General features: G+C 39.2%; 2 protein-coding genes and 1 pseudogene across 3 annotated transcripts; 2 read left to right on the forward strand and 1 right to left on the reverse strand.

The window, feature by feature from the left end:
- The first annotated feature begins 18519 nt into the window (after positions 1 to 18519).
- On the forward strand, positions 18520 to 19809 carry LOC132225068 (activated RNA polymerase II transcriptional coactivator p15). Its single transcript, XM_059680283.1, has one exon. The coding sequence runs from the start codon at positions 18541 to 18543 to the stop codon at positions 18922 to 18924; it is 384 nt and encodes a 127-aa protein (XP_059536266.1). The 5' UTR covers positions 18520 to 18540; the 3' UTR covers positions 18925 to 19809.
- A 20017-nt stretch (positions 19810 to 39826) lies between these two features.
- BRWD3 (bromodomain and WD repeat domain containing 3) lies at positions 39827 to 192981 on the reverse strand. Of its 2 annotated transcripts, none has more exons than XM_059679709.1 (41): positions 192734 to 192981; positions 192549 to 192607; positions 192332 to 192361; positions 191858 to 191917; positions 166811 to 166961; positions 163290 to 163388; positions 135034 to 135194; positions 132706 to 132927; positions 124340 to 124440; positions 123700 to 123770; positions 122242 to 122342; positions 120635 to 120675; positions 117551 to 117655; positions 116382 to 116535; positions 111075 to 111209; positions 109912 to 110040; positions 100838 to 101063; positions 98212 to 98379; positions 96301 to 96481; positions 93276 to 93369; positions 90664 to 90813; positions 89335 to 89411; positions 88565 to 88733; positions 86960 to 87073; positions 84911 to 85018; positions 81978 to 82102; positions 80934 to 81016; positions 79337 to 79448; positions 78320 to 78381; positions 78062 to 78217; positions 77301 to 77421; positions 76019 to 76144; positions 75854 to 75932; positions 61895 to 61951; positions 60070 to 60210; positions 55462 to 55536; positions 53971 to 54123; positions 52512 to 52675; positions 52051 to 52148; positions 51278 to 51430; positions 39827 to 45878 (listed from the first exon to the last, which is right to left on the reverse strand). In XM_059679709.1, exons 1-41 carry the CDS (start codon positions 192762 to 192764, stop codon positions 45124 to 45126), a joined length of 5397 nt encoding a protein of 1798 aa, XP_059535692.1. In that variant the 5' UTR covers positions 192765 to 192981; the 3' UTR covers positions 39827 to 45123. The 2 variants fall into 2 exon arrangements, with proteins under 2 accessions (XP_059535692.1, XP_059535691.1); XM_059679708.1 differs by having other exon boundaries at positions 51278 to 51436; positions 192734 to 192980.
- On the forward strand, positions 174614 to 175348 carry LOC132224137 (large ribosomal subunit protein uL30-like; annotated as a pseudogene).
- Positions 192982 to 288358: the final 95377 nt, after the last annotated feature.

Below are 288358 nucleotides of genomic sequence, written 5' to 3' on the forward strand. Positions count from 1 at the left end.
CACCCTGATGAACCCTTACCAGGCATAGATAAATTTCTGTATCTATAGATTTTCTAATTCTGGACATCTTACATAAATGCAATAATATAAAATGTCAAATTTTGTTTCTGGCTTCTTTCACTAACATAATGTTTTCAAGATGCTTTCATGCTGTAGGCAAGCAGCAGTACTTTATCTCTTTTTATTGTCTATTTATATCCCATTTTATATACATGGCCACATTTTATTTATCCATTCATAAGTTGATAGACATTTGTGTTGTTTCCAATTTTGGACTAAAATGAATAATGCTGTTTTGAACATTCATGTACAAGTTTTGTTAAAACACCTGTTCTTAATATTCTTAACTATGTTCCTAGAGGTAGAATTGCTGGATCTTATGGCAACTCTGTTTAACCTTTTGAAGAACTGCTAGACTTTCAAACAGCAGTTGCAGTATTACACATTTCCACCAGTGATGTGTACGGGTTCCAGTTTATTAATATCCTCACCAACACGCTATTACCTGTTTTTTTTTAAATTATATCCATGCTAGTGTGTGAAGTAGTATCTTTAGATATAATAATGTTCAAGTATAACAATAATCCTGAGACAAATATACCATGTATATATCAACAATACAGTTAGATTATATTAAGAAAATATTGAGAATACCAATATATTATTATCACTTTAATTGGCATTTCCCTGATGGATAAGGTTAAAAATTTTATCGTTATTGGATATATATATATATATATATATATATATATATATATATATATATATATATCTTTTTTGAATAAATGCCTATTAAGATTTTCTGTCCAGTTTTTAATTGAGTATTTGTATTGTTATGCTTGACATTAAGAATTCTTTCTATATTCCAGACATGTCTTTTTTCATATATATGATTTGCCAAAACTATTCCCCAGTGTGCAAGTTGTTTTGTGAGTGTGTGTGTTTTATTTATTTATTTTTATTATTTAAAGTATTATATGTCGCCCTAACCAGTTTGGCTCAGTGGATAGAGCATTGGCCTGCAGACTGAAAGGTCCCAGGTTCCACTCTGGTCAAGGGCATGTACCTGAGTTGTGGCCACATCCCCAGTAAGAGGTGTGCAGGAGGCAGCTAATCGATGTTTCTCTCTCATTGATGTTTCTAACACTTGATCCCTCTCCCTTCCTCTCTGTAAAAAATCAATAAAATATATTTTAAAAAATAAAGTATTACATGTCTCTGTTTTTCCTGATTGACCCCCCGCCAGCCACTCCGACCGCCAAGGGCAAGCCCCACCATCCCAGTGTCTGTGTCCATTGATTATGCTAATATGCATGCGTACAAGTCCTTTGGTTGATCTCTAACCCACCACCTCCCCTGCCTTCTCTCTGAGGTTGGATGGTCTGTTCAGTGCTAACTTGTCTCTGGACCTATTTTTGTTTATCAGTTTATATTGTTCATTATATGCCACAAATGAGTGAGATCATGTGATATTTATCTTTCACTGACTGGCTTATTTCACTTAGTATAATGTTCTCCAGTTCCATCCATGCTGTTGCAAATGGTAAGAGTTCCTTCTTTTCTGTAGCTGCATAGTATTCCATTGTATAGATGTACCACAGTTTTTTAATCCACTCATCTGCTGATGGGCATTTAGGCTATTTCCAAATCTTAGCTATTATAAATTGTGCTGCTATGAACATAGGGGTGCATATAATATTTCTGATTGGTGTTTCTGGTTTCTTGGGATATAGTCCTAGAAGTGGGATTACTGGGTCAAATGGGATTTCCATTTTTAACTTTTTGAGGAAACTCCATACTGTCTTCCACAGTGGCTGCACCAGTCTGCATCCCCACCAGCAGTGCAGGAGGGTCCTTTTTCTCCATATCCTCACCAACACTTGTCATTTGTTGATTTGTTGATGATAGCCATTTTGACAAGTGTGAGATGGTATCTCATTATTGTTTTGCTTTGCATCTCTCAGATGAGTAGTGAATTTGAGCATATTTTCATATGTCTCTGGGTCTTCTGTATGTCTTCTTTCAAAAAGTATCTATTTTGATCGTTTGCCCATTTTTGATTGGATCATTTATCTTCCTTTTGTTAAGTTGTATGAGTTCTCTATAAATTTTGCAGATTAAACCCTTAACTGAACTATCGTTGGCAAATATGTTCTCCCATGCAGTGGGAATTCTTGTTGTTTTGTTGCTGGTTTCTTTTGCTTTGCAGAAGTGTTTTATTTTTATGTAGTCCCATTTATTTATTTTCTCCTTAGTCTCCATTGCCCTAGGAGCTGTATCAGTAAAGATATTGCTACGACATATGTCTGATATTTTGCTGCCTATAGAGTCCTGTAGGATTTTTATGGTTTCTGTTTTACATTTAAGTTCTTTAGCCATTTTGAGTTTGTTTTTGTGTATGGTGTAAGTTGGTGATCTAGTTTAATTTTTTTGCAGGTATCTGACCAAATGTCCTAGCACCATTTATTGAAGACACTGTCTTGACTCCATTGTATGCTCTTGTCTCCATCAAATATTAATTGAGCATAATGGCTTGGGTCTATTTCTGGGTTCTCTGTTCTGTTCCATTGGTCTATAAGTCTGTTCTTGTATCAGTACCAGGCAGTTTTGAGAACCGTGGCTTGGTAATATAGCTTAATATCTGGTATTGTGATCCCTCCAACTTTGGTCTTCTTTATCAGGATTGCTGTGGCTATTCAGGGTCTTTTTTTTATTACAGATCACTTTTTGAGAGTTTGTTCTAGATCTTTGAAATATGCCATTGGTATTTTAATGGAGATTGCATTGAATCTGTAGATTGCTTTGGGTAGTATGGATATTTTCATGATGTTGATTCTACCAATCCATGAACATGGTATCTAATTTAATTTGTTTATGTCTTCCTCTATCTCTTTTTTCAGTGTCCTGCAACTTTCCAAGTATGGGTCTTTTACCTCCTTAGTTAAGTTTTATTCCTAGGTATCTTAATTTTTTTTTTTTTTTTTGGTGCAATGATAAATGGAATTTTTTTTTTTCATTTCTCTTTCTGTGAGTTCATTATTGGTGTCTAAAAAGGCCATAGATTTCTGGGTGTTAATTTTGTATCCTGCTACAGTTCTGAATTCATTTATTAGGCCTACTAGTTTTTTATGGAGACTTTGGGGTTCTCTATGTATAGTATCAGATCATCTGTGAATAAGGACAGTTTTACTTCTTCTTTTCCAATTTGAATGCCTTTTATTTCCTTTTCTTGTCTGATCACTAAAGACTCCATCAAAAGTTTTTTAGACTTAATAAATGAATTCGGCAATGTAGCAGGATACAAAATTAACGCCAAGAAATCTATGGCATTTCTATACACCAATAATGAACTTACAGAAAGAGAAACCAAAAAGCAATTCCATTTTCCATTACACCAAAAACATTAAGATACCTAGCAATAAACTTGACTAAAGAGGTAAAAGACCTATACGTGGAAAAATACAGGGCACTGAAATAGGAGATAGAGGAAGACATAAACAGATGGAAGAACATACCGTGTTCATGGATTGATAGAATCAACATCATCAAGATATCCATACTCCCCAAAGCAATCTATAGATTCAATGCCCTGCCCACTAAAATACCAATAGCATATTTCACAGACCTAGAAAGAACTTTCCAAAAATTCTTCTGGAATGAAAAAAAGACCCCAAATAGCTGCAACAATCCTGGGAAAGGAGAACAAAGTAGGTGGAGTCTCAATACCAGATATCAAGCTGTATTACAAAGCCACTGTTATCAAAACAGTCTGGTACTGGCACAAGAACAGACATATAGATCAATGGAATAGAATAGAGAACCCAGAATACTACCCAAACCACTACGCTCAATTAATATTTGACAAAGGAGGCAAGAACATACAATGGAGTCAAGACAGTCTCTTCAATAAACTGGGAAAACTGGACAGATACATGCAAAAAAATGAAACTAGACCACCAACTAACACCATTCACAAAAATAAACTCAAAATGGATAAAGGACTTAAATGTGATGGGAAACCATAAAAATACTAAAAGAATCCAAAGGCAACAAAATCTCAGACATATGCTGAAGCAATTTCTTCACCAATACAGCTCCTAGGGCATTGGAAACTAAAGAGAAAATAAACAAATGGGACTACATCAAAATAAAAAGCTTCTGCACAGCAAAAGAAACCATCAACAAAACAACAAGAAGCCCAGTGCATGGGAGAACACATTTGCCATTGGTATCACCGATAAGGGTTTAATCTCCAACATTTATAGGGAACTCATACAACTTAACAAAAGGAAGATAAACAATCCAATTAAAAAATGGAAAAGGACCTAAATAGACACTTTTCAAAAGAGGACATTCAGAAAGCCAAGAGACATATGAAAACATGCTCAAAGGCACTAACCATCTGAGAGATGCAAATCAAAACAACAATGAGGTACCATCTCACACCTGTCAGAATGGCTATCATCAACAAATCAACAAACGACAAATGCTGGAGAGGATGTGGAGAAAAAGGAACACTCGTGCACTGCTGGTGGGAATGCAGACTGTGGAGAACAGTATGAAGTTTCCTCAATATACTAAAAATGGAACTCCCATTTGACCCAGAGATCCCACTTCTAGGAATATATCCCAAGAAACCAGAAACACCAGTCAGAAAAGATATATACATCCCTATGTTCATAGCAGCACAATTTACCATAGCTAAGATTTGGAAACATCCTAAGTGCCCATCAGCAGATGAGTGGATTAGAAAACTGTGGTACATCTACACAATGGAATACTATGCTGCTGTAAAAAAAAAAAAAAAAAGGAATTCCTACCATTTGTAACAGCATGGATGGCACTGGAGAGCATTATGCTAAGTGAAGTAAGCCAGTCAATGAAAGAAAAATACCACATGATCTCACTCATTTATGGATAATAAAGACCATTATAAAATGATGAACAACAATAGATACAGAGGCAGAGCAGCATCGAATAGACTGTTAAACTACAGCGGGAAGGCTGGGGTGGGTGGGGGGGGGGGGTAAGAGATCAACTGAAGGACTTGTCTGCATGCATATAAACATAACCAATGGACTCAAGACACTGGGGGGTAGGGGAGGCCGGGGGAAGGTCAAGGGGGAAAAAAGGAGATATATGTAATACTCTTTGTAATACTTTAAGCAACAAAACAAAGTTAAAAAAACAAACAAACAAGAAAGCCCACTGCATGGGAGAACATATTTGCAAATGTTATCACCAATAAGGGTTTAATCTCCAACATTTAAAGGGAACTCATACAACTTAACAAAAGGAAGATAAACAATCCAATCAAAAAATGGGCAATGGACCTAAATAGATACTTTTTGAAAGAAGATGGAAGAAAGGCCAAAAGACATATGAAAACATGCTCAAAGTCACTAATCATCCAAGAGATGCAAATCAAAACAACAATGCAGTACCATCTCACACTGTCAGAATGGCTATCATCAACACATCAACAACCAACAAGTGCTGGAGGGGATGCAGAAAAAAAGGAACCCTTGTGCATTGCTAGTGGGAATGCAGACTGGTGCAGCCACTGTGGAGAACAGTATGGAGTTTCCTCAAAAAACTAAAAATGGAACTCCCATTTGACCCAGTGATCCCACTTCTGGAAATATATCCCAAGAAACTAGAAACACCATTTAGAAACGATAAATGCACCCTGATGTTCATAGCAGCACAATTCACCATAGCTAAGTTTTGGGAACAGCCTAAGTGCCCATCAGTAGATGAGTGGATTAAAAAACTGTGGTACATCTACACGATGGAATACTACGCTGTGGTAAAAAAGAAGGAGTTCTTACCATTTGCAACAGCATGGATGGAACTGGAGATAATTATACTGAGTGCAATAGGCCAGTCTGAGAAAGATAAATATCACATGATCTCACTGGAATATAAAGAACAACATAAACTGATGAACAAAAACAGATTCAGAGACAGAGAAGCAATGATCAGACTGTTAAACCTCAGAGGGAAGGTAGGGGAGAGTGGGGGTAAAGGGGAGAGATCAACCAAAGGACCTGTATGCATGCATATAAGCCTAACCAATTGACACAGGCACCGGAGATGTGAGGGCATGAGTGGAGATTTGGGGGGGTGGGCAATGAATCGATAAGGACATGTATGTAATACCTTAATCAATAAAGAAAAAGAAAAAAAACAATATGAAAGATCAATGGAAGCAAGAGTTGGTTCTTTAAAAAGGTAAACAATATTAATGAACCATTATCCATACTCATCAAGAAACAGACCCAAATAAACAAAATCAGAAATAAAAAAGGTGAAGTAACAACTGACTTCACAGAAATACAAGGGACTGCAATAAAAAAATACTATGAAAAACTATATTCCAACCAGCTGGACAACCTGAATGAAATTGATAGACTCCTAGAAAAATACAAACTTTCAAAATTCAATCAGGAACAATCAGAACACTTAAGTAGGGTGAAAATTACTGATGAAATTGAAGCAGTAATAATAATAAAAAAAGATTCCCAGATAAATGAAGAGAACCCTGATAACCAAGGACCGAAAGTGGATACCATATAGAGACTAGTAGGAGGGACAGAAGTGTAAAAGGGCTGTCAGCCCCGACAGACAGCAACTGAAGTTCCAGGGAGATATCTCAGCTGTCGGGGGGTTGCCACTGAGAACTCTATTATCAAATCCCCAAGCTAGACCCACCAGAAGAGAGCACCAGAACTGAAAAGGGTACCCACATAACATCTGGCTGTGAAAAGCAGTGGGATTGTTGTCTCCCAGGGAGAAATGGCTGGAAAATTCAGGCACCCTCTTAAAGGGCCAATGCACAAAATTCCTTTCAAGCCTCCACCTTGTGCTCCTGAAGAGGGAGGGCAGAGTGGACTGAAGCTGCGTGAGAAGCTAGGATGGAGGCTCAGGAATTTGAGTTCAAATGGCAGACACCCCCAGTTTTCTGAGCTGAGTAATTCCCTCACAAGCAGAGAACATATTTCCCACGCAGATGTTTGCTATAGAGGTGTCCTTGCCTAGGGATCAGACAACTGACACACCCTATTGGAAAACAGATTGCCCCATGGTGTGGAGTTCCTGAGGCCACTTAAGAGACTAAAAATAACAATTAGCCTCCAGGCAGAAGCAAATGCCCCACCCTGTTAAAAAAAAAAAAAAACTTGCCACACCTGAGGATGATTGCCTCAGGGCAATTTAAGTCAGAATCCTATCAGTCTGTAGGCAGAGGTGATCTCTGGAGGATAAGAGTCTTTTCCTGATCTAATTAGTAAGAAACAGTGTTTGACACTGTCTTGCACTAGAAATTGAGAGGCGTAGAGGATCTACCTAATATATAGTCATAAACCCAAACAGGCAGCCAAAATGAGGAGACAAAGAAACAACCCCCAAATGAAAGAACCAGAGAATTCTCCAGAAGAGATAAATGAAATCGAGATAAGAAATGTATCTGAAACAGAGTTCAGAGTAATGATGGTAGAGATGCTCAACAGCATGAAAAAATATATAGTAACTATGAAAACAGAAATGAATAATGACATGTCACAAACAAAGAATACATTGGAAGGAATACACAGCATATTAGGGGAAGCTGAGGATTGAATCAGTGAATTAGATGGCAGAGTTAAAAAAATCATTCAATCAAAGAACAAAAAAAAGACAATTAAAAAAACAGTAGGACAGCTTAAGGAAGTTGTGGGGCAACGTTAAACATAACAATATTAGAATATCGGATATGCCAGAAGAGGAAGAAAGGGAGAAAAAGATGGAGAACATGTTTGAAGAAATAATGGCAGAAAACTTCCATAACCTTGTATGAAAAAAGTCACACAAGTTCAGGAGACACAGAGAACTCCAATCAAGAAGAACCCAAATAGGCCCATGTCCAGACACTTCATAATTAAAACACCAAAAATTAATAAATAAATAAATAAAATATTGAAAATTAAAGACAAAGAGGGAGTCTTAAAGGCAGCAAGAGAGAGCAAACTCTTACCTACAAAGGAGCTCCCATAAGGCTGACACCTGTTTTCTCATCAGAAACTCTACAGGCCAGAAGGGAATGGCATGAAGTACTCAAGATAATGGAAAGCAAGGATCTGAGAAGATTACTATATCCAGCAAGGCTATCACTCAAAATAGACAGTCAAATAAAGAGCTTCCAGTCAAAAAAAAAAAAAAAAAGGCTAAAGGAGTACATCACTGCCAAGCCACCATTACAAGAAATGCTAAAGGGACTGCTGTAATGAGAAGACGAAACAGAGAGCAACCTAGTCATTGAGAATTAAAATGGAAATAAATAAGTACCTCTTAATAATAACCCTAAATGTAAGCAGATTAAATGCTCAAATCAAAAGGCAGAGGATAGCTGAATGGATATGAAAACATGACCCAACTATATGTTGTCTACAAGAGACCCACCTCAGAACAAAAGACACACACAGGATGAAAGTGAAGGCATAGAAAAAAAAAATTTCTATGAAAATGGAAAAGAAAAAAAGCTGGAGTAGCAATACTCATAGCCAACAAAATAGACTTCAAAATGAAGGCCATCACAAGAGAAAACAAAGGTCACTACATGATACTAAAGGGATCAATTCAATAAGAGGGTATAACGCTGGTAAACATGTATGCATCTATTATAGGAGCAACTAAATATATAAAAACACTTCTAGAGGACATTAACAGAGAGATCGACAACAATACAGTCACAGTACGGGACTTTACCACTCCTCTGACTTCACTGGGCAGATATTCCTGACAAAAACTTAACAATGAAACAGTGACTCTAAAGGACACACTGGATCAGTTGGATTTAATTGACATTTATAGAACATTTCACCCCTAAGCAACAGAATATACATTTTTCTCAATGGATAATCCAAAAAGATAGACCACATGCTCGGACACAGAACAAGTCTCTACAAGTTCAAGAAGATTGAAATCATATCAAGCATCTTCTCAGATCACAGTGGAATGAAATTAGAAATCAACTGCAGAAAAAACACCCCAAAACGTTCAAATATATGGAGGATAAATTGGCACAACCTTTTATGACTAGGGTTCAGGATCTGAAGAAGGGTCCGCAAACAAATGAAAATGCTATACAAGAAATATGAATTTAGAAGGCATGAGAAGCCAGGTGGAAACCTATCTCTTGGAGAGGCACACCGACTTCTGGCTGGTCTTCTTTTTATTCATTTTTAGATACACATCTTGCCCTCAGCAAAGCACAGCAAACAGGTAGCAGACAGACAGTCTCAAAGGTCAGTAAAGATTCAGTAAAGTCCAGTAAACATTTACTTGAGGCTATCAAGTCAGGAAATTGCTTTGAGCCACCACTATCTCAACACAGTCCTGCAAAGTCCAAGGTCCATTGGCGTTCCGTATTCCTTGGAGCATTCTTATGACAGTATTGGGAAAGAGGTGGCTTCCAGTAATAAATAGCATGTTATTAACAATGAATGGGTTACCAATATGCTCAAGAAGAAATTAAAAAACTTCCTGGAAACAAATAGAAATGAACACACAACTACCCAGCATCTCTGGACACAGCAAAAGCAGTCCTGAGAGGGGAGTTCATACCACTACAGGCATACCTCAAAAAAATAAAATAAAATAAAAAAGAAAAATCAACAATAAACTATTTAACCCTACAATTTAAAGAACCAGAAAGAGAACAACAGTAGAAGCCCAGAATAAGTAGAAGGAAGGAAACAATAAAGATTAGAGTGGAAATAAATAACACAGACACTAAAAAAACTATACAAAAATCAATGAAACCAAGATCTGGCTCTTTGAAAGGATAAAAACAAAATTGATGAACTGTTAGCCAGAATCATCAAGAAACAAAGAAAGAGAACCCAAATAAATAAAATCAGAAACAAAATTGGAGAAGTAACCATTGACACCACAGAAATACAAAGGATTGTATGAAAATACTATGAACAACTATATGCAAAAAATCTGGACAATGTGAATGAAATAGACAAATTCCTAGAAAAATAAAATCTCCCAAAACTGAATCAGGACGAATCAGAAAACCTGAATAGGCCAATAACAATTGATGAAATAGAAGCAGTAATAAAAGAAAAAATCTCCCTGCAAACAAAAGCCCAGGTCCGGACTCCTTCCTTCACAAGGTAGTTTTATCACCATTCAAAGAAGAACTAACACCGATTCTCCTCAGACTATTCCAAAAAAAAATCCCAGAGAAAGGAATGCTTCCAAACTATTTTTGATGAGGACAGCATTATCCTAATTCAAAAACCAGATAAAAACACTGCAAAGAAAGAGCCTTACAGACCAATATCCCTAATGAACATAGATGCTAATATCCTCAACAAAATATTAGCAAATCAGATTCAGCAATATATTGAAAAGATCATACACCATGACCAAGTGGGATTTATTACAGGGATGCAAAGCTGATACAATATTCATAAATCAATAAATGTGATACCTTGTATAAGCAAATTGAAAGACAAAAATCTCATGACTTACAAATCAATAAACATGATACATCACACAAATTGAAAGACAAAAATCACATGATCACTTTAATTGATGCAGAAAAAGCATTTGACAAAATTCAACACACATTTTTGATAAAAACTCTCAGCAAAGTGAGAATAGAGGGATGTTAACACAACATAATAAAAGCCTTATATGACAAACCTACAGCCAACATCGTACTCAATGGGCAAAACCTAAAACCATTTCTCCAAAGAACAGGAGCAAGACAGGGATGCCAACTCTCACCACTCCTGTTCGACATAGTACTGGAGGTCACGGTCACAGTGATCAGACAAGAAGAAGAAATAAAAAGCATCCAAATTGGAAAAGAGGAAGTAAAACTCTCATTATTCACAGATGAAATGATATTATACATAGAAAACCCAAAACTATCAAAAAAACCTACTAGATTTAATAAATGCATTCATCGATGTAGCAGGATACAAAATTAATACACAGAAATCAATGGCATTTTTATACACCAATAATGAACTCTCAGAAAGATAAACTTAAAAAAAGACACTATCCCATTTACCTTTGCAACAAAAAATTAAGATGTTGAAGAATAAACTTAACCAAGGAAATAAAGGCCTGTATTCAGAAACTTACAGGACATTGAAATAGGGGAGGCTAGGGGACTGTCTAGGGCGGGGGGATAAAATGGATACATATGTAATACCCTTTGTAATACTTTAAGCAATAAAAAAAAATGGGAAAAAAAAAGAAAAAAAAAGAAAAAAGAGATAGAGGAAGATATAAACAACTGGCAGAATATACTTTGTTCATGGATTGGTAGAATCAACATCATTAAATGTCCATATTACCCAAAGCAATCTATAAATTCAATGCATTCCCTATTAAAATATCAATGGTATATTTCAAAGTTTTAGTAATAACACTCCAAAAATTATATGGAACCAAAATAGAACCTTAATAGCCACATTAATCTTGAGAAAGAACAAATTTGGAGGGATCACAATACCAGATATCAAGTTATACTACAAAGCCATTATAATCAAAAACAGAATAGGCATATAGATCAATGGGCCAGAATAGAGAGCCCAACAAATTATGCTCAATTAATATTTAACAAAGAAGCCAAGATAGTAAAGACAGTCTCTTCAATAAATGATGTTGGGAAAACTGGACAGGTACATGCAAAAATATGAAACTAGACCACCAACTTACACCATACACAAGAATAAACTCAAAATGGATAAAAGACCTAAATGTAAGTTGTGAAATCATCTTAGAAGAAACCATAGGCAGCAAAATCTCAGGCATTTCTCATAGTAATGTGTTTGTGCATACATCTCCTAGGGCAAAGGAAACTAAAGAGAAAAGAAACAAATGAGACTACATCAAAATAAAGTTTCTGTATAGAAAAAAAAATCATCAACAAAGTGAAAAGAGAGCCCACAGCTTAGGAGAACTTGTTTGCCAATGATATATTAGATAAGGGGTTAATTTCCAAAATATATAAGGAGCTCATACAACTTAACAAAAGAACACAAACAACCCAATTAAAAAATGGGCAAAGGACCTAAATATACACTTCTCCAAAGTGGACATACAGAAGGATAAGAGGCATATGAAAAAAAATGCTCAAAGTCAGTAATCATCTGAGAGATGCAAATTAAAACAACAATGAAGTATCACCTCACACCTGCCAGAATGGCTATCATCAACAAATCAACAAACGACCAGTGTTGGTAAGGATGTTGGGGAAAAGGAACCCTAGTACACTATTGGTGGGAATGCAAACTGGTGTAACCACTGTGGAAAATAGTATGGAGTTCCCTCAAAAATTAAAAATAGAACTTCCATTTGATCTAGTGACCTCACTTCTAGGAATATATACTAAGAAACCCAAAGCCCCAGTCAGAAAGAATATATGTACCCCTATGTTCATAGGAGCACAATTTATAATAGCTAAGATTTGGAAACAGCACAAGTGTCCATCACCAGATGAGTGAATTAGAAAACTGTGGTACATCTACACAATGAAATACTACACAATGTTAAAAAAGAATGAATTCTTACCATTTGCAACGGCATGGATGGTCCTAGAGAGTATTATGCTAAGTGAAATAAGCCAGTCAGAGAAAGATAAGTATCACATGATCTCACTTATATGTGGAATCTAATGAACAAAATAAACTGTTGAACAAAATAAATTGAGACATAGGACTGTGGAACATACTGACGAATTTCATCGGGAAGGTGAGGTGGGGGATGATATTAACCATGTGACATATGCATATATGCATAACCTATGGATACAGATAATAGTGTGATGAATGCTTAGGTGGGGTAGTATGGTTCAATTGGGGAACAAACAAAGGGTACATCTGTAATACTTTAAACAATAAAGATAAATTAGAAAAGATAAAATATTGTCATTTGCAACAACATGGATGGATCTTGAGAATGTCATGCTTAGTGAAATAAGTCAGACAGGAAAAGTAAAGAACTATATGATTTCACTCATATGTGAGATATAAAACTGAAAGCAACAGATGAACAAACAAACTAACAAACAAAAACTCAGACACAAACAACAGTAAGATGGATACCAGAGTGAAGGTGGTGGGGTAGAAACTGTAAAAGGGGTCAAATACATGGTGATGGAAGATTTCACTTTGGGGTGTTGGGCACACAATGCAATATACAGATGATGTGTCATTGAACCGTATACTTGAAACCTATGCAATCTTATTAACCAACTAGAGGTCCAGTGCACAAATTCGTGAATGGGTGGGGTCTGGCCAGCGATCAGGGGTGGGGCCAGCTGGGGGGAGGAGCCACGGGTATTTGGTGGGCAGGCCCCACCCCCTGGTTAAACTCCCAGTTGAAGGGACAATTTGCGTATTAGCCCATGTCACCCCAATTAATTTAATAAAATAAGACTTTCCTTCAGATTTGATTTTTTCTCTGTGTTCCAGAGTACTTCACTGACCTGGGACCACTTTAGCTCCTTTTTGAGTAGGAGTCCACCACCTCACATTTAGCTCCCATGTTTGATGCTAATCCAGAGATAGTCTCCTGATCCAATTCAGTGTTGATAATGACATTTGCCCTCAGATTTAAGCCATCTTTGTGCTTGCTTGTTGCTATCTGCTCTGGTTTCAGCTTACCCTCATTTTAGGTAGCAGGAGGTGCCTTGAAATTTTCTCTTATTTTTATAAATCCAACAAGACATTAAATATCTGTTTTATTAAGGATCTAATTGATTTATTGTGAGAAAGCCTCTCAATAGATCTAGTCCACTATACTATTCTTTTCCCATTTTTTCTTCAATTCACTGAAATATGGCTTTCTGCTCTAAACTTCTATCTGAAATTGCCATCACCAAGATCAGGTAAGAGATTCATAAAGCCAAATATAACATATTTTTGTTCTTATTAGCACTTTATATCTTACTAGTGGCCTGGTGCACAAAATTTGTGCATGGGGGGGTGTCCCTCAGCCCAGCCTGCACCCTCTCCAATCTGGGACCCCTTGGGGGATGTCTGACTGCCGTTTTAGGCCCACAGGGATTGGGCCTAAACCGGCAGTCAGACATCCCTCTCGTAATCCGGGACTGCTGGCTCTTAACCACTCATCTGCCTGCCCGCCTGATTGCCCCCAACTGACCCCCCTGCCAGCCTGCTCACCCCCAACTGCCCCCCCTGCTGGCCTGATCACCCACAACTGCCATCCCATCCTGGCCTAATCACCCACAACTTCCCTCCCCTCTTGGCCCCTAACCACCTCTACCTCAGCCCCGCCACCATGGCCTTGTCCAGAAGAATGTCTGGAAAGTCTCCTGGAAGGTCTCCCAGTCTAATTAGCATACTACCCTTTTATTAGTACAGAATAGAGGCCTGGTGCATGGGTGGGGGCCGGCTGGTTTGCCCTGAAGGGTGTCCCAGATCAGGATGGGGGTTCCCTTGGGGGGTGGGGCAGCCTGGGCGAGGGGCCTATGGTGGTTTGCAGGCTGGCCATGTCCCCATTGGGGTGGGGGTCCCCATTGGGGACAGTGCCAGCCTGGGCAAGGGGCTGGGGCAGTTTGCAGGTCAGCCACGCCCCCATGGGGTGAGGGTCCCCCCTGGGGGCATGTGGCCAGCCTGGGTGAGGGTCTGATGGTTGTTTGCCGACTGGCCATACCCCCCAGTGGGGACCCTCACCCCAATGGTGATGTGGTCAGCCTGGGTGAGGAGCTGAGGGCCATTTGCAGGACCCTCCCTCGGCAGCTGGCCTGGGTGACCCAAACTTCCCACGCACTCAGGCCAGATCCGTGGCCACCACCCACAGGCCCCTCCTTCAGTGGCCAGCCCAGATGGGTGGGAAACTTGGCTTCCTCCATTGCCAGGGGTGACCCAAGCCCCCGCCCGCCCAGCTGACTCCTTGACTGCTGCAATCTTTTCCCCACTAATTTGCATATTCCCTTCTGATTGACTGTGGGATGTCATGGAGGTATGGTAAATTTACATATTTATCTATTATTAGTGTAGATATCTTAGTTTCCTTTGTAAGTTCTTATATCACCCATCCCTTAACTGTTTATGTTCCTTTGGGGTATTTATATCAATCCTTTCCTTTTAAAGCCACCAGCTGTCTATGCTCAATCTGATACATTATTGTGATTTCAGCTGCTACTTATATGTTCATGACCTCCAACACTGTCTCTATCCCAGACAAAACCAAAGTATCCAAGTACCTGCTGTACTGACATGTTTCATAGTTACCTTATATTCAACATGTTAAAAACTAAATTTATCATCTTGCTTTTATACTCTGAACTACATCTTTGTTCTGAATTCTCTATCCAAACTGCACAAGTCAGAAACTAGGCCATCATTCATAGTGACTCCCTAATCACCAACCCTGACTGTTTCTACATCTCTGGATCCATTTACTTTTTTTCTAGCTTCAATGACACTGTTCTAGCACAGACAAATAACTCATCTCTTGCTTGGAATATGAAGACAGTCTCTTAAATGGTTACTCTGCCTATCCTCTTGAATCCTCTTCTCCCCACCACCCAATGCAGCCTCCATACTATAGTGAGTAATCTCTCTAAAATCTTATCATACCATTATTTTGATTAAGCAATTATCTACTACAGGATATAGTTCAAAATTTTTCAAGGTCTTTACACATCGGTCTTTGCCTATTGTCCAGGCTAATCTCTCTATCACACTACATTCCTCTTCCATGGATGTCACAATATTTGAGGAATATTTAATCACTTGCATTTCCTTAAACATTATCTCTTAACAGAAGTGTCTTTGTACTCTTCCTCTCTCTCTACAATCCCTTTACTTGCTTTCTCTCATTGCTTGGATAAGGTGCTCCCAAAGCACCAAGCATTTATCTTTAGTAGTTTATATCTTATTGCACTGTACTTATCTTCTGTCTTTATTAGTGTAAGCTCCTTGAGGATGGCCTATTTATTATTTATCATAATACCTAAACATAAAGGGCATTTAACAATGTTTACAGGAAGAAAACAGAACAAATTTAACCTGCAGCCTTAGCTTTATTTGTAACACACTTTTATAAACTGTATTGAGAAAGGGGAAAAAATAAAAGAATGCTCAAGCAGTTCAAAGCCTTCTTGCTAACTGTTAACTATACTTCCAATCTAAATGCATGAATTTGTTGGTATATATTAATCTTAGCCCATTTCTCCTCTCCAATTAGTACAGAGAGTTCAATTAACATCCTGGTATACCAAGAATACTAAAAATATGTAGCTATAGACCTTATCCAGCTTTTATTAGTATTAGAAAGGAACAGAGTCTTGGCAACTGCTTACTTAAGGGGTTCTGGTTCTGGTTCTATCTTTTAGGTTCTACTTTGTTGTTCTGATTATAGAATGGAGAGGGGATATTAGAATAAAGTTGCTTAAATATGAATTTTTAAACCTAAAATTTAACCTAATGAATTTTTTAATAATGAACATTGTTTTGTTATAAAAGCAAAGTGATAATTTATACCATGAGGGAGGGAAAGGTTGTCCAGCCCCCCTCCCCTTTTCTGCTTTTTAATCTTTCTGCTGCTGCCATCTTGTGTTCTATCTGTATTGCTTGCATTTGCTTTTAGAATTAATTGATATCCCTCTGTACCTCTAAATACCACTGAAGGAAACAATGGGGATATTCTAATACTTCCCTGTCCAATGTTCTTTCCACTTCACCACATTTGTGACCGAATAGGATATAATCATCACAACTGTAGCTCCTATTTGTGATCATCTTTGTAGTTTACAGAGTTTTTTCACATGCATGTCATCATAGGTTGCTCCTAATAGCAACATTTCAATGATTCAGAGATTAAAAATTCTTTAGGCAAATAATCATAGAATTTCACAGCTGAAAAGGCTATGAGGGCACAGCTAGTCCAGTGGTTTTCAAACCATATTATTCTATGTCCTAGGATTCCTGGGAATTGATTTGTAGGTTGGGGTAGGGGTAATGGAACTTCCTTCCCCAACCCTATACCCACAAAATGCAATTGCCTGTTTTATATATAGCCTGTTCAATTGCTTTTATATGTTTTATCCTATTTGGGTTATATATAAGATTTTTTTCTGTATGATATTTGTTCCACAGCAAGGATTCTACTCCTTAAAAGTTAAAAATTCACATTACAGATTAGAAAATTGAAATTCAGAAAGGTTCAGTCATGAATCAAAGATTGCACAGTTGTAGTTAACTGTGGGAGCAGGGTCTTCCTGATTCCAAGGCCCAACCTGGCTTCTCAGACTATGAAGTTGTTTATAATAAAAGATTAAATCCAGGTAGCTTAAAAAATAAAAGATCTGACAAGAAAACAGAGGACTTTAAAAAAAATTGTAAAAGTGCATAACACAAAATTTACCATTTTAATCACTGAAGTGTACATTTTAGTGTCATTAAGATAGAGTCAAAAAAGATGAGAACAAGGACAGTGCTCTGAGGAAGACTGAAAAATATTGTTCAAGGGGATTAAAAATGGCAGCAGAATAAGTGGATGCTGCACAGACATGCTCCCTGAAACAAACTAAAATTACAACTAAAATACAGAAAAACTTCCTGAATAATCAACAGAAGACTCACAGGAGAGAATCCTGATACCCAGGACCAAAAGGGGAGACCACATAGAGACTGATATTTGCCTTCTCTGGGGGGAAGACTATTGGAAAACACCTTGCTCTGAGGCCACTTAAGAGACTAAAAATAACAATTAGCCTCCAGGCAGAAGCAACTGCCCCAACCTGTTGAAAAAAACTCTTGCCACACTTGAAGATGATTGCCTGGGGACAATTCAAGTCGGAATCCTATCAGTCTGTAGGCCAGTGGTTCTCAACCTTGGCTGCACATTAGAATCACCTGGGAATCTCTTTGAAATCCTGATTTCTGGGCCTCATCCTCCGCAAATTCTGTTTCTTTGTTATGGGGTGGGGCCACAACATTAGTAACAAAGAAACAGAATTTACGGAGGATGAGGCCCAGAAATCAGGATTTTTAAAAGATTTTCAGGTGACTCTAATGTGCAGTCAAGGTTGAGAACCACTGCTCTGGAGACTTTGAGTCTTTTCCTGATCTACTTAGTCAGAAATAGTATTTGACACTGTCCTGAACTAGAGATTGAGAGGCATAGAGGATCTACCTAATACATAGTCACAAACCCAAACAGACAGCCAAAATGAGGAGGCAAAGAAATAACCCCCAAGTGAAAGAACAAGAGAATTCTCCAGAAGAGATAAATGAAGCAGAGATAAGAAATTTATCTGAAATAGTGTTCAGAGTAATGATGGTAAAGATGCTCAACAGCATGAGAAAAGATACAGTAACTATGAAAAAAGAGCAGTCGGAAATAATGACATAACAAAAATAAAGAACACATTGGAAGGAATACACAGCAGATTAGGGGAAGCTGAGGATTGAATCAGTGAATTAGAAGACAAGATTGAAAAAAATCACTCAACCAGGGGCGAGGAGCAAGCGAGCAGGGCAGGTCGGCGGCAGCAGCGCAGCAATGCCTAAATCAAAGGAACTTGTTTCTTCAAGCTCTTCTGGCAGCGATTCTGACAGTGAAGTTGACAAAAAGTTAAAAAGGAAAAAGCAAGTTGCTTCAGAAAAGCCTGTAAAGAAGCAAAAGACTGGTGAGACTTCAAGAGCCCTGTCGTCTTCTAAACAGAGCAGCAGCAGCAGGGATGACAACATGTTCCAGATTGGGAAAATGAGGTACGTCAGCGTACGGGACTTTAAAGGAAAAGTCCTAATTGATATTAGAGAATATTGGATGGATCAAGAAGGTGAAATGAAACCAGGAAGAAAAGGTATTTCCTTAAACCCTGAGCAATGGAGCCAGCTGAAGGAACAGATTTCTGACATTGACGATGCAGTGAGAAAACTGTAAAATCTGAGCCATATAAACCTGTACTGTCCTAGTTGTTTTAACCTGTCTTTTTACATTGGCTTTGTTTTTTAAATGTTGTTTTCCAGGCTATTGTATATTTGGATTGCAGAACAATTTGTAAGAATACTTTTCTTTTTTTAATGTGCATTTTTAAAAATGTTCTGAGTGAAGCTAATTGTCAACTTTATTAAGGGGGTTGCTTTGTGCCCACCACCTAGTGTAAAATAAAATCAAGTAATACAATCTTAACTGTTGTGGCCTTCTTTGATCAGAAGAATTGGTACTATTTAAGGCCAAAAGTTAACAGTTTATAGACCTTTTAATTTCAATGCGGCTTTTACATTCAAAAGGATTTATATTGTATTGAATTTATAAACTTGATTTGTGAAATCCATAGTTGATTCTTCTAAACAAATGTCTAGACTGATTTTCAACCTCACTGATACTTCACTTCCCTTTTTATCTTTACTTCATTTTCCTTCTATAATTTGTCATGTTCCGTGTTCATTTCACTTTTTGCTTTTTCTTGAATATATTCTGCTAATCTGGAAAGTCAGTGAAACTGTCTAAATGTTAGTTATCTCAATAAGGTATTTGTAACTAAAATATTATATGAGAACTACAATCACTAATTCTACTGTATTAAATATTAGGAGACATAGTTTGATAAACAATATGGCTTGTGTGAAAACTCTGAGCAAGTAAGTGTATGTCATGACCTGTAGTGTTCTGTGTAGTAGTTATCTTATTGCTTAGTCTGCAGAAAATAATGACTTAGATGTCTGATTTGCTTTCTCTTATTAAACATGTTCACCGTAGGATGATGTCTATAGAATCAGATATTGTTAAATTAGACTAGGATTTAATAAAAGTTGTGAAAGTTTACTGGCCTAACATTTTATTTTGAAACATTGAATATGGAGTATATGCAGCCAGGGATATCGTGAGCTTTATTGTTAGGGTAGGCAGTGTGGTTGGTTTTTAGAGAAAGAGCATAGACTCGTGGTTGTTGGCCTTTGCTTCAGAAATAGGCTTTGTTCTTTCAGTTAACCTAGCAGGTGCTCTGTAGGATTTCACTGAACCGATGACAGAGACATAGATTGAGATACAGGTTTCAGGGCCGTGGCAGCAATAAGCAGGGCCTGGTGTGCCTTAGGAAAAAGAGGTAAGGGAGCTGTAACCGAAGTTAAAGAAGGCCGTGACGGCGGGAGAATTCTCTACAAACTAATGATATTTTGATCATGTAGATAGGACACGATTCTAGATAGAATACTCAAAAGAAAGGTTTAAAGATGTAAAAAATGCTTGTTGACAAATTATTTTTGATAGCTAAAGTAAAATAGTAATTGGTTATTGCCATATCAGAGTTGCACTGTCATACCAAGTTCGATTGCTGTGTCTAGAACATTTTATAGAATTGTCAAGGACTTGATTTCAAAACCATCTTCCAAACCACATACAGTTATCAATTTATCTGGCAGCTATTCTAAGTATTTTTTTACATTTTTAGATTTTTTTTTAGCAGTAACCCTAATCAGTATGTAATTGGGGAAATAAAGAAACTCTCTGGTATTTTAGCCTTCATCAAATAATAGGCACCAAAGTGTTCAAATAATGTCTTTTAGACAATGCATACTTGATTGATAATTTTCCCCTGTTTTGGAAACATGTCCTGTTAACTTGATTGGGTAGATTTGAAAAATATTCCTTATATATACAGAAAGGGTAGTTAGAACACAGAACTTTGATTTTGGTGTAGATGGAGAGGGGATAACTGTTGACTTTCCTAGGTTTACAGGAATTTAAGGAGTGTGTGCATTTTGAAACAACCTGCTAATAGAGAGATGGTGCTGAAATCTGTTATTACCCAGGCATTTTCCAGCTGTTTAGTGTACGATGTTAAACCTTCATATAAGGAGTGCTTTTCTGGCAGAATTTGGTAAGTCGACTGCTAAATTCATTTAAATAATGCTACTGGATATGCACTATATAGAAATTATTAATCTTTTTTGGGGGTGTGTGTGTAGGGAAGGATGAGAGCTGGGTTAAAATAAGAGCCAAATTAACTCCTACTGAAAGAAAGGGTACTTTTGTTTCTGTTTAAACTTTATCTTTTTGGTAAGATCACTCAGAAGGAAAGCGTGGCATTTGGGGCAGCCGTTTCTTGCCTTGTGATGCCAACATGGACTTAACCACCACCGGCCTGGCATGTGCTCAGCAGAGGGCTTTCTCATGGGGTTTTACTCTCTGTCTTTTACATACAAGTAGCATGTGACCAGTTTCCAATGCTCTTGGCATTTTATGAAAAGAACTACCACTAAAAAAGAAAAACTGCATATAATTTGATTATTCTCTTTTGTTTTGCTTCATAAATGCTTAAGAACTTCTTTTGAAGACTGTTCCTACCTCATTAGCTAGTCAAGATCCAGTGATGATCAACCTATTCTGCGTAATATTTTTGGAGAAAAGATTATGAAAATAAATATATACATCTTGGCCTTGGCTATTGAGGGGAAAAGAAAGATAATTGAGAATTAAGTGTTCTTGATGACATGGGTATGGTGAAAGAGTATATGAAAGTCTGAAATAGTACAAAAGTGCTGGCTAATATTTAGGTATTTCTCTTGATAGTCTTTCACTTTTTATGGAAATCCAGTGAAACACTCAAAAGTTTTTTTGTGTGTGTTTTTTTCTTTGTTTTTTAGTGGTGGTTTTCCAGATAAATTCTAGGAGTAAAATCTTTACATAGTCACACACATGTACTTCTGTAACTGTGGAATACCTGTATGCTTTGTTTGGTGCATCTTCCATGGAGATGCCAATGAATATACTACATCTGTGAATATTTTAAGTGTTGAAATAAAAAAATAAGAAACGTGAAAAAAAAATCACTCAATCAGAGCACCAAAAAGAAAAAAAAAACAATAAAAAAACAGGAGGACAGCTTAAAGGAGCTGTGGGACAATGTGAAATGTAACAATGTTAGAATAGCAGGTGTGCCAGAGGAGTCAGAAAGGGAGAAAGGGAAAGGAAAAAGTCACATGAGTTCAGGAGGCACAGAGAAGCCTTTTCAACAAATGGTGCTGGGAAAACTGGACAAACACATGCAAAAAGATGAAACTAAGTCACCAACTTGTACCATACCCAAAATAAACTCAAGAATAAACTCAAAATCAATAAAAGACTTAAATGTAAGGCATGAAACAATAAAAATATTAGAAAAAACATAGGCAGTAAAATCTCAGACATCTCATGTAGTAGGCATAGTCATCATCTACAAACAACACCAAGGCCTTCTTAGATGGGTAGCTCCTGTACCCCTCCTTTTGGAAATATTGCGGGGGGGGGGGCTCCTTAATTATGTAATATGGCAATGTGAGATTGCTAATGTGCCTATGAGAAGGCCTTTGTGTTATTTATACGTGATGACGTTGTTGTATTCACCAAGAAGGTAGAGATGGAAAGGGCTCCACTCACGAGACTAGGCCTGCATCAAACAATTAAATGACAATATCCTTGGGCTAATATCCTATTCCTCAAGTCATTTTCGCCTGAATTTCAACATGCATGGATAAGTATCCTTCAGCAAAATATTTGCAATATCCAAGGGGTCATTACTATTTTCCACATACCTATCTCTGGATACCACTCATATTTATTTCATATTATTACTGGTGGTTGATTCAGACCTGGTAGAAGATGTGTGATTAGGGTATTAATGGTAAATTATAAGCAGGAAAGGAGATTTTTCCAAGTTGTCACATTCATTTTATTTTGTTTTGAATTTTTCAACTGTGAGTGGGAGGCAAAAATATTAAAAAGATGCTAGAAATGTTATTTAAACCTATTAAATTAAATAATTTTTTTAAAAAAATCTGATTTTAGTAGTTTGCTCTTATTCAAGGCACTATAAATTTCTTAAGACATTTTTTTCAGATATACTTTACATACCATAATGTTCACTGTTTTAATTGTACAATTCAATGAGTTTTAGTATACTAGTATGTACAGTTGTGCAGCAATTACCATAATCTAATTATAGAACATTTTCATGACTTCCGACAAAAGCACCATTAGCACTCCCCCACCCTTTCCACCCAAACCCTAAGTAATCACTAATCTACTTTCTGTCTCTGTAGATTTGCCTATTCTGGACATTTTATATAAATTAAATCATACAATATGTGGCCTTTTTTGACTGGCTTTTTCCATTTGCCATAATATTTTTCAGTTCATTCATGCTGTAGTTATGTATTAGTACTTCATCCCCTTTAATGATTCAATAATATTCCATTGTATGAGTATATAACATTTTCTTTCTTTATTAACCAGTTGATAGGCATTTGGGTCATTTTTACTTTTTGCTTATTATGAATGATTACTGCTGTAAACTTTTGTGTAAAACTTTTTGGGTAGACATACGTTTTCCATTCTCGTGGGTATATACCTTGGAGTTTAATTGGCAGAATATGATAACTCTCTAACTTTTTGAGGAAATGTCAAACTATTGTTTCAAAGCAGCTGCACAATTTTACATTCTGATCAGCAATGTATGAGGGTTCTAATTACTCCACCTCCTCACAAATAACATATCAATATTTATTATGTTTTTTATTATAGTTATCGTAGTGGATGGAAAGTATCCCATTGTGGTTTTGATATGCAGTTTCCTAGTGACTAATGATGTTGATCAACTTTTCATTGCTTATTAGCCATTTGCTTATATTCTTTGGAGGAATATTTCTTCACATCCCTTGTCCATTTTTTAAATTGGGTTGTTCATCTTTTATTGCTGAGATGTAAAAGTTCTCTCTATATATATTCTGGATGTTAGGTCCTTACCAGATATATGATTTGTAACTATTTTCTCCCATTCTGTGAGCTATCTTTTCACTTTCCTGATAATGTCCTTTGAAGCACCAAAGTGGTTAATTTTGATAAAGTCCAATTTTTCTATTTTTTGGGGTTGCTTGCTGTTTAGGTGTCTTATCTAAGAAATTATTGCCTAATCTAATGTGATAAATATTTGTACTTACATTGTCATCAGCGTTTTATAGTTTTACCTTTTAGCTTTAAGTCTTTGATCCATTTTGAGTTAATTTTTGTATGTGGTTTGATATAGTGGTTTAAGTTCATTCTTTTACATGTGGATATCCAGTTGTCACACCACGATTTATTGTAAGAACTATTTTTTCCCCATTGTTGTTTTGGCATCATTGTCAAAAATTAATTGATCATAGATGTATGTCTGATTTCTGAACTTTAAATTATATTCCACTGTTTTATGTCTATCTTTGTCAGTATCAAATCTTATAGTAGTTTTTAGTAAGCCTTGAAATTGGGGCGTGTGAGTTTTCCAATTTTATTTTTTTCAGAATTGTTTTGGCTAGTCTGAGTCCCTTGTATTCTCATGTAAGTTTATGATGTTTCTGGGGGGAAAAAAGCCAGTTGGGATTTTGCTAGACAAATCTGTATATCAATTAGGCCATATTGCCATTTTAATATTATGTCTTCCAAACCATGAACATGGGATTTATTTCCATTTATTTAGATTATCTTTAATTTCATTCAATTTTTTTGTGATTTCCAGTGTACAAGCCCTTTATGTCTGTTATTAAACATATTCCTAAACATTTTATTCTTTTTAATGTTATTGTAAATGGAAATACTTTCTTGATTGTGTTTTTATATTTGTCACCGATAGTGTGTAAGAATATAACTAATGTTTGCATGTTGGATCATGTGTCATGCAAACTTGTTGCACTTATTCATTTGTTTTAATAGCTTTTACATGTATTATTTTAAGATTTTTAATATGGAAAATAATGTAATGTGCAAATAGAGATAATTTTACTTCTTCATTTCCACTCTGGATGCCTTTTATTTATTTACTAGAGGCCATTGCAGGAAGATTCCTGCAAGAATAGGGCTTCCTCGGGCCAATTCCTGCAAGAATAGGGCTTCCTGAGACAGGAGCAAAGCAGGGAAGGGAGCAAAGCCCACCGAAGCGGGCTTCGTTCCCTTCTCCACTGCCTCGCTCCCTCCCTTTGCCGCTTCGCCTTCGGCTTTCTCCCTTATCTGCCGCTTTGCTCCCACGCCAGGTCACGGATCCCAGGCCTGGATCCTGCAGGCAGCATCAGGCGCTGCCGGCCCCGCCTGCAGTATGCAAATTTAACGGCCATCTTTGTTGGCTTAATTTGCATACTCTTCTGATTGGCTGATGGGCGTAGCAAAGGTATGGTCAATTAGCATCTTTGCCTTTTATTATTGTAGATTTCTCTTAACTACCCATGTTAGGATCTCCAGGACAATGTTCAATAGAAGTAGAGAGAGCAGAAATCCTATCTTGTTCTTGAACATAAAGAACAAGTATTAAGTATTTCTCTATTGAGTATGATAACTGTTTTTTATAGATGCCCTTTATCAGGTTGAGTAAGTTCCCTTCTTTTCCTTGTTTGCAACATGTTTTTATCAAGATTAGTTGAATTTTGATAGACTATTTTTCTAATTGTAGTAACAAGATCATGTAGTTTTTTCCAATTTAAATTTTTTATTGTTGAAAGTTACATATGGGTAGGGGAGGCTGGGGGAAGGCCAATGGAGAAAAAAGGAAACATATGTACTACTATTTGTAATACTTGAAATAATAAAATAAAATTTTAAAAAGGAAAGTTACATATATCTCCTTTTCCCCCATTGACCTCTCCCTGGGTGCTCCCGTCCACCAGCACATGCCCTCATCCCCCTACTGTCTGTGTTCATTGGTTATACTTATATGCATGCATACAAGTCCTTTGGCTGATCTCTTACCCTCTATGTAGTTTTGTTTTATTCTATTAACTAGAGGCCTGGTGCACAAAAACTTGTGCACTTGGGGGGGTCCCTCAGCCCAGCCTGTGCCCTCTCGCAGTCTGGGACCCCTCGGGGGATGACCACTTGCTGGCTTAGGCCTGCTCCCCAGGGGATGGGGCCTAAGCTGGCAGTCAGACATCCCTCTGGCAGCCCGGGAGCCCTTGGGGGATGTCCACTTGCCAGCGAGGAGCAGGCCTAAGCTGCAGTTGGACATCCTTAGTGCTGCTGAGGAGGCAGGAGAGGCTCCCACCACCACTGCTGTACTGGCAGCCATGAGCCTGGCTTGTGGCTGAGCAGAGCTCCCCCTGTGGGAGCGCACTGACCACCAGGGGGCAGCTCCTGCATTGAGCATCTGCCCCCTGGTGGTCAATGTGTGTCATAGTAGCCAGTCATTCCCAGTCTTTCTGCTGTTAGGCTCAATTTGCATATTACCCTTTTATTATATAGGAGTGCCTGGCCAGCCTGGGTGAGGGGCTGATGGCTGTTTGTAGGGTGGCCACAGCCTCCAGCCACCCAAGCTCCCAGTGGAGGCTGGCTGGAAGAAGGTATCTGGGATTTATTTGTCTTCTATAATTGAAACTTTGTTGGCATGAGCAGAGGCCACAGCCAGCTGAGTGCAGGTGGGAAGCTTGGCTTCCTCCATCGCCTGGGCAACCAAGCCTCCTTCTTGCTCTAGTTCCGTGGCTGCCAGCTGCTATCTTGGTTAGGTTGGTTGCTCTGATTGGCTGGTGGGTGTGGCTTGGGGCATAGCGAAGGTACAGTCAATTAGCATCTTTATTTTTTATTAGTGTGGATATGGTGCATTACACCAATTGATTTTAGATTTTAAACCAAACAGCTTTCCTGGGATAAATCTCACTTGATCATGGTGTATTGCCTGTATGTTTTTATATGTTACTGGATTTGGTTTGGTAGTATTATTTTTCTTTATTGATTAAGGTATTACATATGTGTCCTTATAACCCCATTGTCTCCCCCCTAATCCCCACTCATGCCCTCAGGTTTACTAGTATTTTTGATATCTTTATCTGTACTCAAAGAACGTTGGTCTGTACTTTTCTTGATATCTTTGCCACATTTTGGAATCCATGTAATACTGGCCTCATAGGATGAGTTGGAAAGTATTCACTTTTCTTTTATTTTCTGCAATGGTTTTTGAAGGGTTAGTATTAATTTTTCTTTAAATATTTCGTAGAATTCACCAGTGAAACTAGGACTGGGGTTTATTTTGTGGAATGTTTTAAAATTATGAATTCAATTTATTTATTTGTTGTCAGTGCAGGCTGCTATAACACAAATACCATAGACTGGATGGTTTAAAAAAGTAAACAATTCTGGGAGCTGAAAAGTCCAAGATCAATGTGCTGGCAGATTCAGTATCTGGTGAGGGCCATCTTCCTAGCTTGCAGATGGCCATCTTCTTATTGTTATCCTCACATGGCAATAGAGAGCAAGCTTTAGTCTCTTTGCCTTCTTTTAAGGACACTAATCCCATAATGGGGCTATATTCTTATGACCTCATCTAAATGTAATTACCTTCCAAAACTCCGATCTTTTAATATCATCCCATTTGGGGTTATAGCTTCAACATATGAATTTCCAGGTGGGGGAGGGTGGAGACACAGCCATGCAGTTCATAACATTTGTTATAGGTCTATCCAGATTTTCTATTTATTCTTAGTTTTACAAGTTTGAGTTTTCCAGAAATTTGTCCACTTTTTCATGTGTGTCATCTAATTTGTTTGCATGCAGTTTGTTGTGGACTGAATTTTGTCCCTCATATGCTGAAGTTCTAATCCTAAATATGAATGTCTTAGGAGACAGGGTCTTTAAAGAGGCAACTAAGGTTAAATTAGGTAATAAGGGTGTGGCCCTCACTCAATATGATTGATGTCCTCATAAGAAAACAGATCAAGCAAGTACACTCACAGAGAAGAGGCCAGGTGAGGAAATGGCAAGAATGCTGCTGCCTGCAACCAAGGAGAGACCCTCAGAAGACTCCAACTCTGCCATCTTAGATCCCTTTGATTTTAGTAATTGGAATCTAGCTTTATTTTCTTCTTAGTGAGGTTAAAGGTTTGTCAATTTTGTTGATCTTTCTATAGAGCCAATTTTTTGTTTCATTAATATACTGTTACTTTTCTAGTCTATTTATTTCCACTCTATTTTTTATTATTTTCTTTCTTCTGCTTGCTTTGGGTTTAGTTTGCTCTTTTTCTAATTTCCTAAGATGGAAGGTTAGGTTATTGATTTGAAAGCTTTCTTCCTTTTTTTATATAGCTGTTTACATCTATAAATTTGCCTTTGAGCACTGCCTTTACTCATCTCACAACTTTTGGTGTATTGGTTCATCTTTATTCAAACAATGTATTTTCTGATTTCCTGTGGAGAGCGGCTACAGTGTTTGGACAGGTTCAAGACTTAGACTAATGAAAAGGCACAGTCCTGTCATGGCCATGTGCAAGTCCCAGCTTGGAGGGCAGGGCCCTCCCAGCACAATTATAGCCAACAGCTATAGTTGTGAGCTTGAACCTATGGTCCCAATATGTGGCCCCACGTGCCTGAGTGATGTGGGCTTGATAAAGTTCAGGTGCATGCAGTTGAGTAGATCGAAACCCATGAGAATGTTGTAAACATCTTGACCATGCCCTTACTTTGCCTCATGGAATCTGGCTATAAAATAAAGACACGATTTGTAGTCCGTGGCACTGTCTCTCTCCATCAGAGAGGGCAGCGTTCCACTGAGACCCAGCTTTCTTCTCTTGTCTGTCTTTTCTCAATCCTTCACCACCCCCACTCAGGTTCACCGAACCTGGCAATGCTGGCATGGCACAATTTCCTTTTTTTTTTTGGTTATTGGTATTTAAGAGAGCATTGTTTAGCATTCCCATAATTGTAAATTTTCCAATTTCCCCATTGGTGGTTCCCAATTTCATTCCACTATAGTGGGAGAATATTCTCTGCATAATCTCAATCCTTTTAAATCTAACAAAACTTGTTTTATGGCATTGCATAGAGTGTATTCTGGAGAATATCCCATATGCACTTCAGAATGTGTATTCTTGTTATTGGATAGTGTTCCGTAGATGTTAGGTCTTGTTGGATTATAGTATTCAAGCTTTTTATATCTTTGTTTTTCTTCCTAGTTATTCTACCCATTATTGAAAGTGGGGTATTGAGTCCCCATACATTATTTGTCTATTTATCCCTTCAATTATGTCACTTTTTGCTGCATGTATTCAGAGCTGTTTATGTTTATAATTGTCTTTCTGAAAGATTGACCCTTTTCTTATCAAATAAACTTTGTCTCTAGTTTTTTCCTTGAAGTCTACTTTTACTTATATTTACTATACCTTCTCCACCTTTAGCCATCTGTATAGTTTGTTTTTGTCCAGTATATCTACCCTTTAACTGTATTGTTTAATACATTCACATTTAGTTATTTATATGGTTGTTTACTTCTGCCATTTTGCTTTTTGTTTTCTATGTCTCATTAATGTTTTGTTGGAAACTTATACATTTTAAATAATATATTGCAACAACTCTGTGTGACCTCCCCCACCCAGGGCTTGTTATTGCTATTTGCTTATTTGTTTAGTTAATGGCTGGATTATTTTAGTGAGGTCTTTCTCCTCCCACAGTGCCAAGAGTCTAATGTTGCTCCTCAGGATGTTTCAGCTTCTGGTATGCCCACAATTATCCTGGGATGACAGAGGTTTGGGAAGGGCTTTCTTGCTCTTTTCTTGACTGCACCCAGCTGTTAAACTCACTAATTACAGTCTTATTACTCAACTGTTTTCAATAGTGCCCTGTGCCATACATTGCTCTACAAACTAAGGTTTTTAAGGTCAGTGTTTGATATTTGTTCTGACCTTAGGAGGGCTCTTCCCAAATGTCTTATTCACTGGTTCTCTCCTGCAAATGAGTCTGCCTACAGTTTAGCTTGTTTCTTGTAGCTCCACTCACTTGCCCTGACCAGAGATCAAACCTACAACCCTGATGTATTGGGACAATGCTCTAACCAACAGAGCTACCTCGCAGGGGCTAATTGTCTTTTAAAAAAATAGTTTTCACAAGTTCCACTGAGAAATGAGCTAGTGGAGATCTTCACATTTTCATGATAGAAATCTTTCTAATTATTTTTTTACACTTCCTAAACTGCATTTTATAAGCCTTCCTTTAGGAAAAAATGGCATATTTGTCTCCAAATGAGTAACTTTAATCAGTAGAATATAGGGCTTATCAAGATTCTAAGAAAATTAAGCCTCCAATGGAAGTATGTTTTAGAGATTAGGAAGATGCATCAACAAATAAGAAATTTAAAATAATAGAATCACAAGTACCACAGAAATAATTTAGCGATCAAATTCAGCTTTATTCAGCTAAACATAATTGGCACCAAAGCCACTTCAGCAAGTCTCTGACAAAGCTAGTGCTAAAACTAACCCAATTGGGGAGTGACATGTGTAATAAGCAAGGCTTTGGAAAGAGATGAGTGTAAAACCTACCATTTATTAGCAGTGTGATATTGAGCAAGTTTGTTTTCCATACCTCAGCTACCTCATTTGCAAAATGGGGCTAACAATATCTTCCTAATAAGATTGATCTCGCAAGAAAAATAACCCCTATTACTACTACAGCAAATTTGACATTTAAATTTCACCAACAATCCCTTGTGATCCCCCTACTCCTAAAAAACAAAACTTATGTGGGGCTTTCCCTAACCTGTTTCTGAGGCTGTTGTGCTTGAAAAGTATGACACCCAAACCCTGGAAACTAGGGGATTTCATTCCTCATTAACTCTCCAAACCCCATTCCTCTCTGTCCTCTAGTTAAGATGTATTTTAGGAAAAGCTTTTAGTTCCCCTTTAGCTATCCTTTCTTCCCTTACCCTCTACTATCACCACAATACCTTACCCCAGTCTAGGCTACTTCCATCTAAATGCAGATGGTCAAGCATACTGACCAAAAAAAGAATGGTGTCCAACCACAGCAAAAACTCCAATCTATATTTCTAAGTTATAGTCTCCAAATACAAAGATTTGTGTAGGTATAATCAGTTAGCCAAACCCGACTTGCTTTATCTACCTTTGAAAAATAAACTCTCTTAATTTAAAGGCTGAAATAAAGCAGAACTGGTTTATTAGAAATAAGGTGGCAAGACCAGAGAAAATTAAGATAATCCATTTCTGTCTGATTTTTACATCAATCTTTGTTGACAGAACACCTGGAGCCTTATCTGTTAGAAACTAACATTTCTGATCCTTGGATGATGATCAGAATGAGTGGAAGGTGCACAGCTGGTGTGGCACGGTGGCTGAGCATCGACCTATGAACCAGTAGGTCATGGTTCAATCCCCGGTCAGGGCACACGCCCAGGTTTCAGGCTTGATCCCCAGTAGGGGGCATGCAGGAGGCAGCCGATCAATGTTTCGCTCTCATTGAAATTTCTCTCTCTTTCTGAAATCAATACAAAAATATTTTTTTAAAAAAGGATGAGTGGAAGGTGATTAGAAAAGATGGCATTGTGAAATATGAATAAAATCAATGTATATGCCATGAACCAAATTCAACTTGGTCAGTCTTAATGGCTTTTCAAAGCCCATTGAAAAACCCCATTCCTTAAAAGTAGAGAGGAGAAATCCACCATGTAACAACACATGAGTCCTTAGTTAAATTACTTGAATATTTTCCCACTAATAATCATATATACTATAACAGACTTGTTATAAAATTCAAATTACCAGAGTTTCAAATTCAGTTTTACTGTATTTATGGAGTTACTCAAACCCCACTATCACACTGCTCTGAAGTCTTAATTAGGAAAAGAAGTCCAAATCATTAAAATGATACCAAAGAATAACTGGCATAAGAAAGTCGAAACACTAAATGTTTTATTTGTGAAATGGTCTTATTTTCCCTGGATATTTCTGATTCGGGGCAATTTTTAAAAATGAGGGTGCAAAGGAAGAATGACAAATTAAACAAGTAAAACTAAGAGGTAGTGTTAGAGGCACCGCTCAATACCAGAGAGGTGTTACTGGACAGCCCCCTGAGTTAGAGGGGGTTGTCCCCAACCTCGATTCTTCTCTTTGTGTTGTGATGAAGTCAATTTTATAAACACAAGCATGCACCTTTATTAAACAAGCAAGGAAATCTATACATCTGGTAATCCAAGAGTTGAGTGGGGGTCTGTCTATAGGTCTCAAAATTGCTCTGCTGAATATTTTTCTATAGATTCTCAAGGTCCCATTTCACTTTGCTGTGGCCTTCCTAGAATTCACAGGAAGTACCTTGTAATTTTATCTTGCCAAGTCTTGAGACTGCTGGCTTCTCTACTTAAGGAGTAAAACTGCCCTTTCCACCCCCTCTCCCCCTCCCTTTCTGCAGTCTCTCCTTAGGGAGGCTTTTAATCATTTGCTTTCAAGTGTCCTTGGCTGGGGAAGATAATGGCTTGTTATTTACAAACTAGATGCTAATTGCCCACACTGTTTGGCCTTGTTTAAACTTTTTATCGCAGTTTCCCTACTCCACTTGCCCTGGAATTTTCCTAGCTTTTCACTGCCCTGTAAGAGTACTTCAAAGAATGTTTTAAAACTCTCCCCCGACCCCAACTAAGAAAAAAAGAAACAAAAACAAAAACTTTCCAAAACAAGAACCCTGAACTAAGTTAAACTCATGGGTTAAGCCAGGAACCCTGAAGCACTCTCTGAGAACTGTACCTGAAACCCATTAAACTAAGAAAGGGAAAAAGTTCTAGATTTTGCAACTGGCAAGAGAACATACATAGCATGTAGAAAATAGCAATAACTGATAAGTTTTGTATCATGCACTGTAAAGCACACCTGTGTACATTATTAGCAGAACTAATCTAGAAAGATAGGAGTAAATTTTCTACATTTTTCTTGGGCATTTACCCTTGTGTCAGTTTGCATAAGAAATTAACTTTAAGAGCTCCATTCATTTTTCTACTTCCAAACCCCATACCTTTAAAAATTTCAGCTCCTAACTAACATCTCCCTAAAGTACTGTGAGGTATGAAGATCCACACCTCAATGTCCTCTTTTTAAATGATCTTAGCCAGAATCAAAAGGAAATGTGATCTTCAAGATACACATGCCTGATTTTGGAGTCCATTTCATAGAGAATGGAAGGAGGAAAATGGAACCAAAATCATCCCACTAATCCTATCTAATAAAAGAGAAACATGGTAATTGGCATACAACCGCTACCCTTCCCATTGGCTAATCAGCGAGATATGCAAATTAACTGCCAGCCAAGATGGCGGCCGGCAGCCAGGCAGCTTGAAACTAACATGAGGCTTGCTTGCTTCAGTGATGGAGGAAACCAAAGTTCCCTGCCTGCCTTGCCGGCCTCTGAACCTGCAGTTTGAACATTGTAACAAATATAGAAGCTAAAAAAACCCTCAGAAACCTGATTTCAGTGAGCCGGGATCTCAGAGCTGGAGTTGATACAGAGTTTCGATTATAGAACCTAAACAAACCAGATACCTACTTTCAGCAGCTGAGGCCTCAGAGCTGGAGCCAAGCCTCAGAGCTAAAGCTGGCCCAGAATAAAAAAAAAAGAAAAAAGGAGCAGTTGGGAGCTTCAGTCCCAGCCTGAAAACAGCCCTCAACCCCTCACCCAGACTGGCAGGCACCCCAGTGGGGACCCCCACCCTGAAGGGTGTGTGACCAGCTGCACACAGCCATTATCCCCTCAACCAGGCTGGCCAGGCACCCCAGTGGGGACCCCCACCCTGATCCAGGACACCCTTCAGGGCAAACCAGCCAGCACCCACCCATGCACCAGGCCTCTATCCTATATAGTAAAAGGGTAATATGCCTCCCAGCACCGGGATCAGCGAAGCCCCGAGGCCTCCTGGCACCAGGATCAGCATGACGGGGGCAGTGCCCAAACCCCCTGATCGCCCTGCGGCTCTGTGTGTGACAGGGGGCGGGGCCACAACTTCCCTATCCGCCCTGCTCTGTTCCTGACAGGGGAAGGCGCCCCAACCCCCTGATGGGCCCTGCTCTGTGCGTGACAGGGGGGAGCTCCCCAACCCCCTGATGGGCCCTGCTCTGTGCGTGACCAAGGGTGGCGCCGCAACCTCCCCATCGACCCTGCCTTGAGTGTGACAGGGGGCGGTGCCCCAATCCCCCAATCGGCCCTACCCTGATCGTGACTGAGGGTGGCATCACAACCTCCCAATCCGCCCTGCTCTGTGCATGACAGGGGGCAGCGCCCCAACTCCCCAATCGGCCCTGCTCTGAGCCCGACCAGGGGCTGCACCTAGGGATTGGGCCTGCCCTCTGCCACCCGGGAGAAGGCCTAAGGCAGCAGGTCGTTATCTCCCGAGGTGTCCCAGACTGCGAGAGGGCACAGGCCGGGCTGAGAGACCCTCACCCCCGCCCCCGAGTGCACAAATTTTTGTGCACGGGGCCTCTAGTCCTATATAATAAAAGAGAAACATGTAAATTGACCATACCTCCACTACACTCACCAGCCAATCAGGAGTGAGTATGCAAATTAACCCAACAAAATGGACATCCTCGGGACCCAGGCTGCTCCTAGCCTGTAGGCCTGCACATAGGTCCTGAATGGCCAGGGTCCCAGAACACCCCTGGCCACTCCGGGCCTCCGGGCGCAGGCGCCAAGCAGATGTTCCCACCCCATGGCCGCTTGCACATGTGCTGGCGCCAAATGGTGGCCCGAGTCCACGCCTCCCAGCCTGGCGTCCACAATGCGGGGCTGCCAGTCTGGAAGGTGTGCCCCCAACAGCAGCCACCATGCACGCGGCCCGGGGTCTCTGCGTGCCCCCCAGCCCAGCACCCACAATGTGCGGGGCTGGCTGCTGGACTCAGGAGCGTGTGGGGACCCAGTGGCCACCCTGCATGTAGCCCAGAGTCTCCACACGCTCCCCAGCCCTGGTGTCCACAACGCGGAGGGCTGGCTGCTGGCCTCAGGGGCGTATCCCCCCCCCCCAGTGAGGGGGACACGCCCCTAGCCCAGTGGACACAAAACAGGGGTCCTCTGTGCATGAGCTGTAGAGGAAACACCTTTTACTTTCTTTACAATATATTTTATTGATTTTTTTTACAGAGAAGAGGGGAGAGGGATAGACAATTAGAAACACTGATGAGAGAGAAACATCAGCTGCCTCCTGCACACTCCCCACTGGGGATGTGCCCTCAACCAAGGTACATGCCTTTAACAGGAATCAAACCTGGGACCCTTCAGTCTGCAGGCCAATGGTCTATCCACTGAGCCAAACCAGTTTGAGTGTAAACACCTTTTCTGACCACTCATTGGCTAAGCTCCCTGTACGCTGCCACTTGCAGTGTTCTTGGTAACTTGGGTTATAAGAATCCAAGAAGGTGATCTAGGGTTTTCCACCACACTCCTGGAGGAAAAAACAAAGGTCTCCTGCTGGAGGGCTAAGAAATGTCATATCCTGCCCTACCTGGTTTGGCTCAGTGGATAGAGCCTCGTCCTGCCGATTGCAGGGTCTGGGTTTGATTATGATCAAGGGCATGTACCAGGGCCCAGGTCAGGGCTCATGCAGGAGGCAACCAATCAAAGTGTCCCTCTCACACTGATGTTTCTCTCTGTCTCTCCCTCTCTCTTCCACACTCTCTAAAAATCAATGGATACATATCCTCAGGTGAGGATTAAAAAAAAAAAAAAGAAAGAAAGAAATGTCATATCCTATGAAAGACACATCTTGAAAATGCCTAAAGAAAGTGGTCATTTTTTCGTGATGAAGGGACTGGAGTCCATGTTGATGAAAACACCTTGGCGGCTGCAGTGGCTGGCAGTGGCTGCAGCAACAGGGTGATGGGGCTGGCGCCTTCCCCTAATCAGCCCAGTCGCCTCCTGCAGAGGGAGGCCAGACAAGCCGTCAGTAGGATACCCCCTAAGGGCTCCCAGTCTGTGAGAGGGGGCAGGCTGGGCTGAGGGACTCCCCCCCTGCCCCAATTTCATGCACCGGGGCACTAGTAAGATATAAAAGCAAAGATGAGAAACCTAGAAGCAGCTATTTTGGATGAATCAAGGCATTTCTCTTTACTAGCTGTGCGACCTGTGGCAAATAACTTGATTTCATTGAAACTCATTTTTCTGAAATGAAAATTAAACTTACTGATAGTATCATTCTGGTGATTGCAAGTATGTGGGGTTTGAGTAAGCCTATAAACTGTAAAGCTCTTCTTTAAAATTACAGTGCATGTCATATAGAAGAAACTTATAAATGGCGAACCTTTTGAGCTCAGCGTGTCAGCATTTTGAAAAACCCTAACTTAACTCTGGTGCTGTGTCACATATAAAAATTTTTTGATATTTGCAACCATAGTAAAACAAAGATTTATATTTTTGATATTTATTTTATATATTTAAATGCCATTTAACAAAGAAAAACCAACCAAAAAAATGAGTTCGTGTGTCACCTCTGACATGCGTGTCATAGGTTCGCCATCACTGGACTAGAGAAAATGAACATTTTTTAAATATAAAAGGCTTGCTCTAATTTATAAATTAAAATTTAACAAATGGGAACAATTCAGAACCACCAGCAATTCATTATTAACATTTTAGATGAACACTATCCAAACATAACAAAATATCCCCCTAAAAATGACCTACTTTCCAATTTGGGCTTCAATTTCATTTTAACATGATATCCTAAATTAAAAAAAAAATAAAACAAATACCTTAAGAGAGTTTTACTGGTGATGGAAGAAGACTTGACTTGGGGTAATAAACACACAGTACAATATACAGATGATGTATTTTAGTTAACCAATGTCATCCCAATACATTAGATTTAAAAAGATAGTTTTAGTGCCTTAAATTACTTGATTACACAATATTCCTAATATAAATTCACATACTGCTATCCAAACTCTATTTAGAATTGTAACATGACAACAATTAGGTTTTGCTTAATTCTTTCACCTTTATCACCCCAATAAATTCAATAAAATTTTTTTTAAAAGTAACCCTGGCTGATGTGGCTCTGTTGGTTGGGTATCATCCTGGGCACTGAGTGGTTGCTGGTTTTAATTACCAGTAGGGTGTATGCAGGAGGCAAACTGTTTCTCTCCTTTTTGCTCTCTAAAAAAAAAAATCAGTAAAAATATTTTTTAAAATATTAAACATAGAAACATCCCTAAAATTAATAAATTCCACATAATATTAGTAACCTAAATAAAAGAATTTCAATTGTTTTGATTTCTTAAAATATTACTATAAAACATTCTCTGAAGAGAATCATAAAGATGATGAGCAGGCAAGCTGACAATTAAAAATTTATAAATTAGCCCAACCAGTGTGGTCGGCAGTTGAGCATAGACTCATGCACCAAGAGGTTGCTGGTTCGATTCCTGGTCAGGGCACATGCCTGGTTTGCAGGATCCATCCCCAGTAGGGGCTGTGCAGGAGGCAGCCAATCGGTGTTTCTCTCTCATCCATGCTTTTCTCTCCCTCTCCCTTCCTCTTTCTAAAATCAATTTTTAAAAAATTTACAAAATAAGGAAAGGGTATGAGCTTCAAAAAGCTGCTTTTAAAAAATCTCCAATATCAAATTTAGCTGTTAATAATTAATAACAGTTAAAATTATCTATTAAATATTTGTAATCTGCTGTCTAGAGGTAACTTTACTAAGGCAATTGCCACAGCTGGCAAAGGAAAACATACTAAAGTTACAAAGAAAGAAAAGAAAAAACAAGTTTCCTTAAAATTTTGGGAAAACATTAACATCATAAAAAGTTCATTTTATTTAATATTATATTTGGTTTGCCAGTAACATGTAACATAAAAAATCCTTTAAGTATTTATATAAAGGACCTAAGATAGCAATTGTAAGTTTAAGGTATTAAATATCCCAAGAAAACCAACTCAAAGGCTCAATATACTGGTTTCAATTTATTTTGTGCATGTTTTGAAAGTAGCTGTAAATTGTCAGGGATGTGTAATTGACAGAGTATTTGTTCTTGCCTTTCTCAGCTAGGAAAAAAAAAAAACTCTTCTGAACACTGCTTTAATATCTGTTACAAAATTTATTTACTTATTCTATTCAAAAATCTTAGCAAATAAAGTCAGAAAACATCAAAGCCTGCCAAGAAAGAATTTTTTTTAATATATTTTATTGATTTTTTTACAGAGAGGAAGGGAGAGAGATAGAGAATTAGAAACATCAATGAGAGAGAAACATTGATCAGCTGCCTCCTGCACATCTCCTACTGGGGATGTGCCTGCAACCCAGGTACATACCCTCGACCGGAATCGAACCTGGGACCTTTCAGTCCGCAGGCCGATGCTCTAACCACTGAGCAAAACCGGTTTCGGCGAAGAAAGAATTTTAATGTACATTTTTATATCTTTAAAGAGGGCTATGTTTAATCAATCATACAACTAAATGCACATACCAAACAACAGATCCCCACTTCAACTTCCAAATATTGTGAAAATTTGGGCTACTTTCACTGCCAGAGGATACATCAGAAAACAAAGGTAATATTTTTTTTCTAAATGCCTCATTTTTTTGGTCCTAAATATACAAAACAGACAATGTATATATAAAACATGCAGTCCAATCTTTGGCCAACTTACTTACCTTCAACTGAGTGAAGTTCTTGCCATTGGGAAGAAAATTCTGGGTAATTTACAGGTGCATAAAATAGGATGAATGTTCCTATTAGGGCTTTCAGTTACCTCCCATCTTACTTCTTCCCCTCCTCACTTACATTGACTTAAAGGAACATTTGTAATATAGCTAAGCCTCTGTGGGCAATCTATATATATAAAAGAGCCTAAGTGACTGTCCGACTGGTAGCTATGATGCGCACTGACCACCAGGGGGCAGATGCTCAACACAGGAGCTGCTGAGCTGCGACGACTTGGCAGCTGCGTTTCTTGGGTGAAGCACTTGGACCCAGAGAGGAGGGAGCCAGATTCTGGGGGGCGCCACCTGAGAACTGCCCTCTCACAATCTGGGACCCCTCAGGGGATGTCAGAGATTCCTGCAGGCCAGGCCAAGGGACCAGACCAGCGCACAAATCCGTGCACCGGGCCTCTAACCCCGTGGTCAGCAAACTGCAGCTTGCAAGCCGCATGCAGCTCTTTGGCCCCTTGAGTGTGGCTCTTCCTAAGCCTTAGGAGTACCCTAATTAAGTTAATAACAATGTACCTACCTATATAGTTTAAGTTTAAAAAATTTGGCTCTCAAAAGAAATTTCAATCGTTGTACTGTTGATATTTGGCTCTGTTGACTAATGAGTTTGCTGACCACTGTTCTAACCCATTGGCTCCCCACCCGGCCTCTAAGCCCATTGCAGAGGTCATGGGTCTGGCCTTTACAGAAACTTTTTAACTCAATTAGCTAAATGATGAGACGTGCAGGACCTACTGGCTGCGGCCAGACATCTAGCACCTGCACCATCCACTTAATATCAATTTCCAGTGGAGACAGTGAATTTTCCCACTACCACTCTTAGTGCAGCTTCCCTCCTTCTGGGTGGGACAGTAGCACCAGCAGGCAACCTCCGGTTAGGGAAGGAGGCGAAGGAGGAGGTTCCCACCACCACAGGACTCCACCTGGACAGAAGGGCCTGGGCCAGAGCCTGACATTAAGCAGGGTCCTGCCCTAGGCCGACTAGATTCCAGGCTAAGTAAATCCTGTTTGCTAAATAATTGCATTTTGCAGCTAAATTCCCACAAGTCATCAGTTACCGCCAAACTTCGGGTAAAGTGAGATGAAAGAAGCAAGACGGATACAGAGAGAAAGTGACATAATATTGGGAGAAGAGAGGAGGGAGCCCGATTCTGGAGTGCATCACCCAAGAACCACCCTCTCACAATCCGGGACCCCTCGGGGGATGTCGGAGAGCTGGTTTTGGCCTGATCCCCACAGGCCAGGCCAAGGGACCTGTGCACCGGTCCTCTAGTTATACTATAATTAAAAATGTGAGGGTTACATAGATCAGTTGTTAAAACTTATAAGCTATAAAGACATTATAAATCTATTCATTTCAAAAAGCTCTACAAATCAAAATGTTGATTCAAGCTTTAATGCAGCAAGCAACCTACATTTAAAAAATGTTAATATATTTATTACCTAAAAGTGATCCAGAATATCTGTAATGACAAAAGCAAAAAAAGACTAATTTTTCTTTGATAGTAGAAAGTACCTAGGTCCTCAGATTAGAAACAATAAAATACTAAATGACAAAGAAACAAGAATGGACCCAAGAGCTACAAGTTATAAACTCTGAAGCTGGATAATGAAAAGGTAACTCCATATTTCTTTCTTCTTGTTAATTTATATCTAGTACCTAAGGCACAAAGCAGCAAGACTGCAACTGATTCCAAACAACTTGGAATTTTATTGTAAACATCCCATAAAGAATGGCAACAAATTAGTTCAGTATTTTTTGTCTTTGAAGATAATTGCTTATAATGACTTACAACTGCCAAACAAAACATCTCTTATAAACCAAGCCAGGCTAGTTTACCTTTCTTTACTGAATTTCAGTTTAATGGACATTTTGCCCACATACAACATCACAGCAACTATTAACTGAATGATTTTCCATCTTAAAACTTATGTATACTAAGAACAAACATAAGGTACAGCTTTGTTAATACTTTGTAAAGGATTACAAAAGACAAGGATGATAAGTTACAGGACAAAGAAATAAATTACTGATTGCCATCACCACAGTATTGTTTAAAGAACTAACATTTATAGTACTGCCTAATGTGTATCTGGTGACATATGTAAAAAACACATTTCCCAACTGGGTTTCTAAATATTTTTTGTATGTGAACTTAAAAGTCAATTACCAATGGCGACTTTAATATGTATCAATAGTTTTATTTTTTTAGAAAATACTTGTCATGCTTTTATATGTCAAAGTCTGATATTCTAGACTTAATTAAGATAGGAATAATAAATGGGTATACATATAAATAAACAAACACACTTTAAGTCTAAACTGCAGGGCCTTTCTACTGTACTTCTCCCACCATGAATCATAAATTACCAGTCTTTTTGAAGTGTGCTAAATTAGGTAAAATCATTGCAGAAAGAGAAATGAGGATAAAAGTAGCAAGAGAGGAATGGTGAAAAAGGAAATAATCACGGATAAGGCTACAAGAAATTGAGGGCAATCCGCATTCCACAAAATATAGCACATTGAAAAAAATTAAAATTTGTATTAGAATTTAATCAGAACTTGGTAAACTTGGTAATTAAAATTTGGTTAAAGAAACTTCACTAAGAGGTGAAAAGCAAAGAAGCATGAAAATATTTTCATACTAATTTTTAAAATAAGCCTTAAAAGTGATCTTAGAATATTCTATTTTCAACAGAACATTCACATAGCCTCATGTACCACAAAAATGTTGGGGATGGGGATAACATTTAAAACAATGAACTTTAAAATGTCAAAAGTTTCATTTCTTTCCCCAGAACTAAAAGTCTGGACATCAAAATATACTAAAAATTACACAGGATTTAAGTCTCCTTTTGGTGAATGTGAAAATTCGAACTTTAAAGATAAGTACCAGTTGGTAAATGTGCATAAAATAATTTCCAAGATATATGTGTTTTATATAAGATGTTTAATTTATCACTACCATAAACATACAAATTTTGAAAAATGCTCAAAAAAGTTTTTATCAGAAAGTGAGAAGTGGCATTCACATCTTTCTCTTTAAATCACTGTTATTGTCTGATGACAACCTATAGGATTACAAAAAAAAATACAGCAAAAAAGATTAATCACTCAAATTTATTTCAAATTATTGGGAAGCTGAGTTAACTATCTGAGCACACAGTTGTACGAATGAGATTTCTGAATTTTACTATGGGAGAAACAATGTGCTATATGGAATAATTCTAGTACAAGCCTGATCTCTGGTAAGGGAAACCAACAAACAAGAAACAAATGAAAGAAGGGAAAATTAAAAGAAAATATAGGACAGGTGTATAGAACAAAACCTAGATTGTTTATCTAGAAGGTATAACAAAATGAATGATCAAGTAGTACACACACACATTCACACACACACACACACACACACACACACATGCTAAGCGCTTTACAACAGGCAAAGAATTGGTAGACAGTGATATTATTTTTTATGTCTGAGATAAAGTGTGCCAAGTTGGACACAATCTACATACATACATGGGTGTATGCACACGCACGCGCGCGCGCGCACACACACGGACAAATTTAGTCACTAGGCTAACAGGCTAGTGAATGTTTTAGAGAGCATCCGAATCTGGAAGAGATACACACAGCAAGTCATAGAAAACACACACAATTCTGTTTTCATAAACATATACCATGCTAAGATCTTAAAGCTGGGAATTAATGTTATTAGCATTCATGAGAAATATTACAGGTCGCTGACTACTAATACCTAGCATAAGATTAGGCTTATACATCTGTATGCTCTCATGAACCTAAATATAACAGTGGTTTTTTTTCTTAGCAATGCATTTAAGATTTAGACTTTTCTTCAACCTTCTTAGCTCATTTCCTACTTGCTTTGCTATGACTGAACCCAGATCTTATTTAGGTTAAAGGGCCTCTAAAAAATTAAAGCGATAATATAGTCAATGTGATATAAATTACATCACATTCACAGGAGGCAGTGCTACAAAATAAGCGAAGTATAAATTGGGGGGAAGTCCAGGTATAAAAGTAAAAATACATTTTCCAAACTTTTATTTTCACAATTATTAAAATAATTTGCATGCAAACAGAAATGATCTGTTTGTTTTATAATAAATGATAACTATGCTCATCTAAAACACCCTGGTGACTAACTCTTTAAATCTTAATAACTGAAACCAACATTACAGCAAAATGCTGTCACTAGTATTTTCACAGTATTTCACTACATATAAAATATGCTTAAAATGTCTTTAGCCTTGTTATTCTAAGTATCTAAACCTAGAAAATCTTGACATTTGGGGGATTAATGTGGCATTTTTATTTTTCAAAATAAATTATAAATAAAGCTTCAGACAGCTAAAATCACATAGATGGCATTCTTCTACATTTCAAGAGGTCAGGTCTTCATAGAAGAATGTCAACAAAGGGTTTCACACTAAAACGATACACATGATACTCATTTGGGTATATCCATGAATTTAAGTAACTGTTACTTTGATTAGGGTAGGCCAAAGTATTATTGATTCCAGGAAAACACAGGCACAAATTTAGCCTAAATGCCCAAGAGATGAAAAACTAAAAAAAACAAAACAAAAAAACATATCTTAGCAAAAATCAAATGTAGAGTTTCAAATATGAATATTTTTTAATCTATACTATGGTTAAAAGTGGCAGTTGATTTACAACCAGAAGTAGTTTTGGTTTAGTGAAAAAATGACTAAAAAAAAAAAAAAAAAAAAAAAAAAAAGCTTGATCTACTCTCCAGTAACAGAATTTAGTGCCATTAACAATTCACAAGAATACTTTCTTAAAGCCTGAACAATTCTACTGCAAGTGAAAATTGCTTAAAGATGTTAGTCCAAGAATAACCCCCACCTGACCCAACCAAAAAAGCAAAGTTATGTGTGTACTCCTTCCTCTGCACTTAAGGATTTTTCAGATGCATGAAATGATTGAAAGCATGAAACAAACACATTAGCTTAAATATCCTGGGATTACTAGGCGTACATTAAAAAGTTTCTTTTATCCCACAAATCTGTTCTAAGTGCAATAAATCTGCTGTTACAAAAAAAAAAAAAAAGATCAATATATTCTCTTCCACCTCAAAAATCTAAGTATCTAACAAATTTGCAAACTCTCGAATTTACGGAATAAAAATGACCTTGGAACTCAAGCTCACTTATGGAACTATGTGCACTCTACTGCTGTAAACAAGACCATAAGGGTTGAAAATTTTTTTTCACCTCTAAAATAATAACTCAGAATATCAGTATGCAGTGCAATGAGGTTCTTTTCTGAAAGATTATAACAAAAGAACCTTTTGGAATGGTATGAGCAGAACCTATGTATATTGATTCAAAATATTAGTTAGCCGAAACATTCCAACTCAAACTAGGTGTTTTGTTATATTTTGAAATTCAAATGAAAACCATTGTCTCACAGCTGTTAACTAGTAAGTGGCAGCAGGTGTGTATATATATATATATATATATATATATATATATATATATATGCAGTCACCCAAGTCTACTTACATAAATACGTTCTAAGAAAAGTCTAATATAGAGTATACTATACTTATACAAGTTTGTTAATTACAACCATTAATTTGAGAGCTAATATGATTAACAACCTCTCAGCTTATAACTTATGAATATTTATTTTCACCAAGCTTGTTCTATTTCTCCTTAGTCAATGAATAACTGTATCTATTTTCCTTAATGCTTCCAGTAGTTGTAGTTAATAGAGGTAGCTGAGCTACTATTCAAAGAAGTTATTTTTTTGTGGATGAGGATTGTTCAAATGTTTAAGGTATCCTTGAAGCTACACAAGTTCTATTAATGCAACAAAATATAATAGGAAAAAGAAAATGGATGCAAGAAACTTTTGCATTTGGCACCTTGTCTAGATTGATACCTCAAGTATTCTTTTTTAATAAAGTTAATGCACACATCAGAACACACCACAAAGATTTGCTACGTATTTACAAGGCACCAACCCTTTCTCACCTTTAACATGAATTAAGCAAATCAATGAAAAGCATATCAAGATCCCCCCACCCCCCCCAAAAAAAAACTGTAGTATAAATATATACTTCAGTTCAGTACAATTATTGAAAGTTTGGCCTGGGAAGAGTAAAATAATCCAGATCGTTCTTACAATATAGAAACTGTAAACATTTAATAGCTGCCTTTAGGATTGGTGTATTGTGCAAAAGTTATTATTACTGGGTACAGGAATCAAAATGGCAAAAACAAACTATATAAAACTCTGTAAGAAGCTGCTATACTTCTGTGATACAAAAGCAAAAGAGGGATAGTCTACTGAGATAAAAATGTCATGCTACTCTTAAGAAGCTGAATGCTCCTTTAATGTAGTAAATCTGTAGTGTGTCTGTGGTGTGTGTGTGTGTGTGTGTGTGTGTGTATGTGTGTGTGTGCACAGAATTTTTTAAAATTTAAGGCCTAATGAATAAGGCTTGTTTGAACAAATGAAGTGTGGAGATCAAAAGTCTTGAAACAAATGTGTACTGGCATAATGGAAAAGCACCAATGTGAAAGGAAGCGTAAGTCCCCACACAACTTGCTTTGTAGATATCCTGGTAAATTCCCTGCAGTAGAAGGCCATTGAATTTTTTAAATTATTCTAAATTTCTTAACTGTTAATAATTCCATCCCATGAGATGGCTAACCCTGGCTTTTTCTGTCATTTTACGCACTCTGCCTGATCTGGATGTACCAAGATTCAGAGGATCTTCAGTGGACACAAAATTGTCATTATCAGAATCATCATTATATAAAACAGTCCTCCTGCCTTGGTTTCTTGTTTTAATTCGTGGCAGTCTACTGAAACGTCCTGAAAACATGGTATCAAATTCATCATCAGCAATACGTGCACGTTTGGCTCTGGTGGCTCCTCTAGAAGCACCTCTTCCTCCTCTCCCTCTCCCTCTCCCTCTGGTACTACCTCCACCTCTACCTCGACCCCCTCGTCCCCTGCCTCCTCTTCCTCTGCCTCCTCTACTCCATCTCCCCCATCTCCCCCATCTGCCCCTTCCTCCTGTGCCTCTTGTTTTCCAGTTTCTTTTTCCATTGGCATATTGCTTTCTGAGTTTTCTTTTAGGCCTGGTTTGTACAAACTTGCTATAGTCATGGTCTCCATCTACATAATCTTGATCTGTTCTGGAAGTTGATTCAGAATCAGAATCAGAACCGCAGGTACTTTCAGAACTTAAACTGGATCCTAACTCTCCACTCTCTGAGGAGGATAAATGTGATTTCTCTTTTGATTCTTTCTTCTCTTTGTCTTCTCTTCCCATGCTTTCATCTTCTTCCGATGCACTAAGCAGTTTTCTCTTGATTCCTGTCCGGGGCTCTCTGCCATCACCATTTGTAACGGGTCCATCAAGGGAGTGATCTAAATCAAGATGAATGATTATTTAAAGTTAAGCTTTGACATTGGTAAGATGGTTATTTAGGTTCAAAAGTAAAATAAGCAATCTATAAAAAATATTTATACCAAAAGATAGATGAGGTAAAAGCATAGAGAGTGTTGCAGTATGAATTTAAATCTGTTAGAAATGAAGAAGATAATAAAGTTCTGATTTTGTCTGATTGCTTTTTTGAAGGGGGAATGTGGAAGGATGATGGCTGGTGAGGTAGCTAGGCAGAAATTTTAAGGGCTTGAACTCTAAAAAGAATTTTCTGGAAACATGTATCAGAATAATTTCATTCATTCAGTGAATAAATATTTACTGATTATCTACTATGGCCCAGGCATTGCTTGGAGCTTGAAATGTGTCAATTATGAGACAAAGTCCTCGCTCTTTTAATTTATATTTTAGTAGGTCAAACTTGCTAGACAATGAAATGAACAATTAAAAAACAAAATTTTAATAATACGTTATAAATAAAAGAAGATAAAAATAGACTGTGAATGTGATGTTTGAGGGATATTTTATACAGAAAAGACTTTTCTGCAGAGGTAGTATCTAAGAAAAGAACTGAGTGAAGTTAGATCTGGGGAAAGAACATTCCATCAGAGGATATAGAAACTCAGTGGGTTCGTTCCCCGGTCAGGGTGCGTGCAGGAGGCAACCAATATCTCTCTCTCCTCTCTCTCTTTCACTCTCTCTAAAATCAATAAAAAGATATCCTCAGATGAGGATTAAAAAAATACATAAATAAAAGAGTGCTATGGTTGCTGTATAGAGAATGGATTATAGAAGGGGATGATTGGAAGCAGAAATCAGCTGGGAGTCCATTTCAATAGTGAAGGTAACACATGATGAGGGATGTAAAAATAGAGGTGTTGAAAAATGACTGGATTTGGAATATTTCCTTCCAAACAAACCTTTATTTTTAAATTTCCAACTGAGGACAATAGCTGATGGGTTGGATGTCAGGTGTTAAGCAAAGAATGAAGGTCAACTACTAGGTTTTATAGCCTGCAACTGGGTGAATGTTAGAGATGTTTTGCTAAGTTAGGGAACACTAAAGGAGGAATAGGTTTAGGCAAACTAGTGAAGAAATAAAGATTCCAGATTTAAATACTACCAGAGGCACAAGTAAATAAATTTTTTTTAAAAAGAAAAAAGCAGGTGGATATACCAGTCTAGAGGCTCAGGGGAGGCTCAGAGCAAGAAATATAATTTTGGAAATTTTCAGTAACGATGACATTTACTGTCAAGAGAACTGAGAGCTCATTAAGAAAGCAAGTAAAGCAAGATGGTGGAAGATTAAGACTTGGGATATTTCAACATTTAAAGAATAGGCAAAGATAACTGGGAAGAATAACCAGTAAAGTAGGAAGAAAACAGAAGAGTATACTGGAAACAGTGGAAAAAAGAAAAGCCTAGAGTTGAATGGCAACCAAAGATACAAGATTAATCTAATAGTCTCGGGGTTATAGACTAAATTACATTACCCTCCAAATTACATATATTGAAGCCCTAACCCCCAATGTGACTTTATTTGGAGATAGGGCCTTTAAGGAAGTTTTAATTAAAGTGAAATCACAAAAGTGGAACCCTAATGAATTACGACTAGTGTCCTTATAAAAAGAACAGACACGAATGTTCCTTCTTTCTCCCCCTGTCTGTGGATGCACAGAGAAAAAGCCACATAAGGACACAGCAAGAAGGTGGCCATCAGCAAGCCAGGAAGAGACCCCATACCAGACACCAACTCTGCTGGCATCTTGACCTTGAACTATGAGGCCTCAGAACTGTGAGAAAATAAATGTCTCTTTTAAGTATTTGAAAAGGTACTTAACATCACTAATTGTCAGGAAAATGCAAATTAAAACCATTAATGAGATATCACCTCACATCTGTTACTGTGGCTAGTGTCAAAAAAATGAAAGATAACAAGTGTTGGCAAGGATGTGGCAACAAGAGAACCCTTGCACATATTTGATGAGAATGTAAATTAGTATAGCCATTATGAAAATCAGTATGGAGGTCCCTCAAAAAATTAAGAGCACTACCATATAACCCAGCAATTCCACTTCTGTTTATGTATCAAAAGGAATTTAAATCAGGATCTTGAAGGAATCTGTACCCCCTTATTCATTGCAGCATTATTCATAATAGCCAAGCTATGGAAATTATATATATAATGAGTTATTCAGCCTTAAAAAAAGAAAATCTTGGCATTTGTGACAAGGATGAAGTTGGAAGACATTATGTTAACTAAGCAAAATAAGCAAGACACAGAGAAAGAACTATTGTATGATGTCATATGGTAATCTAAAATACAGTCATGCAGTGTATAAAAATGTTTTGATCAATGACAGACAGCATATATGATGGTGGTGTTCCCATAAGATTGTAATGGAGCTGAAAAATTGTTATCTATTGCTTACTGATGCCATAGCCATGGTAATGACATCATGCAACACGTTTGTGGTTATGCTGGTGCAAAAAAACCTACTGCACTGCCAGTCATAGCAAAGTATATAATTATGTACAGTACATAATACTTGATAATGATAATAAATGACTATGTTACTGGTTTATGTATTTACTATACTATGCTTTTTAATTGTTATTTTATAGTGTACTCTTTTTACTTATAAAGTTTGCTGTAAAGCATGTCATATTAACCCAGCAATAAGCAGCCTCATGTTCACTGTGTCTCTAGATTGCATCATTATCTTGTGTTTGATTTAATCTTGTGTTGTTTTATACAGTAGCATGCTGTACAGGCTTGTAGCCTATGCCATATAGCCTAGATGTGTAGTAGGCTATACTATCTAGGTTTGTAAACTTTATGAGGTCCACATGACAAGATCAGCTAAAGATGTGTTCTCATAACGTATAGCTGCAGTTAAGTTCATAGAATCTGAAAGCAAGATGGTAGTTGCCACGGGCTGGGAGAGGGGAAATGGGGAGGTGTTGGTCAAAGGGAACTAACATTCAGTTACTGAGGATGAATAAGTTCTAGATATCTAATGTACAGTATTGTGACAATAATGAACAATACTGTACTGCATATTTGAAATCATATAGGAGGTTAGATCTTAAATTTTCTCAACAAACAGACACAATAATCATGTAGAGGTGAGATGTTAATTAGTTTGATTGTGCTGTCCATTTCACAGTGTATGTGGATACTGAAACATCAAGTTGTACACTTTAAATATGTGCATTTATTATGTCAATGATATCTCAATGAAGCAGCTAAAAATAACTGTTGTTTAAGCCATCTAGTCTGCGGTGTCTTGTGTGACAACCCAAGCTGACTAAAATACTAGCTGATAGCAATAGAAACTGTAGATAAGAGATTTAAGTGGTATTAAAGAGTTGTAGAATTCACAAAACTTAGCAACTAACTGGATATGAGGAGTAAAAGGAGAGTCAAAGTAAACTGTAAAATTTTAAACTGGATGACTAGGAAGATGGTGGTACCATCAACTAAAATAGTGAGTATAGAAATACAAGCAAGCTTGAGAATGATGAATGATAAGCACCCAATGGAAATTTTTTAGGATGCACTTGGAAACAAGACTGGTAGAATAGAGATGTTAGGGTTAGATATGAATTTGAAGAGTCATCAGCATAAAGATAATTGATGTGGCAATTAGATTCCTTTATTTGTAGAAGACAAAAAAAGAAAAACAAACAAACAAAAAGAAACAGAGACTATATCAGTGATGGCGAACCTATGACATGTGTGTCAGAGGTGACATGCAAACTCATTTTTTTGGTTTATTTTTCTTTATTAAATGGCATTTAAATATATAAAATAAATATAAAAAATGTAAGTCTTTGTTTTACTATGGTTGCAAATATCAAAAAATTTCTATATGTGACACGGCACCAGAGTTAAGTTAGGGTTTTTCAAAATGCTGACATGCCGAGCTCAAAAGGTTTGCCATCACTGGACTATATTAATACAGGAGAAACAGGGATATAAGAGAAGCAGTACTATAGAAGCCAGGCAGTAGAGTTCCTAGAGGGTATTCAACAGCATGCAATGATATAGATAGATCAAGGATATAGGACTATGAAAAGGATACTGGTCAGTGAAGACAACTTTTATAGAGTGGTGGGGGCAGAAGCCAGACTATAAAGGGTAAATGAATGTTTAGATGGAAAGAAAACAGAGGCAGGAAGTATAAGCTACACTTTCTAAAAGCCTGATAATGAAGGAAAGGGCACAATGAGAGGTGGCATAAGTATGTAACATGCAGCTGGAAAAAAAGAGAGAGTAAAGATAAAAACTGGGGAAAATAAATGCAATAACTATCTTCAAATAATCAGATATGTAATATTTCTCATGCAACTAATATAAAATATATCTTTAGAAAGTATTTTTGAGTCATTTGATAATTCAATAACAATGGATAAGCTACTTGATTTTTCAATAAAATGTATATAAAATAAAAATATAGACTACTATAAAGGTATTTCTAAAAACATAGCAAATATTCCTCACAAACTTCAAATAGATGAACACATTAGAAGTTTCGTTGAACATGTTCAAGATCCATAACATAGGGCTAAGTATAAGAAGAAAGTCTACATAACAATAACCTTCAGCTATTTATAAATGATGTCCCCTGACATGGTGGGGAAAAAAATGCACGTGATAATGAATTATTGGGTCAGTGATCTCTTTTTAATCAGTGAAAATTTTTCTACAAATAAAAGTTATATGGAAGTTCATTACATGAATAATAAGTTGCCCTGGTTGAATGGAGAAGGCTGTTCTGAAAATTCCTGAAGTAGCTCTGTGGATTACTGAAAAAGTAGGCAGTACAGAGCCTGAAAACCACTGAATTATTGAGATAACAGGTTCTTAGGGAAGAGAATATCTTAGTTACATGTAACTAGAAAACCAGAATAAGGTGGTAGATGTAGATGTTGATTAAAAGAAGGCTCATTGGTCATCAAAACCTTTTTTTTAAAATTGGGGTAGGCTTTTAAACAATAAGCCTTATTTAAAGGTGATTTTGGACTTTTTAGGCCATTTTTATTAATATGGTTTAATATACAAAGAATCCTAAATGTGTCTAACATTCTGGTTTTTATGTGCTTGGGGAAGGAGCTTTCATTCAGTTGTTCCTCCCTATTCATTTTATATTTTATTTTAAAAGACTAAAATATGTTTGGAAGTTTTGGAAATCTGCTAAGCGGCTTTTCCTAGTTGTGGATATGAAACCCTGTCTGAGTCAAATTCGACAATATTAAAATACTCATTAACTATAAGGACATGATAATTTTTACAACCTAAATACACCAGCTTTTAAACAATTAATCTGTCATTATAAAGGAACAAAGAATAAATACCATGTCCATATTTATTTCCTACCTTGTTTAATTGGCAAAACTCGATTCCGAAATGATTTGGCTTTCCCTGGGTCATGGCTATTTCCACTTCGGCTATATCCACTGAAGCTTGATGAAGAAAATGGTCCATCCACCTCATCATCAAGTAAATATAGTGAAAGCCCTTCAGCAGCATCTGAAACTTACATTTAAAAAGACTGTAATGTTAACATAATCACCATGTTTTCAATAAAGTTATAAAAAGGCTGTTTTTAAAACTATATCTCACTCAGTTACTTTAACAACTTGTGCATTGTTTGGAGAAAATATGACTATTCTGAGAACAAATGTTTTATCACATCATTAAGCTTTCAAGGACGGAATAACAGAAAAACTTGTCCAAGGAAAAAATATCAGAGAATTGCACACACAAAATTTTATGTTCAAGCTATTAAAGATGTTGTCTAACGAAAACACTTCCTCAGATAATAAATCCTTAATTCTTACATTGGCAAATATAGACACTACTCTGAGATATAATAGATGTTAAAAATCATAAAATTACAGACTTTTAAAGCTAAGAAACTTAAAAATGGATCTAGTTTTAACACCTTCATTTAAAATATGAAGATACTTAATCTTATGGCCTAAAGTCTAACCTAGGACTACACAGCTAGAGAAAAGAATTGGAAATAAAACACAACTTTTCCATATAGAAATTCACTGCTCTTTGTACTATAAATCATGCTGCCTTTTCTATATCATTAATATCAGTATTAAACTGAAATATATAACACCAACACTAAAGACATTTACCAGGAGACGAGAAGGGAGAGCTGGTCCTTGCATAAGACACTGAGGTATTCTGGTCATTTTTAGGCTGCAACTTCATTTGTTTCTGTTTCCCTTTTGGACTACAAGTAAAAATATATAACAGTGAAAAAATTTTCTATTAGCATCATATTACAATAAGACAGTATAATACAAAATGCTTAGGTGTCCAGAAAAGAAATGACCAATAATTTAAGTTAAATGCTTCAAACTGGTAATATAACAAAGTTAAATTTAAAGCATTAAAATAAAAAGGTTTTGGTATAACAAAATCCACATGAACAAAGCTTTGGGTTACCACCTCCATGTTTACACAGGTACAAGATTTCTTTAAAAAAATCTCTTGGGTGTTGGGATCCCCTCAAACTATTCAATAAACTTTAAGAAATGAGGTAATATGCACAAAATGCTTTGAAAACATAAAATACTAAATCACTGCAATATACCTAGGAGCTCTGCTACTTGATAATGAACTGCTGCTGCTTCTCAGACGTTTTCTGTACCGTGGCCTTCTCCTCTTCTGACTCTGGATTGCTGACTTATATTCAGAGATGATATTTTTAATATGACTTTCAAATAAGGCAGATAACCTCAGTGTCATGCTATAGATCTGAAAAAGTAGAAATTAGTCTTGTTTTAGCAAGTACTTCAATTATATAAAAAATAAAGGGTATAAACATGCCTGGGCCATTATCAGCATCATCCTTTCATACAAAATATATGTGTTATTCCATATAATCGAAAAATTCTTCCGGAAGAATTAAAACAAGATACCATTTTTAACCAAAAATTAATAAAGGTTTTTAAAAGATAACATCCAATGTTGGGAAGGGTAGAATAAAAAGATTCCTATACATTGCCAGTGGGTTTTTATTAACAGGAACAATTCTAAAGGACAATTTGTAATAGGTATCAAAAATCTTAAAAATATACACACTCTTTGGCTAATAACTCCACTTCTGGGAATTTATTCTAACAAAATATCAGAGAATTATACACACAAAATAATTATGTTCAAGCATGTTAAAGATGTTAGCCACAACCTTATTCATGTAAAGTGAAAAACAACCTAAATCTCTAGCACTAGGATGCTTGTGAAATAACATAAAAACATCATATAATAAAATACCATGGAGACATTAAAACTTCTGTTTTCAAAGAGTAATAATGACATGGGAAAAGGTTCAAAAAGTTTCTAAGTATAAAATCTGTTTTAAAGAATATATAAGCATATGCAAGTATAATAAGTGTAGGAAATAAAATCAAATGTGAAAAATTTATGCCTGCAGAAATTGGTGAAAATTCATTTTATATGAGTTGAAAGTGGGCAAGTTATATACCTATTGTACAACTTATTTAAAAGTTAATAATATGCAGTGATTATAAAACACAAAAATTATTAGTAGTACTTTTTTGTTCTCAAGATATTTAAGTTCTGACAAAATATAGAAATACTAAATGTGAGTATGAATACACAGTTATAACTTCCCAATATGGTTCACAATTTATTATAATAAATATAAATATTCAGAGCTAATCCAAATATATAAATTAATACTGTTACGCCCTTTTATTCATAAAGTTATTTATTGGACATATTAAAGGTACTTAATTACTAGCTCTCCATCCCTTGACCTCTCTCTGGCAGATATAAAATATTAATAAAGAACAAAGATGAGGCAGGTAGGAGAAAGAAAGAGATGCTTAATTCCAGAATGACTGCTAAATGTGTCTTTATGCATGCCTAATAAACTGTCAGAGAAATACTGAGAATCAAACTTTAGTAGCGATGTCAGAATTGTAGTATATATTGTTTTAGCAATTTTAAAACTGGTGAAAGAAAATGCGTGCTATATATAACTAGATGCTTAGAGGATCAATCCACCTAATATAGGTTTTACATACCCTTGATTTTTTATTGGAGGTATAAGTTTTGGAGTTGCTGAATATTTGGCGAACATCTTTATAAAATTCCAGAGGACTACCATAGTTTCCTGCTTCCAGAGTTTCTTTCACAGTGCTGAAGTCCATAGGAGTGTCTATAACACCTTGATAATCCTACAAAGAATGTGTTATGAAATACATAGGCTGAGTAACACTATGTAATACAATGGGACTGAGATTTGCATCACCAAGTCACTATGAAATAAACAGACTGTTTTTCAACCTGCTGCCACCCCTCAACCAGGATACATTTAAATGAACTCTTTTGTTGGCTCACAAAAACAGCAGGGCGGTATGGGAGGGTCTTAGCACTGACTGCAATCCATAACCATATGACTCTCTCTAGAACCAGAAAAGAAAATCCATAGCCACTGGCTTCATCCCTACAGAGTCCACAATATAAAATTTTATTTCTTCCTTAAAGGCTGAAGTAACCTCAATTCCCTGGCAAACTGCTCATTGAAAGTAGAAGATGGGATAATTCTCATATAATTTAACAGTTCCATGTCACCAATTAGCTACATATTTCCAAGACATTTCCAGCTATGAGGGCATTCTAAGATGTCATTAGTTAAAAGTCAAAGTCAAATTGGCTATGCCTGTGCCTCTCTCCTATCATTCTGATTTCAATAAATGTGATAATTTGCTTCATCAAAGTCTTCATTTTCATATCTTCAAAATTAGTTTGATTTTTATTTAGACGAGGGAGAAGATTTTATTTTAACCTAAATCTCGCAAATCCAGTAAAGATATTTCTAGAGTTATCTTATGGAAGTGCACTGAAATGTATATACCTATACATATCACAACCATTAATAAATGAATATATTTTGGAGTAAAAGCTATTGTTGGTATTAGATCTCTCATCCTACTTAGAAACATTAAGAATTAAATCACCACATTTCACTTGAAGAAATAACCAAGGAACCAGAAGAAGGGATAGAGGAAGGATATAAAAAGCAAAAAATATTTTTCAAAGTATGAGAAACCACAATTGCTCTTAATATGTCTTTCTAAAAATATTTGCTTAAATCATAAAAATCAAAAGTACTACAACACAACATGGCTTATGGATATAAAGATTTTAATAGAATAAAAACGTTGGAACTTTGTGTAGTATGATAAATTCCAGCGGGAATAATCAGCTGTAATACAGACATAATTATATTGTGCAATTGATGATTTCTACTATGCTACAGTCTATAGAAACAAGTAAAAGTAAACATCTACCACCTATACAGATGGTATACAAAGATTCCTCCTGAGAACATGTGCTGATTTAAAAGAAAAATAAACTACTAAAAAAAAAAAATCCAAGATAAAAAGGGAGTGAGCAGAGTTGGAAAACAACTTTGCAAATTATAAAAGTTTTATTTACAATATGGAGATTTTAAAAAATAAAACTACATAATATTAACCAGTATGTGTCTTTTAAGAGATTACTAGGCCTACCTCCGAAAGAGATGGATCTTGTTGTCTTTCCAAAACAATTGACCCCGAGGGTTCTCCCTCTTGCTCTTGATGGCCCTATTAGGGTAAAGAACATATATTGTGTTTCTACACCACGACAACAAAATATCAAGAATTGGAATACAATTATTATTTAAGGTTCAAAGATCCATAAATAGGAAGAATTTTTTTACTGATTGTACTTTAAGATGAAGGAAGTTTACATTCATCACTCTCCTCTACTACGAAAACACAAGACTAATTTATTCTACCCAAACTCACTATAAACAAACAATCAAGCATTATGAAACATAATCTTGTTTATTATTGGAATGATTTTTCTCGATTTAAACCTGTATAAGTAGAGAATACAGATGTCTAGTAATTTTAGAGGATGGTGTGATGTGTTTCTGAAATACTGCTATACCTTTTCTCTGAATATGTTAAAATAACATTTACTATTAATACTAAAAGGTTATTCAATATATAAATAGATAACACTATTAGAAAAGAATCATATAATGGAAGTTCTCATGCTTATATCTCTGATGAAAAGTAATACGGTATGTTGGTTACCTAAGTGAAATATTGGATAACATATTTAAATTATTAACGTAAATTAAGCATAAATTTACATACATTTTTAATATTTAAGGCTAACACATGTAACCAAGGATCTGCAGTGTGTAAAAGTGTATTAGAAGTTAGTAAAACATATTAAACAAATATCCAAAATAAAAGCAGGATATTGCAAAGATATTTTTTACTTTTTAAATAAATTTTTTAAATAAATTTAAATTATTTATCTTCTTATTATTGAAGTGGCATTGGTTAATTATATGTGTCAAGTGTAAAATTCTATAATACATCACTGGCAAAGATATTTAGAATAAAATTGGGTTTACAAATGTATAATCTATATATATAAAACCCTAATATGCAAATAGACCTAATGGCAGAACAACTGAACAACAGAACAACTGGTCACTATGATGTGTGGTGACCACCACGGGGTGCACGGAACATGGCAGGCATTGGCAGCAGGCGGCAGAGCATGGAACATGGCGGGCGTCGGCCACGGCAGGATGGTAGAGCAGGTGAGCGGGGACACCAGACTAAGGTTGGGCACTGGTTGCTGTCATTGGGGCGAGCCCCTGCTGGTTACTAAAAATTCTTTGCTCCCATGCACTAGGGTCCTGCCCACGCTTGCACCTGCTGCTGGCGCCGGCCCCGACTGCTCAGTGCTGTAAGTGGGTTTGAGCAGTGGCTGTGGGTGCCTATCGCCCCTCAGGGCTTCTCCACATTCCCCTGCTCCTGAGGGGTGATTGGAGCCGGCAGCTGCCTCTCACACCTGTTGCCAGTGACGGCCCCACTCGGACCCACTGCCAAAGTCAGCCCTACTCTCACTGGCCGCTGGCGCCAGCCCCACTAGCACCCGCAGACAGCGCTGAAGCCACCACTTACAACCATGGTTGGTGCCTGACACCAGTCCCAATTGTTCCTGTGAGCTTCTCCACCTCCCCCTGCTCCTGAGGGGCAATTGGGGCATTAGCTGCCACTCTTACCCACTGAGAGCAACAGCCCTGCTTGCACCCACTGCTGGTGCCGGCCCCAATTACTCCGTGCCATCAGTGGGTGCAAGCGGGGCTGGAGGCATCAGTGCGTGGGAGCAGTGGCGGCAGGAGCTGGGCTGCAGGTAGATAGGGAACTGGGGGCTGTGGTGGGAGGGGCCGGGCGGGGTGCGGACGATGCGCCAAGACCCGCCCCTGTGCACGGCAGCCTCACAGCCCACAGTTCCTTTCAAGGTGCATGAATTCGTGCACTGGGACCCTAGTTTACATGTAAAGTATACAACAGGGAGAGAAAACCAAGATGGCGGCATAGGTAAACACCGGAAATTGCTGCCTCGCACAACCACTTCAAAAATACAACTAAAAGACAAAATGGACATCATCCAGAACCACAGGAAGGCTGGCTGAGTGGAAATTCTACAACTAGAAGGAAAGAGAAAAGCACACTAAGACTCAGAGGAGATGCTGTGTGGAAGTAAAGTGCAGAGGTACGGAGGCGCACGCGGAAAGGGCTGACAACTGAGGATGCAGCGCACGTGGAAAGGGCTGGAAGCTGAGGATGTGGCACACATGGAAAGGGCTGGCAGCTGAGGACATGGCGAACATGGAAAGGGCTGGAAACTAAGGACACGGTTGGCTTTTTCAATTGGGAGGGAGTCTCAAGCTCCTGACTGCTTTGAACTCCAGTTCCGGGCGAGTCTCTGGGGACCCAGGCTCATACAGGAGAAACTGGACTGTCTGGCATCGGTCGGAACTCAAGGGTGACATTCTCTCAGAGGTGCTTGCAGCGATTACCAGGACACTGAGAAGCGGGGCCTCTTAGGGTAGGACTGAGGAGCAACCATAGATGCTTGTTCCGAACTGTTGATCCCCTGAGACCCCACCCCACCCAAGTTGTGTGCAGAGGCTTTTGCATATGAAAGGCCTGGCACTTTGCAATCTGAAAATTACCTAACAAACTGCAGCTGGGTCAGAGAAACCCAGAACTCCCAAAAGAAGGCCCAAGGCCCCACAGCAGCTTGCATTGCTTCACAGCTGGCCTCCTGCTGGGTAGCCTCAGGCAGAGGCTAAATTAGCACCTCCTTAGAGTTCCAAGAGCCAGTGTACCCAGTGGTCAGAGTGGGACCATCCAGATTACAACTCCTCAGATCCATAAGGGACACACTCAGGGGGCAGACTCAGTGAGCACCAAAGCCCCACTGAAGCAAGTCTTTCCCCAGAAGGGTGTCTCCAGCACAGAAGTTCTCCCACTACAGACACAACTAATTCTCACAGCCAATTGGCCTGGAGGTCAATTCCTCCCAGTGATACCTACAACAATCAAGGCTTAACTACAACAAGACTGTGCACAAAGCCCACAAAGGGGTGCACCAAGAGTGTCCACCTCCGGTAATTGGGGAGGCTGAGCCACTGGGCCCTATAGGACACCTAGCACACAAAGCCACTCTATCAACACAGGGACGCATAAAAAATGCGTAGACAAAGAAACAGGTCACAAATGACAGAAATGGAGGAAAGCAAACTACTGGATATAGAGTTCAAAACCACACTTTTAAGGTTTTTAAAGAATTCTCTAGAAACTGCCGATAAACTTACTGAGACCCTCGAGGTTATGAAAAAGGACCAACTAGAAATTAAGCATACACTGACTGAAATAAAGAATATTATACAGAGTTCCAACAGCAGACTAGAAGATCGCAAGAATCAAGTCAAAGATTTGAAATGCGAAGAAGCAAAAAAACACCCAACTGGAAAAACAAAAAGAAAAAAGAATCCAAAAATATGAAGATAGTGTAAGGAGCCTCTGGGACAACTTCAAGCATACCAACATCCGAATTATGGGGGTGCCAGAAGAAGAGAGAGAGCAAGATATTGAAAACCTATTTGAAGAAATAATGACAGAAAACTTCCTCTACCTGGTGAAAGAAATAGACTTACAAGTCCAGGAAGCGCAGAGAACCCCAAACAAAAGGAATCCAAAGAGGACCACACCAAGACACATCATAATTAAAATGCCAAGAGCAAAAGACAAAGAGAGAATCTTAAAAGCAGCAAGAGAAAGAAACTCAGTTACCTACAAGGGAGTACCCTTACGACTGTCAGCTGATTTCTCAACAGAAACTATGCAGGCCAGAAGGGAGTGGCAAGAAATATTCAAAGTGATGAATACCAAGAACCTACAACCAAGATTACTTTATCCAGCAAAGCTATCATTCAGAATTGAAGGTCAGATAAAGAGCTTCACAGATAAGAAAAGCTAAAGGAGTTCATCACCACCAAACCAGCATTATATGAAATGCTGAAAGGGATCCTTTAAGAAGAGGAAGAAGAAGAAAAAGGTAAAGATACAAATTATGAACAACAAATACATATCTATCAACAAGTGAATCTAAAAATCAAGTGAATAAATAATCTGATGAACAGAATAAACTGGTGCATATAATAGAATCAGGGGTATAGGAAGGGAGTGGACTGACTATTTTTGGGGGGGAAAGGAGTGTGGGTGAAGGAGGAAGAGACTGGACAAAAATCGTACACCTATGGATGAGGACAGTGGGGGTGGGGGTAAGGGCAGAGGGTGAGGTGGGAACTGTGTGGAGGGGAGCCATGGGGGGGAAAAAGAGGAACAACTGTAATAATCTGAACAATAAAGATTTAATTAAAAAAAATAAAAGCCTAATATGCTAAGTGAAAAAAAAAGTATATGACAAGTATTTTAACAAGTCATGACTAATCACACCACTCACATTCACAATTCAAAGATACACATAGAATGAAGTTGAAGGAAGGAAGTTGAAGGAAGGAAGGAAGGAAGGAAGGAAGGGAGGGAGGGAGGGAGGAAGGAAGGAAGGAAGGAAGGAAGGAAGGAAGGAAGGAAGGAAGGAAGGGAGTGAGGGAGGAAGGAAGGCAGGAAGGGAGGGAGAGAGGGAGGGAGGGAGGAAAGAAGGAAGGGAGGGAGGTGGAATGTGGCTCTTAACTAGATCTTAGCAGACATTTATGGAAAATTACATACTGGCAACTATTTAAACTGCACACTTACTGCGTAAGAAAGATGATCAGCTGGCTGTCGAAATGGCTCTGAGTCTTCACGTTCATAAATGAGACTCAACAGTTCTTTGCACTGTTTTCTCCAAGCATCAGGATTACACTTTAAGGACTGTTTTCTGCCTCGACATTTGACCTGTAGATTTTAATAGAATTGTATTTAAAAGCTCATTCCTTCACTCTTCATTGATTTTCTCCTGTTTTTCTAATGTTAATATGTCAATGTAAGATAGAACAGCTAGCCGAAACCGGTTTGGCTCAGTGGATAGAGCGTCGGCCTGCGGACTGAAGGGTCCTGGGTTCGATTCCGGTCAAGGGCATGTACCTGGGTTGCGGGCACATCCCCTGTAGGAGATGTGCAGGAGGCAGCTGATCGATGTTTCTCTCTCATCGATGTTTCTAACTCTCTATCTCTCTCCCTTCCTCTCTCTGTAAGAAATCAATAAAATACATTTAAAAAAAAAAAAAAAGATAGAACAGCTAAACTACTTAAAAGTTTCTTAATTGAAGTTCTCATGCTTACATCTTTGATAAAAAGTAAGTCTAAGTTTAGATTAGACATCATTTTCCCTGGAAAAATATAAACAAATAAAAACTAGATATTATATTTGTGAAAACAGACAGAATTCTATTATTGTGAATTTTCATTTTAAGAAAATCTGTACCTCAAATAAACACAGGGGAACAAATTATTTTTCTTCCACAAAGCCAAAAACAATATTTGCTATTATTTAATTAGTTAAGTGTACTTGACTATAGCATCATAATCCCATAATTTTCTCAAAATAACACTTCTCAATATATATATATATAGATAGATATTGATATATATATATATATAGATAGATATATAGATATAGATATTTTATATCATATGTATCATCAATGCTGGCTTTTACCACTTCATGCCTTCTTTATATGATCTTTTTCAGTATTTCAAAGAAAATTTCCCCCTCATGTAGAACAAATATTTAATTATTATATAGGAAAAGTATGCAGTACAGAGTTAACATCACAGACCTGAACCTGCTTTCATTAGTATGGCTTGCTTACAAGTTTGGCCCATGACTGGCATCTAGGAACTTGATATTTGAACTGTTTTTAAAATAATAAATGTGGTCTGCTCTATCTACATTATACAAACAATGTGATCTGTGTTGAACTCCAGGTTTCTGAGACTTTTCCTGGTTTCTGGGATTCTGGAATCTTGGCATGTACTAGTCAGATGGTGCCTATACAACCAGCTCTCAATAAATTCTTCAGGGACTGATTCTCTAATCAGACACACGCTGCTACATTTTCATTGCTGGGGAAAGAGTATGCTCTGTGTGACCCCTTAAATAAGGGAGAGAGCACAAAAAACTTTGCACATGGGTTTTTCTAGACCAGTGATGGCGAACCTTTTGAGCTCGGCGTGTCAGCATTTTGAAAAACCCTAACTTAACTCTGGTGCCGTGTCACATATAGAAACTTTTTAATATTTGCAATCACAGTAAAACAAAGATTTATATTTTTTATATTTATTTTATATATTTAAATGCCATTTAACAAAGAAAAATCAACCAAAAAAATGAGTTCGCGTGTCATCTCTGACACGTGTGTCATCGGTTCGCCATTACTGTTCTAGACTTTGCCTATGTCTTTTCCCACATGATCCAGCTATCTACCCTTAATGAGTCACTGCAATAAAACTCAGCAATGAGTAACAACTATTTATACTGAGTACTTTGAGCGTTTCTAAAAAGTTTTCAAACATATGGAGTTGCCTTAGGGTTTCCTCACACTAGAAACCTGAAAATTTCTATCATTTATTCACTCACCCTTCTGCCAGATGAAGTACCAGGGCCATCTGAATCTAAATCAACCATTTCTGTATCCTAAAATTAAAACGGGAAGAGAGAGACATGTTAAGTTACATTCAAAGTCTTATAAATTAGATGAACACTTACAAAGAAATAAATACAATCACAATTAACTCCCTCATTGAAGGAGGCAGCAGAACAAAGGTTGGAGGAACACTGACTCCAAATACTGACTACGTGCTGTATATAAGCTGAAAAATACACTAGAAGAGTAAGTAGGGTTTTTCTTTAAATCAGAATATGAAATAAGGGAAAAAATGTAGTGATTGATATCTGACCTTGTACCTAAATGTTAATATCTAAACAAAACTTACTCTATATGATATGCTAAATTAATATACTATAACCATGAATTACTCGTGATTAGTCTTTTGGTATTTCAAGAAATATATTTGTTCCCTACAGGGAAAATATAAATGTGCATTAAAACCTAAGATCCAGTTAAGTATCCTTCTGAGGGGTAATTTTTTAGTACACAGAGGCAAGGCCCACACACCACCTGGTGATGTTAAAACACATAGGTAATGCCTAGGAGGAAAAAAAAAATAGCTAAGCCGAACCGGTTTGGCTCAGTGGATAGAGCGTCGGCCTGCGGACTGAGGGGTCCTGGGTTCGATTCCGGACAAGGGCATGTACCTTGGTTGCAGGCACATCCCCAGTAGGGAGTATGCAGGAGGCAGCTGATCGATCTCATCGATGTTTCTAACTCTCTATCCCTCTCCCTTCTTCTCTGTAAAAAATCAGTAAAATATATTTTAAAAACATAGCTAATGAGCTATTGGTACACTCATCTAATAAATAAAGTTGCTGAATTACATGTTACCTTTAGTTTTCTATTATAACCCAAAGAGTGTCATTCTGAGGAGAGCAATATTCATTCATGAAAAAAAACAAAACACTTGTCAACAAACTAGGTATAGAGGAGGAAATGAGCCTCAATATAATAAAGGCCATATATGACAAGCCCTCAGCTAACATCATGGTCAACAGTGAAAAGCTAAAAGCTTTTCCTCTAAGATCAGAAACATGGTAAGGATGCCCACTCTAGCCACTTTTATTTAACAGTAGAGGCCCAGTGCATGAATTCGTGCATGATCGGGGCTGGCCGGCAGTGGGAGGTTGGCTGTGGGAGTGCACTGACCACCAGGGGGCAGCTCCTGCATTGAGTGTCTGCCTCCTGGTGGTCAGTGTGTGTCATAGTGACCGGTCATTCTGTCACTTAGGCTTTTATATATATATAGATAGTACTGGAAGTCCTAGCTAGAGCGAGTAGGCCAAAAAAGCAAAAGGCATCCAAATCAGAAAGGAAAAAGTAAAACTGTCTCTATTAGCAGATGACATATCCTATTCAACAAAGAGCTAATATGCTAATTAGACTGAACAGCAGAACAGCCTTTCAGACGACCATCCGGACAACCTTCCAGATGAAGCGGGGCTGTGAGGGCCAAGGCAGCTGGGGCTGCAAGGGCCGAGCCCCTTGCATGAATTTCATGCATTGGGCCCCTAGTTACATTTATAAGCCCTAAAAACTATACCAAGAAATTATTAGAATTAATAAACAAAATCAGTTAAGTTGCAGGATACAAAATAATAGAAAGTTGTGTTTCTAGACCAGGGGTGGGCAAACTTTTTGACTCGAGGGCCACAATGGGTTCTTAAACTGGACCGGAGGGCCGGAACAAAAGCATGGATGGAGTGTTTGTGTGAACTAATATAAATTCAAAGTAAACATCATTACATAAAAGGGTACGGTCTTTTTTTTTTTTTTTTACTTTTATTCATTTCAAACAGGCCGGATCCAGCCCGCAGGCCGTAGTTTGCCCACAGCTGTTCTAGACAATAACAGTGAAATTAAGAAAAAAATCTCATCTAAAATTTCATGAAAAAGAATAAGATACCTAAAAAAAGTTGAAACAAAGATTGTATACTGAAACTGAAACATATAAAATACTGATATAAGAAATTGAAGAAGATGCAAGTAAATGGAAAAATACTTTGCTCATGGATTATATGAAATAATATTGTTAAAATGTCCATACTACCCAAAGCAATCTACAGATTCAATGCAACCCCTATCAAATTACAATGGCATTTTTCACAGAAATAGGAAAAAAAAAAAACTTCTAAAATTTGTATGGAACCACCATAAAAGACTCCTAATACCTAAAGAGGTCTTGAGACAAAAAAACAAAGGTGCAGGCATCATACTTCCTGATTTCAAAGTATATTGCGAAGATATAGTAGTCAAAACATTATGGTACTGGCAAAAGAGAAATAGATACATAGAAGAGAAAGCAGAGAAATAAGCCCATGCATATATAGTGAATTAACTTACAACAAAGGGAGAAAGAATATACAATGGGGAAAGAACAGTTTTTTTTTTCAATAAAAGATGCTGAGAAAATGAGATATCCATATGCAAAAAAAAGAAACTAGACCCCTATCTTACACCATACATAAAACTTAGCTCAAAATAAAATAAAAACTTTAAAGACATAAAACCATAAAACTCCCGAAAGCACAGGTGGTAAGCTCCTTGACAAAAGTCTTGGAAATGATTTTTAGTATTTAACAAAAATCAAAAGGCAACCATGGCAAAGTAAGAAAAAGGAAACCAAAGCAAAAATAAACAAGTGGGGCAACATCAAACTAAAAAGCTTTTCTACACAGCAAAGGAAACCATCAACAAAATAAATAGATTCTAACATGGCTGCAGAGTAGGTGGAAGATACACTCACCTGCTCCTGGTGTCAAACTGGATTTAGAGCTGAATAGAGCCATCAACCTGAATGACCCAACCTCAATGACTAACTAAAGACTAGTTTAACTGAAATATAATAACCAAGGATTTGCAAAAGAAGCCACATAGAGACGGGTAAGGGTGGAGATGCTGAACTGGCTGGCCCCTGTACCAAGGTGCGGTGTCTAAGAAGCTGGAGGGATATCTCAGCTGCAAAACTCTCTCTGTCAGGAGCATGGGGTCTCAACCCCCTGTAGGGATCCCCAAACCAGAGCAACAGAGAAGGGAAGAGGAGCCCAAACAGCATCTCGTGTTGAAAATCACGGTAGATTCAGACTATCTGGGAGAGAAGGGAGTCTGCTAGAGACCCAGGAGCTGTCTTCCCAGGGTGGAACACTCCTATTGTTCCAGCACCAGCCTGGGGAGTGCACTGCCTGGTCCTCCAACTGCTGGTGATGCCACTCGGGTCCTGCAGAGAGGTCTATTGGTAGCACTCAGCAAGGACCCATGGGTGCTCTTTTTTCTAGGGAAACTCTTGGCAGAGACTCAGTGATTAAAATGTGTAGCTTTGTAAAGGGGACCATTCTTTTCCACCTCAAGGACATAGCCAGCCACCCCTCACCCGCTGAATCACTTGGCCTGCCCTGCCCTGTTGATTTCAATCGCATAGGGGGATAAGCGTGCCACACAGAGTTGGGATGTTCAAGCACATCTCCCAGGGAAGCTTTTGTCCAGGAATCAGATGGGTGGGTGCTGGGTTGTGTGGCTACATCATAAAGGGGCCACTCATAAACCCTACAAGCTTAGCCTGAGCTACCCTAGGAAGAGGAAGAAGTGCCAGTACCCCTCCTAAAGACTATTTGGATCTGATCTTCCAAGTATTGCTGGCACACCCCTGATGAGTTCCCATGGAGGTGGTGGGGGGGAAGGGAGGGCTACTTGCACCTGGGACATTTGAAGTATGGTCTCCTTCAGAGGCTATTGCCTGGGACCAGGACGGATTGCTTGGCCACATCCTGCAGGTTCAGTGAGCACCAGCCTCAAAGGGAAACACTTTTGATCGTCCCCACAGCACCAGTGGCTCTGACTGACTGAACTTGCTCCTCGAGGGAGGATGGCTGGATGCACCAAACCTGAACCTGCAATGTGCTCCTCCTGCAGGAGCTAGAGTTGGAGACGCTGGCAGAGACTCGGTGGTATGGCCCCGGAGTAGGTGCCACTTTCCCCTCAATGAGTGCCTAACTGCACAGCCCCAAGTAGGACCCACTAGCTCCATCTTCTGGACCCAGGGAGCCTGGCCTTACTGAACTCATGAGCTGTGACAGTATATGTGGGTTGTGGCCAGCCTTGTTCTAGTCTACAGTCTTTCTTTGGAAGGCTCTGGAGAAATACCAGGCAACCTCAGGGGGAGGCAGAGGAGCTGACAGGTGAAGGCTGACATCAGGGGAGTCATGTGCATGTTATAGATCTGCCCCCAGTTTTAAACTGGAGGAATCAGACCCTTTTACACAGATTGCCCCCTCCTAGGCACACTCGGTCTCAGCAGATGCAATCACAAACAGTGAATGCTTTAGTAGCTCCAGATAGGTAGGATAAACCAGTTACACACATGACTGACAGTGACCTGTACCTGAACCCTGCCCAAAGGGACCCAGAATCAATAAGTAGTGGGCTTTAGACCACACTTGAGTTTGATCCAACTAGCAAAACAAGCAATACACCCAAAGGGGGATTCCAACAGACACCAGATGATGCTGAGAACAACTCTGCCATAAGGAATAGCCCTTGCACAGTGCATCATACACAGTTAGCGAGCTTTATCCTTAAAGTCAGCCAGCCTAAAGGGTTAACTCCACCCACAAAAGGGCCAAAAGAATTGAAAAGTCAACTAGAACAGGAGGGTGCACATAGCCCCCCCAAAATATTCCTGGAGCAAAGAGAAAAAAATGTTATAAAAGATTGTGCAATTCAGTTCAAGTCAACTATATCCTAAAGTCATCATAAGTTTGGGAGTCATAGCAGATCTACCTAATACACAGAGACAAAATGGAAAAAACAAAGAAAAATCTCCCAAATGAAAGAACAAAAGAAATCTCCAGAAAAATAATTAAGTGAAATGGAAGCAACCAAGATACCAGATGCAGAGATTAAACCAATGATTATAAAGATGTTCAAGGACCTTAGGAGAAGAATGGATGATGATCTAAGTGAGAACTTGAACAAGGAAATAGTAAGCATGCCCTAAACGGTTTGGCTCAGTGGACAGAGCGTTGGCCTGCGGACTCAAGGGTCCCAGGTTCGATTCCAGTCAAGGGCATATACCTTGGTTGCGGTCACATCCCCAGTGGGGAGTGTGCAGGAGGCAGCTGATCAGTGTTTCTCTCTCATTGATGTTTCTGACTCTCTATCCCACTCCCTTCCTCTCCGTAAAAAAATCAATAAAATATATTTTTTTAAAAAAATAGTAAGCATTAAAAAAGGACATAGAAGCCATAAAAAAGTCAGAAAAAAAGGAATAAAGTATCTGAAATAAAGAATAAACATACACACACACACAAAAGAATAAACAAAACGGAGTCAACAGCAGGTTTAGATGAAGCAAAGAATTAAATCAGCAGTTTGAAAGTCAAGGGAGCAGAAAACACACTAGCAGACCAAAAAAAAAAAAAAAGAATAAATGATTTTAAAAATGCAAAAAGCCTAAGAGACCCATCAAGCATCTCTGGGACATCAAGCATAACAACTCTTGCATGATAGGAGTACCAGGAGGAGAAAGAGAACAAGAAATTGAGAAGTTGTTTGAGGAAATAAAAATGGAAAACTTTCCTACGCTGGTGAAGGAAAAAGACACACAAGCCCAGAAAACACACAGAGTCACAAAAAGATGAACAAAAAGAGGTCTACATGAACACATCATAATTAAAATAGCAAAAGTTAAAGACAAAGCAAGAGCATTTTAAAAGCAGCAAGAGAAAGACATTTACCCACAAGGGAAATCCCATAATACTGCCAGTTGATTTTTCAACAAAAACATTTCAGGCAAGAAGATATTGGCATGATACATCCAAAGCGATGAAAAGCAAGGGCTTACAACCAAGATTACTTTATTCAGCAAGGGTGCCATTTAAAATTGAAGAAGAAATAAAGAGCTTCCCAGATAAGAAAAAGCTAAAGGAGTTCATTACTACCAAACCAGCTCTACAACAATTAAAGGTGTGTCTTTATAAAGAAAGTAAAAAAAGAAAGAGAGGAACATGTATAAAGAATAAAATGGCAATAAATAAGTATCTAACAATATAATTTTAAATGTAAATGGATTAAATGCTCCAATCAAAAGACATAGTGTAGCTGAATGAATAAGAAAATATTACCCATACATATGCTTTCAATAAGAGACTCACCTCCGAACAAAAGATATACACAGACTGAAAGTGAAGGGATGGAGAAAAATATTCCATGTAAATGAAAAGGAAAAAAGGCTAGGGTAGCAGTACTTATATAAGTCAAAATACACTTAAAAACAAAGGCCATAACAAGAAACAAAGAAAGACACTACTAAACACTATTAGGATTGATCAAACAAGAGGATATAACCCTTGTAAACATATAAGCACCCCAAATAGGAGCACCTAAATATATAAAGAAAATCTTGGTAAACTGTAAAGGAGAGATTCACAGCAATATAGTCACAATAGGGAATTTTAACACCCCACTGACATCAGTGGATAGATCTTCCAGACAAAAATCAACAAGGCTACAGTGACATTAAATGACATACAAGAAAAAATGGATATAACTGATATTTATAGCACATTTCATCCTAAAGCAGCAGAATATACATTCTTCTCAAATGCATATGGAACATTCTTAAAGATAGACTACATGTTAGGACACAAAAAGAGTTTTAATAAATTCAAGATGACTGAAATCATATCAAGATCTTCTCTGGTCACAATGGTTTGAAAAGAAAAATCCTATCTAATAATAGACAAAGATGCAAATTGACCATACCTTCGCCACACCACTATGGGCTAATCAGAGCGATATGCAAATTAACCACCAACAACGATGATGGTTAATTTGCATACATAGGTGCGAAGCGACAGAGCGAAGACTGAAGGCAGCTCCGGCCGGAGCGAAGGCCTGGGTCCCGGGTGCTGGAGAAAAACCGGTGCTGGCAGCCAGGTGAAGGGAAGGCCTATTGCACGAATCTTTTATAAAAGCCTAATTGACTGGTTGCTATGATGCACACTGCCCACCAGGGGACAGACGCTGAATGCAGGAGCTGCCCCCTGGTGGTCAGTGTGCTCCCACAGCCAATCTCCCTTGGCAGGCCAACCTCCTGTGGTCCTTCACCTGGGATGGCCGGTCCCAACTGCCCCAATGGGGACTTGGCGAGACAGCCCTGATTGGCCCCAATTTTGCTGGCCAGGTCAAGGGACCCCACCCGTGCATGAATTCATACACTGGGCTTCTAGTCAATTATATAAATACTGAAGTACATTCAAATATAAGAAGGCTGAATAGCCGAGACCGGTTTGGCTCAGTGGATAGAGCGTCGGCCTGAGGACTGAAAGGTCCCAGGTTCGATTCCGGTCAAGGGCATGTACCTGGGTTGCGGGCACATCCCCAGTGGGATATGTGCAGGAGGCAGCTGATCGATGTTTCTCTCTCATCGATGTTTCTAGCTCTCTAGCTCTCTCCCTTCCTCTCTGTAAAAAATCAATAAAATATATATAAAAAAAGAAGGCTGAATAACATGATATTAAACAATGAATGAATTAACAATGAGATCAAGGAAGACATCAAAAGTTAGTGGAAACAAGTAGTGATAAACACACAGCAATCCAAAATCTATGAAGCACAGCAAAAGCAGAACTGAGAGGAAACTCTGTGGCATTACAGGCCTTCCTCAGAAGCAAAAAAAAAAGTCTCAAATAATCTATCTAACTTTTACCTAAACAAACTAGGAAAAAACAACAAAAAAAGCACAAAGTAGAAGGAAATAATAAAGATTATAGAGTGGAAATAAATAACAGAGACTAAAAGAAATAACAATATAAAAAATAAATAAAACCAGGAGGTGTTTGTTTAAAAATATAAACAAGATTGACAAACCTTTAATAAAACTTATCAAGAAGAAAAGAGAAGGATTAAAAATGGTGGCAGACATTAATAATAAAGGAAAAGAGATTAAAACTGGCAGCAGAGTAAGTGGATGCTGCATGTACAGACTCCCTGGAACAAACTGGAATTACAACTAAAATACAGAAAAACTTCCTGAATAATAAATGGAAAACTTGAAGGAAAGAACCCTGACACCTGAAGACGGAAAGTGGAGACCGCATGAAGACTAGTAGGAGAGGCGGAGGCATGAAAGGGCTGGCCCAGCATCCACAGACAGCAACTGAACTCCCAGAGAGATATCTCAGGTGTGGGGGGTTGCCAATAAGAAATCTGGTACCTAATCTCCAAGTTGGGTCCCCAAGCGGAGAGCACCAGAACTGAAGAGGGTACCCACATAACATCGGGCTGGGGTGCTGTCAGCCACCCTCTTAAAGGGGAGTTTTATCAAATCTTCAAAGTATTAACACCTATCCTCCTTGCATTATTCCAAAAAATTCAAGAGGACAGAATACTACCAAGTTCTTTCCACAAGGCCAGCATTATCCTAATTCCCAAACCACTTAAAGACACCACAGAGAAAGAGAATTACAGGCCAATATTCCTGATGAACATAGATGTCAAAATTGTAAACAAAATATTAGCAAATCAGATCCAGAAATATATTAAAAAGATCATACACCATGACCAAGTGGGATCTATTTCGGGGATACAAGGCTGGTACAATATTCACAAATCAATAAATATGATACATCATATAAACAAATTAAAAGGTAAAAATCACATCATCATATCAATAGATGCAGAAGAAGCATTGACAAAATCCAACACGCATTTTGATGAAAACTCTCAGCAAGTAGGAATAGAAGAGTCTTACCTCAACATAATAAAGGCCATATATGACAAACTTATGGCCAATACCATTTCCCCTAAGAACAGAAGCAAGACAAGGATGCTCACTTTCACCACTCTTATTCAACATGATGCTGAAAGTGCTAGCCACAATAATCAGAGGAGAAGAAAAAGTAAAATGCATCCAAATTGGAAAGGAGGATGTAAAATAGTCATTATTTGCAGATGACATGATATAGAACATAGAAAACTCTAATGACTCCACCAAAAAACTACTAGTGTTAATAAATGAATTTGGCAATGTAGCAGGATACAAAATTAACACAGAGAAATTGATGGCAATTTTATACACCAATAATGAACTCTCAGAAAGAGAAACTAAAAAAAAAAAATCCCATTTACCATTGCACCAAAAATAAATTAAGATACTTAGGAATAAACTTAACTAAGGAGGTAAAAGACCTGTACTAAGAAATCTATAGGATGTTGAAAAAAGAAATAGATAAAGATATAAACAAATGGAAGAATATACTGTGTTCATGGATTGGTAGAATTAATATCATTAAAATGTCCATACTACCCAAAGCCATATATAGATTCAATGCAATTTCTATCAAGATCCCAAGAGCATATTTCACATCCTATATGATAAAGACGTAATATGTAAATTGACCATCACTCCAACACACAAGATGGCCACCCCCATGTGGTCAAAGATGGCCGGCAGGGGAGGGAAGTTGTGGGCAATCAGGCCTGCAGGGGAGGGCAGTTGAGAGGGACCAAGCCTGCAGGGGAGGGGGCAGTTGGGGGGGGGACCAGGCCTGCAGGGGAGGGCATTTGGGGGTGACTGGGCCTACAGGGGAGGGCAGTAGGGGCAACCAGGATGGCAGGGGAGGACAGTTATGGGCAACCAGGCTGGCAGGGGAGGGCAGTTAGGGGCAATTGGGCTGACAGGGGAGCACTTAGGTATCGATCAGGCTGGCAGGGGAGTGGTTAGGGGGTGATCAGGCTGGCAGGCAGAAGCAGTTAGGGGCAATCAGACAGGCAGGCAGGCGAGCAGTTGGGAGCCAGCAGTCCTGGATTGTGAGAGGGCAGTCAGACATCCCTCACGGGGTCCCAGATTGGAGAGGGTGCAGGCTGGGCTGAGGTACACAAACGTACACACACACACACACACACACACACACACACACACACACACACCGTGCATGAATTTTGTGCACCAGGCCTCTAGTATCTAGAAGAAACACTCCAAAAAGTTATATGGAAACAAAAAAGCCCCAAATAGCTGCAGCAATCTTGAGAAAGAACAAAGTTGGAGGGATCATAATACTGGATATCAAGCTATACTACAAAGCCACTGTAATAAAAACAGCCTGGTACTGGAACAAGAACAGGCATATAGATCATTGGAACAGAACAGATAACCCAGAAATTGACTCAAGACATTAACCTCAAATAATATTTGACATAGGAGGCAAGAGCATACAATGGAGTAAAGGCAGTCTCTTCAATAAATGGTATTGGGGTAATAGGACAGGATATGCAAACAAACAAACAAAACAAAATAAATACAAAAAAAACTGGACCACCAACTTACACCATATACAAGAATAAACTCAAAATGGATAAAAGACAAATGTAAGTTGTGGAACCATAACAACCTAGAAGAAAACATAAGAAGCAAAAAACCAGACATCTCAGGGAGAATTTTTAGGCACTTTGCCTAGGGTAAGAGAAACAAACAAAAAAATAAGCAAATGGGACTACATCAAAATAAAAAGCTTCTGCCCAGCAAAAGAAATCAGAATCAAAATGAAAAGGGAACCAACTGTAGAGGAGAACATATTTGCCAATGATACATTTGATAAGGGGCTAATTTCCAAAATACCTAAGAACTCATACTACTTAACAAAAGGAAGACAAACAATCCAATTAAAAAATGGGCAAAGGACCTAAGTAGACACTTTCCAGAGGGGACACACAGATGGCCAAGAGACATATGAAAAAATGCTCAAAATCACTAATCATCAGAGAGATGCAAATTAAAACTACAATGAGTTATCACCTCACACATGTCAGAATGGCTACCATCAATGAATCAACAAGCAACAAGAACTGTTGAGGATGTGGAGAAAATTGAACCCTAGTGCATTGCTAGTGGGAATGCAGATTGGTGCAGTCACTGTGGAAAAGATTATGGAGTTTCCTCAAACACTTAAAAGTGGAACTACCATATGACCCAGTGATCCCACTTCTAGGAATATATCCTAAGAAATCCAAAACACCAATCAGAAAGATTATATGTACCCCTATGTTCATAGCAGCACAATTTGCAATAGCTAAGATTTGGAAACAGTCCAAGTGCCTATCACTAGATGAATAGATAAAAAAGAAGTGGTACATTTATACCATGGAATACTATGCAGCGATAAAAAGAAAGGATCTCTTACTCTTTGTGACAGCATTGAAGGACCTTGAGAGTATTATGCTAGGTGTAATAAGCCAGTCAGAGAAAGACAAGTATCATATGATATCACTTATATATGGAATCTAATGAATGAAATAAATTGATGAACAAAAGAGATCCAGAGACATTGAAGTATGCAACAAACTGTTGCATTTCAGAGGGAAGGGGAGGGTTTGGGAAGAGATTAACCAATGAACTTATATGCATATCCCATGGACAGATAATAGTGTGGGGAATGCCTGGAGAGGGGACAGGAGCAGGGTGGAGGGGGGTCAATGTGGGGGAAACAGAGGGACAGCCACAATACTTTCACAATGAAGATAAATTAAAAATAAAGATAAAACAATAATAAAAGCAGCACTGTGGTCTGTGTGCTATTGAATATGACAGAAAAATAAAAAAATGCAAACTTAAAAAAAGAAAGTGTGATTGATATGTGTTATGCACACACACCAAATGGAATAGAATTCAGCTTTGAGAGAAAAAAGGTAATCTTGCCATTTGTGACAATATGAATGGACCTCGAGGGCATTATGCTAAGTAACATAAGCATGACAGAGAAAGACAAATAGTGCCAAGGGTTGGATAGGGGAAACAGGGAGAGGTTGGTAAAAGGGATCAAACTTACAGCTATAAGATGAATAAGGTCTAAGGATTTAAAAAGAAAAACCATGGTGACTATATTAATAACACTGCATTGTATAATTTAAATTTGCTAAGAAAGTAGAACTTAAATGTTCTCATCAAAAAAGATAAAGTTGCCCTGACCGGTTTGGCTCAGTGGATAGAGTGTCGGCCTGTGGACTGAAGGGTCCCAGGTTTGATTCCGGTCAAGGGCATGTACCTTGGTTGCGGGCACATCCCCAGTGGGAGGTGTGTAGGAGGCAGCTAATCGATGTTTCTCTCTCATCGATGTTTCTGACTCTCTACCCCTCTCCCTTCCTCTCTGTAAAAAATCAATAAAATATATTTTAAAAAAAATAGATAAAGTTGTTGAATTACATTTTATTTTCTATTTTAACCAAGTAGTGCTTATTCTATGGAGAGATTCTTGCTACATGAAACCCTGAGTCAAATGCACTTATTTATGTATAATGTGAAATCAGGTAGCATGCTACCTCCACCTTTATTCTTTTTCTCAGGATTGCTTTGATTATTCAAGGTCTTTTATGGTTCTATACAAATTTGATGATTTCTCGCTCTATTTCTTTAAAAATGACATTGGGATTTTGATGGGGATTGTATTAAATCTGTATATTGCTTTGGATAATATGGCCATTTTAATTATGTTAATTCTTCTAATCCATGAACACGGGATATTTTTCCTATCTTTTTCAATCTCTTTTAATAATGCTTTGTAATTTCCAGTTTGCAGGTCTTTCACATTCTTCGTTAAAAGTTTATTCCTAGGTATTTTATTCTTTTGGTTGCAATTGCAAAGAATTTTTTCATTTCCCTTCCTGAGGTTTTGTTATTAATATACAGAAAGGCAATGGATTTTTGTACATCAATTTTGTATGCTGCAACTTTACGGTATTTGTATACTGTTTCTAATAGCTTTTTGGTGGAGTCTTTAGGGTTTACATATTTAGATTCATGTTTCCTGCAAAATGGGGGTCTTAATATATGGTGACAGAAGATTGGACTTTGGGTGAAGGGCACACGGTACAATATACAGATCTTATAACATAGAAACCCACACCTGAAACCTATTTGTCCATGTTGACCTATGTCACCCCAATATATTTAATAAAAAATAATAATAGTAATAAAAATGCACTTATGTGAAAAGCCAGAGAAAATATCAGGAATCAGAATGATAAATTTTTTAGTAGTTTTAGGAGGATAACACCTAATTCGCATATTTAAGCTTTTATTCTGTAAATAACATTTAACTCTAATAATACAATATTTTATAGTCAGACACACTTTCATTAAATAGTAAAAAACAATGACAATTTACCATTGTGAAGATTAAGAGTAGAGACAATATAAACAGGTGATATATCTCTGTACAATAGCCACTACAACAGAATTTAGAATATTTGAGTCACTCATCCATGGGATGAATTGTCTTCCACTGAAGATTTTTGAATTATCACTCTCTATTATTGTTTCAGCCTCTTATCTTAGTTTTTGTTTCTCTCTATCATAGTCTCCAGTCACAAATGTCTTTTATGTACATTAGGGATATGGCTGGCTGGGGAAATCAGAAGTGAGGGTGTGATGGTAATACTAATTTCATTTCATTAAGAAAAACTGGTTAGCAAATTTCCATAAAAGAAATCAACTAGCAATCTCATGAAACTACTAAAAATGTAGATTTTGACAACTAAAATTTTAAAATATATTAATATTTTACATATCTGTGTAGAAAATGAATCCCTATTAAAATTTTCCTCAACTAACCATTCAGTTAAAATATTTAGTGCTTTGTCCTGTTTTTCCTGTTTTAAAGGGCTCTAATATGAAGTCTTGATAGCTCATACTGAAACCCACTGAGTCAATAGGATGACTGCACACCTATTTGTCTCTGGCTGAATACTGTAATAGTACTACAATTTTGGTATATGCCATCTAAGTACAGGTTAAATGGTTTAATATAAAAAGATATAAGTGTTTAGCCAACTTGTAGAAATTAGCCTCATTGCTTATAATACTTACATGTAATACTTACTGTACTTCAAATAACAGAAAAGGAATACATGCCCACTAATACTGAAATTCTTACCTCCTCTGCATCAGTACTGTTTAGTTCTTCTGCTTTAATTTTGTTATAAGTATCCAGTATATCAGTACAGCTCTGGTCCCTAAGAAATATGATAAGTCAAAATATATTTCAATAAATTTTACAAAATCAGAAGTCAGTTCCTATGGAAATAAAGCTAATTCTTACCCAATAAATCGAAGTAAGACATCAGTTACAATTTTGGCTGCTTTTACTATAGGACTGTCTGGCTCATTGAAAGTCCTGGCATTATGTTCAATGTAGCGAACCTCCCACATTAATGCTGATATTCTCCTATGAAATAAAAAATACCTTCTGTGACACCTGAAACTAATATAAAATAATACTGAATGAAACTGTAATTGAAAATTTTTTTTTAATTTAAAAAACACCTTCAGTTATTCTAGGAATATAAAGCATAGAACAACTAGGTAACTAATCATTATATGTCAAAAATGTTACAATATATAGGGTGTTCCAAAAAAATGTATACACACACTTTGAAGAGTTATAAAGGCAGTGTTTATTAAAAAACATTTCATTTCCAAAAGTGAGCTATTAGCTGTTAAAGTATGTATACATTTTTTGGGGATACCCTATATGTATGTAACTCATATGTGTGATAGATGTGCACTAGTAAATGTATATAGTTACAGTATTTGAAGCACAAGCAATAATTTAGAAATACTGGACTGAATATTAAAACTTGGAAAAGAACTGACCCAAGGCATAATTGATAAATAGTGATTTGACCAAATACAAACAAACAAAAACAAACTGTTGAGATAAAGTTAAAAGGATGTTTAGTTTTCAGGGGAAGAGAAGAGAAAGGAAAAAGCATATTATAGAAAAGAATAGATTTTTATCTATACGTAATGCTATAAAATACACCCAACTGGTTATAACCAGTTCATGGAATAATGGTGGTTAAGACACAGTGGAGTCTCAGGTGAGAGCAGTACCAAAAGTGGCCCTGACCTGCTTTCCCATAATCACTCCACTCCGAACTAAAACCAAAGGAGGAAAAAAACCTGGCTCTTTTTCTGCACACATTTCAGGGCTAACATAACTAACTGCTGTTTAATTCCTCAACAGGGGATTTACACACATGCTCAAAGTCTCTGTAGCATCTTAATCATGATGAATCCACAAACCACTTAATCTGCCTTAAATAAACTAAAGTTAACTACTTTTTATTTCACACGTGATTTGTATTACTCATAATTTTCTCCCTGCACTTATTCCCTTCAAACCCCTTTTTACACTGGAAGACTGAGAATCTACCGAATAAAGAAAAATTAGTGCTCTAAATTTTTAGAAGAAATTTTGCAGTGGCTCTTTTGAATGATTATACAACGAAAACACAGATCTTGGTGCATCATTACACATACAAAAAAAGCAAAAGACATAAAGCTATGAAATTTACAGTAAATGATAAAACTAAACAGACCTGTAAAAGCGATTTTCAAGTCTCCGCCTGATGGTATTGAGGTCAGTTGGATATGCAACTACAGTACAATACAAGGGATAGGCACTGAGATCCACTGGAACAGCAAAAGGGCTGGCAAAATCTACAATATTATCCAAATCAAGAAAGGTAGTTATAAAGAACATTAACATTTCATGTTAACAAACAAAACTCATATAAATAAGAAGGGGGGCAATACACCACATAATAAAATGTTGATGGTTCAATTATGCAAATATTAAACAAATACTGTTATGTTATTATTTTTATTTGGGCATAGTATCTAAGACTCATGCATAATAGAGCAGTTCAAATCAGTTGAAATGAGACAATATTAAAGGAGGACTGTATTTAATTTCACATTTTTCTGGAAAAATGCCAAATGTCTCAAGTGATAAGTGTTAGAAAATATAACTAGTTATGCCAGTAAAATATATTACTCACACACTGTCTTTATCAAAGAACCCAAAGTCAGGCTCATGAAACAGCTAGAGAGCCAAAATGACTCTTGAAAATAAAAGACACCTTCTACCCGCCTTCACTATTATAAGACACCAGAGGACTGAAAAAGTTTGTCATTACTTGGGTCAAACATATAAAAATGTTAATAAAACTAGAATCACTGTGCCTCTTAAGTTAAAAGTGTCTAGTGAAAAAATGCATGTCCTTTAACAAAAATTGAAATTCTGTTGGTTTTCCTCATTCCTTCTGATCCTCCTAATATTCTTTCACATTCACCATACCGAGGGAAAGAAGGTGGTTGATGCCTTGAATAACCCGTTCACATTCCTCATCTCTGGAATGAGCTCCCCACTCTCCTTCCTGGGGTTTGTATAGCAAAGCAGTCAGTTCCTCCTGGGACACAGGAACACCAGCACCAACTTCATCTGGAAAGGCAGCTATGTATAAAAGGAAAAACCAGAAATGATTAGTTTCCAATATCATGATATTGTCATTTTTCTTTTAGAAGAATTATAATTCATTTTTAAAAGCATATTTACTTCCTTCTGGAATTGGCTCCATATCCCAGGGGCTCATCTTTTCTCTTTCATTATTGTCCCAGCTATTAAAAAATAACAAGACACAATTAAATTTTACATGATTCTTTTATATAGTAGCATAATTTATATGACTTATTGGGGATGAAATTTGGAAAAGGGTAATACAATTTTCCTTAAAGTACAACTTTGCTTACCTATAGATAATAATAAACCTCTAATAGAGAAAACATGATCTACCAATATGAAACTTAGAAAGCAGTAAGCTTATTCTTAGTTTAACTTGGCTTCCTTATTATTCCAATCAAGGACATATTCAATGTTAAGCCAGCATATAGAATAAAAAGATATCTTTGGAAAATCCCTTTCAGGTTAAAAAAGTGATTCAATAACCACTTATTTCTGTGAGATAATCTACATTATCCTAACAGCTTAAGTATTATAACATCTCCAAAATTTTATTATTCCCTTTTGATATGCAATATGGAGACAAAGGTTAATATTCACAGAATAAACATGTTCTATCATACTTGACAAAAAACTTTATTAGGAATATTATAATTAGGAATAGATCATGAAGAACTAAAGTAAGTGTTATAGACAAAAACCGCATCCAAACATAATACAGTCATTTCTACCTAGAATTAACACCATCAAATAAAAGCCTAGGTACTAATATTCATTGCTATAGTCCAGCTGTACCAATTATTTTAAACACTGAATTAATTTCAGTATTCTTCATGAAATAATAGTAAATCTTGTCTAAAATACAATTACAAGAAAATAGGGACATAAGGGAGGTAGCAGTAAGCCTTCAGTTTCTGCTTTGTTTTAGCAGTAACACTTACCTGTTTTATCATCAAATTCTATAGGTATTATGATTACTTTCTTACAGTTACTAGTATAGGTCTTGTAATATTAGTTGTCAGATAAAATGACATTATTCCTGGTAAGGTTTACAGAAAGTCCATATAGCACTTCAGTATTATATCGGGCATAAAAGACCATAACTGTACTTACTGAACACTGTAACACTGGAAAGAACTATCAGGATACTCTGGTTGAAAAGGCTGCTGACTCTCCACAGTCCCAAACCACCAGGCATCATCTATTATACTGCGGAATCTATCACCTGTAATGTTTTTAGAAATTCTTACAATGGTGCTCTTGAGAATAAAGCCCTGTTCCCACTCTAAATTTATATTTTTGAAGGGTTTTTCATTAAAACCCTCACCCAAAGATCGTTTAAATTTAGAAGTTGGAGGAAAGAGAGAGAGAGAGAGAGAGAGAGAGAGAGAGAGAGATGAAAGAGAAACATCAATAGGCTGCCTCCCGTAATTGCCCTGACCAGGGATCGAACCCACAACCTGGGTATGTACCCTAACCTGGAATCGAACCTGCCACCTTTCGGTGCACAGGATGACACTCCAACCAACTGAGCCACACTAGCTAAATTGCAATATTTTGTTGAATCCAGAAATGGCATTGTAACTAGCGTTGTTAAAGGTTTCAATCTGAGTTTTGCAGATGAGTGAATTTTACATTTTACCTTCTCCAAGGATTTTGATTTCCAGGTACTAGCTATCTTTTTGAAATAAGTCATATATTTCCATGTTTTCTCAAATAAATGTCACCACATACAATTTAACTTTTATCAATTATCTGAAGGCATCATTAGGCACTCTACTTCTTGCATTGTACCTATGTTACACCATTTGTTTTTTCCCTTTTTTGCTTTTTGCCTTTAAAATCACTTCATACTAGTCTTCTGTTCTAAATGGCTAAGGATTACAAAACCAAATCATTGTAGAAAAAAAAGTTCCTTCCATATAAAAGATAACTTAAACATACTAACAGCAAATATTCACATAGTGTTCACTCTGTGTCTGGTACCATTTTAAGTGCTTTCTATGTATTAACTAATTTATTGCTCACATCAACCTTATAGGTGTGGTGTCATGAGATTCCCATTTTAAATAGAAGTGAGGCACAGAGAGGTTAAAAACTTGCCCAAGATCAAAAGCTAATGAGGGGGAGGTAAGGAAGTAGGAGAAGGCAAGCGAGAGAGAAAAGAAGGGAGGGGATGAAAAAAAGTGGGGGGGAGGGGGGAGCAAGCTGTGGTGGGAGGAAGAAAGAAAGAAAGAAAACCACAATCAGTAATGTTCTGTTTAAGATCCCAAATATTAAGTATTCTATTTTAGGACAACTGACATTTGATAATTTTCTTTTTAATTCAGATTTGTATTCTAACAGATTAGAAAACTGCAGAAGGTTTAGAGGTTATATGATATTAGAGGCACGATGCACGAAATTCGTCCAAGAGTAGGCCTTCCATTCCCCTGGCTGCCGGCACCAGCTTCCCTCTGGCACCTGGGACCCGGGCTTCCCTCAAAGCCCTGGCTTTGTCTGGAAGGTCGTCCAGCCTAATTAGCATATAATCTTTTATTATTATAGATATGCAATGTGCATAAAACCACCAAACATAATTGAGAAAATATTTTTAATTTAATTTTTCTAATTTGGCTAACAGGTTTTTCCAGCTTACATTAGGTTAAATCGGAATTAAAGTTACTTTACATCAAACTTAATAGTCATTAAGTGAGAATTCTATACTCACCGATCTGCCAGTTCCTTTCTTTGGCTTCATTATAAAACTGATGTAGCACAAGGAAGTCAATGACATCTGGCATATCATGATACCTGTACAAAAATTAAAGCACCTATGAATAATATACAGATATAATAGTATATGTTACTTATTAACTATCCAGGGATATATTTAAAGTGAGCCATTAAGCAAAATGTTTTAAACCTCAAGGTCCCAACAAAAGTCTTTACTTAAACTCCACCTGCTTTGTTTTGTTTGTGAGCACCCTGCCTATTGCTGTATCACTTCAATGATATAAAGATATCAAAGAAGGTTATTAAAGTTTCATTTAAGTTATTTTTACTAAGGACTTTTTAAGAAGAGTATGGCCATGGCTGGGGTGGCTCTGTGGTAAGAACATCAGCCTGCACACTAAATGGTCTCGGGTTTGGTGGGAGGCAACCAATCAATGTGTCTCTCTCATATTGATGTTTCTCTCTCTCTCCCCCTCCCTCCCTTCCTCTCTTTCTAAAAATCAATGGAAAAAATTTCCTCGAGTGAGGATTAACACACACAAAAATATGAATTGATGTTATTTTGTCTCCTTAGATTTCAAAATTAACTTTAAGAAATGTGACATTTACTATTCCTATTTTTAACAGAAATAAAAGCAACTAGGGTGTTTCAAGCATATTGCTAGGTACTTATAAAAGGCTTTTTATTTATTCCTAACAAATATCCTGAGAAAGATATTAATATTTCCATTTTATAAATCAAGGCAGGAATTCAGAGAAGTAACTTACTCATGAACATATATACATTATGTTAAAATATACATTTGCTATATACATACTAATTAATAGCTATATATATATATATATATATATATATATATATATATAGCTGTTAAATAAAAACATAAACTAAGAGTTCCACATTAAACCTTGTTCTTTAAAACTCTAAGCCTATAGTTCTGTAGTGTTTTCTCTCATATCAAGTCTTGTACTCTGCAGAATACAAAATAGGGATCAACAAACACACAGCACACACATACAAATACACAGAGCTACTCACTTAATGGAAAAAGATTCTCCAGTCATTTTGCCTGAAATGGGGTCCAGAAATGCAAGCTTCAAGCAGCATAGTGTAGGTGGTCCAACCTCATATTTGATTCCTACAATCTTAACAAACTCTTGTTCCTATTTATGAGAATATCAATAAACTATTACTTTACATATAAATGCCTTTCTAACGTTTACATATTATTTAATTATTATTGGAACAGTTTAAAAATTATCTGAATAACCAACAAATACTCTTGACCCTTATTAGCAAGTTGTAGTTTAGTGCAGGGCTCTAAACCAAGGATAAGCAGCAGAATTCCCTTGGGAAACTTTAAAATTCATGTTTCTAAATCCTAGCCCTATAGAATAGAATTCAGTAGGTCTACGGTACAACTCAGTCATATATATTTAAAGAAAAGAACTTCTCAGGGAACTATGATCCTCTGCCTAGTTAAGAATCACTCATCTGGCAGAAATACAGTATGTAAATAATGCAGGTAGACATGTCTGGGGAAATGAGATACATTTTTTAACACCTACAATATTATTTTATAACTATAGGCCTGGTGCACAGAATTCGTGCACGGGAGGGGGTGTGCCTCAGCCTGGCCTACACCCTCTCCAACCTGAGATCCCTTGGGGGATGTCCGACTGCTGGTTTAGGCCTGATCCCTAACGGCTGGCCTAAACTGGCAGTGGGACATCCCTCTCACAATCCGGGACTGCTGGCTCCTAACCGCTCGCCTGCCTGCCTGGCCTGATCACCCCTAACCACCTCTGCCTGCTGGCTTGATCACCCCCCGTAACCACTCCCCTGCTGGCCTGATCACTACCTAACTACTCCCCTGCCAGCCTGATTGCCCCCAACGGCCCTCCCCTGCCAGCCTATCACCCCCTAACTGTCCTCCCCTGCCGGCCTGATCCCCCTAACTGCTCTGCCCTGCCAGCTTGATCACCCCCAACTACTCTCCCCTGCTGGCCTGATCCCCCTAACTGCTCTTCCCTGCTGACCTGATCCCCCTAACTGCTCTCCTGTGCCAGCCTGATCACCTCTAACTGCCTCTGCCTCAGCCCTGCCACCATGGCTTTGTCCAGAAGGACATCCAGACAGTCGTCTGGTCTAATTAGCATATTACCCTTTTATTAGTATAGATACCACCCTCATAGATTTGTTATCAGTCACTCTTAAAAGATGACAAAACTGAGCCTCATGGCTACAGTGATTTGCTTCCCAGTAAAACAGCAGAGCTTAGATTGAAATTCAGGTCTTATTCCAAAGCATAGGCTTTTGCACCACACATATGCTAACTCCTATAATTTCCTAGAACCATAGGGTTAGAATCTAAAATAAGAAATCGGTTTTATTCATTCCTCTGATTCTAAAACAACCAACCAAACAAAAACTCAATTTTCATCTGATTCAGAATAGATGGTAGCATCCCTATCTCTCAGGAGATGATTATGTAAAGCTTACTTGATAAGATACTTTAGCATCTCACAACCTTAATACAATTTTTATAGTTATTTAAATCTTTATTTCAGTAAATGTACACATTTGTATCCTTCCTGCTAAGCATCCTCACACATCCTTCACTTACCTGGAAAAACATCGTAAAATTGCTCTTTTAACACTTGTTTTTCAAGTAAAAAAAAAACAAAACCCAAAATAACAAAACACATGTATGTAAACCTATGCAGAAATGATGGTGTATATATCCCTATGCCTGTTTGTCTGTGTATATATATATGTATAAATAAATGAACATGTACTTATAGGTAGAAAACCCTTCTCTAAAAAGATACATACCTATTTTACTCAATACAATGAAGCTACATAGGTAATATATGAAGATAAATAATCCATAAAGCACCACAAAGTTTTGAGCTTCTTGGGATTTGTGATATATACTATATCTTAAAGCCACCAGAACCTCCAGGGTGTTTGTAGTCCACACACGTAGTCAGTTTATAAAGCCTCCAGAATGTATAAAATTTTGAGGAAAATATCCACACCAGGGAACTACTGCTTTGCTCCTATTATAGAATAGTATACACTGGAGGACCTAAAGCTTAAAGGAAATTAGGTCAAATAATCAAGATAATAGGTGGCATATAAATTCTGGGAAACAAAATCTAAACCATAACACTCAGCTTTATAAGAGTACTAGAGGCTCGGTGCATAAAATCCACGCACTCATGGAGGGGAGCGGGGTTCCTCAGCCCGGTCTGTGCCCTCTTGCAGTCTGCGAGCCCTTGGGGGATGTCCAATGGGGAGCAGAACTAAGCCGGCAGTCAGACATCCTTGGCAGTAAGACATCCTTAGCGCTACCACCACCGCCACTGCACTCGCCAGCTGTGAGCCTGGCTTCTGGCTGAGCGGCGCTCCCCCTGTAGGAGCACTGACCAACGGGGGCAGCAGCTACATTGAGCATCTGTCCCCTGGTGGTCAGTGTGCGTTATAGCGATCGGTCGTTCTGCTGTCAGGCAGAAACCGGCTCTCCGACATCCCCCAAGGGGGTCCTGGATTGTGAGAGAGTGTAGACCAGGCCGAGGGACTCCACTGGGGCCGAGGAGGTTGGCCAGCCAGGGAGGGACCATGGGAGGGTTCCAGGGCATGTCTAGCTGTCTCGCTCAGTCCCAATGGGCCGGATCCAAGCAGCAAACTAACCTACCAGTCAAAGTGTCTGCCCCGCGGTGGTCAGTGCATGTCATAGTGAGCGGTTGAGCAGTCTTAGCATATCATCAGCATATTACGCTTTGATTTATTGAACGAATGACCAGACACTTAGCATATTAGGCTTTTATTATATAGGATGGTAATCATCTTATCTTGGACACACAATCAACAGTGAGATACTCATGAAATTGAGAAAAAGCCTACAGGCAAGTACTTTAATTCCAAAGCTAATTCAATTTCATAGCTAATGAATTTGGCAAACTTACCCTGAGATCCATTTTATTCCATGGTTGTTTTTGTAAATTAACGCTGTATATTTTTGATTTCCTTACAGCTCGCACATAAGCTTCATGGCCTTGCCTAAAATAGATAAGCTAAAACAAAGAACATGACATATTAAACAGCAGTGTCCTATTTAACAACTCTATACGTTACAATATATATTCCTACAAATGTCCTCTTCTGTTTACACAAACATAATTATAATTTTGAAAAATATGTACAATAAATGTACCTGTCACCATCAAATAGAGTTCATTGAGTACTCATGCCCATGTAGCCCAAGTACTGCAGAATAAAAACTGCACACACAGTCCCTTTCCCCCAGCAGCTTCATAAATTTCTGAAGAAACAGACTATGACAAATGTACATAAAAGCCTTATCTTATTTTAAAATATTTAATATTTATTCATGTCTTAATACTTTAATGTATTATACTGTACTTCGAATTGTGACAGTCTAAGTTTCAACATTTTAATAGTCAGCCTATGTTTGAGAGAAAGAGAAAGAGAGAGAGAGAGAGATGTGCTACTAAATAGCAATTTCCAGAAATTTTTTCATTTTTCTTTTACAAGAATTAACATCAGAACTGGCATTTTATGGAAGGAAAATGAATCCAAGTGCTTGGTAAGACCCTTCACATCCTAAGACAGCATTCACTATGATATTCTGACTCATTAAGTAAGTTTCTTTCCCATAATAATTTTAAGGAGGTGGTAAAATAGAACATAAAAAAATCATACTATGATTTTTCTAAACTACACTGACACACTCTACCAATCAACAATGTTTAAGTCAGAATTTGTAACAGCTAAAAATATGAGTAGAAAACTAAAAAAGATTTAAATATTACTATATAAAGATAACTATAGGGGTTAAAAAGTCAATAGTAAGTACGTTGTCCAGATATCCTCTATTATGTATTTATTCCTATACTCAACAAATAGCAGCACTCTCATAAGATTATAATGTGTACAGATCCTTATCTTATTCTATAAAGTCATCTAAATTATCCCTCTTAAGCCTCCATAAAGCAGGCAATAAATAAAAGAAATCATGACTTTGAAAATGTCCCCCAAAAAGTTCTTTAAGTTTTCTTTTGTTTTTTTTTAATGCAGCATTCAACAAAGTACTCTACTAAAATAACCACACAAACAAGCATTGCTCAAAAATCTAAGTTACACTTATGAAAAATATATTTTAATAATATCAAAGGATATTCAGTAAGCAATTGCTTATTCATAAAACTATTTGATAGCTATCTCTGGTACAAGATATCAATAATAGGCAATCATAGGAAGATCTAGTGAAATTTTTATTGGTCCCAAGACTTTTAGAAACATATGTAAGGTTTTGTTCCTTCTTTTATTACAATGAAAACATTACATTCCTACTATTAGTTTTAAATTGAAAACTGTGTGTGTGTAAGCATTTAATCACTCAAAAATGATTAGTCAAAATCAGCCTATACAAATCAACTGGAGTTCATATATTACAATGTTACCATAATTTTCATAAAATGAAAAAAAAACACATTTTCATCATATAGAATTTAATTCAATTTTTGATGACCAAACCATAACTATGGCTATATTATTCAATCATAGGCTTGGCAAGAAGGCCTTGTTTATGAAGTGACATCCCCCTAATCATCAAAATGGAGTTATTCTCTAGTATAATTTCTATCAGGTAGAAGAGCATGGGCTTCTTTAAAACAAAACAAAACAATATTAGAACTTGAATTAGGACTAAAAATTCCATTATAATTATGCTAAGTGGCAATTAAGATAAAAATAAAGACAATTATTTTCATGACATCAGAAGCCAATCAATTTATCTTAATGTTCACAGGTCGTACAAAGGACACAAAGATTAAGATTCAGTCACTGTCCACAAGAAATGTATAATTAAACAGAGCAGCTAAGACAGTGTACATATAACTATAATAGAATTGAAAATATAAATACCCTAAGACTGATTAAAGTGAGTGTTCTTGAGGTTCTAACAGAAAAGAGTTATAACAAGTAACAATTACCTCATCTCCCATTTGTGGGACAAATGGAGATCTTCGTGGAATAGTATCCAAGATCCACTGAGGGGCAAACCATTCTTCATTGGGTTCCCCTGCCATAGAAACCAGCCCTCCTTTCTAAAATATAGGTCACAAATATGTAAATAATAAATGTAGGAACAGCAGTATTAAAAATTACAAGTAGAGAATGTTAAAAATATTAGATGATAACAAAAACTAAAATATACAAATTTTAAAAATTTTCCTTTATTAATCATGTACAACTTGTATGCCAATAAAATAATTGAGTTCTTAATATGTTGTTAAATTTTGTCTGAAAAAAAAATGAGACACTATATAGTATCTAAAAACCAAATTTTACATGTCTCTAGAATACCACATAAATTCAAATATACTAGTAAGTCACAATAACTTTTTACCAATAAAATGGTTATAATCAAAAAGCTAATTCTGTCTACTAAAGGAACAGGCTAAAAATGTGTACATTTTAAATTAATGTTAAATATAAATCTATATATTATCCAAATGAAATTATAAAAGGAAAGAGAAACCATCATTGAGGTAAAATCATATATAATAAAAGGCTAACATGCAAATTGACCGAACATCGAACAACCGGTCACTATGACACACACTGACCACCAGGGGGCAGAAGCTCAATGCAGGAACTGCCCCCTGGTGGTTAGTGCTCCCACAGAGGGAGCGCCGCTCAGCTCAGCCAGAGACCGGGCTCAAGTCTGGCCAGCGCAGCGGCAGTGGTGGGAGCCTCTCCCGCCTAAACGGCAGTTGGACATACCCCGAGGGCTCTCAGACTGCGAGAGGGCACAGGCTGAGCTGAAGGACGCCCCTGCTGAGTGCACAAATTTTGTGCACTGGGCCTCTAGTAAAACTATATAAAAAAATTGAAAAGCCCTGGCTAGTGTGGCTCAGTTGGTTGGGTGTCATCCTGTGCCAATTTGATTCCTGGTCAGGGCACATATCTGGGTTGCAGCTTTCAAACCCTTGTAGAGAATATAGGAGGCAGCCGATGGATGTTTCTCTCTCTCCCTCTCCCTCTCCTTTCCTCTCTCTCTAAGAATCTATTAAACGTCTTTAAAAAATTATCATACCTTTTCATTTCACAAGTCAAAAATGTATAGGAAAAAAAAATGACTGGTGCCATGACAAGAATAACATCTTTAGCCTGGCCAGTGGAGTGTCAACCTGTGAGCCAGGAAGTCATGGTTTGATTCTCTCTCATCATGATGTTTCTGCCTTTCTTTCCCTCTCCATTTCTCTCTGAAATCAATAAAAATATATTTAAAAAAAGAATAACACCTTTAAACTATAGTGGCTTATTATTTCAGACTTTATTACATTTTAACAAATAATTGTGAATGTTTTAATTTAATAACAATTAAATAATAATGAGGATATTTTAGGCCTCTACTATTGATAACAGAAAATTTTCAAAAATTCTTTCTATTTTAAACTCATTTAAAATCATTTTCCTTACTTAGTTTCTCAGATGGAATGTTCTCTTTAGAGAAAAGTCAAGTGTTAATGTTAAATAGTCCAATACCAAAGGTAAAAAAAAACCCCACAATAAAACCCTGTAAACTTACAAACCTTCTTTCTAGTCTGTTTAGGTTTCTTTTGCCTCTCTTCTAGTGACTTCAAATTCTCCTCTTCAGAGCTGCTGCATATTTTCCGTGTTGCCTGTCTAGTTTGTCTTTTTGGAGGTTGCAAATTTATTCCAGCATCTGCTATCCAGTCAGAATATTCACTTGATGAATCACTGTAAGTAAATCAAAATTATGAATAAGCCTAGGAAAAAAACAGGTTTGCCTTAGAATTGAAAGATAATCATTTTATAATCAAACAGCATTATAAATGACATAATTTGACTCTATTCTAACCAAAGAGAAAAAAAAGTTTATCAATATAGAATTTTGATCGTAGTACCCAAGTGATTTTAGTGAAATGCTTCTTATATAAAGTATAATGCTTATTTTCCCATAACAGAATTTAAAATTGAAAATTAAAGTCCAAATCACAAAAACTTCTTCAAATAAAGATGCTTCTTTTTGCTAGAAATAGTTAAAAAATAGTTGTTTTAAAACTGAAATAAATACATAGAGCCTTCCAAGATGTAGAATCTTGGATTTACAAAGGACCTTATTTTACAGATGAGGGAACCAAAGCTCCTAGTGACATGCCCAAAAAGATATTGGCAGAGCCAGAATAAAACAGCAGGTCTCTGGGCTTCCAGGCCAATACAGTACTCTTTCTACTATAAAGTCATATTTTAACTCTAGTCTTACCAAATTCCTATAAGAACATAATTACACGTTAAAACCATCAAATAATTTTTACCAAATCAAAACCATTAAAACTACCTGGAAGAACTTTCACTTTGCCATTCAATGACAGGATCCTCTACAGAAGCATCACTTGTGCCAACTGTTTCATCCTCCTGAAACAAAGAGCCAGCAATTGAGATATATGGTTTTTACATAGCATATTGTTAATTAGCACACACAATTTTGTATACCCCAAAAATGTTCTAGTTAAAATGTACATAACCAAAGTAGAGGGAATAGCTAACCCTTGTGTATACAATCTCCAGTTTAGATTCTTATCTTGTTTTATCTATATCCTCAACAACTGCCTCATATCCCAGAAATTATTTTGAAGTGAATCTGGACCAAAAAGGGATTTTAACTATAAATATTTATTAAGATAGGGATTCTTTTTATTTTTTAAAAAAATATATTTTATTGGTTTTTTCCAGAGAGGAAGGGAGAGAGATAGTTAGAGTTAGAAACATTGATGAGAGAGAAAGATCCATCAGCTGCCTCCTGCACGCCCCCCACTGGGGGTGCTCCTGCAACCAAGGTACATACCCTTGACCGGAATCGAACCTGGGACCCTTGAGTCCGCAGGCCGACGCTCTATTCACTGAGCCAAACCGGTTTGGCAGGGATTCTTTTTAAAAACACAATCACAATACTATTATAACATTAAAAGGTAACATCAATTACTTTATACATAGTCATCTTTTCAGATCAAGATTTTCATGGGTGGGAAAGAGAGGGACATCATTGATAAGAGTGAAAAAGTTATAAGTAGTGAGAGAAGAATGAGGTACCATACATTGCCAATGCATAATTAAACCTTCATTGTTTCCTTAATAACTACAGTTAAGAGCATAAAAAGGAAACAACTGAAGAAGAGAATAGTATGAAGACAAGAATTACTATACTCTTTATTCCATGAATAAGGTAGGTCTGAGAAAAATCATCACTCACTAATGTCCATAATCAGTGAAGTCAACAATAAGAGAAAATGTGTACATTCAGCTGATTATAGAGTCAACCAGTTCTGGGACTGTATAACTAGTATTCACCGTTTATATTCCACTTCTTTCAATTTCTACGAAGATTTCGTGTCACCTTTTTCTCATTTTCCCAAAGCCAAACTTTTGTTTGCATGTTTGATACCCTCAACCAAGAGAGTATCTTAGGTACAAGTCAGAAAAGAGAGCTAAAAAAATTTAATATAATCTTCAAAATTGCTATTAAATGCCTTATTAATAATCCTCTTATAAGAAAATCATTAAAATAATTCTGTGTTAAAGAAGCGACCCTTCAAAGTAAATCCAAAGTGATGGTACTAACTAGAAAACAAAAAAAATTATATTGAGTAAGTAATATCAGATATCTAACCTCTGAGGAGCTGTCTGAATCTTCCTGTACACCTGAACTTTGACACAGCGCTTGCGAATTATGCTCAATGTTGGACCGTGTTTGGTAAGTATGCTGACGCTTACGTTGTGTTCTTCGTAGAGACCTTCCACAGCTAGGCTGATAGTCATTCTGTAAAACAAAAGTACAACAGACTTTTTAAAAATGAAAGTCTCAGTGAACATATATAAACAGACATATAAAACAAAAATAAATTGGGTGGGGGTGGTGTGGGAATAAAGGTAAGGGATAGAAATAAACCCCCTAAAAGAAAACCTAAGACGTAACTATATATATAATCCATCTTTCATTAATATTAATAATAAGCAGTATTAATGGCTTTCCTATTTTGAAAACTTTGTGAACAAATTAAAAACAGTGCTTAAAGTCTGGGATGTAAAAATTTATCCAATCAGAATTTAAATAGACTATATTATTCACAATTACAGAATGACACAAGGTATCTATGTCATAGCTATAGCTATCTTTCTATATAAAAGAGAAACATGCAAATTAACTGCCCCTCCGTGATGCCCACAAGCCATGCCCACCAGCCAATGAGGAGTGGCTATGCAAATTAACCCAACAAAGATGGTGGGCTAATTTGCATACACAGGCACCGGGCAGCCAGGGGTGGGGCAGGTACTTCCCCTGCGTCTCCGTCTCCAGTTCTGGCCCCGCAGCTGCTTGTGTACACACAGGCGCCAGGGAGCTGGGGGTGGGGCAGGAGCTTCCCATGTGTCACCATGGCGAGCACGCGGACGCCAGAGAGCCGAGGGCAGGGCAGCGCATGTGGACACTGGGGAAGCTACTGCCCAGGTGGTGTGCGCGCACAGGCGCCAGGGAGCTGGGGTCGGGGCAGCGCGCATGGAAGCAGGGGGCGGGATCTGGAGCTTCTCCTGCATTGCCATGCGGGGGAAGCTTCCACCCCGCTTTCGCCCGCGCTGGCACAAAAAGGCCTGTGTCCCCGGGACAGGCATCCTCGGGAGTCAGGTCACCCCGAGCCTGTAGGCCTGGAGCGGCCGGGGTCCCGGAACATGACAGAGGGTGCACATAGGGCTGAGGGGACTCCCCTCCCTCCCCCTCTATGCACAAATTTTGTGCACCGGGCCCCTAGTGTATATATAAGTTTTAATATAATATGTACTTCTTTAGTTCTATATAAACTACATTTAGCAAACAGTTCAAAATAAAGAATTAATTTTTAACAGACAAAATGTAAAGTGAAAACTATTTTATTCTAACCTTTAAAAATATAAAATATTACTGATATAACATGTCAAAGCTACAATCCTACTATGTCTTCAGGAGTAAATAATTTTAAAAGTCTTATCAGTATAAAAGGGCTAGTTTCTTACATTTAAGTATTTCTCATTTTCTATAAATAAAAATGTTTTAGTCCCAACTGCACTATCTATTAGTATCAGACAAGTCTGATGTTTTACAAATCAGCTTAGTAAGAAAAAACAATATAAATCATAGATATGAGTCCTTCCAAATCTCTAAGAAAATAATCTTATCAGAGAACATCAAATAAGCTAACAAAATCTCAACAGAAATTAAGAAATTGTGCAGCAAAATAATCTAAGACTATTTAGAGATATTCTTTTAAAAAATGATTTTATGATTTTAGATTGAGAGAGGAAGGGAGAGAGAGAGAGAAACATCAATTGGCCTGCCTCCTGCAGGCCCCCTATTGGAGATGGAGCCCCAACCAGGAATCAAACCGATGACCTCCAGATGCATGGGATGATGCTCAACCAACTAGCCAGGGCTAGAGATAACCTTATAATAGTTAACTAAAACCGTGTTTATCAATACGGAAAAAAAATAACACATTTAAAATTCACTGTCCATTGATTAGATTTCTTTAATAAAATTAGAATCATCCTAGACTTCCAAAGCTACAATACTCTTTAGGAGTTATGGTTACACCCAGGAAGAAAACTGTACTTCCTTATGTCACTAGTTCATTCACCTCAGACTTCTAGTAAGGGGCTTACCATATACCTAATAGAGTACAGGAATCCTACTCCCTGTTTTGCAGTTTTTACTGAGAATATGAATTTTCCCAATGTATAGATCATATTTTACTACTGTGTGAATAGGTAGCCCAAGAGTATGCATAGGGCAGGAGTCAGCAAACTTTTCTGTAAAGACCCAGAGTGTAAATATTTTGGCTTTGCAGGTCACATGATTTTTGTTGCAACTACTCAAATTTGTATACTGTGAAAACAGCTATAGACAATATATAAAAGAATAAGTGTGGCTGGGTTCCAATAAAACTTTAACAAGAATAGGCAGTAGAGCAGATTTAGCCCATGGACTAAATATCATACAAAAATGGTATTTTAATAGAAATAGCCTTACCCACAATGATTATATGTCCTAGATTCTGGGGCATAGTCCTGACTTTGTGTAACTTTATCCTTATTAATAACCATGTATCTCAATTTTGGGTTCAAAGAATAGGTTCCCTATATTCAGACACCTATCAAAACAGTGCCTTAATACATAACTGCATCTTTCAAAAACCTGGTATCTGCAAATGTTTGCAAATAGTGTGTCCCAAAGTACTGTCTAACTAAACTCACCCTTTGGGTAGCATAAGATGGTTTTTTCTTCTTTTCAACTGTATAGAGACTGATTTCTATGTCACCTTTCGCAGTTCTACATTCTTCCTGAACCCTAATAAAAAAAAAAAATCAAAGGTCAAAGTAACAGAAACTTATCAAAAAGCAAACCAACGGTTTAAAAGTCAGATAAAAATACTTCTACTAGATGTAAATTTTGCCATTTTAACCATTTTTACATGTACAATTCAGTGGTATTAACAAAATTTACAATGTTCTGTAATCATCACCACTATTTCCAAACCTTTTTCTTCACTCAAAATCTAAACTTTGTAACCATTAAGCAATAACTCTCTATTTCTCCTTTTGAATGCCTGTTAAACTCTAAAGTACTTTATGTATATATGAATTTGCCTATTCTAGGTATTTCATACAAGTTGAATAATATGATATTTGTCCTGTTATGTCTGGCTTATTTCACTTAGCTTAATGTCTTCAATGTTCTAGCAGGATTCCAGAACTCCACTCATGGCTGAATAATATTCCACTGTGTGTATGTATTATATTTTGCTTATCCATTCATCTGTTAATAGACACTTGAGTTATTTCTCCTGTTCAGTTATTGTTAATAAATGCTGCTTAGAACACTGGCATATGGTAGCTATTTCAGGCCCTGCTTTCAATTCATGTTTTAACGTTTTGAGCAAAGAATTATTTCAAACTGCTCTATTGCCAGTTCATAAGTTAGCTATATCTCCTTTTTTTCTTATTACTACTGAAGAAAGCAAAGTTGTAATTTAATTTTTACACTTGTTGGCTGAGCTGCTGAAAGGCTTGGTTAGGGAGCTAACATGATTAAATTTTATATGTTCTCTATCACTGTCCTTTCTCTGTTATAAATCTACTAGAGGCCCATTGCATGAAAATTCGTGCAATAGGTCTTCCCTTCCCCTGGCTGCCAGCACCGGTTTTCCTCCGGCACCTGGGACCCAGGCCGGAGCCTTCAGTGTTCGCTCTGCTGCTTCACGCCTATGTATGCAAATTAACCGCCATCTTTGTTGGGTTAATTTGCATACTCTCCTGATTGGCTGGTGAGCATAGCAGAAGGATGGCCAATTTACATGTTTGTCTATAATTAGGTAAGACTTGAGGCCTGTTGCATGATTCGTGCAATAGGCCTTCCCTTCCCTTGGCTGCCGGCACCGGTTTTCCTCTGGCACCGGGTGCAGCAGAGAAGCCAATCCTCTTCAGCCTTCAGCCTTCGCTCCACGCCTGCATATGCAAATTAACAGCCATCTTTGTTGGGTTAATTTGCATACTCATCCGATTGGCTGGTGGGCGTAGCAGAATGACACCAATTTGCATGTTTCTCTTTTATTAGTGTAGATTTCCACTTACTGTGGATTTTTTGGAGTTGATATTATAGCACAGTGATGGCGAACCTATGACACGCGTGTCAGAGGTGACATGCGAACTCATTTTTTTGATTGATTTTTCTTTGTTAAATGGCATTTAAATATATAAAATAAATATCAAAAATATAAGTCTTTGTTTTACTATGGTTGCAAATATCAAAAAATTTCTATATGTGACACGGCACCAGAGTTAAGTTAGGGTTTTTCAAAATGCTGACACGCCGAGCTCAAAAGGTTCGCCATCACTGTTATAGCACATGTGAGGGTTCACATAAAGCAGGGGTGGGGAATGTTTGGCCCCTGAAATCATTTGGTCTGGCCCTGCCAAGGCATTTGGGGTGAGTTAACTAAATGTTCGACCAAATATAATAGACTAATTTTTAAGTGGATAATTTTGTATGGCCCTTGAATGATGTTATAAATATCCAAATGGCTGTTGGCAGAAAAATGGTTCCCCACCCCTGACATAAAGGATAGAGATTCTTTTTTGAAAAATTTTTATGCAGCCCGGTGTGGCTCAGAGGTTTGGTTTGATTCCCAGTCAGGGCACATGCCCTTGTTGCAGGCTCGATCCCCAGCAGGGGGCATGCAGGAGGCAGCCAATCCATGATTCTCATCATTGATGTTTCTCTCTTCCTCACCCTTCCTCTCTGAAATCAATAAAAATACATTTTAAAAAATTTTTTATTCAACTCGGTGAAGCCACTGCAGAAAATAGTTTGAAGTTTCCTCAAAAAAAAAAAAATTAAAAAATTATAAATAAATAAATAAATAAATAAATAAATAAATAAATAAATAAATAAATGGAACTGCCTTTGACTCAGGGTTCCTACTTCTAGGAATATATTCTAAGCCTGAAACACTAATCAGAAAGAATACATGCACCCCTATGTTCATAGCAGCCTTATTTACAATAGCTAAGATTTGGAAACAGCTCAAGTGCCCATCAGTAGATGAGTGGATAAAAAAGCTGTGGTACACTTACACAATGGAATGCTGCTCAGCTGTAAAAAAAGAACACAACTTACGTTTGGTGACAACATGGATGGACTTGAAAAGTATTATGCTAAGTGAAATAAGCCAGTCAGAAAAAGACAAGTACGATAGGATTTCACTTGTATGTGGAATTCTAATGAATATAAAGGATAGGGATTCTAAGTTTAAAATTTATCCTAACAAAATCCTTTCATACGCCAAGTTCACTTAAATAACACTTAAATACACCTTAACCACTAGAATCTACTATATATCTATATTGCAAACTACTCCAGTTGATAGCCTTCTAAGAAACACTGTTGAAGTTTAGATTCATATATCACTGACATATTTATCCACATAGCCTCATGTTTTTACTTAACATTATCTATATTCTTATCTTCTAATCTACACTATCAACATGGAAGACAAAGATCTTAATTTTCATTTTTCAATATTTAACACAAAGCTAAGAAAATTGAAGACAATCATTAAATTGTCATGGAATGGACTAACTGAAATAAAGTGAAAAAACTAATGCACAACTTAGTGGATTTAAAAAATATTTTAGTTATTAGAATAACAGAGAACATTTTGATTTACTTACAAAAAACAAAGCTCTCAATTTTCTTATGAATGTTACCTTATTAACTCACCTACTAACCCCATGATTTAGTTCATTTACCACCACTCTTCTGCTCCATGCCATGAGATCTCGTTCAGTGGCCATCTGGCTACGAAGAGCATTGTTATGCATTTGTCGGACACCTTCAATTTGACCATTACGTCGGAGCCCAATATTTGGAGAAGATATGTCCATATTTGGACTTCTCAGAGCTAAAACAAAAACAAAGAAAGATACCCTTTCTGAGCAAAGGCACCAAATTTTTTCAGATCAGAGTTCTAAATAAAATAGGAGATTCCAAGTAATAGTACTGGACAACATTAATAACCCTTGGTTCTACATTTACTATACATCCCCTTGATGGCTTTTATTAGTATCATGAACGAAGCTGGCACTAAATAAATGTTTAAAGTTTCCATAGCCCTTTCAATATTTTTCAAAACACTTTTACATCTCTCATCTACTAACTGCTCAGGAAATGCCCCCCAAGAAGTATATTTAACATGACAGTAGAATCACAAATGTCTATTAGTACTAGCTCAGAAAGCTGCTTTTTAAATTTAAATTCTATCTTTATTTAGACCATTAAGAGGACTCTGAATAAAGCTTCAACAAGGCTTTCAAAATTAGTAAGAGAAAAAATATAAATTGGAAAAGAATTTAATATTCAAAATTTCATTTTCAAAATTGATAAGCAATAAAAAAGGAAATAGTAATAAAAATTATATTTTTCCTTTTAATCCCCTAGAAAGGTCCCTATTAATTTATTTATGTTGTATTTTCAAATAAACCAAAAAATGGAAACTGAAAGTCAACTTAAAATAAGCACCAGAGAACACTCAAAGGAACATTGCAAATAGAATTAGACGGGATCCCTTTGACTAATGGCATTTTAAATCTGTTCAAAGAAACCTAATACACTTTCCATCTTATTAGCAGTTTCAGTTACCCATGATTAACTGAGGCCTGAAAATATGAAATAGAAAATTCCAGAAATAAATAACTCATAAGTTTTGAATTGCACTCCATTCTGCATAGTGTGGTGAAATATTGGGACAGGAATCATCACTTTGTCCAAAGTATCCATGCTGTATATGCTCCCTACCAGTCACTTAGTTTTCAGTTATCAGAGGGAGCTTAGTTATCAGAGAGAGATCAGTATCAGAGAGAGAGAGAGAGAGAGAGAGAGAGAGAGAGAGATCATAATCATGTTACTTTTATTATGCTATAATGTTATAATCCTATTTTATTATTAGTTACTGTTATTAATCTCTTAATGTGCCTAATTTATAAATTAAAATTTATCATAGGTATATATACAGAATAAGATAGTACATATAGGGTTTGGTACTATGTGCAGTTTCAGGCATCCACTGGGGATCTTGCAACCTATCCTATGCAGATAAGGGGGGAGGGAAATGACTACTGTATATTAAAATAAACTACCTATATTTCCTAAAGTCATTTGAGCCACAAAGATAATGAGATTATAGTACTGTTGGTATATCTATTATCACAATTGTAAATTAATAAAAATGTTATTTTTCCGTAACTGAAAAATAAATTAAAAAAGAAAAGCCCTAGCTGGTGTGGCTCAGTTGGTAAGGGCACATATCCAGGTAGCAGGTTTGATACCTGGTTGGAGTGTATACAGGAGGCAACCGATGAATATCACTCACATTGATGTCTCTCTCGTCTCTCTCTCTCTTTCTTTCTCTCTCTCATTCCTCTCCCTCCCTCTCTCTCTAAAAAAATCAATAATAAAAGCACATTTTAAAAAATTAAAAATAAATATCTAGTACAAAAAAATAAAAAAAACACCCCTCCAAATGTTTTTATTTATAAACCTAAAATGTTTCTCACATGCAATTACTTTGTATAAGTAAAATAATTAAAACACATTTATCATACCTTTTACATACACACACACACACACACTTACCACCATTAGCAGGATATGATCTATTAACTGGAAAATGTGGAACATCTCCTTCGTTAATTAGTCTCAGATCTTGTTCTCTCTGTAGCTCCCTGATTATTCCATCAAGAATGCTCTCATCTTGGTCATTGGTTTGTTGCCCAATTACCTGTTCTACCACCTCACCATCACCTTAATGAGACCAAAAATACAAGACCACTAAGTTACTTATGTTTTAGTATACCCTAAACAGAATAAAAAACAAGCTTAATATGTAAATTTATAGATTAAAAAAAACACACAACAGGATAAAAATGAAAACAAAGCATATATCAAATTAAATACTTTTAAAAGAACTTAAAAAAAAATTTGGCATGTCAGCTTGACTTACCCAATATCTTAAAATTAGACATTATGAGGGCTTTCTTATCTTAAAAAATAATTATTAAATTTATTAATTTAAAGATGAATTTTCTCCATGGAATATTCTAAACTAAAAGATGGAAGTAGAGGTTTGAGTAAGGTTTTAACAAGTTCAAACACAGATAACTAAAATATTTTGCATCTTACTTTCATGAGAATTTCCTTTCTGAAAGAAACCAAATGATGTTCGCCACTTTCAAATGTTCTCTTTTGATAACATCTCAATATATTGATGAATAGAAAATTATTCTTATGATACACTGAAATTCAATTACTTCCGAATAAATACTTTATTTCTATGATCTTTTTCTTTCTAAGCTACATCTTAAACCAGTTTTTCATCTTATTCTCTAGTCAGATTAAATGGTATCTAGTAGAATAGCCAAATGAACGGGTCTTACAGGAAATCAAGTGGATGAATTACAAATGTTTTTATTCAAATATTTTAATTTTATCTCCTATTTAATATTCATGCTTCCCCCTTGTTTAAAAATTGCATATAATCAAAGTAATCATCAACACATGGTAACACCTTTTCATTGCTTTATAAATTTTTACAAGAAAGATCATAAAAAATGTGCAACATTTCACTCTATAAAGGTAAAGTCTAAATTCCCTAGTAAAAAGTCATTTGCAAGTCAATAACTCAATAAGTCATACCTACATATAACAAAGATATGAAAGCATTCAAGTGTGAGGATCGTGTGGAAGAGGCAGTATACACAAGGGAAATATGCTAACCAGAAGAGCTGCTCTGATAGAGAAAAGTTTATTTCAATGTCTTATTCTACTACTAGGGGCCCAGTGCACGAATTCGTGCACCTTGAAAGGAACTGTGGGCCAAGGCTGTGGTGGGCACCGGGGCGGGTCTCAGCGCATCCTCTGCTCCCCCGCTCGGCCCCTCCTGCTATGGACCCCAGTCCCCTGGCTGCCAGCAGCCCCACTCCCGCCGCCACTGCTCCCACACTCTGACGGTGCTGGCCCCGCTTGCACCAGCTGATGATGTGGGGTGATTGGGGCCAGCGCCGACAGTGGGTGCAAGCGGGGCTGCCGCTGCCGGCAGCAGGTGTGAGAGGCGGATGCTGTCCTGATCACCCCTCAGGAGAAGGGGAGGTGGAGAAGCTCTCAGGGGTGATCGGGACCCGCGCTGGGTGCCAGCAGTGGATGTGAGCAGGGCTGTTGCCGGCAGTGGGTGCGAGCGCCAGGTGGGACTGTAGCATGCGGGAGCAAAGAATTTTCATTAACCTCCAGAGACTCGCCCCATTGGCAGCAACTGGTGCCCTGCCTTGGTCTGGCACCCCAACTCACCTGTTTCACAATCCCACCACGGCCGACGCCTGTCACGTTCTGCGTGTGCCCCCTGGTGGTCCACACACATCATAGCCACCGGTTGTTCTGTTCGGTTGTTCCACTGTTCAGTCTTTTTGCATATATATATCCTCCCATTATGCATCACCACTGTTTCAATATCCTCCAAGATTGTGTATTTAAGCACTTACAATCCCCTCTTCCCAACACAATAGTTTTTTGCTTTTCAAACATGAGGATAGGTAAATAGCCACTTCCAAGCTTTTGGTTTTGAAATTTACTCTTCTTAGGTCCATTAACTATGGACTCTCAAATTAAAATACCAATACTATGAGCAGTGGAATTTCACCTATTATAAAAGCTTGACACATTAAAGTTAGCACAGGCAATCATTACTAGAAGTTAATGCTATATCTCCCTGACTGGGTTTTGCTCAGTGGATAGAGCGTCGGCCTGTGGACTGAAAGGTCCCAGGTTTGATTCCAGTCAAGGGCATGTACCTTGGTTGCGGGCACATCCCCAGTGTGGGGTGTGCAGGAGGCAGCTGATTGATGTTTCTCTCTCATCGATGTTTCTAACTCTCTATCCTTCTCCCTTCCTCTCTGTAAAAATCAATAAAATATATTTTTAAAAAAAGTTAATGCTATAAACAACATGATCATACGTATGTTCAGGACATTAAGAAAGCAGGTCATTCTCTTCTTGAGCATATTCTTGTTTGCCCTAATCCATTTATCTGTGTCCAGGTGAAATAAGCAATGTAAAAATACTCTGGAGCAAGGTAAAAAGTACTATGCAACTGAAACTTAATAAAGCTAAAATATAATCTGCCACAGAGTTTCACAGGAGGCATAGAGAGAACAGCAGCAAGTATAACATTTTGCAAAATGTTTTGAATTTAATTTTAGAGATAACATACCATTAGCCACATATCCCAGCTGTGGTATAAGTTGTTCATCTTTACAATTTTCCCGTCCTGGTACCAGCCTTTGGAATTTTGTAGGATGAGGATTTCCATCAACATCCACCAAGAATGGGGGAGGCATGAGGTGAGGAGCTTGCTGGGTTTGTTCATCTAATACATAGTTGTTGGCATCACGGATAAGAGGTCGATAATCCGTGTGGAAGAACATCTGATCTGGAATCTTTATGACAGATGCTTAGTATTTATGTGCACAGGGGATTTACAGATATAAGCACTTATTTTCACTCCTAGAGCACATGCATTTTTCAAATCAGACAATTTTTGCATTCTCTTCTATTCCTTTATTGCCACATGTTTTCTATAGGTAGAAGTGATTCACCTAGATTGTAATCCCATATTTTCTCCACAAAATCCCTGCAATCTGTACTACTTTCTGGGCCTATATCATATTTCTCTTATTTTTATTTAAGTTTCAAAAAACATATAAACCTTTATGACTATTTTTCTTGCTTATTTTTATTCAAATAAGAATGGAATGCAATACAAACAGTGATGCATGTAGATTGCCGGAAGCCGGTCCATCCTTGCTGCTTGACACAGTCGCTGCAGGAAAGAAACATCTGCACAGCATATGTTTCAAGGGACCTGGCGTATATAGCATACTGTTCTTAATATGTTTGCTCCCCTTAGCGCTGTGTGTTTTAACCAAGGTCACCTCTCTGAGAAAGGTTGTTTCCCCAGGTAGGGATTTTTCCCTGAAGTCAGGGAGGGGATAAAATTCCTTAACTAAGTGCCAGGCGGGTAGTTAATCACTTTAACTACAAACAATCACGCTTAAGCTACAAAATCTTTACTCCCTGGAATGGAGATAAGAAACGCCCTAACCTTTGCAATAGAAATTGACAGGATTAAAATCAACTGGTATAAATACGGATGTAACAAGACAATAAACAGCAGAACCTCTCTGGAGATCCAGACCAGAACTTGGCTGGAGATCCTGGCTAGGCTGCTGATCAACTGAACGCTGTCTCCGTGTCATTCCTTCTTCGCCGACTCCATCTACACCTTTGGGAACCCCTGGACCTGCTGGGGTTGGACCCCGGCATCTGGCGCCCGAACAGGGTTCCCTTAGGTAAGTCCCCCCGTACTTGGGACGGATAGGACTGCACCGTAGGGTGCTGCAGACCCCCCCCTATAGAGGATAAGTAGGGTAAGCGGGTAGTTAGTACAGAACTTAGATTGACAGGATGGGTCATACTGAGTCTAAAGAAAAAAGACTCTGTATTAATCTCTTAACGCATATGCTTGCTAGCAGAGGAGTTAAGGTTACTCCCAGTCAGACAGAAAGTTTTATAGAAGATGTATGTCAATGGCTTCCTGAGGATGGAACTGTTAATTTAGAAACTTGGACTAAAGTAGGAAAGCAATTAAAGAACTATTACAGCTACCATGGATCTGAGAAGGTCCTGCCAAATATCTTTTCCCTCTGGAATTCAATCTGTGACACCTTGGCACCAGAGGCAAAAACGGTTGAACTTTCTCAAAATTTAAATAGTCCCTCGGCTCCACCCAGAGAGGATACATCATTATTGTCTTCAGCTCAATCTAAAAGCAATTTAGCTATGCCTACTGATCGGGAGGAGAATAAATATCATAAACATGACCATTGGTCCTTTCCAGTCAGTAGAGAGGAGAGAGGCCCTCCCATTCAAAACAGGCTCCCCAAATTAGAAAGGAAGCCTAAACCAGGTCCTGTGGCTCCTATGAGCTCCATGTCTAAATTTCAAAGGGCGATAAGAGAAGCTGAAGCTAATGGAGATCTTGAATTCTCACTCTGCTTCCCAGTTGCATATGAGAATGAGTTTGGTGAGAACGAAAACCCCACCTGGGAGCCTATACCTTACAAAGTACTTAAAGAATTAAAATTGGCCTGCTCTGAATATGGACCTCTAGCTCCTTACACACAAACCTTGGTAGAAACCCTAGCCAATAAATGGATGACTCCTTATGATTGGTCACAGGTTTGTAAAGCCTGTCTCTCAGGAGGCAATTACTTACTATGGAAAACTGAATATGATGATCTTGCTAAGAGAGCAGTAGCCACTAGCAAAAATTCCAGAAAAGGAATAACCCTAGACATGATATTAGGAGAAGGTGATTTTAACACGGCTCAGGAGCAAATGTATATGCCCACAGAGGCACTTACCAAAGTAACCAGTTGTGCAGTAAATGCCTGGAAATCCCTACCTTATACAGCAGGAAAAACAACCACCCTTACAGAGGTTAAACAGAAGGTCGAGGAACCATATCAGGATTTTCCTTTCTCGCCTCATACAGGCAGTCAAGAGAGTAATCAATAACAAAGAGGCAGCCGATATCCTAATCAAACAACTGGCTTTTGATAATGCTAATAATACCTGTCAGGCTTTATTAAGGCCGATTCACAGAACAGGAACTATAAATGATTTTATAAAACAGTGTGCTGATGTAAGTCCAGCATTTATACAGGGTGTAGCTATAGCTGCAGCTCTCAAAGGGGAGACATACCCTCAATATGTACAGGCTATAGGACAAGCCAGCAATAATACAGGTAATAAAAGAAATATGAACTGCTACTCTTGTGGCTTATCTGGGCACTTTAGCAGAGAATGCCCAAATAAAAATAGTAATACTCAGGCCAGATGGCAAGCTCCTCAACAGCCTGGAAATACATTAGGGAATAATATTAATCCTCCAAAAACCGTTTGTCCCCAATGTCAGAAAGGATTCCATTGGGCAAAGGAATGTAGATCAAAATACCATAAAAATGGTCGGCCTTTAAACTCTACAAATAGCTCCCAAGGAGGTTATATCCCATCACCTCAATTGGGAAACTTGAGAAGGGGCCAGCCCCAGGCCCCTGCAATAATAGGGGCATCAACCTTCAACCCCTCTGCAAATTTCGATCAGTCAGTGACCTCTTCAGGGCAACCCCAGGCAGTGCAGGATTGGACCTCCACTCAACCACCCACGCAATACTAACCCCAGACTCGCCAGTAGCAGCCATTCCTACAGGAGTGTCTGGGCCGCTGCCTGAGGGAACCGTAGGTTTAATATTAGGGCGGAGCTCCACCTCCTTACAGGGGATCTTAGTCATCCCAGGAGTTGTTGATGCAGACTACACAGGAGAAATACAGATTTTACTTTCCCCACCCACCACAACTATACAGATTCAGCCCAACAAGAGAATTGCCCAATTACTCCTGCTACCAATACATAAAATAGGGACAGTTGTTACCCAGAAAGCTAGAGGGGCCGGAGGCTTTGGATCTAGCGATGCAGCATTTTGGATACAAGAAATCCATGCTACTAGACCTACAAAAATTTTACAAATTCAGGGAAAACCAATTGAAGGTCTATTGGATACAGGAGCAGATGTTTCCTGCATAGCAGGGAAGGATTGGCCCTCTTCATGGCCCACGCACACCACCTCCACTTCCCTAGTAGGACTAGGCAAGGCATCTAATGTAAAAAAGAGTTCTCAGATTTTAACTTGGGCTGATGAAGATCAACATTCAGGGACATTCTGTCCCTATGTAATTACGACTATCCCCTTTACATTATGGGGAAGAGATATCTTGTCTCAAATGGGAGTTCTATTATATAGCCCCAGTGATAGAGTAACATCACAGATGCTAGACACGAGATTTAATCCAGGAAAGGGATTAGGAAAAGAAAGTAATACCTCACACTCCTCGACAGGATTTATAATTGGGGCCATTGCCCTTAGACTGCTGATCCCATAGTCTGGAAATCGTCACAACCAGTATGGGTCGAGCAATGGCCCTTAACATCTGAGAAAATATGAGCAGCCCGACAATTAATTGATCAGCAATTAGCAGAGGGAAATATAGAGCCATCAAATAGTCCCTGGAACACACCCATATTTGTAATAAGAAAGAAATCAGGCAAGTGGAGACTTTTGCAAGATCTAAGAGCCATAAATGCCACCATGGAAGATATGGGCTCCTTACAACCTGGATTGCCCTCCCCTGTGGCAATTCCACAGGAGTATTGTGTTGTTGTTATTGACTTACAGGATTGTTTTTTCACTATACCTCTTCACCCGGCTGATTGTCAAAGATTTGCATTCAGCATACCATCAGAAAACTTTAAACAGCCTTATCAGAGATATCAATGGAAGGTTCTCCCACAAGGTATGAAAAATAGTCCTACATTATGTCAAAAGTTTGTAGATCAGGCATTGCAAGTTATTAGAAAGAAATTTTCAGATCTATATCTTATTCATTACATGGATGATATTTTACTAGCTCATAAAGATCGGGCTACTTTACAGGAAATTCGTACTCAGACCATCCTTGCTGTAGAAGAACATGGTCTAAAAATAGCCCCAGAAAAGATTCAGACTGAACCTTCTTTTTCCTACTTAGGCAGAATATTACATACCTCTACTATCACCCATCAGCCTTTACAATTAAGATCATTTAAACACATTGAATGATTATCAGAAACTATTGTGATATCAACTGGGTCAGGTCATATCTAAAAATAACCACTCTTGACTTAAAACCTCTATTTGACATTTTAAAGGGAGATTCTAACCCTAAGTCTCCCCGACAATTAACTGTAGAAGGAGAAAAGGCTATAGCAAAAATAGAACAGGCCATCAATAAACAGCAACTACAGTATCTAGATTATTCCAAATCTTGGGCCTTAATTATTCTAGCCACTAAATATACTCCTACAGGATGCTTGTGGCAGGAAGGACCATTAGAATGGATACATTTACCTGTCACTCCTAGGAAGATTGTACCACCCTATCCCTCCCTAGTGGCCACTCTCATTATCAAAGGTAGCCGACGCAGTATCGAACTCTTTGGAAGAGAAGTTACTGAGATAATAATACCTTATAAAAGAGAACAATTAGACACACTATTACAATTTGAAGAAGAGTGGCAAATAGCTATAGGTAACTTCCCAGGACAAATTTTACATCATTTGCCAAGATCACCTATATTGCAATTTCTCTCCCTACATCCGTTTATATTTCCTATTAAATGTTCAAAAGAGCCATTATCACCTCCTGCCTCCTTAGTATTCACAGATGGCTCCTCTAATGGTAGGGCAGTAACAATCAATAACCCATGTTCAACAAACTCTAGAGACGTCAGCTCAGAGAACAGAGCTTTTGGCAGTCATTTATGCTTTTGAACAATTGCAACAGGTTCCCTTTAACTTGTACACTGACTCTCAATATATAGTTAAATTATTTCCTCATATTGAGACCGCCTCTATCCCACAAGGAAGAACAGCCATTTTCTCTTTGTTAACTCAGCTACAAACTTACATTCATAAACGAGAAAAGGCTTTCTATATTGGACATATTAGAGCTACCAGGACCCTTAAGCGAAGGAAATTATCAGGCTGATTTACTAACTCGCCCAGTAGTTTGTACAGCTCTAGAAGAAGCCCGGCGGTCTTATGCCATTCACCATCAAAATGCTTCTGCTCTCCGTCTATATTATCGCATATCTAGAGAAGCTGCTCGAAGTATTGTGCGTGACGGCGGCCATTGTCCTACTCATTTTCCTAGCCCTGTTACAGGAGTTAATCCAAGAGGACTTAGACCCTGTGACTTATGGCAGATGGATATTACTCATGTCCCATCTTTTGGCAAACTTTGCTATGTGCATGTTTGTATTGATACCTTTTCTCATGTTATCCTTGCTTCTGCACGTACAGGAGAAGCCTTTAAAGATGTAAGTCAACATCTATTCCAATGCTTTTCCTACCTAGGAATACCAAGGGCACTTAAAACAGACAATGGGCCTGCCTATACCTCTAGAGCTTTTAAAAACTTATGCTCTACATTCGGCATCGCACATACTACAGGAATACCCTACAATCCTCAAGGCCAAGCAATAGTAGAAAGCGCTCACCAAACTTTAAAAACACAAATTAAAAAATTACAAGAAAATGAGTTTAAATATTCCTCTCCTCATCATGTTCTACAACATACTCTATTTGTAATTAATATACTAAATGTAGATTCTGAGGGAAATTCCCCAATGTACAGGCATTGGAACCCTGATTTAACTAAACCTAAAGCCCTCATCAAATGGAGAGACTTGCTTACAGGAGCCTGGAAGGGACCTGATGTACTTTTAACCTGGGGGAGAGGATATGCTTGTATATTTCCACAGGACGCAGACTCACCTGTGTGGATTCCAGACCATCTAGTCCGACCTTATGTCTCACCGCCCGCCATCTCTGCCTCACCATAGCACACCTGACCAGTGCCCGTCTGCAGCAGATGTGCAGCCCTGAGCTAGAACAATCTGTCCATTGGGAGGATCATATGTGTCTCCTTTTTGTCTTTCCACATGTCCCAGCCTTGCCCCACATCTCCTTTCCTTTTTCTTTTTTTTTTAAATCTAAATACTTGTTTGCTGGTTCTTTGGCCTTTCTCCTTCTTTCCTGAACACAGCCTTTTCTAGAATCTCCCTACCTTACTGTTCCCAGAAGGGCACCTCCCTTTTCTGCCATGACTAGGGGGTGTCTGGTATATGTCCCATACATGGAGTTGTCTTGTGCCAAGAGCCTGACATCCTGGGCTGAGAAAGCCCTGTTCCGGGACTCTCCTTTGTCCTGTATTGGCCCCTCTTACCCTTGTGTCAAGAGGGACCCTCTTCTTACAATCCAATTGCCCATAGCTGTTGCCTGAGCTCTCTGTTCATGCTGAGGTTGAAGCCTCATGGTGGCTGGTACCATGGATCTGTCTCTCACCCAATAGCGTGAGCTGGGCCCTCCCTGGAGAAGAAACCTGGGTTCCCCAAGATATGTGATCAATACCGGGGCCCCGCCAGCAGGCAAGGGGATCCCAAGGCAGTTGCTGGGCATGGAGGCCAGAGGAACATAGGCTACCAAGGAGACAGAACTGAACCTCACATCATCCTACTTGGCCCAGAGATGGCTGGTAGTCAAAGACGGGTAAGACCCCACAGGGTGGGGCAACCTAAGACTGGCACAGTCGGGGGGCCAGTAGGAGAGAACTTGGGGTTCAAAAGAGGTGGGGCACAGATCCTCACCCCCCCAATGGTTCAGGGGCTTGAACACTCGCCCCTTCTGAGGAAGGTCTCCTGTCCCCATGGCTACTTCCCGCTTCCCACGCCCAGCTCAGATCGGGACCCAGGTAAAGACAGAGACTGGCTGACAGCAGCTGCCCTCTCACTGCAACAGGACTTGTTTTCCATTTCTACCTTGGACCACAGGGAAAGGGGAAGCTGAAGGAAAAGGCTGTGTCAGGATGCTGCCTTCTCCCCTTTCTTCTCCCCCTTTTTTCTAAACACTTCCATGCCTTGTAGTTCTTTTGCTTTCTCTTCTTTTTCTCTCTACTACCCTCCATCTTCCATATCAGCTGACCCAGAGGGCACAGCTTACTCCTCCTCAGACATCGACACCACCATCAACCACTACCCTGATGGACCCTTTGATGCAGCCCTTCAACTTGTTGACGCTTCGGGAAGCCCGTCGCCAGTGATGCTGCCCGCTAGCCAGACCAACAAAGACAATCAAACCAACAACTTGAGGACAGCTGAAATCCCTTGACTGAAGAGGCCGGCAACCTTCTACAGGAATGGGGCTCCTTGTGCGCTCCATCCACTATGGTTATAGTTATGCTCACTGTCATTGCTTGCCAGTCTTCTACCGAGTCTTAAACGGCCCAATCTGAGAGGTGGCCACTGATTTGAATGCGCTATCATTTAAAAAATAAAAAAGGGGGAATTTGCCGGAAGCCGGTCCATCCTTGCTGCTTGACACAGTCGCTGCAGGAAAGAAACATCTGCACAGCATATGTTTCAAGGGACCTGGCGTATATAGCATACTGTTCTTAATATGTTTGCTCCCCTTAGCGCTGTGTGTTTTAACCAAGGTCACCTCTCTGAGAAAGGTTGTTTCCCCAGGTAGGGATTTTTCCCTGAAGTTAGGGAGGGGATGAAACTCCTTAACTAAGTGCCAGGCGGGTAGTTAATCACTTTAACTACAAACAATCATGCTTAAGCTACATAACCTTTACTCCCTGGAATGGAGATAAGAAAAGCCCTAACCTTTGTAATAGAAATTGACAGGATTAAAATCAACTGGTATAAATACGGATGTAACAAGACAATAAACAGCAGAACCTCTCTGGAGATCCAGACCAGAACTTGGCTGGAGATCCTGGCTAGGCTGCTGATCAACTGAACACTGTCTCCGCGTCCTTCCTTCTTTGCCGACTCCGTCTACGCCTTTGGGAATCCCTGGACCTGCTGGGGTTGGACCCCAGCAGTAGATATCAATTGCCTAGACCAGTGATGGCGAACCTATGACACATGTGTCAGAGGTGACACGCGAACTCATTTTTTTGGTTGATTTTTCTTTTTTAAATGGCATTTAAATATATAAAATAAATATCAAAAATATAAGTCTTTGTTTTACTATGGTTGCAAATATCAAAAAATTTCTATATGTGACACGGCACCAGAGTTAAGTTAGGGTTTTTCAAAATGCTGATACGCCGAGCTCAAAAGGTTTGCCATCACTGGCCTAGACACTAAAATGTGATAGAAGTATTGAGCTGAACTCAGTGATTCTGAATTATCTTCCAACTCTAAGATTCTAAAATCTATTTCAAATTCACAGCTAATAAAATATAAGGAACTGGTGAAGTCAGTTTCCAAAGTATTTTAATAAGATCAATAGGTAAAGTAGCCAAGCAAGAAAATAAATGTTCGATCACCAGCTGTTTATTCCCAATTTATGATAAGTACAGGATGCAATTTTACTGTTGTCCTCACCTATTATACCTGAAAGGTAGTACAGAGAATATGTTCTAGTGAATTTTTATATCTATATCACCCTGTATATATCTTAATCACTATTAAGTCTTATGTTTTACCAAGAAAGGTAACTTAGTTGTTTTATATCTATTAACACACAATGACACTTATTAACTGAAGACTTCAAAGAAAATTTATAAATGATACAATCCAAAGGTAAAGTCTTCAACAAAAATCAAATATACTAACCTTTTCATAGTATTTACTGCATCCAAAACCAAAAAGCAGCAAATGCCCATGAGAATCTGTGCAGGCAAAATGGTTTCCATCTGGTGAAAATTTACAATCAAACACTGCACCATGGCCTTGGCCTTCAATCTGAAATTTAGAGGAGTAATTTTAAATCATCGTTAAGAGGTAATTTTCAAATAATAAATAAGCAATAGTGTCTGCTTGCTCATATCAACATTCCAATGTACTCTCTGGCTTCTGTAGCCAGGATCCTAATGGAAACAGTAAGCTCTAAAAGAAATTAGGGAGAATAAAAATTCAGTGCATGGTATCAAATATTATTAACAATGCCATATTTCAAACAGTACTAAATGAGTGACTGAGGGGACTAAAAACATCTAAACACAACCAAATTGACAAAGGTGATATCTCAGCAAAGTTAAAATATTACCTTTACATCTTAAATTGTAATGCAAGTAAGTCTTAAAATAACAATCCTAAAATTAAAGCACACAAATCAATTTTATCAATAAAAGACAGATGTTATTATTAATGCCCTGGATCTGCTTAAAACCTATAAAAGGGACCTCAAAGGATAACAATTCAGAAATGTTTAGGAACAATGCTTCTTCAGAGAAGGAAACTGAATATGTAGGATAGGATTAGTCCCATAACCACAGGAAGGTGTTCATTCTACTGGGAGAAGAGACAGCTCACCAGATTTTTACATGATTTGTGCAAAATATATATATCAAGAGTATTCATATCTCCAATGCTACATTTGCCAAACAACTCCCTGATTACTAATTAAGCCATATGGGGTTCACCAGAAGCAGATAAAATATAGTGAACTGTTGTGATTAATAAATTAGGATTATAATTTAAGCATTAACCTTTTTGTGAGTTTGGTTAGTGTTAGCTCCAAAAGTTCATTATATCTGAGTTTTGAGAGTTCAGGGCTGGGGACCAGAATTTGGTAAATGCTAACACCATGAAAACAGAGTCACCCTGAAAGATATAATACTCTACTGGCCTTACACTTAGGTCTTCAATGATTCGGTTACTCTGTGGATTTAAACATAGGTCACATGAGGTTCTTTGGCACTAAATATACTTTAATTACCAAGTTGTCATAAAAGAGAAATCTGTTGTAATATGAACTAAGCACATTTTTTTCTTACCATGTTAAAATAATTCCGAATTTTGGTCCCCCGGTCAAGGTCCCAAATGAAAATGTTCCCATCATGGCCCGCTGAAAGTATGATCCTTTGATCAAATGGATGTGCTTCCAAAACAAATACTTCATCATCATGTCCCTGTGATAAAATCAATTAAACACGAAAAGCAACCTTAAGCATCTGGTTTATTTGGTCAAAAGATCTCCAGAGTACACTATCAATCCAATTCAGATTAATTCATGCCCATCAAGTTAGCAGCATTTAATACATGGACACTACAGTGAATACTTAGGTAAGATTTCCTTGAATGTTTTAGTGCTGATTTCATAAAGTATTCAATAGACAGAAGAACTGAAAAAGTATTTAATACATAGTTCAAAACAGTTACAGCTCATTAACCAGGGTCCTAAAGTGGAATTGGTATTTCTAGGACTCTACTATTTAAAAGGCCACAGAAAATGTAACAAACAGAATCATTCATTAATACTCAGTTATGCCACAGTGATAACAGACAAACCTTCATTGTTCTTCAGCCAGCAGTCTCTATCACTGGTATTCAAATTGTATTTTATGAGGCCTCATGATACATTCAAACAACAAAGTATACTGAACTGACGCTGTCCTTTATCTACTTTATAATTGAGAATTTCATTTAATATGCTGAGAAATGGATTTGCTTATTAAAAAGTTTGAAAACCAATGTTGTACATATATGTTTGCCTTCTAATAAATAAATGATTTATCAGTATATAGAGAGATCTTACTTCAGGGATCTGCAAACTTGAACCTACAGGCCAAATCCAGCTCCCAGATGTTTTTGTATACACAGTCTGTGAGCTTAGAATGGTTTTACATTGTTTAAAGGTTGTAAAAAAAAAAAAAAGAATATGCAACAGTGATCCTACGTGGCCTATAAAGCCTAAAATATTTATTATGTGGCCTCTTAAAGAAAAAGTTTGCCAACATCTGATTTAGATCATTGTTGATTTTACTTAATTCCTGGTTAGAGAGTACATGATTAAGAACAGGCTATAAGTCTTAGAAAAAGATACAAGACATCCTGAAGCTGAACTTCACTTAATAAAACATCATATTACACATCAAGAGCCTCTAGAAATGATCATATATTTTGAATCTACAAAGTGCACCTTATCCCAAATCACTGTATAAGAAATACAATAGAGTATCCTGCCACATTACCATCATGGACAAAAATAAAGCTTATTAAAAAATAATTGCAGACAGGCTGAAAATGTGAAGTGTTAAGATTAGAAGGTAAAATCCCAATACAATAAATATTATCACAATTAAAATTTATCAAAACTGCTTTCCCAGTGACTACTACAAAATCTTTTGTTATAACAAAAATCTCTTCCTGAATAATCAATTTGATACAGTAAATATTTTTGCAGGATCCTAACAAGTAAACAATAAAATTACTTTGTTAAATTTTAATGATACAATTACTTCAGTGTATAATAGGAAAAAAAGGCTCTTAAATAGGAGAATTAATATTTTGGTCATATGCCTTGGGATACTGCATAGACACTGGATCTAGGGAACAAAACCTAGTCAAATCCAGTAATGTCTTAAGACTCATCATCTGTCCTATTTTTATTTATTAAGTACACTTCTATTTCTACCACCACCACACAAATCCAAATTATCATAATGGTCCATCCTACTCTTGACTCCGACAATATACCCAATGTCATTCTTATCTCTAATCTAATTATTCTGTTGCCAGACTTGTATGGTATTTTTCAAAAGCAATAATTCACAGGTAATACCTTTGCTTTTAAACTCTTTAATGATTCCCAAATAGTCTTTGGGGAGATCTCACAAGACCTTGAATGGTCTGGCCCCTGTCCATTTCTTCAATTCTATCTAGTGACACTCTATTTCTGCTTTCTGTGCTTCAGTCAAAAATTGGCTTTCTTTCAATTCCCTTCTACCCCAGGACCTTTGTAGATGCTTTTCCCTACTGCTGTAAGGACTTTCGAACCTCTTCACATATGTAATTTATCAAATATTTATTGATCTCCTACCATGTTGAGAAAGAAAGTAAACAAGAAAAATATCAGGAAATGATAAACACTATGATTAAAATAAAGCAAGAGGAGGCCAATCCAGATTGTTTGATCAGCAAAGGCCTTGTCAAGGATGTGACATTTAGGCTAAGACCTGGGTAATTTCTACCTTTCAAATCTTAACTCAAACTTCACTTCCTCAGGAAACTTGCTCTGACTCTCCCAGATCAGGGTTTGTCAACTTGTTAGAAACTTGCATTTTATTTTGCACTTCTCTTTCTTAGCATTTATTTGATTAATTTTTTCTCCTAATAGGCTATAAAATCATTTATTACTAATACCCAACTCAGTGGCTGGCACATAGGAGATGCTCAGTAAGTATTTGCTGAATGGAAAAACATTATACCTCACTAAGACCCTGATATACAAATTGTTAACACAGAAAATATAAGCTCTTTACAAAAACTAAGTAAATTTGACTGTTATAAGGACTAAAAGTAATCTGTTCTAAAATTTCTTCAGTAAAATTCACAGAAAACAGATAGTCAGCCCATGGTAATAGTACAACTAAACAAAACTCTAAATTAAGGTACTTATCAAGAAAGAATTTTACATGGATTTATAAAATCAATGGCTATAACATGGCCTTCGAAATTGTGATTTTTAGACATATAGACTTGTGCTGTCTAATAATGTAGTTTTAACCACATACGGGTATTAAGCATTTGCAATGTGGCTAGTCTGAATTGAGATATTCTCTAAGTATAAAACACACAGTTGATTTCAAAGATTTAGTGTGAAAAAAAGAAAGCAAAATATTTCATTAAGTCCAGCCAGCATGGCTCAATGGTTGAGTCTTGACCTATGAACCAGGAGGTCACAGTTTGATTTCTGGTTTGGGGCACATGCCCGGGTTACGGACTTGATCCCCAATGTGGAGTGTGCAGGAGGCAGCTGATCAATAATTCTCTCTCATCATTGATGTTTCTATCTCTTTCTCCCTCTCCCTTCCTCTCTGAAACCAATAAAAATATTTTTAAAAAATATATTTCATTAATAATTTTATATTAATTATATGTTGAAATGCTACCAGTTTGGATATACTAGGTTAAATAAAATCCTATATAATAAAAGGCTAATATGAAAATTGACCGAATGGAAGAACGACCAGTTGCTATGATGTGCACTGACCACCAGAGGGCAGATGCTCAACACAGGAGCTGCCCCCTGGTGGTCAGTGCGCTCCCACAGGGGGAGTGCTGCTCAGCCAGAAGCCCTAAGCCAGGCTCACTGCAAGTGAGTGCAGCAGCGGTGGTGGGAACCTCTCCTGCCTCCATGGCAGTGCTAAGGCATCAGTTGGACATCCCCTGAGGCTCCTGGACTATGAGAGGGCGCAGACTGGGCTGAGGGACCCCCGCCCACCCCGAGTGCACAAATTTCCTGCACTGGGCCTCTAGTATAGTATTAAAATTAATTTCACCTGCTGGACTTTACCTTTTTATTGTGGGCTGCTAGAAAAATTAATATTACATATGTGGCTCATTACATTTCTATTAGAGTGTGCCAACATTGACAAACATTTCCTAACAATGAATCAAGCAAGCGGCCTGGCTGATGTGGCTCAGTAGTTGAGCATCAACCCATGAACCAGGAGGTCACAGTTTGATTCCTGGTCAGGACACGTGCCTGGGTTATGGGCTCAATCCCTGGCATGCAGGAGGCAGCTGATCAATGGTTCTCTCTTATCACTGATTTTTCTATCCCTTTCTCCCTCTCCCTTCCTCTCTCTGAAATCAATTAAAAAATATTAAAAAATAATCAAGCAAATAGTAAAGGATTTTCCACACATATTAACAGAAACTTATACTAGGGAACAGAGAAAGCCAGAACGAGATAAGTGCTGGCTTATATATATAAGGAAGAACCTAATATTCCACTAAACAGTGTTAAAGTTTTATTTAGGAAAGAGAACTTAGGAGGTATATGAAAGATAAACTGGAAATACATCCAAAATTAAAGAAACCTTTAGAAAGCTAATATGCATTAGATAAGATTATCTCAGAAAGGAGTCAATAAGGATTGAACCATGGTATGCTGCAAATTCAAGTTATGAGAATTGGTTTCTAGTCCCTATCACTACTTTATTTACCAGCGATTTTAAACCTTTTTCATCTCAAGAAAAAGTAATTACTAAAATTTTGTGGCACACCAAAAGAGACATTATATTTTTGCTAATCTGACAAAAAAATAGATTAATTTTGATTTATTCACACTGTATGGCTATTGTTGTTGTCATTTTTTCATTTGACAATCTAAGGGAAAAGAGGTCAGTGACCCTGACTAAATAATCATATTTTGAAAATTCTTGTGGCACACCAGCGTGCTGCAGCACATGGGTTGAAATTTGGTGGTATAAACCATAGGGCAAACACTTGGCCCTTCCCCTAAAAATATCTATGAATCAGTAATTTAATTTAACTTGAAGTCAACTTGAACTATCTTAAACTGCCAAGCATCAAACACACCCATGTAATTTCAGTTATTAATCCTATCAACTTTCACAACACAAGTATAGCAGCCTTTTACTATGACAAATACATTTTTTTTAAAAAAAGAAAGAGGAGCCCTAGCTGAATTGGCTCAGTCGGCCTGTGGGTTCGATTCCAGTCAAGGGTGCATACCTTGGTTTCAGGTTCAATCCCAGCCCAGGTCAGGGCCCCATGAAGGAGGCAACCAATTGAAGTGTCTCTCTCAAATCGATGTTTCTCTCTCTGTATGTGTCTCCCTCTCCCTTCCAATCTCTCTAAAATTCAATCGAAAAAAATATCTTTGGGTGAAGATTAACAAAGATAGAAGAAAGAGGAAAAGACACCTTTTTCTCCAACTTCCTCTCACCTCCATTTCTTACATAAACTAATCTATGAAGGTAGAATATATAAAATATCCTTGTCAAAACAAAGTTAGTTCTATCCCTAAAATAGTAACAACAAAAAGACCCAGTGCATGCCAGAAACAAAATAACATATATTCTTGGCTGCATACAATAACATAACAGATAAATAAATACCAGAACTGGAAAGGATCTTGAAAATTTTCATAACTGCTTTTAGCAGCTATACCATGTGTCATCACTATTTTGCAGATATGTAAATAGAGGTACCTCACATAATTACTTCTCTAAGGGATAGTAAGTCATAGAAAGTAAACTGGAACATAAATTTCCTGTCTTCTAGAATGCCCTTTTTGACCATTTTAATTATTCTAAAAATAGAATACTTACGGATAATGTATGAAGAAGTTGCCCAGTGACTGAATTCCATACTTTCAAAAGGAAATTGTTCACTGCAGTAATAATTGTGGTGTCATAGCGATCCCAGGCTACCATAGTCACCTTAAGTTTAGTGACCTTGTCTTCCCCAGAAGGCAAGTTATTCCTAAACAAAATAATTTGCAGTATTCATACACTGTAAATTCTTAACAAAAGTGTAACTAACATAGTAAATTATGTCAAAAAATTTCCGCAGGAGTATGCAAATTTTTGGATATAAATTATAAAACATAAATTTAAGTACTGATGAAGTAAAATAAAAAATACCTGCATAGGCCAATATCAATAGCTTATTTTAGGGAAGAAAAAAAGGACACAAGTGGCAAAAATTTTGCATGTAGTTACACAAGAATAACAGAAAAGCGAAATTAAAAAGAAACCTACGAACACCTTAAAATACTAGATACTAGAAAATATAAAGAAAACATATATGGACACTTTATTCCCTTAAATATTAAATTTTGTGAAACTAATAGATCATATGCAAGTGCAGTAAGAGATTTGGTAACTTTTGGTTTAATTGAATATAACATCATCAGTAGCTGGCTATGACTACAAAGTCAGTTCTATATTGTTATAAATGGAAATATAATTAATTTCAGTCATAAACTATTGATCTTTCAATCAATAGTGAAGATAAGGAAAAAGATGCGGATTAAGTGTAAATTAGGAAAATAAATATATAATGACATCCAATAGGGATAACCTCAAACTGTATACATACTTTAACAGCTGATAGCTGTAGATTCGCTTACATTTTGAAAATGAAATGTATTTTTATAAACACTGCCTTCAACACACATTTTTTGGGGGCTCCCTGTATATGACCTGTAGAAAACTAAGGCAGAGAATGACTCCATGGGCATTAGTAGAGCACAGTGATCATAAGAGTCCAGAATTTTAAATGAGTCAGCAATATTTCTATCATCCAGTATGTCAATCAAAAGCAAAAGGCAATTTATTTGGAAACAAAGTACAGATGCAAATTTCACACCTACCAAATAACTCTAAACTATTTACTAATCTAAAAAGATATTTTACTTTCATTATTAAATATAATTCAATAATGTAAGATACTATGCCTTCTGAAAACTAATGAAATACCTAACATCCAAACTTACCCAGTCATTTTAGTAGCCATATCTAGCACTATACTCTTCCATTCTTGTTGCTGATATTGCCAAATTCTTGCTGTTCCATCTCTGCTTCCACTAACAAATCTTAAACTGCAAAGAAAAAGTAAAAATACTCTTATTACTTTCCTCCAAAAAGGAAATCACTTTTTTGCTAATCATAAAAGTAATACTTTCATCCACATATTACTACTGGGGAGAACAAAAATGGTGTACTTTAGAAAACAGTTGGCAGTTCCTCAAAAGGATAAACAAGTTACTGTATGACCTAGCAATTCTACCCCCAGGTTTTTATCCAAAGGAAATGAAAACATTAGTCCACACAAAAACTTGTATACAAATATTTATGGCATTATTCATAACAGGCCAGGAAGTGGCACCAACCCAAATGTCCATCAACTGATAAATGGATAAACTGTGGTATATTCCATACATTCAAATAATATTCATCAATAAAAAGGAAAGAAATAATGATATATGCTGCAACATGGATGAATATTGAAAACATTATGCTAAGTGAAAGAAATCAGTCACAAAAGATTTCACTTATGAAATGTCCAGAATGGGCAAATCTAGAGACAAAAAGTAAATAATGGTTGACCAGAGCTGAGAGTGGGAGTGTAAAAAGATTGTAGATTGAGAGCTACAAGGTATGAGATTTCTTTTTAAGGTGATTAAAATGTTCTAAAATTGATTGTGTTGAATGTTGCAGAATTCTATGAATATACTAAAAACCATTGAATTTTATGTTATGAGGATTATATTTCAATAGAACATAAAAATACACTCATTCAGCAATAATTCCATCACTGTTCATACGTTTCTATACTTTGAGTACTTTATAAAAGACATAAATATATACTTATATATTTCATCCAAAGAAAATAGAATTACACAATATATGATGTTTTATAATGCTTTTCCCTAACTTCAGTATATTTTATAGAAATATTTCTGTGTACAAATACAAAACTAACACATTTTTTAAAATATATATTTTTTATTGATTTCAGAGAGGAAGGGAGAGGGAGAGAGATAAAAACATCAATAATGAGAATCATTGATCCTCTGCCTTCTCAACATCCCTCACTAGGGATCAAGCCCACAACCCAGGCATGCCCCAATCAGGAATAGAACCATGACCTCCTGGTTCACAGGTTGACACTCAATCACTGACATCATTTTTAATGTGCTCAACTATATGGCTGTATCAAAATGTATTTAATCAACCCCCCAATGATGAATATTTATACTATTTCCAGCCTTCACGATCATAGATAATGTGATAAATCTCAATATACATCTTTGCAGAGTCAAAGGATAGACACATTTTTTAAGCTTTTGAAACATACTGCCAAATTACTTCCAAAGTTTTTAATAAATTATAATCTCATAAAAAATTATGGGAGAGTAGCCATTTTCTCTAAACTCTTGGCTATATTGGGTGTTATCATTCTTCATTATCTTGTCATTCTTAAAGAAAAATATTGTTAATATGATTCTAAATTGCATTTCTTTGATCATTAGTAAAATTGTACATCTTGAAAATTTTGATGTATTTATTGACCACATAACTAATTAAGAGAGTTTCTACTTTAAGAAAAAAGACAAGAAGCCCTGGCTGGTTGGCTCAGTGGATAGAGCGTTGGCCTGAAGACCAAAAGGTCCCAGGTTCAATTCCGGTCAAGGGCACATGCCCAGGGTTGTGGGCTCGATCCCTGGTGGGGGGCATGCAGGAGGCAGCCAATCAATGATTCTCTCTCATCACTGATGTTTCTATCATCTCTCTCTCCCTCTCCTTTCTTCTCTGAAATCAATTAAAATGTATTTAAAAAGAAAAAAGGCAAGGAATTTATTCAGATTCTTTTAGCATGAAAAAGTCATAATAAAACAAATCTTCAGGTGTATAACTAAATATTGTGCAATAAACCAACCTTAAAAATCATTTGAATGTTTTTTTCATTGCTAAAACTGTATAGGTGTCATTCTTTGTAGACCGTCATTATTTACTCTTGCATTTAACAAAGATCAAGATAATAGTAATCACCTACTGTCTGAAAATAGTTAAAAATAAAACATGGTAATCTACAGAAAGTCCTTAGAGAAATATAGGGATACAAGTTATGTTAAGTGGTTACATTTTTTAATCTATTGTCAGTCAATTTTAGTCAAGGGAAGATTATCACCTTTTCAGGATCAGACATTTGAGAGGGTACACGAATACCTGCATATAATTTCTGAGTTTTACAGACATAGAAAATATGTATCATATGAATACTAGATAGAATTAGTGATACAGCTGTTCAGCAGGACACTAGGGAGTTAAAATCTGGAGAAGTCAGGAAAGGTTTCACATAGGGCATGAACCTTAAAAGGAAGACAAAACTTAAAGAAGAAACAGGAGAGGGAAAAAAGAGGTAAGGAGAGTGGAAGGGAGATGATGGATGTAGGAGGGAAAGAGAAGTGAAGTGTAGGTAAATGCTATTTCTGGGTAAGAATGGTGTGAGGTACAGTATAAAGAAATGATGGATGTTAAAATATATGTGGGATATAATAAGAACAATGATTAAATCAACTAGGTGGATTTAAGAATTTATATAGGAATAGAAGATGAATTAAGAATGTAGGTCTAAAATCCAGTTGTAGAGAGTTCTGAATGCCAGGCTAAGACACTGAAGTCTATTTTATAGACCAAGAAGTAACACTAAAATTTTCTGAGAAGAGCAATGCTGATCTGGCAGAAATGGACAGGATGTATTCAGAAGGGAGAAGAAAACTGATGGTAAAGGGTCAAATAATGGAATCCTGACGAAGGTGGGGGAAAACAGAAATGGAAAAAGAGAAAAAAAAATAATTCAGAAAGAAAGCACTGATAGCCTATGATGACTACTTGAATAGAAGTTTAGAAGAGATGGGGGTAAGGATGTCATCAGAGATAGACAAAGGGTTTCAGCCTAAGTGACTGGACAGAAATAAAGTATAGAAATAAGGAGTCGAGGTAGCTAATTCTGAGTGAATGGAGACAAAATATATCAAATATCTGTTTACAAAGGTAAGTACTACAGTAGTTACCTGTCTCCATTGTTACAGAATTGAACAGCAACAACTTTGTCCTATGACATAAAAAGACAAATTTCTATTAGAGTTAATTAATTTTTAAAATGAATAAAATACTCTTCCCCTCAAATTGACATGCAAAAGTATCATGGAGTAGATTTTTTAATACTACAATTTTCTTAAAAAACTCAAATTTTGTTTAAAAGGCTGAAACAATGCATTAACGATGGAGTTGTAATTTGAGACAATCCAAACACATGCAAACCTGTTTCTAAACAATAATCTCTAGTTTATTATGCCCCCCATAATAAAACAGCACACTAATGAAAATACCACCTTAAAATAACTAATATAATAGTAGTTGAATGAAATTTCCCACTTAACTCTTTCTTAAATTTCAGAAAACAAATCAGTCATTTCCTATTTCTCACACAGTTTATTTAATTATTTTACAATGGAGTCGCCTGACAGTCTTTAGGTAATATAGTTTAGATCAGTGATGGTGAACCTATGACACGCGTGTCAGAGGTGACACGTGAACTCATTTTTTTGGTTGATTTTTCTTTGTTAAATGGCATTTAAATATATAAAATAAATATCAAAATTATAAGTCTTTATTTTACTATGGTTGCAAATATCAAAAAATTTCTATGTGACACGGCACCAGAGTTAAGTTAGGGTTTTTCAAAATGCTGACACGCCAAGCTCAAAAGGTTCGTCATCACTGTTTTAGATACTGCTATTTGAATCTTCTTTTAATATAATGTATATTGAGATGAGAAGAATAAAGTATAAACCAAACAATTTGTTTTCCGTCTCTTTATTCCTTAATAATAAACTAAAATGTACCCTCAAATATTGTACACATTTTCAAAAACCATTCATTCGAACTTAATTGTTAAAAAGTTCAGATAGTAAATACCTTTGCATTTCATTATTTTTCATTTTTAAAAATTATTAAATTGTCTTTCTATGTTCAGAGGTATCTGTGATTCACACTGTTCCATGACTTCACTGCAGTATTTATCTGACAGATTCTGGATTATCACTACCATAATTAAACTTAGATGTTTTGAAAAGACATCTTATTTCCAATGACTAAGCCACCACTAATTTCAACAGGCAATGTTTTATGTTTTCTAACTTTTTTTCTGAGCTGGGCCTCTGAAAAAATAATTTTTCTTCTTTTCCCCCCGTCCCCTTGATTCTTTCCATTTATTTACTACCTCCTTCTAGCATTTGGAAAACAATCAAGAAGCTAAAATCACTAAACAGTGTTTTTTTCCTAAGTAATATTTAATGTCTTTTAGTAATTATGTAGACATTAAAGTAACAACCAGCTTATAATTAATAAAATACAGAAGTTGAAATGAGGGTTTTCATAAATTATCACTGCAATATATATATATTTTTCTTTTTTCATATAGTAAAATAGAAATTATATTAAATATTATAACCATACTAAATCCAAATTTTCACACTGATCTTCATTACTAAAGGGATATCTTATCATATAGATTTAAGCACCAATCTATATTAGAGTACAGACCAGAAAAGAAATAAAACCAATTTTTTAGGGTTGCTAAAAAAGAAAGCAACATAGTTTTTCATTGTTTTCTTACCGTATGTGACTCTAACTCAGCAATTTTCTCAGGAATCTCAGAACCCAAATAATATATTCTGATCACATGGTCAGTACTGCCTGTTGTAATGAACATACCACCTGGAGGATTAAAAAACAAACATTGTAGCAAAGAACTTAAAAACCCCTCTGATTGCTTTCTTAGTTATATGCTAAATTACATTAATGAAATGGCTTTAAAAAACATAAGGTTATCTTCTAATGGTTAAAGATATAGTAACATTTCAGAGAAATATAACTAAAATTCAAAAAATAGAGAAATATTTAAAATACAACTATACCATTAACCCAATAAAAATCTACCAACTTGCCCAGCCAGTGTGGCTCAGCAGTTGAGCGTCAACCTATACAGTATGATTCCTGCTCATGGCACATGCATGGGTTGCAAGTTCGAACCCCACAACGCGGTGTGCAGGAGGCAGCCTATCAATTATTCTGATCATTGATGTTTCTATCTCTCTCTCCCTCTCCCTCCCTCTCTCTGAAATCAATAAGAACATATATTTTTTTAAGTATATTTTTATTAATTTCAGAGAGGAAGCGGGAGAGAGGGAGATAGAAATATCAATGATGAGGGAGAATCATTGATCGGCTGCCCCCTACTGGGGATAGAGCCCGAAACCCGGGAATGTGCACTTCGACCGGAATCGAACTAAGAACCCTTCAGTCCATAGGCCAACGATCTATCTACTGAGCAACCAGCTAGGGCAGAAGATATTTTTTAAAAATCCACCAACTTTACACTAAATAAAGGACTTTGGATCATAAACATAAAAGGTCACAGCCTCAAGGAATTCTTTGTATTTAGCGTAAACATAAAATTATTCATTAAATAAACTGTATCTACAATTCTCTTTATAGTATAGTGGCCACAGTGGTGTCGAGTGCAAAAACTCAAAAACCATTTTCAGATGATGAAAAATTCTGGAGATAGATGATGGTGGTCATGTATACAATATAATGTGAGTATACTTAATGCCATGGAACTGTACACTGGTTATTAAATTGGTAAATTTTAATTTATATTTTTTCACAATGAGAAAAAGGTTAATTAGCTTGCAATTCATAGCAGTAGATAAGCACTGTCTATAGACTGTAAAAGTGTCTTATATATGGAGCCATAGTATATGTTTTCTGAAAAGTCTGGGCAGGATTTTAGTGTGGAATTGGGGGTGGAAAGGGTTTGTTTTTACCAACTAAGTTCTGCATTATATAAAAACATATCACTTACAAATAAGAAAAAAAACTCCAAAGGTATCACAAGTTAAGAGTCCATAAAGGTCCACCTATTAAAAAATATGGCTCACATTTTTGGCGTGATTATATTAACACTCAAACATATGCATTTTTTTTCCTGAATAAAATTGAAAAATATATCTTTCGTAACTGAATCACTTAATATTTTAGGTACTCAAATACATTCAATTTTTATGCATACCAGAACTAAAAGATGAACAAGATATCTGAACTCCAGGTCTGGATCTCTCAGTAAATTTAACTGGGCGATCTCTAAGAGAAAAGAAAGAAGTTTTTTTTTAATTTTTAATATGTTCATTTAATGTGCAAGAATCTTAGCACTGGATACTGACAGATTTAGCATTAGTAGATAGGCATTAATATTATTGCCTATCTATATTAACAGATAGCATTAATATTATTGAAACCACAAAATAGAAGCAGTCGATAAGTACTAGTCTTCTCATTCAGGTTAAAAATGCATTTAACCTTATAAATACACTTTATGGTATCAGTATTATTATTATTATTATAGCTTTACAAATATATTACCGTACTACTTACTATTACCATTACAATTTCAAAATCTTCTTACCAGAATAAGAAATGAAATAGTCATTACCAAAATTTTATGTATAAATTAGTCTCAACATTGAATTCATAAAAATTTTATTCTGAAATCTCTAACATCCACCTGAAGTAAGTATGAATGTATATACACACACATGCACATATATATTTATATACTTAAATACATGGACTACTAAGAATCTTTCAAGGTAATAAAGAAAAATGAAAGCACTTGACTTTTCACCAAATTTGTAACCCAAATGCAAACTTACCTAAATTTCATTGTTTTTACATGCCATTGCCAGAAACAGATTGTTCCATCAGCACCGGTAGAAGTGAGGTATCTGGTTGTGCCTTTAGTTGATGGACAAAACTAAACAAACAAGTTCTAATTCAATTAAAAAGCTTTCATGTTCAAACTTTTTTTAAACACAGTATGTTCTAAAATTATAACCACTTTAACAAATTACTTTAAATAAATTCACAAGAATTTCAGTTTGAATAAATTATTTAAATATCTTACATGAATGAATATCTTACAAAATGTCAAAAAAAGTGAAGAAAAAAATCAGTCATTGAATGTAGGATAAATAATTATTTTAGTCCTAAAAATAATTATTTTCAAATTATTCAACATCACTCTTTAAGTTTATTCAATGCTTTTTAAAAATTCTCACCCGAAGATATATTTTTTTGTTAAACTGATTTTAGAGAGGAAGGGAGAGAGGGAGAGAGGGGGCGGGAGAGAGAGAGACAAGGTTGGGGGAGACAGAGAGAGAGAGAAAGAGAGAGAAACATCGATTGGTTGCCTCCCACCTGTTCCTCAACCTGGAATCGAAACTGTAACCTTTGTATGTGCCCTGACAAGGAATTGAAACAGCAACCTTTTGGTGTGGGATGATGCTCCAACAAACTGAGCCACCCAGTCAGGGCTACTTCAATACTTTTATTGGAGAAAAAAACTCAAAGTCATTACTAGTTAAACCATTACAAATCTGCTAAATATATGCTTATAGAGCAATAATTATGAAACTTTTAGTTCCATATGAATAGGGTATCACAAGTAAATCTATAATCAATGATTAGGTAGCTAACATCTAAGTATTTGAGTTTTAATAGTTTGTTTAAACAGTTACTTCAATGAAGTACAATGTCAATTTAGTGCTTTTTAAATTTAAATCATTTTTATTTGTTTTTATGGATAATGTAAACTAGATGAAATTTTTGTTCATATCACTGTGGGAAAAATAGATTAAACAACAGATTAAGTTGCCTATTTAAAGTATGACTTCTACCCTAGGTAGACCATTTATCATGTAGGATTCTCAAGCTCTAATTTTCAGTATTTTACAAGTCCTCAAAAAAAAAATCACAAAGAGAAAAGCCACTGGTTTCTTGATGCCTGGGACAAGGAAAAAGTTGAAAATCAAACCACAGTCTCCAGAATGCCTGGGAGATTTAAAATCCCAAACAGAAATAAATATACACCTTTCACTGAAATGACAACTAAGGATCAAGATGCTTAAAGTTTAAATAAATCCTGAACTTAAATAAAAAGGAAATGATCATTATAAATATTAGAAATCATTTCTTTAGTTTTTTTTTTTTTGGAAGCATAGAACTTCAAATGACTAGAGTTAAAACCAAATAAAAATTATCAATTAATATTATCCATTAACAGTTGATGCACAGTAAAATAAACCAATACTGAAGTAGCATGTTTATATCTTCACTTCTGAGATAGAGGAGCTTCCATTAGAAAGTTTAATCCACAGTGTTTAACAGGAGTCTACAAATTACAGCTAACATACCAAATCAAAATTGGTGCCTGTTTATCTAAATAAAGTTTTATTGGAATACATCAACTTACAGTGTCTATGGCTGCTTTTGCACCCACTAACAGTTTAGTTGCAACAGAGATAATATGCCCTGCAAGGCTTAAAATATTTACTAACTGGCCAATAGATTTGCTGATCTCTGATATATAGGAAAGAGACAATTAAGTATGAAATAGTATAATTTTATTAAGTTTCAAGAAAAATTTTTTTATTCCCATTATATTTAAACTGCTTCATCAAACACAAAGGATGATATAGCCCATCAATGTACCTTAACTGGATTGTTTTTAAATGAGAAATCATGTTAGAGATTATACAAAGAAAACATATGTGTGTTTCCAAATACAAATACGTAGTTATTGACGAAAATATAGGAAATATAGAAAAACAGAATAAAAGCTAATTATAATCCCATCACCCAGAAGCAGCCACTACTAACATCATACCATTTTATCTAAACTTTTCAGAAAAAGAAACGGGAAGGATAATATAGCATAATGTTAATAGAGACAATTAGCAAAGAATAAATAAAGCATATAGAATGCATGCTAAACGTTGATCATTAGTATGGACAAAAATGAAACTATGGGGAGATAGGAAATGTTGGTGGGGGGATGACAATTTACAATTTCAAAGTAGTAAGGTGGTCAGAGATCATCTCCCTGACAAAGTGACATTTGCACAAAGAGCTTAGATATTGAAGGAACAAGCCATGTGAATATTCATTGAAAGAGTAAAAGCAAAGGCAGGAGTGTAGCTAGAGAGGTCTATAAAGCAGAGAGGAGCCCTAGCCAGTTTGGCTCAGTGGATAAAGCATCGGCCTATGGATGAAGGGTCCCAAGTTCGATTCTGGTCAAGGGTGCATACCTCGGGTACAGTCTCCTCTCCAGCCCAGGCCCTGGTCGGGGCACGTACAGGAGGCAGCCAAATTGATGTAAACACATCGATATTTCTCTGTCTTTCCCTCCCTCTTCTACTCTCTCTAAAAATCAATGGAAAAATATCCTCAGGTGAGGAAAAAAAAAAAGCAGAGAATGTAGTTGATAAGCGGAATAAGAGGAAACAAGCAGAAAGAGGTGAGGTAGGTCAAACAGCAAGGGGCTGAGAAGGTCGTCTGGATGGTCATTCTGCTGTTTGGTCTAATTAGCATATTAGCTCTTTTATTATATAGGATAACAACCCAATAAATTCAATAAAAATAAAAAATAACGCAAACAATAAAACCACAAGGATTGTGGCTAAGTGCAATGGAAGGCTGCTGGGGCCACAAACAGTAGCTTGAAAGGCACCAGGGACATACAAGGAGGAACTAAAATGTCTGGCATCAGGACCAGAGCTACGGAACGGGGACAGCTTTCTCCCAGGTATCTTTCTCCCAGACAGAAGTGCTGGCAGAGGCTGTTGTTCCTTTTCTGACCCCCCCACACAGTTTGTAGGTGGGCACCATTCCTAAGTCTCCATCAACCTGGCTATCACTATTTGCCCCACCCTGGTGGTTCCCTGATATCCCACCCCATCCAACTTGTGGGCCCACCCAAGATGTTTCTAGTTTTTCATAAGAATGGCCTATCTTGCCGAAACCGGTTTGGCTCAGTGGATAGAGCGTCGGCCTACGGACTAAAAGGTCCCAGGTTCGATTCCGGTCAAGGGCATGTAACTTGGTTGTGGGCACATCCCCAGTGGGGAGTGTGCAGGAGGCAGCTGATCGATATTTCTCTCTCATTGATGTTTCTAACTCTCTATCTCTCTCCTTTCCTCTCTGTAAAAACTCAATAAAATATATTAAAAAAAAAAAAAAAAGAATGGCCTATCTTGGCTCAAGATTCAGACTTCCCAAAAGTCTCTCAAACGAGTAGCATTTGGCCTTGGCATGCCCTATACTTCTCCCTACATGACCCCAGACGTCCACAAGCAATAGCCAGCCTTAGTTTGCAGCTTGGCACACATGGGCACCACCAAACCCAACACAGTAGCAGCCATCTATAGCTCATGTTGAGAAGCCCTGAACAGAGCACAGTTGGCAGCTGACCTCGGCCTGTACCTGCCAGGATCCCAAGAGCCAGTGTACAAAGTAGAGAGTTTTAGAGCACATCGAAGCACCACTCAACCTCGTCCATAAGAGATAACCTCAAGAAGCAGACTTAATGGGCACGAGAACACTGTTGATGTAAGTCCTACTCCATGGGGTGGGGCCCTGGACAATTAATCCTCCAAGTTCGTTGTAGCCAGTCCTTGTAGCCAATCGCCTTCATGATAGATCCCTTCCACTGATGTGCCAACAGCAATCAAGGCTCAACTACAACAGGAGGGTGTACAACTACAACAGGAGGGTGTACACAGCACACACAGTGGGGGGGGGGAGGGTCGTACCTGGAGTGCCCAGCTTGGGTGAATGGGGAGGCTGTGCCACTATACCCTATAAGACCTACTATATAAAGCCACTCTACCAAGCTGGGGAGACATAGCAGCTCTACCTAATACATGGAAAGAATCACAGGGAGGCTACCAAAATGAGGAGGTAAAGAAACACGTCCCAAATGAAAGAATAGAACAAAACTCTGGAAAAAGAATAAGACAAGTAATCTACTAGATGCAGAGTTCAAAACACTGCTTTAAGGATGCTCAATGAACTTAGTAGAAGAGTAGATGAACTTAATGAGAATTTCAACAGCATAAAAATAGGACATGGAAACCATAAAAAGAACCAGCCAGCCATTTGCAACAGCATGGATGGAACTGGAGAGCATTATGCTAAGTGAAATAAGCCAGTCAGAGAAAGATAAATACCACATGATCTCACTTATTTGTGGAATATAGAGAACAACATAGACTGATGAACAGGGACAGATCCAAAGACAGAGAAACAACGATCAGACTATCAATCCCCAGAAGGAAAGTAGGGGAGGGTGGGGGTAAGGGGAAAAGATCAACGGACTTGTATGCATGCATATAAGCCAAACCAATGGACATGGACAACAGGGGGATGAGAGCATGAGTGGGGGGGGGAGGTTGGGGGCTAATGGAGGGGATGAGGACACATTTGTAATACCTTAACCAATAAAGAAATTAAAAAAAAAGAACCAGCCAGAAATAAAGGATAAACTAATTGTAATGAAGAAAAATTTACAGGGAATCAATAGTAGAGAAGATGAAGCTGAGGGTCAAATCAGCACTTTGGAATGTAAGAAAGCAAAAAACAATCAGAACAGAAAAAAAAAAAGAAAGAAATTAGCCCACCTGGCGTGGCTCAGTAGTTGAGCATCAACCTATGAACCAGGTCACACACAGTTTGATTCCCCGTCAGAGCACATGTCCAGGTTGCAGGCTCGATCCCCAATAAGGGGCGTGCAGGAGGCAGCTGATCAATGATTCTCTCGCATCACTGATGTTTCCATCTCTCTCTCTCCTTCTCCCTTCCTCTCTAAAATCAACAAAAATAAATTTAAAATAAGAAAAATGAATTTTAAAAAATGATAGTGTAAGGAGCCTCTGGTACAACTTCAGGTGTACCAACATTCACATCATGGGGCTGCCTGAAGAAGAGAGAAAGCAATACAATGAAAACCTATTTGAAAGACTAATGACAGAAAACTTCCCTAACCTGTTGAAGCAAATAGACATACAGGTCCAGGAAGCTCAGAGAGTCCCAAATAAGATAAACCCTAAAAGGCCCACACCAGGACACATCATAATTAAAATGCAAAAGTTTAAAGACAGGGAGAGAATCTTAGACACAGCACAAGAAAAGATTGGCAAGAGATATTCAAAGCAGTGAAAAGAAAGGACCTACAACCAAATTATTCTACCCAACAAAGCTATCATTTTAGAATTGAAGGACATATCAAGAGCTCCCCAGATAAGAAATAGCTAAAGAAGCTCATCACCACCAAACAAGTATTACATGAAATGTTAAAGGGTCTTTGTTTAAGAGGAAAATAAAAAGATCAAAAATATGAACAATAGCGCTAGCCAATAATAGCCTAGCCAGTTTGGCTCGGTGGATAAGAGCATTGGCCCTCAGACTGAAGGGTCCCAGGTTCGATTCCAGTCAAGGGCATGTACCTCGGTTACAGGCTTAATCCCTGGCCCCAGATGGGGTGTGGACAGGAGGCAGCCAATTGATGTGTCGCTCTCACATCGATGTTTCTCTTTCTCTGTCTCCCCCACACCTCTAAAAAGCAATGGAATAAATATCCTTGGGTGAGGATTTTTTAAAAAAGCATTTAAAAAATAAGAATAAAATGGCAGTAAATGCATATCTATCTACCAGAGGCATGGTGCATGAAACTCAGCCTGCATCCTCTTGTGATCTGGGACCCACTGGGGGATGTCAGGCCTAAACCAGCAGTCAGACCTCCCTCTCACAATCTGGGATGCTGCATGCACCAGTGACCATACTTTTCATACAGGTGAAAGGCATCTTGCTGTTGTATGGGAAGCTACATTTTTTTGCCCTGATTATAAAAAGTAGTACATAACATGATCCTTCTGAGTAGTACCATTTTCCCCATCGTGTGGGTGGAAAAACTGAAGCAGAGAAAAGTTAAGTAATTGCTTTGTCACACAGTTATAAGTGTCAGAATCAGGGCTGACCACAAAATATGCAAGCCAGAGTCCACGCAAGTCATCACTGCATCATCCTGTTTTTTCAGTGTTAGAGTAGCCTTGCCAGGTTTTAATTTTTAAATCTAAAGGAATATTCCCAATATATGAGGGTCCCTAGGCCTGGCCGGTGATCAGGGCCAATCTGTGGGGGCGACCAGCAGGCGGAGCAATAACGGGGCCCCTGTTGGCACCCGCCTTGCATCTAAAAAACAAAATAATGAAGTAGAACAGAAAGAGACTCGTTCATACAGAAAACATTTTGACAGTTGCCAGATGGGAGGGGGTTAAAGGGATGAGTGAAAAAAGTGAAGGGATTAAGCAGTATAAGTTGGTATTACAGAATAGTCAGGGGGATGTAAAGTACAGCATAAGGAATATAGTCAATGATACTTTAATAACTATGTATGGTGTCAGATGAGTATGACATATATCAGGATGATCACTTGGTAAGTTATATAATGTCTAATCACTGGAGGGTACACCTAAAACTAATATAATATTGTATGTCAACTATAATTGAAAAATGATTTTAAAAATAGACTTTCTTTGGCTTTAACTCTGAGTCTGGAAACTATTGAAGGTTCTGAGCAGCAGTTACATGATTTAATTTCCATTTTAAAATCACTTAGTCTGTTATGCAGAAGCTAGACTGGGGTAAGAGAGAGGGAAGAGAAGAAATAAGATGATCAGTTAGAAGTCTATTTCAATCTCATCAGAGATAATTAAAATAGGGTAGTAAGATGGAGGTCATGAGAATTTGTCAGATTCTAGACACATTCTGAGGGTAGAGCCATCATAATTTGCTAACAACTTAGATATGGGATATAAGATAAAGAAAAGGTCTGGGATAACTACTCTGAGCAATTAGAAGGATTAAACTGTCATTTGTTTAGATGTGGAAAGCTTTGGGAGGATCAGATCTGAGGAAGGAAGACAGGAATTCAATTTTAAATATGGTGTCTTTGAGATGTGTAGTAGACATTCATAAGTGAGTAGTTGAATATACAAGTATGGAGCAAAATGACAGGTCCCAAGACACAAAGATAAATTTGAGAGTCATCAGCCTAAAGATGAAATTCAAAGCCATGAGATTTGATGCAATCAATAAGGAAAAAAATGTGATAGAGAAGAGGTCCCATGGATCTCTAGGGAATTCCCACAAGTAAACAAAATGAGATAGAAACTAGCAAATGAAATTATGAAGGAATCAAGCAGTATCATAAACATTTTTTCAGTATAAAGTCATTTTTTGTTATATAAGAGTACCTCCAAATTCCAGAAATAATACTGTAAGATAGAATTGTGGGAACAAAAGTACCTGGAAATCTCTCAAAACAAAATCCATGAAATAATTCCAACTGATCAAAAATTCGACATGAAAGTTTTTCAAATTCAATATGTTATATTGAACCCAATCCTTGCTAGCTCCTCATAAACAGATAATACATTATTTAAATAACATACACACAAAATGACCGGCATACTTATTAGCAACTAAAGAATAAGTAAATTGGAGTAATTATATCATCCATAAAAGTGATCTCCTTGACCAAAGAATAAAAGCCCTTTTCAGAAGGAGTCCTCTATTTTGCTCTCAACACAAAGAGGACAAAAGTTCAGCTTAGTTTGATTAAATAAAAGTTCTTTAGGGGGTATCCAGAACTTCCACTACTAACACCTGGTAAAAACATTATATGATAAAGTATTTAAAAGAAGCCAATATACTGTATGTGAAATATCAAGCTGAAATTAAGAATAAAATTTTTTCTAACATGAAACTTCTCTCTCTTTCTAAATCTGACTGAAAAGCATCTTGGATTAAATGTTAACACAAAATGTGCCAATATTCAAGTTAGAACCTGTTTATATCCTGACTAACAGGTATTATTAGTATTACTCCCAAAAGTATTTATAAGCTTCTCCCTTCTTCATAAATATGAACGAGGCAAATAAGATGCCTCACACTATATTTAAAAAACCTATTTAGTTCCCTTTTTATTTATTTCTAAAGGGAATGGATTTATATAAAACAAGAACTTTAAAAAATACATGTCTGTAGGGTAGGAACAAAGCCCTTAAGAGGTCAACATTTTTCTGTCAGCCATTCTTTATAATATTTTCAACACAATATAACAAAAACAAGAGAATTCTCATCCTTATTACATATGTTAGAGGTCATCTTTTCATTTTCTCACCTGAATGGAAGTAATAGAAGCTGAATGTCCCTGAAGGACTGCTACTGGTGCACAAGTTCGAAGACACCACACTCTTACAACCTTATCACAGCTGCCTGCAGCAATAAGAGTGTTTTCATAGTTTACAGCCATGTCAGATATTTCAGCAGAGTGCCCTCGAAGTGTAGCAAGGAGGCGTCCGTCATCCGTTGCCCAAATTTTCACCAAACAGTCATCTGAACCCTATGGCAACATGAAAGGACAGAAGATTTACAATGAAGCAGATATTTCCTCTTCCCCCAAAAGCCGGAGAAACAAAGGGAAGATTTTATTAAGTCACTCCTAAGCCTTTACTTTTTAGTCTCTCCTCTCCAGATAATATGGATCCAGTAGCAAATATAAATGATGTTCAAATGATAGTAGTGACAAAGCATTGTCCAAACTGGCAATGGTATTTGTGAGAGCTCCTCAAACTACTATCAATCCCTGACAACTAAAAAAATTTTAGGATTACGTATCTCTGCCATTCTTTCTTTCCTTAGGCCTGACAGCTTCTTTTTTTTTTCTTAATTGCTTGAATATTTATTCTACAAATACTTAAAAATGTAACCCAAAGTCCACATGCATTTCTCAGTAAACATGAGGCTTTTTCTTGATAATCTCTGGTGAAAATATTTTTAACTTCCTATTAATAATTTCTAAAGAGCTTTAAAAATAGTACAAAGCAGCATGGATGGAGCTGGAGAGCATTATGCTAAGTGAAATAAGTCAGAGAAAGATAAATATCACATGATTTCACTCATTTGTAGATTAAAATGAACAACATAAACCAATGAACAAAAACAGATCTACAGACAGAGAAACATCGATCAGATGCTCAAACCTCAGAGGGAAGGTAGGGGAGGTGGAGGTAAGGGGGAGAGATCAACCAAAGGACTTGTATGCATGCATATAAGCATAACCAATGGACACAGACACCAGGGGGGTGAGGGTGAGGGCAGAACTGGGGGGATGGGGGGACAATGCGGGGATAAGGACACATTTGTAATACCTTAATTAATAAAAAAGTTAAAAAAATAGTAAAAAGCAATTCTACCCCATTATGGAAAATAGAGGCCCAATGCATGAAATCCATGCAAGAGTAGGCCGTCCTTCCCCCAGCTGCCGGCACCAGCTTCCCTCTAGCACCTGGGACCTGGGCTTCCCTTGCAGCCCCGGCTTCATCTGGAAGGTCGTTCGGAAGGATGTCCAGTCTAATTAGCATAGTATGTTTTTATTATTATAGATAAGAAGTTATTTAATAATTATCTATTTATAGCAAGATGGCAATCATCATCTTCACTGTGATCATTAATAAACAAATACTTATGTGATGCATTTGGAGTCTTGCAAATATCCATGAAAGACTTTGTAATGAACTCCAAGGAATTACACTTTCTCAAAATACAAACCACTTCCTTAGTTATAGCATAGAAATTTAAAAAAAAATTAGGCCAGCCCTCACTGGTCTTGCTCAGTGATTAGACCATCACCTGCATACCAAATGGTGATGGTTTCAATTCCCGGTCAAGGGTGCATACCTGGGTTAGAGGTTGGATCCCCGGCCCCTTTTGGGGTGAGTGCGGGAGGCAACCAATTGCTCTCTCTCTTCCTCCTCCCTCCCTTCCACTCTCTCTAAAAATCAATAAGCGTGGGGGGATATCCTCAGATGAAAATTAACAAAACAAAAAAATAAATAAAATTAGGCCATTACCTACAGTTTTGTATTAACTTAGTACTAAAGTAATGAGGCTAATAAGCCTTTTCTTGGAAATATTAGTGTGCTACAATTTTGTGCTCAAAATCACACAGTATACTCTTCTTAATGAAAACCCAACTTTAAATATAACCAATACTAAAATCAAAGAAAGATATACACAATAACTGTAATCTTCATTACTGTGTAGTATAGTTCAACTATTTGACCATAAGGATGATGTTATCATTAATTAAGCAGAACTGGCAACAGTTACACTGAGTGACAAATGGAAAATGCATATTAATAAATATTTGCTAAAATGTAAATGAAATTGAGTAGATAAACTTGTTTCATATAAATTAACCACCTCTAAACTATAAGGCCTTCTGAAAATTTATTAAAATTTCTCTAAAGATAGGGGACATTATAGTTCACATTCATTTACTTATATAGAATGAGAAAAAGATTTTCAATTTCCATTCATCTTTCCTTACATTCATGTATCTAAAAAGGATAAACTGAAAAAAAACCCCATAATTCAATGCCATGAAGCCTAGCTTCAATTGTTGTTAATCTCTAATATGGTACAGTATTACAAATTTTACACTCACTGTAAAAATTCTTCTCCCACTTCGGTCAAATGCTACACAGTAGACAGATGACAAGTGCCCCAGAATTCTCTTATGCATCTTAATGTGCTGGTAAGCAGATGAAGGGAAAATATGGCTGAAGCGACTGCATCCTGTTAATTGCCTGGCAGAGGTGATATTCACTGGAAAACATAAAATAAGAGATTCACTTCTTAAAACCTAAAAGTGAAACCTACTTCAGGAAGTTAAATCATTAATATTAAGATGAGATAAAACAGGGTACACATACCACAGCAATTCTATCATGTGAGAAGTCTAAATTTCATTATACATTTCATGATTTTATGAACTCAAGTTCACTACTGCAAAGCATTAAGAACACTCAATCTTTTAAATCCCAGAAGTCTGACTTTTTGTTTGCTTTACTATGGTTTCTCAGGTACATTCCCATTTTGCCTTTCCTGGTACACAGTAGTCAAGGAGACTGTTACTTTAAATATATAGGTAAATCTTACTATAAAATGAAGGAATTTTAGAATAAAACTATTTTTTGTTAAATATACATCTTAAACATTATATAATTTTCCTGTCCTCACACACATCCACCCAATCTATAGCTGTCCCTAAAAATTCAACAGTAATATAAGAGGATTTATATAGTGAAAAGATAAAGGAAGCCATGACACCACATAGGTTCTCAGTAACAATTCTTTCTAGGCTTGTTTATAGGTTCTTGTCTTTTTGGCTTCTGAAACTGTAGGGTCTCTATCTAGTTACACCAATGAACTTTAAGGCTTCCTTCCTCTCCTATGAGGTCATCTTAGATCCTGTCTCCATTTTGTTTATTTGTTTTTTGCCTTGTAGTTAATTTTATTAAAAATGAGCCAGAATGAAACACATGTCTGCACAATTCTCTTTCAAATACTGCCTGTATTCTTTTCACTTCCCTTAAATGTCTTGATCCCCATATAAAGATTTACAAGCACTCACTTGCTCTGATTCATCCAGCCTTCCAGAACAGACTAAAAATATTCAACATCCCACACATTATATTTTAATCAAAATATAAGATCCCTATAAGCTCAAAGTCACCTTGAAGCAAGGTGACATTTTGCCATAGTGTATAAATAGTCCTATCTAATAAGAGACAAACAGGGTAATTGACCATACCTTCGCTACGCCTCCCATTGGCTAATCAGTATGACATGCAAATTAACCGCCAACAAAGATGGTGGTTAATTTGCATACGTAGGCTCCAAGCGAAGGCGAGCTGGAGCAGCAAAAATGGAGGACGGAAGGTGGCTCTGGCCAGAGCGAAGGCCTGGGTCCCGGGTGCCGGGGGGAAACCGGTGCCCACAGCCAGGAGAAGGGAAGGCCTATTGCACGAATCTCTTCATGCAACAGGCCTCTAGTATACGATAAATGATAATAGCTTTATGTTAAAGCAAGACAAAAGGCAAGAATTGAGTTGCAGGTGGATTAGTATAATCAGAAACATGCCACAATAAAAAACATGAAACCTGCTCTGACCAGTTTGGCTCAGTGGATAGAGTGTCGGCCTGCGGACTCAAGGGTCCCAGGTTTGATTCCAGTCAAGGGCATGTACCTTGGTTGTGGGTATGTCCCCTGTGGGGGGTGTGCAGGAGGCAGCTGATCAATGTTTCTCTCTCATCGATGTTTCTAACTATCCCTCTCCTTTCCTCTCTGTAAAAAATCAATAAAATATATATTTTTTTAAAAAACATGAAACCTTTCAATGAATCAATTTTAAGAGCAATGAAGTCTTTTTTCAGGCAAAGGTAGATCCATTGGCCATTTTAAACTGACAAAATGACAAAAAATGAATGATGAATAGCAAAATAAACAAAACTTTGCATGTATATCATAAGAAATAGAGAACTGGGTATTTATGTAACACTAAGAGATACTGAATAAATAATGGTAGAAAATCCATAAGCATTAGTAACAGGTAAGAGAATTTCTTTTTGACAGCTCTAAAGAATTGCTCTTTGACATCTCCCAAGCTCTAGAAATGTCCACAATTCTACATTGGGAAGAGCAATAACATACTGCACCATAACTTTGGGACTCCAGTAAACTTCCCTCTTTAATCAAACATTCCTTACTGCTTGGAGTTCCTTGAAACAATCAAGCATTAATTACTTCTGCTTTGCTTTTTTCTATACATATTTTGCAAGTAGATAGAGGAAAAGACGTGTTACTTTAAAGCAGGGTTTCTCAACCTCAGAACTACTGACACCCTGGCATATGATTCTTCATGATCGAAGACTATCTCTATATTTTAGAGTGTTCAGCAGCATCCCTGGCCTCTACCCACTAGTTGCTAGTAACGCCCCACCACCACCAAGTTGTGATAAAGCAAATATATCTCCAGACATCGCCAAATGACTCCTAGGAAGGAGAGAGAACTGTCTCTGGTTGAAAACCACTGCTTGAAGCATAAAAATAAAAACAACTTTGAGAAGAGGAGCAGAGATAGAAAGAGAATCAGTGAAAGAGAGGAGAGGTAAATACCTATCAGAAATGCAGTCATTCATCCAGCAAATACTGAGTTTCTAAATAGCCAAAGGAACACAATCATATGAACAAAATATACAGCACCCCATAAGAGTTAATACCTTGGGCCCAAACTGTTAATTCAGAAAGTTACTAAAATTTTTATGTATCTTTAGAAAATATATTTTATTGATTTTTTACAGAGAGGAAGGGAGAGGGATAAAGGGTTAGAAACATCGATCAGCTGCCTCCTGCACACCCCCTACTGGGGGTGTGCCCGCAACCAAGGTACATGCCCTTGACCAGAATCGAACCTGGGACCCTTCAGTCCCAGGTCGACACTCTATCCACTGAGCAGAACCGGTTAGGGCTATGTATCTTTATAGTATACAAAAATTAGATTTTAGTTTATTAATAAAATTCCACATATGTGTGAAATCATATTAGTTGTCTTTCTCTAACTAGCTTATTTCACTTAGCATAAGCTATAGGGGATAAATGATAATGGAAAAAATAAAGAAAAAAAATTCACCGTTTACGACTCCTTTACAGAGAAAACCAGTAATTACTTTAAAAGAAAAAAAAATTGAAAACATTTATAACAAATATGACAAAGTCTTAATATTTTAAAACACATAAAACTAACCATCCATAAGAACACCATCAAGCTCTAATAGATTAGTGGGTTAAGGAAATTAACAAATAAATCACAATATAGAAAATACAAATAATAATCTGAGTCACTGAAATAAAATAAGACCTAAAGTATGAAGGCATGGAACAGACTGATATATCTCTATATGGGGTTGAGTGGACGAGAAGAGATAAGCCAAATAAATTATATAAAATGTAAATGAGACTATGATTTATATAAATACATACATGCATTCACCAAAAAAAGAGAAAGTGTTGAAAGATTTAAAAAAAACTGCCAACTAGGAATACTTTATTCACCAAATACAAAGGAAAAATAAGGCTTTCCCAGACAAACAAAAGCTGCCTTGTAAGAAATACTGTGAGTTCTTGAAGCTGAATACAAAAGACACCAATAAGCTACAGGAAAACATAAGAAAGCACACAAGTGTGGCAAAGGTGAAAATAGACAAAATTAGAAAATTATAATTCAATATTAGAATGGTATTTTTACTTATAGTCTATACATTTAACACAATCCTTATTAAAATTCCAATGGCATAATTCACAGAAATAGAAAAAACAATCCTAAATTTGTATGGAACCAGAAAAGACACTAAATAAGCAAAACAATCCTGAGAAAGAACAAAACCAGAAGTTATCACACTTCCTGATTTTAAACTATAAAGCTATAATAATAAAAACAGTATGGTACTGTATAGAAAGAGACACATAGACCAAATAAAAGATATTGATGGGTCTAAAGCTGTGAACTTTCCCCCTTGTTTTTGTGGGTACCAGGTTGTCATTCGATACAGAAGGGTAAATCATGGGGACATGTGTTTTGGTGGGGGGAGTGGGGACAAAAGACATAATACATAGTAATCCTGTGGGAAAATCAAAGAGCCAGGCAAAAAGCTCAACAGGTACTAGAAGAGTTGGCTCAGGCTTTACCAAGCTACCCTAGTTTGACAAAATGACAGTAAAAAGGCAATATAGCATTGAGGAAAAAATGGCCTACCTTCTTCTCCATCCATAAAATCTATAAAATAGGCATAATACCACATACTTGACAATTAAGTGAGGTGAATTTTGTAAAACATATAGCACAGTAGGCTTTAGTTCCTGTGAAATTTAGTCCTATTCCTCTTCCCTTTCCTCTCCTCTCTGGGATCTCACATTCAAAAATGGGGTGGGAGAAAAAGGGGGAAAGTTTCATATTAAATTGGACCCTGAGGGATAGTGATCTCTATATTAAAGAAAATGATTAAACATAAATGAATAGTACATACTTTGCTGACTAAAGTTGACAAAAAATCTGTTATATAATAAAGCAACATTTATTTAACACTTTTTTTGTGCCAGCCACTGTGCTAATCACTTCATGTTTAACTTATTTAACCCTATGAAGTTAATACTATTAATACCCTCCTTTAAGAGACATGGGAACTGAGGCATAGAAGGGTTAAACGATTTATACAAGACCCCAAGCTACTAAATGGCAGAGCCAATATTCAAGCCAAGCAATCTGGCTTCAGAAACTGATCTCTTAACCAATATTCCATAATAGCATTTCTCAAAATGAGAGAAAAATAAAAACAATAGAGCACTGGCCCAATACGCCAAGTCTGTGGGTTCGATCAAGGATCAGGGCACATATAAGAAGCAATCAATGAATACATAAATAAGTGGAACAACAAATCAATGTTTCTTTCTCTCTCTCCTTCTTCCTCCCCATCTCTCTATAAAATCAATAAGTAAAAAAATAAAATTATAATTTGTCTCAATATGTAAATTATGCTCTAGTCACTACAACAGGTTTCACCCCAATCCTTAAATCTAGCCCAAACCAAACCAGAACATAATTAAAGCTGCCAAATCATCCAATTCCAAAACTAAAATATAAAGAAAAACAGGATGGGATTTAAAAACTCCTAGAAATTATGGGTGAGCTCAGCAAGGTCAGAGGGAATAACATCAACACACATAAATTAATTGCATCTATATACACTAACAATGAACATGAGAGACCAATACTAAAAACACAATATTTAAAAAAAACAGTATCATTTACAATCATTCAAAAAAAACTGGCCCTAGCCGGTTTGGCTCAGTGGATAGAGCATTGGCCTCCAGACTGAAGGGTCCCTGGTTTGATTCCGATCAAGGGCACATGCCCGGGTTGCGGGCTCGATCCCCAGTAGGGGGCGTGCAGGAGGCACCCAATCAATGATTCTCTCTCATCATTGATGTTTCTATCTCTCTCTCCATCTCCCTTCCTCTCTGAAGTAAATAAAAATATATTTTTTAAAAAAACGGAATTCTTAGATATACACTTAACACATACAATATTAATCACAAAATGCTGATGAAAGAAATCAAATACCTCAATAAATGTTGATATACCATGTTCATGGATTAGAAGGCTTGACACAGTAAACGTGTCAATTCTCCCAAACTGATTTATAGGCTCAATGAAATTCCTTTCAAAAAGCTTTTGCAAACACTGACAAGCTTATTCTAAAACTAGTGGCCCAGTGCATGGATTTGTACACATTGAAAGGACATTAATTAGAAGAAATATTTTAATATCACTATTCACCCTTTTTCTGTAATAGAAGTGCCAACCAAATACACGATCAACAATGACAGATCAAAACACATGTGTGAGAGGAAACCAAGATGGCGGCATAGGTAAACACCAGAAATTGCTGCCTCCCCCAACAAATTCAAAAATACAACTAAAAGACAAAACGGACATCATCCAGAACCACAGGAAGGTTGGCTGAGTGGAAATTCTACAACTAGAAGGAAAGAGAAAAGCACACTGAGACTCAGAGGAGGTGCAGAAGTGCAGAGGTATGGAGGCACATGCAGGAAGGTCTGGCACCTGAGGACGCGGCTGTCTTTCTGAATCGGGAGGGAGTCACAAGCCCCCGACTGCTCTGAATTCCATTTCCAGGTGAGTCTCTGGGGACCCAGACTCATACAGGGAGAAACTGGACCATCTGGCAGAGGGCAGAACTCGGAACTTGAGGGCGGCTTTCTCTCAAAGGTGCTTGCAGCCATTACCAGGACACTGAGATGCAGGGCCCCTTAGGGCAGGGCTGAGGATCAGCCATAGCTGCTTGCTCCGCCCTGTTGATTCCCTGAGACCCTGCCCAACCCAAGCTGTGGCAGCAGCTTTTGCACATGAATGCCCTGGCCCTTTGCAATCTGAAAATTACCTAACAAACTGCAGCTGGGCCAGACAGACCCAGAACTTCCAAGAGAAGGCCCAAGGCCCCACAACAGCTTGCATTGCTTCACAGCTGGGCCTCATTTGGGCACCTCCAAACCCCAACAAGGAAGGGGAATCTGCAGATCTCTTCATAGCTCCTGCTGGGTAGCCTCAGGCAGAGGCTAAATTAGCACCTCCTTAGATCCAAGAGCCAGTGTACCCATTGGTCAGAGTGGTACCATCCAATTAAAACTCCTCAGATCCATAGGGGACACACTCAGGGAGCAGACTCAGTGAGCAATAAAGCCCCACTGAAGTAAGTCTTGCCCCAGAAGGGTGTCTTCAGCACAGAAGTTCTTCCACCATAGACACAGCTGATCCTCACAGCCAATTGGCCTGGAGGTCAATTCCTCCTAGTGATACCTACAACAATCAAGGCTTAACTACAACAAGACTGTGCACAAAGCCCACAAAGGGGTGCACCAAGAGTGTCCACCTCAGGTAATTGGGGAGGCTGAGCCACTGGGCCCTATAGGACACCTAGCACACAAAGCCACTCTACCAACACAGGGAAGCATAAAAAATGTGGAGACAAAGAAACAGAATACAAATGACAGAAATGGAGGAAAGCAAATGACTGGATATAGAGTTCAAAACCACACTTTTAAGGTGTTTCGAGAACTTTCTAGAAACTGCTGATAAATTTAGTAAGACCCACAAAAAGTCTGGTGAGACCACCGATAAATGTAGTGAGATCCTCAAGAAATCTAGTGAGACCCTCGAGGTTATGAAAAAGGACCAACTAGAAATTAAGCATACACTGACTGAAATAAAGGATATTATGCAGAGTTCCAACAGCAGACTAGACGATAGCAAGAATCAAGTCAAAGATTTGAAATATGAAGAAGCAAAAAACACCCAACGGGAAGAGCAAAATGAAAAAAGAATCCAAAAGTATGAAGATAGTGTAAGGAGCCTCTGGGACAACTTCCAGCGTACCAACATCTGAATTATAGGGGTGCCAGAAGAAGAGAGAGAGCAAGATATTGAAAACGTATCTGAAGAAATAATGACAGAGAACTTCCCCTACCTGGTGAAAGAAATAGACTTACAAGTCTAGGAAGCGCAGAAAACCCCAAACAAAAGGAATCCAAAGAGGACCACACCAAGACACATCATAATTAAAATGCCAAGAGGAAAAGACAAAGAGAGAATCCTAAAAGCAGGAAGAGAAATAAACTCAGTTACCTACAGGGGAGTACCCATACAACTGTCAGCTGATTTCTCAACAGAAACTTTGCAGGCCAGAAGGGAGTGTCAAGAAATAGTCAAAGTGATGAATGCCAAGAACCTACAACCAAGATTACTTTATCCAGCAAAGCTATCATTCAGAATTGAAGGTCAGATAAAGAGCTTCACTGATAAGGAAAAGCTAAAGGAGCTCATCACCACCAAACCAGTATTATATGAAATGCTGAAAGGTATCCTTTAAGAAAAGGAAGAAGAAGAAAAAGGTAAAGATACAAATTATGAACAACAAATGCACATCTATCAACAAGTGAATCTAAAAATCAAGTGAATAAATAATCTGATGAACAGGATAAACTGGTGATTATAATAGAATCAGGGGCATAGAAAGGGAGTGGACTGACTATTCTTCGGGGGGGGGGGGAAGGGGTATGGGGGATGTGGGAAGAGACCTGACAAAAATCGTGCACCTATGGATGAGGACAGTGGGCGGGGGGGGGGGGAGTGAAGGCGGAGGGTGGGGTGAGAACCGGATGGAGGGGAGCTATGGGGGGGAAAAAGCGGAACAACTGTAATAATCTGAACAATAAAGATTTAATTAAAAAAAAAAAACATGTGTGAGATTGGCACCAGCAAGAGCTTTATATTTATCGTGCATGTGTGAGTTAACGTTTACTTTTAAATTGCCTAGAATATTGAAAAAATCTTGACAAAGAATAGAGTGGGAGGGATTGCTCTTTCCAATGTTAAAGCTTACTATGTAGCTACAGTAATCAAAAAAATTTGCTACTGGTAAGGAGATAAACACATAGATCAATTGAACAGAAGAGAGGACCAAGAAACAGATCCACATAAATATTTCAAAATATGTTTTTATTGAATTCAGAGGGGAAGGGAGAGGGAGAGAGATAGAAACATCAATGATGAGAGAGATTCACTGATTGGCCACTTCCTGCACTGGGGACTGAGCCCAAAATTCAGGTATGTGTCCTGACCGGGAATCGAACCATGACTTCCTGGTTCATAGATCAATGCTCAACCATCGAGCCACACCAGGCAGACTATCCACATAAATATTTTAAACTAATGTTTGAAAAAACTACAAATCAAATTCTATAGAGGAAGAATAGTCATTTCAACAAATGTTGCTGAAGCAATGAGACATCCATAGGTAAACAATGAACCTCAAAAAAATAATAATGAACCTCTGTCTAAACTTTATATACTATACAATTTAACTCAATATAGGTCATAGAATTAAATATAAACACAAAACTAATAAGCTTTCAGAGAAAAGACAGAAGGAAATCTCCAGGATCTGGGGCTAGGCAAAAAATTCTTAGACATATGAAAAAAGGATGATCCATATGAAAGGGGAAACTGATATATTGGATGCTATCAAAATAAAAACTTTTGGTCTATGAAAACCTCTGTAAAGAGTATGAAAAGTTAAGTCTCAAATAGGGAGAAAATATTTGCAAATGATATACCTGACAAAGGACTGTTATCTAAAATATAAAAAGAACTCTCTTTTTTTTTCTTCGACTACTCACCATTTTAATGGTACTTATCTCTACAGAGTAAAATTAAGAATTTTAATTATTAATACCTTTTTATATATCTCAAATTGAATATAGTACTCTTATAAAGTCATTTCTAAATCAGTAAAACGAAGATAAACACAAAAGACAAAATAGAAGGAGAAATAGAAGACCAATCAATATGACATCTCTAATCAAAAATACAAACTAAAATGGGATGCTATTTTTGCTTTTTAAATTGTCAAAATTAAAAAAAAAATTAATGCTACTTTCCAATGTTGGCAAGAATGAAATGAAACAGATACTCTCATATACGCTTGGTATCTATTATAATAAAAGTGTAATATGCTAATTACACCACACGTCCTTCTGGACAAAGCCAGGGCTGCGAGGGAAGCCCAGGTCCCGGTTGCCAGAGAGAAGCCGATGCCAGCAGCCAGGGGCTAGGAAGGCCTACTCTTACACGAATTTCGTGCATTGGGCCTCTAGTAGGAACATAAATCTGTATAATCTTCCTGAAGAAAGTGGCAATATGTGCCATAAATATTAAAAATACACAGACTTATAATTTACAGAAAGCTCAACAATAAAATAATTTAATTAGAAATGGGTCGCCGAAACCGGTTTGGCTCAGTGGATAGAGCGTCGGCCTGCGGACTGAAGGGTCCCAGGTTCGATTCCGGTCAAGGGCATGTGCCTGGGTTGCGGGCACATCCCCAGTGGGAGATGTGCAGGAGGCAGCTGGTCGATGTTTCTCTCTCATCGATGTTTCTGGCTCTCTATCTCTCTCCCTTCCTCTCTGTAAAAAAATCAATAAAATATATTAAAAAAAAAAAGAAATGGGTCAAAGATGTGAACAGATATTTCATCAAAAAGGATACACATATAGTAAATAAGCACACAGAAAGATGATCAACTTAAGTAGCCATCAGGGAAATGCAAATTAAAACCATAATGATATATCACTACACACATGTAAACAGCTTAAATAAAACACCATGACACTATCAAATGCTGGTGAATATGTGGAAAAAATGGGTCACTTATGTATGTTCCTGCTGGGAATGTAAAATGCTACAGCCATTCTAGAAAATAGTTTGGCAGTCTCTTAAAAAAAAAACAAAAGACTAAACATACAATTACCATACAATCTACCATTGTACTCTTGAGCTTTTATTCCCAAGAAATGAAACACACTAAAAAAAAAAAAAAAGAGAGAGAGAGAGAACAGAGAAGAAAAATAAAAAAAATCCACAAACCTATCCACAAATGTTCATAGCAGCTTTATTCATAATTGTCAAAATCTATAATCAACACATGTCCTCCAACTAGTGAAAGGTCAAACAAACGGTTGTATAATCCATACTATGGAATACCACTCAACAATAAAAGGGAATGAACATTGATATATGCAACAATTTAGATGAATGTCCAGTGAATTATGCTAAGTGAAATAAAGTTATATACTGTATGATTACATTTATATAACATTCTTGACTACAGATTTGTGGCTGACAAGACTGTGTGGGTAGGTCAGGCAGGAGATGGGTGGTTGTGGTTATAAAAGGGCAACATGAAGGATCCTCACCTTTATCTTAACTGTGGAGGTGGATACACAAATGATAAAATTGTATAGAACCCCATAACCACATATTCACACTCAAGTGAATATAAGTAAAACTGAGAACATCTGATAAAACTATAGGCAATCCCTTGAGTCTTACACTTAAACCAAACTTCTCTCAGTTTACCACAGTGGAACCTTTGCTTACTGTATTCTTTTGGCTTTATGCTTACCTCTGCCATTTCAGCCTGTCAATATTCTTCTTATCTTTGAACTCATAGCCTAAAACCACCTCCTTTTCCATGAAATATTTCTCAATCATTTCAGACAAAAATTAACTCTCCTACTTGTCAAGGTCCTTTTATTAGTTCTACACATCTCTGATCTAGGATTATAAGCATTTTAAGGATAGAGATTAATGTCATGCATTGACCTAGCTTAGTCCCTTGAAAGCAAAAAATATTCAAGTATTTGTTTAATTAATCTGGCCACACCATTCCCAAAATATCCAACCATAATTCTTACTCCTCCAGGGCATCAATTTTCCACTTGAAATCCAGACAAGCCTTCTTTTCTGTCCTATGTAGATATCCTCTCATCTGGAATGTTCTAACCTTCAACTTATAATCAATCCTTAAAAGTTCACCTCAAAGGTTATTTATTCCTTAAAATCTTCCCTTGTTTCTTTTAATCAGTTTCCTCTCTCCTTTCTGAATGTTCATTAAACTTTGTATTTCACTTAAATAACAATTTATATCTGCCATAGATTAAGTGTTTGTGCCTACCCCTAATTCATATGTTGAAAACTTAATGCCCAATGCAATGATATTGAAGATGGGGCTTTTAGGAAGTTATTCGATTATGAGGGCAGAGCCCTCATGAATGGAATTAGGACCCTTATAAAAGAGGCCTGAGAGAACTCCCTTGCCCCTTCCTTCATGTGAGGTTACAGAGAGAAGACACTATAAACTAGAAAGCAGGCCCACATCAACACCAAATCTGCCAGGGCCTTGGACTTCTCAAGAACCCAGAACTGTGAGAAATAAATGTTTGTTGTTTATAATCTGCCTAGTCTATGATATTTTTTTATAGTTCAAAATGACTGAGAAAATTCACTATCCTATATAATAAAAGCCTGATATGCAAATTGTCCCCTCAACCGGGAGTTCGACTGCTCGCTTTGATGTGCACTGACCACCAGGGGGCAGCGAGGAACATGGCGGGCATTGGAGACACAGCGCTGGCAGTGGGCAGCAGTGGAGGCTTTGCCGGCCCCAATCACCCCTCAGGGCTTCTCCACCTCCCCCTGCTCCTGAGGGGCCATCGGCCGGAGCAGCTGCCGCTTGCACCCACTGACAGTGGCAGCTCCGCTTGCACCCACTGCAGGCATCAGCCCCAATTGCTCCACGCAGTCAGTGGGTGCGAGCGGGGCAGGTGCTGCCAGCACATGGGAGGGATGGGAGCGGAGCTGCCAGCAGACAGGGGACTAGGGGCTGCAGCAGGAGGGGCCGGGCAGGGGCACAGAGGATGGGTCAGGAACCACCCCTTTGCCCACTGCAGCCTCGCGGCCCACAGTTCCTTTCAAGGTGCATGAATTCGTGCCCTGGGCCCCTAGTAATTCTATAAAAACCAGTAGGTTTTATTGTGAATATTGATCAAATCTGAAAAACTGATAAAATTTTCTTATGATTTACAAGGTATTATTTCTGATTCGTCCCCTGAAATTTTTTTCAATTATTTAATAAACTTTATTTTTTGGAACAGTTTTAGGTTCACAGCAAAATCTGGCAGAAAGTAGAGTTCCTGTATGTCCTCTGCTCCCCATAAACAGAGCCCCCCCCCCCACTATCAGCATCCATAGTTCATTTGTTATAGTCGATGACCTAAAATGACATGTCATCATCATCTAAACGCTACTCGTGTTGTTGTACATTCTATGGGTTTCCATAATAGTATCATATAGTGTAGTTTCAACCCCCTAAAAATCCTCTGTGCTCCTCCCTGCCTTTCTAAACCTTGCTTTCTTGGTTTTTTATATTGTTTTTTCTACTCTGATTTACCCTTGATGAAATGCTGATAATTCATTCAAATTCTATCTAGGGCTCTCTTGTCCCTATCGCTGCAATCTTACCTACCCACATATGAAATATTGCCAGTCTTTATCTCTAATCTTTTACCTTTCACTGATACTCTTCATTTCCTCTCTACATCTATAGTAACAGTTTTCCCTCTGATTTCTCTGTATCTCTTCCAGTCTTTCAACTCTCCAATTTATTTATCCTACACTTTGCAACTTGAGTTATCTTTTCAAAATAAAAATCTGATTATATAATTTTTCTATTCAAAAGTATACAACAGCCCTGACTGGCATGCTCAGTGGTTAGAGCACCGGCCAATGAACTGGAGGGTCCCAAGTTTGATTCTGGTCAAGGACATGTACCTGGGTTGCAGGTTCCCTGCTCCAGTTGGGGTGCGTGTGGGAGGCAACTGATTGATGTGGCTCTATCATATCAACGTTTCTTTCTCTCTCTCCTCTCTCCCTCCCCCTCTCCCCTTCCTTCTACCCTCTCTAAAACATCCTCCAGTGAGGATTAACAAAACAAAAAGAGTATCCATTGGTTCATACTACACTCATTAGTATGGTATAGAGCAGGGATTGGCAAAATGAAGTCCGTGGGCCAAATTCAGCCCATCACATATTTTTATAAATACATTTTCACTGGAAAACAGCATGCTCATTCATATACTTACTAGAGGCCTGGTACATAACATTCGTGCACTCGGCAGGGAGCCTCTTGCAGTCCCGGAGATACAGAGGGGGATGTCCAACTGATGGCTTGCAGGCCTAAGCCATCAGTAGGACATCCTTAGCGCTGCCAGAGTTGGGAGAGGCTCCCACCACCACCGCTGTGCTTGCCAGCCATGAGCCCTGGCTCAGGACTTCTGGCTGAGCAGCGCTCCCCCTGTGAGAGTGCACTGACCACCAGGGGGCAGACACTCAACACAGGAGCTGCCCCCCTGGTGGTGAGTGCGCGTCATAGCAACCCATCAATTTGCATATTAGCCTTTTATTATATAGGATTACCTGTGGCTGTTTTTTTAAAAATTGAGTTTATTGGGGTAACATTGGTTCATAAAAAAATACATTTTTCAAGTGTACAATTTAACAAAATATCATCTGCACACTGCATCATGCACCCATCACTGGCTGCTTTCACACTACCACAGAGATGAGTAGTTGCAACAGAGACCAAATGACACAGAAAGCCAAAAACTTTCACTATCTAACCCTTTATCAAAAAAATCCATACTTTTAGCATGGAGGGTTCAGAATAATTGGTCCGTATCTTTTTTTTCCAATCTCATCTCCCACCACAAACTCTAGACTTTTATTATATAGCAAACAGGCAATTATCTTCTGAATAAAGCCACTACTCATTTTTCAAGAGGCTGTACTTGATACAATTGGACCTCAAAGTATATTGAATAAAATTACAGTATTTACCAATTCCCACCTTATTATCCCATGTCTTATTTAAAACACACACAATAAATGTGAAAACTATGCTTCTGAAAATAAACCAGAGCTGGAAACTATTTTGGAAAGTAATAGCAAATGAGCCTTATAAATATCTCAGAGCACCTACAATGGTCAAGACGTTCTATTATGGCAAGTAGGAAATACATATTACTTAGTTTGCTAGGAATTTTGTGGGAGAAGCACTGGATTTGAAGCCAAACAACAGGTCTGAGACTTAAGTTCAGATATGCAACTACAAGGGTTGCATGTGAGTTATATGATCTTTTCATAAAGATAACTCAAATACTAGATCTTTAATCTATGAGTCATTATTATCAGTATCAGTGACCCAATATCATAATTATAAATTACATTTGTGTAACATTTTAAAGCTTATAAGGTAATCTGCAGACTTCTCATTTGAGTTCACAGAAATCCTGTGAGATCTGAAGGCAAGTATTTACTTCAACTTGTAAATGAGGAAATTAAGGTCCAAAGAAACTACATGTCTTGCCTAACATTACAGAGCCAATAAATGGCAGAGCATAGATTGAATCCAGGTCTCCTGATTATAGTTCAAGTAGGGGCCCGGTGCACGACATCTGTGCACTGGAGGTTGTGGGGGTCCCTCAGCCCGACCTACACCTCTCCAATCTGGGATCCCTCAGGGGAGCCCTCTCCTATCCGGGAGCTTCTGTCTGTATTTGCAATCATATGAGCAAATTGAGATGCCAACTCAGTTTGGTTTGTTGCTCACAGAATAATAGAGGCTTTTTTTTCTTTGCTTCATTGGTGGAGATTTCCTGGAAGTTTTAGGATATCTTCCCTTTAATTTTTCCTAGACACTCTGATTTTACTTATGTCTCTCACCTTTGCTTTCCCTCCATCCCCCACCGCAACAGTAACTTGCTCCAGGCTCACTTTGCTCTAGTGCAATGGTTCTAAACCTTCCTAATGCTGCGACCCTTTAATACAGTTCCTCATGTTGTGATGACCCCCAATTTCATTGTTACAAATTGAACATAATTAAAGCATAGTGATTAATCACAAAAACAATATGTAATTATATATGTGCTTTCCGATGGTCTTAGGCGACCACTGTGAAAGGGTCATTCAGCCCCCAAAGGGGTCACGACCCACAGGTTGAGAACTGCTGCTCTAGTGTCTAGGAGATCCGTCTGCCACCAGAACTATGATTCCCAGCATTCCTGGTGCTCCCCGTGCTCTGGGCTTCCTCTTCTGATCCTGGGGCTGCCACCAAAACTACTATTCCCAGAATTCCTGGTGCTCCCCACGATCTTGGTTTTCCCTTCCTGCTGTCTCAGTCCCATAGCCTCCCACTCTGCCAAGTCCTCCAAGCCACCAGCTCTCCCTCTCTGCTCTCCGTCTGGTGGCTTGGGGAGCCAATTTCCCCAAGCCGCTCCACTCTCCACTGGCTCTCCCGCTCTGCTTTCCACCCGGCACCTGTGTATGCAAATTAACCCACCACCTTTGTCAGGTTAATTTGCATACTCACCCCTGATTGGCTGGTGAGTGTAGCAGAGGGATGGTCAATTTTACATGTTTCTCTTTTATTATATAGGATAGTCTTCCCACCTTTCAATGCTATTTAATGACATTACAGAAAATCTGCTATAAGTCTGAAATAGTAAATAATTTTAAAAACTAAAAGCAACATATAGCCCTCAATCTTTGCTCTACCTACAAGACACTGAACAAAGTCAGTTAGCGACTCTGGGTTTTACAAAATTGGATTTTACTGCAAAGTTCACAAAGATTTAAAGAGTATTCTAAAACGGCCACATCGGAATTGTTAGACAACTAGTCTACTCCATTCATTCTCTATTTACAGTGGAAAAAAATCTGTTTGTATTAAAAGTATTTTACTCTGTATGGAACTTTGAACTGGTGTCAGAAAATGTTTCTAAGCTAAAACAAAACAGACTAAGAACATCCAGAAAAGCCCTTAAATACAATTAATAACAAATTGCTGTATGTTAACCATGTGCTTTTAAAAAAATTTATAAGACCACATGTTGAAAGAATCAAAATCTCTCCGGGATTGAAATAGTGAATACCAGCCAGGAATGAAAAAGAAAAAAATCAGCCCAGCAATTAATCAGGCTGGGAGGACAGACAAGATAAAGCTGGCTCTAAAGTTAACAGAAATATTGTTTTTCCCAAGGTCATGGAGTAGTTGTAAAACATCATAACTATACTGTCTTTGAGTGACTATTGCTTTGTTACCAGTAATATCCCCCAGCTTGCTTTACTATTTTCATTTATTACTGGAGAAAGATACCCAATTCCTAAACCTCCTTACTTAATGCTAGCACCCAACCCCTAGTTAATCCCCAATTCTCTCAATCTGCTTCAGAAGCAACCAATTCAGAACTAATCCAGGCTTCCTTCAAATCCTCCTCAGAATTCTTCACTGGGGATCCAAATTTACATTGCTTTATCAAGAGGATGAGCAGTAAAAAACTTTTCTACCACTGCTGCATGAATATAATGCTCTAGAATTAGCAGAAAGTATAATTCAGAAATGTGAATTAGTGAAACTTAATCATAATCATTTGTCATAAATGCTAACAATTATTTCTCTATCTCTCAACTGGATGTCTTTCAATAAATAAGAAGTTATCATTTAAAAAAGAAGATACTTCCCTCCTTCCTCTATCCATAGGCCTTCCAAGTTTCCTCAGGAGTATACTCCCTCACTATGAATCAATAAATCTGATTTTGTCAGACTACAGGCTTATTCCTGGTGGTCTCTGGTTGATGAGGCTTTAACAAGGAAACTAAATTACCCTACCGACCCAGAAGTTTAAGACTGACAAATGCCCCTCTTGCCGCCCAAAAAGAAACAACTTAGCCTAAACCATAAAATCACTAAATACAAGAGACTTTCACTGCTAGATGAATAACTCACAGAATTCTACTGAATATATCACAGGAAACATCTGATCAATGATACTAAAAGATATAGTATTTAACCAAAGCCAGATAACTACCATATTTGCTGGGAGGAAGAGCATATCATCAACTTGGCATCAAGCTACAGATAAAACCAGAAGTGTACAAATTGATGATATCTGATTTTTAATAAAAATGAGTCACATAACTTGAGCAATTTTATCTATTGCCTATCCTATGTAATAAAAGGCTAATATGCAAATTGTCCCCTCGACTGGGAGTTCAACCAGGGGGCAGGGCCGGCCGGCCAACCACCCTCGGCCCCTCCCCAGCGCTGGCCCGGCCCCAATTGGGGCAGGCCAGCTGGACCCCACCCGTGTGCAAATTCGTGCACCGGGCCTCTAGTATTTTAATAATATGCTGTACATAGTATTCACAAATCCTTGTGTGATTTAATAACTTTTAATTTTTAAACTTTAATATAGATTATATAAAAGTAGAATAGCTCCAATTCTTCTGTAAATGGCACTGAAAGATAAAATGAATTGTGTTAACCATAGCTCAAACTAACTTCATATTCATAGAGGCCATTAAGCAACCCAGAGAATTTAAAGGTGCCTCATTACCAATAAGCTTTGGAAAATAGCAGGTCTAGCTATTTTAAAGAATAACTCAACACAACTTTGCTAGACCTGCCAAACAAAGGTAATGAAAGGCAAAAGACATTATTACTAAAATCATGTTCCAATATGATGCCTATAGGGCCAATATGAAATGTTTTTAAATCCACTAAACAACTTCAAAACAATAAAGCAAAGTTTTCAACTTCTAAGAACCAGTAGCTAAACCCCTACCTCAAAGATAAACTTCGGAATGTGAGAGTAGGATGAAGAAGGAAGCAGAAAGAGCAGTGCTTTCAGCAGAAGCTTAAGACTGAATCAGAAACGTACCAGGCTGAGCCAATAACTTCTAACAAAATAACAGTCTTAAGGCTTTATACACATAAGGCAGAAAAGACTATTGTTCACAGATCAGGTTTCTTACACCACACCTATAATCATCAATATCATCTTCAAATACAAAGTTTTTCAGAAAAAAAAAAGCTGTATTTAAAGAGGCTAAATAATGTTGGATTAGTCTTTTTTTATATAAAAAAAAGTCACTTTGTCAACATTTACAATTGTATTTTATTTTAATCAGAAAATAGAATTGTAGCATACATGCAAACTTCTGATTGGTTAAAATACAGTTGTCCTATAAGTAAAGGATAATAATAGACTAAGAAAATACTATGTCAACAATGGAATACTAAGCTGCTGTAAAAAAGAACTCTTACCACTTGCAACAGCATGGATGGACCTGGAGAGCATTATGCTAAATAAAATAAGCCAGTCGGAGAAAGATAAATATCACATGATCTCACTCATTTGTGGAATTTAATGAACAACATAAACTAATGACCAAAAATAGAGCCAGAGACAAGAAGCATCTAACAGACAGTCAAACTTCAGAGGGAAAGCAGGGGAAGGTAGGATGGGGGATAAAAGATCAACCAAAGGCTTTGTATACATGCACATAAGTATAACCAATGGACACAGACACTAGGGGGGTGAGGGCATGTGCAGGGAGTGGAGGTGGCTGGGGAGAAGTCAATGGGGAAAAAAGGAGACATATGTAATATTATATGCAATACTTTAAACAATAAAGAATTTTTAAAAAATGAATAATGAGGAAAGGGAAAATAATGTTCGTAACAGGACTAAACAGAAATTCTTCATTATATTTCACAGTTCACGGGTGGGGAACATCTGGCCCATAGGCTGTATACAGCCCACGAAATCAATTGGTCTGGCCCTGCCAAGGCATTAGGGGTGAGTTAATTGTTTGACCAAATATAGCAGGCTAATTTTTAAGTTAATAATTTTGAATGGCCCGTGAATGATGTTATAAATATCCAATGGCCCTTGCCAGAAAAATAGTCCCCCAATGATACTACGATTCATCATAAAATCTGTTTTCTTTCAAATTGATAAACTAAAATTATTAATCCTAACTACAGGCCCAGTGCACGAAATTCGTGCACGGGTGCAGTCCCTGTGCCTGGCCAGCGATCGAAACTTGAGTGTCTGGCATGGAAGGGCAGGTCCCAGCTAGACTCTGGGCTCTGGGCAGCACCTGGGCCGCTGGGCCCCCACGCACCCCCCTCCACCTGTGCCCAGCACCTGAGTGTGGGTGGGGGCTTCCCCTGTGTGTGAGTCCTGGTATCCTGGAGGAAGGTAGCAGGGGGAATGAGAGCGAGCTCAGCGGACACCCCGCATTCTCACTGCACCTCTGTCCCTGTCACCCCCGTCCCCAGGTAGCTGGCAAGAGGTCGCAGCACGTCGCTGACACCCGCCATGTTCCACGCCACCCCCTGGTGGTCAGCGTATGTCATAGCAAGCGATCGAACTCCTGGTCTCCCAGTCGAACTCGTGTCAAACAACCGCCTAAGGGGACAACTTGCATATTAGGCTATTAATACAATATTGATTCCAGAAATGGATACAAGGGGCTAGAAATTCATGAGCTGTATAAAACCATATAAATGCCTTTAAAAGGAATGTGACAGTAATTATAGCACTTCCATTCATTTAATATTTAGTGAGCTCTCACAATGTAGCACAGACAAAAGATTCAGTTTATATTCCAGTTTTAATTACTTGCAGGTTTGACAAGAATCCCTTGTTCCTCTACAAATACATAAAAGTAATGATTTTAGATGCAGCTTGTTTCATGAACAATTATGTGAATACAAAAAGGAGGAAGGTGGTAAGTAAAGGGAAGCAGGCAATATAAAGCAAACCCTGGAAAATATGTAATCCCTGGGTGAAAGATAAGAAATACATAAAATAAGAGAGGGAGGATGACAAATATTCCTGGCAAAAACCCAGTCACCTCAACCAAATAAAAAGTTTAAAATACATTACTTTATTTCAATTTATATTTGCATACTATCAAGAGGCAAGTTTCCTACCTCCAAGTGAATTCTGGATTTAAGTGTGACATGTAACCATACAATGGACAATAAATCAAGAGCCAATCAATGCTAAATGGAAGTTTATGGCAACATAAAAATATTAATTTGGCTGTAAAGGTAATGCAAGCCTCCTGAGCTGTATACAGTGTCAATTATAGACCTAAAATGTAAACAACAGGATGTTGCTATATGTCAAATATCCTAAAGATAAAGGGAAAAAAGCTTTAAAAACAGTCTTATTACATTAGGCCCTTGACTCAGCTTAGAAAAATAAGAATGGATATATTTTTTTTTTGGTATAATGTCAGTCCTAAACTAAAATGAATAAGCCATCGTGCTGCCATTCCTTTGAATAATTTCATGAAAAGTATTTAGAATTAGAATACTTCTATCATCATGGATAACTATTATACTAGTTCTTGCAAATATTCATTTCAAACAAATATGAAAATGTTTTAAAATGACTTCTGTACTAACAAACTAGCTCAGGAGAAGAGTTGTGTCTGTGAAATTTTAATAACTACTACAAAGTTTCCAAAACAAATACTAATATTTAAAGGGATTAACAAAATAACAATAGTTAGTGATTATAGTACAAGATCTCAAACAATACTACAAATATTAATTACGTATGCTCCAGGATTTCTTTTGAGTGGCATTACATATTAATATTGTTTTGAATGTAGTTCATTTTCTTCCTGATTTAATATTGGCACAATGCAAAATGAATTTGATTAGTCAAGCAAACATCTAATGAAATGGCATGACTGGAGCTTAGACCTGTAATAATGTTAATAGGCATCTTTGCTATTACCCTATAGGAACTTGGAAATTCAACCTGGGAAAACTTAAGTACACATATATTTAAAGTATTACGGTAGTTACTCTAGAGAATGGAATTTAGGAATTAACTCCCAAATTCCATCCCCATGCTCCCTTCACCTCTATTTCATTTAATTACTAAAAAGCATTTCTGATTAACTGCATAAAGGATGGGAACATTTGAATAAATAGTCTAATATAGTGGAGAGTCCAGACAAGTTCCGAATTATATTGTTTTTGACCGAAGACAATTGTAAAACTTTCATTGAAAGGAAGTGGCACAATGCGATCTTTAAAGTGAGTTACAAAATCAAAATAGAAAAATCTAAATGTAGTGTCTAAGTACAAAAATTGGAAACAGTCTAAGTTAAATTTGTAAAATGAATCATTAGTCAATAGATTATTACCAAATTATACTCCTATCCAGAGAGCTGCTTACTGGTTCCTGTATTGTTCTGGATCCACACTGTCCAATACAGTAACCATTTAGCCATATGTGGTTATTGCATACTAAATTACTCAAACTTCTAAAAATTAAAAATTTTGTTCCTCAGATACAATAGCCACATGTGGCTTGAGGCTACTGTTTTGGATATCATGTCATAGGATAGAACATCTCCATTATCAAAGTTCTAGTGAGTAGCACTATTCTACATAAAATACAGTTAAAATGAGCCCCAAGAAATAGCTGGTATAATTCTAAATATACTGGATAAAATAAATGAGACATATCTATTTATATTTTAAAATATTGATGCTAAGTAGGAAGAAAAGGACACATCCTCAAACTGATAAAGGACATCTACAATCATAATGAATGGTGAAAGAATGTCTGCTTTACCCCTAAGATCAAGAACAAGGCAAGGATGTCCGGTCTCACCACTTCAAATCACCATTGTACTTGAGGCACTAGCACTTCCATAGTATAACCATATTAACCAATGTCATTCCAATATATTTAATAAAAAGAAAAAAAAATTAGGTCCCAGTCACTGGTCTGCCACTGAGGATCAGCAACCTCCCATAAGCGCCCCCTAGCTTGACATTCTGAGCTGCAGCCTTCTTTCTGCAGGCTGCTTCTACCCAGGAAAAGGACTCCCGTGTATGTCCACTATCCAAAACCTCCGCTCTTTCAACCCCTTTGCTGATGACAGTAAGGGTGATGATCTACTTCCAGCTGGCACTGAGTATTACATCCTATCTAATAAAAGAGAAACATGGTAATTGGCATACGACCGATACCCTTTTCATTGGCTAATCAGCGAGATATGCAAATTAACTGTCAGCCAAGATGGCAGCCGGCAGCCAGGCAGCTTGAAACTAACATGAGGCTTGGTTGCCTCAGTGACGGAGGAAACCAACGTTCCCCGCCTGCAGCTGCCTCTGAGCCTGCAGTTTAAGAAACATTGTAACAAATACGCCCAACTTCAGCCAGCAGATTCGCAACATTGTAAGCAAAGGCCAGAAACCTACTTTCAGCCGGAGGCCTAAGGGCTGGAGCCAAGCCTCAAGCTAAAGCTGGCCCAGAATAAAAAAAAAAAAAGGAAAAAAGGAGCGGTTGGGAGCTTCAGTCACCCCCAGCCTGAAAACAGTCCTCAGCCCCTCACCCAGACTGGCCAGGCACCCCAGTGGGGACCCCCACCCTGATCCAGGACACCCTTCAGGGCAAACCAGCCGGCCCCACCCGTGCACCAGGCCTCTACCCTATATAGTAAAAGGGTAATATGCCTCCCAGCACCGGGATCAGCGTGACAGGGGGCAGTGCCCCAACCCCCTGATTGCCCTGCGGCTCTGTGACAGGGGGCGGGGCCACAACCTCCCTATCCACCCTGCTCTGTGCCTGATAGGGGGGAGCTCCCCCCCCCACGGGCCCTGCTCTGTGTGTGACAGGGTGCGGCGCCCCAACCCCCCCGCCCCCGGCCCTGCTCTGTGTGTGACGGGGTAGAGCCATAACCTCCCCATCAGCCCTGCCCTGAGTGTGAGAGTGGCGGCGCCCCAACCCCCTGATCCGCCCTGCTCTGTGGGTGATAGAGGGCAGCACCCCAACTCCCGGATTGGCCCTGCTCTGTGCGTGACAGGGGGTTGCTCCACAACCTCCCCATCGACCCTGCCTTGAGTGTGACAGGGGACGGCGCCCCAACTCCCCGATCGGCCCTGCTCTGAGCCCGACCAGGGGCTGCACCTAGGGATTGGGCCTGCCCTCTGCCACCTGGGAGCAGGCCTAAGCCAGCAGGTCATTATCTCCCGAGGGGTCCCAGACTGCTAGAGGGCACAGGCCGGGCTGAGGGAGCCCCCCTCCCCCCGAGTGCACAAATTTTTGTGCACCGGGCCTCTAGTATATCCATATAAGAATTCAACAGGAAAACAGCAGGAAGACCCTAACTACTGTAAGACTGTGTGTAAGACAAGTTTATGCCAGTCACATAGTAATTTCCTGAGCTTTGGGTTTTACTGCTGTAAATAAGGGTTTACAACCCAGCTTCCCAAATTTGTGCCCCAAAAATTTTCAGAATGTTACACATCAGGTTTGGAAATGTTCCCCATAAGGTGATTCACAATGCCATATTAGCATATGAAAGGCTCTGAATAGACCTACACACATTTTTTAAACTCAGTGTCTCCCACATTTACTTGACCAAGGAACTCTTTTATCAAGTAGTGTTGTTGCCAGGCCAGTGTGGATCAGCAGTTGAGCATGGACCCATGAACCAGGAGGCCACAGCTCAAATTATGGTCAGGGCACGAGTTAGGGTTGCAGGCTCGATCTCCAATAGGGGACATGCAGGAGGCAGCCGATCAATGATTCTCTCTTGTAATTAATGTTTCTATCTATCATTCTCCCTTCCTCTCTGGAATCAATACAAATATTTTTTAAAATTACTTCAAGATTGATTGATTTTAAAGTAACTGTGGAGAACTGTACCCCACAATGAGAAAATGGTCTCAAAAATGTGAAATGCTGCATATTTATCTTGCTTATTTTCTCAGTCAACTCCACTGAGTTTTCATCAAGGCCTGCTCTCTAAATATCCTAAACTTAAGAATCTTGGCTAATATACAGTAGTCCCCCCTTATCTGCAGTTTTGCTTTCTGTAGTTTTAGTTACCTGCAGTAACCCAGCGTCTGAAAATATTGAATGGAAAATCCCAGAAATAAACATTTCAGAAGATTAAAACACAGTGTGTGTGTGTGTGTGTGTGTGTGTGTGTGTGTGTGTGTGTGTTGTAATACTACCTGCAGTTTCAGGTATTTACTGAAGTCATGGAACATATCCCCCATGGCTGGGGCGGGGGAGGAGGGAGGGAGCATGGGGAACTACTGTTCTACATGACAATACATCTTGACTGACTTATATCTATTGTAATAGTTCCTCCCCAAATAACATGGTAGATTTAAGATTGTGAAAACATCAATGCCAGGGACACTAAAATTCCTTAGCAATTACTATAAAAGTAACAAAGTGATCTAAGTCAGAATGTAAAATGCTTACTCTACAAAACCAGCAAAAGTTTGAATGTATATAAATAGTTACAAGAATTCTTAAAAAGGGAAGGAAAGAAAGAAGGCTACTCTTCAGTGCTTCCCATGTGACGACTGAAGGAAGTATAAAGCATCACAAAAAATGTTGATATTGTGGCAAAAAATGTAACTCTTAAACAAAAAAAAATGAATAATAAAATCTATTCCAATTAAATTTAATAACTTAATTATGAGTAAAGGGAATACTGGAAAACACTGAAAGGTAAAAAACTGCCCCAGAAAAATTTTAAAAAAATGTTTAATACACTAGGTCCAATTAGACCCAACCCAGTTTTCTATTTTTCCCAGTAATATCCAGGCTATGAAAATTTGTTAGCAATATACATCAAAGTATCTAATTTACTTTAACAAACCTTATGAATCTTTATCAATGACTTGTCTAAATATATTTTAAAATTATCTCTAGCCTAAATTTATTTAATCTCTTAGGGTAAGTAAGTTCTAAAAGCTAGTATACCTTTTAAAAAGTATTCTTATTTTTCAACTTGAATTTAAGGACTATTCTCTAGGCACTTTTTTTAAAAGAGAGAAAATAAGGAAGAAGAGTAACAGTTACTTACCCAGCTGCTTTGTTTTGTACATTCTTTAAAAGTTAACTTAATGATGAATAGCAAGAACCTACAACCAAGATTACTCTACCCAGCAAAGCTATCATTTAGAATTGAAGGTCAGATAAAGAGCTTCACAGATAAGAACAGGCTAAAGGAGTTCATCACTACCAAACCAGTTATTATATGAAATGCTGAAAGATATTCTTTAAGAGGAGGAAGAAGAAAAAGGTAAAGATAAAAATTATGAACTACAAAGTAACAACAAATACATATCGATCAACAAGTGAATCTAAAAATCAAGTGAATAAAAAATCTGATGACCAGAATAAACTGGTGAATATAATAGAATCAGGGGCATAGAAAGGGAGTGGACTGACAATTCTCGGGGTGTAGGGGGTGTGGGGGGTGCAGGAAGAGACTGGACAAAAATCAAACACCTATGGACGAGGACAATGGGGGTGGTAAGGAGATGGGGTGGGGTGGGAACCGGGTGGAGGGGAGCTATGGGGAGAACAGCTGTAATAATCTGAACAATGAAGACTTATTTAAAAATAAATAAATAAAAATAATAATAAAAAATAAAAGTTAACTTTATTATACATGGTTCTGTAGCTAGACATCCTTGGGAACCACTACTAATATTTCTTCACAGTAGTCACCAGAGAAAACTCAGAAATATTCTAAATAGGACACGTGATGTTCTTGGATTCGTAGAATCAACATCATTAAAATGTCCATACTGCCCAAAGCAATCTATAAATTCAATGCACTTCCCATTAAAATACCAATGGCATATTTCACAGACCTAGAACATACTCTCCAAAAATTAAAATGGAATAAAAAAGGACCCCGAATAGCTGCAGCGATCCTGAGAAAGAACAAAGTAGGGGGGATCTCAATACCGGATATCAAGCTGTATTACAAAGCCACTGTTCTCAAAACTGCCTGGTACTGGCACAAGAACAGACATATAGATCAATGGAATAGAATAGAGAGCCCAGAAATCCGCCCCAACCAATACGCTCAATTAATATTTGACAAAGGAGGCAAGAACATACAATGGAGTCAAGATAGTCTCTTCAATAAATGGTGCTGGGAAAATTGGACAGATACATGCAAGAAAATGAAACTAGACCACCAACTTACACCACACACAAAAATAAACTCAAAATGGATAAAGGACTTAAATATACGATGGGAAACCATACAAATACTAGAAGAATCCAAAGGCAACAAAATCTCAGACATATGCCGAAGCAATTTCTTCACCGATACAGCTCCTAGGGCATTGGAAACTAAATAGAAAATAAACAAATAGGACTACATCAAAATAAAAAGCTTCTGCACAGCAAAAGAAACCATCAACAAAACAACAAGAAAACCCACTGCGTGGGAAAACATATTTGCCAATGTCATATCTGATAAGGGCCTAATCTCCAAAATTTATAGGGAACTCATACAACTTAACAAAAGGAAGATAAACAATCCAATAAAAAAATGGGCAAAGGACCTAAATAGATACCTTTCAAAAGAGGACATTCAGAAAGCCAAGAGACATATGAAAAAATGCTCCAAGTCACTGATCATCCGAGAGATGCAAATCAAAACAACAATGAGGTACCATCTCACACCTGTCAGACTGGCTATCATCAACAAATCAACAAACGACAAGTGCTGGAGAGGATGTGGATAAAAAGGAACACTTGTGCACTGCTGGTGGGAATGCAGACTGGTGCAGCCACTATGGAAGACAATATGGAGTTTCCTCAAAAACTACAAATGGAACTCCCATTTGACCCTGTGATCCCATGTCTAGGAATATATCCCAGGAAAACAGAAACACCAATCAGAAAGGATATATGCACCCCTATGTTCATAGCAGCACAATTCACCATAGCTAAGATCTGGAAACAGCCTAAGTGCCCATCTGTAGATGAATGGATTAGAAAACTGTGGTACATCTACACAATGGAATACTATGCTGCTCTAAAAAGGAAGGAACTCTTACCATTTGCAACAGCATGGATGGAACTGGAGAGCATTATGCTAAGTGAAATAAGCCAGTCAATGAAGGAAAAATACCACTTGACGTGACTCATTTCTGGATAATAAAGACCATTATAAACTTTTGAACAAAAATAGACACAGAGGCAGAGCTGCCTCGAACAGTCAAACTACAGCTGGAAGGCCGGGGAGGGTGGGAGGGCAGGAGGGGGGTGGGTAAGAGATCCACCAAAGGACTTGTATGCATGCATATAAGCATAACCAATGGACATAAGACACTGGGGGGTAGGGGAGGCCAGGGGATTGTCAAGAGCGGGGGGAATAAAAAAGGAGACATATGTAATACCCTTTGTAATACTTTAAGCAATAAAAAATAAATAAATAAATAAAATAAAACACTTGGTTCCAAAAAAAAAAAAGATTTGTATTCAAGCTGCAAGATCCAACGTCTATGTTATTTCCACCAAGTATACTTTAAAAATTAAATAAAGACCCTAAAAGAAAGGTCTGTCTTCTTTCAAGACAGATCTTTGAGAAACACCAAAAAAATAAATAAATAAATAAATAAATAAATAAATAAATGAATAAATAAATAGGACATGTGACTTTCAGGAAACTTTTGTTACCTTCTGAAAGCTATATTTACATAGATCCCTGTAAAATCTTTGAGTTCAACAGATAGATATGTAAATAGTCACCCATATGGTTAAAAACACCTGAAGTATATAAAAATGCTTCTGCTAGGAAGGAAGGAAGGAAGGAAGGGGGATGGATGGAGGGAGGAAGGGAGGGAAGGAAGGAAGGAGAAAAAAGTGAGAGAGAGAAAGCGAGAGGGAAGGAAGGAAGGAAGGAAGGAAGGAAGGAAGGAAGGAAGGAAGGAAGGAAGGAAGGAAGGAAGGGAAAAAGTGAGAGAGAAAGCGAGAAGGGAGGGAGGGAGGGAGGGAGGGAGGGAGGAAGGGAAGGAAGCAAAGAAGGTAAGACAGCAAGAAAGAAAGGAAAACATGAGCTAACCTTTTACAAAACTATGATTAAATTTGCTTTAGGTAAAAATAATTTTTAAAATGTGGAATCAGCATGAAATTCAAGAATGTAAACAGTTTGTTTATACTTCAAATTTGGCTTTATAATGAGTTCAGGAAGGAACAAATCAAAAATATGTTTATAACTCACATGGACATTACTCACCCACATTTGGAGGTTTCACATAATTTACAGGTAGTTCTGGAGGTCTGCCTCTATGGAGAGCTGCAAAAGCGGACCCATTCCATAGTGTACTCTTACAGTCTACACAAAAAGATTCAAAGGTTAGTCAAGGAGTACAACAGTGTTTTGGTTTTTTGGTTTTAACTGCACTTCTGAGGCAAATGTCTAATTTCAATTCAATTTGTTAAAATATATTTCTTCCTAAGGTGTAGGGGGTCAATGGGGAAAAAGGGGGACATCTGTAATACTTTCAACAATAAAGATAAATTTTGAAAAATAGATTTTGTAATTGCTAAAGTCAAAATAAAAATATAATGCATGTATTTAATTATGTTTTAAACCACATACATCCTGACTGGTGAATACCAGTACGTTAATATATCATCAGGATATTTTATTTCTGTGCAGATCTAGAACTGAAGTTTTATTACACATATATTTGAATCTCATGTAAATATCATGAGATTAATAAGGCTTTTAAGTTTACATTGGTCCTTCTTGACTTTAAGTTTACACATATCTACTTATACAAAACAATATAAGTAAGGATAAAACTACATACATGTATGCCAGATTAAATTCAGACACATTTATTCTCGGTGAATGCTCATGTTATGCAGTATCTTCCAGTTGTGCCATAATAGGTAAATGCATATCACAGGATAACTGACTATAAATAGTTTTTGTCTGCCTTTTATGCTTATATCAAAAGACTCAAGCACATCAACACTAATAAAAGAGAAAAATGGTAATTGGCGTACGAGCTACCCTTTTCATTGGCTAATCAGGGCTATATGCAAATTAACTGCCAACAAGATGGCAGTTAATTTGCATATGTAGGCACAATGCAGGGAGGCCAAAGGGAAAGCAGGAAGAAGCCCCCTGCCACTGACAGTGATCGGAAACCCAGGGGGGAGCTAAGAGCTGCCCCCCAGCCATGATTGGAGAATCAGGTGCCTTTTCCGCCCTGGCCAGTGATAGCAGGAAGTAGGGGTGGAGCCAGTGATGGGAGCTGGGCACAGTCGAAGCTGGCAGTCCCAGGAGCTAGGGTTCCCTTGCCTGGGCCTAAAGCGAAGCCCACGATCGTGGGGCCGCTGCAGCTGCGGGTCTCCGCTGCCCGGGCCGAACGCCTAGGCCAGAGGCATCAGGCCTGGGCAAGGGGCCGATCCTGCGATTGGAGGGTGATGGGGGTCAACGCCTGAGGGCTCCCAGTATGTGAGAGGGGGCAGGCTGGGCTGAGGGACACTCCCCCCCACACACACACCCAGTGCACGGGGATCAGTGGAGCCGCGAGGCCTCCCGGCACCGGCATCAGTGTGACAGGGGGCAGTGCCCAAACCCCCTGAACCCCCTGATCGCCCTGCGGCTCTGTGTGCGACAGGGGGCGGGGCCACAACCTCCCTATCCGCCCTGCTCTGTTCGGGACCGGGGAAGGCGCCACAACCCCCTGATCAGCCTGCTCTGTGCCTGATAGGGGGGAGCTCCCCAACCCCCTGATCGCTCTGCGGCTCTGTGTGTGACAGGGTGCAGTGCACCAACCCCCTGATCGGCCCTGCTCTGTGTGTGACAGGGTGTGGTGCCCCAAGCCCCTCCCCCCCCGCCCCCCCCAACGGGTCCTGCTCTGTGTGTGACGGGGTAGAGCCATAACCTCCCCTTCGGCCCTGCCCTGAGTGTGAGAGTGGCGGCGCCCCAACCCCTCTGATGGGCTCTGCTCTGTGAGTGACAGGGGCCAGCGCCCCAACCCCCTGATTGGCCCTGCTCTGTGCGTGACAGGGGGTTGTGCCGCAACCTCCCCATTGACCCTGCCTTGAGTGTGACAGGGGGCAGTGCCCCAACCCCCCAATTGGCCCTACCCTGAGCGTGACTGAGGGTGGCATCGCAACCTCCTGATCCTCCCTGCTCTGTGCATGACATGGGGCGGTGCCCCAACTCCCCAAATGGCCCTGCTCTGAGCCCGACCAGGGGCTGCACCTAGGGATTGGGCATGCCCTCTGCCACCCGGCAGCAGGTCTAAGCCAGCAGGTCGTTATCTCCCGAGGGGTCCCAGACTGTGAGAGGGCACAGGCCGGGCTGAGGGACCCCCCCCCCTCCCTCCCCGAGTGCACAAATTTTTGTGCACCGGGCCTCTAGTAATAAATATTTCTAATTCAACTTTGAAATAAAATATTCTACTACTCTCTTAAAAACCTCAAATTAACTTTATTGAAGAATTTCCTTAAATTATAAAATAAGATGTTTAAACACTGGTATCATTTTTGCAACTATTTATACTTGTATATTAGGATATTAAACAAGTTATGCTAATAATGCAAAACAGAAATAAATTGGTTGCTAGACCTGAAGTATTTATCACACTAAGAGGTATCCTTAACATGTAATTTCATATGTCTATGTTCATAAAACACTATTTTATATATTTTATATATTAGGGTTCCATGTAAAAATTTAGGAAAAATCTGTAAAAGACTGAAAAAAAAAAACCGTGGAAGAGAAACTGTATTGAACAGGTACTGATGGGTTGATATTTTTGCTTAACTATATTTTTTAAATATACAATATTATCTGTCAATTTTTATACCTCAATAAAGCTGAGTAAAACTCCTTAAGCCTTCTAGCACTTTTGCTATCATTACAATTAACATCCTCTGGCCCTGTAGATCAGTTGGTTAGAGTGTTGTCCCGATATGCCAAGGTTGTGGGTTCGATCTGGGGTCTGAATCAACCAATGAACATGCAAATATTTGAAACAACAAATTTATTTATTTCTCTTTCTCCCCACTTCCTCTCTTTCTAAAAATCAATAAGAGTACTGTATTTGAAGTATATACTTATCAACTCTCAGGAAATAAAAAGTTAATACAGGAAATAGCCAAATAACACACACAAAAAAACAATGGACCTACAGAAAGGAACCACTAAAATTAAAAAATAATTTTAAAAGTTGCCCTGGCTGGTGTTGCTCAGATGGATGGGCATTGATCCATGCAATGAAAGGTTACCAGTTTGATTCCTGGTCAGGATTCATGCCCGGGTTAGACTCAATCCCAGATAGAGGGTGTGCAGGAGGCAGCAGATCGATGATCCCCTCTCAGAGCAGTGTTTGTTTGTTTTTTCTCTCTCAAAATATCAATTTTAAAAATACTTAAAAAATAATAATTTTTTAAAATAAATATTTTCAATTATAATTTTACATAATTTTAATTTACTTGTTATAAAATATTCTATGTGATTAGGATGATATCAAGACTCATAAATATTAAGAACATTAAAATGTAGTTTATACTACACTAATCAGACCAGCAATCTTTTAAGATCTCTATTCCAGAGTATTACAGAGATTTTATATCCTTTACCTCTATTGCTTTACAAAAAAGGACTCCTTTTAGGTCTCTAAAAACTTATTTGTACTAGAAAAATTTAGTACTTAGAAAAGCATGCAAACATTTACTTAATTTAAAAATGTGCTGCTCTTTACTCATAACTCAAAAAACAGAAAATCTTACCTTTGGCATCCCGTAACAGAGACTGCCGACCAACACCAAGCAATGTCTGTACCCCAGGAACACTCTGAGGGATCTCCTTATCTAGTATGGGACCAATCCGCTCACAAATTTTAAGGAGGTAGTCTGGAGGAATGTGTGCATTGGCTGCCACCTAAAAACCATAAATAAAATACAGGAAAACAATTTTTTAAAAAAAAACATTAATCTATTCTATTACCAAATTGTTCTATCATGAAAGTCCAATTTTAAGTACATTAAATTTTAAAAGTAATATTTTGAATATTTAACCTATCAACAAATATAAGAAACAGCTACAAAAATTTAAATAATATAATTTAAGTAATATTATATTTATAGGACATGGCACTCTAATACTTGATTTATTCAGTAGTAATAAACTGTTCAATAATCAGAGGATATAGATTTTATTTAAATGATAAGAATGAAAACAAAAGGTATTATTTGGATGGAAAACAAACATGGCAGAGGGCAGAACTGGAGTGAGGGGAATTGCCACTGACCCAGCATGCACTAAATGACTGGCACCTTGAGATAATGCACCCGGTCCTGCCATTGGGACCCAACACCCCAAGATGCACAGACCTATCACCACTAAGCATTGTGCCTGGCTCAGTGCCTCTGGACAAACAGTACTGCCATCTGGCAATTGACCAGTAGCCATGACTGGATCCCCATCAGACACATGGGCCTGCCTCCTTGACGACCAGGGATCCCACAAAAGGAACTAAATGAAATTGACACAAGCAATTTATCAGATAAAGAATTCAAAGTAATGGTTATTAGGGTGCTCAAACAACTTAGTGAGAACTACAAGGAAATTAATGAGATCTATAAGGAACTTAAAAAACAGCATGAAAAATGAGGTTGAAACCCTGAATTAAAATCAATTAGAAATGAAGAATGACAGAGCTGAAATAAAGAATACACTGGAAGGATTCAACAGTAGACTAGAAGAAACTGAGAACTGAATCAACATATTAGAAGACAAGGTAAGAAAAAAACACCCATTCAGAGCAACAATCGGAAAAAAAAATTAACAAGCAGGAAAGTTTAAGGGAGCCATGGGACAACATGAACACTAATAACATCCACATTAAAGGATCCCAGAAGGAGAAGAATCTGAGCAAGGAAGAGAGAACTTGTTTGAAGAAATAATGACAGGAAACTAACATGACCTGGTGAAAAAAAGTCATACAAGTACAGGAAACACAGAGTCCCAATCAAGATGAACCCCAAAAGACCTACCACGAGGCACATCATAATTAAATGTAAATGTTAAAGAGAAAGAATCTTAAAGGCTGTAAGAGAGAGAGAAAGTAGCTCCCACTAGATGATCAACTGATTTCTCAATATAAACACGTCGGACAACCAGGGAGTGGCATGACATATACAAAATAATGAAAGCAAGGGTCTAAAGCCAAGACTACTCTATTCAGCAAGGATATCATTCAAAATTAAAGGTGAAATAAGGAGGTTCACAGACAAAAACAAAACATACAAAAAAACAACAACACCTAAATGACTTTATTAGACCAAACCAGCAGTACAAGAAATGCAAAAAGGACTATTATAAGAAGAAGAATTAGAAAGAGGAAGGAACACAGGCATACAGAATAAAAATAGCAACAAATAAGTACCTATCAAAAAGAACCTTAAATCCAAATGGATTAAATGCCCCAATCAAAAAACATTGGGTAGCTGAATGAATATTAAAACATGAACCATATATATGCTGTCTACAAGAGACCCATCTCAGTAAAAAGACTCACAGAGAATGAAAGTGAAGGGATGAAAAAAAAAATCTAGGCAAATGGAAATGAAAAAAATAAAACAAAACTGGGGTAGCAATACTCAAATCTGACAAAGAAACTTCAAAATGAAGGCCATAAAAGAGACAATGAAGGCCAATTCATAATACTAAAGGGATCAATATCAAAAGAGGATATAAATCTGGTAAACATACTATATATGCACCCAATACAGGAGCAAACAAACATATAAAAAAATTTCTGGAGGATTTTAAGGGAGAAATGGACAGCAATACAATCCTAATAGGGGAATTTATCACCCTAGTGATATCACTGGATAGATCTGTGAGACAAAAAAAAAAAAAAAAAATCAACAAGGATCCTAAATGACACACAAGTCCAGATGGAATTAATTGACATTTATGGAACATTTCACCACAAAGCTACAATATACATTCTTTTCAAGTGCACAAGGTTCATTCTAAAAGACAAATCACATGTTAAGACACAAAAAAATCTCTAGAAGTTCAAGAAAATTGAAATCATATCAACTATCTTCTTGGATCACAATGGCATGAAACTAGAGAACAATTACAATAAAAACGCTCAGAAACATTCAAACACATGAAGGCTAAATAGCATGTTATTAAACAATGAATGTGTTGCCAATGAGATCAATGAAGAAATCAAAAACTTCCTGGAAACAAATAAAAGTTAATACACAACAAGCCAAAATCTATGGGACACAGCAAAAGCAGTCCTGAGAGGGAAGTTCATAGCACTACAGGTCTACCTCAAGAAACAAGAAAAACTTCTAATAAACTATCTAACCCTTCAAGTTAAAGAATTAGAAAAAAACAACAAGAAAAGCCCAGAGTTAAGTAGAAGGACAGAAATAATAAGGATCAGAGAGGAAATAAATGACATAGAGACTAAAAAACATACAAAAAAAAATCAATGAAACAAAGAGCCGGTTCTCTGAAAAAATAAACAAGACTGATGAACCTTCAGCCAGACTCATTAAGAAACAAATAGAGAAGAGCAAAATAAACAAACCCAGAAATAAAAGAGGTGAGGTAACAACTGACACCACAGAGATACAAAGGATTGTCAGAAAATACTATGAACAACTATTTGTCAACAAGCTGGACAACCTGGGCGAAATGGACAAATTACTAGAAAAATACAACCTTACAAAATTGAAACAGGAAGAATCAGAAAACCTAACTAGGTTGATAACAACTGGTGTAATTGAAGCAGTAATAAAAAAAAAACTCCCAGCAAACGACAACCCTGGCCAGGACAGCTTAACAGGGGAGTTTAACCAGATATGCAAAAAGAATTATAATACTTATTCTCCTCAACCTATTTCAAAAATAATCCAAGAGGAAGGAAAACTTCTAAGTTTTTTTCCAGGAGGCCAGAATTATGTTAATTCCAAAAACTAAGACACTAAAGAAAGAGAATTACACTACCATTTCCCTAATGAACACAGAGAATAAAATCCTCATTAAATATTAGCAAATTGGATACAGCAATATATTAAAAAGATCATACACCATGACCAAGCTGTATTTATTCCAGAGATGCAAGGCTGGTACAACATTCGCAAATTGGAAAACAGAAATCACATGATGATATCAACTGACGCAGAAAAAGCATTAGACAAAATCCAACACCCATTTTTTAAAAAAAAATTATTTATTCCAGAAAGGAAGGGAGAGGGAGATAGAAGCATCAAGGATGAAAGAGCCTCCTGCAAGCCCCACAATGGGGATTGAGCTCACAACCCGAGCATGAGCCCTGACTGGGAATCAAACCAAGATCTTCCTGGTTCATAGGTTGACATTCAATCACTTAAACATGTCGGCTGGGCTCCAAAACCCGTTTTTTATAAAAACTAACAGCAAAGTGGAAATAGAGGGATCATACCTGAACATATTAAAGGCTACATGTGACAAATCTACAGCCAACATCATATTCAATGTGCAAAAACTAAAACCAATCCTATATAATAAAAAAGAAATATGCAAATTAACCATCCCTCCACTACACTCACCAGCCAATCAGAGTGAGTATGCAAATTAACCTGACAAAGATTGCAGTTAATTTGCATATGCAGGTGTCACGTGCCCCAGGAGGCAACTGCAGCGACGGGCAACTCGGACCATTGCCGGCCCAGGAGGCGAGGCCTGCCACATGCACCAAGCCATGCCCACTGGGTCCCAGGACCTTCACTGGCCCCAAGAGGCTAGGCCGCCTGCGCCTAGCCACTCCCGCGGGCTCCTGGGACCTTGCCAGCAGAGAGCAGAGCAGGAGAGGAGTGGGCAGAGAGCGGGAGGTTTGGAGGACTTGGCAGAGCAGGAGACTGCTAGACATAGAGCAGAGTGAGAGAGAGGGTGGCTTAGACGGCATGGTTCCCTCTGTCACCCCAGCTTCCTCATCACAACTGTGGACACTGACAGCAGGGAGGAGGAAGTCCCACCCCCACAGAATCAGCCAAAATCACCCTTTGGTCAGACAACTCTCAGCGGCCTGACAGCCAGGACTCTCATTCACCTGCATCTCAGACCATGACAGTAGAGAGGTGGGACTATGTCTAAAGAACAACTGTTGATACAACGTAGCGCTGCAGCAGAAAGATGCCGGCCTTATCAACAGAGAATGTCTGCAGAGCAGCATGCGTCTGATCTTGAAAGAAGGCGGTGCCTGTGACAAGATGTATCTGAACACCAGCTACTGGAAAAATGTCGCTCTGATGCCGAAAAACACCGGCATTATCAACAGAATATGTCTAAAGACCAATGTGCCTTTGAAGGTGAAAGAAGGTGGTGGCGACAACAGAATATGTCTAGAGAACAGTCATCAACAAGTACCACCAATACGGGTAGGAACTGCCTTCTCAGCGAAAATGGAGTACATGAGGATGCAATTTTCGAACATAGTTGTGGTGGAATGACTGTTCAATGTCAATTTTGCCTATCACTAAATTTTTCTGATGAAAAACCATCCGATGGGAAATTTACTCGATGTTGCAGCAAAGGGAAAGTCTGTCCAAATGATATACATTTTCCAGATTACCCGGCATATTTAAAAAGATTAATGACAAATGAAGATTCTGACAGTAAGAATTTCACGGAAAATATTCGTTCCATAAATAGTTCTTTTGTTTTTGCTTCCATGGGTGCAAATACTGCATCGCCATCAGGATATGGGCCATACTGTTTTAGAATACACGGACAAGTTTATCACCGTACTTTACATCCTTAGGATGGTGTTTCTCAGAAGTTTGCTCAACTCTATATTTTGGATACAGGCAAAGCTACAAGTAAAAGATTAGCAATGCCAGTAAACCAGGGCTGCTCAGAAAGACTCACGATCAACATCAACAACCTCATGCATGAAATAAATGAATTAACAAAATCCTACAAGATGCTTCATGAGGTAGAAAAAGAAGCCCAATCTGAAGCAGCAGCAAAAGGTATTGCTCCCACAGAAGTAACAATGGCGATTAAATACGATTGTAACAGTGACCCAGGTAGATATAATTCTCCCCGTGTAACCGAGGTTGCTGTCATATTCAGAAAGGAAGATGGAGAACCTCCTTTTGAAAGGGACTTGCTCATTCATTGTAAACCAGATCCCAATAATCCAAATGCCACTAAAATTAAACAAATCAATATCCTGTTTCCTACATTAGATGCAATGACATATCCTACTCTTTTGCCACATGGTGAAAAAGTCTTGGGAACAGATATTGCATTAAGACTCAGAGACAACAGTGTAATCGACAATAATACTAGACAAAATGTAAGGACACGAGTCACACAAATGCAGTATTATGGATTTCATTTCTCTATGCAGGCCACGTTCAATCCTATTTTAAATGAAGGAAAATTAATTCAACAGTTTATCGTGGATTCGTATTCAAAAATGGAGGCCAATCGGATAAATTTAATCAAAGCAAACCAATCTAAGTTGAGAGTTGAAAAATATAGTGGTTTGATAGATTATCTCAAATCTAGATCTGAAAATGACAATGTGCCGATTCGTAAGTGATAATACTGCCATCATCTTCTGAGGATAGTCCCAGAAATATGTAGCAGCGATATCAGGATGCTATGGCAATTGTAAAGAAGTATGGCAAGCTCGATTTATTCATAACCATGACATACAACCCCAAATGGGCAGATATTGCAAAGAATTTACAACGCTGGCAAAAAGTTGAAAACAGACCTGACTTGGTAGCCAGAGTTTTTAATATTAAGCTGAATGCTCTTTTAAATGATATCTGTAAATTCCATTTATTTGGCAAAGTAATAGCTAAAATTCAGAACATTGAATTTCAGAAACATGGACTGTCTCACGCTCACATATTATTGATATTAGATAGTGAGTCCAAATTATGTTCCTCTAATTAATTCCCTTTCAATGTGCATGTATTTTGGGCACCGGGCCACTAGTTCTCCTAATAACAGGAACAAGACAGGGATATCCCCTTTCACCACTTTTATTTGACACTAGAGGCACGGTGCATGAAATTCACGCACTCAGGGGAGTCCCTCAGCCCGACCTGCACCCTCTCGTAGTTCGGGAGAAGGCCTAAGCCATCAGTTGAACATCCTTAGTGCTGCCGCAGAGGCAGGAGAGGCTCCCACCACTGCCACTGCACTTGCCAGCCATGAGCCCAGCTTCTAGCTGAGCGGCGCTACCCCTGTGAGAGTGCACTGACCACCAGGAGGCAGCTCCTGCGTTGAGCATCTTCCCCTTGGTGGTCAGTGCACATCATAGTGACCAGTCGTTCCACCATTCAGTTTATTTGCATATTAGCCTTTTATTGTATAGAATAGTACTGGAATCCCTAGCCATAGCAATCAGACAAAAGAAGAAATAAAAGGCATCCAAATTGGAAAATAAGTAAAACTATCATTATTCGCAGATGACATGATATTGTACACAGAAAATATCATAAAACCATTTCACAAACCTAAAACAAACTCTCCAAAAATTTATATGGAACCAATAAAGACACCAAATAGCTTCTGCAATCTTGAGAAATAAGAACAAAATTGGAGGGAATCACAATACCGGATATCAAGCTATAATACAAAGCTAGTATAATGAAAACAGTCTGGTACTGGCAAAAGAACAGGCATACAGATAAATGGAACAGAAAAGAAAACCAGATATCAAGGCAAAAGCATACAGTGGAGTAAAGAAAGTCTCTTCAGTAAATGGTGTTGGGATAATTAGACAAGTACATGTAAAAAAATGAAACTAATCACCAACTTACACCAAACAAAAGAATAAACTCAAAATGAATAAAAGACTTAATAAAGCACTCATACAACTTAAGAAAAGGAAGACAAATAACCCAATTAAAAATGGACAGAAAACCTGGATACTTCTCCAGAGAGGATATACAAATGGCCAAGATACATATGAAAAAAATTCTCTATGTGACTAATCATCAGAGTAATGAATATTAAAATGAAAATGAGATATCAACTCACACCTGTCAGAATGGCTACTATCAACAAATCAACAAATTACAAGTACTAGCAAGGATATGGAGAAAAAGGAATCCTCGTACACTGATGGTGGGAATGCAGACTGGTGCAGCCACTATGGAAAACAGTGTGGAGTTTCCTCAAGAAAATTAAAAATGAACTGTCATTTGACCCATTGATCCCACTCCTAGGAATATATCCTAAGAAGCCTGAAACACCAATCAGAAAGAATATATGTACCCCTAGAAGCATTATTTACAATAGCTAAGATATGGAAACAGCCCAAGTGTGCATCAGTAGATGAGTAGATAAGAAAGCTGAGGTACAGTTACTCCATGGAATACTATGCAGCTGTAAAAAAGAAGGACTTCTTAACCTTTGAAACAACATGGATGGACTAAACGAGTATTATGCCAAGAGAATTAAGCCAATCAGAGAAAAACAAATATCACATGATCTCACTTATATGTGGAATCTGATGAACAAAACAAACTGATGAACAAAAAAGATCCAGAAAGCTCTTTTCTGGCTGGAACCATGGAGTCTGCAGAAGAGAAGATGAAGGTTCCTGCTGTGCCAGAAACCCTCAAGAAAAAGCGAAGGAATTTCGCAGAGCTGAAGATCAAGCGCCTGAGAAAGAAGTTTGCCCAACAGATGCCTCAAAAGGCAAGAAGGAAGCTCATCTAAGAAAAAGCTAAGCACTATCACAAGGAATACAGGCAGATGTACAGAACTGAGATTCGAATGGCTAGGATGGCAAGAAAAGCTGGCAACTTCTATGTACCTGCCAAACCCAAATTAGCATTTGTCATCAGGATCATAGGTATCAATGGTGTGAGCCAAAGGTCCGAAAGGTGCTGCAGCTTCTTTGCCTTCGCCAGATCTTCAACAAGGCTTCAATTAACATGCTGAGGATTGTGGAATCATATATTGCATGGGCGTACCCAAACCTGAAGTCAGTAAATGAATTGATCTACAAGCGTGGTTATGGCAAAATCAACAAAAAACAAATTGCCCTCACAGATAACTCATTGATTGCTCAATCTCTTAGTAAATACGGCATCATTTGCATGGAAGATCTGATTCATGAGATTGATACTGTTGGAAAGTGCTTCAAAGAAGTAAACAATTTCCTATGGCCCTTCAAGTTATCTTCTCCGCGAGGTGGAATAAAGAAAAAGACCACCCATTTTGTAGAAGGTGGAGATACTGGTTAGAGGGAAGACCAGATCAATAGGCTAATTAGAAGAATAAATTAAGGTATCTACCATAGTTACTGCTATAATCTGGTCAGTTAATAAATGTCCTTTAAAATTAAAAAAAAAAAAAGATCCAGAGACGTTGATGCATGCTACGTACTGATGTATTGTGGGGAATCATGGGACCTGGTTGGAAAGTCTGTAAGGACCATTCTCCGAAAGGTCGGGGGGTGGGGGGGGCTCTGAGGGGACCTTGCCGAAGGCCACAGCCCCTACCTTGACTTTTCCAAACAAGTCAGATCCCCCGGGGTGTTTTGCTAGAATCTCTATGTTTAGTCTTTAAAGACCCGACCTTGTAGAAGCATATACTTTCTCAAGGATACTTACCCTGCTAATTGTATATAGAGCTTAATTTTAGTTCAAGCTGTGATGACAACAAAAGTCAACAGAGGCAGGCAAACAGGACTACTTGACAGCGATAGCCAAGTAGTGCCTTAGCCCTCTCTTTCACAGAAATGTGTTACAATAATCATTTATCTGTGGTTCAGGGTCTGCCGATCAGCCCCGGCAATGTATTTCAGAGGGAAGGGAGGTGGGGTGGGGAGAGATTAACCAATAAACTTACATTTAATATTGCTATTCGCTCTTTCTCTATATTAGAAGTGTCAACCAAATTCATGATCGACAATGATAGATTGAAACACACGTGTGTGATTGGCGTCAGCGCAAGCTTTATATGTATTGCACATACATATAAAGCCCTCGCTGTCGCCAGTTAGCCTTTTATAGTTATAGAATAAGCTTGCTTAAGTAGACCTGCTTTCTGATGTAGCTAAACTTTTTCCAGCCCAGTGAAGCAACCCAACTTCTCTTTCAGGTAATTGACAGCAACACAGCAGTAAATATCAACATGAAGCAGATTATTATTGTAGATCATGCAGGGAGAACAAAGGGTAAAATATTTAACTGCAGCAGGGTTTGACTATATTTGCACAGTGAGAAAACCTGAAGTCATTTCAGGGTCCACTATTTTTTACTTCTTTTCACTTGGGTCAAGTTTCTAAGCTTTTTAAATCTCCATTTTCCAGCTAATGAAAAGGAAATAGGATTCCGCCAAGTCTCCTATCTATCTACCTACTCCAGGACTTCTGTGAGGATCAAATGAGATGGGGCATGGGAAAATGCTTCACAGACATTTTATTAAAGTGTAAAGTGTTTCCACCTGGATATAAAACAAGTCATGTTTCTGGGCTGAAGAAACTCCAAGGAGGTTAGTCGCTAGGGAAAGGAAGCCGGGTGTTGCTACGTGATGTCATGACCCAGCACCCACAGCCACCGTTTCCGGACTAGGCTGGGCTGTGGGCCACATTTTGCACTATGGGGTCTCGGCAGCATCAGCTACGATTTGGTGGGCTGTCGTTCCGGGGTGGTGGTGGGGCCTGTGTCCTACTTGGGGGAAGCCGAGTGTTGTTTTGTTGGCACCTGTTTCTCTGTAAATGGCCAGTGTGAGTCACAGCAGCTCCTGTGTTGAGCGACTGCCCCCTGGTGGTCAGTGCGTGTCATAGCGACTTGTCAGAGGGACATTTAGCGTATTAGCCTTTTATATAGAGGCTAGGGGCCCGGTGCATGAAATTCGTGCACTGGGGAGGGAGAGGGGGTCCCTCAGCCCAGCCTGGCCCACTCACATACTGGGAGCCCTCAGGGGATGTCCTACTGACGGCTTAGGCCCACTCCCAGCTCCCCTTGGAGCCGGCTCTGCCTCTGCCAGGGCCTGAGGCCTCTGGCCGAGGCTTCTGACCTGGGCAGGGGACCCCCAGCTCCCTCCGATTGCTGGCTCCGCCCCTGCCCCTTCCGATCGCCGGCTCCACCCCTACCCAGGCCTGAGGCCTCTGGCCTAGGTCTCAGACCTGGGAAGGGGACACCCAGCCCCCGTCGATTGCTGGCTCCGCCCCTGCCACCTCCAATCGCCAGCTCCACCCCTTCCCATGCCTAAGGCCTCAGTCCTAGGCAGGGAACCCCCAGCCCCCTCCAATCGCCGGCTCCGCCACAGCGCCCTCCGATCGCCGGCTCCACCCCTGTCCCCTCCAATAGCCGGGTCTGCCCCTCAGCCCCCCCCCCACTGCCTCCTCTGCCACCTGCCTGGCCATCAGGCCTGGACAAATCAGTGGTGGTACTGAGGGGACTGGGCGCTATGGGCACCTCCATCTTTGTGACAGAGTGATGGAGTGATGGTTAATTTGCATATTACTCTTTCATTAGATAGGAGGATATGCATAGCCCATGGACAAACAATAGAGTGGGGAAGGCCTGGGGAGGGGAAGCGAATGGGGTGGAAGGGATCAATGTGGGGGAGAAACCTGTAATACTTTCAACTATAAAGATAAAACTTAAAAATAGATATTACTTGCACCAAACTGTTACCTTAATCTCTTTTGAATTAACAGGACACAGTCATTTAATAAAGCAGAACTGTTAAGCTAACTAGTTTCCAAAATAAGATCAAATTAATGATTTTAAAAATACCACTAGAGGCCTGGTGCACAAAAATTTTGAACTGGCGGGGAGGGGGGGGCGTCCCTCAGCCCCACTTGTGCCCTCTCACAGTCTGGGACCCCTCAGGAGATAACCACATGCTGGCTTAGGCCTGCTCCGCGGGTGGCAGATGGCAGGCCCGATCCCTTGGTGCCTGCCCCACCTCCCTGGGTCACGCACATGGCAGGACCGATCCGGGGGTTGGGCTGCCACCCCGGGTTGCACACACGGCAGGGCTGATCCGGGGGTTGGGGCACTGCTCCGGGTCGGGTCACAAACGGGACGCCTGGGTGAGCCGGCCAATCGCTGCTGCCCCGCCCAGCCATCCTGGGTCAGGTCACACACGGGATGTTCAGATGGAGGCTGGGCGGACTGGCCGATAGCTGCTGCACCGCCCGGCCGCCCCAGGTCAGGTCGCACACGGACGCCCACCGCCCCAGGTCGCAGATACTAGGCCCGGAAGGCGGCAGGGCAGGCAGGATGGTGCTGTCCCGCCCCACCACCCCAGGTCGCAAATAGCAGGCCCAGATGGCAGCGGGGCAAGTGGGATAGCGCTGTCCCACCCTGCCTGCAGTACGCAAAGTAGCCACCATCTTTGTTGGCAGTTAATTTGCATATCACGCTGATTGGCCAATGGGAAGAGTAACGAAGGTACAGTCAATTACCATGTTTGTCTATTATTAGATAGGACGCTCTAAATGACTAAGCTGTGAACTCAGAATTCACTGCAAAATCAACATTTTTTAAAACACACAAGTAAGCCGTAACCAGTTTGGCTCAGTGGATAGAGCGTCGGCCTGCGGACTGAAAGGTCCCAGGTTTGATTCTGGTCAAGGGCATGTACCTTGGTTGTGGGTATATCCCCAGTAGGGGTCGTGCAGAAGGCAGCTGATCAATGTTTCTCTCTCATTGATGTTTCTAACTCTCTATCCCTCTCCCTTCCTCTCTGTAAAAAATCAATAAAATATTTTTAAAAAAATAAAAAATAAAATAAAACACACAAGTAAATTTCTGAAGATGGTTAACAGATGTAGACAGGGATGGGGCAATAAAACACAACTGTTTTACATTTTTTGTCTAAGCTAATGTTCAAGTCCCTGATATGTTTCATAAACACCTAATTATTGAAAGACTAAACAGAGAAAACTAGAGTATTAAAAATCCTTAGATAAAACAAACATCTATGTTCTCTTGATAGTCCTGAAATCTATTAGCCACAATCCCAACTTTTATAAGTGCTACAATTTATATATATATATATATATATATATATATATATATATATATATATGTATATATATATATATAGAGAGAGAGAGAGAGAGAGAGAGAATCTAAATATAAATACACATGTCTACCATTACATAGCACACAAATTGACATATTACCACCACAAAATAAAAAAATAATTTTGTAAATCATCCCTAATGATCACCATGAGGCAAGAGATTATGTATGTTTGAGCAATATTTGCTCAGTGAATCAATAAGTGAATAAAAACCAAAGTAATGTCTACAAAGTAAAGTATATCTATAAGCAATATCATCCTATATAATAAAGTGGTAATATGCAAATTGACCATCATACCCTCGCACAAGATGGCCGCCCCCATGCGGTCACAAGATGGCCACTCCCAGGTGGTCACAAGATGGCTGCAACAAAATGGCCAGGAGGAGAGGGCAGTTAGGGGTGACCAGGCCAGTGGGAGAGGGCAGTTGGGGACAACCAGGTCGGCAGTGGAGGGCAGTTGTGGGTGACCGGGCCTGCAGGGGAGGGAGAGCAGTTGGGGGGGGGGGGGGACCGGGCCTGCAGAGGAGGGCAGTTGGGGACAACCAGGTCCACAGGGGAGGGCATTTAGAGGTGACCAGGCTGGCAGGGAAGGGCAGTTGGGGACAACCGGGCCTGCAGAGGAGAGCAGTTGGGAGCAATTGGGCCAGCAGGGGAGGGCAGTTGGGGGTGACCGGGCCTGCAGGGGAGGGCAGTTGGGGGCAATTGGGCCAACAGGGGAGGGCAGATGGGGGAGATCGGGTCGGCAGGGGAGGGCAGTTGGGGGTGATTGGGCCGGTAGGGGAGCAGTTAGGCATCAATCAGGCTGGCATGGAAGTGGTTAGGGGGTGATCAGGCTGGCAGGCAGAAGCGGTTAGGGGGAAATCAGGCAGGCCAGGCAGGAAAGTGGTTGGGAGCCAGCAGTTCCGGATTGTGAGAGAGATGTCTGACTGCCAGCTTTAGGCCCGTTCCCAAAGGAAGCGGGCCTACGTTGTCAGTCGGACATCCCAGGAGGGGTCCCAGACGGGAGAGAATGCAGGCTGGGCTGATGGACACCCTCCCCACCCCAATGCATGAATTTTGTGCACCAGGCCTCTAGTATGAATTCATAAAAAAACAACCTTAGGTTCTTATATCAGGGTGCCTTTTTCTTTTTTTAGGAAACAGATCTACAGTCCAACATGTATTTAGAACTCTTGGAATAAATGATTCTGTTGTGATTTTTAAAAATTATTTCCTGATCATCTTTGTATCTTCAAAAAACAATTTTAATCTACCAAAATAATTTGGGCTTGTTCAACTGTCATGATTTTTAGAAAGAATGGCAACTTAACCTGATTATTTTAAACTAGAGGCCCGATGCACAAAATCCGTGCAAGAGTAGGCCTTCCTTCCCCTGGCTGTCAGCACCAGCTTCCCTCTGGCACCCGGGAACCAGGCTTCCCTCCGGCCACCAGCAGGCACCCAGGATCCAGGCTTCCCTCGCAGCCCCAGCTTCATCCGGAAGGACAGAAGGACATCTGGAAGGACGTCCAGTATAATTAGCTATTACACTTTTATTATTATAGATATGCATCTACAAGGTTTAGTTTCTGGATTGAGACAAAGTATCAAGCAAATTCTTTCATTAATTTCTCACATCTCTAGTTTTGTTTTCTAAGCAAAAACTATATAGGACTATCAGTAAAATATATAGGTAATAAAGTAAAAGCAGCTGATGATTCCATTTAAAAACAATTTCTTGTTATCTATAGACACAAATGTCCTAAAATACTAGTTTGTAATTAATTCCCTCAATATTAGAGCATTTCCTAAGTATTCCTACATGCAAACATAGTTAGTACCCCTAAATAAAAAAAAAAATAATACACACACACACACACACACACACACACATATGCCTTCAAATACGGAATATTAACATCTATAATAGCTTATGCTTTCCCCCCCCACCCAATACTGCCTGGAATAAACTAGCTTCTGATATCAGAGATCACTTTTCCATCAAGTAACTGCTATACCGTGTGGGGCAAAATTAAGTTTACAATTGTGAGTACGTGAAACACAGTTAATTCTTGTATTATTATTTATTAATTACTAGAGGCCCGGTGCACAAAAATTTGTGCACTCGGGGGGTAGGGGGGGTCCCTCAGCCCGGCCTGTGCCCTCTCGCAGTCTGGGACGCCTCGGGAGATAACGACCTGCTGGCTTAGGCCTGCTCCCGGGTGGCAGAGGGCAGGCCCAATCCCTAGGTACAGCCCCTGGTCGGGCTCAGAGCAGGGCCGATTGGGGAGTTGGGGCGCTGCCCCCTGTCACGCACAGAGCAGGGAGATTGGGAGGTTGTGATGCCACCCTCAGTCACGATCAGGGTGGGCCGATTGGGGGGTTGGGGCACTGTCCCCGGTCACACTCAAGGCAGGGTCGATGGGGAGGTTGCGGCGCCACCCTCGGTCACGCACAGAGCAGGGCCAATCAGGGGGTTGGGGCACTGCCCCCTGTCACTCACAGAGCAGGGCCCATCAGGGGGGTTGGGGCTATGTACCCTGTCACGCACAGAGCAGGGCCCATCAGGGGGTTGGGGCACCGCCCTCTATCACCCACAGAGCAGGGCCGATCAGGGGGTTGGGGCGCCGCCACTCTCACACTCAGGGCAGGGCCAATGGGGAGGTTATGGCTCTACCCCGTCACACACAGAGCAGGGCCTATGGGAGGGGAGGGGGTTTGGGGAGCTCCCCCCTATCAGGCACAGAGCAGGGCTGATCAGGGGGTTGGGGCGCCTTCCCCTGTCATGAACAGAGCAGGGTGGATAGGGAGGTTGTGGCCCCGCCCCCTGTCACACACAGAGCCACAGGGCGATCAGGGGGTTTGGGCGCTGCCCCCTGTCACGCTGATCCCGGTGCCGGGAGGCCTCATGGCTCCGCTGATCCCGGTGCTGGGAGGCATATTACCCTTTTACTATATAGGGTAGAGGCCTGGTGCATGGGTGGGGCCGGCTGGTTTGCCCTGAAGGGTGTCCTGGATCAGGGTGGGGGTCCCCACTGGTGTGCCTGGCCAGCCTGGGTGAGGGGATGATGGCTGTTTGCAGCTGGTCACACACCCTTCAGGGTGGGGGTCCCCACTGGGGTGCCTGGCCAGTGTGGGTGAGGGGCTGAGGGCTGTTTTCAGGCTGGGGGTGACTGAAGCTCCCAACTGCTCCTTTTTTCCTTTTTTTTTTTTTTTATTCTGGGCCACCTTTAGCTTTGAGGCTTGGCTCCAGCTCTTAGGCCTCTGGCTGAAAGTAGGTTTCTGGCCTTTGCTTACAATGTTGCAAATCTGCTGGCTGAAGTCCGGCTGTATTTGTTACAGTTTCTTAAACTGCCCGGCTGTATTTGTTACAGAGTTTCTTAAACTGCCCGCTCAGAGGCCTGCAGCCGTAGGGGGGGAATGTTGGTTTCCTCCGTCACTGAGGCAACCAAGCCTCATGTTAGTTTCAAGCTACCTGGCTGCCGGCCATCTTGGCTGACAATTAATTTGCATATCTCGCTGATTAGCCAATGAAAAAGGTAGCAGTCGTACGCCAATTACCATGTTTCTCTTTTATTAGTGTAGATTGTATTATTTTCCATATGAAGAACTGTAAACCTACTTTTGCCCTACCCTGAATTAGGGCTTTACAAACGATGGTAGTTGATGTCTTTAATGGCATTTTATGTTTTACAAATTTTCATTTCGTTATGCAATTACCATCTCAAGTTATTCAGGTTACAAAAATCTAACTAAGTATTCTAGAAATTACAAATATCTAGCAATATGTAATCCAGAAAATGGGAATTCTCTAATAGGAATTTTTAGAATTACCTCTTATTAAATAAAAACCTGTCAGAATTTTATCAAACTGACATCTTAAGGCTTGACTACTTCATTTTACAGAAACACTGATGTTCGATTTACTGTTAATTATATAAAATTTTTATTAATTCTTCTGTAATAATTTAAAAACACATAAACATTAGTTAAGCAACTAAAACAAGGTTTTTCTACAACAAAATTCTTGCCCTTGAAGATTTGTATTATAAACCATTAAATAAATTTCACACGTTTGATTTTCACCCTATACAACAGAAAACTGCTCAATTTCTAAGTGGTCCCACTGAAAAGTACATTCCTCTAAAATCAATAAAAATTTGATTATAAAACAGTACTATAGAAATATAGATTCTATAATCAATGACAATAACAATACTTTTGATTTTGAACTTGCTTCTCCTTTAAAAAATAATAGTAAGCTTCCAAACTATATCAACACAGTTCTTATAACAGTTTCTTCTAAATCAAACTTCAGGACTTATAAGTGTTAGTTAACGTTAACTTTAATTCATTTGTTTTAATTAAAACTGGAATGTTTTAAAGGTGATCTTTTAAGGCATAAGAACACTTAACTACCCTCATTAGAATTATATAGAGATATAATGTAATATAAAATAAAATATAACATTAAAATATGGATTAAAATATTCTATGAAATTTGTGGCTTAATATTATAAGCAACTCTTTTCTATTAAAGTTCAAATATTCCAATTTCAATTATGTAACCACATTCCTCTCTGGAATATAATGGCGAACAAGTAACACAACAAGCACTTTAAGATCTGAAAAATTCTCTAAAAGCAAATTTCAAAAGTATAATACAAACTTCTGTATTATTCTGAAAAATAGCTCCAAGGAGTTAAATTATAGAATCTTTAAACTGGAAGTATCCTTATACATAATCAAACTAGCTCCACATCTTACGGTAGGAAAAACAGATTCAGAAAAGTGAAGTCCAATGGTCACAATGAGTGGACAGAACTCTGGTCTCCCTGTCTACTGCTCTTTCTACTACTGTCCTATTAACACAGTTGAAAAATCATGAACACAAAGGCTGTAAAAAATTAAAACTATGAATTTCAATAAACTGAAAATTAAATGGAGCCTAAATTATAAACCTTCTAAATAAGGAAGATTGCGTAACTAAAGAGCAACTCTAACAACTGAATTACCACTCTTCAGAATCATTATGACAACTGAGAGGACCAGAGAACTCACTGAGATGATCCTACTCATCATACTTAGTTAACAGGAATCCAACTGGGCACTGAATAAAATGCAAATGGTACCTACCTAATATCTGGGGGCCAGGCCTGCATCAAAAGCTGCATTTGAAATACTAATTTTCTGTTGCGAATGATATTTTACATTGGCTTTTAGAAATAATAGGATCAGACCAGCAACTCTAAGAAAACAAAACAGAACTGTTTGTGTGTTTTATTTTCTAACTAAGATCATGACTACACAAGTAAAATGAAAAATCAAATTGGGATCATATGCTAAGGAAATAAACTGCAACATTTATCTGAGATTGTAATTTGGCTGTGCAGTGGGGGAGGGAATAGAAGACGTAACAAATTAGTTACATGTTTTTTTTTTACATTTAGGGACAGAAAACAAAACAGATTTTGGAAAATACAGCAATTTAAATATATCAATAAAAGTACATTAGCATGGCACTTTGAAGCCTGAGAATCTGGATTATTTAGGTTCTAAAATTTACTAGCTTTTATGCCTTCTAGTATTGTGGTAGAGTAGGAAGGACTTGGTGAATTATTCCAGCACCCCCATTTCCTACATATGTGACCTGTAACATTACTCAGTCTCTGAGCCTAAGCTTCTTCATCTGTAAAACAGGGAATAATGATAACCACCTCACATGATTTGGTAAAAATGAAAACAGAATCATTTACTCAGGCACTTATTTATTCAGTCATCTAAAGTATAGGGATGAAATGGCAAGATTAAACTGCTGAACTAAGGGAACACACAGTCTCAGTGGGGGAAACAAATAGAAACAAATCAAAGCTACAAGTGCTGAGAAGTTAGCACAGAGAACTAAGGAAGCAAAGGAACACAGTGCTAATCTGGGCCTGGGAGTAGGGGGTAGTTCGTGTCTAATTTCACAATTGAAGGCTAAGAAAATGTCCACAAGACAAACAAAGGAAAGAGAGGGCATTCTGGGCAGAGAAATACACCCCCACCCAGTAAACTCACTGCATGGTGACTAGCACACACTATCTCAATGTTTTTGATTGCTCCTCCACAATGTTAAGTTAAAAAAAAAAATGTGCAGGGCCCTGATCAGGTAGCTCAATTGGTTAGAGCGTTGTCCTGATATGCCAAGGTTATAGGTTGGATCCCTGGTCAGGGTACATACAAAAAGCAACCAATGAAGGCATAAATAAGTGAAAACAACAAATCGATATTTTTTTCTTCCTCTCCCTCTCCCTTCCTCTCTGAAATCAATAAAAAATATATCAAAAAAATAAACCTCTCCAGAGGATTATCTGATTTTTAATAATACTTGTACAAAAAATAAGACTGGAAGAAAACATTAAAATTAATAATAATTTCTTCTTGATACTTTTCAGTAAAATAGAAATATCTGCAATAATCTGCTATTACATCTTTATAATGTATTGAGTTTTATTGTTTGCTGAATTTGAAGAAGGAGAGGGGGGAAATGAGTAAAAAGGGACAGAAAACAGAAAGGCCTTTGGATTGTAGTGATACCACTGGTTCGCAGGGTGGGATATGAAATGTTACGATTTAGTATCATTTCCTTTGAAAATGCTAACCATCATCCACAGCATTTCTTTTTATTAGTTTTAAGATAGCCTCAGGAATGAGACCAGCAGATCCATCCACCTAGGCTCAAGTATTCTCTGGGTTATACTGCCTCAAAAAAGCACTACAGGTACTATAACCTTGAAAGTATATAATATCAAGACAAAGATAAGGGATCAACTCACATTGTAGAAGTTTCTCAGTAAAGAAAGGTCCAATAAAAGAATTCCGTACCAGCTAGCAGATTAGAAAAGCCTTAAAAAAGTAATTGAATGAAATGCTTCTTAAAACAGTAAAGAAACCTGATCAAATAACAACAGAGGGTGAGCAAATCATATAAAACACCATGGTAGGTACTAAAGGGCATGAAAAAAACATCTTCAACAATGTAATTTAAAATACAAGAAATTAATTATCAATAATGTATAGAAAATAACAGGATAAAAAGATCAATCAGAATGACTGAGAATCCCTACAAAAAGACAATGGAAAGATATATTCTTAAAAAAGAGTGAATACACCACCAATATCATACTGAATTACTTTTCTGTTAATTTGTAAAAATACATATAACACTAAGTATCTTTTGAACTCATGATTTCTTGTTTAACACAGATGCACCTGCAAACACACATTTGGAGTTCAATTCTGACACTTTTTAAATATTATTTTAATGGCATGTTTTATATGCCCTTCACCTTATAAAAATAATTAGGAAAATTAGATGGTAATAATTACCTAGCTAAAAAATATAATTCTGCGGTCAGAGTTGTCCAGATTTCTACACTAGCAATTCAACCTCTCTGTCCTATTTTTCAAATGTAGTAACCAATTCATTTGCACAGTGTTTTCAATTAATAAAATACATTGTTTCATATTTAACTCTTTTGGTTCACACAACAACCAGGTAAAACAGGTATTGGTTTTTATTTTATAAATAAGGAAACTGAATCCCTAAGAAGTTAAATAACTTTCCCAGGGTCACTCAGCAAGTAAAGCCTATCTTCCAGACTAAATCTTATGATCTTTTCATACTACCCACAAAATGTTATGTGAGAAATGTCAAACAAGGGGATCTCAAAAATATGAAACAAACAAGAAATAAAAATGACACAAACACCAAGTTGCCTTTAAATTACTATTTTGCTCTCTACCAAAAAATTATGTATTAACCAATCAGTAATCAACATCAGTAAAACAAGAACAAAAACACACAAACTATATTAATTTCAAATTTGGCAAAAGTGATTTTAAGGAAAAAATTTTATAAGGGAACATTCACCCTAACAGCAATTCTCATCACTTTCTTACTACCATCTCATTTGTACTGAGATACCAGTTTTCCTAGAACTAATGATAAATCTCCAAAAGGATTTAATCATCCAAAGTATGTTACTAGAGCCCACATGTGAAAAAAAAAGCCAAAGATGAATTCAGACAAATAGCAAAAGCCAACATATTACAGAAAGCAAAAATGAACACATGGCTCAAGCAAATCAGTAGTGAAGGATACTAGTTTTCAGACATTCATTGCTCTCTGCCATAATACCTATGGGTTAGCATTATATCCACTAGGGTTGAGCAGCACATGCTTTCTGGTTTCCTAAGATGCATTCTGTTCTTCCTAACTATGGCTGCATGTCTGTATCCACACAGCAGTTAATAAGTCACACATGCTTATAAATTGCTTCCACACTGAGGGATGCAATAACTATGCTGCTAACACTCAAAGATACTGTTCTAACAGACAATTTAAGCTATTACTAATAATTAGAGAAAAAGAGCTGGGTAAGGTAAGAAAAAAATACAGGTATGCCTGGAATTCAAATGCAAGTGTTTTAAAGTAGTTGGGGAGAATCAAATGAGATGTGAAAACACTTTTAAACTTGAATATGTTATATGCAGATACAAGTTCTTCCACCCATGAACCAGGAGGTCAGGGGTTTGATTGCTGGTCAGGGCTCAATCCCCAGTTGAGGGCGTGCAGGAGGCAGCTAATTAATAATTCTCTCTCATCATTGGTGTTTCTATCTCTCTCTCCCTCTCCCTTCCTCTCTCTGAAATCAATAAAAACATATTAAAACATTTAAAAATAAAATAAAATAAAGGTAATAGAGCCCTGGGCGAATAGTTCAGTTGGTTAGAGCTTCGTTCCAATTAGCCAAGGTTGTGGGTTGGATCCTGGGTCAGGGCACATACATACAAGAATCAACCAATGAATGTATAAATAAGTGGAACAACAAATCAATGTTTCTCTCGCTAAAATCAGTAAATAAAGAAAAGAAGGCAATACAATCGATGTAACTCCAAATGTAAACATTAATTGGTGCTCTCAATTCTATGGATGAGAATAGTGAATAAATGTAAAAATATATACCACACCTAAAGATTATTGTGCCTTTGGTTCAGTATTATGACATGAGTCCCCTTAACATGATTCAAAATTCTTTAAATTGCCTTTGAAAAAGTTTTTTTAAGCCACCAACTCAATATATAAATGTGAAGATTAACAAAAACTATTCATTTAAACACACATGCCCCCCTCATTACTTTGTTCCTCATCCTCAATAAAGCTCCATGGAGGAAGCAATAAAATAGCCAACAATTCAACAGGGTCACAAATGAAAGAACATCTGTAATTATTTAAATTACCTACCTTAAAATGAACTGTAAGAAACAAGTCTAATTCTATTATGTTGTAAATAAGTCAAGCAGATATAAAAAAGGCATACATTAAACTTCAGAAACAATCGCCATCACTTCAAAATTCTCCCTCTTATTACTTAACATTCTAAAAATTAATTTAGAATGTTTTATTTTGAATGCCATATTTAAAAACCATACAGTTCAACATAAACTGACAAACATTTCATGTACAGACATTTTTTAAAGGCACTTGAGATCTGGATATGTCAATACTTGCCTGCCAGCAGCTTAAAAAGAAAAGCACCTTCTCTTATGTTCCAAATTTGAATTAAAACATTAAATCAGATTTAAAAAATAAAAAGGGGGAATTTCTGGACTATGTAATAGGAACAGTAGTAATCAACTTATTATCTTAATATTCTTCTGGATAAATCAAGTTAAGCAGTACAATTTAAGCAAAAGTATACATATGGACAGAAAGGCAGGATTTTTTTCTAATATATAGTATAAACATGGATATGCAACCCCTGTTCAGTAGTTTGATATCTTTGTTTATGTTTTACCTCTTCATTATGCATTTGTATTCTTTCCTTCCTATACCCCAGTACATCTTAAATTTGAAGTGTTGTTATAGAATTAGCATACCAGATTATACTACTTATTAATTCTATAAGTACATAAGGTTTTACAATTAATACTTTGCCTAAATTCCAATCCAAAACATGTAGCAAAATCAAAGATCAAAATCCACTGTTCTAATAGTACTTTAAAAAATACCTATCCCAAGGAGCATTTGAGATCTTGCTTCCCAGCATATGGGATCAGATTGGCTCAAATAAACTCATAAAAATTCTCCCAAAAAAATCCCTACCCCAAGGAAAAAAAAACAACACATCTCTTCCACAATGAAGCTACTCAAAATCAGAGATCAAATGTGTAATAATTTTAATAAACAATACAACTGCTGAATCTAGAATCAGTCTAACACTGCTCACTCAGTTCTAAGCCACTATACTTCTTTTCCTCCTGTTCAAATTCTCACTCAGCTCTGTCTCCTCTTCCCTTACAAAGAAATCTATAAGTAGAGAGCAGACATCTGATTTAAAATAAGACCCATACTATCAAAATGTAATATCCCTAGAAAAACTGGATCCCAGTCTGGAAAAGTAAAAACCTAAGTGTAAAATATAAAAATTAAATTAAAAACAAAAAAAGTCTAAATGTTATATAATTTTCAAAACAATAGAAATTCTGTGTATATAAAAATAAATATACATATATAAATGTAAAAACAAATTAAAAAGATAAACGTGAAACTCAAGTATATGTCGGGATATACAAATAGATTAACAATTAAAAAATTAACTGGTTAAAGTTTAAGCTTCACTAACAATGGAAAAAAGCTAATTAATTCAACTAGGAAATACTTTCACCAATTAAAGCCACCAAAAGATGTAAAAAATATTTAAAAACTCACTCTAAGTACCTAGATGGTGATAGTATAAATTAGTACAGTTTTCTGGAAAGCAATCTTACAATATGTAAAAACTAATGAGATCCTCTGACCTGATAACTCCACTTTAGAAATATAGCCCAGGAAAAGAGCTCAAAGAAAAGAAAAATAAAACAGCAAAAAGATTACTTAACTATGCAAAGATATCAGTAAAAAACTGGAAGTAACTGAAGTGCTTTACTGGAAGTTAAGTTCTAATCATAACAGATCAAATACAACTGAATCTTTTCTTGCCATTAAAATAATAATGAGTAGTTAAATACAGATAAGCATATGAATAAGTTTTAAGTAAGAAAATATAAATGGACATCAATTACAATTACTTAAAAGTATGCCTTTACAATATAAGAAAAGGAAGTCTGGTAGGCTGTCTTTTTGTGTATGTATGTGTGTGGTTAAGAGACCTGTATTTTTAATTATTTTGGTGTTCATTTACTTTGCATTACTGTCAAGTTAATGTTTAAACAGCTTTTTCCTTTTAAGTCTTTTCTACTTAAAATGGTCCACTTAGAGACAAACGTAAAGGAAAACATTTTAAATATGCCTCAGTAAGAAACTATCTTCAAAAGCATATTAGTCATAAAGTGTTAAAATATATATTGGTAGGCATTATTATTTTGCCCTCCTTTTGGCAGGACTTAAGTTCAACAAAATGTCTGACTACTAATTAAATAAACTAATATATGCAGTTTTTCAAGAATAATTTTTATCCACCTGTGTGCGAATTCTTTACCATTAACAATACAGATGGTGGTTGTCCTTATCACAATCCTTAAACCATTTTCTGTGATTTGCAAAAAGTAAGAAAAATAGTAGACTTAGTAATAATTAACATGGCCTCATTGTAATTTAATACAAAGAGAAACATTAAATGAACATCAAAGCAATTTAAATATTATATTATTGCAGACAATTTTTAAATAATTTTATTTCCATTTAGAGTCTACCATACCCCTCCAACTTTTTAAAACTTTGTCCGATTGTTCTCCATTTGGATTTTATGTCAAAGATAGTTCAATTTAGATTTTAGTAACATCACCCTTTCTTTTTTTCATTTCCTTCCAATTGACTGTGCCCAGTGGCTAATGCAACCGAACAGCCTCCCCAAAATAAAAAAGATCACCTTTTTGTGTGTATCAAAGCTAAACAGAAGGTACATTTATACTATGGATTATATTTTTAGGAGAAACGGTGGTCAATCTAATGCCTTTGGTCCTTTACTAAAGTATATCCTATTTTAGAATATGGCCATTGTTGTCTACTTGTAAACCCCAAATCGTGTTTCAATTCTCAAAAAGGTCATAATCCATAGTTGTTATTTAGTAATGTGCACAAATTCGATTGAGTAATGATTTGATTAGCTATTTTCTAAAATCCGAGATATACAACGACTATGCTTTTATTCAGTACTCGAAATTTTGGAATTCGCTCGATGCTCCCTATTTTTAATTGTCGTTTTTTCTCAATCCGGGTCCGTCAACTCCCCTCCAGAGCCCCCTCCCTAGTCCCCCACCCCCAAAAAAGACCGAGTCTGGCCTCAGTTCCCGTATTTCAAGCCAGGACCAACCAGAAACCAGTTTTCTTCCACTAATCCGGAACTCCGGGCTGTTACCAAGACTGCCATTGGCCAGCGTCAGTCCGTGGTACGTGCCCCAAGATAACCCTCTGGTTTCTCTCCCTTTTCCCCTTACAATGGGTCTTTCCCGATGTTTGTAACATATTCCTGATCCACAATACGGCATTTCTGATAACCAACTCACATTCTTCAAAGTTTTCGGGTGGAAACAAGCGAGGCCAAGGGGAGGACAGGGTACCCCTTCGGCTCGGGAGGGGGGGGGGAAGGGGCAGTCGTTCTACGGCTCAACACCGAGCTCAGGAACCTCGTAGGCTGAGGGGTCCGGGAGGCGGGCTGGGGAACAAGGTGGGGAGGGAGCCGTGAAAGAGTTGGGGTAAGTTGAAATGAAAACTTTACTCACCAGATCCTCGAAGCTTCTTCGATGCTCCTTCCCCTCCCAGTCTAAGCGGCGCGGAATCAGCTAGGGGCCGGAGAAAAGGAGGGGGAAGGAAAAACGATAAAGGCCAAGCCCCTGCTCCCCGTCAACCCGAACCAGCCCGGGTCCGGGTCCACAACCTTTTGGCGTCTTTATTTCTCAAGGCCCTGTAGCTGTGGCCCCAGAGCTAGACTAGTGTGTGTGTGGGGGGGGGGGAGGGGGGGGGAGAGGCCGAAGGGGAGGAAATCCTGAAAAACCGCCTCCCTCAGGCATAAAGAGGGGGCGAGTTGAGACCCCAGGGCTATCCGCCCCTTTTGAGCAAAGAAGCCGGTTCACCCCTATGACAACAGCTATCAGTGCCCAGATCCAAGCCTCCCACCGGGCCCCAGCCCTGCGCCCTGGACTGGCCCTCCCTCTCTCCAGTCTCACCCCAACCCTCTTCCCGAAGGGGCTCCGTACCTGATGCTCCTCGAGCTCCTGTACTAGCACCTGAGCAAAAGGGAAACACAGATATGAGAAGCAGCTTGGGCCATCAACCCAGTCCTCCCTCCCCTCGGCCGCTGACGGTAGGACTAGTCAAGGCCGGCCATTCCTTCCGCGGAACGGCGCACTCCGCTGCCTCGACTTCCCCTTTGGTACCATCCTCGCGACTCCCAGACCTCCTTCTCCCTCTCACCTGAGCGGATTTGTTGCAGGGTCCGGACTGCAAGAATCTAGCGATCAGGTAATACAGTTCTAAGAAAAAGGTGAAAAAGAGGTTGAGAGGGAGGCAAAGAAGAGAAACAGAAGCTTTTTCCAAAGGAAACTGACATTGGTCGCGCTAAGCTCCCATCCCCTTGGCCCCCAGACACAGCTACCCACCGGCTTCTATCTGGGTAGGTGCCGCCGCCATCCTTTTCACGAGGGGGCTTCGATTCGGAGGGGCTAGCGGCGGCGGGTGAGGGCGCTGCCTCTATTGTGGTGAAGCCCCCATGCCCTGGAGTCCCGCCGTTTCCGCCGCACTCCTCGTCCCAGTTTCGGTCTCTCTCGGATTCATCGCATCACGTTTCGACCCATAGATATTCTAGCCCTAGAGCTGAGGAGGCGGAGGAGGAAGGAGAGGGAGCGAGAGAAGAAGAGGGAGGAGTCGAAGTGGCCGACGGGTGGGCGGGTGCAAAGGGGGTGGAGAAATGGAAGGTAAAAACTGAGAGGAGCCTGCATTACATGTTGTTCGCCGCCAGAGGCACTACGGCCGCAGCCAGGTTTCTGCTCTCCCAGAGGGCCCACGGTTGCCTAGCTACGGCTCCCGGAAAAGGGGGGAGGTGCCAAGTGAGGCCGACGCTCTGGCAGCCTCTGTAGAACTCGATGGTGGCGTTGTCGTCCACGTTCTCTAAGGTCGGTTTCCCTTCCGGTGAGGGCAGTCGGACCTTTTCTGGTTGAGGAGCCAGCCCTCTGGCGTGATCGTGAGAAAAAGTGAGGCGCTGACTTGACTCAGCTGCTTTTTTCATTTTCCTCCCGGAACCGATGAGGTTTTTGTTGTTGTTGTTGTTGTTGTTGTTTTTTGCTGGCGGTTTTTTTGTGTGTTTTTTTGGTTATTGTTTTGCCTCTTCGCCACTGAAACTAAACGATCTTGTAACTGAGGTAGGAAAAGGAGCCCCTACTTTTCCCTCGTCACTTGTTTCTCTTTAAAATTATTTTTGTACCAGATGAAAATACTGTACTTACCAGTCCAGAGTGCAGGGCTCACATAGAGGAAGACCATTTCTGAAAATGTCCCTCATTCTGACAAATATTGCAGAAGGAGTTTGCTGTCGGACACGAAGTATTTTATTTTATCCCCTAATGAAAGATTCATATGTTCCATATCTCTCCCATTCCTATAGGATGATTTTCAATTGTATTTTCAAACACTGCCAAAGCATTTTACATTAACCATGCATTTTAATGTATGCAAGGTAGTTTTCTATAGTTTGGGGCAATGTTAGTTAATATATAACCCCAAACTCTTAGTACAGTACCAACTTGCAATATTCGTTTTACTGAAATCTTAAGTGATCAAAGGATTTGTACAGTAATTGACATACATAGTGAACTGAGTCTCCTCCCCACTTTTCCTTAATATTCTGTTCCCACCTCAAACTTTGTCCAAAAGTAGTAATTAACAGAAGCTGAACCTGATGGGACCAGAATATTTACATTAAAATATTCAAATTTGACCACAGTGAACCTAGAATTGCATTATGCTGACATAAACTTAACATAGGTTGGTTAATTCTCACTCTGGTCACTTTTTTTAACCCTCAGAAAGAGGTAACCAACCACACAAGGTAATTATGCTATAATATTTGATGGAAAAAAATGCCATAACTGAAAAAAATAGATCTTGAAAAGATACAAAATTCTAGACACCTCATTACAAGCAGTTTAGCAAGACATCAGACTGAATATTTTTTACACTTTAAGCATAATATATATATATAACTTAACATCAAGCCATTACCATGTACTAAGCACTTTACATACTTTACCTCATTCAGTCTTTGTAATGACCCTAGGAGGTGGGTTCTATTGTTATCCCCATTTTACAAATGATAAAAATGACTATATGACTTTGGAAAACTCACTTATGTTCTGTAAACCTTATTCCTCATCTAAAAATGTGAGTAATACTATGTGCTATGCCCACTACACAGGAATTGCTGTAAAAGTCATGAATATATTTGTGCCATATATCAAACTTTATAGATTGTTGTTATTCCACTGATCACTTCAGTATCAGTCTGGGTACAATCAAGAGAGAAAAGGCACGCAGTATTTTGAATACAGAAAGTTTAAGATACGGAATGATTAATGATAACAGGATATTGGAGTAATGAGGGATTACCTAGTAAGGAGTAAAGAGAAGTCTAAATATAATAGGAATAGCAGATGTAATATATAACAGCAGATATAATAGCCACTACCAGTAGAACTGAGATAGGGTATTCTCAACCCCTACTGCCCACCCATGGCTAAGATCCAGACATGGTGGGAGAGGACAGAACCAGCCAAGATTCATTCAATGGTAGGAAAGATGCTGTGATACCTTTTTGGGGTTTTTTTAATGCTGTGATTCCCTGAAGACAAGAGACTGGACCTCTGCTCTCTGGGACTTTCCAGAAACCTATCTTCTGGAATCAGCCCTCTAGGGTGCCTGGGAAATATGTTCACAGTAAAGTTAATCACCAGGGGCATTTTACTAGAGGGAGGGTGCTAGGGAAAGCTGCTGGGTGCTACCAACATCAACCATGCACCACAGAAAACAGGCACAGGAAAAAACAAAAATATTTGCACAAAGAAAACTAAAAAATATTTTCAAAAAGATATTTGCACTCCCATGTTCATTGCAGCATTACTTAAAATAATCAACACATGGAAACAACCTAAGTGTCTACCAATGGAAGAATGGATAAAGAAAATGTGTTGTATAATTTTACCATGGTATATTATTCAGCTATAAAAAGTGAAATATTACATCATCAAAATGTCCATACTACCCAAAGCAATTTATAGATTCAATGCAATCCCCATTAAATTACCAACGGCATACTTCACAAATCTAGAACGAACGTTCCAAAAATTCATCTGGAATAAAAAAAGACCCCAAATAGCTGCAGCAATCCTGAGAAAGAACAAAGTAGGTGGGATCTCAATACCAGATATCAAACTGTATTACAAAGCCACTGTTCTTAAAACAGCTTGGTACTGGCACAAGAACAGACATATAGATCAATGGAATAGAATAGAGACCCCAGAAATCGACCCAAACCACTATGCCCAATTAATATTCGACAAAGGAGGCAAGAGCATACAATGGAGTCAAGACAGTCTTTTCAATAAATGGTGTTGGGAAAATTGGACAGATACATGCAAAAGGATGAAACTAGATCACCAACTCACACCATACACAAAAATAAACTCAAAATGGATAAAAGACTTAAACGTAAGACGGGAAACCATAAAAATACTAGAGGAATCCACAGGCAGCGAAATCGCAAACATATGCCGAAGAAATTTCTTCTCTGATAATGCTCCTAGGGCAATGGAAACTAAAGAGAAAATAAACAAATGGGAGTACATCAAAATAAAAAGCTTTTGCACAGCAAAGGAAACCATCAACAAAACAACAAGAAGACCTACTACATGGGAGAACATATTTGCCAATGATACCACCAATAAGGGTTTAATCTCCAACATTTACAGGGATCTCATGAAACTTAACAAAAGGAAGATAAACAATCCAATAAAAAAATGGGCAACGGACCTAGATAGACACTTTTCGAAAGAGGACATACAGAAGGCCGAAAGACATATGAAAACCTGCTCAAAGTCACTAATTATACGAGAGATGCAAATCAAAACGACAATGCGTTATCATCTCACACCTGTCAGAATGGCTATCATCAACAAATCAACAAACAACAAGTGTTGGAGAGGATGTGGAGAAAAAGGAACACTCATGCACTGCTGGTGGGAATGCAGACTGGTGCAGCCACTGTGGAGAACAGTATGGAGCTACCTCAGAAGACTAAAAATGGAACTCCCATTTGACCCAGTGATCCCACTACTAGGAATATATCCCAAGAAGCCAGAAACGCCAATCAGAAAGGATATATGCACCCCTATGTTCATAGCAGCGCAATTCACCATAGCTAAGATTTGGAAACAGCCTAAGTGCCCGTCAGCAGATGAGTGGATTAGAAAACTGTGGTACATATACACAATGGAATACTATGCTGCGGTAAAAAAAAAAAAGGAACTGTTGCCTCTTGCAACAGCATGGATGGAACTGGAGAGCATTATGCTAAGTGAAATAAGCCAGTCAGAGAAAGATAAATACCACATGATCTCACTCATTTGTGGATTATAGAGAACAACATAGACTGATGAAAAGGGACAGACCCAAAGACTGAGAAACAGCGATCAGGCTATCAATCCCCAGAAGGAAAGTAGGGGAGGGCGGGGGTAAGGGGAAGAGATCAACCGAAGGACTTGTATACATGTATATAAGCCAAACCAATGGACATGGACAACAGGGGGATGGGAGCATGAGTTTGTGTGTCGGGGGGAGGTTGGGGGTTAATGGGGGGGGGATGAGGACACATTTGTAATACCTTAACTAATAATAAAAAAAAGGGGAAAAAAAAGTGAAATATTGTCCTAGCTGGTTTTCTCAGTGGATAGAGCAGGGGTCCTCAAACTACGGCCCGTGGGCCACATGCAAATACAAATATTGTATTTGTTCCCGTTTTGTTTTTTTACTTCAAAATAAGATATGTGCAGTGTGCACAGGAATTTGTTCATAGTTTTTTTTTAAACTATAGTCCGGCCCTCCAACAGTCTGAGGGACAGTGAACTGGCCCCCTGTTTAAAAAGTTTGAGGACCCCTGGGATAGTGTCAGCCTATGGACTGAAGGGTCCCAGGTTCAATTCCGGTCAAGGGCACATGCTGGGGTTGTGAGCTTGGCCCCCAGTGGGGAGTGTGCAGGAGGCAGCCAATCGGTGATTTTCTCTCATCATCGATGTTTCTATCTCTCTCTTCCTCTCCCTTCCTCTCTGAAATCAATAAAAAAAATGAAATATTGCCATTTGTGACAAGACAGATGGACCTTGAGGACATAAAGCTAAGGTAAAGAAATCAGACAGAAAAACAAATATGATCTCACTTATATGTGGAATCTAAAAAATAATAAAACAAAAAAAATGAACTCATCAATGTGGAGAACAGATGGTGGGGTTGCCAGAAGTGGGGGCTGGAAAATGGGTAAAATGGGTGAAAAAGGTCAAAAGGTACAAATTTCCACTTATAAAATAAGTATGTCTTGGGGATGTGATGTACAGCACAGTTACTATAGTTATTGTACTGTACTGCATATTTGCAAGTTGGTAAGGAAGTAAATCTTAAAAGTTCTTAACAGAAGAAAAAAATTGTAACCATATATGGTGATGGATGTTCACTACAGTTTTTTTCTGTAAATTTTCTCCATATTTTACATTGTACAATTTCCTGTGCTATGACTTTGAGGTCACTAGTCTTTTATTTTCAAAACTGTAGTCAATTCCATATAGTGTAGTTCTTTTGTTTGTGTTTTTTAAAATTTATCTTAATTGTTGAAAGTATTACAGATGTCATCTTTTTTTCCCTATTGACCCCCCTCTCCCCCACACCCACAGCCCCTCCCCCAAGCTTTCAATACACTATGGTGTGGGTCATAGAATCTATATATATAAAAACCTAATATGCAAATTGTCCCCTGGGAGTTCGACCAGGAGACCTGGAGTTCCATCACTCACTATGATGTGCGCTGACCACCAGGGTGTGGCACCGAACAAAGGAAGGCCCTGGCCGACAGCTGGCAGCCAGGGAAGGGAGGCCCTGGTGGGCAGCAGGAAGGCCCCGATTGGCCCTGATCACCGGCCAGGCCTAGGGACCCTACCCGTACACGGATTTCATGCATTGGGCCTCTAGTATGCATGTTAGTTCTTTGGTTAATCTCTCCCCACTCACATGACCACCCCCATCTTCTCTCTGAAATTCATCACACTGATCAATACTTCTTTGTCGCTGGATCTACTTTGTTCTTCAGTTTATGTTGTTCATTCTATTCCACATATGAGTGAGATCATGTAATACATGTCTTTCTCTGTCTGGCTTATTTTTACTTAGCATACATAATACTCTCCAGGTCCCTCCATACTGTCTCAAAGAATAAGAGATCTTACTTTTTTTTTTTACAGCTGCATAGAATTCCATGGTGTAAATATACCACAGCTTTCTTATTCACTCATTTACTGATAGGCACTTGGACTGTTTCCAGTTATTAGTTACTAGCGGCTCAGTGCACGAATTCGTGCACCAGTGAGGGCCCTTGGCCTGGTCTGTGGGATCGGGCTGAAACTGGCTCTCCAACATCCCCCAAGGGGTCCCAATTGCGAGAGGGCGCAGGCCAGGCCAAGGGACCCCACCAGTGCATTATCAGGGCCGGGGAGGGATGCGGGAGGTTGGCCAGCTGGGGAGGGACCGCAGGAGGGTTCCAGGACGTGTCTAGCTCATTTCACTCATTCCCAATCAGCCAGACCCCAGCAGCAAGCTAACCTACCGGTCAGAGCATCTGCCCCCTGGTAGTCCATGCACGTCATAGCGAGCAGTTGAGTGGCCTTAGCATATTACACTGTGATTGGTTGAATGGTCGACTGGACACTTAGCATATTAGGCTTTTATTATATAGGATTGTAAATTGTGCTGCTATCAACATAGGGGTTCATATATTCTTTCTGATTCATGTTTGGGGTTTCTTTTCTTTTTAATATATTTTATTGATTTTTTTACAGAGAGAAAAGGAGAGGGATAGAGAGTTAGAAACATCGATGACAGAGAAACATTGATCAGCTGCCTCCTGAACACTCCCCACTGGGGATGTGCCCGCAACCAAGGTACATGCCCCTGACCGGAATCGAACCTGGGACCCTTCAGTCCGCAGGCCGACTCTCTATTCATTGAGCCAAACCAGTTAGGGCGTGGGGTTTCTTAAGATATATTGTTAAAGGGGGGATCACTGGGTCAAATGGCAGATCTATATTTAATTTTTTGAGGAAACTTCATACTATTTTCCACAGTGGCTGCAGCAGTCCATATTCCCATTAGCAGGGTATAGGGTTCCCTTTTCTCCACATCCTTGCCAGCATTGTCATTTCTTGAATTGTTGATAGTAACCATTCTGGCTGGTGTGGGATGATACCTCATTGTCATTTTAAGTTGCATCTCTTTGATGATTAGTGACTTGAGCATTTTTTTCACATGTCTCTTGGCCATCTCTATGTCCACTTTGGAGAAATGTCTATTCATTTTTGCCCATTTTTAAATTTGTTTGTTTTCCTTTTGTTAAGTTGTATGCGTTCCTTATATATTCTGGATATTAACTCCTTATCAGATATATCATAGGCAAATATGTTCTCCCATACAGTGGGCTCCCTTTTCATTTTATCGATGGTTTCTCTTGCTGTGCAGAAGCTTTTTATTTTGATGTAGTCCCATTTGTTTATTTTCTCCTTTGTTTCCCTTGCCCTAGGATATGTATCGGAAAATGTATTACCTTGAGAAATGTCTGAGATTTTGCTGCTTACATTTTCTTCTATGATTTTTATGGTTTCATAACTTACATTTAAGTCTTTTATCCATTTTGAGTTTATTCTTGTGTATGGTGTAAGTTGGTGGTCTAGTTTCATTTTTTTGCATGTATCTGTCCAATTTTCCCAACACCATTTACTGAAGTGAAAGTGACTGTCTTTACGCCTTTGTGTACTATTGCCTCCTATGTCAAATATTAATTGAGCATAGTGGCTTGGGTCAATATCTGGGTTCTATATTTTGTTCCCTTGATCTACATGCTTATTCTTATGCCAGTACCAGGCTGTTTTGATTACAGTGGCTTTGCAGTATAATTTGATATCTGGTATTGTGATACCTCCAGCTTTGTTCTTCTTCCTCAAGGTTGCTGGGCATATTCAGGCTCTTTTTTGGTTCCATATAAATTTGTGGAGTATTTGTTCTAAATCTGTGAAATATGCCATTGGTATTTTAATAGGGATTGCATTGAATCTATAGATTGCCTTGGGTAGTATGGGCATTTTAGTGATGTTATTTCTACCAATCCATGAACACAGTTGTTTTTCCACTTGCTTATATCATCCTCTATCTCTTTTTTCAACATGTAGCTTTCTGAGTACAGGTCTTTTACCTCCTGGGTTAAGTTTATTCCTAAGTATCTTAACATTTTTGTGGCAATAATAGATGGCTATTATTGTGCTGGGGGCCTTTGCCCTCCAAGCTGGGACCTGCACATGGCTTTGCCATGAGAGGACCGAGCTCTCTCATTAGTCCGAGGCTTGAACTTGTCCAAATGCTGTAGCCGCTCTTCACAGAAGTGTTCCTTCATCTTGGATTTTTTTTTTAATAGTTTCAGGAGGATAGGTGTTAATTCTTTTCTGAATGCTTGGTAAAACTCCCCTGTGAAGCCAACCAGACCATTTAGCACTTTTTCTGGAGAATTCATTTGTTCTTTCATTTGGGTCTTGTTTTTCTTTCTCTCCATTTGGCTTCCTTTTTGAGTTTGTTTCTATCTATCAGATAGATCTGCTATGACTCCTAGTCTTCTTGGAGGGTCACTGATGCAGAACAATGTGAGACACTATTTGTAACTGGCCCTGAGTACCCTGTTTGGAGCTATCAACAATCCACAGATTGTGGCTCCCACTGCTGGGGCTGGGTACATTTGGAAAGGGCCAAGAGTGAACCAAGGTCTGCCTTTCCTAGCCCCAGTCCAGAAGTAGATCAGGCAATGACTCAAAAGCACCCAGAAATCCACCTTCTCAGTCTCTTAATGAGCCTCGGGCTATAGACCACAGCAAGAGGTAAACTCCACAGGGTGGGGCAACTGTTTCCCCATAGACAAAAGTTGTCTGTATGGTTAAGGTCTGCCTGAGAAAGATGTTCTCTGCAGTATGTGGGAATGATTCAGCTCAGTATCTGCCTTCAGAACTCTATCCCCAGCACCCCCAACCATGAATTCTCCTCACACAGCTCTAGTCCACTCTGCCCTCCTCTGCAGGAGCCCAAGATGAGTGGCTACTACACACAAAACTTTGTGTGTTGGCCATTTAAGAAAGAGTATGCCTGTATTTCCAGTCATGTCTCCCTGGCAGATATCAATCCTGCTGCTTTTCACAACCAGATGTTTTGTGGTGAACTTTCTCAGTACTTTTAACTGGGCTCAGGGGCTAAGCTTGGGGTTTAGATCCCAGGGTTCTCAGGGGGAACCCCTCACAGCTGAGATATCCCTCCTGAAGTTTAGCTGCTGTCTGTGGGAGCCTGGCCAGCCCTCTAGCACCTCCACACTTCCTACCAGTTCCTATGAAGTCTCCACTTTCCATCCTTGTTTATCAAGGTCCTCTCCAGTTAGTCTTCAGTGATTATTCAGGGTGGTTCTTCTGTATTTTAGTTGTAATACTAGTTTGGTAGTGGGAGAGTGTCAGTGTAGCTCCCACTTAATCTGCCACTATCTTGAAGTCTATATCTTTGTTTTTTTGTGTGCTTCATTATATCTTCTACTTCTTGATGAGATATCCTATATCTCCATTCCTTTCAAGAAGGTTCCTTTATTTCTTTCATTGAGATAGGTTAGTAAGCCAAGATAAGTGGAATAAGGAAACTGAGACAGTTGACCAAGCAGTTTACAGCCATCTAGTAAATCACTGTTTATTACATTGTTGAGGTGATCATTTCACAATATACACAAATACGGAATCATTGCATAGTGCACATTTAAAAAATATAATATTACTAGAAGCCCAGTGCATGAAATTCATGCATGAGTAGGCCTTCCTTTCCCCGGCTGCTGGCACTGGCTTCCCTCTGGCACCCAGGACCTAGGATTCCCTCTGGCATCTGGAACCCAGGCTTCCCTCCGGGACCCGGGCTTCCCTCTGACTGCTGCCGGCAGGGGCCCAGGACCCGGGCTTCCTTCACAGCCCCGGCTTTGTCCCAGAAGGATGTTCAGTCTAATTAGCATATTATGTTTTTATTATTATAGATATGTCAATTATACCTCAGTTTAAAAAATTAACAAACTTGCACAAATAATGAGCAATTATGAACTCTGAAGAACAGAGAGGAAAAGAATAAAGAGAAATGAGGAAAACCTCGTGAAATGTGGGACAATATTAAGAGTACCAATATATGTATTATTAGAAGGAAAGAAGAGTGAGAAAGGAGAGCAGGGAAAAATGTTAGAAGAAATGATGGGTGCAAATTTCAAAAATGCATTGAAAAACATTAAATATGCAGGAAGCTCAGTAAACTGCACATAGGAAAAATGCAAAGAGATACACAAATAGTCATATTATAGTAATACTTCTGAAAGCCAGTGACAAAGAGAAAATCTTGAAAACAAAAAGAAAAAGCATTTCTACCTTACAAAGGAAGAATGAAAGCTGATTTCTAAGAGAAACAATGTAGGTCAGAAGACAGCAGGATAACATATGCAATGTGCTCAAAGAAAAAATAAACCCACAAATGAGAATTCTATATCCAAGAAAACTATCTTTTAAAATGGTGGTGAAATAAAGACATTGCTAGATAAACAAAAATGAGGCAATTTGTAACTAGCAGACCCACAGTACAAGAAATATTAGAGGAAGTTATTCAAGCCAAAAGCAACTAAATGCAGGCATTAATTCAAATCCACACAACAAACAAAAAGCAATGGTAAAGATAATTATGTAATTATAAAAGACAGTAAAAACACGTATTTTCCCCATCTTAATTTTTTTAATTATACAAAACAATGTGTATGTAATATATTATTTGGCCTCTAACATAGAAATGTATCTGCCAATAAAAGCAAAAATAAGGCGAATGGGAACAAAGCTGTATTGGGCTAAGAATGTGATATTATATGGTAACTTAAATCCACAGGGAAAAAAAGCAGAGAACAAGATATGACAAATAATCAGGTTAATATAATAAAATCTTTTAATATATACTAGCTCTTATTCCTTCTCTTTGCTTCTTAGAAACATTTAATTAGAAAACATAATATATTGCTTGGATTGAAACATTTGTAGATCATTTATAGAGATATTATGTTTAATATACCACAAAAAGGGGGAAATGGAGTAGAATTATATAGGAGTAACATTTCTATATCTCAGCAGAATTAAATTAGTATAAATATTAAGCTGATTCTGGTGAGTTACAGTGTACATTGTAAGCTCCAGAACAACCAATAAAGAAACAACTCACAAAATGGCTGGTATCTCAGTTGGTTAGAGCATTGTTCCGATACACTAAGGTTGCAGGTTCAATCCCCAATCAGAGTATATACAAAAACCAACCAATGGATGCATAAATAAGTGTAACAACCAATCTCTCTCTCTCTCTCTCTCTCTCTCTCTCTCTCTCTCTCTCTCTCTCTCGCCATTCCACTCTCTCTTTAAAATCAATCAATAAATATTTTAATAAGAAGCAACTCACAAAATATAGCAAAAAATCACTAAGGAGGAGATTCCAAAATGGCAGCATAGTAAGTGGAAGCTACACTGACACTCTCCGAGGACCAAACTGGAAAGACAACTAATATGCAGAATAACCACCCTGAAAAATCAACTGAGGACTAGCTGGAGGAAACCCTGATAACCAAGGATGTAAAGTGGAGACTGCATAGAGACTGGTAGGAAGAGGGGAGGTGTGAAAAGGCTGAGCTCCCACAGACAGCAGCTGAAGTCCCAGAGGGATATCTCAGCTGTGGGGGGTTCCCACTGAGAACTCTGGGTTTTAAAACCCAAGCTGGACCCCCAAACCCAGAGCACCAGAACTGAGAAAGGTGCTCATATAACATCTGGCTGTAAAAAGCATCAAGGTTGCTGTCTGCCAGTGTGAGAAGGCTGGAAATTCCAGCACCCACTTAAAGGGCCAATGCACAAAATTTCGTGTGCAGCCACTCACCTGGGCTCCAACAGAGAGAGGGCAGAGTAGACTGGAGCTGTGTAAGGATTGGGGGCTCTGAGGTTGGAGCTCAGAGGGCAGCCACCTCAGTTTCCTATGTTGAGTCATTCCCTCACAATGCAGAGATCTTTCTCCTGTGTGTTTGCTATACAGGCAATTTTTGCCTAAATGAAGACATTTGCCCCACCCTGTTGGAAGACCTCTTGTTCCACCCTGTAGTCGATAGCCTGAGGCTAATCAAGTCTGATAACAATCAGACTGCAGGCAGAGGAGGATCTCTTGGGGCTTTGAATCTTTGCCTGATCTACTTCTGGGCCCAGGGTTAGGAAAAGCAAAACCTGATGCAAATCTTGGTCCTTTATAAAGGTACCCAGCCACAGCAAAGGGAGCCACAAGCTGTGGGTTGCTGATAGCTCCAAATGGTACTCAGGGCCCATCACAAACAGCATCTAGAGATTGGAATTTGTATCAGATCTTCTTAATACACAGACACAAAACCAAACAGGCAGCCAAAATGGGAAGACAAGAAAACAAGACCAAAATGAAAGAACAAGAGAATTCTCCAGAAGAAGAGCTAAATAAAATAGAGAAAAGAAATTTATAAGACATAGAGTTCATAATAATGCTGGTAAAAATGCTCAACAGCATGGGAAAAGATATAGTAACTATGAAGAATGACAAAGCATTAATAAGAGAAAACAGTAGAAGAAATGCACAACAGATTAGGAGAAGCCGAGAATCAAATCAGTGAATTAGAAGACAGGGTAGAAAAAAATCACTCAGAGAAACAAAAAGAAAAAACAATTTTTTAAAAAACAGGTGGACAGCTTAAGGGAGCTGTGGGACAACATGAAAAATAACAATATTCATATAATAGATGTACCAGAAGGAGAAGAAAGTGAGCAAGGAATAGAGAACCAGTTTGAAGAAATAATGGCAGAAAACTTCCCTAAACTGATGAAGGAAAAAGTCTCACAAGTTCAGGAGGGACAGAGTCCCAAGTAAGAAGAACCCACACAGAACCACACCCAGACACATCAAAATTAAATTAAAGCCAAAGAGAGAATTGTTAGCAAATAGGATCCAGCAATACATTAAAAAATCATACACCATGACCAAATGTGATTTATTTATTTTTATTTTTTTTAAATATATTTTATTGACCTTCCACAGAGAGGAAGGGAGAGGGATAGTTAGAAACATCAATGAGAGAGAAACATCTATCAGCTGCCTCTCGCACACCCCCCACTGGGGATGTGCCCACAACCAAGGCACATGCCCCTGACCGGAACCGAACCTGGGACCCTTCAGTCCACAGGCCGAGGCTCCATCCACTGAGCCAAACCGGTTAGGGCTAAATGTGATTTATTTTAGAGATGCAATGATGATTCAATATTTGAAAATCAATAAACATTCATTATATTCCACAAATGAGTGAGATCATGTGGTATTTATCCGCTCTCCAGTTCCATCCATGCTGTGGCAAATGGTAAGAGTTCCTTTTTCTTCTTCCTCTTCTTAAAGAATCTCTTTCAGCATTTCATATAATGCTGGTTTGGTGGTGATGAACTCCTGTAGCTTGTTCTTATCTATGAAGCTCTTTATCTGACCTTCAATTCTGAATGATAGCTTTGCTGGATAAACTAATCTTGGTTGTAGGTTCTTGTTATTCATCACTTTGAATATTTCTTGCCACTCTCTTCTGGCCTGCATGGTTTCTGTTGAGAAATCAGCTGACAGTCGTATGGGTACTCCCTTGTAGGTAACTGACTGTCTTTCTCTTGCTGCTTTTAAGATTCTCTCTTTGTCTTTTGCTCTTGGCATTTTAATTATGATGTGTCTTGGTGTGGTCCTCTTTGGATTCCTTTTGTTTGGGGTTCTCTGCGCTTCCTGGACTTGTAAGTCTATTTCTTTCACCAGGTAGGGGAAGTTTTCTGTCATTATTTCTTCAAATACATTTTCAATATCTTGCTCTCTCTCATCTTCTGGCACCCCTATAATTCTGATGTTGGTACGCTTGAAGCTGTCCCACAGGCTCCTTATACTATCTTCACATTTTTGGATTCTTTTTTCATTTTGCTCTTCTGGTTGGGTGTTTTTTGCTTCTTTGTATTTCAAATCTTTGACTTGATTCTTGCAATCCTCTAGTCTGCTGTTGGGAGTCTGTATAATATTCTTTATTTCAGTCAGTGTATGCTTAATTTCTAGTTGGTCCTTTATGACAACTTCGAGGGTCTCATTAGATTTCTTGAGGGTCTCATTAAGTTTATTGGCAGTTTCTAGAAAATTCTTGAAAAACCTTAAAAGTGTGGATTTGAATTCTATATCCAGTAGTTTGCTTTCCTCCAGTTCTGTCATTTGTGTCCTGTTTCTTTGTCTCCGCAATTTTTTATGCTTTGCTGTGTCGATAGAGTGGCTTTCTGTACTAGGTGTCCTATAGTGCCCAGTGGATCAGCCTGAGGTAGATACTCTTGGTGCACCACATTGTGGGCTTTGTGCACAGTCTTGTTGTAGTTAAGCCTTGATTGTTTTAGGTAACACTGGGAGGGATTGACCTCCAGGCCAATTGGCTGTGCGAATCAGCTGTGTCTGCAGTGGGAAAACTTCTGTGCTGAAGTCAAACCTCCTGGGAAAGACTTACTTCAATGGGGCTTTGGTGCTCAGTGAGTCTGCTCCCTGAGTGTGTCCTTTATGAATCCAAGGAGCTGCAATCTGGATGGTCCCACTCTGACCACTGGGCACACTGGCTCCTGGATCTCTAAGGAGGTGCTAATCTAGCCTCTGCCTGAGGCTATCCAGCAGGAGCCAGCTGTGATGCAATGCAAGTTGCCCTGGAGCCTTGGGCCAGCTGCAGTTTGTTAGGTAATTATCAGATTGCAAAGGGCCAGGCCTTTGATATGTAAAAGCCTCCATTGCTTGGGCAGGGCAGGGTCCCAGGGGATCAACAGGGCGGAGCGAGCACTCGAGTTCCGATCGATTCCAGACAGTCCAGTTTCTCCCGTATCAGTCTGGTCCCCAGAGACTCGACCAGAACTGGAGCTCAGAGCTTGAGACTCCCTCCCAATTGAAAAAGACAACCATGTCCTCATCCGCCAATCCTCTCCACATGCGCCTCTGTACCCCTGTATTTTACTTCCGCACTGCACCTCCTCTGAGTTTCGGTATGCTTTTCTCTTTCCTTCTAGTTGCAGAATTTCCACTCAGCCAGCCTTCCTGTGGTTCTGGATTATGTCCTTTCCGTCTTTTAGTTGTATTTTTGGAGTGGTTGTGCAATGCAGCAATCTCTAGTTTTTACCTATGCCGCCATCTTGGTTTCTCTCTAAGGCACTTCTTTACACCAACAGTGAACTTACAGAAAGGGAGACTGTTAACGTAAAAAAAAACATTGAAACTTGTAAAGAATTTTTGTGAGTTTATTTGAGTCAAACTGTTGACATATGCTGGGAAGCAGAACCTCAACGAATTGAGATAATGCTCTGGAGAATGGCAGGGTTACATCCGTATTTATACATGAAATTCATTGGTGACAGATTTAAGGAGGTGGGATTAAGCGAAGCAGGGAAACCTCTGTGATAGGATAAAAAGTAAAATGATGGACACATACTTAGGGGGGTGCAGGAACAATTAACATGATGTTGAAGGAATTTGTGGTATCTGTCCTGGGACCTAGCACACCTGGTTGTGCCCCAAGGGCTCCATAAAAAGGGAAGTCACAAGTTACCCAGACATCCCAAGGATATGTTATCTTAGATGCAAAAAGACAGATAGGCTCAGTTATGGTAAAGGTTGACCTTATCAGTGAAGATAGCGGCTTAGGATGTAACTGCCCACCATAACTGCTTTTAGTTAAGGTTTAATTTCAGACCATCCTTTGTGGGTTACTTTACGTCTCCGAGTCTGCAAAACTGCCATGCAGGCCTCTCCTGAGCTTGTCAGGTCAGCATGTGGCCCCTTTCATCCACAAGACTAAAAAAACAATCCCATTTACCATCGCACCAAAAAAATTAAGATACCTAGGAATAAACTTAACTAAGGAGGCAAAAGACTTATATGCGAAAAACTACAGGACGCTGAAAAAAGAGATAGAGGAAGACATAAATAGATGGGAGAACATACCGTGTTCGTGGATTGGTAGAATCAACATCATCAAAATGTCCATACTACCCAAAGCTGGGCACCAGCACGGCACAGTGACCACGCCATCTTGGGAAAAAGAGCTGCTTGAGACTAGGATCCTGGCCTCAGCACCACCCAGTCTGATCTCAGAGGCATACCAGGACACTGCAGCCACTGGGGACAGAGACCTGTGACCACAGCTACAGACCTGCAGACACCAAAAGTTCAGAAATCCCCGCGGCAGTTCCATGAGTAACAGAGCCCATCACCCCTCCCAGCAGGCTCGTGGGCAGCGCCATAGTAACTGATAGACACACCCCTTGCCTGGGCCTCAGTGCTGCTACAGAAACTTAAGCCTGGAAGTGCGGGAGCACCTTGGAACTGGTCCCATGCACACTGCAGGCTTCGGAGCCCGGGGCTGGGAGCAGTCGTGCAAACACTGGGAACTCGTCCAGCCCGCACTGCCTGCTCCAGGAGCCCTGGACTGGGAGCAAATGCGTGATCACTGGGAATTTGTCCTGCGTAGCGTGGGGTCCAGGGACCGTGATTCTCTGGGCAGGAAGCAGTACCAAGCACCAGTGACTTGACTGTGTTTCTTATCACCTGCGCCTGAGATCCCTGACTCCCTGTGCATTCATACTAAGAGCCAGTGACTCCAATTCTTGGTGCAAGAGCACACAGGGACCCTGATTCTCAATGCAAGGTGGCGTGAAGCAACTGAGACTCTGATACTGGATTCTTGGGGAACTCTGACTCCTGGCGCATGCTAGGGGACGCTGATTTTCAACACACTCCAGGGGGGGCTCTGTTTCAGCACGTTGCAGGCAGGGTTCCTAATTCTAAGGGCGCACACGAGTCCACATTGAGTTCTGGCAACACTGACTCTGAGCGAGCCTGGTTCACACCAGGCCACAACAACAACACATCTTAGTGTCAGAGCTCTTCAGTGACACTAGGGTGGTGTGAGGCTCCCACTGCACACGGCCCAGGCCCATGCAACTCGACGTTTGAACCATCGGGAGATAATCACAACACCCAGAGGAAAGACAATGAGGAGTCGCCAAGAAAGGAAATTAATGAAGTTGAAGCATGCAACATGACAGAAAAAGAATTCAGAATAATGGTTGTACAATTCATTCACCAGATGGATGAGAAGATCAACAACCTATGCAAGAATCAGGAAGAAATGAAAAATGATATAGCTACAATCAAAAACACCATGGAAAGTTTCAACAGCAGACTAGAAGAAGCAGAGGACCGATTAGTGAGTTAGAAGATAAGGCAGAGAAACAAGCTCAATCTGAACAGCAAATGAAGAAAATTAAAAAGCAGGAGGAGAGCCTAAGGGAGCTTTGGGCCAACATGAAACGAAGTAACATATGCATAATAGGACTGCAAGAAGGACAAGAAGAGCAGCAAGGATTAGAAAATCTATTTGAAGAAATAATGGTAGAATACTTCCCAGATATGGGGAAGAAAAAAGTTACACAAGTACAGAGAGTCCCAAGCAAGATGAACCCCAAAAGACCCACACCAAGACATGTCATAATAACGATGGCAAATGTACAAGACAAAGAGAGAATCTTAAAGGCTGCAAGAGAGAAACAGAGAATTACCTACAAAGGATCCCCCATCAGATTATCAAATGATTTCTCAACAGAAACACATCAAGCTAGAAGGGAATGGAAGGAGGTATACAAAGTGCTGCAAAGCAAAGGACTGAATCCAATTTTAGTATATCCAGCAAGACTATCAATCAAAATTGAAGGGGAAATCAGGAGCTTTGCCGACAAAAAAAGGCTAAGGGAGTTTATCACTACCAAGCCAGCACTGCAACAAATGCTAAAAGGAATGCTGTAAAAAGAAGAAATAAAAAGTTAAGAAAGAACACAGGAACGAAAATAGAAATGAATCCAAGCACGTACCTTTCAATAATAACTTTAAATGTAAACGGACTAAATGCTCCAATCAAAAGACATCGAGTGGCTGAATGGATAAAAAGACATGACCCATATATATGCTGTCTACAAGAGACCCACATCAGAACAAGGGACTCACACAGACTGAAAGTGAAGGTATGGAAAAATATCTTTCCGGCAAATGGAAATGAAAAAAAAGCTGGGGTAGCAATAGTTACATCTGACAAAATAGACCTCAATGTGAAGGCCATAACAAGAGATAAGGAAGGCCACTTCATAATATTAAAGGGATCAATACAATAAGAGGATATAACCCTGATAAACATATATGCACCCAATGCAGGAGCACCCAAATACATAAAAAACCTCCTGGAAAATAAGGGAGAGATCAACAACAGAATCATAGTGGGGGACTTAAACACACCACTTACATCACTGGATAAATCTTCTAGACAAAAAATCAGCAAAGAAACAGCAATCCTAAATGACTCACTAGATCAGATGGACTTAATTGACATCTTCAGAACATTTCACCCCAACGCCACGGAATATACGTTCTTCTCAAGTGCACATGGGACATCTTTAAAAATAGACCACATATTGGGTCACAAGCAAAGTCTCCCCAAATACAAGAAGATTGAAATCATACCAAGCATCTTCTCAGATCACAAGGGCATAATATTAGAAACAAACCAGAATAAAAACAATCCAAAAAAATTAAACACTTGGAAGCTGAATAGCATGTTACTAAATAATGATTGGGTTACCAGTGAGATCAAAGTAGAAATTAAAAACACCCTGGAAACTAATGACAATAACAGTACAACAACCCAAAAGACATGGGACACAATGAAAGCAGTCCTGAGAGGGAAGTTTATAGCACTACAGGTCTACCTCAAAAAATAAGAAAAAATGATAGTAAATCATTTAACTCTACAACTCAAAGAATTAGAAAAAGAACAACAAAAAAAGCCCAGAGTGAGCAGAAGAAAGGTGATAATAAAGATCAGAGCAGAAATAAATGACATAGAGACCAATAAAACAATACAAAAGATCAATGAAAGCAAGAGCTGGTTCTTTGAAAGGATAAACGAGATTGATGAACCTCTAGCCAGGCTCACCAAGAAGCAAAGAGAGAGGAGTCAAATAAACAAAATCATAAATGAAAGAGGTGAAATAACAACAGACCCCTCAGATATTCAAAGAATTGTTAAAAAATCCTATGAACAACTCTACTCTAACAAACTAGACAACCTGGAGGAAATGGACATATTCCTAGAAAAATACAATCTTCCAAAACTCAATCCAGAGGATTCTAGAAATCTCAACAGGCCAAAAACTATGGAAGAAATTGAAGCAGTCATCAAAAATCTCCCAGCAAACAAAAGCCCAGGACCAGACGGCATCACAAGGGAGTTTTACCAAACATTCAAGGAAGAACTAAAACATATACTCCTCAGACTATTCCAAAAAATTCAAGAAGAAGGAACACTTCCCAGCTCATTCTATGAAGCCAGCATCACCCTAATACCAAAACCAGATAGAGACAACACAATGAAAGAGAATTATAGGCCAATATCCCTCAAGAACATAGACGCCAAAATACTCAACAAAATTCTAGCAAATCAGATCCAGCAATACATCAGAAAGATCATGCACCATGACCAAGTAGGATTCTTCCCAGGGATGCAAGGATGGTACAAAACTGCAAATCAATAAACGTGATTCATCACAAAAACAAATTGAGAGATAAAAACCACATAGTCATATCAATTGATGCAGAAAAAGCTTTCGACAAAATTCAACAACCTTTCTTGATAAAAACTCTAAGCAAGGTAGGAATAGAAGGATCTTTCCTCAACATAATAAAAGCCATATATGACAAACCCACAGCCAACATCATAATCAATGGGCAAAACCTAAAACCATTTCCCCTAAGAACAGGAACAAGACAGGGATGCCCCCTCTCACCACTCCTGTTCAACATAGTACTGGAAGTACTAGCCATTGAGATCAGACAAGAAGAAGAAATAAAAGGCATCCAAATTGGAAAAGAAGAAGTAAATTTGCCCTTATTTGCAGATGACATGATACTGTATATAGAAAACCCTGAAAACTCCATCAAAAAATTATTAGTTATTAAATGAATTCGGCAATGTAGCAGGATACAAAATTAATGCCAAGAAATCTAAGGCATTTCTTTACACCAATAGTGAACTTACAGAAAGGGAGACTAAAAAAGCAATCCCATTTACCATCGCACCAAAAAAATTGAGATACCTAGGCATAAACTTAACTAAGGAGGTAAAATACTTATATGGGAAAACCTACAGGACAATGAAAAAAGAGATAGAGGAAGACATAAACAGATGGAAGAACATACCGTGTTCATGGATTGGTAGAATCAACATCATCAAAATGTCCATACTACCCAAAGCAATCTATAGATTCAATGCAATCCCCATTAAATTACCAATGGCATATTTCACAGATCTAGAACGAACTCTCCAAAAATTCATCTGGAATAAAAAAAGACCTCGAATAGCTGCAGCAATCCTGAGAAAGAAGAACAAAGTAGGTGGGTTCTCAATACTAGATATCAAACTGTATTACAAAGCCACTGTTCTTAAAACAGCTTGGTACTGGCACAAGAACAGACATATAGATCAAGGGAATATAATAGAGAACCCAGAAATTGACCGAAAGCACTATGCCCAATTAATATTCGACAAAGGAGGCAAGAGCATACAATGGAGTCAAGATAGTCTCTTCAATAGATGGTATTGGGAGAATTGGACAGATAGATGCAAAAAGATGAAACGATGCCACCAACTCACACCATACACAAAAAAACCTTAAAATGGATAAAAGACTTAAACATAAAATGGGAAACCATATAAAGTACTAGAGGAATCCATAGGCAGCGAAATAGCAAACATATGTCGAAGGAATTTCTTCTCTGATAATGCTCCTAGGGCAATGGAAACTAAAGAGAAAATAAACAAATGGGACTACATCAAAATATAAAGCTTCTGCACAGCAAAAGAAACATTCAACAAAACAACAAGAAAGCCCACTGCATGGGAGAACATATTTGCCAGTGATATCACTGATAAGGGTTTAATCTCCAACATTTACAAGGTACTCATGAAACTTAATAATAGGAAGATAAACAATCCAATAAAAAATGGGCAATGGACCTAGATAGACACTTTTCAAAAGAGGACAAACAGAAGGCCGAAAGACATATGAAAAAAATGCTCAAAGTCACTAATTATACGAGAGATGCAAATCAAAACGACTATGCGGTATCACCTCACACCTGTCAGAATGGCTACCATCAACAAATCAACAAACAACAAGTGTTGGAGAGGATGTAGAGAAAAAGGAAGCCTTCTGCACTGCTGGTGGGAATGCAGACTGGTGTAGCCACTGTGGAGAACAGTATGGAGCTTCCTCAAAAAACTAAAAATGGAACTCCCATTTGACCCAGTGATCCCACTTCTAGGAATATATCCCAAGAAGCCAGAAACACCAATCAGAAAGGATATATGCACCCCTATGTTCATAGCAGCACAATTCACTATAGCTAAGATTTGGAGACCGCCTAAGTGCCCATCAGCAGATGAGTGGATTAATAAACTGTGGTACATCTACACAATGGAATACTATGCTGCGGTAAAAAAGAAGGAACTCTTGCCTCTTGCAACAGCATGGATGGAACTGGAGAGCATTATGCTAAGTGAAATAAGCCAGTCAGAGAAAGATAAATACCACATGATATCACTCATTTGTGGACTATAGAGAACAACATAGACTGATGAACAGGGACAGACCCAAAGACAGAGAAACAGCAATCAGACTATTAATCCCCAGAGGGAAAGTAGGGAAGGGTGGGGGTAAGGGGAAGAGATCAGCCAAAGGACTTATATGCATGCATATAAGCCAAACCAATGTATATGGACAACAGGGGGGATGAGAGCATGAGTGGGCGGGGGGGGGGGGGGAGGAATTAGGACACATTTGTAATTCCTTAAATAATAAAGAATTTAAAGATAAAAAAAATTTTCCTCTTCATAAAATATATTCATCCTTTTTTATAAATCTGGTACAGCATTCCCTCTATTCTTTGAAAGTAAACTTAACCATTATCTTTTTAGATACTTTGACCAAAACTTTTGGATTGACTTTATTACTTCGTTTTCTATGCCACAGAAACAACTAAATTCCCTTGTCAATTGGACTTTTCTTCTTACAAACTTTCATCAGGTTTTTTTTTTTTTGCTTTTAAGAATTATCAGTCCTGGCCAGTTTGCTCAGTGGCTACACTCCGCTAGAGCATCTTCCTGCAGACCAACGGGTCTTGGGTTCAATTCCCGGTAAGGACATGTACCTTGGTTGCAGGTTTGATCCCCAGCCCCAGTTGGGGTGCCAGTGGAAGGCAACCAATCAATGTGTCTCTCCCATGTCAATCTCTCTCTATATATATCCATCTTTCCCCCATCTCCCTCCCTTTCACTCTGTCTAAAAATCAATAGAAAAAAATATCCCCAGGTGATGATTTAAAAAGAAAAAAAATGAAATTAAAAGAATTATCAGTAATAAATTAGCCACAACTATTTTAAGTCTCTGTCATCTATAGTTTCTGTTTTACTCTGATGCTTTCCTGAATGCTCTGCAATCAGCTTTAGTTCAGAATTAGTGTTTTCAACCAAGGAGGAGTTTCTTAGAGCCCTGTGGGAAAGAGCTGTACTAGAAACTAAAGTGTTGACATATATACCCCAAATATGAAAACACTAATTTGTAAAGATATATGTACCCTTATGTTCATTGCAGCATTTACTGGTCCCTATGATGTGTGCTGACCACCAGGGGGCACAAGCGGAATGTGGCAGGTGTCAGCTGTGGCAGGATAGTGGAGCAGGTGAGCGGGGGCACCAAACCAAAGTGGGGCACCAGTTGCTATTATTGGTGCAAGCCTCTGGTGGTTACTGAAATAGCCAAGACTTGGATATAACTTAAGTATCTATTGATGGATGATTGAATAGAGAAGATGTAACATTCAATTTTTTTATTATTTTAATTTATTTGTATTAATTCTAGTGAGAGAGAAAGGGAGAGTGAGAGAGAGAAACATATATTCAATTGGTTGCTTCCTCTATGCAGCCCAACCAGGGATCAAACCTGCAACCTGGGTATGTGTTTTGACTGGGAATTGAACCTATGACCTTTCAGTGTACAGGACAATGCTCCTACCAACTGAGCAGCACTGGGCAGGGCAAGAAGATGTGGCATTTATATACAATGGAGTACTACTCAGCTACGACAAAGATGAAATATTGCCATTTGCGCCAGATAGATGGATCTTGAGGGTATTATGCTAAGTGAAATAAGTCAGATGAAAAAGGGCAAAATCCATATGATTTCACTCATATGTGCAATGTAAAACAGAGGTAACAAATTAACTAACAAAACAAATGAAAACAAACATAGTTATAGAGAAAAGAATGGTGTTTACTAAAAACGAATGGGATGGGAGGGGTGTGGGGGGAGGGCAAATTGAGTGAAAGGGGTCAATATATGGTAATGGAAAGAAACTGGACTTTGGGGTGGTGAGGATGCAATAGAGTATACAGATATTAAATTATAATGTTGTAAGTCTGAAATGCACCCCTATGGTCATAGCTAAGATTTGGAAACAGCCCACGTGCACATCAGCAGATGAGTGGATACAAAAGCTGTGGTACATTTACACAATGGAATACTATGCAGCAGTATAAAAGAAGGAACTCTTACCATTTGCAACAGAATGGATGGACCTGGAGAGTATTATGCCTAGTGAAGTAAGCCACTCAGAGAAAGTTAAGTATCACATGATCTCACTCACATGTGGAATCTAATAAACAATTTAAACTGATTAACAAAATAGATCCAGAGATGTAGAACCATGGAACAGACTGATAAATTTCAGAAGGAAGGCGGGGGTTGGGGAGTGGAAGGGGAAGAGATTAACTGGGGAACTTATGTGCATATATGCATATCCCATGGATACTGACAATAGTGTGGTGAAGGCTTGGGAGGGGCGGGTGTGGGGAGGAGGGAGTCACTGGGAAAGAAACCACAAAAATAACAAAAAAGGGGGCCTTTGTAATACTTTAAACAATAAAGATAAATTTTAAAAAAGGAAAAAAAATGCACTCTTGGGTAATGGATTATCATGGCATTTTTTAAACAACTTTAAAATGATACTGGTGTATTTAGTCAGGATTTCCAGAACTCTTTAGTGGAGAAGATGGGTTCATGAGACTGCTTACCTAACATCCAGTGGAATAAGAATTAACTACCTAGTACTGTATGAAGTGACGAAAAATGAAAATGAATGTAACTTTGAGCATGTTTTCATATGTCTCTTGGCTTTCTGAATGTCCTCTTTTGAAAGGTGTCTATTTAGGTCCTTTGCCCATTTTTTGATTGGATTGTTTATCTTCCTTTTGTTAAGTTGTATGAGTTCCCTATAAATTTTGGAGATTAGGCCCTTATCAGATATGACATTGGCAAATATGTTTTCCCACGCAGTGGGTTTTCTTGTTGTTTTGTTGATGGTTTCTTTTGCTGTGCAGAAGCTTTTTATTTTGAAGTAGTCCCATTTGTTCATTTTCTCTTTAGTTTCATCCGAGAGATGCAAATCAAAACAACAATGAGGTACCATCTCACACCTGTCAGACTGGCTATCATCAACAAATCAACAAACGACAAGTGCTGGCAAGGATGTGGAGAAAAAGGAACACTCATGCACTGCTCGTGGGAATGCAGACTGGTGCAGCCACTATGGAAGACAATATGGAGTTTCCTCAAAAAACTAAAAATGGAACTCCCATTTGACCCTGTGATCCCACTTCTAGGAATATATCCCAAGAAACCAGAAACACCAATCAGAAAGTATATATGCACCCCTATGTTCATAGAGCACAATTCCCCATAGCTAAGATCTTGAAACAGCCTAAGTGCCCATCAGTAGATGAATGGATTAGAAAACTGTGGTACATCTACACGATGGACTACTATGTTGCTGTAAAAAAGAAGGAACTCTTACCATTTGCAACGGCATGGATGGAACTGGAGAGCATTATGCTAAGTGAAATAAGCCAGTCAATGAAGGAAAAGTACCACATGATCTCACTCATTCATGGATAATAGAGACCATTATAAACTTTTGAACAATAATAGATACAGAGGCAGAGCTGCCTCAAACAGATTGTCAAACTGCAGCAGGAAGACTGGGGAGGGTTGGGGGGCAGGAGGGAGGGGGGTAAGAAATCAACCGAAGGACTTGTATGCATGCATATAAGCATAACCAATGGACATAAGACACTGGGGTATAGGGGCGGCCAGGGGATTGTCAAGGGCGGGGGGGGGGGCGGGGGTAAGGACACATATGTAATACCCTTTGCAATACTTTAAGTAATAAAAAGGAAAAAAAAGAAAAATGAATGTAAATTAAAGAGGGCTGAATAGGTAAATATGAAAGGATTCTTCCATTTTTAAGCATCATGAGTTACACTTTTATGGTAGCACAGATTTCCATGATTCTCTGAGTTTGACTAATTGCTTTATGGGTAGAAACTAGGAAGGACAGTAGTTGAATGGACTCAGATTAGCATTTGATTACAGTAGCTATAGAAGAAAGATAAGAGGAAATGAAGTTGAAAGAGTTGGTAAGAGAGTGGCCAACTTCATGTTTTATCTATTCCCCAACTTCATACCCAACTCTGATTATTTCAAAGCAAATCTCAGAGTCATATATCACCCATCCTATATAATAAAAGACTAATATGCAAATATACCAAGCGGTGGAAAAACCACACAACCAAACAACTGTTCCCTATGACATGTGCTGACCACCAGGGGGCACACACAGAATGTGGCGGGTGCCAGCTGTGGCAGGATGGTGGAGCAGGTGAGCGGGGGCACCAGACCAAAGTGGGGCACCATTTGCTCTCATTGGGGCAAGCCTCTGGTGGTTACTGAAAATTCTTTGTTCCCATGTGCTATGGTCTTGCCTGGCACTTGCACCTGCTGCCGGTTCCCGCACCTGTTGCCAGCACCAGCCCTGCTCGCACCCACTGCTAGCACCGGCCCCAATCACTCCACACCATCAGCAGATGCAAGTGGGGACAGCACAGTCAGCAAGTGGGAGTGGCAGTGGTGGGAGTGGGGCTGCTAGTAGACAGGGCATGGGGGAAGGGTGCTGTGGAGGGAGGGGGGAGCAGAGGATGGGCAGAGACCTGCCCCTATGCCCACTGCAGCCTCACAGCCCAATGTTCCTTTCAAGGTGCACGAATTTGTGCAGTGGGCCCCTAGTCTATATATATAAAAGCCTAAGCGATCGAACAACTGGTCGACTGGTTGCTATGATGCATACTGACAACCAGGGGGCAGATACTCAATGCAGGAGCTGCCTCCTGGTGGTCAGTGTACTCCCACAGCCAACCTCCTGTGGTCCCTCCCCCTGGCTGGCCAGCCCTCCATTGGCCCTGATCAGGGGGGCCGGCCAGCCAACCTCCTGTGGTCCCTCTCCCCAGCTGGCCGGCCAACCTCCCACAGTCTCTACCCCTGGCCGGCACCCCTGATCAGCCCGGATCATCAGCCAGGTCGAGGGACCCCACCCATGCATGAATTCATGTACCGGGCCTCTAGTAAATAAATATTTTATTATTTCTCTCTAAAGGATAATAAGTATATTAAACATATCTGTTCAAAGTGGCCCCTGAGTTTTGTTATTTTTAACACAACCCCCAGAAATCTAAAAATAGCTTCCCTATTTCTGGTATGACAAGATGTTACAGGCTCATCTTGTACATTTCCTGTCTTAAACCTTGAATTTCTCCAAGTAACACTGCTTCATTTTAGAGAGAATGTTTCTCCTAAAACCACAATCTGGGTACTAGGAGTGCTCTTTGTTCCTGAGTTGGTCATTATTTCTAGATATTTTTAGTGGACAGAGCTAGCAATTTATCTTAAAGATTAGATATTTCATGAGTTCATACTGTTACTTAAAATTCAAATTGCAGAACACAGGTTTTAAATTAACCTCTTTGATCTTATATCTGTACCTTTTTCCTTCAATGTTGAAAATCCTAACTCTCAGTCACTAAGAATGATAGAATTAAAGCTGTTAGTGTTTCTTTTTTTGTAAAGTGACTATTCATTTCTCTAGCTTATGGGGGTTTTTTTGTTTTTTAAAAAAATATATTTTATTGATCTTAGAGAGAAATGGAGAGGGAGAGAGAAATAGAAACATCAATGGTGAGAGAGAATCATTGATCGGCTGCCTCCTGCACGCCCCCTACTGGGGATCAAGCCCACAGCTGATAACATACTCTTTATTGACTGCCTTTCCTTTCTTTCTTTCTTTTTTTTAATTTCCCCTTATCCTTCCTGGTATTTATTAGGATCACTTCACAAATAAATCTTGTCTCAGGATATTCTACCTTGTCTTCTAAGTCACTGATGCAGTCCTCAGCTTCTTCTATTATACTGTTGAAACTTTCCATTTTAGTTCTTTATTATGGCTAGGTCATTCTTCATTTCCTCTTGATTCTTATACATGTTGTTGAATTTGTCTTCCATCATTTTCAGTGTCCTTATAACCATTGCTCTGAATTCTTCCTCTGACAAATGGCTTGTCTCCATTTCATTTATTTCCTTTTCTGGTGATTCTTTCGAAGGGGGGTTGTTTCTTTGTCTCCCCATTTTTGCTATTCCTTTCTGATTGTTTCTACATATCAGATCAAACTGCTGTGTCACCCAGATTTTTTGACTTTATCTTTTGTAATAGATGTTTTTTGGGACCCAGTGGTCCAGTTTCTCAGGTCTTCTGGACTGGGTATTCTAGGGATGGCCTCTACTTGAGATATTTGGGTTCTCTTGATGTAGTTGGGTCTTGAATGTAATTGTCCCATTCATGGATGGAGTCTCCTATAGGGTGTCTGGTTATGTGGCTCGCTCTCTACCACATTGACCAAACAGCACAAAATACAACTCAACAAGACATGACACAAAGGGAACAAAACACAAATGTACTCATGACACCGATAACCCCAATATAAGTGACACTGATAACCCCAATATAAGAGAATTAGGAGAGAGAAAAGAGAGGAAAAATTATATCAAGGAAAGAAAAAATGGTAAGAAAAGTTGCAGGATATCTTACTTTTAATTTTTCCTCGACACTGTGACTTTATTTATGTCTCTCACCTTTGCTTTCCCTTCATCCCCCACCCACAACAGTAACTTTCTCCAGGCTAACTTTGCTCTAGTGCAGTGGTTCTCAATCTTCCTATTGCTGTGGCCCTTTAATATGTGCACCATGATTTTCCCCAAGGTGCATAATATAAATGATTAGAATGGCAGTTCTCAACCTGTGGGTCACGACCCCTTTGGGGGTCGAACTACCCTTTCACAGGGGTCGCCTAAGATGATTGGAAAACACATATATAATTACATATTTTTTGTGATTAATCACTATGCTTTAATTATGTTCAATTTGTAACAATGAAACTGGGGGTCACCACAACATGAGGAACTGTATTAAAGGGTTGCAGCATTAGGAAGGTTGAGAACCACTGGTCTAGGAGATCCCAAAACACATCTGCCAACAGAACTACGATTCCCAGAGTTCCTGGTGCTTCCCACACTCTTGGTTCCTGCTTCCAGTCCAGGGGCTGCAGAAAAGAAAAGGACTGGGAACTCCAGCCACCCCCAGGCTGGGATGACAGTACCGGACACTCCAGTGGCGTCTGTGGGACCCTGGCTGCTCGGCACTTGCACGCGTGCTGGCCACAGGCTCAAAGTGGGTGGGGTCCCATGTTGCTACAGCGGCGCCTGCATACCTCCACGATGCCCACAGGCCCGCCATCTTTGTTGGATTAATTTGCATACTTGCTCCTGATTGGCTGTGGGGCATCGTGGAGGTAGAGTCAAATTACATATTTGTCTATTATTAGCATACTAGAGGCCCAGTGCAAAAAAATTTGTGCACTCTGGAGGGTCCCTCAGCCTGGCCTGTGCCCTCTCGCAGTCTGGGACCCCTCCAGGGATGACCACCTGCTAGCTTAGGCCCACTCCCCAGACGATTGGGCCTAAGCTGGCAGTCAGACATCTTTTTGGCAGCCCAGGAGCCCTCAGGGGATGTCTACTTGCCAGCGGGGAGCAGGCCTAGCTGCAGTCAGACATCCTTAGTGCTGCTGAGGAGGCAGGAGAGGCTCCCACAACCACTGCTGTACTGGCAGCCATCAGCCTGGCTGTGGCTGAGCAGAGCTCCTCCTGTGGGAGCACACTGACCACCAGGGGGAAGCTCCTGCGTTGAGTGTCTGCCCCCTGGTGGTCAGTGTGTGTCATAGTGACCAGTGATTCCCAGTCGCTCTGCTGTTATGGTCTATTTGCATATTACCCTTTTATTATATAGGATAGAGGCCTGGTGCATGGTAGGGGCCCAGCTGGTTTCTCCTGAAGGTTGTCCCAGATCAGGGTGGGGGTCCCACTGGGGTGCCTAGCCAGCCTGGGTGAGGGGCTGACGGCCATTTTCAGGCTGGCCACACCCCTTTCAGGGAGGGGGGTCTTTTTTTTTAATTAATATATTTTTTATTGATTAAGATATTACATATGTGTCCTTGTCCCCACGTTACGCTCTACTCCCCCCCCCCCGCTCATGCCCTCACCACCCCCCTGTTGTCCGTGTCCATTGGTTAGGCCTATATGCCTGCATGTAAGTCCTTTGGTTGATCTTTCCCCCTTACCCCCACCCTCCCCTACCCTCCCTCCAAAGCCCGACAATCCAATCAATGCCTCTCCGTCTCTGGATCAGTCCTTGTTCATCAGTTTATGTTGTTCATTATATTCCACAAATGAGTGAGATCATGTGGTATTTATCCGCTCTCCAGTTCCATCCATGCTGTGGCAAATGGTAAGAGTTCCTTTTTCTTCTTCCTCTTCTTAAAGAATCCCTTTCAGCATTTCATATAATGCTGGTTTGGTGGTGATGAACTCCTTTAGCTTTTTCTTATTCGTGAAGCTCTTTATCTGACCTTCTATTCTGAATGATAGCTTTGCTGGATAAAGTAATCTTGGTTGCAGGTTCTTGCTATTCATCACTTTGAATATTTCTTGCCACTCTCTTCTGGCCTGCATGGTTTCTGTTGAGAAATCAGCTGACAGTCGTATGGGTACTCCCTTGTAGGTAACTGACTGTCTTTCTCTTGCTGCTTTTAAGATTCTCTCTTTGCCTTTTGCTCTTGGCATTTTAATTATGATGTGTCTTGGTGTGGTCCTCTTTGGATTCCTTTTGTTTGGGGTTCTCTGCACTTCCTGGACTTGTAAGTCTATTTCTTTCACCAGGTAGGGGAAGTTTCTGTCATTATTTCTTCAAATAGGTTTTCAATATCTTGCCCTCTCTCTTCTTCTGGTACCCCTATAATTCTGATGTTGGTACGCTTGAAGTTGTCCCAGAGGCTCCTTACACTATCTTCATATTTTTGGAATCTCTTTTCTTTTTTCTTTTTCTGTTGGGTATTTTTTGTTTCTTTGTATTTCAAATCTTTGACTTGATTCTTGGGATACTCTTGTCTGCTGTTGGATCTCTGTAAATTATTCTTTATTTCAGTCAGTGTATGCTTAATTTCTAGTTGGTCCTTTTTCATGTCCTCCATGGTCTCACTATACTTATTGAGGGACTCATTAAATTTATCGGCGGTTTCCATAAAATTCTTGAAAAACCTTATAAACGTGGCCTTGAACTCTATATCAAGTAGTTTGCTTTCCTCCGTTTCTGCCATTTGTTACCTGTTTCTTTGTCTCCACATTTTGGCTGCTTCCCTGTGTTGATAGAGTGGCTTTGTGTGCTAGGTGTCCTGTAGGGCCCAGTGGCTCAGCCTCCCCAGTTACCTGAGGTGGACACTCTTGGTGCACCCCCTTGTGGGCTTTGTGCACAGTCTTGTTGTAGCTATGCCTTTGTTGTTGTAGGATCACTGGGAGGAATTGACCTCCAGGCCAATTGGCTGTGAGAATCAGCTGTGTCTGCAGTAGGAGAACTTCTGTGCTGGAGACACCCTTCTGGGGCAAGACTTGCTTCAGTGGGGCTTTGGTGCTCACTGAGACTGCACCCTGAGTGTGTCCCTTATGGATCTGAGGAGTTGTGATCTGGATGGTCCCCCTCTGACCACTGGGTACAGTGGCTCTTGGATCTAAGGAGGTGCTAATTTAGCCTCTGCCTGAGGTTACACAGCAGGAACTACGAAGAGAACTGCAGATTCCCCTTCCTTTTTTTTGGAGTTTGGAAGTGCCCTGATGCTGCTCAGCTGTGTAGCAATGCAAGCTGCTGTGGGGCCTTGGGCCTTCTCTTGGAAGCTCTGGGTCTATCTGGCCCGGCTGCAGTTAGGTAATTACAGGTTGCAAATGGCCAGGGCATTCATATGCAAAAGCCTCTGCAGCAGCCTGGGCGGGGTGGGGTCTCAAGGAATCAAAGGGCGGAGCAAGCAGCTACGGCAGAGCCTCAGCCCCTCCCTAAGGAGTCCCAGTGTCCCGGCAATGGCTACAAGTGCCTCTGAGGGAAAGCCGCCCTCAAGCTCGCCCACTGCCAGACAGACCAATTTCTCCCCGTATGAGTCCTGGGTCCCCAGAGACTTCCCGGAACCGGATTTCAGAGCCATCGGGAGCTTGTGTCTCCCTCGGGATTCAAAAAGACAGCCGCATCCTCAGGTGCCAGACCCTTTGCGCGAGGGGGCCCCCGTACCTCTGCACTCCACCTCCGCAGCTCAGGGAGGGGGGTCTTGATGGGGTGCCTGGCCAGCCTGGGTGAGGGCTGATGGCTGTTTTCAGGATGGCCACAGCCCCTTCATGATAGGGGTCCCCGCTGGGGTGCCTGGCCAGACTGTGTGAGGGGCTGATGGCTGTTTGCAGGCTGGCTATAGCCCCTTCAGGGGGGGTCACCCCTGGGGTGCCTGGCCAGCCTGGGTGAGGGCTGATGGCTGTTTGCAAGCTGGCCACAGCCACTTCAGGGTGGGGGTCTCCCTTGGGGTGCCTGGCCAGCCTGGGTGAAGGGCTGATGTTTTTTTGCAGGATGGCCACAGACCCTTTAGGGTGGGGGACCCCGCTGGGGTGCCTGGCCAGCCTGGGTGAGGGGCTTATGGCTGTTTGCAGGCTGGCCATGGCCCCCAGCCACCCAAGCTCCCAGTGGAGGCTGGCTGGAAGCATGTATCTGGAATTTATTTAGGTTCTATAATTGAAACTTTGTTGCCTTTTGCAGAGGCTACAGCCGGCCAGAACAGGCGGGAAGCTTGGCTTCCTCCATCGCCGGGACAACCAATCCTCCTGCTTGCTCCAGCTCCATGGCTACCAGCAGCCATCTTGGTTGGGTTAATTTGCATATAGTCACTCTGATTGGCTGGTGGGTGTGGCTTGGAGCATAGCGAAGGTATGGTCAATTAGCATCTTTGTCTTTTATTAGTATACTAGAGGCCCGGTGCACAAAAATTTGTGCACTCGGGGGGGAGAAGGGGTCCCTCAGCCCGGCCTGTGCCCTCTCACAGTCTGGGACCCCTCAGGGGATGACCACCTGCTGGCTTAGGCCCGTTCCCCGGGGGATTGGGCCCAAGATGGCAATCAGACATCCCTCTGGCAGCCCGGCAGACCTCGGGAGATGTTCACTTGCCAGCGGGGAGCAGGCCTAAGCTGCAGTCAGACATTCGTAGCCCTGCTGAGGAGGCGGGAGAGGCTCCCACCACCACCGCTGTACTGGCAGCCATCAGCCTGGCTTGTGGCTGCGCAGAGCTCCTCCCATGTGAGAGCGCCCTGACCACCAGGGGGCAGCTCCTACATCGAGCATCTGCCCCCTGGTGGTCAGTGTGTGTCATAGTGACCAGTCATTCCCAGTCCTTCTGATGTTAGGCTCAGTTTGCATATTACCCTTTTACTATATAGGATAGAGGCCTGGTGCATGGGTGGGGGCCGGCTGGTTTGCCCTGAAGGGTGTCCTGGATCAGGGTGGGGGTCCCGCTTGGGTGCCTGGCCAGCCTGGAGGAGGGGATGATGGCTGTTTGCAGCTGGTCACACCCCCTTCAGGGTGGGGGTCCCCACTTGGGTGCCTGGCCAGTCTGGGTGAAGGGCTGAGGGCTGTTTTCAGGCTGGCAGGTGACTGAAGCTCCCAACCTCTCCTTTTTTTCTTTTTTTCTTTTTATTCATGGATTTATTTACCTTCTATGGCTATCACTGGAACTGAGAGCTCGCTTTAGCTCTGAGGCTTGGCTCCAGCTCTGAGACCTCGGGTGCTGAAAGCAGGTATCTGGGATTGTTTGGCTCCTATAATTGAAACACTGTTGCAGCTCCAGCTCTGAGGCCTCGCTGGCTGAAAGCAGGTATCTGGGGTTTGTTTAGCTTCTATAATTGCAACATTGTTTCTTAGAGTGCAGCTCAGAGGCCGGCAGTGGCAGGTGTGGAACCTTGGCTTCCTCCATCACCGGAGCAAGCAAGCCTCCTGTTTCGCTTTAGCTGCCTGGCTGCCGGCTGCCATCTTGGTTGGCAGTTAATTTGCATATCGCCCTGATTAGCCAATGGGAAGTGTGTCGGAGGTATGGGTAATTACCATGTTTGTCTATTATTAGATAGGATATATCTATATATATATACACACATATATATATAGAGAGAGAGAGAGAGAGAAGGAGAACACCACAGAACAAACAGATAAATGAATAAAAATGCAAACAGCAAACACCCAGAAAAGAGGGTGAGGTCAGAATCTGCAGAGGCAGAGCTTATATACAGAAAGTAAGGTTAAGGAAATGTATGACTATGGAGAGGACCTCAGTTCAGTATAGAGGAGGTATAAAGAGGATGAGTGGATAAGAAGAAAAGAAAGAGAAAGAAGAAAAAAATTAAAAAGAAAAAGAAAAAAGAAAAAAATTTTAAATAAAAAATACATGTAAGATAAAATAACAACAAAAAAATGAAGAAAAAATAATGCAAAAAAATTTAAAAAATCAAAGAAAATAAAAAATTAAAGTTAAAAAATAAAATAAAAATAAGAAAGTGAAGTGTCATTCATTTCAGCCAAGTTTTAATGCCCCATGGAGCTTGGTTTAAGATCCCACTCTTCAGTACTGTCTGCCACTTCTCAGTTTCCTGTTAGGTAGTCAGCATCATGTTGAGTTAGAAGTGATCCGCCACCGCTCCTCTGTTATTGTCTATCTCCATTGCCTTGACTACCAGCAGGCAGGACCAATCTGCCTAGTTAGCCTGTCTGCCCACTGTCAATCTTAATCTCTCAAGTGGCTGTTTCTAACAGGCCTATTCTTAGGGAGGTTGCTGTATCACTTTCTGGGACTGAATGACCTCTCTTGAACCCATTCCATGAGGGCTCTTAGGGGATATTCAGATTTTTTGTGTTCTTTGTACCACTCAGGTTGTAGTCTGGGTGTGGCTGTATTGGTTGCCTTGAGGCTGCTGGGAGGGGCTAGCACTTCAGGAGAAAATGGATGCTTAGGTCTGGAGTATCAGGAATGTCCCAGTGCCATATTCCTGGTCACCTCTCCCCAACCTGCTCTCTAGACTCCACAAGTCTGCACCTCCACATGCAGACAGTACCGGACACTCCAGTGGCATCCATGGAACCTTGACCCCTTGGCACCGGTGTGCATCCTGGCCACAGGCTCGAACTGGTTGGGGTCCCATGTCACTACAGTGATGCCCATAGGCCTGCCATCTTTGTCGGGTTAATTTGCATACTCATTCCACATGCACCTCAGCCACTGGTGAGTATTTGTATTTGTAAATTCCTAGAGACTGGGTTTAGCAAATAAAAGCAAAGACCAAAAGGAGGGAAAACAACTGCACCACTGCGAGTTTCTCTCCCTCCGGCACTGGTGGCTTGGGCAGTTCTTCAGGCCAACCCCTTTGGGCTCAGAATCTCACAGCTGTGGACTTAGATCTAGAATCCTCTGCTGCCAGCAGCCCTGTGGACTTCCTTTCCATAGTCAGATGTTATGCCTGAAAGATGCAGACTTGATGCAGTGCGGCTTCCTTCTGACACTCTTGGCTCAGAGGTCTTGCAACTCTCTCCAGCCAGATCCCCAATCCTGTTCTCCAGGCTTCCTCTGCCCTTACCAGCTGTGAATTGTTTCACCAGCTGTGTCTATTTTGCCAATTCCGGGTGGATGTTATTTGATTTAGATCGGTGGTTCTCAACCTTGGCTGCATATTAGAATCACCTGGGAGTCTTTTTAAAATCCTTATTTCTGGGCCTCATCCTCCAGAAATTCTGTTTCTTTGTTACTAATGTTGTGGCTCCACCCCATAACAAAGAAACAGAATTTCTGGAGGATGAGGCCCAGAAATCAGGATTTTAAAAAGACTCCCAGGTGATTCTAATGTGCAGCCAAGGTTGAGAACCACTGATTTAGATGCTCCTTCTATCTGCTCTGGGATAAGGCTTGGGAACCAAGCCTAAGGGAACCAAGCTAAGGCACTTCCTTTATCATATATTAAATATGAATATTTTATTATATTTTCTACATTCATTTATTCATTTTCTGATGCCATATTGTTTTTTTTAAATATATTTTATTGTTTTTTTTTACAGAGAGGAAGGGAGAGGGATAGAGAGTTAGAAACATCGATGAGAGAGAAACTTCGATCAGCTGCCTCCTGCACACTCCCTACTGGGGATGTGCCCGCAACCAAGGTACATGCCCTCGACCAGAATCGAACCCGGAACCCTTGATTCCGCAGGCCGACGCTCTATCCACTGAGCCAAACCGGCCAGGGCTGCCATATTGTTTTAATCATGGACATTTTATAGTTAGTGTTAAAATCTGGTGTGGTCAGATTTCCTTGCTCATTGTCTCAGGGTTTTCCCAGCTATGCTTGATTGTTTAGTTGTGTGTTTTTTTAAAATCCACACTCAAGGATTTATTTTTATTGATTTTAGAGAGAGAGGAAGGAAGAGGGAGAGAGAGAGAGAGAGAGAGAGAGAGAGAGAGAGAGAGAGAGAGAGAGAGAAACCTCAATCAGTTGCTTCGAGTATGTGACCTGACAGGGTTTCAAACTTGCAACCTGGGAATGTACCCTGACTGGCAATAGAACCACAACCTTTTTGGTGTATGGGATGCTGCTCCAACCAAGTGACCACTTGATCAGGGTACTGTTTAGTATTTTAGATAAATTTTGTAATTACCTTGCCTAGCTCAGAAAAAATCTCTGGAATTTTTTTGAGACTCTATTAAATTAATGATTTAGAGGTAATTAAACTTATTTAGTTTTTTCCTATCCAAGCGCATGTTATATCTTTCCAGTTATTCTCATCAACTTTTGTGCATGTAAGAGTATTTTATTTTTTTCTTCATATAAGTTTCGGACATTCCCTGCCATATATATCTATATCTATATCTATCTATCTATCTATCTATCTATCTATCTATCTATCTATGTAGTCAGTAGGATTCTATTGGCCAATATTTTATTGAACATTTTGCATCATCATTCAGGAATGAGAGTCATCCATTATTTCCATTTTTTACATAATCCTTTTCCGGTGTGGGAATCAATGTTATGCTTTGTAAAATTAATTTTACAATTTTTTCTGTTATGTTTTGAATTAATTTACATTTAGATAATATCATTTTTAAATTTTACTAGAATTCCTCCAGTAAAATATATGGGCTGGTATGTTTGTACTTGTTTTTAGTGGGTCTTTTAAACTATTTTCTCTATTCTGTAGCATTTGATTCATTTAAACCTTCTCCACTAAGGTCAGTTTTGGTAAGCTGCATTAATTTTTCTCCAATAACTTTATCTGAATTGTCAAAATTATTTGTACTGAGTTGTGCTAAGCAATTTTATGATTTAAAAGCACTGTTTTTAAAAAGTATATTTGTATTAATTTCAAAGAGGAAGGGAGAGGGAGATAGAGATAAAAACATCAATGATGAGAGAGAATCATTTATCAACTGCCTCCTGCATGCCCCCTACTGGGGTTAGAGCCCACAATGACTTTATTTTGATGGTTATTTTGCTTTTGTCATTTATAATTTTGTGGATTTGAGTTTTCTTTGATTAGGTTAAATATATCCCCATTCTGCTCCGTCAGAGCTTCTCCCTTAGAACCACATGTCAGAGTCTCTAACAGTGTGCCTCAGAACTAAGGGGCAGCATGAATCTTGCCTCCTTCCTGTAGGCTGACACCACCCCCAACAGAATACTGCTTTGATTTGTTTTCCCAAGTCCTGGTGGCCCCATCCTTCTGAACTCAGTTCCACGGAGGAAAGGGAACATCTCTCAGAGCTGGAACCTTCAGAGTATGTCTCTCTCAGATCCTATTGTCCAGGTCTTTGATGGTGTAACTACATAGCTAAGGTGGAGGGCAGTTTGCCCTTCTCTCACATGCCAGCACCTTCCCCAGTAGAAACTTCCTTGATCTGTTTTCTCAAGTCCTATTGTCCCTTTCCTGATGAGTTCAGTTCTGTGAAGGGAAGGGAATACCATGGAGAGCTTGGACACCTAGAATGCATCTCCCTCAGAGGCTCCTGCCTGGGACTCAAGCAAGTATGATTACACAGCTAAGGGGAGAAGTACAGCTCATCCCCTTCTCATGGCCTAGCCGGTACCAACCCCTGACAGAAGGCTATCTTGATTTCTTTGCCCAAGTCCCAGTGGCCCAGCACAGCTGAGCTTGCTCCTGCACTGGGGCCGGTCGGTTGCATCTAAATGAACCTGTGGTGTGCTCCTACTGGGGGAGCTAAAGTTGAAGACTCTAGCAAAGACTGAGTGGTATGGTTTTGGAGTAGGGGCCACATTCTCCCTACTGAGTGCCTAAACATGCTACCACCAAGTAGGGAACCCACTAATCCCATCCTCCCAAACTGGTCACAATGTACTACTGAGCTTGAGCCATGTGGAAAAGTCTGTGTGGTGCAGCCAGCTTGAATCCACTCTGCAGTCTTTCTTCATGAGATTGTGGAGTGAGTCAAGGCAAACTCAGGGGTTGGCAAAGTAACTGACAGGTGGACATCAACCTCAGGAAACATTGGGCCATTTATTGATCTGCTCTCAGCTCAAAACTGCATGAAGCTGATCCTGTGTACAATATTGCCTCCCCATGCATACCCAAGCCACAAACAGTGAATAGCATGGTAACTCCAGATGAGTAGCTGAAGGCCAATTACAGACAATGCCTGAAATCAACATTCACCATAACCCCAGTCAAGTAGGCCCAGAACCAACATAATCAGTGGTGGACTTCAAACCACACCAGAGCACAACTCTACTAGCCATACAAATGGCACAGCCAAAAGGGTACTTCAGATCCTACTGGGAACAACTCTGCCTGATTGGTGGGGGTGCAGCGCTTAGGCAGTGATTCATACATATTGAATGAGGTCTAACCATATAGTCAGCCAGTCTGAGGGTAAACTCTACCCACGAATGGGTTAACAACATTCAAGTCTCAATTACAACAGGAGAAATATAGTCCACACAAGAATCATTTCTGCAGCATCAAGCTAAGGTGATCTAGAACCGTGGTTGGCAAACAAAATACCACGTGCGGGAGTGCACATACAGTGTGATTGAAACTTTGTGGCCCATGTGCAGAAGTCAGTATTTTGTGGAAGAGCCGGTATTTTGTGGAAGAGCCACACTCAAGGGGCCAAAGAGCCACATGTGGCTCACGAGCCGTGGTTTGCCGAGCCGCAGTTTGCCGACCACTGATTCTAGATTCTAAGATTGTGCCACTGAGACCCACAAAGCACATAAATCAGAAAGCCCTTATGCAAGCTTGGGAGTCATAGAAGATTTACTTAATAACAGAGACAAACACATAAGGGCAGATAAAATGAAGAGACAAAGAAATATACCCCAAATGAAAGAAACAGATAAATCCTCAGAAAAAGAATGGAATGAAATGGAAGCAACCAAAATCCAGATGGAGAGTTTAAAACAATGGTTATAAGGATGCTGAAGGATCTTAGGGGAAGAATGGAGAATCTCAGTACAAACCTAAACAAAGAGATAGTAAACATTAAAGAGGATATAGAAACAATATAAAAGGACCAGTCAGAAACAAAGAATACAATATATTCTATTAAAAATATGCTAGAAGGAATCAACAGCAGTTTAGATGAAGCAGACAACTGAATCAGGGACTTAAAGGACAAGATAATGGTAAACACCCAAGCAGACCAACAAAAAGAAAAAAATAATTTTAAAAAATGAGGAAAGCCTAAAACACCTCTGGGACATCAAGTGTAACAGCATCTGAACCATAGATGTACCAGAAGGAGAAAAGCGTGAGCAAGGGTTATATCCAACAATAGGATATAACTCTTGTAAACATTTATGCACCCAACATAGGAACACCTATATATGTAAAGCAAATTGCAATGGACATAAAGGGAGAGACTGACAGTAATACAATCATAGTAGGGGATTTTAACACCCCATTGACATTAATGAATAGATCTTCCAGGCAGAAAATCATCAAGGAGACCGCAGCCTTAAATGTCACACTAGATCAAATATATTTAATTAATATCTTCATGGGATTTCACCACAAAGCAGAAGATTATACATTATTTTCAAGTGCACACAGATAATTTTATTAAATGTTCATTAAAATGTCCATACTATGCAAAGGAATATACAGATTCAATCCAATTCTTATGAAAATACCAATGGCATATCTCAAAGATCTAGAACAAATATTCCAGAAATTTATATGGTACCACAAAAGACCCCAAATTATTCTCAACAGTCATGAGAAAGAAGAACAATGTTGGAGGCATCACATTACCTGATATCAAACTATACTACAAGGTCATTGTAATAAAAACAGCCTGGTACTAGCATGAGAACAGACATATAGATCAATGGAACAGAACAGAGAGTCCAGGGGAAAAACGTACACCTCTATGGTCTGCCGGGAGCCGGTCCATCCTTGCTGTTTCAAGGGACCTGGCATATATGGCATACTGTTCTTAATATGTTTGCTCACCTTCTTGGCACTATGTGTTTTAACCAAGGTCACCTCTCCGAGAAAGGTTGTTTCCCCAGGTAGGGATTTTCCCCTGAAGTTAGGGAGGGAATAAAACCCCTTAACTAAGTGCCAGGTGGGTAATTAATCACTTTAACTACGAATAATCATGCTTAAGCTACATAATCTTTACTCCCTGGAATGGAGATAAGAAACGCCCTAACCTTTGGAATAGAGATTGATAGGATTGAATCAACTGGTATAAATACAGATGTAACAAGACAACAGAACTTAGAGACAGAACCTAGACACAGAACCTAGACACAGAACCTACAAAGAACCTAGAGACAGAAGAACTTTGCTGGAGAGAACATGGCAAAAGATCCTGGACAGAAACTGGAGACAGAACCTAGAGACAGAACCTAGCGAGAGAACATGGCAAAAGATCCTGGACAGAAACTGGCCACAGAACCTAGAGACAGAACCTAGCGAGAGAACCTGGCTGAAGAACCTAGAGACAGAACCTGGCTACAGAACCTGGATAGAACACGGCAAGAGAACCTGACTAGAACCTGGTGACTGAACCTGGCTGGAGAACCTGGACAGAACCTGGCTGGAGAACCTAGCGAGGGAACATGGCTACAGAACCTGGCGACCGAACCTGGCTGGAGAACCTAGCAAGAGAACATGGACACAGAACCTGGCTGGAGATCCTAACCAGAACTTCGCTGGAGATCCTGAACAGAACTTGGCTAGAGATCCTGGCTAGGCTGCTGATCAACTGAACGCTGTCTCTGTGTCATTCCTTCTTCACCGACTCCGTCCACACCTTTGGGGACCCCTGGACCTGCTGGGGTTGGACCCCAGGAACGGTCAATTAATACATGACAAAGGAGGCAAGATCATACAATGGAGTAGAGACAGTGTCTTCAGTAAATGGTGTTTGGAAAATTGAACAGACTTAACACCAGACTATAACAACAAAAATAAGACTAGAACACCAACTTATACCATATAGAAGAATAAAGTCAAAAGAGTTAAATGTATAAATGAATAAAAGAGTTAAATGTAAACCACAAAACCATAAAAATCCTAGAAGAAAACTAAGGAAGTAAAATCTCAGATATCTCTCACAGCAATATTTCTACTGATATATCTCTTCAAGCAAGGGAAATGAAGAAAAAATAATCAAATGGGACTATGTTGAACTGAAAAGCTTTTTCACAGCAAAAGTAACCATTAACAAAATGAAAAGGCAACCCATGTAATGGAAGAACATATTTGCCAGTGATACATCTGATAAAAGGTTAATTTCCAAAATATAAAAAGAACTTATACAATTAAACACCAGGAAGACAAAAAAGAACAAAGTTGGAGGGATCATGATTCTGGATAGCAAACTATAATACAAAGCCATTGTAATCAAAACAGCCTGGTATTGGTAAAAGAGCAGGCATATAGATAAATGGAATTGAGCAGAGACCCCAGAAATAGACCCAAGCCATTACATGCAACTAATATTTAACAAAGGAAGCTGGAGTATAGGATGGAATAAAGACAGTCTTTTCAATAAATGGTGTTGGAAAAATTGGACAGGTACTTCAAAAAAAATTAAACTAGGTCACCAACTTGCATCATACACAAGAATAAACTCAAAATGGATAAAATAATTAAATGTAAGTCACAAAACCATAAAATTTCCTTGAAGAAAACATAGGCAGTAAAATCCCAGACATATCACATAGAAGTATTTTTGCCAATACATCGCCTAAGGCAAGAGAAACAAAGGAAAATATAAATAAATAGGACTACACAAAGTAAAATGCTTCTGTACAGAAAAAGAAACCATCAACACAATGAAAAATGAGTCCATGGTGTGGGTGAACATATTTGCCAATGATACATCTGATAAGGGGTTAATTTCCAAAATATATTTAAAAAAACTCATACAACTTAACACCAGAAAGACAAATAATCCAATTAAAAAGTGGGAAAAGGACCTGAATAGTCACTTCTGCAAAGAGGACATACAGATGGCCAATAGACATATGAAAGAATGCTTAAAGTCACTAATCATCATAGAAATGCAAATTAAAACTACAATGAGGTATCACATCACACCTGCCAGAATGGCTACCATCAATAAATCAACAAACAACAAGTGCTCTTGAGGATGTATAGAAAAGGAAACCCTAGGACACTGCTGGTTGGAATGCAGACTTGTACAGTCACTATGGAAAACAGTGTGGAGTTTCCTTAAAAAATTAAAAATGAAATTGCCATTTGACCCGGCAATCCTACTTCTGGGAATATATCCCAAGAATCCCGAAACACAAATCAGAAAGAATATACGCACCCCTATGTTAATAGCAGTGTTATTTACTGTAGCTAAGATTTGGAAACAGCCCAAGTCCCCATCAGTAAATGAGTGGATAAAAAAAGCTGTAGTACATTTACACAATGGAATAAGATGCAGCTATAAAAAAGAAGGATCCATTATCCTTTGTGACGGCATGGAGGGACCTGAAGATCATTATGCTAAGCAAAATAAGCCAGTCAGAGAAAGACAATTATTGCATAATCTCACTTATTGTGGAATCGAATGAACAAAATTAACTGAAAAAAAAAATTGGTTCAGAGGCATGGATGCATGGAACAGACTGACAGATCTCAGAGGTGAGGAGGTTGAGGGGAAGGGCAGAGATTAACCAAAGAACATACATGCACATAGTATGCATCACCCATGGACACAGACAAAAGTGTGGGAAAGGCTTAGGGTGGCATAGGAGCTGGGTGAAAGGAGCAAAGAGGGGGGAAATGGGGGACATCTGTAATACTGACAATAAATAAAATAAATTTGGAACAATATGGAAAAAACAATTTAAAAATGAGCAAAGACCTGAATAGAAACTTTTCCAAAGAGGATATACAGATGTCCAATAGACATATGAAAAGAATGTTCAAAGTCACTAATCATCTGAGAGATGCAAATTAAAACGACAATGAGGTATCACATCACGCCTATCATCAACAAATCAACAAACAGCAAGTGCTGGCAAGGATGTTAAGAAAAGAGAACACTGCTAGTGGGAATGCAGACTGGTATAGCCACTGTGGAAAAAAGTATAGAGTCAACTAAAAGAATTAAGAATGAAACTAACTTTATTATTATTATTATTATTATTATTATTATTATTATTAGTTAAGGTATTACATATGTGTCCTCATCCCTCCCATTAACCCCCAACCTCCCCCCTCACCCCGCACACTCATGCTCCCATCCCCCTGTTGTCCATGTCCATTGGTTTGGCTTACATACATCTATACAAGTCCTTCGGTTGATCTCTTCCCCTTACCCCCACCCTCCCCTACTTTCCTCTGGGGATTGATAGCCTGATCACTGTTTCTCAGTCTTTGGATCTGTCCCTTTTCATCAGTCTATGTTGTTCTCTATAATCCACAAATGAGTGAGATCATGTGGTATTTATCTTTCTCTGACTGGCTTATTTCACTTAGCATAATGCTCTCCAGTTCCATCCATGCTGTTGCAAAAGGCAAGAGTTCCTTTTTTTTTTTTTTTTTTTTACTGCAGCATAGTATTCCATTGTGTATATGTACCACAGTTTTCTAATCCACTCATCTGCTGACGGGCACTTAGGCTGTTTCCAAATCTTAGCTATGGTGAATTGTGCTGCTATGAACATAGGGGTGCATATATCCTTTCTGATTGGCGTGAAACTACCTTTTGACCTAGCAATCCCACTACTGGGAATAGATTTGAAGAAACCCGAAACACTAATTTAAAAAAATATATATGCACCACTATGTTTACTTCAGTGTTATTTATAATAGTCAAGATATGGAAGCAGCCCAAGTGCCCTTTAGTAGAGTGGATTAAAAAAAATGAGGCCCCTAGCTGGCTTGGCTCAGTGGATAGAACATTGGCCTGCAGACCGAAGGGTCCCAGGTTTGATACCAGTCAAGAGCACATGCCCAGGTTGCAGGCTCAATCCCCAGTAGGGGGCATTCCAGAGGCAGCTAATCAATGATTCTTTCTCATCGTTGGTGTTTCTATCTCTCTCTCCCTCTCCCTTCTTCTCTGATATATATATCAACACTAATAAAAGAGAAAAATGGTAATTGGCATACGAGCTACCCTTTTCATTGGCTAATCAGGGCTATATGCAAACTGCCAACTAAGATTGGCAGTTAACTGCCAACTAAGATTGGCAGTTAACTGCCAACAGGATGGCAGTTAATTTGCATATGTAGGCACAATGCAGGGAGGCGAAAGGGAAAGCAGGAAGAAGCCCTTTGCCACTGACAGTGATCGGAAACCCAGGGGGGAGCTAAGAGCTGGGGGGCAGGGCAAAGGCAGCCCTGGGGCCACCTTTGCCCTGCCCCCCAGCCATGATAGGAGAATCAGGTGCCTTTTCCATCCTGGCCAGTGATAGCAGGAAGTAGGGGTGGAGCCAGCGATGGGAGCTGGGCACGGTTGAAGCTGGCAGTCCCAGGAGCTAGGGGTCCCTTGCCTGGGCCTAAAGCGAAGCCCACAATTGCGGGGCCGCTGCAGCTGCGGGTCCCCGCTGCCCGGGCCGGACATCTAGGCCAGAGGCATCCTGCAGGAGCAGGGACGGAGCCCGCGCGATCGCGGCGCCCCCTGCTGCCCGGGCCGGACGCCTAGGCCAGAGGCGTCAGGCCTGGGCAAGGGGCCGATCCTGCGATTGGAGGGTGATGGGGGTCAACGCCTGAGGGCTCCCAGTATGTGAGAGGGGGCAGGCTGGGCTGAGGGACACTCCCCCCCCACACACACACCCAGTGCACGAATTTCGTGCACCGGGCCCCTAGTATATATATATATATATATATATATATATATATATATATATATATATATATATTTAAAACAACAACAAAAAAGCCTGAGGTACATTAAACAATGGAATACTACATGGCTGTAAAAAAGAAGGAAATATTACCTTTTGCAACAGCATGGATGGACCTGGAGGGTATTATGCTAAATGATATAAGCCTGTCAGAGAAAAACAAATACTATATGATCTTATATGTGGAATGTGATGAACAAAAAAATTTCACAAACAAAATACAAACAGAAGTATATATACATAGAACAGATTGACAGCAGTCAGAGAGGAGGAGAGAAGGGCAGCTAAGTGAGAAAAGGTGAAAGGATTAAGCAATAATATATGACACATAGACATGGACAACAGTATAGTGACATCCAGAGGAAAAGGGCTGGGAGGTGGAAGTAGGGAAAGGGGAGATAAATGGGGCAGAAATAGACTTTACTTTGGCCAATGAGTGCATCGTGCAATATGCAGATGATATTCTATTGAGTTCTACACTTGTGAGCTGCATGATTTTATTAAGTGATGTTGCCCCAGTAAATTCAATAAAAACGTAAAATAAAAAAGAATATGCTTTCTTTGGAACTAACAAAGTAATGAGTAGTTTTAGTGAATGTTCCATGGATATTTGAGAAGATGCAATCTCTATAAATGGGAATCATAGTTAAATATTTATTAGATATATGCTATTTATTATGTTATTTAGTTCTTATATATTGTTACCATTTCTTTTTCACTTTATTTGTATGGAATGGAATTACATGTTTTAAATCTTCTTACTATTAATATGTTTCTTTCTATTACTCCTTGCATTACCCATAGTTTCATGAAAATTGTTGCTGTTATTTCGTACACAAATAATAGGAATTACTATTATAACAAGATTGTGACTTTTAGCCACTTACATTGTACAGCATCATTTTCTTTTATGTGACATTTTATTCTAAATTTCACCTTATAAGTATCAAAATTGTGACTTGCTTTTAAAAAAATTTCACTTTCCTGATTTAAGTCTTTCCATTCTTTCTCTTTGTTTTGTCTTCCCCTCTCTCTTCTGTCCTTGTAATTCTTCAATTACATGTATAATAGATGAATTGAAATTATCACATTTCTCTGTGATACTGTTTTAACATTTTTAAAAAACTTTTTTCTGTGTATTTTATTTTTGTAGTTTCTATAGCTATGTATCCAAGATTTTTATGGGGTTTACTTCTGCATTACGGCTTGGAAACACTCTCAAACCTGTACCCTGGGCCAATTGTCAGGGTCACCTCATTTGTTTCCCTGATAGAAGGGAAACAAATGAGGTGAAAAATGCCTCAAGTGTGATTTCCACTCTCTCAAGTGTGATTTCCAATCATCTCAGTATAGATGTCCCAAATTTTGGAAACAATTGTTTCACATATTATGACCATTCTTTTAGGTTTTCTTTTTCTTTTCTTTTTTTTGCAGGAGGGAAAAATCTAGTGTCTGTTATTTTATGTTAGCCTAGAGGAAAAGTTCTCCATGTAAACTGTTTAATGATTTTGTTAATATCTACAAAAAACCCTGCTGGGATTTTGATCAGAATTGTATTGAACCTAAAAAAACACCCCACAAAATAATTGACATTCTACCAATACAGTCTTGCACCACATAATGATATTTCAATCTATAATGGACTTGCATATATAACAATGGTCCCATCTCTCTATATAAAAGCTTAAGCGACCGGCTGACCATTCAACCAGCCAACTGTTGGATAGCTATGACATGCACTGACCACCAGGGAGCAGACGCTCAACGTAGGAGCAGAAACCACAGGCATGGAAACATGGAACAGACTGATGAATTTCAGAGGGAAGGGGGAAGGGGGAGGGCGGGAAAAGATTAACCAAAGATCTTATATGCATACTAGAGGCCCAGTGCATGGATTCATGCACCGGTGGGGTCCCTTGGCCTGGCCTGCAGGGATCGGGCCAAAACCGGCTCTCTGACATCCCCCGAGGGGTCCTGGATTGTGAGAGAGTGCAGGTCAGGCTGAGGGACCCCACTGGTGCACTGGGTCTCTAGTAGACCAGAAAAATTATCATCTAGTGATGCCAGCACACAACTCATTATTTGCATGTATGCAATAATTCTGGTATAAAAAAACCTACTGCACTGTCAGTAGTATAAAATATAATACATGCAATACACCTAATAATTGATAATGAAAATAAAAGAATGTTACTGGCTTATTTATTTACTATAGTATATTTTATTAGTATTTTAGAGTGTTCTCTTTCCACTTATAAATAAAGTTTACTGTAAAACAGTATGCTATATTATGCCAGCAACAGCCTTATATATTTTGTGTTTTCTGCATCTATTGCTTGCATCATTTTCTCTTGTGTTTGATTTGATTCTGTGTTGTGCTTAACATGACCCCTAACCATACAAAATCTACACATTTTGCCAGTAAGAGGCCATGTTGAGAGAAAGAACTGGAAACAATGACTATGAAGGTAAAAAATCAGCAATGGTTTTTGGTCACCAGTCAGACGTGGTTCATTCCATCATAGCCATGATCTTTTTTTAAAAAAATATATTTTATTGATATTTCACAGAGAGGAAGGGAGAGGGATAGAGAGTTAGAAACATTGATGAGAGAGAAACATCGATCAGCTGCCTCCTGCACATCTCCCACTGGGGATGTGCCCGCAACCCAGGCACATGCCCTTGACCGGAATCGAACCCGGGACCCTTCAGTCCGCAGGCCGACGCTCCATCCACTGAGCCAAACCGGTTTCGGCCATAGCTATGATCTTGAAGAACAGCAAGAAAGTGACAAATTATCAAAGGATCTGCCTCATTAAAGCAATGAGACTAACAAAACTTCAAGAGGGACTATATCAAATTGAAGAAACTTCTACTGAAGTAGATTGAAGACCAAACTGAAGCTTATCCCTTGCAGCACCATGACAATCACAGCCAGAACAAAAAATTTGTTTGCATTTTTAAAAGAAAAAGCTTGACCCAACTACAATATTGAATTTACTGCTATCTCTTGGTGCTTTAAATGATTCAAGAATTTTTATTCATTATCCAATGTGAACATGAATTCTGATGTGAAGAAAGGTGAATAATTTTGTAAGCTCTAGATAACCTGATGGTTGAGGAAATTTTTAATATGGATTAAATCTTTCTGTTCTGGACATGCATGCCTGAAAAAACTTTCATCCATAAATAAGCCAAGTCAATAGTAGGTTTCAAAGCTTTTAAGAAGGAGATAACAGTATTGCTTGGGGACAATGTTGCAGGTTACAAATTGAAACCTTTTGTGAACTGGCACAGTGAGAACTACAGGGTTTTCAAGCATATCAGTAAGAACACACTGCCAGTTTACTACATGAGCAATGAGAAATTACGGATTGCTTAGCTCTTCTTTCAATATGTCCCCCTAAATTGCTATGCCAGTGAAATGTAGAAGTACTATTTGAAGCAATACATACCTTTCAAGATTTTGCTTACTGTTGATAGTGCTCTGGAAAGCCTTTTATTGATAATTTTTATCCTAATATCTTAGTCTTGTTTCTCCCTCTAAACACACCTCTTTGATTAAACCAACGGCTCAAAGAGTTATAACAGTTTTTAAGGCCTACTGCCTGAAGAATACATTTGTCCAGTCTATTGCTACAAAGGAAGAAGACACTTAGAAGATACCAATGCAACTATGGAAGAATTACAACATCTATGACTTCATAAAAAAAACCTTGTTTGTATTTGGGATGATGTCACCAAGAAGTGTATGTATGAATGGCTTCTGGAAGAAGACACTAAAGATAGTTGTCTATGACTTTAAAGGATTTGACAAAGATGAAGAGGTTGAAATCTAAACCTTATTTCCTGTAAACATTATTTCCATGTTTTTTTTTAAGTACTTGAGATTTAGTTACATTTTTCATTTTATGTTTTATTGACTTTTAGGTAGGAAGGGAGAGGAAGAGGAAAATATCAGTGAGAGACACAGATTGGCTGCCTCCTGCAGATGGAGACCACAACCCAGGCATGTGTCCTGATCGGTAATCGATTGAGATGGCAAACAAATTTAACCTAAGTGTGTATGTAGATGACCTTGAGGAGCTCCTAGAGGTGGTTCCTGAGCATTTGACTAATGAGGAGTTAGTGGAACTGAAACAGGAACACAGAGGTGAAGAAGAGGCAACAGAAAAGGAAACTGCAGAAGAAATAAAAGAATGGGCCCAAGAAAATTAAAAGTTAAGGGATTAGCAGAAGCTTTTGCAGACCTCAATAAGCTCCTGAAAATGTTTGAAAACAATGACCTCAACATTGAAAGGTTTTCATCAACAGATACATTCATGGTGCATTATCTGCTTACCAGAAAATCTTTGATGAATTAAATAAATAATGCAAACTACAATGAACATATTTCTGATAAAAGTAACACCTACTTAAGAAGCATCTTGGGTAGGTCTTTCAAGAAGTGTTCCAGAAGAAGGCATTTTTATCATAGGTGATATTACCCTTGGAGACCTTCCCTGGAACAAGATATAGAGGTGGGAGACAGTGATATTGACAATCTTGTCCCTATGCAAGCTGTATATGTTTTTGTCTTAGTTTTTAACAAAAAAATTTTAAAGTAAAAAAAAAATACATTAATTTTAAAAACTATAAAAAGGTGATATCCTATATAATAAAGAGGTAATATGCAAATTGACCACCATGCCCTTTTGCACAAGATAGCTGCCCCCATGTGGTCACAAGATGGCTACCACAAGATGGCCAGCAGGGGAGGGTAGTTGTGGGCAATCAGGCCAGCAGGAGAGGGCAGTTAGGGGCAACCAGGCCAGCAGGGGAGGGAAGTTGGGGGTAACTGTGTCTGCAGGGGAGGAAGGGTCATTGGGGGGGATCAGGCCAGCAGGAGAGGGCAGTTGGGGGCAACCAGGCCAGCAGGGGAGGGCAGTTGGGGGCAATCAGGCTGGCAGGGGAGCAGTTAGGCGTCGATCAGGCTGACAGGGGAGTGGTTAGGGGGTAATCAGGCTGGCAGGCAGAAGCAGTTAGGGGCAATCAGGCAGGCAGGCAGGCGGGTGGTTGGGAGCCAGCAGTCCTGGATTGTGAGAGGGATGTCTGACTGCCGTTTTAGGCCTGATCCCCCAATGGGTCCCAGATTGGAAAGGGTGCAGGTTGAGCTGAGGGACAACCCCCAGTGCACAAATTTCATGCACGGGGCCTCTAGTAATAAGAATTAATGAAAGAAAATATTTGTGTACAGCTGTGCAATGTATTTGTGTTTTAAGCTCTGTTATTAAAAGAGTCAAAAAGTTAAAATAAATTTAAAAACTTATAAAGTAAAAAAATTTGAGTTAGCTAATATTAGTTTATTATTGAAGAACAAAAAATATTTGTATAAATGTAGTGTAACCTAAGTGCATAGTGTTTTCAAAGTCTACAGTACTGCACAATAATGTCCTAGGCCTTCACATTCACTCACCACTCTCTATGTCATTCAGAGCCACTTCTAGTCCTATAAGCTCCATTTATGGAAAAGGCCCTATACACTTGTAGCACATTTTGTTTTATATCATATCATCACTGTTTCTTTTCCATGTTTAGATATGTTTAGGTATACAAATATGTACCATTTTGTTATAATGGTTTGCAGTATTCAGTACAGTAACATTCTGCACAGGTTTCTAGGCTAGGAGCAATATGCTATCCATTGGTCGGCAAACTCATTAGTCAACAGAGCCAAATATCAACAGCACAACAGTTGAAATTTCTTTTGAGAGCCAAATTTTTTAAACTTAAACTATATAGGTAGGTACATTGTTATTAACTTAATTAGGGTACTCCTAAGGCTTAGCAAGAGCCACACTCAAGGGGCCAAAGAGCCGCATGTGGCTTGCGAGCCGCAGTTTGCCGACTACGGTTATACCATATAGCCTAGGTGTGTAGGAGGCTCTACCATCTAACTTTTTTTTTAATTTTTAATTTTATATATTTCATTGATTTCAGAGAGGAAGGGAGAAGGAAAGAGAGATAGAAACATCAATGATGAGGGAATTATTGATCGGCTGCCTCCTGCATGCCCCCTACTGGGGATTGTGTCCGCCACCCAAGTATGTACTCTTGACCAGACTCAAACCTGGGACCCTCCAATCTACAGGCCAATGCTCTTGTCCACTGAGCCAAACCGGCTAGGGCCATCTAATGTCTAAAAAATTAAATTTACTGGGGTGACAATGATCAACATGAACATATAGGTTTCAGGTGTGTGTTTCTTTTTTAAAATATATTTTTATTGATTTCAAAGAGGAATGGAGAGGGAGAAAGAGTTAGAAACATCAATGATGAGAGAGAATCATCAATTGGCTGCCTCCTGCACACCCCGCACTGGGCATGTGCCCTGACTAGGAATGGAACTGTGACCCTCTGGTTCATAGGTTGACACTCAACCACTGAGCCACACTAGCCAGGCCAAGGGTGGGTTTCTATGCTACAAGATCTGTATATTGCACCATGTGCTCACCATCCAAAGTCAAATCTTCTCCTGTCACCATATATTAGGACTCCTTTCTTCCGCCCCTTCTCTCAGGCAACTACCACACCACTGTTTGTGTTCACGAGTTTTGGTTTATAACCACATATGAGTGAAGTCATATGGTTTGTAGCTTTTTCTGACTGACTTATTTCACTTAGCATAATATTCTCAAGTTCCATTCATGTTGCTGAAAATGGTGCTATTTCATCCTTTGTTATGATTGAGTAGTGCTCCACTGTGTATATGTACTACCTCTTCTTTATCCAGTCCCCTATCATAGGACACTTCAGTTGTTTCCCTTTCTTGGCCACCATGAATAATGCTGAAATGAAAATAGGTGTGCATATGTCTTTGCGAATACATGATTTTTGAGGTTTTTGGTTATATACTCAGGAGCGGAATCGCTGGGTCATATGGCAGCTCTATTCTCAATTTGTTGAGGAATTTCCAGAGTGCTTTCCATACTGGTTGCTTCAGTCTATATCCCCACTGGTAGTGGATGAGTGTTCCCTTTTTTTCAACACTTGTTATTGCTTGTCTTGTTGATAGTGGACACTTTAACAGGTGTGAGGTAGCTCATTGTAATTTTGATTTGCATTTCTGTAATTGCTAGTGAGGTTGAAAATCTTTTCATGTTTCTACTGACTGTTCATATGTTTTCTGGAAGAGACATATTTTAAGATCCTCTGTCCACTTTTTGATTGGGTTGTCTGTTGTTGAGTTTTACGAGTTCTTGAAATATTTTGGAAATTAAACTTTTGTTGGAGCTACTGTTTGCAGATATCATCTCCCATCTGGTTGGATGCTTCTTTATTTTGTTGTCAGTTTCTTTTGCTTTGTAAACACTTTTTAGTTTGATATAGTTCCATTAATTTATTTTTGCCTTTACTTCCCTTGCCTTGGGATCAAGTTCATAAAATGTTCTCCATGATCAAGGTCCATAACTTTGGTACCTATATTTTCTTCTATGTAACCTATTGTTTTAGGTCTTTGATCCATTTTGATTTAATTTTTGTATTGTATTTAATTTTTGTACTGTAATCCAGTTTCACTTATTTGCATGTGGCTTTCCAGTTTTCCCAACACCATTTATTGAAGAGACTATCGTCACTCCATTGTGTGTTTCTGGCTCCTTTGCCAAAAATTATCTGTCCATATACATGTGGTTTTATAGCTAGGCTCTTTATTCGATTCCATTCTGACTCATTTCACTTAGCATAATGTTCTAAACATATCTCTGTGTCTGTTTTTCTGCCAATATCACGCTGTTTTGATTATCGGAGCTCTGTAGTATAATTTGAAGTCAGGTAGTGTGATACCTCAAGTTTTATTGTTTTTTTCTCAGGATTGCCTTGGCTATTCAGGGTCTTCTGTTGTTCCATAAAAAATCTGATGATTTCTCATTCTATTTCTTTAAAAAATGACATTGAAATTTTGATGGTGATTGCATTAAACTTGTATAATGCGTTGGGTGATATGGCCATTTTAACTATGTGTATACTTCCAATCCATGAACATGGGGTATTTTTTCCATTTTGTTGTGTATTTTTAAATCTCTCTTAATAATGCTTTGTAATTTTCAGTATATAGGTCTTTCACATTCTTTGTTAAGTTTATTCCTAGGTATTTTATTCTTTTAATTGCAATTGGAAAAGGAATTGTGTGTGTTTTTTGTTTTTCATTTCTTTCTCTGAAGTTTTGTTGTTAGTATACAGGAAGGCAATGCATTTTGTACATTGATTTTGTACCCCGTAATTTTACTGTATTTGTTTATTTTTTCTAATAGTTCTTTAGTGGAGTCTTGAGGATTTTCTATCTACAGAATATGTCATCCACAAAGAATGATAGTTTTACTTCTTTCTTCCCTATTTGGATGCTCTTTATTTCTTTCTCTTGCCTTATTGCTATGGCTAGGACTTCCAGAACTATGTTGAATAAGAGTGGTGAGAGTGGACATCCTTGTCTTTTTCCTGATCTTAGAGGAAAAGCTTTCAATTTTTCACCATTGAGTATAATATTAGCTGAGGGTTTATCATAGATGGCCTTTATGATGTTGAGGTACTTTTGTTCTATACCTATTTTATTAGTATTTTAATCCTAATTAAAATACTAGGTGGGGGCTTGCCCGGGGTGGGAATTGCGGTGGGTGGGGGGAGAATCAATTGGGGAAAAAGAAGACATATGTAAAACTTTAGACAATAATAAAAAATGTTAATACTTGAGTTTATAAAAAAAATAATATGATCTTATCTATACATGCAGAAAAAGAATTTGATAAGATATAACATCTTTGGAAGAGTTTGAGAAGGATAGGATTTAAACCTTCTTTGAACATTTGGTAGAATTCACTAATCCTGAAGCCATCTAATCTTGGACTTTTATTTTTTAGGAGGTTTTTGATTTTTTTTTCAATTTCCTCACTACTGATTGGTCTATTTAGATTTTCCCATTTTTCATGATTTAGACTAGGAATATATATATGCAAATTAGGCCAGGACACTGTAAAGGGTCACGACTGGACAGTAGGCGGTTGTGGGCACAGGTGAAACCCGGAGTGGAGATGGAAACAGAGACGGGGGGGGGGGGGCCGTGAGCCATCACGCCCTGGCTCGAGCTGGCCCCCCGGAGCCAAAGTGGACATGGACAGGGACAGGGGGCCAGCCCACAGCCTCTGCGGCCAAGCGCAGGCCAGGAGAGGAGATGGCAGGCTCACCTCCTGTGGAAGCAGTGCGGCTCCCTCCCACTCCCACGGAATTGGTGCGGGTCCCTCCTTTTCAGGTCCCTCCTTTCTCCCGTGGTAGCAGTATGGCTCCCAGTGGTGCACTGTGTTTCCCGCCGGCTCCCACAAAAGCAGCGGGCGGCCTACTATGCGCAATATCATGTGATGGGCTACTAGTGTTATATAATTCTGGGAACTTATCCATTTCTTATAGGTTATTGAATTTGGTGGTATACAGTCTTTCATAATATTCTAATACAGCAGTTGCCAACCAGTGGTCTGCAGACCACTGGTGGTCCGAGAGAAAATTTTGGTGGTCCATAGAAAAATTTGGACATTATTTGCATTTTTTATGTTTTATTAATCCTAATCCTATCTATTTATATAAAAACACTGGGTGTAACGCGACATGTCTGGAGCTCGACCAACCATAAGGAAGTCAGTCCTGCAGGGGTCGTCTTGGAAATGGCTGAGCCCTCCCCGAGCTGTTTCCTGTGAGGGCAAGGTTTCAGGCAGAAACCCGCCCTCAGAGCATGGATGCACTGAGTCCTGGGTCATCTTGCCAAGGACTGTGACCTCCCCAAGCTGTTTCCCACGAGGCCTCAGGGAAGAACCCACCCTCGGAGTGCCAGGAGCCCCCAGTGGCAGTCAGTCCTGGGTTGCTGAGGCGGAGGCCACTGCATGGTAGAACTCTGGGTCTGGCCCAACAGGGGGCATGGCCGGCCTTCAAACCAGACCCTGACAGGAGGGAGGAGGGAGCCCCATTCCTCACAGAATCGACAGGTGGCCAGCTTGCTGTCAGGGGCTTGCCAGCTAGGAATCCTATTCACCTGCATATCTGTATAAAGTTTTAATACATTATATTAGAGGTTGTGGTGGTACTGTTTTATCCACAGTGTCTACGGAATTGCTGCAAATTTACTTCTCGGTGGAAGCACTTTTCATTCCCAATATAAATTACCAATTCCATTAAATGAAACTTCAATTTCTAGACTCGATATAAACAGTGAAGTTGCTAAAACTATTCAAAAGGCCCAACTTCTCATAATTGATGAATGCACCATGGCATCCAGTCATGCTATAAACGCCATAGACAGATTACTAAGAGAAATTATGAATTTGAATATTGTATTTGGTGGGAAAGTTCTCTTTCTTCGAGGGGATTTTCGACAGTGTCTCAGTATTGTACCGCATGCTATGCGATCGGCCATAGTACAAACGAGTTTAAAGTACTGTAATGTTTGGGGATGTTTCAGAAAGTTGTCTCTTACAACAAATATGAGATCAGAGGATTCTGCTTATAATGGATGGTTAATAAAACTTGGAGATGGCAAACCTTGATAGCAGTTTTCATTTACGGATGGATATTATTGAAATCCTTGTGAAATGATTTGTAATGGATCTATTATTGAAGCTACCTTTGGAAATACTATATCTGTAGATAATATTAAAAATATATCTAAACGTGCAATTCTTTGTCCAAAAAAATGAGCACTTTCAAAAATTAAATGAAGAAATTTTGGATATATACTCAATGGAGATTTTCACACATATTTGAGTGATGATTCCATTGATTCAACAGATGATGCTGAAAAGGAAAATTTTGCCATCGAATTTCTTAATAGTATTACTCCTTCAGGAATGCCGTGTCATAAATTAAAATTGAAAGTGGGTGCAATCATCATGCTATTGAGAAATCTTAATAGTAAATGGGGTCATTGTAATGGTACCAGATTTATTATCAAAAGATTACAACCTAACATTATTGAAGCTGAAGTATTAACAGGATCTGCAGAGGGAGAGGTTGTTCTAATTCCAAGAATTGATTTGTCCCCATCTGACACTGGGCTCCCATTTAAATTAATTCGATGACAGTTTCCCGTGATGCCAGCATTTGTGATGACTATTAATAAATCACAAGGACAAACTCTAGACAGAGTAGGCATATTTCTGCCTGAACCCGTTTTCACACATGGTCAGTTATATGTTGCTTTCTCTTGAGTTCAAAGAGCATGTGACATTAAAGTTAAAGTTCTAAATACTTCATCACAGGAAAATTAGTCAAGCACTCTGAAAGTGTTTTCATTTTTAATGTGGTGTACAGGGAGATATTAGAATAAGTTTAATCACTTTGTCAGTCATTGTTTGCATCACTATTGTTTTTATGTCATGTTTTTGTTGTTTTCATATCATGTTTTTGTTGTTTTTATATCATGCTTCTGTTGTTATATCCTTTTATTACTGTTTATTTATTAATGAATTTATATATTATTTCCTTTCATCTCTCACACTTCTATTATAGAGAAAGGACAAATAGCAATATTAAAATAGTTCCACTAATTAATTTCCTTTGAATGTGCACGAATTTTGTGCACTGGGCCACTAGTGTGTGTGTGTGTGTGTGTGTGTGTGTGTATTTTTTATATATATATAAAATTCAATATTAATCAAGTAATATACTTACTAAATATTTCTTTTTTTTATAAATATATTTTTATTGCTTTCAGAGAGGAAGGGAGTGGGAGAGAGAGATAGAAACATAAATGATGAAAGAGAATCATTGATCAACTGCCTCCTGCATGCCCCACACTGGGGATTGAGCCCGCAACCTGGGCATGTGCCCTGACCTGGAATTGAACCATGACCTTCTGGTTCATAGGTTGATGCTCAACCACTGAGCCACTGCAGTTGGGCAAAGTTTTCTTAATGTTAAACTATGTACACAAACCACATAAATGCTTAGTAAATTATGATGAAATTGAAATAAACATCCAATTCTTCTGTGTACTCTAAACAGTGGTTTCTAAATTTACTTTAAAACTCAAAATAACTTAAATAAAATTTCTTCCTTTTCACCTTATGTTTTTCATGATAACTCTTGTGTTTCTTCTAATTTTGAATTTATTTTAAAAATAATTTTTAATTTCCAATTTGTTCCTGAGTTCTATTGTCTCAATTTCTGAATTTTTATGTCTATTTATGTTGTTCCTTCATATTTCCTATAAATTTATTAATTTATTTTAGTTCATTTTGAGATATCAATTTATAATTTTCATCTGCATTTTGGGCATGTCTTTCTGGCATATATTTTTTACCTTTTGATTGTTATTCTGCTCCTCTCTCTCTCTGTCTCTCTCTCTCGTCTCCCTCATCCATCACAATTTTTTATAGATTCCATTACAATACTCTTCTTTGGTTCATTGTAACATAGCTTTGGGTACAGAAGGTGAGTTAAGAAAGCTTTTTTAGCTTAATGGCTCTAGATCTCCTTACGTTGTTTTCACAAAGTGTTAAAAAATATATATGTATTTCCTTCTGATAGTTCCTGATTTTGTTTCCCAATCCCATTTTTACCTGGATATTTTTTTTTTCAATTTTAGAATTCTATTCTTGGCAGGTTTTTACTCAATATGAGGCTTTTCATAAAAGGAAGTTTCAGATGGTTATTTTCAAGAATTCTCCAGGCACAGAGTGTTCCAACCCCTTCAACATTTCTTTGGATCCCTTTATTCATCTGCCAATTGAAAACATTTCTAGGCTCAGCTTCTATTCTCAAATTGGTCTAGTGCAATTTCCAGTAACTGTTGGCCCTTTTGGAGCTATCATATTTTCGTATCTGTTTGGATGTTTTGTTGCTTCCCTCCTCACAGATGCTTGTGCCATATGCATCTCTGTACCCATAGGTTATTTGTTCCCCCAACTTGAATTTTAGGGTTTGTGGGTAATACCTTACTCTCTAATTTTGTTTTAGACATTACCTGTATGTTTGTTTTTTTTTGGTTTGTTTACCATTCTAATTGTTCTGTCTATTTTTATGGGTGATTTTAGCAAATGATTAAAAACTTTGCTGCCGGTGCCATTGTACTCCCAGAATCACTCAAACACTTTAATCTTTTATATAAAACTAGAGGCCTGATGCACAAAATTCGTGCAAGGGCCTTGGCCCCTGCCACCACCAAGGCTGGGGGCCTCTGCTGCCTCTCCCTGGGCCTCCTCTGTCTCAGATCCTGCCTGCTGAGGTGGCTGGGGGCCTCTGCCTCCTCTGCCCCAACCCCAGCCTGGCGCATCTTCGTCTGGAAGGGCGTCTGGACTAATTAGCATATTATGCTTTTATTATTATAAATTTTATGATAAGTTAATTTTGTTTGGGTAAAACAGGTTTAAAATATTCAGGGAAATGGAAACAAACAAAAGGCAGGATAAAGTCATCTTTGAAGAAAAAACAAATGTTGTAACAAATAAAGAGGAACTTAACAAGTGGCATTTATTATGAAAATGTATAAACTTTGCCAATTATGTTCCTCTTAGCAAGTAATTCCTCCTATAGGTGTTTCATTTTGTGTCCATATCGCTGTTTCTGAGGCATATTCTATTGTGCTTTAAAGTATTATTTTAATTAATACCTTTTGCAGCTAATTTTAATTGCATCTACAATATTTATTCTATATATGAATAGTCTAAGTTTTAGTGTAATTATATTAACTTTATTGCTCTTCTTTTCCATAAAATTGCCTCAGTATTTTTAGTGTAGAATAATACAAGTATGGATAAAATATATATGCTTATAATGTAATTTTAAATAGGACATTTAATAAATATATTAAGGATATAAGTTTTAGATTGCTGTGTTGAGATCTTGGGGCTACCCATATAATTGTGAAAAATAGACCTTTCTTACTCTGAGTGCTATCTTCTTGGAGACTTTGGACTAGTAATTTAGTTGTCATGGTTTTCTTATGTTAAAAATAGGATAAATATAATTTTATTTAATCTTAGAAACAATTAAAAAGTAATTCAGTTTTACTTTTATTAACAAAACCAATATAAACACTTGGTGATAAAACTGAAGAGAAAAAATGTGAGTAAAAATTTAATCAGAAGAGGTACAGATAGTTTTTTTTATAGGTGTATTAGTTTGATTAGTCTCCCCATTTCTTTATATTAGCCAGAATTTCATGGTTAACATTATAAAAGTTTTTATAACTCCTTGTTTCTTTGCTCTAATAATATAATTAACTTTAGTCCCTTTCACTAAGAACTTGTTTTTTTTTTCAGTTTTTTTATTATTATTGTTTTATTGCTTAAAGTATTACAAAGAGAATTACATATGTCTCCTTTCTTTCCTGCCCTTAACAATCCCCCGGCCTTCCCTACCCCCCAGTGTCTTAAGTCCATTGGTTATGCTTATATGCATGCATACAAGTCCTTAGGTTGATCTCTTACCCCCCCCTCCCACCCCTTGGTTTTAAATAAATTGCTTTTCTGTTTTTGGTTTATTCAATTATGCAATTTATATTGCATTGTGAAAAGTTTCCCAGAAAGAAATATTTATTGAGCCTTCATTTATGCCTAGCACTTATGGAATTACCAAAAAAAAAGTCCTCACCAAGGTGTTGAGCAGTATCACAATTCTGGATGCAGACCAATTTTATTGAGACCCTGGGATGTTTCTCCGCATGTCCCTCACTTCTTCATCTCCTCCAAATCTCTCACCTCATATTGGATTTCTAAAATGACAGAATGCAAATGTTCCTAAAAAAGAGAGTTCATTACCTCAAATTCACACTCAGTGTTGTATCAATAGACCTTCCTGATTGTGGCCAAGTTAATTGCAAGTGTCATGAGATTAATTGGGAAGAAATACGATATGAAGTTAGACCTTCCCACTAGGCAGAGGTAAGTACTTGGATCAGATTCAACCTTAAGCATTGGAGAGAAGTTCTACATGGCATACAAGCACCAGACCTGAGTGGCATGGCAATAGGTAGTCATTTACACAAATAGCATAAGAAGGTCTAATGGAATGAAATGGCAGGCTTCCCAAAGTCAGTAAGAGTACAAGTCCATTAAATCAAGGAGCAGATGTCATTCAGAACACAGTCAAACAGATTTAGTTTATCATCAGGAAATGGGTCACCTGATAACAAGGCAAACTTGAGATTTTGTAAAGATTACCAAGATTTCTTAGCAGGGAATAAGGTAGACATTCAGTTACCAAATCTGGGAAAAGGTGGAAATGGGTCTTGGGAATAATGCAGGAACCCAAATGGAAGATAAAATACAGGGAACACAGAGTCCCATGTCTATAGTGGCTAGCCAAGTAACACAAGTGTGTAGATGAGGTCAAGTTTATGATGCTAGTTCACAGGGAACTAGAAATTGAAAGTCTTATATAAAGACATTTACATTTAAAAATTTTAAAAATTGCTGAACCAACATAATATAGATCTGCTGGCAAAATATAGCTTGCAGGCTACAAGTTTATGGACCCTTGGTAAATGACTAATATCACAGGTGTTCCTTTAAAGAAAGCTTTGATGGCAATTGGAAGAGAACCCAGTAATGAGCACTGGGTAATCAAAAGGACAGAAAAAGAAGAAGCTGAAACACAAGTTTCACCAACTTCACAAATTTACCTTAGGCCAACCATTGCATTAAGGAACTTAGTCTAGGTCTGAAAATAAAATATACACAGAAACAATGATAGAATTATTTGCAAAGCAGCATATCAGCAAGTGCAAATTAATTGATGCGGATGGAATGTTGAATATATATATATATATATATATATATATATATATATATATATATATATATAATCAGAGTTTGGTGGGATTAGTTTGATAAACTATGTACAGGGGGTGAATTTTGAGGCCAGTTTTCAAGGAAATAATAAGCACACTGAAAGAAATGTTGATAGAGAATTGGTAGTAAGAAAAGTAACTTATTTAAAGACACAGAAAAAGAAACATATTTTGAAGTAGAGTCTTGAATAGGGAGTCAAAACCTGGGAAAGTCAGTGTCCCTCTCTAAGTGTCTATTCTCCATCTGGAGTTCTACCAAACTGTGAATCATAAATAAACATTTTTACATTCCATATAGCTAAATGAGTGAAGGACAGGTAGGGACCTATGTAACTAAAGCATCTATGCCTTGTTTACACAGTCAGAACTAACTGAGCAACAGTTCTTTGTGACCCAGTGGCTATGAAGATTCAATATTCTATTTTTTCTAGAAAAACCAACAATTCCATTTTTATGTGAAATCTTTCAATTTTTAATTTGTGACAAAGGATTTACACTAAAACAGCATGAAGGCCATCCTATATAATAAAAGAGAAACATGGTAATTAGCGTACGACCGCTACCCTTCCCATTGGCTAATCAGGGCGATATGCAAATTAACTGCCAGCCAAGATGGCGGCCGGCAGCCAGGCAGCTTGAAACTAACAGGAGGCTTGCTTGCTTCAGTGACGGAGGAAACCAACGTTCCCCGCCTGCCTTGCCAGCCTCTGAACCTGCAGTTTGAAACATTATAACAAATATAGAAGCTAAACAAACCCCCAGAAACCTGCTTTCAGCGAGCTGGGATCTCAGAGCTGGAGTTATACATTGTTTTGATTATAGAACCCAAACAAACCAGATACCTGCTTTTAGCAGCAGAGGCCTCAGAGCTTGAGCCAGAGCTAAAGCTGGCCCAGAATAAAAAAGAAAAAAGAAAAAAAGGAGCAGTTGGGAGCTTCAGCCCTCAGCCCCTCACCCAGACTGGCCAGGCACCCCAGTGGGGACCCCCACACTGAAGGGTGTGTGACCAGCTGAAAACAGCCATCATCCCCTCACCCAGGCTGGCCAGGCACCCCAGTGGGGACCCCCACCCTGAAGGGTGTGTGACCAGCTGCAAACAGCCACCATCCCCTCACCCAGGCTGGCCAAGCACCTCAGTGGGGACCTCCACCCTGATCCAGGACACCCTTCAGGGCAAACCAGCCAGCACCCATCCGTGCACCAGGCCTCTATCCTACATAGTAAAAGGGTAATATGCCTCCAAGCACTGGGGTCAGCGGAGTCGTGAGGCCTCCCAGCACTGGGATCAGCGTGACAGGGGGCAGCGCCCAAACCCCCTGATCGCCCTGCGGCTCTGTGTGTGACAGGGGGCGAGGCCACAACCTCCCTATCCGCCCTGCTCTGTTCGTGACAGGGGAAGGCGCCCCAACCTCCTGATCAGCCCTGCTCTGTGCCTGATACGGGGTAGCTCCCCAACCCCCTGATCGCCCTGCGGCTCTGTGTGTGACAGGGTGTGGTGCCCCAACCCCCTGAACGGCCCTGCTCTGTGTGTGACAGAGTGCGGCACCCCAAACCCCCACCCCCCATGGGCCATGCTCTGTGTGTGATGGGGTAGAGCCATAACCTCCCGATCGGCCCCGCCCTTAGTGTGACAGTGACAGCGCCCCAACCCCCAGATCAGACCTGGTCTGTGGGTGATAGAGGGCGGCAACCCAACCCCCTGATCCACCCTGCTCTGTGTGTGACAGGGGATGGTGCCCCAACTCCCCTATAGGCCTTACTCTGTGAGTGACAGGGGGGAGCTCCCCAACCCCCCTGATGGGCCCTGCTCTGTGCGTGACAAGGGGCAGTGCCCCAACCCCCTGATTGGCCCTGCTCTGTGCGTGACAGGGGGTGGTGCCCCAACCCCCCAATCGGCCCTACCCTGAGCGTGACTGAGGGTAGCATCGCAACCTCCCAATCCGCCCTGCTCTGTGCATGACAGGGGGCAGCACCCCAACTCCCCAATTGGCCCTGCTCTGAGTCTGACCAGGGGCTGCACTTAGGGATTGGGCCCTCCCTCTGCCACGCGGGAGCAGGCCTAAGCCAGCAGGGCGTTATCTCCCGAGGGGTCCCAGACTGCAAGAGGGCACAGGCTGGGCTGAGGGACCCCCCTTCCCCCCCCCCCCCGAGTGCACAAATTTTTGTGCACTGGGCCTCTAGTATAAAATATTTCTGCAGACCATATTCTGCCTGTCAGATACTAGTTTGCAGTCTCTGAATTGGTAGACCCTAAGGTTCATTCCAGCCATTTTTGTTTATGGATTTTTTACATTAAAATTTAGATTCAATAAAATGGAAGGAAATACCATGTTTTGGGGCATTGTCACATGGTAAAATTGCTAAAAAGTATGTATGTTTGAATTGGACAGCCTGGTTTTGCCTAAGAAGTGTATTATCTTGAGCAAATTACATAACCTTTCTGTACTTCAGTTTCACCTTCTTTAAAATCATAATAAAAACAATAATTTGAGAAACCAAGATGGCGGCATAGGTAAACACCGCAGTTTCCTGCCTCGAACAACCACTTCAAAAATACAACTAAAAGACAGAACGGACATCACCCAGAACCACAGGAAGGCTGGCTGAGTGGAAGTTCTACAACTAGGAGGAAAGAGAATACCATACCTAGACTCAGAGGAGGCGCAGTGCTAAAGTCAAATACTAAGGTGCGGAGTGTATGCGGAGTGGGCTGGCAGCTGAGGGCACGGTTGTCTGTTTAAATCGGGAAGGAGTCTCAGACTCTGAGCTCCAGATCCGGGCAAGACTCTAGGGACCCAGACTCAAACGGGAGAAGCAGGACTGTCTGGCTTCGGTTGGAACTCGAAGGCAGCTTTCTCTCCGAGGTTTGCAGCAGTTGCTGGGACTCTGAGAGGCAGAGCCCCTGGGGACGGGACTGAGAGCAGCCATAACTGCTTGCTCCACCCACCCTGTAGATCCCCTGGGACCTGCCCCGCCCAAGCCCTGCACAGAGGCATTTGTGGGATAGCCTCAGGCAAAGGCTAGATTAGCACCTCCCTAGAGGACAGAAGTTCTCTCACTGCAGACACAGCTGATTCTCACAGCCACTTGGCCTGAGGGCAAATCCCCCCTAGTATTACCTACAACAATCAAGGCTTAACTACAACAAGAATGCACACAAAGACCACTAGGGGGTGCACCAAGAATACATAAAAAAATGTGGAGACAAAGAAACAGGACGCAAATGTCAGAAATGGAAGATATAGAGCTCAAAGCCACACTTTTAAGATCTTTCAATAAATTTCTAGAAACTGCCGATAAACTTAATGAGATCTACAAGAAATCTAATGAGACCCTTGATGTTGTGATAAAGAACCAACTAGAAATTAAGCATACACTGACTGAAATAAAGAATATTATACAGACTCCCAAGAGCAGACCAGAGGAGCGCAAGAATCAAATCAAAGATTTGAAATGCGAAGAAGCAAAAAACACCCAACCAGAAAAGCAAAATGAAAAAAAGAATCCGAAAATACGAAGATAGTGTAAGGAGCCTCTGGGATAGCTTCAAGTATACCAACATCTGAATTATAGGGGTGCCAGAAGATGAGAGAGACCAAGATATTGAAAACCTATTTGAAGAAATAATGACAGAAAACTTCCCCCACCTGGTGAAAGAAATAGACTTACAGGTCCAAGAAGCGCAGAGAACCCCAAACAAAAGGAATCCAAAGAGGACCACACCAAGACACATCATAATTAAAATGCCAAGAGCAAAAGACAAAGAGAGATTCTTAAAAGCAGCAAGAGAAAGAAACCCAGTTACCTACAAGGGAATACCCATACGACTGTCAGCGGATTTCTCAACAGAAACTTTGCAGGCCAGAAGGGAATGGCAATAAATATTCAAAGTGATGAATGCCAAGAACCTACAACCAAGATTACTTTATCCAGCAAAGCTATCATTCAGAATTGAAGGTCAGATAAAGAGCTTCACAGATAAGAACAAGCTACAGGAGTTCATCACCACCAAACCAGTATTATATGAAATGCTGAAAGGTATCCTTTAAGAAGAGGAAGAAGAAGAAAAAGGTAAAGATACAAATTATGAATAACAAATATGCATCTATCAAGTGAATCTAAGAATCAAGTGAATAAATAATCTGATGAACAGAATGAACTGGTGATTATAATAGAATCAGGGACATAGAAAGGGAATGGACTGACTATTCTTGGGAGGGAAAGGGGTGTGGGAGATGCGGGAAGAGACTGGACAAAAATCGTGCACCTATGGATGAGGACAGTGGGTGGGGAGTGAGGGCGGAGGGTGAGGCGGGAACTGGGAGGAGGGGAGTTATGGGGGGAAAAAGAGGAACAAATGTAATAATCTGAACAATAAAGATTTAATTAAAAAAATAAAAAAATCAATAAAATATATATTTTTTAAAAGGTAAAAAAAACAAACAGTAATTATATTATAGTGTTGTGAAGATTGAGCTGTTACATGTAAACCACTTAAAAGAGTACCTGGCTCATAATAAGTATTTAGTATTTAGCTTTTTTTAACATGAAAAATGCATTTGTGATCAACTATTTTGCCAACTGAATGTAGGATGAATGAAAGACAGGGAGATGAGCTAGGAGGCTTACTAATGTGAACGATGGCTATAAAAATGGAAGTAAATTACCAGATATGAGAGACATTATAAAAAGGGAATAGACTGTCAAACCTCAGAGGGAAGGCAGGGGAGGGTGTGAGTTTGGGGGGGAGATCAATCAATGAACTCATATATGCATAACCCATAGACACAGACAATAGGGTGGTGAAGGCCTGAAGGGGAGAAGAGGAGAGAGCAATGGGGGGAAAGGGGGTCATATGTAATACTTTCAACAATAAAGATAAATAAATAAAAATAAAAAAAATAAATAAATAAAGGAAGACATGTGTCAGGTACCTTAAAGTACTTTGCATGTATTAACTCTGTTACTTCCAAAACAACTCTATGAACTTAAATTATCATTATTATATCCATTTTACAGATGAAAACTATGAGGGTGCATGAAGGTAACTTTCTGAAGGTAACAAAAATAAATGGTACAGTTGAGTTTTAAACCTTACTAAAAAAGGGGGGAGAAATGTTAAGATTTGATGATTGAATGTATGGATGTTACATAGTTTTAAATTCTAAGTAGTTTCACTTTTCATAGTTGATGTGTTTCTTGTTATTTGGGGGGAATTTATTTACCTTGAAATTGATGTCTTTGTGTCTGACATGCCTTTTGTTAATGAAAAGTGTTTCTGAAATTTAATCTGTCTTTTTTAAAAGGCCACTTTGAATGCAAAACTAAAATAAAACAAAAACAGGACCAGGATTAGGTTTAATTATCATGTTTTCATTATAAATGAGGCTCCGATTGTCATTAAATTTCAGGCTAATTTTAACAAATGAAGATTGTTTTATTTAGACTATTACACTTATATATGCATGATAAAACTGTTGAATTTCAAGACTGATGTAATATATCTCATATTACCTGCCAGATGTTACTATGTCTTTTCAATATTTAATAGGACTATACTACCCACAACCCTGCTCAGTTTTCTTGTTGATTTGATCTTTTTGCCCTTGGACTCTTTCTCCATTGGGAACAGATCCTTATTTTGTTTACTCAGAAACATGTCCCTGACCTTCTCTTCTTTGACCGTCACTCTGTGGATCAGTTCTAATTTCTCTCTTTTAATGTTCTTTTTGTCATCAGCTTTGTTTATGCACCTAGTCCCATGACCACTATACACATGTCAATTTGAACCTATAATTTACGGAATACAACTTTTATTTAAACTCATATTGACTATTAACACAAAAACTATGATACAAGATTAACTAAGTGTAAAGATATGACTTTAAGAAAGGTAACATCAAGGCAAGGAATGAGGGAGAGAGTAAAAGGGCTAAACTTAGGAAGAAAGAAAGATACTAAAGACAGGCTCACAGAGATTGAAACTCATGAAGGATGACTAGAAGTAGAGGGAGACAATAGTAATTTTTTCTTTTTTTTACATAACTTGCATTATAATTTGTGATGATGTTAAACTGAATGCTCTCTGAAAATATGGACCCTGTCTTGGACATCTTTGTGTCTCTTAGATTTCCTAGCAATTTATAGTGCAAAAAATAGTGCTTAGTAAATGTTTGGCAAATAAATGAAAACCTTGGCCCTGGCCAGGTAACTCTGATAGAGTATCGTCCCAATATGCCAAGGTTGCAGGTTAGATATACCCTGTCAGGGCACATATACTAATCAACCAACGGATGCATACATAAGTGGAATAACCAATCTCTCTCTCTCTCTCAATACATTTTAAAAAGTGTATTTTAAATAAATGAAAAACTCAAAGTTTCTGCTCTTATACTTCTCTTGGTGGCAAAACTTACCCATTGGAAGGAGCACAACTCTATTTTAGTTGATCATAAAATAAAGTACTATTTATTAAGTAATTATTAAGTAACAACTGTGGAGTAAGAACTTCACAATTATTATCTCATTTAATTACTTCTTTTTCCTTTTTATTTAACTTATTGGGAAGACACTGGTTAACAAAATTATACAGGTTTCAGGTACACAATTCTAATACACATCATTTGTACACTGTATTGTATGTTCACTACCCCTACCATAAGATTTCACTCATATTTGGAATCTATTGAACAAAATGAACAAGCAAAATAGAGACAGACTCATTTAATTCTTTTTTGAAATTATATTTAAAATTTTTGTACACCCCAGTGACCAGAAATCACATAACCTAATATGTGATCATCCCAATAAGTCCCACACCCTCCAGCATCATGCCTAGTTATTAGAATTATACCCTATGTTGTACTTTACGTCCCCATAACCATTCTATAGCAACCAGTTTGTACTTCTTAATGCCTTCACCTTTTTTACCCATCCTCACCCCTCTCCTATCTGGCAAACAACAAAAAGTTTTCTGTATCTATGAATCTGTTTCTGCTCTGCTTGTTCATTTTGTTTGTAGATTCAATTGTTGATAGCTATGTATCTATTACCATTTATTGTTAATATTATTGATTTCTTCTTCTTCTTAAATAAGACCCTTTAACATTTCATATTATATTGGTTTGGTTGTGGTAAACTCCTTTAGCTTTTTCTTGTCTGTGAAACTATCTGTCTTTCAATTCTAAATTATAGCTTTGCAGGGTAGTGTATTTTGGTTGTAGGTCCTTGCTTTTTATCACTTTGACTATTTCTTGCCACTCCCTTCTAGCCTACAAAGTTTCTGTTGATAAATCAGCTCTCTTATGGGAACTCCCCTGTAGGTAACTAACTGCTTTTGTCTTGCTGCTTTTAAGATTCTCTCTTTACCTTTAACCTTTTGTATTTTAATTATAATGTGTCTTGGTGTTGGACCCTTTGAGTTCATCTTGTTTGGGACTCTCTGCACTTCTTGGTCTTGTATGTCTGCTCCCTTCACAAGTTAGGAATGTTTTCTATCATTATTTTTCAGATAAAATTTCAATTTCTTGCTCTTTCTCTTCTCCTTCTAGCACCCCCATGATGTGAATGTTGGTACATTTGAAGTTATCCCAGAGGCTCCTAACACTATCCTAATTTATTTTTTATTTTTTTAGTTTTGCTCTTTTGATTGGGTGTTTTTTACTTTTTTTTTAAAGCAAGTAATAGTATTTAATATTATATTTAGTTCCCTCTGATAAAATAGAATACAATGATATCTATAACATAGGAGGAAATTTACAATGAGACATATCAACTCAGGCAGCTGAAGGATAAATACATGTGACCAATAACATTTAATATGCAGTAACTCACAGGGAAACAAAAGGGACATGGTGATATCACCAGGATTCCATCAAACAGAAAAGTAGAAACATTTTTTCCTACAGAATATAAAGGCTCCTCAAGGCTTGAGATATCAGTCTTCCAGTGGAGGAGGTGACAGGGGGAGGAGTTACAGCCTTTTCAGAATTCAATCATGAGCATTAAATCCATATATTTGTTCTCATTTCCAAATAATGCTTGGCTCTCCTAGAAGAGTCAACATACACGAAGTGTCTAAGATGAAATTTACACTTTGGAAATATAGTGCTCCGGGAAACCCAGAATTCACCACCTGAGTCTTGGTTTTCAAAGTCCTTTGTGAAGACAATTCTGACCACTTAGTCACATAGTGTCTTTCAAAGAGGCCCCGCTGGTCCTCTGGGAGAATCCAGAAGGAGCAGAGCTCTGCTGTGACTCCTAGGTCTGCATATGCTGAATGGGGCCCAGTGCCCTCAGCTGAGCCCTAACCATCCACTGGCAGCTCCAGCCATCTCCTGCCCAGGGAAGAGGCACAGGCTCCCAGGGCACCCTCCTAGGAAGGGCTCTAGGCTTCTCCTCCATCTCCCTCTGGACCTGAAGGCCCTGGTATTGGGGCTGGGATGAGCCACTCCTCAGCAGGGAAGACATAGGCGGGCTGGCCATGGCATTGTTGGTCTGCACCTGGGCATGAAAATGCCCCCACAGCTGGGCAAGCAGGGCATAGTGCTCCCAGCTAAGCGGGGCAGGAGCCTGCTGGTGCTGCATCTGGACGATGTTGTGATAAGTGGCCTCAGACATGGTGCACAGGGAAATCACCAGGCTTTTCCACAGCACAGGTGGCTGGACTCCCAAGGGCCTGGATCTGGGCTGCTTCCTGTGCCCAGGGTGCTTCCTCTGGGATCTGCTGGGGCAGGCGTGCCAAGTCTCTTGGCTGCAGCTGCTGTAGCCAACATCAGGGCTCTTTTCTCTCTTCTCCAAAACCACACTGCACTCCTCTCCCAGAGAGGGCTCTGCTCTATCGCAGGGGCTGTTACTGGAGCCTCTTTTCCTCTTCCTGGAGCTCTCCTGACTCAAGCAGCTTTCTGCTTCTCCTCTTTGGGTGCTGGTCTCTGTTAAATGGGAAGAAGTCTTGACTTTTTCTTCTAGTGGTTTCTCCTCCAGATCTGAGCTTCTTTCTTCTAAGGAATTGTTTTGGAGGGGAGGCTGGTCAGTGGGGCTTTGCATGGAGGGGATGAGGAGATCTTGGTTTTCTGTTCCTGAATCCATCTCGCAGCCCAAATGAGAGACCTTTCCTCCTGGCATCTGTCCAGAATCAGAAGTCATGTTTTTTACTTTTTTATATTCCAAACTAGAAGCCTGGTGCACAAAAATTTGTGCACTTGGGGGGTCCCTCTGCCCCGCCTGTGTCCTCTCACAGTCTGGGACCCCTCAGGGGATGTCCACCTGCTGGCTTAGGCCCGCTCCCTGGAGGATCAGGCCTAAGCTGGCAGTCAGACATCCCTCTGGCAGCCCAGGAGCCCACAGGGGATGTCCACTTGCCAGCGGAGAGCAGGCCTAAGCTGCAGTCGGACATCCTTAGCACTGCTGAGGAGGCGGGAGAGGCTCCCACCACCACTGCTGTACTGGCAGCCATCAGCCTGGCTTGTGGCTGAGCAAAGCTCCCCCTGTGGGGTTGCACTGACCATCAGGGGGCAGCTCCTGCATTGAGCGTCTGCCCCCTGGTGGTCAGTGTGTCATAGTGACCAGTCATTCCCAGTTGTTCTGCTGTTAGGGTCAATTTGCATATTACCCTTTTATTATATAGGATTGCTGATTTTTTTCTCAGCCTCATCTATTCTATGTTGATTCCCTGTAAATTAATTATTCTTGATTTCAGTTAGTATTGCTTTCATTTATAATTGGTTCTTTTTTATGCTCATGAGGTCCTCACTAAGTTCTTTGAGCATCCTTATAACCAATGTTTTCAACTCTACATCTAGTAGACTGCTTATCTCCATTTTATTCTTTTTCTGGAGTTTTGTTCTGATGTTTTCTTTAGTCCATGTTTCTTTGTCTCCTTATTTTGGCTGCCTCCCTGCGTTTGTTTCTATGTATTAGGTAGAACTTCTATGTTTCCCAGGCTTTGTAACATGGCCTAATGTAGTAGGTGTTCTATATGGTCCAGTGGCACAGCCTCCCCAATCACCCCAGCTTGGCCAGACTCATTTAATTATTATAACATTTCTGTGAGTTAAGGAATAATATTATTCCCAAGTGAATTGCCTGATGTCACACAATTAATAAATTATTGTATTATCAACCCATTTTAATTTGACTCCATAGCCTTTCCTCTTAGTAGTTACTTCTTAAACTTCTTTCCTGAATATTCTCTTAGATTTTAGACCAACAACTAGTTGTAAGTATTTCTACAAACGTTTCTATATGCTTTTCAGACATAAACATTACCAGTAACCTTATAAAATATATTGAAATTAAGATTATTGTAGCCGAGACCGGTTTGGCTCAGTGGATAGAGCATCGGCCTGCGGACTGAAAAGTCCCAGGTTCGATTCCGGTCAAGGGCATGTACCTGGGTTGCGGGCATATCCCCAGTGGGAGATGTGCAGGAGGCAGCTGATCGATGTTTCTCTCTCATCGATGTTTCTAACTCTCTATCTCTCTCCCTTCCTCTCTGTAAAAAATCAATAAAATATATTAAAAAAAAAGATTATTGTAATAACCCAGCTGGCATGGCTCATGGTTCAGCATCGACCTATGAACCAGGATGTCATGGTTCGATTCCAGGTCAGGTCATATGCCTGGGTTGTGGTCTCAATCCCCACTGTAGGATGTGTAGGAGGGAGCCTATCAATGATTCTCTCTCATTATTGATATTTCTATTTCTCTCTCCCTTCCTCTTTAAAGTCAATAAAATATATGTTATAAAAATATAATAATAATAAAACATTCTTTGTTTACTGGTTTTTGTATAAACTTTTTAGAACAAATTATTCAAAAAATTGAATTAACCAGACATTGGAATAAACTGGTTTAGATATGCTATAGATAGATTTTTTAAAAAGAGGTGAAAAGATAAAATATAAAGTATAGACGTTTTCTGAAGTAATGAGGGGTATTAGGTCTGTGGTGAAAGCACAGGTGGCTGGCACGTCAGCTAAGTTACCACCAGATGTTAGCTTTTTACTTACCATACATGAGTAAGTGGAATATGTCAGTTGGTTTTTCTTTCTTTGTTGGCTGTATTATCTTACATAATGTAGACATGTTTCTTTTTGAAGAGGTACTCAATATCAAAATTTCTTAATTTTGTTTTTGTCATAAACCCCTTTGAAGATCTGATGCAAACTGTGGACCTTCTTTTCAAATTCACTTTTATGCCAAATTTTGCATACAAATTCAGAAACTTCCCAGATCCCCTCAATCCCACATGTAGACCTTAAGATAAGACTTTATTAGGGTTATGAGTCCCACTTCATATGGCTAACAGGATAAAGGGAACTAGTTGAGAAGAGAATGAAGGAAAAAATAATAGCAACCCCCCCATTTCAAAACACGAACTCCAGAAATAGCATTATGCACAATGCACCTACTAAAAATTTTCCCCAGGTTCTAAAGATAAACTCAATGATTAGTTGGCTACTGATGTAGCTAGTAGGAACATTTACTGAAATAAGTTTCTGTGCATTAAAATAATATTATGCCATACTAGCAGTTGCAATATGTTGGTGAATTTTTAACAACCAGATCTCAGTGATATGAGGATAGCATAGTGAGAAGGAAGTTCTAATTTGTAGTGTTTTCTGATTTACATGGTGTAAGCACTCTAATCACAGCCCATTTTAAGCTACCTATTAGCAGTCACTGAACATACAAACACATGTAGTAGTCCCTCCTTATGGCAGGTGGTATGTTCTAAGAACCACAGTGGATACCTGAAACTGTATATGGTAAAACTCTCTCTCTCTATATATATATTATTTCTTATGCATACATACCTATGATGAAGTTTAATTTATAATATAGGCAGGGTAAGAGATTAACAACAATAATCTACACTAATAAAAGAGAAACATGGTAATTGGCGTATAACCGCTACCCTTTTTATTGGCTAATCAGCGAGATATGCAAATTAACTGTCAGCCAAGATGGTGGCTGGCAGGCAGGCAGCTTGAAACTAATATGAGGCTTGCTTGCTTCAGTGACGGAGGAAACCAACGTTCCCCGCCTGTGGCTGCAGGCCTCTGAGCGGGCAGTTTAAGAAACATTGTAACAAATACCGCCGGACTTCAGCAAAGCAGATTCGCAACATTGTAAGCAAAGGCCAGAAACCTACTTTCAGCACCGGAGGGAGGCCTAAGAGCTGGAGCCAAGCCTCAAGGTAAAGCTGGCCCAGAATAAAAAAAAAAAAAAGAAAAACAGGAGCGGTTGGGAACTTCAGTCCCTCCCAGCCTGAAAACAGCCCTCAGCCCCTCACCCAGACTGGCCAGGCACCCAGTGGGGACCCCCACCCTGATCCAGGGCACCATTCAGGGCAAACCAGCCGGCCCCACCCATGCACCAGGCCTCTACCCTATATAGTAAAAGGGTAATATGCCTCCGGGCACCGGGATCAGCGTGACAGGGGACAGCGCTCAAACCCCCTGATCGCCCTGCGGCTCTGTGTGTGACAGGGGGCGGGGCCCCAACCCCCTGAGCAGCCCTGCTCTGTGCCTGATAGGGGGGAGCTCCCTAACCCCCCTACTCCCACGGGCCCTGCTCTGTGTGTGATGGGGTAGAGCCATAACCTCCCCGGCCCTGCCCTGAGTGTGAGAGTGGCGGCGTCCCAACCCCCTGATTGGCCCTGCTCTGTGGGTGATAGAGGGCGGTGCCCCAACCCCCTGATGGGCCCTGCTCTGTGTGTGACAGGGGCAGCGCCCCAACCCCCTGATTGGCCCTCCTCTGTGCATGACAGGGGGTGGCACCGCAACCTCCCCATCGACCCTGCCTTGAGTGTGACAGGAGATGGTGCCCCAACCCCCCAATTGGCCCTACCCTGAGCATGACTGAGGGTGGCATCACAACCTCTCAATCTGCCCTGCTCTGTGAATGACCGGGGGCGGCACCCCAACTCCCCAATCAGCCCTGCTCTGAGCCCGACCAGGGGCTGCACCTAGGGATTGGGCCTGCCCTCTGCCACCCAGGAGCAGGCATAAGCCAGCAGGTCGTTATCTCCCGAGGGGTCCCAGACTGCGAGAGGGCACAGGCCGGGCTGAAGGACCCCCCCTCCCCCCTAAGTGCACAAATTTTTGTGCATCGGGCCTCTAGTTTATAATAAAATAGAAGAAATATAACAATATACTGTAATAAACATTGTGTGGATGTAATCTCTCTCTCTCTCTCTCTCTCTCTCTCTCTCTCTCTTTTTCTCTCTCTCTCTATCTCATTGTACTGCAGTACCTTATGGCTTCTTTTTTGGCATATCTGAATTGTCAGCATTACTATTCCTGTGCATTGGGGCCATTATTTAGTACATTAAAGGTTACTTGAATACAAGCATTGTGATACTGCAGCAGTCAATCTAATAACCCAGATGACTAGTGGTTAGTGTATGTAGTGTGAATATACTGGACAGAAGGATGATTCATGTCCAAGGCAGAATGGAGAAGAATGGCAAAAGATTTCATTACACTACTCAGAAGAGCACACAACTTAAAAATTATGAATTGTTTATTAAATTGTTTATTTGCAATTTTCCACTTAATATTTTCAGAACATGGTTGAGCATGGGTAACTGAAACTACAGAAATTGAAACCGAGGATAAGAGTGTATTTTAATTACTTATTTTATCCAAAATACAGATAAATAAATATAAATAACCTTAAGGCATAGATAGTAAAATGTAATAAAATAATGAGAAATTAATGAGTTTTGAGTATTAGTTATTTCTGTTTTTAATAATATTTACTTAATTTTAAGTTTTGTAATTTAGTTTAAAAATTTTCATTAAATTTATTGGGGTGACATTGGTTAATAAAATTATATGAGTTTTAATTTATGAGATCCAAGATGGCAGTGGAGTCTATGGAAGTTACATTGACCTTCTCCCAGTACCAAACTTGACTTACAAATAAAATGTAAACCAATCAACCTGAGTCTTCAACCAATTGAAGACTAGCTGAAGAGAAGTATTATAACCAAGGATTTACAGAAGAAGCCACATCGAGATTGGTAGGATGGCAGAGACACAAAAAGGGCTGGTCCTGCACCAACGTGTGGCAGTGAGAATTTGGAGGGATATCTCAGCTCTGAAAGTTCACTCTGAGGAGTATGGGGTCTCAACCTCCCCACAGGCTCCTTAAATAAGAGCACCAAAGTTGGAAGATGCATCCACATAACACATGGCTGTGAAAATCAGTGGGGACTCTATCTGCAAAGGAAAGGCTGGAGTTTCCTAGAAACTCTGGCACCCTCTTAAAGGGCCAATACACAAAATCTTGTTCATATAGTAACTACTGGACTTCATTGGAAGGAGGGTTGCCCAGAGTGGAATAGAGTCATGTGAAAGAGACTGGGTCTTGTATGGCAATGGGGGGAGAAAGCCGAAGATAGCTGCCAGAGTTACTGTGCTGAGTCCCTCTCCTACACTTTAGATGCCATCTTTTTTGGATCCATCAAGTCCCTCTATGCAGGATCAATTTTGGGGAATGCAATAGCCCCACCTTCCTGATTCCCTGTAGCCCCGCCCTGCAAAGCTTAAGCCCTGAGGAGGAGTCAGCTGCCTGGGTCCAGGTTGTACAGATCCAGCTAAACTCAGAGGGTGTCAGAGATTGAGTTGTGTGGCCCTGGGGCAGGGACCATTCTCCCACCCCCGCCCCCTTCCCTGGAGCCTGACTGGCTGAACTCCCTCATGAAAGATCCAGTAACCCCATCCTCCAGACTCCAGGAAGCTTCATCCTGCCAAAGTTGGGCTCTCCAGGAGGTCCAGGCAGAATCCAGGACAGACTGAGTTGTATAGCCCTATGATGGGGGCCATTTTCCCTTCACATGCCTAACTGGAGCAAAGCTTTCCCTTAAAACAGCCAAATTTTGGTGCATTTGGGCTACACCTTGATGACTCCCTGAGAACCCACTCCTCCACAAAGGTCTTTGGGCACCTGGTGGATATCAGCTAGCCTTGGTGTAGCCTGGGTCTTATGCTGAATGGCCTCAGACCCAGCATTGGCACTGAGTTTGAATCTGTATCAATATGATTAACATTATATGCCCCTACCTGAGAGCCTACTTAACACAACTCCTAACTCGTACACTGCCAGAGGCTTTTTAAGTGACTGAGCCTAACAGGCAGCCAGCAGACAGAGGCAGATCTTAGGATGCCTTGGGCCTTTTTCTGACTTGCCCTCAGGCTTGGTACTGGAATTAGGCAACCTTGGTTGGCAGCTTGGTCCTTTGACACACATGCAGGACCAGCAGAGGCAGCCACAAACTTTAGATTACTTTGTAGCCCCAAACATGTTCCTCAGGGTTTTTCATAGGCAGAATTTGTCAATTACCTTGAGTGAAGTCCCTCTCAAAAGACTCTAGAACCAACACTCCTGGTGGCTAGCTTCAGACAGCATCAGAGCAGGATCCAATTAGTTCCACCAACGGCACATCCAAAGAAACATCTTGGCAGGCACCATGCCGCACTAAGATAAATTCTGCTTCATGTGGTCAACACTGCCCAGCAGCTTGTACACTATGGATGGGGTCAATTCTCATAGTAAGCCAGCCTGAAAGTTGATTCCACACATAGACAGGCCAGCAGCAATCAAAACTCAACTATAGCAAAGAGGTCACATAACCCACACAAGGACATTCCTGAAGCATCCAGCTCAGGTGATCAAGGAGACTGTCCCACTGGGCCCCCTAGGACACCTACTATGTAATGCCACCCTAGCAAGACTGCGAGACATAGCAGGTTCTACCTAATACACAGAAACAAACACAGAGAGGCAGCCAAAATGAAGAGACAAAGAAGCATGCCCTAAATGAAAGAACAGGAGAAATAATAAATAAATAAATAAATAAATAAATAAATAAATAACTGAACTTGAGGAAAACAAGCTATCAGATATAGAGTTCAAAACAATGGTTATAAAGATACTCAAGAAACGTAGAACTTCAAAATCATGAAATAACACATAGGAACCATTAAAAGTCAGAAATTAAGAACACAATAACTGAAAACACCCAAAAAGCAGCATGGAGAATATAGTCAATTATATTGAGATAATGGGGTATAGGGACAGGTGGGTGCATGGGGAAGCAGGGGGGACCAATGTGTGGAGTGCATGGTTTCTGGCCACTTTGCTGTACATCTGAAACTAGGGTGTTATTATATTGTATAAAATCTGTGATTGAATAATTTTTAAAAAACCCACCTTGGGATGAAAAAAAATCTAAACTTCCAATGATATAATCTAGGTGTGAATAACCAATATTGTATATAAATTTGGATTTACTGACTAAAAAAAATCAATACCTAATTTGAATTAAAAACTCAGACTGACTGTGGAAAACAGTATGGAATTTCCTCAAAAAATTAATGAGGGAACTCTCATTTGATCCAGTAATCCCACTTCTAGGAATATATCCCAAGAAATCAGAAACACCAATCAGAAAGAACATATGCTCCCCTATGTTCATAGCAGCACAATTTACAATAGCTAAGCTTTAGAAACAGCCTAAGTGCCCATCAGCAGATGAGTGGATTAAAAAATGGTGGTACCTCTACATAATGGAATACTACGCTGCTATAAAGATGAAAGAACTCTTACCATTCACAGCAGCATGGATGGATCTGGAGAGCATTATGCTAAGTGAAATAAGCCAGTTGGAGAAAAATAAATATCACGTGATCTCACTCATATGGGGAATATAATGAACAACATAAACTGATGACCAAAAATAGATCCAGAGATAGAGACGCATCAGACTGTCAAACTTCAGAGGGAAGGCAGGGAAGAAGAGGGGGGGGGGTAAGAGATCAACCAAAGGACTGTATGCATGCATATAAGAATAACCAATGGACAAAGACACTAGGGGAGTGAGGGCATGTGCTGGGGGGTGGGGGTGGCTGGGAAGAGGTGAATGGGGGAAAAGGAGACATATATAATACTTTAAACGATAAAGAATTAAAAAAGAAACTCAGGCTAATATGAGGTTTATATTCTGTGTCTTTCAAATTAATCCAATAAATATTGCCTTTTGATGTTCAAAAAATAGTAGAACAAAATTAAGGAAAATAAAGAGCTTCCCAAATAATTAGAAGCTAAATGAGTTTATTTCCATAAAATCAGCATTATAATAAGTGATAAAGGGACTTCTTTAAGGATAAAAAAAGGGAGAAAGATGGTGGTCAGCAGGATGGCAGGGGGGAAGTGTGAGTGAGTGAAAGGGGAGTGTGTGGATATGTGGTGTGTGTGTGTGAGTGAGGGACAGTTAGATCCTGCAGGACGTTCAGGGGCTGGCAGACTGGGCTCTACTAGATAGAGAGCTCCTTCTACTGCTGAAATCACTCCTGGGGCAGCCATCTCAACAGAAACCATGCCATGTTGAAGGGGAGAGCTGCTGTGACCAGGAGCTCAGCCTCACCACCACCCAGAATATCCTCAGATGCCGTCCCAGACTCTACAGGCACTCTGGCCAAAGACCTACTACCTCTGTGACAGACCCACGGACACCAGGACTCCACCCTCCCTGAATTCCAGCTCCTGTGTGTCCCAGAGTGCACTCCCCTCCTGCCAGCCCACTTCGTAGTTCCCAAGCACCCTGCTAGCGAGTCTCAAACTGCACCTCCCTGCCCACCAATCCCACAGTGTTGCCCTGGGCCTGTGGTCCCGCAGGTGAATTTATGGCTGTGTTCCCTGACTCCAAGACCACAACAGGGGCCCAAGATCCAGCACATCCTGCCGGCAAGCCTGGGACTACGCTCCCTGTCAGCCAAGTCAGTTGCATCAGCCTGGCCTTGCGCTTCCCACAGGCAAGATGCTGACTGCATTCCCTACCTGCCAAGCCGGCAGCATTGCCTTGGCCCTGAGGTCTCATGTGAGTTTCTGGCTGAGTTCCCTGCCATCAAGACCACAGAGTCAGCTCATGCACTGCACATCAAACAGGTAAGCCTCTGTCTGCATCCCCTGCCTGACAAGCCCATAGCATGGACCCTGGGCCCAGGGCATCCCACCTGCAAGCCTGGGACTGTGCTCCCTGTCCACCAAGACTGCAGAGTTGGCCCTGCCCTGTGCATCCCACAGCCACACCTCGGTCTGCATTCCCTGCCCATCAAGCCCATGGCTTGGGCCTTGGATCCAGCACATCCTGCCAACAATCCTGGAGATGCTTTCCCTGCTTGTCAAGACCAAGGCGTCGGCCCAGGCCCTTTGCATCCAGCCAGCGAGCTTTGGACCGGGGTTGGCAAGAATGGGGAGACAAACAACCCACAAAGAAAAGGAGAAATAAAAGAAACTAAATGAAACTGAGGCATGAAATATGTCAGCAAAAGAATTCAGACTAATGGTCATACAGTTCATAAACCAGATGGATAAGAAAATCAACAACTTATGTAAGAATCAGGAGGAAATAAAAAATGATACAGCTACAGTAAGAAACACCATGGAAGGTTTCAACAGTAGACTAGAAGAAGCAGAGGACGGGATTAGTGACTTAGAAGATAGGGCAGCAAAACACACCCAATCTGAACAACTATTGGAGAAAAAAATTAGAAAACAGGAGGAGAACCTAAGGGAGATTTGGGACAACATGGAAGGTAGTAACATACATATAATATGGGTGCCAGAATGAAAGGAGAGGAGCAAGTATTAGAAAACCTATTTGAATAAATAATGACAGAAAACTTCCCTGATTTGGGGAAGAAAAAAAGTCAGACAAGCACAGAGTCCCAAACAAGATGAACCCAAAGAGACCCACACCAAGACATGTTGTAATTACAATGACAGATGTTAATGACAAAGAGAGAATCTTAAGGGATGTAAGAGACAGATAGAAAGTTACCTATAAAGGAACTCCCATTAGACTATCAAATGATTTTTCAACAGAAACACATCATGCCAGAATGGAATAGAATGAGATATACACAGTGATGCAAAGCAAGAGACTGAATCCAAGAATACTATACCCAGAAAGGATGTCATTAAAAATTGAAGGGGAAATCAGGAGCTTCACAGACAAAAAAGGACTAAGGGAGTTTATAACTATCAAGCCAGCAATACAAAAAATGCTAAAGTGACTGTTGTAAAAAGAAATACAAAGGCAAGAAGGAACACAAGCACAAAGAATAAAAATGGCTACAAACAAGGACCCAACAATAATAACTGTAAACATAAATGGATTAAATGCTCTAATCAAAAGACATTGAGTGGCTGAATGGATAAGAAAACATGACCCATACATATGCTTTCTATAAGAGACCCACCTCAGAAAAAAGGACTCACCAAGACTGAAAGTGAAGGGATGGAAAAATATATTTCAGACAAATAGAAATGAAAAAAATAAAGCTGGGGTAGCAATACTAATATCTGACAAAATAGATCTCAAAGTGAAGGCCATAACAAGAGATAAAGAGGGCCACTATATAATACTAAAGGGATTGATACAACAAGAGGATATAACTCTGGGAGAAAATGGCGGCCGTATAGATGGATGTGTCCTGTGCCTTGTCCCAGAGCAGATAGGGTGAGCAGCCAGGAAAGGCAGAGGACTCCTGGAGAAAGGGGACTGTTGGAGAAAGCGGATGAAAACTCCCCGAACGGCTGGCTCAGCCACGGAGTCCTTGCCATCTTGAGTGGCTGTTTTCAGAAGCATATACATCCAGAGACCCTGCAACCACAGCGTCCAGGAATTGGCTACTGACCCAGAAACAATGGATCTAAAGCAGCGTGAATACGTGGACTCAGAGGAGCCCTGCTCCTCCTCACTGTCCCCTGACTCTCCCTTCCTTGGCCTTTATTAAATTATTTTCCATGTCCATGGGGTATGCATATATATTCTTTTTTTTAAATTAAATCTTTATTGTTCAGATTATTACATTTGTTCCTCTTTTTCCCCCCATAACTCCCCTCCTCCCAGTTCCCGCCCCACCCTCCGCCCTCACTCCCCACCCACTGTCCTCATCCATAGGTGCACGATTTTTGTCCAGTCTCTTCCCGCATCTCCCACACCCCTTTCCCTCCCAAGAATAGTCAGTCCATTCCCTTTCTATGTCCCTGATTCTATTATAATCACCAGTTTATTCTGTTCATCAGATTATTTATTCACTTGATTCTTAGATTCACTTGTTGATAGATGCATATTTCTTAGTCATAATTTGTATCTTTACCTTTTTCTTCTTCTTCTTCCTCTTCTTTAAAGGATACCTTTCAGCATTTCATATAATACTGGTTTGGTGGTAATGAACTCCTTTAGCTTGTTCTTATTTGTGAAGCTCTTTATCTGACCTTCAATTCTGAATGATAGCTTTGCTGGATAAATTAATCTTGGTTGTAGGTTCTTGGTATTCATCACTTTGAATATTTCCTGCCACTCCCTTCTGGCCTGCAAAGTTTCTGTTGAGAAATCCGCTGACAGTCGTATGGGTATTCCCTTGTAGGTAACTGAGTTTCTTTCTCTTGCTGCTTTTAAGATTCTCTCTTTGTCTTTTGCTCTTGGCATTTTAATTATGACGTGTCTTGGTGTGGTCCTCTTTGGATTCCTTGTGTTTGGGGTTCTCTGCACTTCCTGGACCTGTAAGTCTATTTCTTTCACCAGGAAGGGGAAGTTTTCTGTCATTATTTCTTCAAATAGGTTTTCAATATCTTGGTCTCTCTCATCTTCTGGCACCCCTATAATTCAGATGTTGGTATACTTGAAGCTGTCCCAGAGGCTCCTTACAATATCTTCGTATTTTCGGATTCTTTTTTCATTTTGCTTTTCTGGTTGGGTGTTTTTTGCTTCTTCGCATTTCAAATCTTTGATTTGATTCTTGTGCTCCTCTGGTCTGCTGTTGGGAGTCTGCATAATATTCTTTATTTCAGTCAGTGTATGCTTAATTTCTAGTTGGTTCTTTATCACAACATCGAGGGTCTCATTAGATTTCTTGAGGATCTCACTACATTTATCTGCAGTTTCTAGAAAATTATTGAAAGACCTTAAAAGTGTGGTTTTGAGCTCTATATCTTCCATTTCTGACATTTGCGTCCCGTTTCTTTGTCTCCACATTTTTTTATGTTTTCTTGGTGCACCCCCTAGTGGTCTTTGTGTGCAATCTTGTTGTAGTTAAGCCTTGATTGTTGTAGGTAATACTAGGGGGGATTTGACCTCCAGGCCAAGTGGCTGTGAGAATCAGCTGTGTCTGCAGTGAGAGAACTTCTGTCCTCTAGGGAGGTGCTAATCTAGCCTTTGCCTGAGGCTATCCCACAAATGCCTCTGTGCAGGGCTTGGGCGGGGCAGGTCCCAGGGGATCTACAGGGTGGGTGGAGCAAGCAGTTATGGCTGCTCTCAGTCCCGTCCCCAGGGGCTCTGCCTCTCAGAGTCCCAGCAACTGCTGCAAACCTCGGAGAGAAAGCTGCCTTCGAGTTCCGACCGAAGCCAGACAGTCCTGCTTCTCCTGTTTGAGTCTGGGTCCCTAGAGAGTCGCCGGGGTCTGGAGCACAGAGTCTGAGACTCCTTCCCGATTTAAACAGACAACCGTGCCCTCAGCTGCCAGCCCACTCCGCATACACTCCGCACCTTAGTATTTGACTTTAGCACTGCGCCTCCTCTGAGTCTCAGTATGCTATTCTCTTTCCTCCTAGTTGTAGAACTTCCACTCAGCCAGCCTTCCTGTGGTTCTGGATGATGTCCATTCTGTCTTTTAGTTGTATTTTTGAAGTGGTTGTTTGAGGCAGCAAACTCTGGTGTTAACCTATGCCACCATCTTGGTTTCCTCCTGCATATATATTCTTTAGCTATTTCCTTCACCTTCTTTATACAGTCACCCCAATCCCCCTCTACTTGGGCACCATTCAATCTGTTCCAAGTATTCATACTTCTGGTTCCATTTTGTTCCTCAGATTATTTTGTTAATTGGATTGCACAATGGTATCTGTCTTTCTCCGACTGGCTTATTCTGCAGGTCGATTAATTCTGGTACAAAGAATAAAACTTTCTTCTTTTATACAGCCACATAGTGTTACATTGTGTAAATGTACCACAGCTTTTTTATCCACTAATTTACTGATGCACATGTGGGCTGTTTCCAGATCTTGGCTATTTTAAATAATGCTTCTATGAACATAGGGATGTATATATTCTTTCTGATTGGTATTTTGGGATACTTAGGATATATTACCAGAAGTGGGATTGCTGGGTAAAAAATAGTTCTATTTTGATTTTTTTTAGGAAAATGGGCAAAGGACCTGCACAGACACTTTTCCAAAAAGAACACACAAATGGCCAATAGGTATATGAAAAAATGCTCAAGGTCACTAATTATTGATGATATGAAAATAAAAACTATAATGAGGTATCACCTCACACCTGCCAGAATTGCTACTATTAATAATTGACCTATGAACCAGGAGGTTACAGTTCAATTCCAGGTCAGGGCACATGCCTGGTTGTGGGCTTAGTCCCCAGTGGGGAGTATGCAGGAGGTGGCCAACTGGTGGTTCTCATGATTGATGTTTCTATCTTTACCTCTCTCTCCTTTCCCCTCTGAAATCAATAAAATATGTTTTAACAAGAATAATAAATCAACAAACAAGTGCTGGCAAACACGTGGAGAAAAGAGAATCCTAGTTCACTTCTGGTGAGAATGCAGACTTGTACAGCCACTGTGGAAAAAATTTGGAGTTTCCTAAAAAAGTTAAAAATGGAACTGCCTTTTCACACAGTAATTTCATTTCTGGGAATCTATTCTTAGAATCTTGAAACACTAATCAGAAAGAATATATAAATCCCTATGTTCATAGCAGCATTATTTAGAGTAGCCAAGATCTGGAAACAGCCCAAGTGCCCATCAGCAGATGAGTGGTACATTTACACAATGAAATACTATGCAGCTGTAAAAAAAAGATTTCTTACCTTTTGAGACAGCATGGAAATACCTGGAGAGTATAATGCTAAGCTAAATAAGCCAGTCAGAAAAAGACAGATAGCATATGATCTCACTTTTATGTGGAAACTAATGAATAAAATAAACTGACAAACAAAATGGAAACAGAAGCATTAATAAATGGAATAGACTGGCCCATGCCCAAGGGAAGTTGGGTGTGTGGGGTGACTGGATAAAGAAGGTGAAGGAAATAGCTAAAGAATATATATGCATATCCCATGAAAATGGACAATAATTTGGTAAAGGCCAAGGAAAAGGAAGGTGGGAGAGGTTAGATGTAGGCTAAAGGGGAAGGGACTTCTACAATAATGTCAACATAAAAAAATCTTTAGTGAAAACAAAATAAATTTTTTTTATTTTTTTTATTGCTTAAAGCATTACTAAGGGTATTACATATGTGTCCATTCCCCCCCCCCCGCCTTAGACAGTCCCCTAGCCTCCCCTATCCCCCAGTGTCCTATGTCCATTGGTTATGCTTATATGCATGCATACAAGTCCTTTGGTTGATCTCTTACCCCCTATCTCCTGCCCCCCAACCCTCCCCGGCCTTCCCGCTGAAGTTTGACAATCTGTTTGAGGCAGCTCTGCCTCTGTATCTATTATTGTTCAAAAGTTTATGATGGTCTCTATTATCCACGAATGAGTGAGATCATGTGGTATTTTTCCTTCATTGACTGGCTTATTTCACTTAGCATAATGCTCTCCAGTTCCATCCATGCTGTTGCAAATGGTAAGAGTTCCTTCCTTTTTAGAGCAGCATAGTATTCCATCGTGTAGATGTACCACAGTTTTCTAATCCATTCATCTACTGATGGGCACTTAGGCTGTTTCCAGATCTTAGCTATGGTGAATTGTGCTGCTATGAACATAGGGGTGCATATACCCTTTCTGATTGGTATTTCTGGTTTCTTGGGATATATTCCTAGAAGTGGGATCACAGGGTCAAATGGGAGTTCCATTTTCAGTTTTTTGAGGAAACTCCATACTGTCTTCCATAGTGGCTGCACCAGTCTGCATTCCCACCTGCAGTGCACAAGTGTTCCTTTTTCTCCACATCCTCTCCAGCACTTGTCGTTTGTTGATTTGTTGATGATAGCCAGTCTGACAGGTGTGAGATGGTACCTCATTGTTTTTTTAATTTGCATCTCTCGGATGATTAGTGACTTTGAGCATGTTTTCATATGTCTCTTGGCTTTCTGAATGTCCTCTTTTGAAAGGTGTCTATTTAGGTCCTTTGCCCATTTTTTGATTGGATTGTTTATCTTCCTTTTGTTGAGTTGTATGAGTTCCCTATAAATTTTGGAGATTAGGCCCTTATCAGATATGACATTGGCAAATATGTTTTCCCACACAGTGGGTTTTCTTGTTGTTTTATTGATGGTTTCTTTTGCTGTGCAGAAGCTTTTTATTTTGATGTAGTCCCATTTGTTCATTTTCTCTTTAGTTTCAAGTGCCCTAGGAGCTGTATCAGTGAAGAAATTGCTTCGGCATATGTCTGAGATTTTGTTGCCTTTGGATTCTTCTAGAATTTTTATGGTTTCCTGTTGTACATTTAAGTCCTTTATCCATTTTGAGTTTATTTTTGTGTATGGTGTAAGTTGGTGGTCTAGTTTCATTTTCTTGCATATGTCCATCCAATTTTCCCAACACCATTTATTGAAGAGACTATCTTGGCTCCATTGTATGTTCTTGCCTCCTTTGTCAAATATTTATTGAGCATATTGGTTTGGGCCGATTTCTGGGCTCTCTATTCTATTCCATTGACCTATATGCCTATTCTTGTGCCAGTACCAGGCAGTTTTGAGAACAGTGGCTTTGTAATACAACTTGATATCTGGGATTGAGATCCCACCTACTTTGTTCTTTTTCAGGATTGCTGCAGCTATTCAGGGTCTTTTTTTATTCCAGAGGAATTTTTGGAGAGTTCGTTCTAGATCTATGAAGTATGCCGTTGGTATTTTAATGGGAAGTGCGTTGAATTTATAGATTGCTTTGGGTAGTATGGACATTTTGATGATGTTGATTCTACCAATCCATGAACACGGTATGTTCTTCCATCTGTTTATGTCTTCCTCTATATCTTTTTTCAACGTCCTGTAGTTTTCTGAGTAGAGGTCTTTTACCTCTTTAGTTAAGTTTATTCCTAGGTAGCTTAATTTTTTTGGCGCGATGGTAAACGGGATTGTTTTTATAATCTCTCTTTCTGAAAGTTCACTATTGGTGTATAGAAATGCTTCAGATTTCTTGGGGTTAATTTTGTATCCTGCTACATTGCCAAATTCATGTATTAAGTCTAGTAGCTTTTTGATGGAGTCTCTAGGGTTTTGTATGTATAATATCATGTCGTCTGCAAATAAGGACAGTTTTACTTCCTCTTTTCCAATTTGGATGCCTTTTATTTCTTCTTCTTGTCTAATTGCAATGGCTAACACTTCCAGTACTATGTTGAACAGGAGTGGTGAGAGGGGGCATCCCTGTCTTCTTCCTGTTCTTAGGGGAAATGGTGTTAGTTTTTGTCCATTGAGTATGATGTTGGCTGTGGGCCTGTCATATATGGCTTTTATTATGTTGAGGTATGATCCTTCTATTCCCACCTTGCTGAGAGTTTTTATCAAAAATGGGTGTTGAATTTTGTCAAATGCTTTTTCTGCATCAATTGGTATGACCATGTGGTTTTTTTCTTTTAATTTGTTTATGTGATGTATCACGTTTATTGATTTGCGGATATTGTACCATCCTTGCATCCCTGGGATAAATCCTACTTGGTCATGGTGTATGATCTTTCTGATGTACTGCTGGATCTGATTTGCTAAGATTTTGTTGAGGATTTTGGCATCTATGTTCATGAGGGATATTGGCCTGTAATTCTCTTTCATCGTGTTGTCTTGACCTGGTTTTGGTATTAGGGTGATGCTGGTTTCATAGAATGAGCTTGGAAGTGTTCCTTCCTCTTGAATTTTCTGTAGTAGTCTGAGGAGGATAGGTTTTAGTTCTTCCTTGAATGTTTGGTAAAACTCCCTCGTGAAGCCATCTGGTCCTGGGCTTTTGTTTGCTGGAAGCTTTTTGATGACTGCTTCAATTTCTTCCATAGTTATTGGCCTGTTGAGGTTTTTAGATTCTTCCTGATTGAGTTTTGGAATGTTGTATTTTACTAGGAATTTGTCCATTTCCCCCAGGTTGTCTAGTTTATTGGAGTAGAGCTGTCCATAGTATTTTTTAATAATCATTTGTATTTCTGTGGGGTCTGTTGTTATTTCGCCTCTATCGTTTCTGATTTTGTTTATTTGGGTCCTCTCTCTTTGCTTCTTGGTGAGTCTGGCTAGAGGTTTGTCAATCTTATTTATCCTTTCAAAGAACCAACTCTTGGTTTCATTGATTTTCTGTATTTTTTTTTTGGTCTCTATGTCATTTATTTCTGCTCTAATCTTTATTATCTCCTTCCTTCTGCTCACTCTGGGGTTTTCTGGTTGCTGTCTTTCTAATTCTTTGAGTTGTAGAGTTAGATGATTTACTACCATTTTTTCTTGTTTTTTGAGATAGGCCTGTAGAGCTATAAACTTCCCTCTCAGGACTGCTTTCATTGTGTCCCATAGGTTTTGGATTGTTTTGTTTTCGTTGTCATTAGTTTCCAGGATGTTTTTAATTTCTTCTTTGATCTCATTGGTAACCCAATCAATATTTAATAGCATGCTATTCAGCTTCCAGGTGTTTGAGTATTTTGGGTTGTTTTTATTGTAGTTTATTTCTAGTATTATGCCATCGTGGTCTGCGAAGATGCTTTTTATGATTTCAATCTTCTTGAATTTGGGGATACTTTGCTTGTGTCCCAATATATGGTCTACTTTTGAATATGTCTTATGAGCATTTGAGTAGAATGTATATTCCCTGGCTTTGGGGTGAAGTGTTCTGAAGATGTCTATTAAGTCCATCTGATCTAGTGAGTCATTTTGGATTGCTGTATCTTTGCTGATTGTTTGTCTAGCGGACTTATCCAGTGATGTCAGTGGTGTATTTAAGTCCCCTACTATGATTGTATTGTTGTCGATCTCTCCTTTGATATCTTCCAGGAGTTTTTTTATGAATTTGGGTGCTCCTGCATTAGGTGCATATATGTTTATCAGAGTTACATCTTCTTGTTGTATTGATCCCTTTAGTATTATGAAGTGGCCTTCCTTATCTCTTGTTATGGCCTTCACTTTGAGGTCTATTTTGTCCGATATAAATATTGCTACCCCAGCTTTCTTTTCCTTTCCATTTGCCTGAAAGATATTTTTTCTTCCCTTCACTTTCAGTCTGTGTGAGTCCCTTCTAATGAGGTGGGTCTCTTGTTGACAGCAGATGTATGGGTTATGTTTTTTTATCCATTCAGCCACTCGATGTCTTTTGGTTGGAGCATTTAGTCCGTTTACGTTTAAAGTTATTATTGAAAGGTACTTGTTTGTAGCCATTTCTTTTTTTGTGTGGCTGTTTTCTTTCTGAGCTTTTTATTTCTTCTTTTTACACCAGTCCCTTTAGCATTTCTTGCATTGCTGGCTTGGTGGTGATAAACTCCCTTAGCCTTTTTTTGTCTGTGAAGCTTCTTATTTCCCCTTCAATTTTGAATGATAGCCTAGCTGGATAGAGTATTCTTGGATTTAGTCCTTTGCTTTGTATCACTTTGTAAATTTCCGTCCATTCTTTTCTGCCTGATGTGTTTCTGTTGAGAAGTCATTTGATAATCTAATGGGAGATCCCTTGTATGTAACTTTCCGTCTCTCTCTTGCAGCCTTTAAGATTTTCTCTTTGTCCTGAACATTTGTCATGGTAATTATGATGTGTCTTGGTGTGGGTCTTTTCGGGTTCACCTTGTTTGGGACTCTCTGGGCTTGTGTGACTTTTTTCTTCCCCACCTCAGGGAAGTTTTCTGATATTATTTCTTCGAGTAGGTTTTCTAATCCTTGTTCCTCTTTCTGTTGTTCTGGCACCCCTATTATTCGTATGTTGTTTCGTTTCATGTTGTCCCAAAGCTCCCTTAGGCTCTCCTCCTGTCTTTTAATTTTTTTCTCCAATTGCAGTACAGTTTGGGTGTGTTTTGCTTCCTTGTCTTCTAATTCACTAATTCGGTCCTCCGCTTCTTCTAGTCTACTGTTGATACTTTCAATGGTGTTTTTTATTGCAGCTATATCACTCTTCATTTCTTCTTGGGTCTTACTTAAGTTGTTGATTTTTTCATCTGTTTCTTCTAGCTTTTTGCATATGTCATTGATTTTTTCCTCCGTCCAGTTTATGAACTCTAGGACCCTTATTCTGAATTCTTTTTCGGTCATGTTGCATGCCTCTGTATCACTTAGCTGCTTTTCCGGCGAGTCCTCCTTCTCTTTCCTTTGGGGGTTTCTTTGTCTACCCATGTTTGATCTCACTGACATATCTAGACGTTGAGTCGTTCAGTGGCTGCTCCCTTGGTGGCAGTGACTCCTTGGGCTGTGGTTGCTCTTCGGGCGGTTGCGGTAGCAGCTGCTTCTCAGTTGGCAGCAGCTCCTCTGGTGGGTGATGTTCACAGCTGTGGTAGCTCTTCTCCAGGTTCTGTCAAAATTTTAAAGTAAAATATCTCACCTCCCATTTTCCATTTCTGTTTAGTGATTTTGTGTACAATCTATCTCATTTATATGTTTTCTGTCAGAAGACTTATAATATCCTATTACAAGTAAACTCCCCCTGTGTAGTATGGCAACAAGTAAAGATAGGGAAGTAGAGTTTGACTTGGATTGTATGTCTTTTGGAAGAGTTTGGATACCATCCTATTTACAACAGGAATTCAGCAAAGTTTTGTTATAGGAAAGAGTGGCATAATGAAATTTACTTTTACAAATAACTTTGTGTTAAACTGCATAGGAAATAGACCAGAATAGAAATCAATTTATGTTATAAAGACTAACTTGGAATGTTTTGAATAGTCCTGGAAAAATATGGTAAAGGTTCAATCTAAATCATAGATAGAGAGGGCCCAGATTAAGGTTAAAATGCCATTATTTGATATATTGTAGGTTGACTGTGAGATATTTAGAGTGAAATACTAGGTAAACTGTAATGCTGTTTATAGGGATGGATAATAAAAAAAAGAGGTGAGTATTTGGAAAAAATATTAATCTGGTTATAGGCATTTAATTTGTCATTTCCTTGTTCTTGACCCCAGTTTCCCCCCAAATCAGTGGTTCTCAACCTGTGGGTCATGACCCCTGAAAATACATCCTGCATATCAGATATTTACATTGCGATTCATAACAGTAGCAAAATTACAGTTATGAAGTAGCAATAAAAATAATTTTATGGTTAGGGGTCACCACAACATGAGGAACTGTATTAAAGGGTCGCAGCATTAGGAAGGTTGAAAACCACTGCCCCAAATAGATATGTAAAAGCTGGGCTCTGTGTTCTGCAAAGTTCCACCTATTGTAATATATGACAATATTTTTTCTTCGTAGATGGAAAACTACAAAAGTTAGGGCAATATATTTCATCATATAATAAGAGAATTGTTGGGGGGTTTTATTGCATGTACCTCTCTTACTGTGTTATGCTTCATGTTTTGATAAACTAATTTGAAAAAGCAATGCAAGCATTAAAATGACCATAGAATTGATTACAATCGATTGAGTTTAAATAAGAGCATCTTATATTTTCACTACCTACTTGAAATTATTTTGGTTACTTTTAAAAATGTCAGTCTATATATTGGTCAATGTTTTCATGGGCTTAAACTTTCAGGATGTCATATTGTAATTACCTTAGTGGACAGGTCATAGATAAACATTTTGGACCATAAGACAATCTCTAAGAGTTTAGTTTTATTTTTAAAAAACTTTAAAATAATCATTACATCTTTATCCACCTGATATTTGGGAAATACAGTTTAATTTACAGGTTTACAGGTTTATTAAATGATTTACAGAAAAATATTTTTTTTAACACTGGAAAACTGAAAAAAAGTAGAGCAATTTATACCTCCAAAATTTTAGAATGCTTAGCAAAAGTATGTATTTTGTGCAAATAAAAGAGTGGAGCAATACCCAGTCCCCATATCTTGACTTATAAATACCATTCTCTAATTACAAGAACCAGGGCTCTCTAAAGAAATTGTGGATCCAAGGAATGTGGCAAGAAAAACACAGGGTAAATGTATTTGTAAGGCTTCTTCAGAGAAACATAAAATTTAGTTTGTGTGTGTGTTTAAACAGAAAAATGTGAGAGAGATTTGTTGTAAGGAATTGGCTCATATAATAATTGAAACATCCCAAGATATGCACTCATCAAGAGGGAGACCCAGGAGAGCAGATGGTATAGTTCTAATCCCAGTCTGAAGATCTGAGAACCAGGAGAGTAAATGGTATATGTTCCAGTCTGTAACCCAGCAGGTGTGATACACAAAAAGAGCTGATGTTTCAGTTCAATTCTGAAGGCAGCATAGACTGCTATTCCAACTCAAGGTAATTAGGTATGAGGTTCCTTCTTACTTGAGGAGCGGTTAGCCATTTTGATCCATTCAGGTATTCAACTGATTGGATGAGGGCCACTCACATGAGGGAAAGCAATCTGCTTTACTTAGTTTACTGATTCAAATGTAAACCTCATCCCCAAACACCCTCACAGACAAACCCAGAAGAGTGTGGGACCAAATATCTGGGTACCCAGTGGCCCAGTCAAGTTGACACTTAAATTAACCATCACAATGAACCTAGAACAGGGGTGGGCAAACTTTTTGACTTGAGGGCCACAATGGGTTCTTAAACTGGACCAGAGGGCTGGAACAAAAGCATGGATGGAGTGTTTGTGTGAACTAATATAAATTCAAAGTAAACATCATTACATAAAAGGGTACGGTCTTTTTTTTTCAATAGTTTTATTCATTTCAAACAGGCTGGATCCGGCCCGCGGGCCGTAGTTTGCCCACGGCTGACCTAGAACATCTTGTAGGGCCAGAAAATAAGAAAGTGCTCAAGAGATAAAGAATATCAAAGGATCAGAAATTTTGCCCTATGTTCATAGCAAAATAATTCACCATAGCTAAGATTTAGAAACAGCCTAAATGCCCATCAGCAGATGAGTGGATTAAAAAACTGTGGTACATCTACACAGTGGAATACTACACTGTGGTAAAAAAGATGGAATTCTTACTGTTTGCAACAGCATGGATGGAACTGGAGAGCATTATGCTAGGTGAAATAAGCCAGTCAGAGAAAGATAAATATCACATGATCTCACTCACTTATGTAATATAATGAACAACATAAACTGATGAACAAAAACAGATCCAGAGACAGAGAAGTATCGATCAGACCATCAAACCTCAGAGGGAAGGTAGGGGAGGGTGGGGGTAAGAGGGAGAGATCAACCTAAGAACTTGTATGCATGAATATAAACCTAACAATGGACACAGACAACAGGGGGGTGAGGGCATGAGTGGGGGTGTGGGGGGCATTGGGGGGATAAGGACACATATGTAATACCTTAATAAATAAAGAAGATTTTAAAAAAGAATATCAAAGGGATACAAGATCCAGCCTGAAAGAACTTCAAAGTATCAAACCTGGAATAATTTGAAAAAAATATTGGGAATATTATAGAGGGAAGGCGGGTGAGTGTCAAGAGATTAATCAAAGAACTTATATGCGTATATGCATAACCATGGACACAGACAGTAGTATGGTGAAGGCCTCAGAAGGTATGGGTAAGGGGTGAAAGGGGTCAATGGGGAAAAAAATGAGACATCTGTAATGTTTTCAACAATAAAAATAAATTTAAAAATAAATATTATAGTATTGGATTATAACCCAAAGTATAAAATAAATACCCATGAGTTAATATATATATATGCATATATATATATATCTCCTATCTAATAAAAGAGAAACACGGTAATTGGCTTACAACCGCTACCCTTCCCATTGGCTAATCAGGGAAATATGCAAATTGACTGCCAGCCACGATGGCGGCCGGCAGCCAGCTTGAAACTAACATGAGGCTTGCTTGCTTCAGTGACGGAGGACTCCAATGTTCCCCGCCTGCTGCTGCAGGCCTCTGAGCTGCAACTCTAAGCAACTATGTAACAAATATAGAAGCTAAACAAAACCCCAGAAACCTGCTTTAGTCCGCCGGGCTTCAGCCAGCTGGATCGCAACATTGTAAGCAAAGGCCAGAAACCTACTTTCAGCAGCAGAGGCCTAAGAGCTGGAGCCAAGCCTCAAAGCTAAAGCTGGCCCAGAATGAAAAAAAAAAAAGAAAAAAAGGAGCGGTTGGGAGCTTCAGTCACCCCCAGCCTGAAAACAGCCCTCAGCCCCTCACCCAGACTGGCCAGGCACCCCAGTGGGGACCCCCACCCTGAAGGGTGTGTGACCAGATGCAAACAGCCATCATCCCCTCACCCAGGCTGCCCAGGCACCCCAGTGGGGACCCCCACCCTGATCCAGGACAACCTTCAGGGCAAACCAGCCAGCACCCACCCGTGCACCAGGCCTCTACCCTATATAGTAAAAGGGTAATATGCCTCCCAGCACTGGGGTCAGCGGAGCCATGAGGCCTCCCGGCACCGGGATCAGCGTGACAGGGGGCAGCGCCCAAACCCCCTGATCACCCTGCAGCTCTGTGTGTGACAGGGTGCGGCGCCCCAACCCCCTGATCGGCCCTGCTCTGTGCGTTACTGAGGGTGGCATTGCAACCTCCTAATCCGCCCAGCTCTGTGCATGACAGGGGAAGGTGCCCCAACTCCCCAATCAGCCCTGCTCTGAGCCCGACCAGGGGCTGCACCTAGGGATTGGGCCTGCCCTCTGCCACCCAGGAGCAGGCCTAAGCCAGCAGGTCGTTATCTCCTGAGGGGTCCCAGACTGAGAGAGGTCACAGGCCAGGCTGAGGGACCCCCTTCCCCCGGAGTGCACAAATTTTTGTGCACCGGGCCTCTAATATATATATATATATAGCCTAAGGGACCCACCGCTATGACACACACTGACCACCAGGGGGTAGACGCTCAAAGCAGGAATGGAAACCACAGGCATGGAAACATGGAACAGACTGATGAATCTCAGAGGGAAGCGGGGAGGGCAGGAAGAAATTAACCAAAGATCTTATATGCATACTAGAGGCCTATGCACAGATTTGTGCACCAGTGGAGTCCCTCAGCCTGCCCTGCAGAGATCAGATGAAACTGGCTCTCCAACATCTTCTGAGGGGTCCCGGATTGCGAGGGTGCAGGCCAGGCCGAGGGAACTCACTGAGCCTCTAGTACTGATATAAATGAGTAATTGAACAATTAAATAAATTGAGAAACAAAGACACTACTTCCCTACAGAATTCTAAATGATATGCATTAGATACTTTTCTTCCTCAAAGAAGTAGAGATTACACTCACTTCTTGCCTGTAGGCTTCCCTTCCAAAATCAGTTTAAATAAAAGGAAATATAATAACTGTGATGGCTTGAATGTTCATTTTCTCCCAAACTTTATATATTGAAACCCTAACCTTCCATGTGATAGTATTTGGAGATGGGTCTTTGGGTAAGTAATAGATTTAGATGATCTCATGAGGGTTGAACCCTCATGATAGAATTAGTGCCCCTATAAAAAGAGGAAAACAGATATCATTCTCAGTGCATGCACAATGAGGTGATAAGAACACACAGCAAGCAAGCAGGAATCTACAAGCAAGGAAGAGGGCTCTCATCAAGAATCAAATCGCTTGGCACTCTGAGCTTTGAATTCCCAAACTTCAGAACTCTGAGAATTAAATGTCTGTAGGTTAAGCCTTTTAGTCTATAGTATTTTGTTATAGAAGCCTAAGCTGACAATAACTTTATAGTGATTAGTCCTGACACTGTCTCAAGCACATGATCAAATCAATATCACCAATGATGTCATGTTTATAACCTTATAACCCCTGATACAGAAGGGCAATTTATCTCTGTGGTATTCTTCCAAACCCATAACCCCTGTCTAATCCTGAGTAAAACATTAGATGAATGAAAATTGAGGTAAATTTTAACCAAATACAGGGTGTCCCAAAAATGAATATATACTTTAACAGCTGATAAATCAATTTTGAAAATGGAATGTATTTTAATAAACACTGCCTTTATAATTATTCAAAATGTATATATACATTTTTTGGGACACCCTACATCTGACAAGTAATCCTCAAAATTCTCAAGTTAAGAAGAAACAAGGAAAGACTGAGAAACTATTACAAAGCAAAGGATACCAAGAAAGCATGATTATTAAATGCAATGTAGTATCGTGGACTAAATCCTGGAACAGAAAAGAAGACAGAAACCTATTGAAGTCCAAATGAATTCTGGAGTAAAGTTAATAGCAATGGACCAATGTTGTTTTCTTAGTCTTGACAAATACCCCATTTTATATTATAGTAAGCTATTAATAAAGGAAAAATAAATGCAAAACATCTCTGTACTATGTTTAAAATTTTCTGTAAATATAAAATTATTTTCAAAATAAAAAGTTGTGGTTTGTTGTGTGTAGATGTACAAAATAAGGATCTCTTACCCAATGAAACAACATGGATGGAACTGGAGATTATTAAGCTGAGTGAAATAAGCCAGTCAGAGAAAGACAAATATCACATGATATCACTTATATGTGGAATCTAATGAACAAAATAAACTGAAAAATAGAACCAGAGGCATGGATATATGGAACAGGCTGACAGAGGTCAGAGCATAGGGAGATGGGGATGACTGGAAGAAAAAAGGTGAAGAGATTAGCCAAAGAACATATATGCATAGCCTATGGACACAGACAACAGACAGGTGAAGGCCTGGGGTGGGGTGGGAGGTGGGTAGGTGGGTGGAACGAAAAAGGAAAATGGGGGACATCTATAACACTTCAACAATAAAATAAATTTGTACAGTGTACAAAGGCCGGAAGCTGGTCCACCCTTGCTGCTTGATACAGTCGCTGCAGAGAAGAAACATCTGCATAGCTTATGTTTCAAGGGACCTGGCGTATATGGCATATGTATGCTCCCCCTCTTAGCGCTATGTGTTTTAAACAGGACCACCTCCCAGAGAAAGGTTGCTTTTCCCAGGTGAGGATTTTTCCCTGGAGTTAGGAATTAACAGGACTAAGGAAGAGACTTATGAAGAACTTGGACTAAGACTGTTGGCAATGAATTTGGGACTTGTTGGGCCCACATCCCCAGGGGTCTGCCCACCAGGGAAAGCACCAAAGCCTATATCCCTGGAGACCCACTGACACAGAGCAATCCCAGGGAAGGCAAGCAGCGAGGCTGGGAGGACATAACTTTTA

This window comes from Myotis daubentonii, chromosome X (genome assembly GCF_963259705.1).
Source record: "Myotis daubentonii chromosome X, mMyoDau2.1, whole genome shotgun sequence".
Lineage (NCBI taxonomy): Eukaryota > Metazoa > Chordata > Mammalia > Chiroptera > Vespertilionidae > Myotis > Myotis daubentonii.

What these genes read in the sequence shown, in the direction of transcription:
- LOC132225068 (XM_059680283.1), top strand. Translation starts at nt 18,541, where the DNA reads ATGCCTAAATCAAAGGAACTTGTTTCTTCAAGCTCTTCTGGCAGCGAT.
- BRWD3 (XM_059679708.1), bottom strand. Translation starts at nt 192,764, where the DNA reads ATGGCGGCGGCACCTACCCAGATAGAAGCCG. An exon ending in TTGTTCATCTTTTAGTTCTG is followed by an intron (nt 122,343 to 123,699) that starts GTATGCATAAAA and finishes TTAATCCTCCAG; the next exon opens with GTGGTATGTTCATTACAACA. An exon ending in CATCTTATGCTACCCAAAGG is followed by an intron (nt 90,814 to 93,275) that starts GTGAGTTTAGTT and finishes TTTGTTTTACAG; the next exon opens with AATGACTATCAGCCTAGCTG.